The following is a 288,358-nucleotide window of genomic DNA, read 5'->3' as shown; positions in this document are numbered from 1 at the left end:
TGTGTGTGCGCGTGTAATCCACCCCTTTTAAAAAAAAAACACACCCTACATCAGCAGCAGCAGCGTTCCACTGTCCCGACTGTTTAAGCCATTAAACTCAGAGTCAACGATCTAAAAGCTGCTGCAAACATCTGTGAAAAATGTCATTAAAATTGTGAGAACTACTGCTCGATTACATCTGAAAGTCAGCTAAGCAGCTAAAAATCATCTTTGCTTATCGAGTGCAATGTTGGTCGATGAATTGTATGGATTATTAATCGTCGGAAAATGGCGATTCAAGTCAATCAGTGGTTCCTGAACGTCAAAATTGACTTTGTCAATAAACCAAAAATATTTACCTTAGCTTCATTGAGTAGCACAAAAGGCAGAAAATATTCACATTTGAGAAGCAACAATTTGGATTTCAGCTCATTCCTTTACTAAATCATGACAAAAAAAATGTAGACTTCTAATTGTCAGATCATATTTTGCTAAGTAATTTCAAGATGTTTTTGAATCAAATTAGAGATTTTCTGACTCACAAGGAATATGTGGTAGTATTTTTTTTAGGTTTAACACAAATTTGAAGTCAAGATATTGCGTTGTTGCCATGTTATTTCGTTTTTGTTCTGTTGTGTGTTTTTCCACTTTTCAAACGTATGATTTGTAAACATGAACACACAGACTTTTGTACCCGTTTCAGGGGAAAACTCTCCGTCCTGAGAGGAGAAGACGGAAAGGGCCGTAACTCACAAATATTTTCAGAGCCAATAATCTGTAATCGAGTAAAGGTTTGGTCCATGAAAAGTCAGAAAATGCTGAAAAATGTTGACCAAACCTCAAAATGATGAGGTTCTCAAGTGTCTCGTCCTGTCCACAAACACAAAACTATTTAGTTTGAATGATTTCTTTGTTAATGTAAAGCAACGAAAACCAGAAAATATTCAAATTGAACATTTGTTTTCATTGTTAAAAAGAACACTCAAGTTGACGATTGATTTAGTTGGGGATTTTTTTAAAAAGCAGCCATAAATCTGTATGTTTTTAACTTGTATTTTCATGCTTTGGTTTATTTTTCATGATTTGGTTTTTATTCTGTGTTTTTAACACTGTTGTTGTTGTAAAGTTTCTATAGAAAGAAAAGTACATCATTAAATTTCATGACAAAGGTTTTCAAACGCAGAGCAGCGGCAATCTGTGCTAAACAAAGGGTTTTTGATCGCCATGACTCTCAGACTGCTCCTTCCACGGTTTTTCCCCCTCCTCGTGGGCCATGACTTAGACATTGATCTCCAGCAAAGCATCATGGGAGCTGGTGATTGCTGTCTGAACCCATGAGGTTGACCTGGTGTTGGGTAGTTTACTCGTGAGTGATTGGTCTGAGGAGCAGCGAGCGGGACGCGACTGACAGGTGGGAGAGCAAATCAGCCTGATGTGGAGGAGGAGGAGGGGAATAAAGTGGGCGGGGCAATGAGAGTGCGGGCGAGTCGGGCCTCCGAGGGGATTAACATGGTCTGACAGGCTGGCTGGAACAAACACACACAGAGAGAAAGAGAGAGAGGGAGCTATGAGGGCGGGCTGCTCTGCTGAACACACACAATACACTGCTTGTTTTAGAACAAGAGGAAAAAGAGAACAGATAGATAAGAGGGAGAGGGAGGGAGAGAGAGAGAGAGAGAGACCAAATCACTGCGAAGGAATGTGTGAGAGAGAGAGAGACATAGAGGGAGACCGCAGGTGCTTCCCGACTAATGTGTGCGCAAATCCCGCTGTGGCCTTATAATGTAAATTCCACGACTTTTTCCCCCAAATGTTCGCAGAGAGAGAGAGAAAATCCGGACTCCACCCAGGTTACAGTGAAAAAAAAAAACCTCTCCACGGTAATATTATTAGTCTGAAACTAAAGCACACACACTCACTCCTATTAACCCTCTTATGACCATCATGATAACCTGGATTTATTTTTGATGTTATGGCTGTAGAATTGTCAAATAAAGGATCAAAGAGTGAGTGCTTTTAGCTCCTCTTTTACTTGTTCAGGGAATTAAAGTACCGAGAAGTTGACGACACTGTCCTGAGGTTCGACCGTCATGACACGTATATGGATCTGATTTCTCTGCTTTCCGGTATCCATCCATCCATCTTCTACCGCTTTATTGTCGACATGAGAGTTGCAGTAGGGGGTTCTGTGCCAATCTCAGCTGACAGTCCAGTCCATAGTTTTTTAATTTTCTAGGTTATGGCAATGAGAGGTATGCACGCCAAATCCTGGTAACAGAAGGGTTAAAGCTCCCTAATAGTTAGGGAGTTAGTTCCATGTGGTTTACTTCTTAGATTTGGGGTAATGCAACCTAAACGACAGGCTTATCTGGAGGCAAATTGATTTGGTTTTAAATAAAAACTGTGCAATGTGGATGTAAACAGACAGTCTCAAATCAAAGGCAACGTCCAGACGGAAACAGCGCGAAAGGTAAACGATCGCCTTCTTTGCCGTTTTCAAAAAGTTCCACGTAAATATCCCCGTCCACATGGAACCCCCTGAAACGACTGAAAGCGCTGTAGTACATATGACAGGACTGCAAGTGGCGCTGTCACGTTACACCAGAGAAGACGGCGTTTTTACACTTTACAGACATAATAACAGAAACAGAGTGAACTAAAAAATAATGTCAATGTGATGTCATTTTCTGCGCCGTCTCCGTGTGGACGGTCCCTCAATTCCTAGTCTGCATGTGTTTGGACTGAGAAAAGGACGCTGTGTGGCCCAGAGAAAACTGACATGGAAAAAAAATGAAAAAATGAAATAAAAGCCATGTGTGTGTCTAGAAGTAAGAATCTCTCAGGTCAAGAGTCTCACTGTGTTTGGAATCCACTGCTCAGAACGTTCGTTTGCATTCCACAGATTCCAGCAGTGGTAGGAATCCTGAAAACGATGACACTTTACCCATTTGGATCCTCTCTCTCTTTTACACACACACACACACACACACACACACACACACACACACACACACACACACACACACACACACACACACACACACACACACACACACACACACACACACACACACACAGAGAGTTAGAGACCGTGCTGATGTGTTATTCTGCATTGCTTAGCGAGGCTTCTTTAGGGAGCGTTTTTACATATTATTGATCGGGTTTTCCCATCTCGGGGAATTAACTGCCCCCTAAGTACAGCGGCCAGTTTAATTTAAGACTTAAAGAAACCTGTAAATTTAACTTCCAGTCAATTGCCCTGGTAAATTTCCCCTGCCTAAACAAATGTGTAAATAAGAATAAAAAGAAAATATGTGGAATGCTGATTTGTGAAATGTATTATTTTCCATTTAAAGTCATTAAACTGGATTTCATCTGTGTTTTTTTTTGTTGTTGTCTCGGGCTGCGAACACCGGGGCTTGACGGCACATGCAGAAAAATGAAAAGTACATGCAATTAGTTTGCATTTGCGTCACGATAATCTGCTCTCTCTGCGGCGCGTGGACTTTAAATGCTCGTGTTGATGCTCATTTTCCCCGCCCCCAAACGTTTATTTAGAGTTGCCTCGGTCCCTCCCACAGGAGGAGGCTGAGGCTTTTTTCCAAACCTGCAGGAAAATAAAAGTGTGGTGATAAATATCCACTCACTGTGACCCCATCCTTCTAGTTAACAGGCAGCAGCCAATAGATCAATTAGAGCCGATATATTGACCCGTGTTTATGGCGGCGGAGATAAATAATCGATGAATACATTAACCGCCAACTATTCTGATTGAATCAAGTTTTTTTCTGCTTCTTAAATGTGAATCTTTGCTCCAAACAAGAAAAGAAATCATTAAAAATTGAATCATTTTGGTTAAATTTCATGGATTTTGGGAACGCCCATCGACATTTTCTGATATTTTATGGAGACGACAACGTTTGTTTTCACAAGCCCGTTTTGGCGACGCATCCGTCACATCTCGACCGATATCTCTTGAATTTCTTACCCAAACAACGTCAAGTCGGCCAAGGTCAAACGCTGGCGCCCTCGGTGAGTCACCAAGTTTGAAACCCGTCAAGCAAACCGTTGGACAGTTATGCGATTCAAAGACAGACATACAAACACGTTAAGTTTCACAATTGCTTCGACAAAACATGAGCAGTTTGTACTTTTTCAAAAATACTGTGTTTTTACTCTGTGTTTTCTGTCCAGTGACTGCACGACAGACTGAAATCAATAAAAGTGATAGTTCCTCAATTGTTTTTGTTGATGAAAAAATCAACAACGCAACCTCAAAAGCTCATAAACTCACGCGGGGATTCGGGATTTGTTGGGTGATAACTAAGCGCTGCGAAATGTTAGATGGCAGATTTGTGATCAAACAAACCACAACGTGATCTCGATAAAAAGAAGAAACATCCATCGTGTTGAGGCCGTCACTCTAGATTAAATCTGTCAGAATAATAAGTGTGAAAGGGAAGTAAACAAAAGGAGAAATAATGTCTCAGAGACAGACAGACATAACTCTACTGGACAGAATACAGGAGCAGTGGTTGTGATCTCTTGCCCTGCTCTGTAATGAACCGCTGCACACGGACACACCCACTGTTTGATCGCCGTCCTTTCCAGGTTCGAGAAAACGTTTTATGGACCAAAAGATGACTCGATGAAGAAAACAATGGCGCGTTGCAGTTCTACCCCGACTTCAACATGAGCTTCTATTTAAACGCAGTGAAGAACAAACAAAAAATGTTACACAGAACTGGAACGAGTGACATCACTGCTAATGGAATGAGCTTCATACCTGCTCTGAGTGTGTGTGTGTGTGTGTGTTTACATTCATCCACAGAGCTGATAAAGCTCTGAGCTCTTTCCCAAAAAAAACATCCCACTAAGCCTTCAGCCACAGTCACGTTAGTCATGCACCTTCTCTCACTCCTGTTATCAGTCAGTCCAGGAATTTGGCTCCGCGGTGCCTCCGACGAGCAAACCCAGGACACGTAACCGAGCGCGGGGGAGGAGGAGGAGGAAGAGGAGGAGGGGGAAGCAGCGGGAGACGGGTTCATGTTAGACCGCGTCTCCGAGCTCTCAGAGCGGAGACGCGTTCCAGCCAGAGGTTGAGGAGGTGTTAATGCATCCATCTGTCCGAGACACATGCATAAGCTTTACTCCCCCTCAAGTGGAATTAAATCAGGGGAGAGAGGCAAAAAAAAAAGGCAGTGTTTGGAAACAGCTCCTCACAGGGTCTTGTTACTGCGAACGCTGAAATTAGAACATTTTATTCACAGTCTCATTAAAGCGAGACGGAGGAGGAGGAAGAAGAAGAAAAAGTTTTTTTATAAACCGCACAGTGAGCTGTTATTGAGAATGAGGACTTGTCTCTGCACGAGGCATTCGTGTGTGTGTGTGTGTGTGTGTGTGTGGAGCTGTAGCTTATATTTCTCTTCATCTGGAATGTTTGGACGGCTGTGAAAGAAAGAAGTGCATCACCAGCTGGATTTAACCGCGTCCAACTCCAGTCATTTGTTTCAGAAACGTTTGTTTTTCACAACCTGATAAGACATTAAATAAATAAAGTTGGCAGCAAAAAAAAAAAGTGTTTACAGTCCTCAGTTCACTGTCAAACACTAGGGACCGGAATCAGTATCGGTATCGGCCTGATACTGGTCAAAATCACTGGATCCAATATCGGACAGATATAAAAATCACATGCTAGCATGCTTTACAATGCAAGACTGAATAAGTGTAAATAAAAAATCAGCAAACCAATTTAGCGAGTCGTGTTTGGGCTGTTTATTTCTTCTTTTTGGGAGACCAATATTTGTTACACAGTTGGAAAATTATGACTTTGAAATTACTCGCAATGCAAATGTGTTGTTAACAGCTTTATACGTGGTCTAAAATTCCTGTATCGGACAAATATCGGTACTCGTGTTTGGTATCGGATACAAAAAAGTGTTATCGGGACAATCGTGTCTTTAACGATTAGTTTGTCACTTTTTATTTAATAACCCAGCCTGAGTGTGTTCCAGGGACATCTGTATGTTCTTAAGGTTCCCGTCAGCGGGTAATATTGTAAATAAAAAGATCTCCGGGGGTCATAAGATGTTGAAAAATGTTGATCGGTGTTTCTGAAACCTGGACATCTTGATATTCTCATAGGTCTTGTTTTGGCTACAAACCAAAATGATTCTGTTTTAATGATTTATTTGTTAAATGGAGCAAAGAAACGAGAAAATATTCACTTTTAAGAAGCGGAAAACTCAGAAAACTTCTAATTGTTATAAAAAAAACACACTAAAAAACCTCCTGTTGTGAGCGAGTGTTTATTCCATCCTCCTCTACTTTGTGCTGTATGTTATTATTATTCTTTGGTTATATTAAAACTGAAAACTAAGATGGGCGGTGATGGCGGTGCATGGGGGAGTGTTGTGGACAAGTGACCTTGTCCACAACAGAGTCTTCACAACAAGTCTGAAGACTGAGGTTAAATAGAAAGTCACATTAAAATACCAAACTTGCAGCCAAAATCCACTTCCTGTGTTTAAAGGGGTACTTCTCAACTTCTCAACCTTCAGATTTCCAGGCTGAAATGGACTCATATCTATGTTTTATTTTTATTTCATATCTATGTATGGTCACTTTAGAATGTGACAAATGTGGCCACGCGACACCAGTGAAAACAGTCATATCTGAGTCCATGTGTGCCAAGAAGACGAATCTGAATTGAACAACATGACATTTCCCAAAGACGTTTATCTGAATCCTTCCGTTCCACTTTGGAAGTAGGAACATGTACGAACAGAGATATCATTAAAAAAAAGGTGTGTTTCATGCTACAAGTCGCAATTAAGTTGCCTGAGAGGACGCATAATTTAGGGCCTTCAGCACCGAACACAGTCAGCGCCTCCCACCTTTTGACTTCTTGAATCCCGTTTGATCAGACGTGGAGGGAGCTGCGGCACAAAGAAACTCACTTTTCAGACGGTATCTCTGGAGAAGGGGGGCGTGTTTATGACCTCTTCATATTCGTCATATAAAGTAGAAGCCAGGCCTCGGCTGTGCTAAACAGCAGCTGCTACAAACAGGTAAACACAGCGCCGACACAGACCTTTAAGTCCTCGCCAGATACAAACCAGGCGCCGGCGTTTCTCCCCACTGCTCTTTCTCCACTGTACTCAACACCTGCTTGACCTCGGCGTGAAGTGAAGTGGTGTCATACAGCACTTCACTTCACAGGAGCGACGTCGTCAATGTAAACATCACTTTCCCCCTTTATGGCACAGTCGAAACATTCAAGAAAACAGCAGCAGCAGTGACTACTTTTAGTTATTTCGCTTTTACAAAGAGGTTTTCCTCACTTAATTTTACATTACTGGTATTTAATTCATGACGAGCACGATAGCGGAAGAGAAAAACAGGGATTTTCATGAGTTTATGTTGTGTTTTAACGTCAGACACATAAGCGCACTGCAAATACAGATGCGAGAGATGACGATGAAGCGATAAACAATCCATTACTACATTAACCATCAACTACTTTCAAACGGTTTGAGTGTTTTTTTTTGTTGTTAAAACACGCTCTGCAAAACATTTTAGCTTTTTAAAAGTGAATATTTTGACAAAACATTATTGAAACTCATTAATTTTGTTGTCTGGGCGGAATAAGACATTTATAGACGTCATCATCTCGAGGTTTGACCAAACTTGTTTTGACCAAACTAGAAAATAATCGGAAGATTAATTGATTAAAAATGAAAATAACCATTAGTTGTGTCCCCTCTACATCATATTTCAGAATTCAGGCCACTGATGAATAAATATTGTTATTGCCTGCAGATGGATTCTAGCTGTAACACAAACTCTATGTATTAGTTTCTGACAAAAAGTAAATGGAAAATAAGTATCTTTAAGCTTTTGAAAGAATATGTTTTCACATAAAACACAAAAACAACCTCTCAAACTTGGATATAACACAGGCAGACGATCCTCTATTAACTACAGTAAATAGTCTGATTAACGTTGTGTTTCAGATCAATAATTCATATATGATTGCACTGCATCATTGTGGTCAAGCACCTTTTATTAGTCTGGTTTCTATTAATGTACTGAATTAGCCACAGGCAGACATGACTCAGCAGGTTTTCCACAGCCTATCACGATATAGAAACCTGTACGTCATGATCATTGAGTACTAAAGTAAATACTTTACAGCAGACACTTCAATACTAGTATAGTATATTAGTACTTCAAAACTCTTCACAATACACTTAGGATGCAGGAAGTGACCATGTGACCAAATATCCACAGGAAATGCTCAGAGACGACAGAGAATAAAAGCTTTGGAAAAAAAGGGCCTGTCCAAGCAAAGCATCCGATAAAAATCTTCCATTAAACACAAAACCAAAATAAATATCAGAGCGCGCACCGGCTACCGTCGAAAACCCAAACATGTGGAAATATCTCGGAAAATAAAATAAAACCTGACCGTCTGACTGCTCTGATAAAACAACCGCTCATTCCTCCTCAGACCACAGGAAACACAATATCTCCACACACCACACACTTCCTGCACAGTTTCCTGCTTCCTGTGTGGCGGGGAGTGGTCGCTGATGTCACGGCGAGTGGGCTTAAAACGCCGCGTTCACATCCCAGAGGAAAGGAAGTGGACGCGGACTTCCTCGCTCATAAACGCTGCACCTTTCACCTCAAGATTCTTGCGGACTCCAACGACTTCTTGCTCCATTTATAAAAAGGTCAATATCCACATCGTATCTTTTTTCAACCGCCGTTCCAAACACGGTTCTGCAACAGTTCTGGGCAAAAGTGAAAGTTCCGCAGCTCCGCAGCGAGGACGCCGTGGATCGCTCACGTGCGATAAACCTGCAGATGAACCAGTCGTTCCACTTCCATGACAACGACGTGCTGAAGTAGTCTTTCAACTGGAAGGTTATGGGTTCAATTCTTGGCTCTGCTAGTCTATATGTGTCCTTGAGCAAAGACTCTTAACCCCATGTTGCAGCGGGTCATTGATGAGAGGGTTGACATGGTGCATAAAAACTCTCGTCAGGTCAAACAAGACTGATTCATTCGCCCTCAGCTGCTGAAGGAAACTCCTCACTGACACAGACATGTGAATCAAAAACTGCAATTACAGGAAAGTCAACAAGGCTTTCAGGCTGCTCCTTATTATTATTATTATTATGATGATGATGTCATCATCAGACAGTTCCAGGAGGGGGAAGAAAGAAAAAAAAATATGTATCAGAGCCATTTTTACGAGCAGGCTGAAGTTATTAGTATTTAAGATGATTTCAACAGCGAGAAACGCCAAAACCACAGCAACAGAAATAACAAACATGGACGTGACAGATGTGGACGCAAAAAATATATAAAAAAAAACAGCAGCAGGGCTGTGATTGAATGAAGATTACACCTGTCTTAAACGCTATTACCCAAAAGGTAAACGTTTTAATTATTTCAACCGGTTATAACAAATTACACATTTATTTGTAAGAGACTTGATAAACGTCACTAAAACATTCTTTTGACATTGACACGTTTTTAATAGTTTATACATTGTTTTTATACTGCAAATGCTGTATATCACTGCACTGCAGCCAGTCAGTAATCGATTAATTGAGTAATCGTTTGGTTTTAATGATTTTCTTTCGTTTGGTTTTAATGATTTCTTTGTTATATGGAGCAAAGAAACCAGAAAATGATCACATTTAAGAAGCTGAAACAATCAGAAAACTTTTAATTCCTTAAAAACACTCAAAGCGATGAATTGACTATCAAAGTAGTTGACGATTTATTAGTAATCGAATTATAATCGATTAATCTAACTTCTAATACATAATGTGTGAAATACAGATCTAATATCACCTGCCTCCCATTGGGTCAGTGAGCTACAGGCTCACATGCAGTCAGTCCTCAGTGTTACAAAGATTATCTGTAAACACACGCTGCTCACATTCTCACAGTCCACAGAGACTCGAAGACAGTCAGTGTGTGCGGTGAAGTTTTATCTGACGCTGCGGAAAAAAAATCAAAAGCAACAAAGATCTGAACAAACAAACAGACAGAAGCTGCTGTTCCAGTTTTAAATCATAAGCCTCTCTCTCTTTTTCTCTCTCTCGCTCGTGAGATGGAAAGAAAACATCTTAGGTCAGCACTCGGGAACTTTAAAAAAAAAAAAGAAAAAGCAAAGAAAGCACAGTTCAAAAACGCTCTGCCTCGCTTTAAGTCGGACAATGAGACGCAACCTGATTCAGCACTCGTCCGAGGGGGAAGCGTGCACACTCACACAGGAAGTGACATCACCGTTTGACAGGGACAGCGTCGCACCCGCCTGATTAACAACATTATGTGTCATGTGATAATGGCACGGCGTGACAGTCACTTCTGAACAGAGCTGCTGGATAAATATCCGAGAACACGCGTCGTCCTCTCTCTATCACTTATCTCTTTGTCTCGTACACAAAGTCTGCTTGTCCTGGTCCGTGTGTTTTTTAAACACATGAGAAATGTGTAAAAAAAAACCTGTTTCATTGCATCACATCATTGTGAATTAAAAGCCCACAAACGACGTAACAAATAATCAACTTTGACTATCGATTCTAATCAGTTTGAGTGGGTTTTTCTGTTTTTTTTTCCCTCCATCTAACAAAAGAAATCATTAAAACGGAATCATTTTGGTTTGTGGACAAAACGAGACATTTGAGAACAATGTCATTTTTGAGGTTTGGGAAACTGCAATCAACATTTTGTGGACCTCACTTATTCAAAAACATAATCAAACTGGAACTGGTTCCACATTAGGGCGTAGTGATGTGACCAAAACAAGCATTTTTGCAGTAGAAACCATTCAAAAGTGTCAATTTGGACAATTGTGGTGATCAAAATAGAGAATTAAAAGAAATTAAAAACTGATTTGGGCTTCCTGAGTGAACTTAGAAACAAGATATCTGTGGTTTCACACATCTGAGGTAAAACAATCAACACATTGCATATGTTACATTGCCATTAGACAAAACAAAAAAATCATATGGCAATAATTGTTTTTTCCTGCCCTGTTTCATATTTATTTATTTAAAAAGAAAAGAAAATTTCCATTTTGAACTTTGAGTCTGGAAATTAGCCTCGGGTTTACTGCATTTGTTTACGTATCATATTTTACTTTTAAAAGGCAAGTCTGATGACAACATTTCCTTCATAAACATCTTTCCAAGCACGTGGAACTGCTGCATATCAGCTGTAAGCATGCAGAAACTCGTGTGCACATGAAATACAATGTCTGAGAGTATTTTTAGTGGATGGATTTATTCCTGCAGGTTCCTCACAATCCTGAAGCAGTGTGTCTCCTCTAACAGGATTGAAAATGTCACATTTTCAGTTGAAAATGCAGCAATTATTCAAAACCACCGGACTGTGAGCGACAGTGGAGAAATGTGAAAGGCGCAGTATGTTTGTATAACAAATAAAAATGATTTGGTTTCCCTTGGGCATTTCAAGCAAAAATGCTACTTGCTATTATTTGTCCATACTCTAATGCATGAGACCTAGTGAAAACAACGAGAATGAGCCACTGATGAGATGCATTCAAAGACCCTGGTAAAAGAGGATGCATTCAAGAAACCTAAATGATCCTGTGTAACGACGGCAACGAACGAACAACAACAATCAAACGCGAGACAAAAGACAACTCAACATCCAGGACGTCCGGGCAGCTCTTTGTTTCGACACCATTTGTGGCCGTTTGTCTCAACATGGCGTTAAACTTTGTATGAGAAGAGACTGCGAGGCGTTAACCGGTCGCGAGGACGGATTCTGCTGCACAAAAAAACACTGCTTTACAAGTCACTAGTTTGTGTGTTTGTGTCGCGTATAAAACGACATTGCCGTTGCAGTTTCATGCAGCCGTGCGATGATGACTCCGCCCGCGTAGAGTCGAGCCGTGCTGTGCCGAGTCACGCTGGATCTGCGGAAAACCGCGGTTTATGCAAACAAAAATCAGTCTATTTTCCGCTACGTGAAGGCCAGGATTGCAACAAGGTATGGGTGCAATCTCCAGTCTCCCCATTTGATGTCACTGATTCTTACACTGTGGATCTTTTACCATTGAAAATGCATCTGAGCCAGTAATCGTTTGGACCTGGAGAATTAATACCACACTGAAGCAAAACAATCTTTTTTTGTCTCTGTGAAACAAACTGTTGGTGTGACTGCATCCTCTGTGCTGCACACGCCAGGCCCTGTGTTTATTGAATCCTGCACAAAAATAAGTTTCCCCGTCCCCACGTGACACGAGTGGCTGTTATGTGATAATGAGCCTCGCAGGGAGTCCCACAGCAGGACTCTGTTCAGTTTGGGCCTGGAGATTAAAAAAAAAAAAAGTTTGACAAGCTTTTGTTTATTTAGTTTTTTGCTCCAGACTGATCGGCCATCCACGCCTAATCTAATCACACGAATGATCTCACCACTCTCGGTGGGAGTTCGGCTCCCAAATCAAACATTTTTTTCCAATTATGAGGAGGTGTGGGCGTGCGAATCCCGTGAGGTTGATCGGGTCGAACCTCAGCGTCGATCACGGGTTCTGCCGTAGCGTGTCATTTCCAGCAGATTATATTTCATGCACAGCCACACTTGGGCAGCGTGGTTTCAGACCATGTCAAGGACACTTGTGCAGGGAGCTGCGTTCTCGACCAGCTGACATATGTGGAGTGGGTGGTATGACAGGAGAGGGCCGTGCATCTGCTTACATTTAATCATGTTCCACTGGACGAGAGGCTGATGCATCACTGTCTTCTTCTACAGCATGTAATCCGACTGTGGTTGTACCTCGACTACGACATTTGCTCTACTGTCCTTGTCCCGGTACACAAGCATTAACGGGATATTTATCTACCAAATGAAGCATGTTCACCTCCGCTACACTAGGTGGCAATATGCCTCATTACAGCTTTCCAGATAGATCACAGACCAAAATAAATTTAAATGGCAGCCATTTGGTGCCAATGCCAAGCACCATTATGCTTAAAATATACAAGTCTTTAATCTGAAAGCACATAATTTCAGTCTACTCGTCAGTCTAACAACACACTGTTCTGGATTTCAATGTGTTTTTCTCGCTGTCGTCTTCCTTTTCTTTTGTTTATCAGCTTCTTCCATTATTTCCATGTCAAAGGCGAATAGTAGGAACTACAGTTTGACTGTTACAGGTTTTTTTGGGCCAATTATCCTTTATTCCTACATGTGATGAAATAGAACCCATTTATTGATAACAAACGATACAAAAATTGCTTCACTTCTAATGGTCTGTCTCTGTATCTGTACTGCAGGACAATCATATGCACTATTTTCATGAAAAACATAATGTATTAACTAAACATCAAACATAGGAAATGGGTTTGAAAATGGGGCTGAAACAATTACTCAATTAATCTCCAACTATGATCATCAATGAACCAATCAATATTTTCTGGTTTCTTTGCTCCAAATAAATTCATTAAAAACGGCATATATTTTGGTTACAAATACAAGATGTTTGGAATGACTCATTTTATCATTGTAACATTAAATTTAAGTGATTTAACAACCATAATCAAGTTTCTGAAAACAAAAATCATGTAATCTGTAATCATTGGCCGATTAATAAATAATAAATCTGCCAATGCTGATTATTACAAATGGCATTTATCTGCCAGATTAATTGATAAATCTGGTCTACCTAAGGACAGAGCTTCTTCATCTGGGTGTGCGAGTACAACTCAATTTCATTTTTACAATTTCAGACAGACTTACGTGCTCATGTGTACTTTAAAAGTCAAATCTTAGGCACACTAACTCAAAAAACAACCATGTAAATACACTGAGCGAAGGACTTACAGGCGGGAGATTGTCTGGACTGGGTTAATCATTCCTCACAGAATGGCAGAGGCTGTGTGTGCACTTCACAACACCCCGGCCAACGGCTTCAAACCTGATGAATTAATCGGCTCAAGAAGAGGAGCGGGGACCCCGTCACTGTGCCCCCCGCCCCTCCAACCCTGCACAACCCTTCTCCAAGGAGAGGTGGGGGGGGGGGCCCGCCAGAAAGAAGAGGGAAAAAAACTGGAGCTGACACAATCGCAGTCAAAGCTATAAATCAAAACTACTTAGCCATGAGATGCACCAGTTAAGCGTGGATATTGATTAACTTGTTACAGACTAGACACACACACACACAGACGGACAGGAAGCCCTGACTGTTCTCTGGTGGATAGTTGCAGGGACGACGACTTCCTTACATCCTCGTGCGTGCTGTTAGTAAACAACGACAACCTGAGCCCAGACAGGTGATTTAATTACAGTACTGCTTCTAAAACATGCTGTGGGGTTAAGTTATAGCCAGTCAAGACGGACAGATAAACAAACAGTTCCCGCCTCATCATTTTATTCTGCGTGGCTCCCACCTGCTGTAAGATGGCATTCACACCCTGCTCCATACTAATGCTTTAAGCTGTCTTTCTATTTGTCCTGCAGGATCCAAACAACCTCAACCGTGTTACCGGGTTTGTCAGTCAGCCATTGCAGGCAGGAACTGCTGCCAGCCCTGATTACACACACACATGCACACATACACACACTGGTAACACTGGGCTTTTTTCAGCAGCCTGATTTTTAATGGATGTTTTCAATTTTAAAAAAAAAATGACTAAACGTAGATAATTCATTCAACAAAAATCACCAGAGAAAGGTGGTAAGGTTAGCTTAGTGGAGTGGAAACATATTCAGTAAATAAATACCTAAAATGCTACCACAGCTTCCGTATTTATTATTAGTACAACAACAACAAAATATTTTAAAAGTCAACATGTTACACAGAGACAAAGATTTAGCTTGCCATTCTGTGTTGACGTCATAATGTCGAGACTTGTTACTCTTCTTCTGTGGTAAAGCGCACCACATCTGGCACCACCTACTGCTCATCTTGGTGAACTAGCTCCCAATATTGCGGATGTGCATTTTCCTTCAGCGAATTCGCAGCCTATTCAAATTATTTCATTTACAGTACAATATTTAATCCATATTCTTTGTAAATGTGTGGAGTATAATCATATGATTTGGTGATTTATGGTAGTTAAATGTAATGTTGGATTTATGATAGTTAAATGTAATGTTGCTGTTCCTTTATTTACCTCCATTTTGTTCCTTTACATTTAACACTTTTCTCTCTTATGTATCATATTTTTTGTAGCTTTTTTGTGAAGCTTCTATCCATCTATCATCTATCCATCCTTTTTTATCCCCTTGTCCTTTGCCTACTAGCTAGCTACGTGCTGTTCCCTCCTCTGGCTGGGAGATAACAACACGCCAAACTCCATTCAAAATATGGCTGATTAAGTGGCGTCGCGCTTACCACACGCATTCACGATTTCCCGACGACAAAGCCCAACACATATGTCAAAATGTGTAGTGTTCGCCTTCATTCCGTCTTATTTGTAGAAGCCTAAAGTGTCAACACAGTGGGGGATAATGCGTGTTCACTGCCAAACGTACAGCTGTGGGCGGTAGCTAGCAGCTAGCAACGTTTGTGTGAAATGTTCCTTTAAAAACGGAGACGAGGGGTTTCACTGGAGCGTGGTGCCGATGAGTGGGCACGTAGTTAACAAACCCGGCGAGTCGTCATTCAAATCCCACACTTTTATTCGGCCGCGTTAATTGTCTAATGTTGTGTGACGCGCGGCTGTTGCGACATAGTAAAATACCGGTTTTTTTCAATGGAGTTTGGCATCCATATTCCGGCCAGGCACGTACCGGGGGACTAACCGCCGAGCAACCCCCCAGTAAAACCACGCTGCCCGCAACAACTCGGCCTTAACAAAAAAATAAATAAATAAATAACACAGCAGAAGCTTTAGGTTTCTCCCCCCTTCACCCGGGAGAGGGCCCACGGTGGGTCCGGGGCCTCTCGTGCCGCTGCGGGCCGGGCTCCTACCTCAGTGGGGCGGCTGATCTCGAACAGGTCGAGCCGGTTGGCGTTCCAGTGGTTGATGATGTCGGCCAGTTTCCTCCTCTCCTCCTCCCTGTTCCCCGACATGGTGGACGGCGCTGGTGACCCTGTCCGTCCGAGTAAAAACAATAAAAACTCTCCGTTATAGCGTTAGTCCACAAGGGGAAGAAACCGCTGCTGCTGCTGCCTCCGCCGGTGCTGCTGCTACTACTGCAGGTCTGCCGCGTTCCCTCCTCCGGTACTCAGTGCGGTCCGTGTCTCGGCTCGACGACCGAGCGACCTGCTGTCTGATCTGCTTCTGACTCGCGTTCTCGGTGCGGCTCTACGCGCTCCCGCTGAACTCAGGACGCATGTACGTGGACGCGCGCGGAGTGGTTAACTGTTTCGGGTGACGCGGACGACGAAGCTGCTGCTTTTAACAATAAAACACTCACCGTGGCTGTGGTGTAAAGAGTTAATAAAGACATGCTTGAGAATATGACGTCATCGTGTGTTAAAATACTGTCTTTTTCAAAAACAAACAAAAAAAACATTCTCGTCGCAAATGTATTCGTTTATTTTACAACTTTATAAATATGTGTACACACATAAATTGACATAATGAATGTTTGACGTCACATTTACATACTGTATGTACAAAAAAATATTAAATAAACGAATCCTAAAAGGAAAGAAAGATGGAGTTGATAGAAGGTTGTTTTTGCTTTTGCCATTAAAAATACAATTTGTCTTCTATTTTTTTTGAATGATGCAGTTTACAGTGGAAATATTTTAGGTTTACGTCATTTTTTAAAAACAGCCTTTCACTGTTACGTATGTTAAGTAACAAAACAAAACGTTTCTGTTTGTGTGAAATGCTTTTATGAAATGTTTATTGTTCCTTTTTTTCCCCAAGAACATTGTGTTGAACATTTCCACAATTTCAGGGTTCATTCAAAACACAGTTAACGTTCCACTGTGCAACATCGAGGTGACATTTTATTGGGCAGAAATTGAAGATAAAATAGTTATGTTATAGTTAAAATAGTTACCTTAATTTACATGTCAGTGCTGTGTATTTGTCAAACACTGTGACAGAAGAGCTCTCTTTTTTTTTACTCTTGTTACATGAGCAGCTATCGCAGTCAGAAGGTGCTGAATGCCTCACAGTACTGCTAAATCACACACACACACACACACACACACACACACACATAGCTACACTTTTTAGGACTCAACATTGACTTACATTTACCAGTTAATACCAAACCCAGAACTATAACTAGTTCATGTCTAACCCTAACTACCCGCACTTCAGATCTTTACTCTTAACCTTAACCACAGCTTAAAGAATTGTTCTGCCCCATTAGGACCAGGTTTTGGTGTCCATGAGGACCACAGGTCCTGATGAGATATGTGTTTGAGACAGAACATGTCCTAAAGAGGTGATAAATACAAGAACACAAACACACACCAACACACACACAGACTGGTTTCCAGGAATTCAAAGGACATTACATTGACTTATATTAATTACCTGGAGACTTAACCCAAACCTTAACCTACCCACATAACATGTCTTCACCTTAAATTGTAATAATTTACATTATGGTCCCCACAATATGAGGAATACCTGAAACACACACACGTTTGTGTAGCATTGACTTCCGTTATTTATCCTTAACTTTAACCATAACCACTTAATGCTTAACCATAACCTTAACCTTAACCAAAACCACAATTCTAATCTTAGTCCTAAACTTTAACCAGTTCCTCAGGAAATGAGGTTCTGCCTCATTAGGTCCAGGTTTTGGTCTCCATGAGATAAGGTCCTTTATCATTTCCTGGAGACTTAACCTTATCTTAACCATAACTACTACTAGTCAAGCCCTAACCTGAATCCTAACCTAACCATAAATAAACCAAATATAACAAGGAGAATTGATTTATGTCCCCGCAACATGAGGAATACCTGAAACACACACACACGCCACATAATATAATCCATAAAGCCTAATTTCCTTTGTCTGTGTATGTACATGTGTGCATGTGTCTCTGTCCCTCGTGTGTATGTCTGTCCCTCGTGTGTATGTGTCTCTGTCCCTCGTGTGTATGTCTGTCCCTCGTGTGTGTGTGTCTCTGTCCCTCGTGTGTATGTCTGTCCCTCGTGTGTATGTGTCTCTGTCCCTCGTGTGTCCAGACTGCAGTGCTTCATTATCAGCCTTCTGTCAGTGACCCTGACAGGTCAGCAGAAATCACACGTGTGTGTGTGTGTGTGAAATGTCAGGAATACAGTGGTGCTGATGATCACAGGGACAGAAATAGCAGTGACACAGCAGCCAGGTTTGTCTCCACCCACCTCCTCCCTCTCTCTCTCTCTCTTCTTATAAACACGTTAGTCACTCTTTCCTGAATTCGTGGGAGTTTGTCGTCGAGTGAACGAGAAGCGCTGACCTCATGCGTGTGTGTGTGTGTGTGTGTGAGTGATTCTTGAGGTTTATCAGAGCAGCTGATTTCACACGTGTGGAAGTGAAATGACATTGATATTAACATAAATATAAGATATATATATATATAGATAATCATAGAGATATTTCTATATAAAGATGAATTTCTTGATATAATCTTCGACAGGGTTCAGGTTAAAGGCTCATTTCACCCAATTTATTGTAATTTATTATTAATAAAACAATAAGGCACAGAAGAGGATAAAACAAAAAAATAAACTTCAATTCTGAGGGAAAAAAAGGTGAGAAATCTCTCAATAAGAAATCTCAGAATTCTTAGTGAAAACAGGCAGAAATGTGGGATTAAAGATTCTATTTAAGTCAGAATGTGGAGGATGAATTCTGACTTGAATCTCAAATCAGAATTTTGACTTTAATCTCAGAATTCTGTTTTTCAGTTGTTTGCAAAAAAATTCACATATGGCCCTAATCCTTTAGGCTTTACTGATTATATTGATTATTTGATTGATTATTGAGACGACAGTCTACATTAACTTCATAAACAGACCACACGTAACAGGAGACGCATCCTGTTTCACAGTTAAATGTTTCATGAAATAATCGTTGAAAAAAAAAAGTCCCAAAGAAGTGAAATGATCAAATATTGCACAGGAAAATCCTAGTTTTAATAAACATCCAGAGTTTAACTTCATTTATAAAAATACATCAGTCATAAGGGGATTTTTTTATTTCCTAGAATGAGGACGTGAGTACTTATCTTTAAATTTAGTAGGATTTTAAATGGAGGCGTTTTACTTATAAAAGTGTATTTTTACTACGTTTAATTGGCACTTTGACTTCAGCGAGGGACCAGTGAATGTGTGTGTGTGTGTGTGTGTGTGTGTGTGTGATGCTGCTGAACTCGCCTGACACCAGAAGCAGAAGTGAGAACCCACAACAGGAAACCAACTTCACCAGATTACCCTGCCACTTCCTGTATCTGATATTATCTCACACACACACACAGTGACACACACACACACACACACACACACACACACACGCACATGGACGATGCTGATGCAGAGACACTGAGATCATGTGTTTAGACACACACACAGTGACACACACACAGTGACACACACGTATCAATTATTGTGTCTCCTGCTCTGTTATCTGCAGGTTGTTTAAAATTAGCCGTGATAACATCCCTCGTCTTATCTGACTTTACAGAAAGACTTTTTCTTTTGCTGTTGTTGAATCTCTCTGCGGTCGTTCGAGAACGCAAACGTTAGATTCCACGAGACGCAAAAACAAAACAAACGAGTAAACGTGTGATAATGGACACCTGAAGACACAAGGACACTGTTATTTACGCTGCTTTTACCATTCTGCAGTGGTTCGTACCTTTTTTCAAACTGAAATTGGAAACAAAAAGAAAAAAAGCTTGAATTCTGAGATTGAAGTCAGAATTTTGAGAGGGGGGGAAGTTGGAAGTCCGATATAAATCTTAGAATCTGGGATTACATTCAGAATTTTGGATCAAATTCTTCCTTTAATCTGAGAATATTGTCCATTTTTGTTTGTTTCCAAAAAAAAAAACCCATTCACAGACGGCTATATTGATTATTTGATCGATTATTTCCAATTTTGCTTTGAAAATAGGAAATAAAGACTAAACCAACTAAACGTAAAAGACTAAAATAACTAAACTACATTAAAAAAGAAAAAAGTTCTTAAATTCTGAGAGTGAGGTCAGAATTTGTGAGGGAAAAAAATAGAAATACATCTCAAATTTTAAGGGGGAAAAAAATCATAAATCTGAGATTAAAGTCAGAATTTTGATTGAATTCTTCCTTTAATCTCAGAATTCTGTCTATTTTTTTGTTTGTTTCCAAATATTTCCCCTGCTATAGAAGTATATAATTAAGTTTGTCAGAGGTCAGAGGTCAGGCTTTAAACACCACACTTAGAAAACAACACAATTCAGTTTGGGGAAAAGAGGAAATGCTGCTGAGTGAACAAAAAACCAGAGGAGGAAGCAGAAAATAAAACAAACATCATGACCTTTGAACTCTACGGTACAGTGCAAAAACTGGCTTTCAAGAAAGGTTTTCTGGAAAAGTTTTGAATAAATAATCAACTTAAAAAAAAACCTCTGTTTTCTCCTAGTTTTCTCCATTTTCTCTCTTTTTTCTCTCTTTTCTCTCTATTTTCTTTCTCTTTTCTCCCTGTTTTCTCTCTCTTTTCTCCGTTTTCTCTCTTTTTTCTCTCCCTGTTTTCTCTCTTTTCTCTCCGTTTTCTCTCCCTGTTTTCTCTCTTTTCTCTCCATTTTTTCTCTCTTTTCTCTCTCTTTTCTCTCCGTTTTCTCTCTCTTTTCTCTCCCTGTTTTCTTTTCCAACAGAAACCTGGATTTCTTCCACACAGTGGAGCAGGAAACATCTGCCACAGAGTGAATACAGGAACACTTATGAAGGTGTGAACAAATGACTAACACACAGTTCAGCCGTTCACAGGACAGCATGATGGATCATGTACAGTATATTACAGTATATATACATATATGTACATCTATATACACATATATATATATATATATATGTCTTTCTCACATAATTTGATATTGTAAAAGTTACAATTATGACATCAAATGCTAAAATGGTAAGATAATAATCATCATTTTGATAACAGAAGTTAAAATTCTGACTTAAAGCCAAATAAATATTCATAAACGACTATATTTTATTGATTTTATCTCTCGTTATTTGCCCACTGTAACAATTAACTAGTAAAAGTTGGTGTAAATTAGCAGGACTGACTTATTTCTATACATTATCCTATATACAGTATTACTCAACACATGGACATATGTTCTATATAATCTCAAAACAGTCTGTGATGCAGCTGAAAACTTACTAACTTAGACGTATGTAACAACCTAACGCTCTCATTTAAAGCAACAACTGAGCTATAAATAGAATAAAAGCACTTCCTGTGCAGCTTCATCAGAGGTTTCTACGCCACTGAACAAGCAATTAAAGAGTGAAGGTGGAACATCTTTGTTTTCTCTCCATCACTGCACTGACCATCTGAAACACAAACGTGACTTAGTAAAGGTTCTGTTATGCTTCCTCACGCTGATGCAGAGCAGCACGATGAGGAAGGAGGAGGAGGAGGAGGAGGAGGAGGAGGTGACCAACCCACAGAGAATCCTCCACAGATGTTTGAGGAGCTCGTGTCGGCCTTCGACCAACATCTGGAGAAGACATCAGAGGTTGGTATGTGGTGTGAAGAGTGTGGAGAAGGGGCAGCTGTTCTGGTTCTGGTTCTGGTTGATGCACAGTAACATCATAAGTGAGTGGGATAATCTGGGAAGCTCGTAATCCCAATTATGGAAACACAAACATGGTGAGGAAGGCGGATTACTGGAGTTTGAAAAAGCAAAACCACATTCATGGAGAATATGGTACATAAAGAGATAGATTTAACTATTTATTCATCATTTTTGCTCAATAATCTTTAAATTATTGTCCACAAATCTTTGTTTTTCTCATATTCCAACACAGCCCAGCCGTGATTTCACTCATTTAATCTTGTAAAAACAGAGATGAACACACCAGCGTTCCTTGCCGCGGCGTTTCCTTCCTCCTGGCCACACCTGGCGCCTGCCCTCCGACCTCTGACCTCCAGCAGGCCCACGGTACGAGATGAATCATGGGGAGAAATGACAAGCATGTGATCTTTGTGAGGGAAACTCCACCTCTCTCTGCTGACGACCATGTAATGAGGGGCAAAAAGAACCAAATACAGCTTTTAGTGGAGCCAAAAAACACAAACCACAGCATTTACTCACGTTTGAACTTCATATCAGAGATGTTTTTGTGCCAGAATTATTCAATTAAGGGGTGATTTTCATAAAATGTAACATTGAGTGCAGTTTGCAATGAAAGAATACAACATAAACTGAAGAAAAACAGAATAAATGTGCATAAATAGATGAAATAGATGGATAAAATGTAACATAATTCAACATTTAACATATGTATACCAGTAGAATACAACAAATAAGACATTAAAGTGATAAAATACTAACAATATTTTATATACAAAGTTAAAATTATGACATAAGAAGCTAAAATTGTGAGATAATGTCATCATTTTGATTATAAAAGTAGAAAATTGTGACATAAGAAGCTGAAATTGTGAGGAAAATGATCAGAATTTTGATAATAGACACTAAAAGTATGACATAAGAATGAAAATTGTGACATAAGAAGCAAGAATTGTGTTGAATTTTATATCATGTTTTCAGATTAACAAGCAAGAAATAAGTCAGACTGAGGTCACAGGACAGTGAGATAAAAACATATAAATAAACTATATAAATCCTCAGCTTATAGGCTACAGCAGACTTGACTCTGTGTGTGTGTTTACAAAAAGAATCCTCATCTGAAGCAGGCGTGTGTTCTGTCGCTGCAGCTCTGTGATTCCTCTCACGCTTTAAATGTAAAAAACGAAGTGGATTATTATTACAAACGGAGCGGACCACCCAGCACCAGCAGAGACGGCGACGACAGCTCATTAACACGAAAGAGGGAAGCTGCGACGACACGGGTCGCGTCATTCAAAGGTCGCGTTTGTGTGTAAAGGTCGTTTTGTGGAGGCGACCGCGGCGACGGTTCTCACACTCATTAAAGGACACATGTTTACACACTGCTGCTGTTCACCAAGTTAGAAAGTGTAAGCTATGCGTTAGCTGCTCACTTTATGAGGTACACCTGTTCAATTTAAATTAGCCGATTACACGGCTAATTTAGAAGAATTTGACGATAAAATAATTACACTTCATTTTTCACATGGTGCACAATCACCTGATTGTATGAACTGTTGTTTTTCATGAGCCATTTTATAATTAATATACAAATTACACTGAAAGAAGCCAAATATTCTTACATTTATTAACATTTTGCTCGTTTTAAGATGAATAATCTGTCAAATTTGGTTCATCATGAGCAGAAAACTCTGTCAAACTGATTCTTCCTTTAGGATTTAAGATGAATTTTAGAATGTATGACTTAGATATCACTTGTTATTGGTGATTAATGCTTAAAGTAGCGGTATCTTATGAAGACAGAGTAAGATATTCTTTCTTAATATTAGAACCTAAAATTTAAAATGGTCAACTCAAGGCAATCTTGTCATCTCTAAACAAATGTATGTACTGACATGTGTTTTACTGCATTTACTATTATAGTATAATTTTTCCCTTTTTTTAGGTTTCTTTGCAGCATAGGAAGTTCTTACTAATACGAAAATAGCCATTTTTCTGCTGAAGTGACATAGTGACATGTACAGTATCAGATTCTCTCTCTAAAGTGTTCTGTGATTGTTCAAAGTCTACCAACATGGGCCAGACAGAAACACAGTCAAACAGTGGCCAGAGACAATTGAGACAAAGAGTCTCTGAGACAGAGGACACTGAGACAAACGCACTGACAAATGGTCCAAAGACTCGATCCAAACTGACATCATCACATATTAAAGTCATGACTCAGAAGGTCAAATCTGTGACTTGCAGAAATGTATAAAATAAAAAATACATAACACTCATATTGTAAAACAGACTGAATGAGTGAATGTAAGTATAGAACATGTGAGACGTGGCTGTGAAAGGACCTGGGGGTCTGTGTGTGTGTGTGTGTGTGTGTGTGTGTGTCAGCCTCTACCACTCGGCACCACTCCATTAAATCAGCCTTTGTCACCAGAAGACTGCGTCTGTAACACACACAAAGACCCCTATAGAGGCCTGTCCATTAAATCAGAGTCATCACACACACACACACACACACACAGACCTAGCGCATTCCGTAGCCCCTCACCATGAACTTAACCATCGCAACTGAAGCCTTAACTCCAAGATTACCGTGATTACACAACTAATCTGAACCTTAAAACGCGAGTATTGAAAGTAAATGTTTCCATTTCCCATTCACGAGCAAAATGAATTTAAAGCGCCACCTGAAGCTGTAATTCCAAGTCCTTAACTCATTCAACTCAACATGGCTGCTATTAGCGTCAACCACGAGCAAAAGCTGTACTTGTTGTCACTCTTTTTCAGCACTTTTTAAATTAGACGCGTTAAAAGAAACAGAACTGTCCTACATGTCCCTGTGGACGCGTTGATATCACGTTTTTAAACGCGAAACACCACATTTTGTGTTCATTAAAAACAACTTGCTCGCTAGCTAGCTCGTAGGCAACCACGATAGCCATAATGTCCCAGCTAATCTGAACCTTAAAAACAAGTATTGACCGTGTACTTTTCCATTTTCTTTTCAATTTCCCCATTTAAAAGTAGCACGTTTCACTTAGAGTGCCACCAGAAGTTGAAAATCCAACTCATTCTCAAGTCAATGCTCCAATTTCACAGTTAAAAATGGCTGCTATTAGCAATAGCCATAGACACTTCTGTGTACATGACTTGTTTTACCATTTTCTTTTGAATTTCATTTTAAATGATGAATTCCCCCTGCTTTTATTTATTTACTCCCTTTTTAAATCTCTGTTAGGTTATAAAAGTCTGGGATACACTGCTTTAAAGCTACTTTAAAGCTACTTTAAAGCTACTTTAAAAACTACTTTATAGCTGTATGGCATTACATGGAAAAGACAGAACACGATGTGGAACATTTGAAAGATTAATCTTTGATTACTCACGATCCTGTTCTGCTGCTTGATCACAAACCTTTTTAAATACCAACTTTTATTTTTTACCCTAACTTTCGTTAGAGGGATTTTAGGGTTTTTGGACACGATCCCTTTGCTGTGATTGAAACGAGAGAAACTTTCACGTGTGAAATGACGTTGACAGCGAAAGTTTAAAAAAAAACACAGAGGAATTTTAAGTGCTGAACCATGTGAACGAGTCAAACTCTCAGTGTGCGGCGCTGCCAGTTCGACCAGTTTGAAATATTCAAAGTAAAAGACAGGACACGGAAGGTGAATGCTGCTCCGCCTGTCTGCCAGCCTCAGACTGTGTGTGTGTGTGTGTGTGTGTGTGTGTGTGTGGTATAAACTCCTGAGAACAATGGGGCTTAGAATGATTTGACATCCTGTTCACTGAGGTGATTAACACCTGCAGAATTTAAAAACAATGAAAGCAACACCGGGGAAAAGAAATCATTATTTCAATGTAAATTCCCATGACTTCCTGCTGAAGTGACTTTGAAGCATCAGCTCCACATAAATCGACTTTGTAATCCTCATAAAAGAGCTATATAATTACAAATTATTATAATTGCAGCATAAGTATTCACCACACTAACACCTCTTTTCTGGAGCTCGTGTTAGGTTTAATACACATTTTCACCATTCACAAGTTTGAGACCACGGGATTATGTCAATTAAATGCTGAGTCAAATTTTCATGATTTTTTCATTACAGTTTATATCGTTTGAATCTTAGGGAAGAGGATTAAGGCCACATGTCAGACGTATGATTTTAATCTCAGACTTTTGACTTTATTCTCAGAATTCTGATTTAAATCTCAGACTTTTGACTTTAATCTTAGAATTTACTTTAATCTCAGACTTTTGACTTTAATCTCAGAACTGATTTAGATCTTAGACTTTTGACTTTAATTTTAGAATTGTCTTTAATCTCAGATTTTTGACTTTAATCTCAGAACTGATTTAAATTTCAGACTTTTTACTTTAATGTCAGACGTTTGACTTTAATCTCAGAATTCTGACTCAAATCTCAGACTTCTGACTTTAATGTCAGACGTTTGACTTTAATCTTAGAATTGGCTTGAATCTCAGACTTTTGACTTTAATCTCAGACGTTTGACTTTAATCTCAGAATTCTGACTCAATAATAAAAACAAATCTTGACAAAAAAAGAATTCTGACTCAAATCTCAGACTTTTGATTATAAATCTTAGAATTGACTTTAATCTCAGACTTTTGACTTTAATTTTAGATCTGATTTAAATCTCAGACTTTTGATTATAAATCTTAGAATTGACTTTAATCTCAGACTTTTGACTTTAATTTTAGATCTGATTTAAATCTCAGACTTTTGACTTGAATCTCATATGTTTGACTTTAATCTCAGAAGGATTTAAATCTCAGATTTTTTACTTTAATCTCAGACTTCTAATTTTAATCTCAGGCTTCTGGCCTTTTCCTCATACCTTTGAGTCCATATCCGCATATTAATTTATCCTAATATTATAATAATAATATCCTAATATTAACAAATTTCAAATTATTGTTAAAACAAACATGAATGGATGATATTTGTGAATCTTTACTGCATCCTTTCTATCTTCACAGTGAGTAAGTGAGTTTTCCCACAATGCCGTCTGTTTCTCCGCGTGCACCGACAGCACAGTGACTTGAGAAAGCGCTTAATGAGCGCCTGCTCTGCACTTTCCGACCGTAATAAAGTTTTTATTTCAGCCTCACGGATAATGACACGACAGAACACTGTGAGTCTTTAGAAACGTGAACGCTCTCCTGGTCGTCTGCCACCGCGGCAAAGAAAGGAAACACTTAAGCTGCCTACGTTTCCCACAGTCCTCAGCTGCAGGCGGCCACAGAGAACTGTAATTTACCCGTCTAATTACCAGGCTATTTTGAGTGGTGTGAGAGTGTGTGTGTGTGTGTCACAAAGACACACACACACACACACACACACTCAGATAAATGGAGATCAAACAAAGGCAGAGTTGAATAATTCATGTTCAAGTTTTCTCTTTCTATCTCCTTTCACCTCACGCTCCACTGAACACGGAGGGGGAAACTTCTGTAACATGTGTTGCTATTATTTGTATCATTATTATTATTATTATTATTTGAAAACAGCTCCACTTCCTGTTGACACATAATCACAGAATAAAAGTGTGAGGTTGTTATCAAAGGTCACAGAAACGTCATGTCTGCATCCGCCCTCCCTCCACACACACGTACACACTGTATGTTCATTTATGACTTCTATAAATACACCGCGGCACAAAAAGGGAAGCAGTGTGCGCTGCAGTCACACAGTGTACTGTACGCCGTATGAATTAATAACAGGGGAAAAAATATCTGCTAAATCACAGCTATGGTGACGTTAAACAGCAGTAAATTTACTGTCATTTACAGCAAAGAACAGTTATTATAATAATAACAACAATAATAATAATAATGACCCATTTATTTAAAGTTTTGAAAGGTATAACATTTATGTTTTCACGTATTCAACAAATCACAAAACGCAGTTAACGAAACTCGTCGTCAGTAGTTAGTGCAGTGTCAAATAACTGACAGGTTTTGTGTCCTCACAACTATGGAAAGACATGAATGTGTGTGTGTGATGTACCTTTAGAAGAGAGGACATTTTGTGAAAGTGAGGACATTTTTGTTGGTCCACGTGACGCCTTAAAAATGGCTGTTTATAGGTTAAGAATTTGATTAAGTTAAGGTTAAGGGTTAGGATATAAAACGACTATGTCCCCACTAAGGTTGCTGTGCAAGAATGTGTGTTTACTTGTATTTATATTTTTAGCCTCACAATTTTAGGGGTTAAAGACCTAAAGGTTTTAGGATAAGGGTTAAAGTTAGGGTTAAAGTTAGGGGGAATAGATTATGTCAATGATGTGTCCTCATTAAGCTATAAAAACAAGTTTGTGTGTGTGTCTGTTTCAGGTATTCCTCATGTTGTGGGGACATAAATCTGTTCACACAGTCACGTGATGGGGACTTGTCCTCAAGTCCCCATCACGTAGATTATTATATTATTAACATAAGATAAGATCTTTACTGTCATAGTACATGTAGCATGGTTAGGTTAAGGTTAAGGTTAAGGTAAGAGTAAGTCTCCAGGGAAATGAGTGGAAGTCAATGTGATGTCCTCTGATGTCCTCACATCTTTAACGAGGCCGTTTTCATTATTAAGACCTGGTTTTAGGGTTAGAATTAGGATTAGGGTTAAGGTTAGGGTAAGGGGCTCTGTGTGTGTGTGTGTGTGTGTGTGTGTGTGTGTGTGTGTGGGTCTGTGTGTGTGTAGTGTCAGGCTCAGCATCTCTATTCATTGTGTTTGTGTGAGAGCGACAGTGACAACAGTGCAGATGATGATGCACCGTGTCAGCAAACACACAACAATAGACTGTCTGCTGTCACACACACACACGCACACACACACACGCACGCACAAATGTGACACTAAACAACGCTCTCATATCTGAAAAGATGCTTATCTCTCACATATCACAGCCTTTTTCTCAGTGGTTACACTCACTCTTCTCACACCAAAGCCCATGGAGAAAATCAGCGTTTTTAGCTCACACCGACTCAGTGCATTCCCAGTCGTCTGCTGCCTCTTGTGCCAAGCGTGTGCCACTAATTAGAATCCAGAATGAAGATTACAAACACAGGAGTGATGGACATGCACATTTGAAGCTACTAATGTTAGCAGCAGTGGATTAACGACACCTGTGTGCCGTGGCGTTAAATCGCTCATTTTCTCCATGGACTTTGGTGTGGGAGGGGTCCGTGGTATGGACTTAACTCTCCTTGTTTGAAAAGGTTGTGTGACGTTGAGATCAAGCAGCAAACTCTGCTCTTAAAACACACACTCGCTGTAAATAAGTCAGTAAGTGTTCATTTAAAAAACCCTGTTGACTTTGTTTTATCTTGCCTTTTTAATTTTAATTTTTTTATTTTATTAAACACAAAAGTCAGCTGACTGATGTTGGAGATGAGGTCCATATTGAACGTTAATTATTCATTAATGTCTTTGTTTTATACTTTTTATTCTTACCATAATTATTTTATTTTAAATGTTCAGTTATTTGTGTTTTCTTCATGTATAAATGATCCTGTTTCTGGTTCAGTGAAGTCTGAACGATTCTTATCTCACTGTTTTATTTATTTATTTATTTTAATCTCACTCATTTTAGCTCTTGGTCACACGGTGATGAAGTGGCAAACATTGTTGCCTCACTGAATGTCTGCATGTTATCTGCTGCTCCTGCTGCTTCTTCTGCTGCTGTTCCTGCTGCTTCTGTTGCGACTATTCCTGCTGCTTCTTCTGAGAATATTCCTGCTGCTTCTGCTGCTGTTCCTGCTGCTTCTTCTGAGAATATTCCTGCTACTTCTTCTGCGACTATTCCTGCTGCTGTTCCTGCGGCTTCTTCTGTGACTATTCCTGCTGCTTCTTCTGCAACCATTCCTGCTGCTTCTTCTTCTGCTGCTGCTGTTCCTGCTGCTTCTTCTGCTACTGTTGCCGCTGCGTTTGTTCTTACTGTTGTTTCCACTGCTGCTGTTTCTTCTGCTGCTGCTGCTGCTGATGTGATCAGAGTGTGTGAGCAGCTGCTCTGTTGTGTTTTCTACAACATAATAGTTTGTGACAGTCTCTTCATTGTACATTAAGTGAATAATTCATTTGCTTTGGCTTTTAATCCAAACTGAGCTTGACATTTATTTATTTATTATTTATTTATTTATTACTGCAAAGGCCCAATTATTATTATCATCATCATCATCATCGTCATCATGTACGCTTTCATTCATATCTGAGCAGACGTTTGAGAGCCTCGAGGATCAGCTTCTGTTCCACGGTTTTAAAAACTCATTTCAGTCAGATTCAGTCTGGTTCACACACAGGTCTGAGATTCCTGCAGGGATTTGAGCGAGAGAGCCTGAGAAAAAGTGTGTGTGTTTGTGTGTGTGTGTGTGTGTGAGAGACAGACAGACAGGTTTTTATTCCCATGAGTCTGAGACGACAAGACAGGTCGACGTCTGGGATTAGCGACTTTGACCCGGACTGACTCTGACTCAAGCAACATCAAAAGACAGATTATTGTGTAAATCTGTAGTTCTTCGTGCTCACGTCAGAGTGCGACACACTGAGGAAACAGCGCCACCTATAGACCACACTGTAAGGGTCAGAGAAAGAATTGACTTTTGTTGACGAAAAACTGAAGTTTGTAATTTTGCTCACTCTCTCACACCAAAGTCCATAGAGAAAAGGAGCGTTTTTAGCTCACGGGGACACAGGAGCTGCTGCTCCACCGCTGCCTCGTGTGGTCAGTTTGTGTCACTGAGGAAAATCCAATCTGAGGATTTCAGACACAAACATATTTAATCTCACTGATGGAGGCAGCGCCTGTGCACTGTGACGTAAAAAACGCTAGTTTTCTCTCTGGACTTTGCCGTGGGTGTGGTCGTACGAGGGTCAACATTTCATGACATGGCATTTGAATGTATATGTATCATTAAAAACTTTTTCCTGTCTTTTAATGTCAATGTTGGCAATAAATATCAGTTTTGTTTCCTAAACATGTGTAAAAAGTGATCAAAAACATAATTTATTTGAACACTAAAGGACCATTGTCCTCTAATGCTTAATTTAAAAGCTCCATATATTAGATTTTTATTAGAAATGATGTCTTTTATCATGTATTTTTCTTGTTGTTTTATGTCAGTATAAAGGTTTTCAATCATATCGATAAAACAGCATGAACTTTATGAAAAACATATTCGTTTAGAATTATACATTTGTATTATAGTATTATTAAAATTCAAATCATTTTAGTACAAAAAAAAAATGCAGTTACTTGGTCAAACGAGCTACAGGTGATTGACTGATGAAGGATTTGGGGCTGAAATCTTGGACTCTGACTCCCTCTGCTGGCCAAATCAGGGAATAAACGCAAGAACACATTTTTTATCAGGTGCACAATCACAGTCAGTTCAGAAGGTCGTAACTAATTAAGACAAATGGTGAACAGTTGAGGTCCAGGTTAAGGATTCTTAATTTAAACAATTCAGAACTTTATCTATAATCTGTCAGTGTTTCGGTTCATAATTAAAGTCCAAACAGAAAAAAAGAAGCTAAAAACCTCACAGGCACATTTTTTAAGATGGAGTTTCTGTGAGATTCCCTAAATCCCTGGAGGAACTCCTCCCTGAAATGGTTTGATTAAACACCGCGTGTGTAGTCCCGGGTCTGGACTGGATCGTCCAATCTGTGCTTTCTCAGGATTAAATTTATTTATTATATTATTATGCTGCGTCTTTAAAATCAAGTCAGATTGCTAGGGTGATGAGGGTGAAGGGCCCCCAATTAACTTCTGTGCCTGGGGCCCCCACAGAGTCTAGGATCAGCCCTGACTGACCAATCACATCTAGAGTGTCCAATTTGACAAATCCCCAAATCTGCACATTCTGGGCTGACTGTGGGAGGAAGCCGGAGAACCTGGAGAGAACCCACACACACACACACACACACACACACACACGGAGAACATGCAAACTGCACGCAGGTAGAACCTGGTTCTTTACGGGTCTTGAACCCGGTTCTTCTTGCCGCAAAGGCAAGCGTGCTAACCACTACACCAACCGTGTGGCCGCCCATGAGTCGGTGAACACTCAACTACCATCGTCTCTCCCTGTCGCGTATATGACACCAGGGGGCGCTGAGCTGGACTCATCTCACCACTGCGTGTGACACCAACACACTTTTCCAGTTCTGCAGGAACAAGACTCAAACAATTTCTTCTCCTTCAGGCGTTCATTAACGAGAGAGGAGAAGCAAACAGAAGGAGGTGAACTCTTGTGAAGACTCAGAGCTCAGAGTCTTCACACTCTTCACAGAAGAAGCAGCAGGAAAAGTCTCAGAAGAAGCAGCAGGAATAGTCACAGAAGAAGCAGCAGAAACAGCAGCAGAAGAAGCAGCAGAACAGCAGCAGGAATAGCAGAAGAAGCAGCAGGAATAGTCTCACAGCAGCAGAAGAAGCAGGAACAGCAGCAGAAGAAGCAGCAGGAATAGTCTCAGAGGAACAGCAGGAATAGTCAGAAGAAGCAGCAGGAACAGCAGCAGAAGAGCAGCAGCAGCAGGAACAGCAGCAGAAACAGCAGCAGAAGAAGCAGCAGGAACAGCAGCAGGAATAGTCTCAGAAGAAGCAGGGAACAGCAGCAGGAATAGCAGCAGAATAGAGAAGAAGCAGCAGCAGCAGCAGAAGAAGCAGCAGGAATAGTCGAGAAGAAGCAGCAGAAACAGCAGCAGAAGAAGCAGCAGGACAGCAGCAGAAGAAGAAGAAGCAGCAGGAACAGCAGCAGAATAAGCAGAAGAAGCAGCAGGAATAGTCTCAGAAGAAGCAGCAGGAAGCAGCAGAAGAAGCAGCAGGAACAGCAGCAGGAATAGTCTCAGAAGAAGCCGCAGGAACAGCAGCAGGAATAGTAGCAGAAGAAGCAGCAGGAATAGTCTCAGAAGAAGCAGCAGGAACAGCAGCAGAAGCAGCAGGAACAGCAGCAGAAGAAGCAGCAGGAATAGTCTCAGAAGAAGCAGCAGGAACAGCAGCAGCAAGAAGCAGCAGGAACAGCAGCATAGAGAAGCAGCAGGAACAGCAGCAGCAGCAGCAGGAATAGTCTCAGAAGAAGCAGGAACAGCAGCAGGAATAGCAGCAGGAATAGTCTCAGAAGAAGCAGCAGGAACAGCAGCAGACAGAAACAGCAGCAGAAGAAGCAGCAGAAGAAGCAGCAGAACAGCAGCAGAAGAAGCAGCAGCAGAAGAAGCAGCAGGAATAGTCTCAGAAGAAGCAGCAGGAACAGCAGCAAAGCAGCAGGAACAGCAGCAGAAGAAGCAGCAGGAACAGCAGCAGAAATAGTCTCAGAAGAAGCAGCAGCAGGAATAGAAGAAGCAGAAGAGCAGCAGGAACAGCAGCAGAAGAAGCAGCCTAGTAGTAGAAGCAGGAACAGCAGCAGGAATAGCTAGTCTCAGAAGAAGCAGCAGGAACAGCAGCAGAAGAAGCAGCAGAAACAGCAGCAGAAGAAGCAGCAGGAACAGCAGCAGGAATAGTCTCAGCAGGGAACAGCAGCAGGAAGAAGAAGCAGCAGGAACAGCAGCAGAAGAAGCAGCAGGAACACAGCGACGACGACACCTGCTGCAGGTTCACACGCTCTGAGAACCTCACACATCACCATCACCATCATCATCATCAGACATGAGACAAAGAGCTGCAAACATAGTCTGTGTGGTGAGTGTTTGGCAGGTGAACAAGTTGGACCTTAAAAAAGGTCGAACAAGACGACGCAGAGAAATGAACGTCAGTCAAGGTAATGTCCTGGAAACCAGACTGTGTGTGTGTGTGTGTGTGTGTGTGTGTGTGTGTGATGGACTCTGGACTCAGTTTAGCACAGACTCCCATTTTCAGAAAAATCTCTTATCACTTTCTTCAGAAGCTGAGCTCATTTATCCAAAAACACTTTGGAAAACATTTGTTTCTCTTGCTGTTTTTTTTCCCCTTGTGTTGCATTTAAGTGAAAAGTTCTCAGTGTAAGTGTGTGTGTGTGTGTGTGTGTGTCTTGAGGAACAGGAACCATGATCAGCCGTAACTTTAAGAACGTGTTGGTGGTGTCCATCGGTTTTCTGTCCCTGTTCACGGCGTATGGAGGTCTGCAGAGTTTACAGGTAAAGCTGCTTTTATTTTCCTTAATCTTCAGTGCAATTATCTTCATTCATTTAAGGGATTTCACCGCATTTACTTTGTACTTAACAGTGTTAATACTGTGTTTGTAATTTTTTTTAAAGAAAATAAATGTGCAAAAGGTTTTAATTAGATTAAGTAAGAATTGCCGTCATGTCTATGTGCAACAACGGGACACTTTCATGTGCAATAATTATGTTTTAAACAGTTTTTTTTCCCTCTATATAATTTTAATTGATTTAAAGTCACTCCCCTTAACATTTTTGAGCATTTTCTTCAGGAATTCAGGCTCATTGATATAATTGTGTCTTTTTTTTAAATGGAAATAAGGGTTCTCTTATTATTACTTTTTTTTTAATGTTCTAGGGGTATGAAAGTATGCTTCCTTTTTCTAATTCTTTTCTCATTTTCACATGTAAATATCACCCTTTTTTTTTGGCAAAATACTAATAAAAAAAAGATTTACATTGTGTGTGTGTGTGTAGAGCAGTCTGAACGCGGAGGAGGGGATGGGCGTGGCCTCTCTGAGCACCATCTACGCCTCCATCATCGTCTCCTCCATGTTCCTGCCGCACATCATGATCAAAAACCTGGGCTGTAAATGGACCATCGTGGTCAGCATGGCCTGCTACGTCTCCTACTCCTTTGGAAACCTTTACCCAGGATGGTAATAAATAATAATAATAATAATGATAATAATAATAATAATAATAATCATAATAATAATAATAAGAAGAAGAATCATAATAATAAATAATAATAACAATAAGAATAATCAGTGTCAAGTAATTTCAAAATGCTAAAAATACTCACTGAATCTGACTTAGCGGTGTGCACACGGTCTACAGCCATGTTCCTTAAATTGTGGTACATGTGCCAACTACTTCTGGTGGTACATGGAGGAAAATCAGAAACACTACGCTACAAAAAGCAGCTTAAATAGCCAAAATAATATGAGACAGAACGACTTTGAGAAATTGTGACTGACATTTAAGTAATAAAACTCCTACGCATGAAACAAAAGGCTAGTGCTAAAAAGTTTGAAACATGATTCTTTGGTTCTTTGGTTGTATCTAACTTAAAGTGATGAGCTAACATGAAGCTAACAGTGAGAGTTAGCAGCCAGAACGAAGCTACCAGTGAGAGTTAGCAGCCTACATGAAGCTACCAGTGAGAGTTAGCAGCTAACAGTAAGAGTTAGCGGCCAACATGAAGCTAACAGTGGTTTTGTTTCCATTACAGTGTTTTGCAAAATAAAAGCGATAGTTCAAACAAGCTACAACTGCTACTTGCAGACGTATCCATTGAAGGGTGTTTTGCGAACTCGTCATGTAACTGATATTCTGCCCCCTGGTGGTTTCAGACTATTTTAGCATGTAGCTCAAAGTTAATGTTTTGCTCTTGGTTGACATCTCTTTGCTACAAAGTAAAACTGTGATTATTGCAGTTTGCTCGTTTAGTACAAAGCTAAATTTTCTACCACAGGTACACCCTCATCCCCACCTCGGTGGTCTTGGGTCTGGGCGGTGCCCCCCTGTGGTCAGCCAAATGCACCTACCTGACCATATCCGGTAACGTCTACGCGGCCAGTGAGGGCAAAAAGCGCTCCGACGTCATCAACCAGTACTTTGGTGTCTTCTTCTTCATCTTTCAGTCATCGGGGGTTTGGGGAAACCTCATGTCATCGCTCATCTTCGGACAGGACACAAATATTGGTAAGAAGAAGAGCAGAGAAGGAATCCCGGTGAGTTAGTTGCGATGGATAATTAAAGTTCGGGTCTGTAGTTATTTCTTGTTTGTTTTTAATAAACACAGTTGTCTGAAATGACAAAATTAGCAAGTTTGCAATTTACAGAGCAGCCAAAAATGTACTATATACGTAATATACGAAATTGTGGGGTGCTAATGCTAGCTTTTTCACACCTTACTGACTTTACAGCTAAATTATGCTAACATACGAGTTGTAAAACAGAAATGGGCGGAGCCTTCTGTCAGTACAGTGTTTTGGTTAAAAAATTAATGGTTGGTTTAAAATATAGCTAGCTATTGCTAACTTTTACACACTTACTGACAAAAGCATTAAGGCTAATTCCTGCTAAATGTTAGATTGGTAAACAGACATGGACAGAGCCGTCAGTCCGTACTCTACTTTTGTTTGTTTTGTACGTAAGCTTTCCGACATTTGTTTACATCTTCTGAAAGCTAACAGATGCAGGGGAAACAGTTGAGCTAACGTTGCTAATGTTAGAAAGAAAAGAGTTGTTACCCAACAAAAATGTTACAAAAGTTTGGTAAATTATAACTAAACGTGACCTCCAGTTTTGCTAACTATCGCTAACTTTTCTCTATTTACTCACTGCACTTTGAAATGAATTCTGCTGAGTTCAACAATAATTTGATTTGATTTAATTTAATTTGACACCGTAGATAAGTTTGATGAATTAGTTATGTTACTTTACCTGTGATGTTTTCTTCGAATGTTTAAGTCCCTCTTTGTCCCTTTGTTTGTCTGTCCACGAGCTGTGAGACAGGAGACACAGTAGGAAAATCTCAGGTCAAAGTAATGATGTAAATCACCAGGAAGAGATCGGAGACATCGTTAGTGTTATGAGGAAAACCTGGACGACTCCTGTTGAGTTTGTGAAAAAAAAGCCTTTAAAAGAAACTTAATACACACTTAAAGTTAAAAAACCAAGTCACATAAATCTAAAAACATGATATAAAGTCACTATTTTGATATTATTTATAGGCATGGTATAAAATGAAACGGTCACTCTCACAAAAAGTTTTTTACACAGTATTATTGCGATATTTTTAGAATTTTATACAAAAAAGGGGTGTGGCCTTTTGTCTGTACTCTTTGATTCTTACGAATAAAAGGCAACAGATTAACTAGCATTACTAATGTTAGAAAAAGTCACGTAATGTTGCGATGTAAATAAATAACATATATATACACGATATAGTTTTTATTAAAAAGTTTTAGAGGTGCAGGTGCCCCCTCGTGGCAATGGGACTGGGAAACACAGCAGTCAAAATGATTTGATGGCTCTTTTTACGAAAAAAAAAAAATTACTGGGTTCAGTTCAGGTGAAGTGCAAAAGTGAGGTGTGAACATCAACTGTCTGTTATATGATTTTATTGGCGATGATGATCCACAGCTTATCAGCTGAAATGATAACGAGCACCAGCTAAAACATGTTTCCCAAAACAATGTATTTCTTTATGTGCGGTTTTATTATATTTTTTATTTCCTTTTAAAAATGTTAAAGCTGAGTTTTCACTTTTAAAACAATTACAAATATGAAGCAGGACAATTTCAAAACAGGCCTTTCATGTCACGTTACTGTATTATATACTTTTTATAAAATGTATGGCATTCTATAAAAGTTTTATAAAAACTTTAAAGACGCAATTTCCAGGGGAAAATAAATCAAATTTTTCTAGTTTGACCTTTTTTCCGGGTTTCCATGAACATGAGGTGTCGTCTAATCAAACACGTAGAAATGTAACGTTTAAATATAACTATTATTACTATTATTATTATTGTTGTTGTGTTTTCTGACAGCAAACATCACAGAGGAGCAGCTTCAGTTTTGTGGAGCGGCCGAATGCAGCCTGAACCTCAACGTCAGCGGCACCAGCAACAAACCTGCACAGAAGCTGGTGCTGACGCTCGTCGGCTGCTACATCGGTAACACCGACATCATCTTTTTATGAATAGAAACTTAAAAATACAAAATTTTTTTGAAAAAATGTGGTCTCTTTTCTCACTGAATAACCAAGAATAATCACAGTGTCAATCCTGATCACTCTAATTGTGATTCCCTTTAATGACACTGAAAGCTAGACAGCTAGCTAGAACTTTAGGTTAAGGAGATAACCCTGGTTCTCTGAGACACGAGTGACTTGAAACACACTTTAGGTTAAAGAGATAACCCCAGTTCTCTGAGACACGAGTGAGTTGAAACACACTTTAGGTTAAAGAGATAACCCCAGTTCTCTGAGACACGAGTGACTTGAAACACACTTTAGGTTAAGGTTAACCCCGGTTTTCTGAAACATGCACCTAACCTCTGCCTGACCTCAGGTGTGAAGGTAAATCTGGGACGTTAGCGGCATTAGCAGTGTTTTAGCGACAGAAGTTACGTACTGGAGCTTTAAAAAAGTACAGTACCAGTGAGTTGTGGTTCTTCAGCGCCCTCTGTCGTCCTGTGGTCCAGGCGTCGGCGTGCTGGCCATGCTCATCGTCGCCGTGTTCCTGGACAACATTGACCGCGAACAGGCCAGTGAGTTCCGCGGGAGCCACGAGCCGCTCTGTCACACGTTCCTGGCCACGTTCCGGCTCCTGAAGGACTGGAGGCTCCTGATGCTCATCCCTCTGACGCTCTACAGCGGCTTTGAGCAGAGCTTCCTCTCAGGAGAGTTCACCAAGGTGACCGAAGACACACTGACATCCAAATATCAACCAAGTACAAATACTTTACTACTAGACAGACCCCCCTCACCCTCACCCTGACCACATCCAGTGAACTCCTAGTGTCAGTCCCAAGCCTGGATAAATAGGAGGGTTGTCCACTGTAGAGCGCCCCCTAAAGAAGGAGAAGGCAGCTTATTTCATTCATTGAGAAAAAGTCTTCCGTACATACTGAATGTGTCATTTACTTACGTGTTTCCTCCGCAGAACTATGTGACGTGTGCGCTGGGGATCCACTATGTCGGCTTTGTCATGATGTGTTTCGCCGCCACCAACTCTCTGTGCTCGTTCCTCTTCGGCAGATTGGCCCAGTACGTCGGCAGAGCGACGCTCTTCGTCCTGGGTAAGAATCTCTCTCTCTGACCGCTAACGTGGACACCGGTTCACTGACTCCCGTTTGATCGTTGAATGTGTTGTGTTTTCAGCGGCGGTCACCAACTTCTCCTGCATCATCGCCCTCCTGCTCTGGAGGCCCGACCCTGAGCAGCTGCCCGTCTTCTTCGTGTTTTCCGCTCTGTGGGGAATGGCGGACGCAGTCTGGCAAACACAAACCAACGGTGAGAACCTCCCTCGATTCTACCGAGTGGTTCAGTTTGGTTCCATTGTCAAACGTTGAGAAGGGTTCCGAAACAACAGTTCCCCACTGTCCCAGTTTTGGACGACCTTCTGTTGAAGTATCAAACACGGTTGTTCAGCTACCTCAGGGCGGAGCTACTGCCGTCTGACAGTATTGGTATTTTTTACGGTATCTCAAACAAAGCTTGTCTTCTTCTTGCGATAAATAACCACATTCTAAGAAGAACGGACCCAGAATCTTTGTTGTTGTTTTTCTTGGAATTTATTGGCATTACTCTAATAAAAACCTGAACCTGGTCTTTTCTGTCTCGCAGCAATTTACGGGATCCTCTTCTCACAGGACAAGGAGGCGGCGTTCGCCAACTACCGCATGTGGGAGTCTCTGGGCGCCGTGATCGCCTTCGCCTACAGCACGTTCATCTGTGTGGAGTATAAACTCTACATCCTGCTGGCCGTTCTGCTGCTCACCATGGTCACGTACCCCATCGTGGAGTATCATGAGTACAAGAATCCCACGCCGTGTGTCCAACAGAGCGACTACATCAGTCACAAGGAGACAAATAAAAAAGGCGACGGCAGAGTTATCGCCCAAACGCTAATGTAGAGACAAAGTGTTTACATTTTTCTAAGAATTCTGATTCTGCCACTTTATTGTTAATCTGGTGTCCAGAACAAGCAATGAAAGGAGATTTTAATGTAGGAAAACCTGTATATTTTGACTCTTTCCTGGTGTTATCAGTTTTTCAACACAACACAACTTCAGGCCGATTTTCAAGCGATTTGTTCGTGACTGACAGATTTTCAGTGTCAAACCCAATTATGTTATTATTTTATTTTTTCTATTTTCCTGCCTGGTCTGACACCTCCGATGATGTGCTCCTGGACACCAATGGGATACAGGGTTCACACAGGTCGTTTTGAATTAGTTGCCCTCCCATCTCAAACTGTGTCAGCACATTCGGTCCTTGAATTTGAGAGATTTGGTCCTGGAAAGTCCTTGAATTTGATGTCAACCAAGGTGTGGGAACCTTAGGGATAACAGAGTGCTCTGAAACGGAGTAACATAGAGAACCAACAGTACCTCTAGCTTTTTTTGACGACCACAACAAAATCCGCCAGCATCACTCACATCGCTTTGGTAGCTGCGATTACCGACTCCTTGCCCCGCCTCCCAAAGGACCTATGAACTTGTAGTGAATGATGACGTGTCTGGGGGTCACACTTGTAGTGTTGCCAGCCCCCCTAACAGGACACAGCAAGAATCCACTGTGTCAATGTTAGATTAATAATCTGACACGGTGACCATCGTGAAAGACAAAAATAATCGAGGTGTATCTCCAACAGAGGGCAGTGTTTGAGTCCAGGTGAACATTTATACCATATTTTAAAATACAGAATTTTCTGCCTAAAAGTGGGTGGGGTGGATAAGTGGTTTAGAGCAGTACCCCTGTGTACAGAGACATCATGGTCACAAGTTCAACTCCACCCCTGGCAGGTTGTACTCAATTCCCTTGTAAGTCGCTTTGGAAAAAGCATCTGCTAAATGACATGACACGTTCTTTTAGGCCGTTTGCACACCAAGTTGTAATAAGTTCATCTTTTTTCTTTCTTTTTTATAATTCCAAGTTCGTAGTGAATGAAAAACAGCGAAATAAAAATAATTCAACAGCACATTGAACGAAGATTGTACAAAGGGCTAATTGTATTTTCATGAACGTATATCACCTTAATGTACTGTCAATTATTTCAATATTCCATTTTTATTTTAATTGGGGGAAACTGTAAAAAAATGAATATTGTAATATTTGAAGCATTTTGACAGATGTGCACATTTAACAGCTACTACACACAAACATTATGTGATTTACTCTGCAGCTTGTTAAAAATGTAAAGGCTTGTATCAACTGCATTGTGTTGGTGCTAAAGTCGAGTAGCAAAAAACAAAAATGTATGTTAAAAATAGCAAAGGTAGCTACAGAAATGTGCTAACGGGAACAAACTCACGTTGGTATGTTTTATTTTTGCAAAGTCGATGTAGAAGTTGAGTTGACAATGGGACTAACACAAGAAACGCCAAGATGCTAACACCGTTCCGTGACCTCGTCTACAAACTCTAGCACACTCACAGATGACGTTCTCAAGGTTCTACTCCACTCTTCAACTACGTCTTGTTGTACAAGCAGAACTTAGGTTAAACTAAACTTAACCCCCCCGGCTAAGGGTTGAACTGGGGTTAGCCCAATGCTAGGGATGGTGTTAGCTTGTTTATGAGCCACTGCTGATGACTTAGAAACATGTGTATGAGCATTTATGTGCATGAAATGAAAATAAAACAATTAGCTGTTCAATTAAAACCCATTTTTTGTGTTGTCACAATCCTGACGTCCTGTCTTTAACTAAAAAGTCCAGTCTGGATAGATATAGATAAATAGGTTGTTTGTTTAACGTTCTTTTTCTCTTGCCAGACCGGAAACGAAACAACAGGCACGCAGCACACACTCACTCGGGCTTGCGAACGCTCTCCGTCTCCAAGCGGGCTCTTCGTATCCCACGCAGCCTGGATCATTTCTCGACGCACTCTCCACATCCACGTAATGCCGTGTTAGCATCAAAGCTGGCAGACGCAGACCGAACCGCGGTAAGGAGACCTTCAAAGACCGCTAGCTCCTTTAGCTCGGATTAGCTCGTTAGGGCAACAACATTAAACCACGGCACTCCGTTTGCGTTGAAGAACGACACTTTATTCACAGAACTGCAGGCTGATACACAGCCTTTCTTATTATTGTGCCACTCTCACGATAAGAGGAATAACCCAAAATATGCAGGTGACAGAGATATTGTCTCAATAAAGCAAGCCCATCCACTTTTCTATGTTGATAAGAACATTAAAATGAAAAAGAAATAATGGGACAAAAAGAAATCAAGGGACGTTTGGAATAGATAAAAATGTGAGATTAATTGCAATTAATCGCAAGTTAACTATGACATGAATGTTGAATATTTTAATCGTTTGACAGCACTAATATATAAATATATATATATATATATATATATCATATATTTAGTATATATAACCTTGTATAATCAGTACAAGGCTACGTCTGGCTTCCATCGCCGTCCTGGATTAAACTGCTGTTCTTCATCCTTATATTTATTTATTTATTTAAAATTTGTCTTTTAAAGTGATTTATGTTTTTTTTTTTTACTCTTGCTTTACTTCATCTGTGCAGCCCCCTGAGATTGAAACACACATACTTTTTGTTTCATTCATATGTATGAATATATATATATATATATGTATATGTATATGTATATATATATATATATATAAAGTGGTCATTAATGTGTGTGTGTGATTTGCTGTGTTTATTTGGATCCTTTGTTGGTTTCACACGGATAATTTAAGTCGTTTTTGAGATGTTTGTTCCGTTCCACAGTTCACTCGGCTCTCTGTAGCCAAAGAGCTTGTAGTCTATCTCGTAGTGTTGATACAGCGCCCTGATTGCATTTAGAGGCAGCACTTTGAACCACGTCGCCATAGAATCGCTGGTGGTCATTTTTGGAAAGGCCTGGTACACCTGAATCTCGTCCTTCAGCATTAAGATCTCCAGCAGATCTTTAATATCGTCGTCCATCGTCTCCTGATGTCCAATAAAATCATATCTGAGAAGTAAAACAAAGCAGAGTCAACACCCATTCACACGGCCGGCGTCAATACTGCAGAAAAACGAGGTCTTACTGCATGTGGCAGGGGTGGCACAAATTGTTCATCTGGTTCCAGTGTTCATCGGGAGACACGTTCGCCATCCGTGGGTCCAGCAGGTATTGAACGAAGTTGTCAAACGAGACGCGGATGCCTGACGCGAGTGCCAACGTCTGTGACATGGGTGGATAAGGATGGTTGCCATAGAAGTGCAGAATAGGTCGGCCGTGCTTGCTGTAGAAGGGCTCGTTATGCTCCACAAATTTGTTTCGGTAGGCGGAGACGAGACGGACGAATGGGTCCCGGACAAACATGAACTTGGTGTAGTGCTTTAGCTTTGCCTGCAGTCAACAAAAGAGCACAAACGAGCCGTCCGTTTAGGGGGCGTCACCAACACGGCTGTAAAATGAATGCGGATTGAAACGGCGCCACATTCTCGACCTTTGAAAGCCAAGGTGGAATAGAGAATTTAGCCACGCCCCACGCGTTGACGTCCATTGAGGCTGTAGCCGCTGTAGCACAATGACACGTTAGCTCGTCCCGCAAAACCCGAAGCTGCTGCCAACTAATAGTAACCATGACAATTTTGTGTTTGGGGCCACACGGTGGTTTAGTGGTTAGCACTCTTGCCTTGCAGCAACAAGACCTGGGTTCGAGCCCCGGTTGGAACAATGGCCTTTCTGCATGGTTTGCATGTTCTCCCCCAGCTATGGTGTGCACACGTAGCATAGCACATGGCGTCTCCGCGAGGACATAGATGTGACCTAGACCTAACAAAACCTTCTGTCCTCTTTTGGTGCAAAACTTCCTCAAAGTTCAACTGGCGCTAAAGCGATAACTAGCACTACAGACGTGTTTGTAGCGTCAGACATGTGACCTTATTCAATGCCAAGCAGGTCACATTTTACTACCAAGACTTTGTGACCTCAATGCTGGACCTTCAGAACAACACAGAGCCCCACACGGTGGAGCAAGTCATCTTTCAGCTCCGCTAGTCTACATGCCGACGTGTCCTTGGGCAAGACACTTAACCCCACGTTGTAAAGCAGCTTTGAGTTGGCCATCAGGGCTAGAAAAGCGCTATTTAGCACCATTTACATGACTCTCTATGGCTTCTTGTCCAAATCGATGGGTTGTTGTTACGTTCATATTGTTAAGAAATGATTTAAATTTGACAATAAGGCCTTTAGTGTCAAATTTAAATCAAACAAATGATGGACATTATGTGTCACCCGTGACACCGTTTATACTATCGAAATGGGAATTAAAACCAATGCGACCCGACTGCGTGAGGAAAGAGAGGAAAAAAGATCCTTCAAAATCCAGGATTTGAAAAATCGTGACGCCCCCTTACTTCTGTGACTCAAACTATATTCCAGCTCGACTGCTCACGGGACTGACTCGCGGCTAACGGGACAAAGTTGGACACAGTGTAAACGGGGACATTTTGGACTAACCTTGATCTCATGTCTCGGGAAGTTCTTCAGGTAAGAGATTTTTGGGGAGACGTGAACCTGTGCGTTTGTAAGTCCGGGGTCACGGTACGGTGGACCATTTTTCAGCGTCACCATCATTTTCTTCAAGTTGGAGCATCCGACCTGCGGTGAAGACAAAAGACTTTGAGGTCAACGGCCGTATTGGCATTCGGAGGCTGGACTCGGAGGCGGGACGTTGGTGATAATGCAGATAATAATTGGAACCTAACCTTTTATTTTGCCTTCGGTCTTCTTGAACATAAATGACGCCCACATTATTTGTACTGTATGCTGTCAGGGGATTTTAGAGTTTATCCAGAATAACCCACACAACCCTCCTGTGGAGGCTAAAGTGGTAGAAAATGGACGGACGTCTGCCTCACCTTTGGGATGTAGCAGTAGATGAGACCATGAGCGTCATCCACGATGAAGTTGCTCAGCTTTCCTGGACTCATTTCCTCTAAAACTGTCACGTTGTAGGAGGAACACGTTTGGTTAATCAGCTGCTTTCTCGCCTCCTGCCTCTGGTGCATCGTCTGTGCTGCGATGACAAGAGTAATAAGAATAAAAGTGTTAATGCTGGATTCATTATGATTTGGTCCGGACAGCCTAAAGGCCCTGGTCCACTTCCGCGCACATGCCGCGGACCCTGGTATACTCTCGCGCCTGGGTCCTGTGGTATCCCCACTTCACCATCGGGTGGCGGCACATGGACAAAAAAGTCATAGTGTAGTATGTCGTCCAAAATTAGACAAAAGAAATCATACTATAGTATGTTGTCCAAAATAAGACAAAAAAGTCATACTATAGTATATTATCCAAAAATGGACAAAAAGTCATAGTATAGTATGTCGTCCAATATGAGACAAAAAAGTCATACTATAGTATGTCTTCAAAAAATGGTCTAAAAGGTCATACTTTAGTATGTCGTCCAAAAATGGTCCAAAAAGTCATAGTATAGTATGTCGTCCAAAATGAGACAAAAAAATCATACTATAGTATGTTGTCCAAGAGACAAAAAAGTTATAATTTAGTATGTCAATATGAGACAAAAAGTCATACTTTAGTATGTCTTCAAAAATGGTCAAAAAAGTCATACTTTAGTATGTCGTCCAAAAATGGTCAAAAAGTCATAGTATAGTATGTCGTCCAAAATGAGACAAAAAAATCATACTATAGTATGTTGTCCAATATGAGACAAAAAAGTTATAATTTAGTATGTCGTCCAAAAATTGACAAAAAAGTTATAGTATAGTATGTCTTCAAAAAATGGTCTAAAAAGTCATACTTTAGTATGTAGTCCAAAATAGGACAAAAAAATCATACTATAGTATGTTGTCCAAAATAGTATGTTGTCATAGTATTAAGCCCCGCTTGGTGAGTGGGGCGGAGGTTCAGTTTGTTCACGCACGGTTCCAAAATCTGGGCTGCACGCGGAGCCTAAGTGCTTTGGTCAGTGCTAACGTGCGGTGAAGTAAACCAGGGCCGTAAACAAAGTGTTATTCCAAAACCTTAACCATAAACAGGCCAATGCCTTCTTTAGGATTTAGGTTGTTTGTCATTAGGACCGGGTTTTCGTCTCCATACTGGTCCTGACAAGGTCAGTGTTTTATACCAGAAAAGGCCATAAAAAAGTTAAACGCACACTTTACCTCTTAGTACCAGTGATATGTCTGTTGCATAAAAGTACGACAAGATGACAAAACTGCATACAAACAGTCCGTATATCAGGTGCCTCAGGACTTGTCTGCATATCGCCATGGCCACTGGATTAACGCTGCGTCGGCTTTTTCTAATGAACAAGAAAACAGGGAAAGGAAAGTGAGGCACCGTGGAGCACAGACTCTAAAATACATTCAACAAAAGAAAGAAAATAACAACATGAATGACGACATGAACAAAACAAGGAGAGAAAAATGGGATGACAATGAATCGAATCATCGGTTTGAAGCTGTTTGAAGCTGCCTGCTGATTATAAACCTTTATAAACGTTAGAATAGTTCCAATTGTTTTTGTGGGATGTCGACAGGGGAACGAGTGACGCGACAAAAACCCATCGCACAAATCTGTCATCTCGTCTCTCCAGTTGAAATATTTTCAAACATTTGCGAAACATCGTGCTGACGTCAAATCCACCCACGGCATCAGTTTAAAAAGAAAGAACGAAAGAAAGAAAGGCTGAAAAACTTGACAGACAACTGAGGAGGGGGAGACAGAGGGAGAGAGAGAGAGGTTTGACCGGTTCAGCAATATCAGCCATTGTCCTCGGGCCGTTATTGAGAAACCGGTCTTCGATGCTATGCTATCGTGTTTTCCCCGATTTGTGACGGTGATTTTTACCTCAGGGGCCACCGTACAAAAGTCAGTTAGAACAGAAAAAAAAACCAAAAATGTAGTGTAATCTGTAAATATGACAGTAAAAGTGGGGATAATTAAAAAGAAATCTGCATCACTGTTACCGTATGATGACAAATGTCGCTTGTTCAGATATTGAAACACAACATGTTTCATACTTTGTTACCTGTCGGTGATTTCACTGCGTTACGTGGTAAAAATAAAGCAACTTAAAGACAAAGACAATGTTTTAGTTTTGGATGCTCACCAGGTCTAATCTGCACGACCTAAAATAATATAATGAAGGTAAATAAACACTTACGTCTTCAAAGTCCTGCCAGAGTCTGTGGTCTGCGTACAATCCTGTGTTTGCTGTGAAATGATACAGTAAAGCTGAGACCAGGTCTTTGCTCAGGGGGGAGAAGAATGAGCTCAACTCCACCCTGTGCATCGATTTCAAGAAGCTGAAAAACTTGACAGGCGACAGAGAGAGAGAGAGAGAGAGAGAGAGACATAGAGAAATGGTCGGTGATCTTCACAGTCCATCCTTGTGCTCGTGAAACTCGTTTCACAGGTTACAGTGAACACGGTTACACGGTTCCCTCTTCTCTTCTTTCCTTTGACAACAAAGCATCTGTCGTGGATGCTTGTGAATGATGGTGCGGATGTCCTCTACTCTGGGGTACCTGTGCAGGAGTTGTGTCACAGCACAGTGTTTCTGCCATCGACGAAATTCTTAATGATCAATTAATCGATCGTCGATTAATTATGCCCGTCCCTACTTTAAATAGACAGCGTCAGCAACCCCTTTGAGCGCTGACTGCATCGGTAACTTTTCCAGAGCTGCTAACTTTTTTTTGGGACACAAAAAACCCAGCAAATACAGACATAAAGTTTACTCACCTGTCCAGTAGACTCCAGTAGACTCCAGTAGACCACAGTGGCGGCACTTAGCAACCCTTTCTGGGCTTTCAGTTGTCGCTATCGCAGTCATCGATGCTCACTCTGGTCTTGGATCGATCTGCGTCAGTCTTTTTCTTCGCAGACAGACACGCATTGTATACGCCACGACCGAGCGAAGAGCGCAACGATGACTAGTGAAGTGACTCGGCAGCGAATGTTAGCGTGAGGAATTATCTCCCAAACATGAATGGGGTGAAAAATACATTTTACGTTAGAGAATTAACCATGGTTCTCTGAAAACTGTGAGAAAACTGCTTTTTTTTTTTGACAAAACCTTCATGAAGATTTTTTTAAGAGAATTTTTGGATAAAAAAAAAAAACCCCGCATCAAATGATTCAAATAGTTATATATTTTTTTGCTTACAAAACATCTGGCATTGCTCGATTCCAGTGGCACTGACCTGATCTTGGATATGACATTGGCACAACAGTGGATCCAATATGGCCCGTTCCTGGATCTGAAACAAGAGTTTTTGGCGACACTGGAACTCTAAGGAAATCTCAGTTGTCGGGTCGGGGAAATAAAGGAAACACAACAGGGACAACGTGCTGCATTTCAAATGGTGCTTTTATTGCAATGTGTTGCATTCCCACATTCATAGATGTTATAGTTTTGTTAGTCAAAGCATCATTTCCTCAAGGTTGGCATCCTCACCTTGGAAAGAAAAAAAAAAGCAGAGGGATCAAATGCACGAGGTGTTTGTATTTTTGAGTGTAGTCGAGAAGTGTGTTTGTGTGTGTAAACTTGAGCAGCCACCAACATATGAATGAACAAACCTCCAAATTTAGACTTCCAGTAGATGCAAAGAGAGTTTTTAATTGTCAAAAAGAAAAAAGAAAAAAAAAAGAAGAAGTTGAGAGTTCTGTTTGTCTATCAGCCTGCAGGGCTCTCACTCCCTGCAGGGACTGGACCCGGCCTGAGACTGATTGTCTACAACATTCCAAAGAAAAAAAGGTAGATTTTTCTTTATATTCACACCTGAACAGGAGGGTTGGGGGACATTAAAAGAGACAGAGACAGAAAGAAAGAAAGAAAGAGAGAGAGGGAAAGAGAAAATAGTACATGCATAAAATTCTCCCAGATGAACATTGTCACTCATATTGTCTTGTAATAGCTGCTCCGATGCCTCGTTAAAAACAAACTTTACATGAGTGTAATATACAAAACTGGACAAAAAAAAATGGGTAAAATGTATAATATATATTTATATATATATATATATATATCTATTTATATTAATTTGTACATGGGAGAGAGTGGAACCTTGGTCTTCCCCATCCCCTCCCGCCCCTCAGATTCTCCAGAAAAAGCATTGACCTCTCCCAAAACGACACAAAGTGGTGAGTTAATAACAAGCCTTCTTTTCTTCTTCTTCTTTAAAAAAAAAAAAAATCAAAAATCACAGAACCAAGTCCGACCTCGGTCCCAATAAGGCAACACTTACAATACTGGACAACAGACGCTGTGGTAACTTTCATGAAGAGCAGAGATTTGAACATTTGAACCAGGAATGAGTGGGAGTTCAGATTTAAACGACGACAGAGAAACTCAGCGGTGCACAGAGACCATAACGGACCAATGACGAGCGACAAAAACTTTTATTCCAAATTCAAATGAATCAAATTGTTGTGTTGCCAGATAGTGGACCGTCTAATGGCCCGATCCTACACCAGACATTGACTGGATCCAGGATCTGGCATAGCCCGATTCAAGATGTGGCACTGACCGGATCCCGGATATGACGACGCCCCCATCCTGGATCTGACATTGCCCAATCCTGGGTCCAACAATGCTCAATCCTGGATTTGACATTGCCCGATCCTGGGTCCAACAATGCCTGACCCTGGATCTGACATTGCCCGATCCTGGATATTACCCTGATCCTAGGTCCAACAATGCCCGACCCTGGATCTGGCATCGGCCCGACCCTGGATATGACATTACCCGATCCCGGATCTGACATTGCCCAATCCTGGGTCCTAAAATGCCACCCTGGATCTGGCATGGCCCGATGGATATATGACATTACCCGATCCCAGATCTGACATTGCCCAATCCTGGGTCCAACAATGCCGGATCCTGGATCTGACATTACCCATCCTGGATATTACCCTGATCCTAGGTCCAATGCCCGACCCTGGATCTGGCATCGCCCACCCTGGATACATTACCATCCTGGATCTGACATTGCCCAATCCTGGGTCCAACAATGCCCGACCCTGGATCTGGCATCGGCCCGACCCTGGATATGACATTACCCGATCCCGGATCTGACATTGCCTGATCCTGGATATTACCCAATTCTGGGTCTAACATTGCCCGATCCTGAACCTGACATTGGCCCAATTCAAGATAGGACATTTCCCAATCCTGGATCTAACATTGGCCCGATCTTGGTATCAGCACACCGCCAAATATTCTACAATAGGCGGCACAAAAAGTGTGACAAGACAAACAAAACAGAGACAGGACACGCAACACAGTGTGTTGTTGTTAATGTCAGTGCACAATTGTTGCTAGATAGCAGAGGTTAAGTCTCGCACAAACCAGACTTGTACTAAAAGAAAGCGAGTGTCCAACCTTGGTTTGAGGAAAAACACTGCGGCAGAGGAAAGTGAACGCCGAGCGACAGAGCGAAGCGCCGACAGTTGCTGTGACTGTGTTGTGAGCAGGAATGTTCTGAGATTCAAGCTTTTTTTTAACAGTACGCCTGGTGTCAGCTGACGGGCGGGGGCGGGGTCACCTGAAGAAGACTGGCATAGTTTTTATACTGAGGATCGGTTGGTGTAGGTAAAAGAGAGAAAGAGGCAGAGAGAGAGAGAACGACAATACAAAGAAGTTAAAAGTCTATACATTTGAATGTTGGGTATCCCCGACTGTCGAGTTCTTCATAAAAGAACCTGAGAGAAATTTTAAATTAAACTACAATAACCTCGGTTTTCTTGACGTACATTCAGGGGACGTTTACTAACACTGATCTGATTGTGGCTTCTTTTTCGCTCCGAGTAAAATCCATATAAAGTGCAAAATTAGATTGTATTTGCAAAAATTCCTGGAATAATTTTGATTAATCTAACGTGTGTAAAAAAGTCATTTAAAATACAGCAAACTTTTTTTTTTTTTTTATAAAAAGGTGAAAAAATGTTTTTCTTTTTTTTTTTTACTAAAAAAAAAACCCTGGTTAACAAGGTTATTACTGTTAAACTTTACTGCAGAAAGTATATATGTATACATATATGTATATATATATATATATATGTATATATACACACGAGGCACCTCAAGTTTGGTATAAAGAATTTAGTTCACAGGAACAAAAGACGTGTTTTAATGAGATTATACGACGAGAACAGTCAGATATCAACGGAATAAACTACACTTAATTCACCGACGACGTGGGGTCTTTGTGGGGTCGTTTTTGTGTGTGTGACGATACTTTGCCTATGACATTAACGTCACTCCAGTGTTAAATCTGCATCCATGTGAGAAGGACAAACAAATGCTCGTATTGATCGGTAAGGTGCATAGCTAACAGTTGCGATGTTTTTACTTTTATTCCTGTAAACGAATGATAGCACTTCAGGCTGAAAACCGCGCCGCGGACCTAACTTTGGGACGTCAGATGAGGAACCGCGCAAAACTGTGTGAGGAAGGAAGAAATGAGGGAAGGGAGAAAGGGGAGGTAGGAAGGACGAATAAAGGGCTGCTCGCTACGTTATGTCTTGTCCAGTGATGATGAGGAGGTTTGCATATGATATCAAACATCGTGAAGCTTTGGTCGCTACTAGTGGCAAATGCAACAAAATAGAAATGAAAAAAACAAAAAAAACAAGCCCACTCATAAACACAATAACCGTCAGGCCTCTCCATAAAACCAAGGCTCCACCCTCTCTACCAGATCTGCTTAAAATTTTTGACAACAGAGAAAATTAAATAATATGGCCTTTTTTCTGTCATATTTTTTTTTGTTTTGTTTTTTTAAATTAACCCGTACAAAAAAAGCCAGTCCACACTGCTTTTACTCTCTCAGTAAAATCACATTCAGCAGTCGCTTAAAAAAAAAAAAAGAAAAAAAGAAGAAGAAGAAAACAAAAAGGAAAACACCCACAGGTACTGTGCGGCGTCTAAAGAGTAGAAAGAAGAAAAGAATCAAACCAGGACATCTTCCACGTTTCCATCTTAGAGAACACCAGATATACAGTATTACACACACATACATAAGCACTCACTGATAGTCATATACATACATACATCAGGAAAAATAAAAAAATAAAAGAGTAGAAAATCAAAAAATAAAAAAAAACATGACGGAGGCGAGTAGTTATTTTCTCTTTTTTTAAAACAAACTCGGAGCTAACTTACTTATTTTCTGTTGATTCGGAAACAAATACATATTCACATTTCTCTGTTATATACATTATGTTAACATCTTGAAATCCAACGTTTATAAAAGAGCCTAAAACCTTGTACCTGGTAACTGTAGTGAGAAAAGGGGAGGGGATAAAAAGAAAATAATAAAAAGGTTACATACTGTACGCATTAATCGCATTTGGCATGTGTCGTCGTCGTCGCAGGATAAGGTGACAGTTGCTGTCGAGGTTTCTGCAGTTAACAGAGTTTGTAGAGGAAAACGGTTTCCATAGGAATGCCTATGCCACGCAGAAAAGTGTGTGTGTATCAATACTGTGTGAGAAAGCAGAGTGCGATAATAAAAATAATAATAATAATAATAATAATAATAAGGAGACGACGACGGCGGAAACTTCCAGAATACATTCTTCCCACTTTGTGCAGCTGTCGAGTTGTATTCACATCGGCGGCCAAAACAGTATTCGTCACAGGAGACACAATCCAATTTTTGGGAGCTTCCACACTGAAGTGCTTCTATTTATCTATTTGTTTAAAAATGTAAGTGCAGGCGTTAAAAAGGAAAAGAAGAAGAAGAAAAATAATAATAATAATAATAATGAAAAAGCCTCACAGTTCAGGAATCAATTTGTCCCATTTCTCCTCCTCCTCATCCTGGGTTTTGGTACGGTGGCCTGGAAGCGCAAAAACCATAATTATACATTACAAAATGAAAGTGAAACAAACCGTCCTCACGGAAAAGGGAACGTCTCAAATGCTGCAAGTGACCCGGACGTGATAAAGTGAGCGCTCAATTCTTTTCTTTTTTTTTTTATTTATTTATTACTTTGACAGTAAGAGACGTATAATAGTGCTGAAAGTATCTTATAAATTTGTTATTTTGATTATTCCATCAGAATTGTGGCTTTTGCTAATTTGTTTTGCGATTTGTAATAGTATTTCACGTTCCGTAAAATAATGGTTTGCACTTCCGGGCCACCGTAGTTTGGGAACTATAAGTGCCTTCACTTCCATCCGAGTGTACCGTTAAAGTGTGATATTTTTAATCTCGTGCAAAGGAAAATAGCGAGTGGAAACGCGTGATATCTTCCATCAGTTTTCCACTTTTTAAAATCAAAAATACTTTCAGTATCGGCAAAACGGCGAATAACTTGTCAAATGCGACAGACAAAAATGCCGATTTTTCGCATTAGCCATGACGACTTTTCAAAAAACGTTTAAGGAAAAGGTTCCGCACAAACGATCTCACTGGAGGTATATTATGCTAATCACCGCGATGTTAGCTCTAACTGGACTATGTCATGGCGTACGACGTCATCGCCTTCGAGGATAATGTGCGACTTTTTACTGATGACATCATTTTGTATTTCTGAAGTCGAATAATCCGATAAAAAATGTTTTCGAAAAGGCCGAACCATTTGGATGGAAACTCAGTAAATGACGACCGACGCTCGCGATATGACGTACGAGAACAATAACGCAAAATAGAAACTGTGAAAACCTCGAGGGAGAAAGCGCCAACGGAGGTTGAAGAAATGGGACGTGGGATAAGTACTAGAAATGAGATGCTGGTGTTAAAACTGTCGATGCATGGATTTATCCATGTGTTTTAATCTCAGAAGAAGTCTTTTTTTTTGTTGTTTTTTTCCCACAAATCCACGCACAGGTTCTTTTTTTTTTAATATCCAGCTGAACACAAATTGGTTCTGGAGTCGTCGTACGACACTGGAGGAGGAGTTGCTGTGTGGAATGTTGACCTTGCATACTGTAACTGGGTTATGTTGCATAATTATGGTTTAAAAAACAACAACAAACAAAAAACAGTGCACTGGTAAAGAAAAAGCCACAGGAGTAGCGTAAAACTGCATATTGCTGTTGTTGTTGCTGAGAATTGCATTTTCCGGGGGGTTGAAGTGACATCATTTTGTCTGAATGTGACCAGGAGAGTCTCAAACTCACATGACCTGGTCAGGAGGGGGCGCTCAAGTGAGGGGAAACTATTTGATATCGTAATTCATGACGATAACTCACAGAATTTCCAGATACAAGTGTTTGTTTTGATAAAATTTATCAATAAATTACAAAATAACAAATAAGTGGCGGGCCATGTGAAGTCGACTGGAGGGCCGCATGTGGCCCACGAGCCGCAAGTTTGAGACCCACCGAGGATGATGTTCGATTAACCGCCTTTCTTAACAGCGTCTTGAATGAGAATATTTGTCTGTTTCGTGGGCTCCAAATAAGAAAGAAATCACTAAAACCGAATAGTTGTAGTTTCAGTCGTACGTAAAAGATAAGATCACGCATTCTAACGCGTTAAGCGTCTGGAAATAAACTTTCAATTTAAGCTTTCGACACGCGCCAGACATCAGGATAACAACACTGGAGAATATTTTTGAATGTTTTCGAAAGTCCTGGTGACGTGAAGCGCTTCTAATACGTGGGGAATTAGGTTTTTTTGTTAACAGAGGTCTGTTATCGCTGAGAGAGACAGTGTCTGACTGAGCAACAGTAGTCATCAGAAAACTGTGTGTGTGTGTGTGTGTGTGTGTGTGTGTAGCCAGTGGAGTGAAGTCTTCATCAGGAAACCAGAAGTGGAGAAGAAACAAAAACAAATGTTTGCAGGAGGTGAGGAGAAAACTCATTTACATTAAAAAAAATAATTCTTTTTACTGCGACTCCACCCCCTGACCCGGCCCTGCCCTCTCCTGTTTTGTTTCAAATTCATGACGGTGTAAAAAAAACGTAATCATCCATCACATCTTTGTTAGGAACTGCTATCACTAAAGCGTCTACTTAAATGTCATTATAATCCGAAAGCGCCCCCGCCCGCCCGTTCTCTGGGCCCGGTTTAAGGGTATTAATTATACTTTTTTTTTTTAACTTTATACAATGGTTACAAACATGTGTACGGTCTGAAAAGTTCTTTTTGTTTTGTACATTAACATGAGAATAGAAACAAAAGAGGAGAAAGAGCGAGAGGAGATGGCTGACGAGCTCCCTGGTTACCACAAGAGGAAAGCAGAAGCGCCGTGAACCACCCTGCACAAAATGTGGCGACTTGAATGCAACATAGGGGCGGGGCAAGGCAGGGGGGCGGGGCGGGTAAAGTGAGATCTCATAGTTATATTTTTTTTCACATTTGCCAAGATGTAAAAAAACCAAAACAAAACCCAAAACACCTTTCATTCCTCCTCCTCTGCACATGAGCAACTTTACAATATCCTGATGCCAAATAAAAACAAACAAACCTGGATCGAATCACATTATACGCAAGTTTCTGAGTTAATAACAAGTAAAAAAAAAAAAAAGGGGAAAGCGGTTACAAGAGAAGAGTGAGTGAGTTCACCCCCCCCACAAAGTCTTTGTCCTTCTGTTACTGTACAATACTACCCCGCCTGCACGGTGCACATGGCAAACAACACTGATAGGCTGAGAGAGAGAGACGGAGAGAGAGAGAGAGAGAGAGAGAGAGAGAGAGAGCCTGACGAGGCTCTGTATTCACAGCTGCGGAGGTGAGGGAGGGGAGGGGGGTAAAAATGTGATGGACAGACAGTTAAATAATCATAACAGTCTTTCTTTATACTTTGAAAATAATAATAATAAAAAAATTAAAAACCTCCTCCTCCCCCGGCGGGAGGAAGACACAAAGAGAGTTCCGAAAAACTGAGCAGCATCCACGTCTGTCTCCCATCCAACATGTCCAACATCCGTCCGTCCTGTCCATTCCGGCTGTTGTCAAAGCTTGTTTCATGAAGACGATGAAGTTGTTGTCCTTGATGATGATGATGATGATGATGATGGCGAGAGCAGATGTTGTTGTATTTTTTTGTCCTTTTTTTTTAAAACGATGTAAATAGAATAATATGTAGAAGAAGAAGCAGAGCTTGGGGAAGAAAAAACTCCGACTTCGACCAGGCACTGTCGCTGATAGACGGAGACAGTCACAGAACCAGCTGATACTGAGCTTCTATCCCACAATGCCGCAAAAGAGGTCTGAAAACCTTTTTAAACATTCCCACATCGCTGAGAGACAGGTGAGAGGAAAACAAATAACAAAAAAACAAATAACAAAGCCAGAGGTGCTGCTGTGTAGGATAATCCCGCACTTTAAATGCTGAATGCAGCTTTTCATATATATATGTATATATATATATATATATATATACACACACATATACATATATATATGCTCCCAAGTTGCACTGCTGCTGCTGCGACGCCCCGCCCCCCAACAACAACAGACAGAAATCGTCTGATAAAAAGAGAAAAACAAAAGAAAAGAAATAAAAAAAACTTAGGCCAGCCCTGATTTGACAGTGACGACAACTTGGCAAAAAATCTACAATGGTGTCGCAGTTGTTGTTGTTTTCTTTTTTTTCTTGGGTCAGGAAGCAGGAAGTAGGTCACCGAGGAATGAGCAGCAAGACAACACTGCCTTTAATAGGCTGAGGCAGACAGACAGGTTGTCAGACAGATTAGACAGGCAGGTTCAAATACACTGCTGCTCCTTCTGACACACAAGTCTTTCCGTTTTAAAAAAAAGTACGGGGGCTGAATGAACCCCCTCCATCCCCCTCTCACCTCTGCACAGAAGTGGTTGGGCTGCGTCGCTCCACTCACAGCCACACCGCTCCGAGCCAAACGTCCATCCATCCAAAAACAACGGCGAGACAGAGACAGCAATGGGTCTGGTGCGCTGACCAAGTGAGAAGTAGAGGAGGAGTAAGAAGGAGAGCAGAAGCAGGCGGGAGGCGTCACTCTGTGAGCAGCTGCTGGAGGAGGCTCTTCTGCTGCGCCTGGTTGTTCTGGGAGCCCTGCGGCACGGGGCCCTTCTGCGCCGCCGCACCGGCGATGGGGCCCGGGTTCAGGTACGCGTCGCTGCCCACCAGGTTGACGGTGCACTGGACGTCGGCGAACACCTGAACCTGCTGCACCTGCACAAACACAGAGGCCGGTGACACCAGGAACAAACGGCATTATCCAAGAATCCAGAGTTACAGACAGTCTGGGTCTGTTTTCAGATTCTTATTTTGTGACTAAGGCCAGAGGTGACAGAGCCTTTGTTCCCAGACTGTTGAGCATTTTAAATCATCTTTAAAAACCTACTATTAAGCCATGGCATTTGACACAGGTTGAGTTGGACTCCCATTGTTTTTTAGTTTGTGTTTTTTCATTCTTAAATGTCTTATGTCTATGCTTTATATTTGTACTGATTTTATTTTGTAATTTGACGTTCTTCTTTGGGTTTTTTTTTAACTGTGCTCCATAAATAAATTTGAGTTGCGTTGGTGTCATAATCACGTAAAAATGTTGTGTTTTTTGCGATTTTGACTGAAATAGCTACAAAGGCAGTGCAGGGGGCAGAGCACTGTGTCGAGACAAGTCGTTATTTTTAAAACCACTGTAAGGCTCAAAACTGTGCTGCCTCCATAAACAGGCTTCTATAGAATCTGTCTGTACACTTGCAACGTTATGGACACTTTTGGCACTTCTCCACAACACAGTCCCGCCTCGGCGCGCCTTGACTCGATTCGGTATGGTTTTCCATTTTGTATTTATTTGCACCATAAAAAAACGACAATACAAAAAACAGAAATTAAAGAAGAATAGTAAGTGCAGGAGAGGTTAAAAAACCCTACATGGGCTTATAAGAAGCACCTCCCCAAGAAATATACACATTCAAAGGATAAATCAACAACAACAACAATAGGAGAAAGCAACAACAAATAACAACAAATTGCCATTACTATAGTACATTCTCAATGTGGGCGGAGTCATCAAGACACGGCTACGTGAAACTGCTGTGACTCTTTTTTATATGCGACAAACACATATTAGTGTGAAGCAGTTGTTTTGGGAATCATGAGCTGAATTCAGTTGATTAAAAAGATTTGCTCACAGAATTGTTCAGTACTTTTGAACTGAAATACCACTCGTGATTTGAATTCACGATCGCCGTCTTTCAGCAGTGCTGTCGCTAAATTTACCAGACTCCTCTGTTAAATATTGAAATACTTTGATTATTTGTTGGAGATTAACTTTCATGTTTTCATGGATTTTTAAGTCTTATTTTTACTGATCTGCAGTTCGGCATTGTTGGCTTTGATTCTTGCGTCGGAAGTTGCGCTCATGACTCTTCCAGTGACGACACTCTCTGACCAATCAGTGGCCGGCAGTCTGTTGACGCCACAGTTTAGTTTTTAATCGCTGCTCGCTTGGAACCTCGCCAGAGCAGGTACTAAAAAAGTACCAGGTACTATCACTGATGGAAAGAGAGGCGGCGTGCTGGGACTGTGTTGTGGATAAGAGCCATGTGGTGGTGTGTCTGTAGGAACCGTCTCCTCACGCTGCCACAGAAGTGAAATGTTGTTTTCAACATCACGACGTGTGCCTCAAAACTGAATCAAAATTCAAATTGAAACCAGAGTAGAGGATAGAAATGCTGTATGTCGGTGTCAAACTACAGGGGAACACTCTCAGTGCAGCACTGGGCTGGATAAACAGGTGCTGCACAGTAAACTGATGAGTCACTCACCTGCTGGTCGCTGCACACTGACCCCACGCTGCTGAGGTTACTGTTGCTCATGCCGCCCGCCGGCCCCATGGGAGGTAAAGAGCCGACACCGGCCGAGCCTCCGGCCATGGAGACGGTGATGCTCATGTTGTTGTAAACCCCCTGCTGGCCAAACGCCTGCCCTGCACTCTGTCCTGACTGACTGAACAGGCTGCAGCAGAGGAGGATAAACACAGTTGGGGCGTGAAAGATAAATTTTATTTTATTTTTTTACTCATCTGAGCCTGAAATCCACCGCCGGCACTTGCTGACCTGTTGCTGCCGATGCTCGTCTGTTGCCAGCTCTTCATGTCTGGTGACTGGTAGCCAGGGGGCGGGGCTTGCTGAAGCAGAGGACTCTGGGAGGTTGGGTTCTGAGGTGATAATAACGGGCTGGTCGGGCTCATCTCAGGAGGGAAGGATGGGTCTGGCTGGACCATGGCTTTGGGAAAGGGAGGAAAAACGGATGGGCTTAAAACTTCTTCTTCATAAAACACATTTTTGACCGGTGATCGGTCCAAACTGGTTCACTATGAGCAGCGTCTGGTACTCGAGGTCGAATATAACTGTTGAATAATAATAAATAATACAAAAACACTAATGTTCTGTCTCTCCAATCTTCATGTATACACAGTATTTTCAGCGATATATGAAACAGCTTTTCCCAAAAATGTAAACTTTCACCAACATTTATCAAGTTTTGAGAACAAAAATATGCAAAACTGTAATAATGACTTAATAATTCAAATCATCATGACTGATCGTCTACTTCTTTCAAATACTGGTCAAAATCAGATGAAAACATAATTAAAAAAAATGTTGTTTGCAAAAACATTTTTAACAGTCATAAATAATGTTGTGGGCTGATTATTCCCACATTTATAAAAGAAGAAGAGGAGATTAGACGCTTTATGTTTTTTCAATCGGCTGCAGCGGTAAATCTCATGGCAAAAATGTAACATATTTAGATTCATTTAATTAGAAAGGAAAAAAAGCCACAGTATTGGACTGATATTGGTATCAGACATCCCTAACAAATATTCAAACTGTTACTTGTGTCATTACCACGAACAAAACAGTCGCACAGAGATGTTTTCAGTAGTAAAAACCCAGTATAAATGAATATTTACAATCATATTCATCTGCCATCTGTGCTAATATAGAAAATTGAGGATGTAAATTGTGAAATTGAATTGTGAAAGTGCTTGTTTTCCTACAGAAGCAGGGAAAACGTGACGTTCGTTCTGAACTCACCAGAGCCTCCAAACTGCTGAAACAGACTCTGCTGCAGTGAGGCGTTGATGTTGCTGCTGCTGCTGCCGCCGCCGCCGCTGTTGTTGAACTGTCCCTGCACGCTGCTCATGAGCGTCTGGTTGTTCAGAGGAACTCTGCCTGACAGTTTGTTGTCCAGAGCGCCCCCCGACATGGGGCTGAAGTGACTCGGTGAGGTAGGGGGGTTTCCCGACAGAGGGTTGAAGCCTGACGGGAAGTTAAACTGCTGCTGTTGCTGCTGCGGTGACTGCTGTTGTTGTTGTTGAGGCGTCGTGGGCGGACCTTTGGGGACCCGGGCAGTTCCGACGGGTCCCGCGGTTCCAGCCGGCGCTCCTCCTCCTCCTCCTGCTGCTGCTGCCAGGTTCTGCCTCATCAGCAGGACTTTCTGCTGGAAAAGCTGACGCTGGCGGTGCTGGATGCTGTAGAGTTCCCGCTGACGCTGTGCCAACATCTGGGCGTTCAGCGGAGGCTGACGAGGAAACACGGAACACGTCGCTATTATACATGATCGTCTTTATTAAATAATTAAACCACAGTCAAGTCAAATTTTACTCATTAATTTGATGTTTTTACAGCCTTAAAGAAGATTTTACTCAACATTTAAAGCACTTAAAATAAACCATGTTTACATTTGGTTTGTATAATTTAACTGGAGCATTTTAATTAATATTTAAAGGCTGCAAAGTAGTATTTTGGCCACTTGGGGGCAGCATTACAGGCCGTAAACACAGTAAAAACAATCTCCATGTTGCTAAGGGTATATTACTATCAAACACTTGCATCAATCAATTGAAAAGCTTCTTCACATGAAATGCCTGGGTGCAGCTGCTGTACACGATGTGAGTGACAGCTGAGACACTTCAGCAGCAAGGAAGGGGAGACTGAGTGAGTGAGTGAGTGAGTGAGTGAGTGAGTGTCCACCGTGACTCACTTGCGAGGGCATCTGAGGTTGTTGGACGCCCGGACGAACAGCCATGTTCACGTGCTGCACTCCTGCGGGAAACGGGTTAATGCCGGCCAGTCTGTTCTGGATCTGAGACGAGGAGAAAGAGGGAGGAAAAAGAAAATTCAGAAAACAAGCAGGTGATGATAAACAGAGCAAGAGCAAGACGGGATTATTAGATCTAATTAAAAATGACTGTATTCAAATTGGAGGGATGGAGGCAGAAGAGAAGAGCGACAGCAAAGCTGAGGAGTTGAAAATTTAAAAACGTAAAGATTCCTTGTGTTGCCGTATGTATTCAGAACTCTAATTATCTGATAAATGCTCTGCGCTGATGCTGTAAAATGACATTTTTTTCAGCCAGTTTTAATGTAAATGTGACTTTCTAGGAAAAAAAGGTTGAAATCAAAGAATAACAAGTTAATAAAAGTGTCGTAAAAGCTTTGTATGGAGCACATAGTCAACTGCAGGCCATAATTACTGTGACCTAAATCACTGTTTTCTTTCCACAAAGGAAATCTATACCAACTATTAAAAGCAAAAGAAACAATCTACTTATTCAAACTAAATGTACATCAATTTAAAGATGTAGTCAATTACACTACGTATACTAACCATAATAATAATAATAATAATGTGAAAATAAACATTAAGGTGTGAATCAAACTGTGTAAGATTGCATTCAAAATGTACAATATTAGAAATGATGTAAATAAACGGTACTGACATGAAGCCGAAGTCAGAGAAAATGATGATTTTGTAGAAAAGAACGGAAAGTGTCAACATATTTTCGCTTCCATCTATTAATAAACTCTTTATTGCGTTTATTTTATTTTCATTTTGAAATATCAGACCAGTGTCACTAATTCATTCCTCCTCATGGTGGCGCTTCTTACGGGAGTAAAGGTTATAAAAGTGAGTGGAAGGTCACTGGCCGCAGATGTTTGGGGACAAAGGTGAACGATAATAAGTTTATGTCATATTATCATGTACCATAGATCTTATCATGTGATTCTCACGCCTGACATGAGGATAAAAACGTGCTGACCTGCTGTGGGCCCTGCAGTCTCTGCTGCAGCTGCAGACGCAGCTGATTGGGCGGCAGCCTGAGCTGAGCGCTCATCCCCTGCGGTCGCGTCATGCCCGGCCTCAGGCCCATGTTGGGCGCCGCTCCGACGGGGAAAGCCCCCCGAGTGGGGGCCCCGAAGCCCAGACCCTGCGGCCCCACCGTGGCCAGCTCTGACGGAAACTGAGCTGGGGGAGCCGACGCGAACTGGGGAGGGTAGGTGGAGAGCTTGGGGTCCATGGACACGGGCGTGGCAGTGGGTTGCTGGTTTGGGAAGGTTTGAGGCAACGGGTCATAGCAGCCACCCTGGAGAGAAAAGAACAGTAAAGAACAATAAGTTTACACGATAGAACGGTGTGTTTTTTAGGTCACAGTCAGGATTTTTAGTTTGATTTTTGAAAAATGCATCCTACTCATGCTCGCTTAAAAGCTCCACCCCCAAAAACGCAGGAAGTCTTCGACTGAAGAGATTATTCTGTGAATTTATAGCTAATTTCTCCACTTTTGAGGAGCACAAGACTCTGCGGCTTGTTGTGAAGACACATGTTGAAGGTTTTTAAGTTGTAGTTTAAATACTGCAAGTTTATTTATATAGCATATATTTAAACAAGGCATTTCAAAGTGCTTCACAATAAAAAAAAAAGAAGGAAAATCCAGCAGCATTAAAAAGGCATAATAATAAAACAGATAAAGATAATAAAAGATAGAGGAGAAAAGGAAATAAGGTGCAGCAGCGATGATGATGATGATGATTAAATTTTTAATTTAACCGCAGTGGCAGGTTTTCAGGCTCTAGATTTAAAAGAATGAATTGTCCTCTGGGAGTTTGTTCCAGGTATTTAAACACAAATCTCCACACTTAACGTCATCCCTGCTGTTATTGACTCTGCTGTTTGCCGCGCTGCCAACATTTAACCACTATTTTGATCAATAACAGCAACACAACAATGAACAACACATCCCTGATAAGAACTAAACACACAGAGTTCACGTGGAGATGTGTTTCCACCGCAGGAACCAGAATCAGAAACCCGGGGACTTTCCCATGGTCTTTATGCGTGTGTGTGTGTGTGTGTGTGTGTGTGTGTGTTCCCACTGCAGGAACCAGGAAATAACTGGAAGCAGCAGGTAGAAACAGTTCTAGGTGGAGCCCGAGGACAGAAAATACTGGGTTTGTTTGTTTTTTTGATTCACTGTTTCATTTCAGGTGATTAATCTCATCAAATATATATCATTTGAAGAGAAGCTTAATCTTACTCTATCCTATCCTAACCCTTGTCATGTGATACTAATCTACTTTTATTTTACTTCTCGCATGGTTTAGTTCGATTGAGACCACTTGAGGTCCCACCCCCCCACTTGTAGTCCCGCCCCCTGCTCTTGCAGTCTGCAGAACGGAAGATTTCACATTAAAAGTCACATTTTCCTCTTGAATTTCCTTCATATTCGCCGTGCTCGCCTCACAATCCGACCTCTTTAAAAACGTAATGACAGTTTTGCAGCTTAATGGAATCTCTGGTATTGGCTCTGCTGTTCGCAACATTTAAACGTATGTTTTGATTCATTATTGCCATGCGACAATAAATGTCAAAATAAATCTTTTTCACCACGGCATGGATTCACTCGCTCGTGTGCCTACCTGCACCAGCTTGTCGATACCCAGCGCCTTGTCCAGCTCCGCCAGCTCGCTCTCATCCGTCCCGCTGAGGAAGGACACGAGCTGCTCGATGAGCGCTTTCTCGTCACTCTGGCCTTCGGGTGTGGTCAGAGGGCCGAGCACTTCGTCCAGCGAGCAGGGCACACACTGCCTGCTCACGCAGAGAGAAACAAAAAAAACACACAATCACAACAATCTCTCTCACTATATTTATAATAATAAATAAATAAACATATAAAGCTTATAGTTACTCTTGTGGCGACGCCAAAGGAGCCTGCAAAGACGTTCCGAGACCATCGAAAGACAAGGTGTCAGACAGAGACAGAGACAGAGGCTGGAACTGAGAGTCACCCAAGTCCAACTTGGTTAAACCTGAAAAAGAGTTGAATACTTCGAATAAAAACTACAAAAAAAACCCCAATAAACTCGGAATAAAATAATAATCCTAGCGGCAAACAACCCTCAATGGAATAATCATTAAAGTAAATTAAAAAATAACTTCATTACACAGTCATAATCTAGGTTTCAATGAAATTTAATCTGCGAATCAGGTATAAGAAAAATTAAAAAATAAAATACAATAATAATCACATGCAACTCGTGAATATGTACAAACGATGACAGAATTGATTATTGGTTCATTATAAAGCTTTATATTACTTTCATGTTTTTGTATATTGGGCACTTAAACAGCAGGTATAAACTAAATCTTAAATACATGCAACAGGTCATGAATAACTTGGACTTTTAAAAAAATTAAACTTTTTCTAAGCAGCTTTCAGATGAATATATTTATTTTTGCGCACTTTCTTTGCACTTAAATTTAAGGGAGTTTGTAATTTCGTTTCTTTTAGATTAGAGGGGAGTTTTTAATCCAGCAGAAAACCCAAGGAATATTAACTTTTGTGTCTGTATGAAGAGAACGAGTGGAAAGACATTCCATTCTCTCTGCTTACTCTTTCAAACAGAGCTTTAGTTTTTACTTCATATGAATACTGATACATTTGAGGAAATGAAATGTTCCGTAAATGTTCGGGGGCGTGGTTTCCATGCACACCCTCCCTCTCACGTGTTTCACTTTGAGTTCATGTATTTGTATGAATAAATGTATACATTATATTTAAAAACATAACACATCCAGCCTGGCTTCAGTTGACGCTGCATGGTCCTCCTCTTTTTTCAATAAAGCTACAGTAACACAATACAGTCTCAACACACCCTGCAGTGCATGGTATATAGTCAGGTGTGTGAAAGGGTCAAGTCCACAATGGGACGTGGTTTCAAGTTTCTATTCAAAGGTCGACGCCATGTTTGTGTTTTTGTTGTTGTCTAATGACCAAACCTGGTTCTCCCACATGTATCAGACTGTAACACTAACATGTTGACGCTCATTATTGTCTCCGTACCAGTGCTTGAGCCGAATGGGTTGATGATGTCCATCTCTGGAAAGGGGCTGCTGTCTTTGGAGGTCTGGAAGAGGTCTCCCTGTCCTTGTCCTTGTCCTTGTCCTTGTCCCTGGACCTGTGCCTGGCCTGGAGTGGGGGGACTGCAGAAATCAAAGGTCGTCTGACTCTGGAGACTGCAGCCCGAGGGGGGTCCTCCATCGCTGAGTCCTGCAAAAAAACAATCAAGCGGACAAAGAGAATAAGAAATACAATGACACGGAGTAAAATACTGGCACTGCAATGCCACCCAGTAGCCACTAGAGGGCACAGAACCAATGTTCCGATGAGAGACTTTTTAAACAATTACATCTTGTTGCTCAGATTTTTTAGCTTCTTAAATGTGAATATTTTCTGGTTTCTTTGCTCCACGTAACAAAGAAAATCATTAAAACTGAGTAAGAAATAAATAAATAATCTCAAAAAAGACTTTTGAGAAAACACTGAGAAACATTTTATGGTTGGTTACCTCGATAAATAGAGGAAAATGCAACCATTGTACCTGGAGACGAATACTGTACATGTCAGTATTCATATTATACAGTGACGAGTCTGATACAGGCAGAATAACGTGAGATAAAACCTTCACCACGATCCAGAAGTAGATATTCATTATTTAAATAACTGTACATTGCATTATGTGAAACAATGTGGCCTCGCACCACGTGGTTGTTGGACATAACCACCGTGTTGATTTTAAGAAGTTTAAGTGCATTCCCTTGATGATTTCAATAGTATCAATGCACATTTTGGTGGTAGCAGTTTCCATAAATTACTACTAAATGGAACATCAACTAATTGAGTAATTTGAGTCTTTGCTCTTTGCAAAGAAATCATTAAACCTGAATAAGTTTTGTTTGTGGACAAAATAATCATTATTTTTTGGGGGTTTGTGAAACATTTCTCAACTTTTTCTGACATTTAGTGGTGTGGAATAATTCTGATCGTCCACACACACACAGATAAACATGCTGTACCTCTGTTGGGAGTGCCGGGAGGCTCTCTCTTCACATTTACATTGCGGGGAGTGCTGGCCTCGCCAGGTTGGAGCTGGGTGGGTGACTGCAGTTTGAGCTGGGGCGACGGAGAGTGGAGCTGCGGCGACGGTGACTGCAACTGGGGGATGGACTGGGGCTGGGACAGGGGGGACTGGAGCTGGACCTGAGGGGCCGGAGAATGGAGCTGGGGGCCTCCTCCAGGGGTTGTCGGATCCTCGCTGCCTTGCTTGGCCCCATTCGGGCCTCTCAGTGCAGGCAGCAGCTGGGCGAGAGGGTCCACGTCAACGGGGCCACCAGACATCTGAACCCGGGAAAGAAGTAAACAAAAGCAGAAACAAATGATAATGGATAGAGACGAGGAGGACAGGGGTGTTCAGAGGGGGCGGACGGACAAAGAGTGTAACGCCATGGATGAGTGGACAATTCAAAAATTATCGTGGGGGGGGGGAGAATACATGGCATATAATCAGTGAAAGAGAGATGGACAGAGACAAAAGGTCAGAGGTCATCAAGCTTCAAAGGCTGCAGCTGGTAGCTGAGCCTACAGTGGAGACAAAGTCCAAGAAAATACAGAGGTTCGAGTTGATTTACAACAGCTGTCGGGCGACGGCCAGCGCAGGAAACGCAGCGCCGGGGAGGAAGTTCTTTGTTTGATTGAAAAATGTTTCTCCCGACACTCTATGTAAATGAGAGAAACAGTGGCATGCACGTGTGATCAATAACACGTGTCTTCTCCCCGGTCTGACGTGGACGCGTGTTGTGATTACGGAGTCGTTACAGTTATGATTGGGGGGTTTCCACGACTATCTGACTGATCGGAGACAAATGCAGAACAAAGGCAACATATTTATGCCTTTATTAATCAATATAAGACAAAATTAGACTCTTGAGGGGATGAAACCACATGAAACCAATCAGCACAGATTCATTTTGTGTCTTATTGAATCCATCCTCCAAGAAAACATCCAGGTTTTCTGTTCTTCATCATTGGCTGATTAGAAGAGCAACATGGTGAATTTAACCCTCCTTGTGATTTCAGATAAAGATCATTTATTGCCACTGAGGCGACAGCAAACGTGACTTACACCTTGTTCCGTTTGTTGTCTGAACTCTTGAGACACTTGGACTTAAATAACTGTATGAAACATCCAAGATCCAAAAACCTGTACCGGTCCTAGACCAGGTGTCGAGACACACTTACTATCCTAGCCGCAAACAACCCTCAATGGAATAATCATTAAAGTAAATTAAAAAATTACTTAATTACACTGTCTCGGTGCATAATCTAGGTTTCAATGAAGTTTAATCTGCGAATCAGGTATAAGAAAAATAAAAATATAAAATACAATAAGCGACCGCGACCCATTACGGTAGCCCTTAAGACTTCCAGCGGAACAAGCGTCCAATCACAGACGAGATTCACCAGCGTGTCACGCGTTTGTGACGTCAGCTTCTCAGCACCATAATTCCCTAAACGTTACAACAACTGCCAGATATCGAAAGTGTCCTGTACCGTGGAGTCTCTGCTGTCCTTGCGACTGTCTCGGCGGCTCTCGGCGACAGGACTCGGTTTGGGGCTGGCGCACGCCAAGCTGCCCGACACTCCCACGGGCTTGGACGCGCTGCCTGCTGCTACAGGCGAGGACAACAGTCCCGTGCACGGCACTCCGTCGATGCTGGATCTCTTCTCCACCTTAACCCGGACTGTCTGCAGACTGAGGGCGGACGGAGGAGGCAGGTCTCCCAAGTCCTGAAGACAATAAATGTCGGTTCATATTTGATGGAATTAAAAGGGTGGATTTTTTTCATAGATATTACAAGCAAAAACATTTATTTATTTTTAAAAAGAGCACTCAGAGATTTAAAGACACCTGAATTTTTGCATTTTGGTCCAAAAGAAACTTCTGGATCCATGTGGATCTACTTATAGTCTTCTACTTACTGTCCTACTAAATGGGACTGAACCATGTTACACTTAAATTGCTGCAAAATCCGTAATCTGGACCGGATCCACGTGAAATATAATCTGATTGTAGATTATTTGATACCAAATTCTGTTCAAATCCGATACGTTTTGACAGAGACATTATGGGTAGTTGAACGGGAACATACCTGGGTGATCACCTACCCATCAACAAGACTTCCTTGGTGGAGATAATACAGTATCGATAAAACCTTGAAAAACCACTTCTAAAATCACATTGTTCTTGGTATTTAACGGTCACCTTCTCGTCTGTGTCCAGGAGAAAGCGGAGTAACTGGTGGTCTTGCGGTTCTCTGGCACCGGCTTTAGTTCCGGTGGTAAATGCTGGACTGGCGGGTGGCTCCCTCTTGACCTCGACGTCGTTCTTGTTGCCTCCTTCCTCTGCGGTGACGGACGAGTCGTTGGGACTGGTGTCCTGGAGCAGCCTGTGGAGGATCTTGTGTCGTTCTGTGAGAGTACTGTGGGAGGCCGGGCACTGCGGGAGGGGAGGTGGTTTCGGGGGATGAGGTGATGAAGTGCAGTGGGTGCGGTTGTTGGATTCAGCTGCTGTTCCATTGCTGTCCAGGAGCTGACTGAGTCTGGGCGTGCCCAGCTGTGAGGCAGAAGGAAGGGGGGCTTTAACAGAGTCCTCTCCCACTCCTTCACCTCCATCCGGGGCTTTCGCAGACGGAGGCCGCGCTGAGGCGCTGGTGGGCGTACTGGCTCGTCTCTGAGCGACAGGAGAGCACAGGGAGAAGGTTCCCGTTAACCCGCCGCCGGCACTACTGCCACTGTCACCACCAGAGTGCTGCCGGTTGAGGCTGCATCCACTGCTCAGCGCCCCGGTCGGGGAATGGAGGCCTGGCGTGGAGGGAGAGAAGGGGTTCCCCGGTACGCGAGGACTTCCCCCTAAACCAGGACTGGCCCGTGTCATCCTGGGTGACATAAAAGAGGTAGGGGTGGCTGTGAGTGGGCTACTCAAAGGGGAGGGGCTATTGACTTGCTGGGGACACGTCCGATTGGGCGTCAGGTGGCCCGTGGGCGTGACTTGGCTGTGTCCGTGGGGGGAGGCGTTGCTGTTGTTGGGGTGAAGGCCTGAGGAGATGAGGCCTGAACCTTGGGTTGAGTTGCTGCCGGGAAGGAGGGTCGGGGAGCGGGAAGGAGCTTGAGCAAGGCTGCCAAGGGTCGGTGTAGTGTTTTCCTGAGAGCTAGCAGTGTTGTGTTCCCTGGGGGAGAAAAGACAACTGTAACCAGAGGAGACCACGGGACAGGAGAGGAACGCACAATGGCAACTTCAAAAGAGGTGTTTGTTAAATCAACTGAAACTTCATTTTCACTTCATGTTTATTTTGAACATATACACAAAAATCTTAGCTAAAAGGTCGGGAAAGTTTGGCAAATTTGTTAGGGAACCCAAAATACATTTCCCGCGACTCATTTGTGGGTCCTGACCTAGTCTTTGGGAACCACTGACATATAGTACGGTATATCATTCCGGCAGCATCTATACGTCCTGTAAGACAATTCAAGATAATGAGTCAGTGTTGAACGTGGAGCTTTTCAGGAGAAATGGATTCACTGCTATTTTTTTTAAAAAGATAATCCAGTGAGTTAATATTTGGGGATGAACAAGAGTTTTAAGCAGCCAAAATACTCAATGTTGGTGCCAAATTTGTCTGAATTTTCTCAAAGACAATTCTGATATTTTGAGGTCACAACAACATTGACCTTCAGTCATCAAAATCAGTTTCTACTGATTATTTTCATTAACCATTTACAGTACCGTCGATCATTTTTGGTTTATAACATCATGAAAAAACGTCTAACTGATGACGTTCACCTATGTTTACGTTAATCTTCGAGGGCCTAGCCTTATTAAAGTTGGCCAAATCTTATTTAGCTGCTTCAGCTCTATACATAACTGAATGAATTGTCAACTATTTTGATAATAAACAAATAAATAAGTGCTTTTTGATATCAGTTTAAGTGAGTTTTCTGATTTTTCAGCTTCTTAAATGGGAAAATTGTCTGGTTTCTTTGCTCCATGTAATACAGAAATCATTCAAACTGAATAATTTGGACATTTGAGAAAGATCATTTTTACATTAATATACGTACGTGTGTGTGCATGTGTGTGTTCATGACTGTACCTGTCAATAGTGTGAATGCCCATAATGAAAGGCTGTACGTCAGGGTTGGGGGGGCACCAGAATTTGCAGCGGGTCTGAGCGCTGAGCTGGGTGCCGTCGCTTAGTGTGAAATGGTACAGCGGGCTGATGGCGCTGCCATGTGTCATCACTGCACAGACAACACAACACAAGGATTAGACTTTGATCCTGTCCTTTTTTTCCTCCCTTCTCCACATCTCGGAAGACGCTCAACTAAAATTAGTAACAGAGATAAATCAAAATCAAAACTTGGCCCTTTATCTTTTAATCTTTTCACCGGCATGCACTTATTGAAAGCCTGATATGTTCCTGTTCACAGTGATGTCTTCATACACACTGAAGAGGAAGAAATCAAATTAGTTTTCCACTGAAATCAACCATCTTATTCATCTTCTACCACTTTGTGCCAATCACAGCAGGCGTAGGGTGAAAGGCGGGGTCCACACCCTGGACAGGTCATCAGTCCATCATGAGGAAACATGAAGACAAATAACCATCCACACTCACACCTATGGCCAATTTGCCTCATCCCCAAATCTGGGGAGGAAACCCTGTAGCTTAAACTCTGCTTAAAGAAGTTGTTTTCAGAGAGAAAAAGAAAACTCGACAACAAAAATCACTCTGTCACAGCGACTCACCCTCGTGCAGCAGCTTCTTGGCGTGGGAGGGCTCTTTGCCCTGCTGCTGAAAGAAAGCGTAGATGCACTTCCTGACCAGGTCCTCCCAGCCAGGCCGACCCGACGCTCGCAGCGCGCTGGTTTCTATGGAGAGGATCTTCCCTGGAGGTGAGACACATACAGAGAGAGAGAGAGTCAGTGTTGAACGAGGAGTTTGGAGTCTTGTGGGGTTTTTTTTTGGCTGGTTAATGTTGGAGATAACGGGATGAAGTTATGAGGTCAGCAGCGGATGATTTAATGCGCCGCCCGCCGAGAGACTGCGCCAAGTTGCGAAACCTGCCGAGCACCGACTTTTCTGACCACTCTGTTCGGGAACGGAGCATCAGCACCTACTGTGCTGCTGCTGATGTAGCGCTACATCTATTAGGCTGAAGCCACTCTGGGGGACGTGGTTGTTGTTTATACGTCTACCACAACTTTTCTGCTGCAGTGACTCTTCCACAGTCGTGGGATGGACTTTACAAATCCAATGTATGAATATGTGACCAATAAATGTGTGTATAACTGCTTTAAAATGTTAAAATTGTTTGGTTTTAGGCGAGGGCCTTGCTTTACAGAGGCACCAGCTTTCTACAGCAGCCCAGAGTGTTTTCACAAAAGAACAACAACCATTTCTGGCACATCAAGGCCACCGTAGCTCCCTGATGCGCTTGGGAAAGGGAGGAGAGGACGTTTAATTCAATCGTTTTATCAGTGTATTTTAACTATAGGACATTTGTTACACTTCCTTCATGGATAAAAATGTAACTCAAAGACATTTATTTGGGGTTTCACTGCTAAATTTAACAAAATTTAACAAAATAAACACAAGTGGTGATGGAGGAGCTAAAAGTAGCTTTGATATAGGTGTGAGTTTAAATATATATCATGGTATTCCATCATGATACAGCAATAGTTCACGTAATTTCAAAATAAAAGTGTTTGTTTTGTGAGAGAACTATATTTAGTTCACAATAAAAAAAACATGTATGAAGCAAAATTAATCTATAATTAAAGGTGATCACACGAAAACTCTAGGACAAGTTTGTTCAAATACCATTGGTGCGAAATCGCCAATTAATGAATGTTTAATCCAATCCTGTTCGTTTTAGAGCTAATGAACACCAAGTTTCGTGCATGTACGTTACTTTCTCCTCAGGCCAACAGGTTTTGGGGGGCGGAGCAGTTATTTGCCCCTCCCTCATCCAATCATTCCCCAAACCACTTTCACACGTAACTTTTTCACCAGGTCTGATGCGGCTGCAAAAATTGGCGAGTCAGGGCCTCAAAAATGCGAGAATAAAAGAATAACTCCTTCTACACACTTGTGCTCGAACCCTAAATATGAAAAATGGACATTTGGAATTTGAGAATTCTGGCGTCGACCTTTAATTTGTCTCCGGTCGTGTGGCTACAGAAACGTATGAAACATAATAGTTTTTCTTTTTAAGATTATATGCATGTATACATATAGTTTGTCTAGATGTGTGTGTGTGTGTTACCTGTGGGGTCCTGCTTGGTGATGAAAGACTCACTGTTGACCGCCTGCGAGCGAGGTATGCGACAGGCGATGCAGATCAAGCAGCTCTGCAGGTCTGAGGAAGGAAAAGACAAATAAATGTCTTTTAAAAAAAACTTGGAAAAGGAACTTGTGACTTTAAATCAGCACGGGTGTGAAACAAAAATGAATCAGAGAGCGTGTTTTTTTCTTGACTACGGTGGAGATTAAAACAGCACAGTGAATCTGCAATGCAGGGAAAACACATCACAGTTTTATCAAGGACACTGCACCAGGGAATCCAAATAATAAATAGTCCTGGAAGACTCTGTCTCTACCCAACAGAGTGACGGGGACGAAGAAAGGGACCTGGTGCTGCGCGTATGAACATACGCGTACGTACCGTCTGGCTCCTCCTGCACCGGGCGAGGCTGGGAGACGGTGAAACACTGCATGATCTCGTACTGCTGTCGAGCCTCCAGGTTCTCCGTGTCGGCCTCGTCCGGCGGCCTCTTCAGCATGCGACAGTTAAAGGTGTGGCTGCTCCTCCGGCTGGGTTCCTGCGGCCACGGCACGCCGTTCACTGGACACAACGTTAAGCAAAGACGGTCGAGTGTTTGAGAAGGATCGGGAGTTTCTTGATTATCACTTGCACTTTGACACAGAGGGAGAAGTCGCTGTCGCCATTTACCGTAGAAACAAATGAAGAAAACAAACGGCGTGTTCTGTTAACAGCCAGTATCAACGTTTGGTTGATTATAGAAAGTAAAAAAACTTGCAACTGTTAACTGTTGTTATAGTTTTGTTTGTTTAACTACAAAAACCACACAACTTGGCATAAGGGTAAGAACATGGGAAAAATGATATGTTGAAAAATGCAGATCAGCGTTTACCAAACCTGGAAATCATGATGTTCTCAAATGTCTTTTCAGTTTTAATGATTTTTTTTGGTCAAATCGAGCAAAGAAACCAGAAAATATTTACATTTAAGAAGCTTGCATTAATTGTTAAAAAAAAATCCCTCTAAAAGTGATAAATCGATTATCAAAATAGATGACGATTAATTTAGTCATCGATTAATCGTTGCAGCCCGAGTTCTATGGTTGTTCTTACCCTTTTATTACTGTTTTTCTACTTCTATTTCTTTTAACTTCTCTTGTTTGTGACACATGAAGATTAGTACAAAGTCAACATTCATCACCCATTCATTCACACTTTCATACAGTTCTTCCTTCTTCCATCACACATTCATGGGGTTAAGTGTCTTGCCCAAGGACACATCAGTATGTAGACTTGCACAGGTGGGAATCTAACTCCCGACCTTCCAGTTGAAGTACAACTTGCTCTACCACCTGAGCGACCGCCGCACAAACTTTCACTTTCACTTCAGACATAAACTCGTGTTCTGACCACGCTGGGAACTTGAAACTTAAGAGGAGTCTAAGTGGAGGAAAAGTTAGGGAAATAATATATCTGTAATGTTCATATCAAGTCAGGAGGGAAAAACAGCAGAGTTTATATGCTGACACAGATTAAAAATCAACATGGGATTAAGTTCACACTGTGCCTTGAATTTGACACTTGACACACGAGCGCTTCCAACCAAGCAGCACATCCGTTAGCAAGGGTTAATACTACACTATATTGTAATAAGATAAGCAGATTGGTAGGGTTTACAACAATTAATTGATCACTAAACTCATTTTACAACCAATTAATTGGTTTGAATTATTTTTGCTATAAGAATTAAACTAAGTTTTCTGATTTTCCAGCTTCCTAAATTTGAATATTTTCTAGTTGCTTTGTTCCAAATAACATCAAAACTGGATACTTGTGGTTTGTAAAGAGACATTTGAGGACATCATCCTTATAGTTTTGACCAGTGTTGCATTTAATAGACCAAACCATTAATTAAAAAATGGATCGACAGATTAATCCATCATGGAAATAAAGGTTAGCTGCAGCCCAACATTACCCAAATCATGATTTGAAAACATCAATGAAAACAGGAACAGCTCGACAGAGAAAACTGATCAGGAAACATTAAGGGAATAATCTATAGGTATCTATATTCCTATAGATACTTATCGATAACACAGTACAAAACCATAAAAGCATCACAACCAGATGCACTGAGGCAACTGGCTATAAGAACAATCTATGTGTTTTTGTTTCTACTGCGGTTAAAAAACTGATTTGTTTCAAGTCTCTCTCTCTCTGTGAGAGCAGGTTGTGGAGGAAGGAGAAAGGACAGCTGTGGTGACTGGCACGGAACTAAAAGGGATTACAAGATCAACAAAAAATACAACCCGGTAACCTTGTCGCCTGCTGCACTCTTATCTTTTGTCCTCACACGACCCTCATCAGACCCCCCCCCCTTTCCTCCTCCATTTTCACTATAATCTCTCCTCAAGGTTGGAGCTATAAATTAAAACAACATTATCACAGTGAACAGTCATTGTTTCATTCTTCCCTCACTCCTCCATCTCACCCACACTCACACACACAATCAATCCGCTGCCTGTTTCTTTCAACATTTCCAAGCGTATGTGTTCAAAACTAAACTTTCAGACTCAATCCTCCAACTGACAGTGTTTACCATCAATAAACCAACTCAAATGTTATTTCGTTTTTCAGCTTGTACGTTTGTTTTGACTCTGGTCCAAACACCGCAGCACTGGCAGAGCTTCATGTTTCCATGACGACGGACCCGGGAAAGGACACACGTGACATCATTTTTACATGACTCCAGATTGTTGAAATGAGTCTCTGAAGTAACGCTAAAGTTTAAAAACAGAGGCATACATACGCAGGACACACGTATGTGTCTACAACTAACATGCTGATTGACTAACGCGCAGCTTACAGCGCTAACGGAGCTAACGGGTAAATACTGCCAAACCGCATGCATGATGAGCTAATGTTAGCTGCTTGTCTACAGGTGTCGGGTGATCAGTTCTTCTTCACACCTCTAAAACAGCACAAGCGTAACTGTTTCAAGAGCGGCGAAGAAGAACCGTGTCAGAGCTAACGGAGCTCTTATAAATTACGTGGTATTGGATCGGTGCATGGACTCCAGTACTCGCAGATACCGATGCCCACATTTTCGGCAGTGTCGGAGGCATTTCCGATACTGGTATCGGAATTGGAACAACTCTAGCCTTTTTACTCTGGTTTTGCTTAGTTTCTGTCACATTTTGAGGACACGTGTCGTGAAACAGCGGCCCAGCTCGCGCTCACTCACCGAGGCTTTTCGGGAGCAGGTTCCGCACGAACTCGTTGTGGTCTCCCACGTGGAGGATGCTGTAGACGCTGGAGGTCATCAGCTCCTCCTGGGCGTAGCCGAGGTAACTCGTCACGTTCTCCGAGACGAAGACGATGCGGCCCTCGCGGTTGACGACAAAGAAGAACCCGTCGAGGGCCTGCGTGACGAGGAGGAGTAAAGGAACATGAGATTAGGGGTGTGGAGCTGGAGTGAATCTAATCTCAGTGTGTGTGCGTTGTTTACCTCGAGCAGCATGGGCCCCAGAGCCTCCTTCTCCACCAGGCCCTGGCTACTGGAGGAGATGTCGCTCTTCTGCACCTCGTCATCTGGAGACAGAAGCGCTGCTTTCTCTGCCAAGAAGGGAAAAAAAAAACAGGAATCAAAAATTGGGATTCTCACAAATAAGACGGTAACTGACAATTATTTTCATAATCGACTGATGTGTCGATTGACTGTAATGTTTTTTTGGCCCATAAAATGTTGAAAAATGTTGTCTGGTGACACCAAAAACCTCAAAATGAAGATGTTCTCAAATGTGCATATGAAAATATTCACATTTAATTAGCAGAAAACAATCATAAAACCTATTTTAATTACTGAAAAATAAACATTATAAAGTATAATACGAACTGTTCCTTTCTCTCTTTTCTTGTTAAGTGGCTAAAAAACTGTGCCGTTTCCGCGTCATGGACAAGAAATAACAGTAATTTCAAAAATGCTTGCTTTGGTTTGGTAGAATCTCTCAAAAGTCTGAATAAATGTGCTCTAATTCAGTTTAAGAATTTATTTGTGGGTCATTTCAAGAAAAAGTAAAAATGTTCAGACAACAACACAAATGTATGGTGTTGACTGGGTTTGACTCACCCTGCTCACGCCGTTTGATCTGCTGGATTTGGTCCACAGTGCTCTTGAGGATGTGGCACTTGTCGGGCTTGGCACTGAGACTGGCAATGTCGCCCATGTTGGACGACAGCAGCTCGGCCAGCTCCTCGATGTAGCGGCACTCCAGCTCCCGTCTGCGCTTCTCCAGGCTGCAGTGACAAGAAACGGAACAGACGGGGATTTAAGATGAGCTTCAGACATAGCATCACCCGCAATTCGGTCAACTTTTCTCCAAAGTTTCATGACTAACACGCACCAGCATTCTAATAATCAAAGAACATAATGACAAAACAGTAGGAGGTTAAGCCCTACTTCTTACTGTTAATTGCACTCGTCTTGTTTGTTTCACAGTAAATATTTCATAGAACGCTGTTATCGACTCGTATTTTTCCCCGACTTCTCAACTGGAGCGCGGTCAAGGTCGGAGGTGACATAATTCCCAGTTCCAAACACAACAACAGCCGCCAGAACAAGGCATTAAACCTGAATTTTTCACGTATATTTTGCTGCTGGATTCAACCAGTAGCCTTTTTTTTTTTTTAAATAATTCTTTAAATCGGTGTTATTGGAAGTTTGTGACCAAGACACAAAAATGGGTGACGTGTTCAATGAAAGAACTTGGAACAGGTGGTTTGAATTATGATTTTTCAGAGTTGTGAAATGCATGAGTAACACTACACAAGTGCAGTGTTACAGTAGAGCTTTTCCCCCTCAGCGGAGCGATGCTCACTGCCCATTATCGGAGCACAGAAACTTATTATACAGTAAAAAAGATTCAGAATAACTTCAATCCGCCTTTAAAGTTAAGCCTCTTTGCACAGCCTCGTGCTTATCCTTAGTCTCCAGTTGCAATAATATACTTTGGGCCTGAAAAGTTGCAGCAAGGTATGTGGTAAACATTGGGAGGGGGAAGAAAAAAAAAGAAAGAAGAAGAAACGTGTGTGTATATATATGAGTGCGTGCGTGCGTATGTGTATGGAACGACAACAGCAGAAAGTAGGTCAGTGCTCTGGCCGGCCAGAACACACAGGCGTGGTGGTGGTGATCGAGGGAGGGGTGAGGGAGAGAGGGAGTTAGGGGTGAGGAGGAGGAGGACGCTGCTGTGTGAATGTGCAGGTCAGTGGCTGTGTGAAGTCGCTGTAGAAATATTATCAGGGCTGTTACGTCAGCTTGCATCAGTTATTATAGACTCACAAACACACACACACACACACTATATTCAATTATGATCTACTGTATGATGAACTATGTATCCAAGATGGCGGCGCGTGTGCATTGCGAGGCCCAGCGTCTCTCCCAGTTTTGCAGTGATTTTCTGGTTAATTTTGGATCTGTTCGTACAGGACAGTTTCACTTTAACATCCTACACCAGACCTTGGATTAAATCTCCCCGACGACATTACCACCAATCTCCGACTCATTCCTGAGATCTCCAGAGCACCCGAAGCTACGCACTCTACCCGGCCGGGCGGAAGTGCTTGCAGGCGGCGTCGGGACCGTAAACAAAGGCGGGGGAAGCGCGGAGGTATACGAGCTAAGCTAAAGCTAACACGACACCGGCTCGCATTACCCAGCATTTTCCTCGCTAATGTGCGGTCCTTGGTGAACAAAATGAATTAGTTACGACTTCGCATCACCCAAAGCAAGAGACTCAAGGACAGTAATGTCATGATTTTCCCCGAAACATGGCCGGACAATGCTATCACGTTAACCGGCCGACACACACACCGAGCAGACAGGACAGTAGCTGACTCCGGTAAGACCAGAGGAGGACTGTGCATTTATATTAACAATGCTTGGTGTTCAGACTCTATCACTGTCCAGAAACACTGCTCAGCAAACCTTGAGTTTATAATGGTTAAGTGTAGGCCATTCTATCAGCTGCAATGAGCGAACTTTACACAGTCATAAGTCAACAACAGACTGCTCACCCAGAGGCTGCATTTATAGTTGCTGGTGATTTTAACCACTCCAACTCCTGCCATACAAGAGGAAACAAAACTTTGGATCATGTTTATTCAAACATCGCAGGAGTCTATACCACAACTCCCACCACCCCCACCTGGGTCAGTCAGACCACCTCTCATTGTTCCTCATCCCCATGTACTCCCACTCATCCAACGTGTGAAGCCATCAGTGACAAACATCAAAGTGTGGCCAGTGGGGACAGACACTGTACTTCAGGACAAGTTCCATCACACAGACTGGAGTATGTTTGCTTCTCAGGCTACCTGTGGTTCTCACACAGATATCAACATCTACAATTCCTCTGACTATATCAACACCACCATTGACAGTGTTACAACATGGAAACAAATCACCACATACCCAAACCAGAAGCCATGGATGAACAAGGAGATGTGGCTCCTGCTGAAGGCACGCAACATCACCTTCAGATCAGGTGATGCACAGGCCTACAGCACATCCAGGGCAAACCTGAGGAGGGGCATCATCAAGGCAAAGCACTGATACAAGCAGAAGGTAGAGGAGCACTTCTCCAACTCTGATCCCAGACGCATGTAGCAGGGCATCCAGGCCATCAGTGACTACAAACCCAGCAACTCCACCCCCAACAACAGATGTCTCCTTCCTGAACGAGCTAAATCACTTTTATGCTTGTTTCGATAAACAGGGAGACCATGACCGGACCCCCTACAGATGACCAGCCCCTCTCACTCACCCCCACAGACGTCCATGCTGCACTGAGCCGCATCAACACCCGAAAGGCTGTTGGTCTAGATGGCACCCCCGGGCGTGTGCTTAGGGCATGTGCGGAGCAGTTTACAGGGGCTTTACAGACATATTTAACCTCAAGATTCAAGAGTTCTTTATTGTCATTCCAACACACATTAAGACATGAGGTCAGAACGAAATTTCAGTCTCTCCAGAACCCGGTCAGCCCAGCAATAAAAGAAAGAAAGAAAAGAACCAACAGTTTAACTTCAGTTTAAAAAATATAAATTCAAAAGATTTAAAACTTAAAAACCTCTGGCGGTAAGGTGCTGTGTAAATAATAACCTGTCCCTCGCCCAAGCAGCTGTGCCAGCATGCCTCGTCCCAGTGCCGAAACACTCCAGCCCGACGTGCCTGAATGACTATTGCCCTGTAGCACTCACACCCATTATTATGAAGTGCTTTGAGCGACTGGTCCTGGCACACATGAAGAACTGGCTCCCACCAACACTGGACGCTTACCAGTTTGCCTAACGCAGCAATAGGAGCACAGAAGATGCAGTCTCCACCGTGCTGCACTCTGTGCTCACACATCTGGACAACAATAACACCTACGCAAGAATGCTGATTTCAGCTCAGCTTTCAACACTGTCATCCCCTTCAAGTTAAACACCAAACTTGGAGACCTGGGCTTCAACACCTCCCTCCGCCACTGGATTACAGACTTTCTGACCAACAGACCTCAATTTGGTAGGTCAGGACACTCCTGCTCCAGCACCATCACACTCAACACAGGTGTACCACAGGGTTGTGTGCTGAGCCCATTCCTCTACTCCCTCTTCACCCACGACTGCAGGCCTGGATCCAACACCATCGTCAAGTTTGCGTATGATACAATGGCGATTGGCCTCATTAGTAACAATGAGACAGCCTACAGGGAGGAAGTGAAACATCTGGCCACTTGGTGCGCTGACAATAACCTGCTCCTTAACACCAGCAAAACAAAGGAGCTCATCGTGGACTTCAGGAGAGAAAGAAGAAACCCAAACAACCCCATTCACATCAACGGGATGGCTGTTGAAAGTGTTTCCAGCTTTAAGTTCCTGGGGACCCACATCACAGAGGACCTCTCCTGGTCCACCAACACCTCCAGTCTGGTCAAGAAGGCTCATCAACGCCTCTTTTTCCTGAGGATCCTGAAGCGTCACCACCTGTCCTCAGACATTCTAAGGAACTTCTACCACTGTGTGATCGAGAGCATCCTAACGAACTGTCTTGGTGGTCAAAACTGCACAGCGCATTACAAGGACTCCACTTCCTGCCATTGAGGACGTTCAGAGAAAATGCTGTCTGCATTACGCTAACAGCATCCTCAAAGACTCCTCCCACCCTGCCCATAGACTGTTTATCCCCTTGCCCTCCGGCAGACACCTCAGAAGCCTCCGGACCAGAACCAGCAGACTGAAGAACAGCTTTTTCCCTAGAGCTGTCTGCCTTCTCAACTCTGCCCCCCAATATCTGTACTCTGCCTCTCTTCCGATCTCTGCCCCCCACTGACCCCCCTGCACAACACCTCACACCAGTTCCCACCCCTTTTGAACGCTGCCCACTGAAGAATGTCTTCTCTTGTTTGTTTATTTATTTATTATGTAGAATATTCATAATCTTAATAAGCTATCAACCTGTAAAATATGTTCATAATCTGTCAAATATTCTGTAAATTAGCATTTATCCATATGTCTATTAATATAGCGTATTCACTGCACCTTATCTGCATATAATAATCTGTACAATACAATTGTATTTATAGAGCTCATTTATATTCATATTTGTTTTTTTATATTTATACTTATTCATAGAACATCCCACTAATCCACCCATCCATATATACCCAACAATTGCATATTAATCTCTGTACAAAAAAACATATTTTTGCACTTTCTGCTTGTTGCACTTCTGGTGAGATGCAAACCTCATTTCGTTACCCGAAACTTGTATTTGAGTAATGACAATAAAGTTGAATCTCATCTCTCATCTCATCTCAAACCTTTTAAATTAAAGCTGCATCTGAAAAAAAAACCTTAAGAGACTCACAAACAGAGTGCACACACACTACATTCATTCATTCATTATCTATTAATGATAGAGCTGTGATTGATCAGGCGGAGTTAAACAGCTGTTTGATCACACAGCACTGAACATAAATGATGTATTAATTAGATGAATTAGTGAATACATTCATGATGTCACGCACACACGTGTCACATTTGCATCCCTCCCGGGTTGAACCAGTTTCAGGCCTTTATCTGTTTGCACATCTAACTCTGTAGGACATCACATGGACTTTGAGCGATGGAGCAGGGTTAAGTCAGTTAAATGTCCAGATTACCTGATCCTGACATGTGTGTTAACACATAAAGTTCAGGTGTGAAAGACATTTATTCGGGCCGACATTGGACAATCATTATTTACTAATTCAAAGATGGAGCATTAGTGTCATTAGACTTGATAGGTCTTACGGCCATCATGATAATCAGGCCGCCTGGATTTATTTCTGATTTTATGGCAGTAGAATTGTGAAACTTAGAAATAACTTTCACTTTCGATATCTGGCAGAAGTCCTGAGGTTCTACCGTAACGACATGTATATGGGTCTAAAGCTCTGATTTCTCTGCTTTCCAGTATCCATCCATCCATCTCCTACAACTTTATCCTCCACATAAGGGTCACTGTGCCAATCTCAGCTGACACAGGGTGAAAGGTGGCAGGGTCACACCCCACACAGATTGCCAGTCCATAGTTTTGGAATTATCTAGATATTACAAACTGGTCTAGGAGTTACGGTAATGAGAAGGTAACAGAAGGGTTAATAACTTGTTACTAAGGAAAACAATTTTTCTATTATCAGTTACATTTTATCAAATGGAGTTAAAAAGAAAATCACACTTTCTGTGTGGCGTTTGCACGTCAGAATGAATGAATGCTCTCCTCCTTCTATGCACCATGGATATGGATATTCAATGAGTGAACCTTTATGGACCGTCATAAAAGAAACATGTTGTTGTTCCATGTAACCTACTTTATTATACCTCTTTTTTACTCTCCTTTAATTACCTCCTTCTACCTTTATATAGTCGTGAGATTTAAAACTAACATTTGTACTAATCTTGACCAGGAACTCCCTGGAAGAATGGAACCTTCCTGGCTGAATAAAGGATAAATAAAAGTGTGACGTTTGCGTGCATCAAGGTGAGAATCCTCTACAGTACAACGCAGCGTGTTTTTGCTCAGTAGTGTGGTGTCAGAACCAAACAGGTGACGTGGAAGGGGGTCTTTACCTTTGCCCTGATGTGTCACATGGTGAGCCCTTCCTCTTGCGCGACTCTGGCGCGGCAGGGTCCAGCGGGCTTTCCCCGACTGCGCTCATTTTCAGCTTCAACTGACCTGTGGAAGATAAAGAGACATGCTAAAGAAAAATGGGAAACCATTATCTTTTCTTATTCTTCTGTTTCCATAAACCTAAAAAACTGGCCGTGGGAGGTGTTTTTTTAACATAATCATTAGTTACACAACAGCCACTGCTACCACTAAGTGAGGTATATTATACTGCATATAAACATGGCACCGTGCCAGCGCTGAGATTCACGTAGCTCATGTGAACTTGAGCTTAGGGTCACAGTTCAGTGCAGCAGACTCAAAAACAAGACCTGGAACTCAGACACTTACACAGAGTTTAAACCTTTTCAAAAAATAATCACAGGAGCAAACATCCTTGCACACTTTCCTGGCAACATTTGAGTGCAGTAGCTGGCATTTGACCAGAGAACCTGTGGATTCACCAATTTTTCTTTCCCTAAACGTATATAATTTCAATACTTTACACTAAACTGTAAAGATTTGCACCTGGATTAACAAACAACATTACTGGATACAATTATACACTGGTTTACTCCTGTGAAAAGGTGTTTTAGAGGTTTGTTTATGAAATTATTTATACCTTAGAATTCATAATGTGATTTTTTTCACACAGGTTTGGTTAAAAAAAAAACAACAACTTTCCACAAGTTATTTAGGTGGCAAAAAAACACCACCAATGGTGAAGTGAGTGCATTACAGCATCTCAACAAAGAAATAATTATTTCCAGGGGTTTATCTTTTTTCCCCCAGTAAATAAGATTTATGTAGTTTATTCCACGAGAACACATAAATAATTTATAAGGTGTATTTAAATGTTGCTGGGTGTATGATTGAGAACATACAGTAGCCCTGAGGGTTATACAACATGTCATACATTAATTCCAGAAATGTTTGTGACGTTTAAACTGTGCAACATCTGGAGCTGATTGGGTTTGTGGCGGTGATGCTGTTCTTGGGTACTTTATCGTAAAAGAAAAGGCCCCTCTAATATCCTCCTCTTGCCTTCTCTTCTGTTTCTCCTTTTATGGAGTCTGGAAAGTCTACAGTCTAAGTTTCTCATTCACTCCCTCACTCGAGCAGATTCAGGTAGGCGTAACCATGACAACAGAAAAAGCTGCGACATTTAATGAACTAAACCATGTACAGACAACAGTAGATGATTAGTTTCAACAAATATTGGAGTCATCTTAGCAGCATCAGAAAGTGGATATAAAACAGGGATATAATATCACTTCGTCATGTCCCATATCACGATACCGTTATCTATCAGTGCTGGTAGTACGATAAAACTATCAAGCTATTAATGACACATTTATGCCATTTCAAGCTATTTCAAAGACCTAATTCTCCATCTGCGTAACAAATATTCTTCTTCCATAAAGAGGAAATAAATTGCCCATAACATGACTCAATTTGTGACCGATACTGAAACCTAGCATCATATCCGCTCATCTCTAATGTAAAACTTAAGTGATAATCTAGTTAAGCCAAAATTCTAAGGCCTTTAATGATTTTATTATTAAACTACAAACAACAAGAATTGTGTGATAACATTAAATCATGATGGAAACTCTATTGTGTTTTGTGAATTAAAACAGGGTTTTAGCATTTTATTACTGTAAAAAACAATCTCGCCAGTCTATTAGTGATGGATTAAAAGCAAAAACATTCGATGGTATTTATTCGTTGAGTATTTGAGTATTCTAAACCCCAGAGCATTAAAGCTAGTTAAAGTAATGCAGAGTTCACGGCGAGTTGAGCTAACGGTAGCAGTTAGCGAGATGTGGCTTCAAGATGCATTCAAGAAATCTCTTCAATTTCGTCACTTTACATACAGGGTTTTTCCTAAAATATCAATTTAGCATTGGATGCTGTAATTTATGCTACTAAATTACTAAATGTGCTAAATTACACTCCATGCAGTCTTGCTTAAAACTATAAATTCCAGTGAAAATATTGAATTAATGCCAGAAAAGAAATACTAGAAGATGCATAATGACAATTGCAAAACTATTGCACAATTATTATTATCACAGTATTTCAGATGCTTATATTGAGGTAAATGTGACTTAGATGCTTGCTATGGAGACATTCACTAAACAAGACATTTAAAACAAACAAACATATAAACAGAGATGCGGGAGCATATGTGCTCACTGTTGTGTTACAATGCCCTTTTTGTTTTTTATTAACCTGAGTTTCAGCTGTCAAATTAACATTTTGAAAACAAAGAGATTTTCTGTCAGTCAAACAACTGGTTTATCAATGAAAAGCCTTTCCCGTCAAATGAAGCGACAACAAGAAAAGAAAAGAAAAGGGAAACTCTTTCCAGAATGACCTTGCTACCCCGATGTTGTTCATTTATGATTGTTGACAAGCCCCAAATAGAGTCTGTTCTTTAAATTCCTGGCAACAAGTCGACAGCACAAACAATGTACTTACATCTAATGATTTACCAAGAAACATTGCATGCATCCACTGGACACTCTGGTGCTCTGTCTGACTCTGTATAGATGATTTTACCTGAATTTAATTTAACATGCTCTGGCTGCGCATTCGTCGCGTGGAAACACTGAAAGAAAACAAAGTCGTCTTCGTGCCGCAGCAAAGCAATGAGGAAAACCTTGTGTGTGTGTGTGTGTGTGCCGCCAATAGCCGTCATCATCATTTTTCTGGTCTTTCCTGTTCCTCTAACATTATGATTATAGTTTATAATCAGCAGTTCCTCCCACCTGATAAGTGTTTACGATTAACGCCGCCTTGTTTTACTCGCTTGCCAGCTTTTTGTCTCTCCATCCACATCACAACAGCGTCAACGGGTTCCCTTTGAACCAGACAACTAAAGCGTTCTAATGTCAATGTTTTCTTATTGTATATAAAGTATAAAAGTGGTCAACAGTCAGGCTGCAAGTAATGACTATTTCCAAAATCAATTTCACAGACAATGGTTTTCCCAATAAATCAATAAAACATCATTAAACTCCTAAAATTGTGTTTTATTTGTCAACAAATCAACCCTCAAAAGCAATTTATGAAATACAATAGTTGGCTGTTCATTTAATCATTTCAGCCATTTTTTACTCACTTTACACCCAATAAACTGTCAGCTTTTTTACGCTACAATGCGACATATTTGGCCTCAAACGAACCTTTTGCATAACTCCAGTGAATTCCCCAGCTCAGCAGTACTTCACACACGACAGCTTCTTTTGCAGTTATTATCGCATACAAGCTGTTTTACATGTGACTCAAACGAGTATAATTAGAAGTGGTGCAGCTGCGGTAAAAAAAACGAGCCTCGGTCACACTTTTACACACACACACACACACACTGGCAGTGAGGTAAACAAAGAGATTCACAGGAGGAAAAAAAACAAGTGCAAGTCTCATCCAAACACCTTCAGTCCAGCCTCCTCCTGCATCTTAAAACCTCAACTCCTTCCTCCTTCCTCTAAAGATGTTTTCAGATTATGTGCTGGATCTGGACTTTCTCCACAGTTTGCTGGAAATGTCTAGTGTGAGTTGTGTTCACAACAGGAAGAAAATCTCGCCCATGGGATTGTTTTGGTGGACGAGTTCTAACATAGAGGCACAATCGCACTTTTAGTGTCCAATACCGATATCACAATCCAGTCTGATAGTCATTATAAACCTGTTAACACATTTGTGCCATTTCAAAAGACATCATTCTCCAAATGTGTAACAAAAAATGTTCTACCATGAAGAAGAAATAATCAGCCGTGACAAATATTCTGTTGCTACCGGTTACCGGTGTCTGACCAATACCGATACAGAGTATTAAATCGTCTCATCCCTAGTCTGAAAGCAAGGGCAAATTTTATTTACATATATAGCCCAACATCACAAACACCATTTCTCGTAGAGCTTTATATAGGTCCTTAGATGATATATAGGTCCACAAACAAATGTGAGAAACCTCAGAAAGAGCCAAAGAGGAGGGATGGCAGACGTGCAGTAGGTGTCACATGTACAGAAAAAGCAGCAAAAGGTTTCCTCCAGAGCATCTACAGCTGCCTGTCTCTTCCGTATATTATATATACTGTTATATAGTAGGGATTCTAGCAAAAATGCTATTCAAATATTCTATGGTTAATTCAGAATAGTATAGAATATTGGAATATTCTAACACTCCAGGAGTGTATGAGAGCTAGTAAACGTAAATGCATAGTTCACAGTGTGTTGATATGAAAGAGCAGCTACTGAGAAGTCAAATTCTAACCATCCATCCCACTCATCCATTAAGAGCTGGGGGGGGTAACGGCTTCTAAATGAGAAGATTTTCTGATTTCTTTGCTCCGTATGACAAAGAAATCATTAAAACTGATTCATTTTGGTTTGTAGACAAAACAAGACATTTGAGAAGGTCATCGTTTCCAGGTTAGGTGAACCTTTACTGACATTTTAGGGAGTAAACAAGTACACGGGAGGAGACAGCCTGGACGGATCAACAGTACATCACAGAGCCAACGTACAGAGACAAATCAACCTTTCACACTCACAATTCACAGCCTCCATTTTATGTAAACCCACTCTGAGTTACTTTAGACACAACAAGGACGCTGAAGTACCCACCTATACACAGGAAGAGCATGCATTCTCTGCACAGAAAGACCCCTCTAATCCCCACATCGGCCAACAAACCACCTAAATTAAGTTAATCAATAATGGAAATCAGCTGGAGCTCTAGTTGGATGCACTTGCTTTACTACACATCTACAGAACATCCTGTCAAGATGTTGGCGCCCCGTCTTCATCGGTCTTCAGAGTGTGCGATGAAGGACATTCCCCCCTTTTGACGTCAATTCTCAGGGATCTCATTTTGGCTCTGATTTATATAAAACTGTTCGAACCGTGTCCAATAAAACCGGGTTTCCTTCCCAGGAGGATTTATTCGTTCCCATGTCCTTCCCTGGCCTCCGACATTTCTTTTCCAATATTCCATCATTTTCATGGAGCCTGGACTGATGAGCGCTCACTGTCTCACAGCAGAGGCTGAAACATGTTAATGAAGATTTCTGATCATAACCTCAGACAAGTGACTGATTACTTCCGGGCTGATGGAAATGGAACGATGAAGACTATTGTTCTCCACAGTGACAGATCACCACACCGCTCCTCTCCCTCTCCGCTTCACTGACTTGGTACGGCCCGGCAGAGGGCGGCTCACTCGCTGTTGCTACGGCCCACCCTCTCAAATATAGAACACGGCCAGAAAATATACTGTCAAACGGGGTTGCGCTGCACCCACTGACTCCTGTGCTGCGTGTAACACATAATATGGTCAGGTGAACCTATGCACGCACTTGGTAAACAATTATTATCTGTACTATGCGTTTTCACCAGCCGCAGTCCACACGGTTCATTTGACCGAGCACTCGGTCTCCTGTGAAAAAACATCAAATGTCTTCCACATATGGGGTTTGATTTATAGCTGTATAATTCTGCCATTAATTATGTAATTAGTGAATATGATGGATATGCTTCTACATGCGTAATACTCTTGTTTTTTTTTTTTTACTCAAGTTAAGTTGAAAAATCCAAACCATGTCTGATTATTATCTTTAAAGCCTGTATAATTTTAAACGGTGGCAAAATATTGAAACAAATGACCCGTTACAAGCAAAATGATGGCTGTGATAATAACATAGATCATCATAAAAATGATTATTTTCTCGATTAAAACAAGACAGAGTACTTGATTGGTCTGTAAAAGGTCAGAAAATTAAAAAAAAATCTTGGACATGATGATGTTGTCAAATGTGTTGTTTTGTCCACAAATGATTTCTTTGTCATATGGACCAAAGAAATCTAAATATTCAGACTGCTGGTTTTATTTATTGAAAAAATTATCAAAATAGCTGAAGACTAATTTAGGAATTGGTTAATAATAATCATTAATTGAAAAATAGTCGCAGCCCTATCATTAAGTGATTACAAAAGCTCTTTATGAAGCTCCGCTGTCTGAGTTCAAATTTAAATAGTTGCTTAATTTGTCATCTTTTTTTTGGATGAATCGATTGCTTGAGTAAATATTCAACACATTGAAGTGCTTATAAATATTGAAAAGATTGTTATTTTGTTCGCATTTACCCCGTTAATCATTTTTAAAAAGGTGCAACAACAACAAGGTAGAACATAAACAAAAAACACGGGAGAATCAACAACCAATTCATTGTTTGTTCCTTAAATGTTGGAAAACGACGTTCAAAACTAGACGCAAACTAGGGCTGAACGATTTCCAATAAATATCTAATCGCGATTATCTCGTCAGGAATCGCGATATCAGAGATCAAGACGATAATTAATCTAAAATGATATTTTGGACTCATTTTTTGCAGTAGGCTGTATTGAAATCTTCACGTTTAAGAAGCAAGAAAGAAAAACCCTCAGACCAATGAATACATTATCTAAATAGCAAGTGATTCATTTGGTCGTCAATGAAGAAAAGCCCCAATCCATTGTTTCTCCAGCGTCTGTGTACACCCAGGTCCAGGATGTTTACCAGGAACCTCCACAGACATCGTGGCATACAGAATATATAGTGCACAGCCGTCTGCGGCGCTGAGTTATTGCAGGTGAACCGCTGCCCTCCGTCTCTTTTCTCATCCGCGTTAACAAAGGGAGCAGAGCGAGTCGACGGCGCATGAGGGGGGAAACGCACGGCACAAACAAATCATTAAATATGCACCCCCGAATGTAAAAAAACAAAAACAAAACACGTCTGTTCATGCGTCACGTCTGTCTACCAGGCTTAAGAATTGAATTGTGAAATATTAAATGTAAAGGTTATCCGTATAGAGTCGTGGTAAATTCACCTCAAACGTGCTCTCTCTGCCAGACGTATGACTGCACATGAATATTCATCATCTACTGCACACCACACGTGTCTGTGTAATCAGGAGTGTGTGTGTGTGTGTGTGTGTGTGTCCTCATTTCAACTTGTGTAAGTGCTACGCGAGGCCTCGTCCGGGGATTTAAGCCTCACAGCACACAGCGAAGGAAGGAACAAAAAAAAAAGTAGAAAGACCAGAGGAGAAGAGGAGAGCTATCTATCGTCTTCTCGACGTCCGTCTCTATCTTAACTATTATGACTTCAGTCTGAGCTCGGTGGTGTCATTAAAACTAAACTGACACACTGGGTGAAGACTGGGTTATTTTAGAATTCATGCAGCACAAACGAGAGAATGTGTTCACAGTTCAGAGCGGAAACATCTTACTTTTATTCCCGTTTCCTGTTTTGTTTTGTCCACAAACCAATATGATTCTGTTTTCATGATTTCTTTGTTAAATGAAGCAAAGAAACCAGAAATATTCACGTTTAGGAAGCGGAAAAAACCTGATAAGTTAATTTAGTAATCGATTAATCGTTGCAACCCTATATTCTTACTAGTCATGTTTAGGGCTGCAACTAACAATTATTTTCAGAAGAACCAAAACCTGGACTTGAGGATTTTGTTCAGTGTCTTATTTTTGTCCACCATCCAAAATGACTCAATTTTAATAATTTCTTTGTCAAACGGAGCAAAGAAAGTAAGTCAGAAAAAAGTCACATTTAAGTAGGTAGAAAAATTTATTTATTGTCAACTTATTTTGAGTTTTTTTTTCAATAATTAAAACAAGCTTTGTGATTTTTCAGCTTCTCACATGTGAATATTTTCTGGTTTCTTTGCTCTGTTATAACCAAAAATCTTTTAAAAAACTGAATCATTTTAGTTTGCGGACAAAACAAGACGTTTGAGAACATACTCATCAATAATCCTTAGTTGCAGACCACACCCTAAATATAACGAAAAAGCTTCTCGCCCACCGCCGCCGTCATGTGACGAGGACATGAGCACAGGTATAGTTTTTATAGTGAAAAATGTTTCAATAAAAAGAAGCAGGAGCAAATTTAAAGGGGCAAAATCACTGACGGCAGCTTTAGCAAAGACAGCTATAGATGTACCCAAATTGAAATCATCATATTCACCTCACTTGCAGACTTGACCCTGAATACATAACATAAACCACTTCCAGGCACATGTGTGCGTGTTTTGACCTCAAATACGCAAAGTTGAGCACGCTCATATCATCAGTTTGTTAAGCTGTAGGCAAGGGGACACGCTTGAGTTAAGATGCTGAAGAAGCACTGAAGAAACCTTGTGGATGAGAGGGTGAAACGTCTTTTCCCTGCATTTACTCTCAATATTTAACCAAACGTGACCCCGAAGAAATGGAATTCACGCACATTTTCAGTCAAAAAATAATAAGGGTTAATGTCCCACACTGTACTCACTTGATCTAGGGCTCCAGTGGGTGAGTCATGTGGTATCTGTGGTGGCCTAGTCCACGGCGCTGAGCAAAGCTTAGAGGGTGGGAGGAGGAGGAGGAGGAGGTGGGGGAGAGAGCTTCAGAGTAGAGATGATAGAGCTGCGGTGGTGTTATGGCTCCACAGCCGCTCTGTCAAACAGCACCATCCCAGGTGCAGGGAGAAGCCCGGTGGCCTCTGATACAGAGAGAGAGAACAGACAGGGAGGAAATAATGTTAGCGACAGATTTCAGTCAATTAACAAAAAGGTTAATCTAATAAAATCTACTCTGGCTTAAGTTTACATGATCTTCACCAAACTCCACAGAGGAAATCAGCTAATTTTTACATCACAGCACACAGGGGTTTTTGATCCCATCATTGATCATTTTCTAATATAAACCTGACGGTGTTCTGCTCGGCGCAGTAGAAGCGGCAGGGACATGTGAGGCACACGCACTGACAAAAATGTGGCCGTCCACGGGGAAATTCCGGGAGAAAAACAAACAGATTTTAGTCTCATCAAAAAATAAACATCTGCCTCTTCCTCGCCTTGTCTGACAGTTTGTGAACGCCGCTCATTCTCCTTGCACCAAACTCCATAAATCGGCAATTTTACACGACAGCACATGGGAGTTGTTGATCCACCGCTGCTCCTGTCATTCATTTAAAATGTGTTATTCTGTGACTTTAGTCTTTAAAAAAATCTTAATTCAGATTTATCTCATTAACACAAACTTCCCAAATGAGGCAGCAGCAGATTAGTAACTCCCATGTCGCCCCGAGCTGAAAACGCTGATTTCCTCCATGGACTTTGGTGCAGGAGAAGCCGACTAAGAACTACCAAAGTAGTAAGACGAAGGAAAATCACCAAATTATTATTTATAACTTCCTCTGGTTTTTATATCGCGGGCAATAAAACTTTAAGTTGAATACTTGCGAACAACCCCCCCCCACGGTCGCGGTCTCATCGTTACTAGCTGCTTTGTCTGGAGCTACGTCCCTGGCTGCTTCCTCCACAGTTACTGCTTCCATCTGTTCGCCTGACACACAGTTGACCCAGTGCAGCGCGTAACATCACTCATTCAGTCTGGAGAGAGAGAGAGAGAGAGAGAGGGGGAGAGTCGAGCTGCTAAGAGCTGCCATGACGGTGCTTTTTCCCCTGGTGGCGACGCAGCAGACTGTGCACATCAAAAGTTCTGCACAAACAGAATCGCCGCGGCGTCATAAATACAGGGGAGTTTCTTCGTTGTGTGGCGTACGACTCGTCATATGATTGGAGTACCAAATGTACTGGAGGAGAACACGGCTAGCAGGACGCCTCCGCTCCCCGTTGACATTGTGAAACCAAAAAAACTGTGCCAGTTTGTCAAGAGCGGCGTGTCTGTGTCTGCTTATTGTGAGCTTTCACATCAGTGACAGGATTTTACTTCAGCAACCCAAGGTCGCTACAACTAACTTGTGATTCATCCGTAAGTTGTCTGGTCCATGTAATGTCAAAAAAAAAGAAGAAAAAAGAAGAAAAAAAAAAGAAAAAAGGTTGTTTGGTGTTTCCAAAAACGTGGAAATGATGTTCTCAAATGTCAAACGTTTTGTCCACAAACTAAAATGATTCCGTTTTACGGAGCAAAGAAAACAAACAATATTCACTTGCTTTGTTTAGGGACGGCACGATATCAAACTAGAGTGCGTGCCGATGCTAAGGCTGAGCGGTTTTGAATTGTGATTATTTTGACAGGAATTGCTATTGAGATAGGATTGGCGATATCAAAGGGAATGGTAATTTTGACATCATTATTCTCATTTTCATTGGAAAAACATATTTAACAATGAACACTGTGTGATATTTGTGAGAAACAAAGATAGATCAATATCCTTCCGACACTATAATCATGTTAGACCTTTTAAACTATGAAGTTCACGCAAACACATTTGTGCTGTCGCTATATTAAAAAAACACAATTCGTCGCTTGTGTAACAAATGCTCTTCTCCCATAAAGAACAACATGACTCGGCTAAAGTACAGTTGCTAATTTGTCTTTGTGCATAGTAAACGAATCGAGTCGTTATCGGCTCATCCATAGCTTTTATTACTTATAAATAATCCGAACAATTATTCGATAGTGAAAATAGTTGGTGATTCATTTAGTATTTGATTAATAATCAATTAATCTAACCCATAGACCAAATTAGGGCTGAACAATTTTGAATAAATATCAAATTGGGATTATTTAGACTGACATTGCGAGGGAATGGTAATTATTATCATTTTCATTTGAATAACTTTACTGTGTGATATTAGAGTTAGTCTGTAGAATGTGGTGTGTAAAGTTCAAGACAATAACTAAAATGGTCATTTTACTCACACATTTATAAAAAAAAACTTAGTTGCCTTATTAGTTGCAGCCCTAATCAAAGAGTAAGAAGAAAGAGGAAAAGCAACAGAGAGCAGGTGAACAAGTAAAACCAAAAACACAGCCTGAACGTTGACTTTCTTTGGTCCTCACTTCATTCTGCTGACTTTTTGTCTTCAATTAAATATAGCAGAATAGTTTATCGCTTGGTGCGTGAGCGAGTGCATGCACCCAGATTTCAGGCATGCAGAGCTGAACTTTCACTGACAAGAGTGACAACATCATCACTTTGCAAAATATCAAAGCATATTTGATTTGAGGAGTCGGACTCGCTCCGCACGTGGATGTGCATTCGGGGAAAAACTAGTGTCAACTTTCTTAACGCAGGATGGTGACACGACCTGACAAACATGTATCTTGCAAACGTGCATATGGTTTCCACGACTCAAGCAGCCCGTGGCCAAGTGGAAAGGGAACTTGACTTGTAACCGGAGGGTCGCCGGTTCAAATCCCCACCCGGCCAAAAAAAGGGCTGGGGTACCCCTGAGCAAGGTACCCAACCCCCAATGCTCCCCGGGCGCTACTCAGTGTGGCAGCCCACTGCTCCTAACTAGGATGGGTCAAAATGCAGAGGAATACTTTCCCTAAGGGGATTAATAAAATTTAACTTTAACTCAATCATTTACCAATTTATTATCGATGTCAAAGGCTTATGCTTTCTTTGAGCGCTTAAAAAAGGAAGTTCCGTCTGTCTGTCCTTCACCAATTTCGGGGGCCCAGCGTTAGTCTCCAGCTCGAGCAGTGCAGCCAAAGCGGACTTGTTTTGGAACACCGTGCCTGTCTTTATATGCCTCATCTATCAAAAGCAAGTACAAGGACAAGGTCTGCGTGACAAATGGTGCAGATGTGGAAATGCCAGCTGGCTTATGTAACTACGAGAGGATCAATTAGGGAGTGAAAATAAAAAATTATAAATAAATAAAAATCTGACCTCCTTTTTTAATTAACATGTCAAACATGACTTTGATGTGCACACTTTCACTTTAGTACTAAGACGACATGCCAGGCCTCTCACACCTTGTTAGGTAAATATCTGAAGTGGAAATCGAGCAGTGGCTGCGATAAATCACTCAGTCCTGAAGGGTACAATATTTCCCATTAATTACCAACACTGTGGCAGTCCAGCCCATTCAATATCGTCTGCGACAGACAGTTGCATACCACACTGCCAAATCTTTGACCTCTCACAGTGACATAAAATGTCAGAAAAGACATTCGCAAATGTCGCTTTTCCTCCCAAAACCAAATTGAAGCAGTTTTAATAATTGATTTGTTCCATGGAGCAAAAAGAAACCAGGAAAAAAAACACATTTAAGTAGCTGAAAAATGTGTTGAAAAACCCCCACTAAAACCAATTACCAATACAGTTGACTAATAACTTAGTCATTCGTTACTAAATTCAAGAGACTTTACATTTGAAAAAAAACAACTGTTCCAGCCCTAACACAATAAAAAACAAAATAATACAATATAATAGTGCCGCAATTATTGTCTGGTAACTAAATGAATTGCCATTTTGAGGTTGCTTGGCAATTTTTGTCACATTTTGTACCTCAAATACGTAATAATGACGAAAAAAAAAAGATGGTTGCAGCTCGAGTAACTCACTTTTTTGGTAGGAGGTATTTGATAGGAAATCTGGAAACGGGGGCAACATTTCTATGTGGTCTATTTATTACTGTAGTAAATATATTCAGCACTGAGGCTTTTATGAAGGCTGTAAAAAGACCAGCATTTCTGCACAACTCTATTTGGCATTTAAATGTATATTAATTTTCACATGCACAAACCACACCCTACAAAATAGGTAAGAATTATGAATAATCTACCTTAAAAAGTCTATAAAGAGTCAAATAAAAAAGACAATAACGAACCAAAAAAAAGGTAGCAGTGGTTCCCACCATGCATAATTCATACATGTACACAAGCACATATTTACTGTATATAAATTCCAACAAAGAAAGTGCCAAAACTGAACAGGTTTTGTTAGCTGAACACCGGCCGTTAATCACACAGCAGCTCAGGTGACATTACTGGGACTGACAGTTCACGATCATTCACGGCTCACTAACTGTCTAATTACAGCTCAACACGTCTGTAATTACAGCTCTGTCTGTACATACATTGATGAGCCGTGCAGTGTTTTTCACTTCACACATTCTTTCAGTGGAAAGTTCCTTATACCTTTTTGCCGTTTCTGTAAACATGCCACTTGACACGGGGTCTTCAGAAAACACTTAATAAGTTAAAAACGGGTAACGTAACATTCCATTCATTTACAGCTTTTTCTTATGCGTGACTGTTTGTTAGTTACTAGGGACGGGTCGTGGCTATCCAATAATCCATGAGTCATTTCGTTTCTTAAAGTCAATTAGCTTGCGCGATTGTTAGGTTGAAGTAAGAGTAGGGTCCATCTGCAAGACCGAGGCAGATCTCAGAGACGGAGACTTAAGGGAGTATATACTTGTGATTGTGAGGCGTTTATGTAATGTATGGTCTATGGAGAAAACACACAACTACAAATAAGACTTTTTCCGTGTCACTTAATGCAGTGTTAAGATCATTTTGAGGCAAGAATTTTAAATAAGCGATTCGTGTATCAAGATGTGACATATTTATAGTTTGGCAGCGAAGATCTCTGGTTAACTACGTCAAAACTCATCACATCTGAATGAAATTTGGAATGTGTATGCAATCAGAATCAGAACCACCTTTATTGTCATTATACAGTGTACAACGAGATTAAAGAACAGTTCTAGTAGTGCAAGTGAAGAGATAAGAGTAGAAGAAGAAGAACAAAACAGTGCACCAACACCTTTGACAAAATTAGAAGGATATGGTACGGGCTTGGATGGACCTGTACCTCTTTCCTGAGGGCAACAGTGAGAACAGGCTGTGCCCAGGGTGTGAGCTGTCACAGGTGATGCTAGTGGCTCTGCGCAGACACCTGGTGTCGTAGATGTCTGACAGAGAGGACAGCTGCACTCCTATGGTTCCCTGTGCTGACTTTCTGACTCTTTCCAGAGCCTTCTTGTCAGCCTGAGAGCTGCTCCTGAACCACACCAAGATGCTGTGGGTGAGGATGCTCTCCACAGAGCACCTGTAGAAGGACAGCAGCAGGACCCGGGACACGTTGACCCTTCTCAGTGACCTCAAAAAGTACAGGCGCTGCTGTGCCTTTTTCACAAGGGCATTGGTGTTAGTCCCCCATGTGAGGTCCTGAGAAATGTACGTTCCCAGAAACCTGAAGTCACTGACCCTCTCCACCAGGTCTCCCCCAATGAGAAGAGGAGCAAGAACCTCCTTCCCTCTCCTGAAGTCCAGCACCAACTCCTTTGTTTTTGAGGAGTTGAGTGCCAGGTTATTGAGGGAGCACCAGGCAGAGAGGTTCCGGACCTCCTCCCTGTAGGCTGGCTCGTCACCGTTTTCAATCAGCCACAGTGGTGTCAGTGGTGTCCGCAAATTTCACAGCACACAGCCCTGGGGAGCCCCGGTGCTCACAGACAGGATTGAGGACTGGTGGTCCCCCAGCCTGACTGACTGCAGGCGATCAGTGAGAAAGGGCCAGGGCCAGACACTATACCATCTGCCTAACTTTCATTTGAATCTGATCCAGATTACAAATTTGGCGCCAATGTAAATATACTCAGTATTGATATCGGTCAGATAAAAATGTAAACCTCCGACACATAATTTACATGCTTCACTGTGTGCTTTTATTTATCGTGCACATTTATAGTTCCATATTGAAACGGACACTTTTTATTTTGAAATTTTAAGAAAACTTTCTCACAGGAACCATTTTGCGACGTAATTATGGAATGTTGTGACATCATTTTTATATTTTCCCCACTTTACTGTCCTTCCCTGACCAGACAAGACACTGAGTGGCCCTCAGATCATTTGACCTGGTGTAAAAGGGTCTAAAATGACAACGTATCAGACTGGTATTGGTACCGATAATTGAGTTTATGATATCGTACTGGACATGAAGAAATGGTATCGTGCCATCCCTATTTTCTGCTTCTATTAAACTTTTTTGTAGCCAAATTGTTTTCCAGATAAAGAGACATCTATACGAAGGCTGTGAGAGACATTTCATTTATTTCTTGTCACGCGACATATGCGTTTGGACCATACCAATTGTGTTCTTCTGCATGACACAGATGGAGACAGTGATTTGGCATCGAGGCAACACAAACAAACGCGGAGGAGAGCGAAACGTGACACAGAACAACGTGATTCAAGTGGAAGACTCAAGTTCGAGCAAGACTAAGCAGAGAGATTGTTCCCTGAACACGGGGGGTTGCTTTTGTCAACCTGGTTTGAGCCTGACAAACACCGCAAATTGCTGAATGTTCTGCACACTGTTCCCAAACAACAGGTTTACAACAAAGGTAACATTCCTGTGCAAGAATCAAGTCAAGCAGCACGGAGCGAGTCGGTGAATGGGACTCACTTAAGTACAGCGAAGCCCTCAAAACAAACCCCACTCCCCCGACAGACCCGGATGACGCAAGGCGCTTTCACCCACAATTACAGCATGTGGCACAGAATCATTAAGATGTAAGAGGTGCAGCAGATACCGATAGAATTAAACATCTGCAAACACATAGCTCTTTTATTTACACTATCGGGACGTTAACAAGTCTGTTTAACAACGGTCAACAAAATTAAAACACACAAAGAGATGGCAAGCGTGTGCAGACGTGACGCTATTCAACAAACAACAAAAGCATATTTCAGCTGGACGCAGATTGCCGATGATGCCTTCTCTCAAGCAGGCTTTTCTCATTAGCCACGTTTTGTGTGTGTGATACAAAAATGTCATGTGCAGTATACAATTGAACAACGTGAATCTAAAACAAATGTGAAACCACTCCAGCCAAGACTGCAATGTGGGCTATATTTAAAATGAAATATGCATGGAATTTCAGGAAAAAAACTGAAATCTGTCAGCTTGGAATAAAATGTTTTCGCGTAGTTTAACATTGCAATCAAGTCAGGATTGTGGCATCAGGCACACGGCTTCAATAAAACATCACCTGTAATATGATAACTATGAAATGTAACTCACCATTCGTCTGTAAACTTTTTTACAGGTAACATTCCCCGTGCATCTGTAAACGCCACACGTTTCCTTCAACTGATTCAACACAGTAAGACGCTCTCCTGTGTGTCATCAGTGACATGATGCATGATTTGTGTAGTCACTACGAGCCCTGCCGCCAAACCTGTTCTTCTATTCACATATATTTACTCATTAAGTGATAAAGAAAGGGAAGTAGTAGGTGCTGGCATCCTGAACGCCGCCACACCTCCCGGGACCTGAGTTTCAGCTGAATGGGACGAGCAGTGTTAAAAAGTAATGGGAGGTCAGGACAGAGAGGAAGGTTGACCACACGTCTCCTGAGCTGTTACCGTGTGACAAATGAGACGCTTCAGGCGTCTTGACTCGGGTGAAACACGGGGCACTAGTTCCAAAAAGAGAATCACAGTCCAGAAGAAATAGTGAATCTAGAGACCCAAGATTCACTTCAGATTATAATAGGATGTGCTGCAAAATTAAGAACCACCCAAGTGTGAAATGTATCCCATTGTACAAGTGCAATCCTCTCGAATTATTCTTTTTCTTTTCTTTCACTTCCCTTACAATTTAGGGGTGGGTACCTCAAGATACGATGCGATACAATATCTGTCCAAACCAAAATGTTAAAGTGAAAATTTCTCTATTTATTCACAACATGAAGAACAATGTGCATAAAGTCTCCATATTGAACGTGGCTAGAGCACCAGCTTTCTCCACCATTATCCCGCTGTAAAATCCCTCTTCTTCAGTCAGGTAACTTCGGCACGAGTTTCCCTCTCGTACGTTTGCAAACACACTGCTTTCTATTTACACTACTGGGTCAAGTCAGATTATCGACGGTCAAGAACTACTTGATGTGTGGAGACACGAAGTAGCGACGCCCGGCGAGTGAAACTGGCAGGGACTGTTTAATCTTAATTTGTTCATTAAAATATCAATATTTGCCCTGGTATATGGATTATGGGCAACAATATATATCACCAAACTGATACTTTGACCCATTCATATTACATTTTGAGTGTGCTTTTGAGGGTCTTGCCATTAGGGCTAATTCAATTTTTTCCAAAATCGCAATATATGGTCTACTGCCGGATGGGCAGTACATCTTAAAGCCAAAATGTCAGTGAAATGACCACTGCCCCGACCTATACACATATAAAACATCTTTGTTTCTCACAGATCTGCACAAATACCACTCGATCGCAATTAGATATTTATGGAAAAATAATATTTATAAATAATATTTATGGAAAAATAAGAAAGTTCAGCCCTGTATGCCATGCATGTAAAGGTCCACAATCTTGGTGTGTACATTCAAGACATGCAAACCATGCGATGTGAGGAGTTTTAGGGCATACCAATGAAGGGTTGCGCCATATTTTCCACCCAGACAAACATCGCCTTCACCTTCCATTGATCTCTATGTGGGTTACCGTGGCAACCATGGTGATGGCCAAAAGTACATTTGTCTGTCCGCCCCCCCCTCCCCATCTTCTTGGGGCTGAAAACAAACAACTCATTTGTTTTTGGGTCCAAACAGTGTCATAAATTATACTTATAATATATACTTAAAATACATATGGGTCGACAGATAATTGGCTGATTATTGGGGGGCCAAAATTATGCAATTTTCCAATTATTGGTTTCAGAGTATTACTTTAATAATCACGGATGTTATTATTACTACTGTGGCTGCAGTCTTTAACATGCTATTAGAATCTGTTAAAGCAGTAGTTACAAGTATTGACAAACATTAAAAGACATTCAAACTAAGTTTTGTGTTGAAGTTTTTAACTGAGATTTAAATTTTTAAATGCATAATATCGGATGCAAATATTGGTTATCTGCCTTATTAATATTGTTCAAACGCGACTGTAAAGAAGTAAATAAAAAGCAGCAACGGCATAATAACTGATTAAATGTTGTGTGGTGTATATTTTTTAATCTTTATGGACCGGGGAATATCTGTAACACAGCTGAAGCGTTGAGTGTTTTTAAAATAGCTTGTTATGGCTAAGTGGTAAATGCATTAGCACAAATGTGTTGTTGACAAATATCCCATATTGATATCTTGACACTCAAGGCTGCAATATTGGCATCAGGTGGGAAGAAAAAATAGATCAAGCCATCATCTATACATTCCAAGCCCCACATCTGAGGATTCTGCACTACTACGCTACGATGTGTCAGGATACATTTGACACTGAGGTACATAGTGCGAAAAAGTTTCAAGGATCAGCAGAGTTAATAATCCTCGTCTTGTCTGTAAATCGATAAACATCAGGACCCCACACACACTTAACAGAAATTGTTCACCAGGAAACAATTTTCCGGGAAACATACACTGGAGATTCACTAAGGCTAAGGAGGCCGACCGACTGATGGATGCTGCCATCCCTGGAGAAACGCCATCGGTGCGGCTACAAAGCATTGACGACACAAAACATCACATGATTACATTATATAATCACGTCGACCGAGCAAATTTAGCTCCTTCATGGTGAACGCCACAATCAATAGCTGTCGCTGAAGGAGCACTTCCCCCATAAACGAGCTGCACAACAAGTCCTGCCTGCAGCATGTTGACAACGTTCAACCGTTAAATTCAAACGGCCCTCACATGTTAGTGCCTGGGTAATTAAAATGGCTGGAGGGGCAAACACAGGCAAATAACAGAAGTGAGTCGTCCATTTCTTAGTGATAGGGACTAGCGTTTGTAAAGTCAGCCTCAGCCCACAGCCACAACAGACGTCTGTTATTTGTACCAAACAAATAACACCTTCAGTGGTCTGTCTCACTGTCAGCCACTGATGTTATCTGGCATGCTGCTCTGCAAACCGCGCTGCTGTACAATAAATCAGGAAACTCGCCGTGCACTTGCAACAGTTAAAGCTGCTTCTCAGGCGATGATTACAGGTTTCGGCCTCCGTGTGAACAATGAGACTTTACTCATACAAAACTCTCAGGTTCAAAACCTTGTGTAACACAGGAGAATATAGGAAGCTTTTTTTTTATTAAAACCTATATACAGAGGTTATAAGAACATGCAAAATGTCAGTGTCGTATATCCTTTTTCACCAACTATACAAACACACCTGAGCAAAAAGTAAATGCATTAAATCGGATTGAATTTGTGTCAACGTTCGCTTTGAAAAACATGGGTGAAAATGGTCTATTTTGGGATTATTACCCAATTATCACTACTCCATATGAATTTAATCCTAACTTTGACTCAACAACACATAAAAAGACAGAAAAATGTATACTGTGAATCCTGAAGATGTGATAACCACACACCCCAGGATGTCAATATAAGACGTTTTTTATAATCATTATTATTATTTATTATTCCCATAGCAATTTACCAAGGGTGCACTTGAGCAGTAAGGGTTAAATGTTATACAGATATACAACTTTTTTAAATCTTAATACATTTTATAATTCAGTTCTAGTTTCCATGTTTAAATTGCATTTTGTATACCTTATGATTGTCTAAGTTAACGCTGCATATTCTATATCCTGTGAATTTCCCCAGTGTGGTATCAATTAAAGTCTAATCTAATCTGATCTGAACAGACAGTCACATACAGAGGGGAAAAAAAGCTCTATGCATTAAAATGCAAAAATCACAGCATAGTCAAGCTGTCAGGATAATTGCAAAGATACTGCATTATCGCTTGTGACGTTAACCGATGGCTGCACTTAGTCAGCCACAGCTCTAGACTACTTCCACACATGTGTACGCAATGTACCCGAGTGATCGTGCAGCGTACTGTACGTTTTCAGGTGTGCAAGTATAGATGGAGATTACTCTCATTACTGGATGCAGTTCGTTCTTGTTTGAAATTAAAGTAACGTAGTAAGGAAGTAGCCTAAAACGTCACCTTGCATCATAAATCCATGAGACCACTGCGTGAGAGGAAAGGCAGTCCTCAAAGACGCCGGACGTTTTTGGGACGAAAGCAAACATCCACGCTGGCACTGGATTGTCCAGACTGTGAGCGTGATCCTAGTCAAAACATGTCAAACCAGTTCAGATCCAGTGTGGAATTTTTTAATGTGCAGGTTTTTCCAGTTTGCCTCCCGATTGCCACCTTTGAGGAGATGAATCGGCGATGACGTAGCAAAGAATGTGGTTGATTTTCAAACTGCACCAAAAGTAAGAACAAAGGATACTGTACATAATACACAGGGAGTATCTGTATCTTGAATTCAGATAAGACAGACATCATAAATCTACCAGTAAATCTGAATCCACTGTAGTTACGACACCAAGTTAATAATTTCACGACTGTTTATTGCCATTCCAAAGAACGACCGACTGCGATAAGAAACTGACTGACTGGCATTTAAAATTACAAAGGGCCTAAACGGCTACTAAAAATCAAAGTCAGTGTCAAGTTTACACAAGAAAAGGGCCAATAATCTGAGTCATGTGTCGGGCAGTAAACGTGATACTGTATAAGTGATAAATGTGAAACAAAGTGCTGCCACCTGAATGTCAACACAGTGAGTCATCGGTCCAAGACGGCGCAGTCAAACAGGTTTCACTCAATACAGATTCCTTCTGACAGAAGTGGGTTCTTCTATAATCTTTAGTGCAGCCTGTGATAAAAATGCAAAAAAGTTTTATAATGATAATAAATGAAATAAATAAATATTCATTCACAGACCAAAACTTATGGTTTGTCTTTCTCTAAAATTTGGATTTTGTGTCTATTTAAAAAAGTTTAAAATTAGAAATAATGAATAATCTAAATATTACATATATTAAACAGGTTGTCAAAAGAAATAATTAAAATGAGAAATAATGAACAATCTAAATATTACATATATTAAACAGGTTGTCAAAAGAAATAAACTTTTAAATAAAGTAAAGTTTTATTGACCGAGAGGGAATCATCAAGTTTCCAATGACAAAAAATTGCAAAATTACACTGGTAAGTAAGAATCAGACTCTGCTAATGAAAATTATTATTATCATGGTCAATAGTTGATTAATCGATTACTTGTTTGGCCTATAAAAATGCTGAACAGTGTTACCAAACTTTGAAATTAAGATGTTTTTAATGATTTCTTTGTTATATGGAGCAAAGATTTAAGAAAAAGTTGCAGATTAACATGTTAACAATTCAGTTCCAGCTCTAAATTAAATAACTATCAGCTGATGCCGATTATAAAAAATGGAAAGTCCAAACAATAACAACTTACAGTAATTAAAAACATATTGTTAAAAATCCCCCAGCTGCCCACACACAAAACCAGGCACTTTTATCTTTATGCTCCACTTCACAATAAGGTGTTCACGCCATATGTTCACTAAACACGGTTCACCTCACATTTGAGGGTAACTTTCACTAAACCCCAGGCCATATATCATATCTTGTCTTAGGTTGTGATTAGGGCGGAAATAATTACTTGATTAATCGATTACTGAATTAATCGCCAACTATTTGTGTTTCCGAAAGAATTACAACCAGTTAGTGTGATTTTTCAGCTTCTTAAATGTGAATATTGTCTGGTTTCTTTGCTCCATAAAACAAAGAAATCATTAAAACTGAACCGTTTTGGGTTTTAGGACAAAACAAGACATTCCAGGAACATCATCATTTCCAGGTTTGGTAAACACGGATTAACATTTTTCGACATTTTACGAACCAAACAAGTTCTGGATTTAACCAGATTATGAAAACAATTGTTAGTTGCAGCCCTTAGTCAGTGTAATCATTTTGGTGCATTAAAAAACTAAACCACAAAACACTATTGTGATTCTTCTTATAGTTGTTTGGCTGTGATAAAAAAAAAAGAAAAGAAAAGAATGGCCACTGAGGCTTGACTGTTGACTTGCTTATGACAGGACAACAACTGTGCTCCATGCTCTGTTTTCTCACTTGCCCCCTTTCAGTTCCTTCCTGTACACAGTCGCTCTGTTTCTCCCATTCTTTGCCTTTACCTTCCTCCTTCCCTTCCAAACCTCACACATTCACACAGACTGCACGCTGCACCAGTCTTTTTTTTTTTCTCCAGGCGAGAATGTAGGCCACGGCTCTGACAGCAGGAAGGCAGCGCCGCTCTTCTCTTCTTCCCCGCATTCACTCGCTCACAGCAGCTGAAGACCATACACATGTATATGCATGTGTGTGTTAACGTGAGTCAGAGCAGCAGAGCTGAGGGACAAAAACCTCAGACCGTGCTACGCAGGCTGCACCGACAGCCAATCTTGTCTCAGCTTTGCGGAAACAAGCGCTCCTGCACGTCCCGCTGCACGGTATCTGAGCGGATCTGCAACCCTGACTGACTGAAACGCTGTGCGGTGGCTACACACTCTGATTTATGACGACTCTGATCCGCCCGGACTGTGCTCACCGAGGGCCCCACACCTGGATTACAACAGAAACTGCATCAACAAAAGATCGTTTTCCCCTCAAATCCCTTAAGTAAACACACTGTAAAAACCTCAACATGTGGGCTGATGAAATTTCAGATAACTCTCTACGTCACCTGCTGGAAAAAAAGCAATTCCCCCGTCGCTTCTTTCAAGCACATGTGGGGAGTTCAATTTCTAGAAAGTGTGGAGAAAACACGCAGTCAGCACCAAATCACTTCAGTGTCAAATCTGTGCATTTCTTTAGTAAGAAAGTGTAATTTCAAAAGTCTTTTTTAAACAGCTAAAACTGATTAGCTGATAAGAAATACTCATGTTGGATTTCATTTGGATCCCCACAGTAAGCAAAGTATCATTAAATGCTTAATTAGAAATAAGTTACAGCCTATAGACTGATACATATATGTATATATATACATACATATATATATAAATATATATATATATATATATATATACACAGACACACACATATATATACATATATATACACATACACACATATATATATATATATATATATACACACATATATATGATATATTTTATATATATAAATACACATACATTCCAAGGAGGAATGTAGGAATTGTACCATTTCTATTTTTGTTAGAAAACAAAATGTTTTTCATTTACATTTTTAATGTACTACATATGACTTTATTGCAGTTAAAGTATGTTTATGTTCACATGTGATTGGTCTGTAATTGGATAAAAAATGTCCACTGAACAAAGCACCACTTCACTTCTACACCTGACCTCATTCGACCACCATAATAAGACTAAATATAATTCTACAACTCATGACAAAGATTGCCTCTTAATCCACGATATAAAGATATTTATTATGCATTTTTCAGTCTGCACCAACATGACGGACCAAGCAGAACTACAACACCTGCCTATGAGTGTGTAAGGACAATTATCCCAAAGATAGAAAGTCACCAGTCATCAGAATGACGCATAATAATGTCTCAGACGTGATAAATATTTTAAGAGATCCATTGAATGCATCTTGTTAGCTGCTCTCCTAAGCTCAACACACTGTAGATCCTGCAGAAGTGAGGAAATATTTTACCAGGGTTTACGTTAGCTCAACACACAGTGGAGTTATTCAACAAATAATAATACCATCACACATTTGAATAAAATTAGAAATGCCCGTCTCTAACTGAAGTGCAATCATTTTGGGTTACAAAATGTTGAACTGTGTTTCCCAAACCTAATAATAATGACATTCTCAAATGTTTTGTTTAGTCCACAAACAAAAATCATTCTGTTTATTTATTTCTTTGTCATATGCAGCAAAGAAACCAGAAAATATCCACATTTAAGAAACTGAAAAAAAAAAACGTGTTTTATCATTATTAAAAAAAACACAACGCAATTAATCGATTATTAAAATAGTTGCCAATTAATTTAGCAATCGATTCAACGCCGCAGCCCTACTATCATCTTAACAATATTGCCAGTCAGCGACGGCAGGTGATCCTCGCTGATCCACCTGCCACCGGAGACGCCGTTCATCAGCATTCAGTGTGTGCTACGTGTTCGTTCCTGACCTCAGTGAATGCACCACAGACAGTGACATTTTCTCAGGTCGACTGCAGATGTCCTGGGGGGTTTGAGGACAAACGGCTTTGAACACCTACAGCGACAGAAGAATGCTGTGGCAATGTAAGGCAGGCTGCAGCGATGCTGATCACTAAAATGGCTGCTCATTCTGTATACAGACACAGAGCTTAGCTGGAAGGAGGAGGAGGAGGACAAGGAAGAGGAGGCCTCCCACTCCCAACAATTTGCCTCAAACATGGCTCATCCTTAGGTGAGCTTGGCAGTTCTTATATGGAGCTAATAATGGAAACGCCATCTCAACAGCCCGGCTTTTAAAAATGGGAATCAAACTCGAATAAATCACAATCCAATGACGGACGGACAATGTTGAGAATGATCACGCAGCAACAATTTCCTTGCTCATCCGACTCCACAAGAGACGCTCTGACTTTTAACCAGAGATGAAGGTAAAGTGCAGCACTTTAGCAGGTTTTCATCTCTTCTCGTCATTCAAGAAAAGAGACTCTATCATTTACAATACATGTTTTAGGGCTTACCTGGAATAAGTCTTAGTTAATGAGACTGCCTTAAAGTACACATGGATAAAGGCAAACAGTTAGTCAACTAACTGTGAATGTTAATTTGTAGGTTTACTTGAATTACACATTTCAGATACCATGTGGAAATCACACGGTACTTAGCGATACAATACATGACAATAATATCACGATACAACCATTCTGTGATAATCAATATATTCCAAGACAACCATAAAGTGATACGTCACGATATTTGTCTAACTGAATATATGTATTGGACGTGAATGGGGCTTCTTACTTAAAATATCGGTATCAGCCCTGGTGTATCGATTATCGGATTGCACATAGAACGACGACAATATATCACCAAATCGATATTTTGATCAACACCTATTTGACTCAATTATTTGACTGAACAAAATTCTTGTTATTGGGAATCAGGAATGAAAGAAAGTCCAAGTCACCAGAAATAATTTATTTTGGTGCCACAACATGGGAGCCTGCGTCTTTCCAGTCATCCTATGACCTTGTGTGTTAAAAATATATATCTTTGAAAAAGAAACTGCCTTCCAAGCCATTGTCAAACACCGCGGCAAATGGTTGAGGTGTGGCTAAAAATGCCAAGAAGCCCCAATAAAAGGTTTCTAAAGCGGATTCTACTGAGATAAAACTAAGATGTTTAGCAGTTTGATGGAATAATCGCTGGTGTCATTTCAGGCACGCTCACCCTCTCGCTGGACGCACTGCGACAAATACAAACCAAGTTCTAGGCAAAGCCAATGTGGTGGGACTGGCACTGCTTTTGTAATAACTCATAATTCCTGAGGGAAGGTTGACTGAAGTTGCCCACTTGAGCTTTAACTAAAGAAAAATGCTACCTGCGATATGAAAAAAATATCATTAATTGCAATTTTATGTTCAGAAGAAGGGTGAAATTACATTTTTCATATTACATTGTCTGACTCCTTCGAGTTAGAGCTGTCTCATTTGCCACGGTTAACGCTACAGAGAAAAACATCAACAGTAGTAGATTCAAATTGATGTTGTTGTTCTATACTCGACTGTCTGCGACTACACATACCTGTACTTGACCTGAATAACTGACTACTAGAGGGAACTATGAGTGGTGTGTAGGTAGGAGATTATAACACACACGTCTCACTGTATAGATCAGCTATTTGAGGGATTATGTTGAAGATTTGAAGGGGAAATTGTGATTTTGTGCTATATTTTTCCAACTATGTGTAGATGAAAACTGCAGGTGAGCGCTGTGTAAGACCTTGAGGTAATCGAGATGACTGTGGAGGAGGGTGGCCCTTATTTACAGTGAGGTGAGGAAGTAAAATGGTTTGTATATATATATGGCACTTTATTTCCCTTGATAACCACTTACAGTTACACTACAGAGTTATACAGCACACCTATGTGCAGAGCTGAGTTTTTCCTATCACATATAACTGGTGTATTCTGCGACACAGCATGGAATTTATGACTCATTAACTTAAATATTTTGTTTATTTTACATGCTTTTATTGTGACGTGTAAGTGGGGGTAAGGTCTATCAGAAAGCTGAAGATGTGTGCGTGGGTTTTCTCTGGGTTCTACAGTTTCCTCCCAGAGTCGAAAAACACGCAGAGGTTAATTGGACACGCTAAATTGGCCACAGGTGTGAATGTGAGAGAGTGAATGGTTGTTCGTCTCCAGAGCGTTCCCCCCCCCCGCCTTTCACCCTGTGTCAGCTGGGATTAGCTTGAGCAGAGGTAGCCAAAGAATGAATGAAGATGTCTTTAAAGGAAAATGGAAATCTACTCTGGCTGTATCCATACACATGCAAAGCACCCAACCAGGGTGTATGTAAGAATCAGATAGTCAATAGATTCAGTCTGTCAGGTTCTGAGATACATTGCTCGGTCTCTGTGGATTTAAAGTGTGAAAAGTGAAACTGCCACTGGGAGCAGTTTGTTTTTTCAGAAGGTTTTCTTGCCAACATGGAGGTGTAAACAAACCCAGTCAGGGCTCCAAATTAACTTTAACTTGCACCCATCCACGTTCTATACAATCTCTATATGTTGTGAATAAATAAGAGAAATCCTGAACTTTTCACTGACGTTTTGTTTTCATCAGTTTGTCAGATATCGTGATGACTGTATGACTGTCTTGCAATATGTTACCGTAATTTAATGGAAAATGGATGGATGGAGGGATGAATCCGTGTGCTGCTCCAAGACCTCTTGACTATGTGTTTAAATATGAAAAGGGAGAAGGTTGAAAAATGAACATGGGGTGGTTTTGCGAGAACTGACTCCTACTTTGTTCCTTGTACTTAGGAGTTGCCGCTCATATATCCTGGCTCTTATCTGCACTGCATCTGAGCTTAGAGAGGCCCCAACCACGATGCTTTCACTCACAACTGCAGCAACTGAGTAGCTCAGGCAGATAAACAGGTATCACAAAGCACAGTCAAGCAGAACTAAGTAGTCAATTGCCACATGCTTAAAGACAACACATCTGTTTTGCCCAAACTGAGAATTAAATGTGTTTTTAAACGTAATAAAAAAAAAGCTTTCTGTTACTTTTTAGTGACCAAATAAAACCAATTTGCTGTGCTTCCGTTTTAAGTGCCACCGCCGAAATTGATTCATTAAATTTCATTAAAGCGGTGTCGACTTGCCCACACTTACCGTACATGAAAGAGAAATAAAGACCTGTCTTGACTTAACAAAAAAATCAATGGGATTTTTGGGTGCATAAATTCAAACGTTTACTTCAATCCCACATCAAAACACAACTAATGGCATAACAGCATTAGAGGAAACTATAACACTAAATTGGATCTGCTGGCATATCCTCATCACTCATGCTACACAAACCTTATTTATGTTGAAGACACATCAAAACCAAATCGGCCATATTATCAGATTCACATAAATATTTCAAGGTCGGGCGTCACACCCGCCATGCTCCCAGCTGCTTTGACACCTTTTTCTGCTAAAGCTGCTGCTTTTATGCGGCCTTAATGACCAATCAGAGCACTGTACACCGAGAGGAACATTCAGCCATTCACACATTCATACCCTGCAGCACATCAAGCACACAGAGTCTTAAATAACGTTGTTCTGAGTAACACACTGTTGTAATTCTTAACACATTCTCCAGTAAACGAAATATTTCAGGCTGTTTGCTTTTGCTTTGAAAAAAACAAAAACAAACCTTGAGACATTCACACGTTCATTCTCTGCAGACACAAAGGAAAATTTCAAGTTTTAAACCTTCCCCGTACATTTTCATTCAATAATGCTTAAAGGAAGCAACGATTTTAAGCAAATAAATATATTTCAATTTGTTTTAAACAACTACTTTCGAAAATGTGCACTGTTAAATAACAAACTCACTCATGATGTTTAAACCAAATTCTGAGCCTACCTTCCAAATGTGGCACCAGAAATAAGGGCTGAACGACTTTGGATAAATATCGAACTGCGATTATTTTGACTGAAATTGCAATTGGAAATCACGACTCTTAAGACGAGGCCATGTTATTCAAATCTTCTATAGTCCCATTTTTGATGATCCCATGCGAACTGTAGCCTCAGATTCCTCTTCTGCTTACTCTCGCCTCTCTATCATCTCCAACTAGTCTGGCTTTTCTCATCTGACCTCTGACATCAACAAGGTATTTTTGCTCAGAGAGGAGCAACTTAACTGGATGTTTTTGGAACATACTCAGTGCTGCTGTGTGTGAAAATTACTCTTCTTGCCCATACTGATGCCCCGTTTGAACCTCAGCAGCTCATATTCACCGTGTTTACTTACTGTACCTCTGGCTATGTTCAGGTTACAGGCAAATCTGATATTTTTCCCTCAAATCATATATTTTTGGTTTGACACTCTTCACTGATAACTGCAAGGATCAAATTTGTCTGTCTCCATGGATGGCTTTGGTAAGTTCTTATTTCAAATGTGGCTGCAGGAAAATCTGAGTTGCCATCATCTCGCTGCACAAACAATCACCCCGTCACGTCACAGTGCACAGCAGAGTTCTCCTCGTAGCTCATGCCAAGCTCCAGAAATCAGGGATGTTGATTCCTTTGGCCGATATGTGCTGTCTGTTTCACTTTTCAATCTTCCAGCTAATAAAATGCAGCAATTTAATAATAACGAATGATAAACATGGCCCGTCTCTCCAATCTGAACTCGATGTCTGCACTGCAGTGCGCCTAAGCAATTTTGAATACCAATTATGTAACAATAAAATTTTTTTCTCTCAGAGCCGAGTTTTAGCATTTATTAAAACTACACACATGAGTGATATTCGTCAACCTCTCATAATCTGAAGCATTTGGGCAGTTCAGTCACCGGTTTTGACTTTGTTACATTCAATAACACAGTTAATTTGAGCTACTATGCCATTTTGTCCTCATCCTACTTTAGAAACATGAGCTGGGAATTGATTTAATAACTGAAGTGTCCACCTTGGCAGCACTAAATGTCGATATGTCCCCTTTCAGCTTGTTAATGTCCCACTTTTTCTGGTTACTACGTCATATGGCAGACACAACTTAAGTTGGCATCTTGTTGGTAGCATGAAGCGCATCATTCCATGTCTTTCTACCATGCATGAACTTCAAAATTTGGACTCCTCATTTTAAAAACACACCATTCTGGATTCTGTTGCAGAAACGCGATGAGAAGCGTTGACTTGACCAGTTTATTGAATTTAAAAATGAAATGGTAATCTAAAAGGTATTATTCGATTACTAAATTATAACTGTCAACTATTTTGATAAAACAAAGATATCATTAAAACATTTATGGACATTTGAGTTTTGAGTCACCATTACAAGGTCTGGGAAACACCAATCAACAGTTTATGACATTTTATGGACCAAACAAAGACTCAAATCAATCTACAACAAAAACTACAGATGGACTGATGTGTTTACATGTGTGTAAATAGTCTGGTTTTGATCAAACTAATGCAATAATTAATTTTTCCCCCAATGTTTCTATTTGAGGTGCCACATCACTCAGATTGAGACACCTGCATGCATCGGTTTTCAAATACACTCTGAATCAGACTTTAAAAGAAGAAAAAGATATTTAATATGTTTTTCCCTCACCATCGAGACTTTTGAAAAACAATGTGAATATGCAAATAGACAGGCAGCCTGAAAAAAGGCCTTTAACACACAGAGCTGCTGCCATGTGATTGGCTGATTATACGTTAGCAGTTGAACGGGTGTACCTAATAAAGTGGCCGGCGAGTGTTTGCATTCACTTGCAGGAGGAAAAAAAGAGATGGTGTCAGTGAATAGTAGTTACTGGGTTATGTGGAAAAATCAACAATGAGTCAGGCGTGTTTGGAGGCCCTCAGTGTGCACATCCTCCCTCCGCTGCAGCGGCCACTTCAGCCACGGTTCCTCCGGGGGGATGACATGCTGTCATGCATTAACCGAGCACGGGGTGGGGGGAAAGGGGAGAGAGGAGAGGGGGGGTGTCTCTCAGTTCACTTACCTGTGTTGTTGTCCGTTTGGTGTCCCCTGATAATCGATCCACGCTGGACGATAATAGCAAAAACAGCAGCTTAGCCCGAGCGTCAACACAGTTAGCCACAGTCAGCTAAGCTAACCCAGCTAACCAGATTAACTTAATTTAGCAAAGGTGGCCAGAGATGTTTTGACTTTCTTTTCTTTTTTAAAATTCCATAAACAATCCTCTTTTTTGAGGGAGGGGGGTCCAACGTTGAGGTCAGCCGCTGCGTCAACAACACGCGCAGGGAAGCCCGAGCAAAAAGTTGCTGCGTTAGTCAAGCTCCGCTGGCGAATTTAGCGTCGGCTAATGTTGACAAACAAGCCTGCGTGGGTAAAAAAACACACCACCACCACCACGACGCGAGAGGTGAGCTAGCGCCGAGCTGCTAGCACGCTTAGCCTAGCCTAGCTAACCCACCTTGCTAAAAAAAAAAAATCCAAAACCTGCCGCTTCACCAAAACAAAATCCCCCCGTTTTTCCTGCACCGCGTCCGACGACCGTTGTGTCCCCCGCGGGCAAGAAGCGGAGCGTCATTCACTCCGGGGGGGAGGCAAATCACTCGCGGGGCGGTTTCCTAGCGTTTCAATGACGGCGCACTCGCGTTTTGCAAGCCCAAGTTGTCGCTGTGGTCTCTGCTCTCCGCCATTTCCAATCTCTCTCAACACAAACAAACAGGGGCTGCGTGTGCGCGCGGAGCGTCGGTGCGCGCGCTCGCGGGGATTCAGCGGCGCGCGGAAGACGGACGAGAGCGTGGCGTGTGTTTGTGTTTTGATATTAAAGGAGTGATCATGATGGTTTACTTCATGACATTATGTCATCTCTTTGTCCATTTACAATGGGATCTGCGGGTATAGTTTTTATGGATTGGCACCTGGATTAAGTAAAAAGTGGCATGGAATAATTAACTCGAGAAATATATCGGGCGATATCGGTCTGATATTGTCTTTCTTCAATTAAAACAACTGTGTTTTCTGAAGCATTTCACGTCATATTTAGAGTTTATGGATCGTCTCTAATTTAACTTTTACAAAAATCTGATCCTGTGAGTTGTAGCCAATATCGGACCGATACTGATACAGAATATCGTATCAGCTCATCCCCTTGATAAAATGGACGATATCACACTAATATCGCCATTAGTAGGAATTCGAGGGTGCGATATCGGTGTCGTATTTCACATTAAAAAAAGAACAAGCAAAACGAATGGATTTTACTTTCCATAATACTTTAGGAACATAAACACATACAGTATATGTAGATAAACTTAAAGTGAACCGTAAGCGTGTGTCCTTGCACACGTGTACTGTACGTGCATGTGTGCACGTGTACACGTGTGTGTTTGCTTTTCCGATACTATAAATAGAGAGAGAGAAGGAGAGCGGCGAGAAAAGGACAAAAACATGGAACATGTGCTGCATCACATGACTGGGAAGAAAAAGAGACAATAAAAACACAAAAATAAACATAAAATGACCGCAAAGAAGTTTTTATTTGCCTCAATAATAGTTCAGAAAACTGATGAAAAGGTAAAAAAATGTTAAGTTAATCTTATTTTTATTGTTTAAATTAAGGCGTTGGGTATAGGGTATAACATCGAAGTGGATGTTACTGGTCGGGGCTAATATGTTGTTAGCTGTTGTTAGCAATATCAGATACCAGACCATCGCGCTGTTCTGTTTGTTTACGACTGATTTACTGTGAAACAAATACGACAGGAAGTGCTATTTACGCCGAAGGTAGCGGCATTTTTATGGTGGGGTTCCTCCAAGTTCCGACTACAAATGGAACGCACCATGTGCTCCATGATTCTCCTTTTCACTTCTTCATTTACTCGTGATGCAACTTCCTGCCGCTTCTCACGCTTCTAATAATCAAACAAATGACAAAACGAAACGCTTTAACATCCATTTAAAACAATTTAGATAAGATTAAATTATTACAGATTAAGACACTTTTATGAATCATCCATGATTTTGATTATGTTCTTGATGAACTGAGTAATAGTTTGGTCCATAAAATATCAGAAACTGTTGGAAAAATGCTGATCGGCGTTTTTCAAACCTGGAAATAATCGAGTTCTCAAATGTCCAAAATTGAAAATAATAAAATGAAATAAGCCTCTAAAATGATTAAAGGATGATAAAAATAGTTGACAGTTGACTTAGTAAGTGATTAATCGAGTAACTGTCTCCGCTTTAATTATGTTTAACTCCATCGACAGCAACTGGAAACAATAGAAAACCTAAAGAACTGCCAATAAAAACAGACTTTGTGTGGACGCTCACTGCTGCTCCGTACAGAATCCATAGTGTCTGGGACAAAGTGATCCATACGCCTGCTGCATTATTCATGCGAGCGCGGGGCGGGTCCGTCCGGGACCTCATGTCTACAATGTCAAGGACTGTCTTCAGCTTCGCCTCCGCAGCAGAGCAACAACGCAGATAAATGTCAGGGACGGGAAATAACATTTAAGAAAAAAAAGCAATAACATGAGTACAGTCAGTCCTGAGGCCTCTGAGGTCACGACCTTCAGGTCAGGTACAACCACCTCGCCCAGATCTCTGACTGTAAAAACCTTTCTACACTATAACAGTAGAGATATCTACAGTTTAAATGCCGTTGTCCACACCTAGTATGATCTATTTAAGACACATTAAGAATTTGTTCACCTCTTAATGTCACCATGAGACGGCCTTTGCTGACAGGAAACTCAAGTTTGTGCCGCTCTGTAAGCCGCTCACTCTCCCCGCACCAGACTCCATAGAGAAAACCGGCGATTTTACGCCACAGCGGCGTCACAGCGCACAGGAGTTGTCGATCCACTTGCTGCCTCCATGATCACTAAGTTGAAATTACTCTCTTATTACGTCGGGGCGTGAAATCAAACTTACCACACGGGGGAGCAGTAGAGCAGTAGCTCCTGTGGTCGAGCGAGTGAACGTGACTTCAATTTCCAGCCGGTAACAAACTGTCTGAGAACTGAAGTGGGAGGAGGAGGGGCCCCACTGAATCAAATTCAACTCAGGGCCGGCCCTGAATCGTCCCACATTACAGACGAAACCTTTAAATAACCTCAACAAGTGTTGATTGGTCACTTTTTTAAAGCTCCACATCGTGAGTCATTAAAAGCAGCCCGTCGCGTTCATTTGAATATTGTCTGTTGTTGTGTTGTCGTCGTTGTTTTGTTCATGATCAAATAATTGCAAGCAAACACCTCATTATGAAATACCTGCAGAGGGTGGAAGAGCCTTCAACGGCGCAGGTTTTTGTTGTTGTTTTTTACTTCAGTGAGCGAAACATGCAAATCACGTGTAATTAGCTGCATTAAAGCGCAGATATTTGCTTATTTATAGTTTCCTAAATAATGTATCCTGGATGGAGTTTTTTTTTTAAATAAATTCGAATGAGGAATTGGTGTTAAAGTTGAAAATGTGAAGACATTTATTGATAATAGGACACGCCGAATTAAATTCTTCTTCTAGGAAACATTTAAATATAGATTATAGATGTTCACACTGACTTCACAGAAAACCAGGTGAAAAGTGAAGGTCAGCGGCGACGTCACAGACACTCTGACATAAAAACATCCTAAGAACACTGCAGCTAAAGCGGATTTTACTTTGAAGGGTCAAAACTGTTTTATATAAGAGGCAGAAACCGTGACACGGTGACGATCAGTCAGTCACACGAGTATCAGTTCTGCCCTGAGGGCGACTGAGGCTCAGGAGTGCGATGTAAAAAAATCCTCATCATATGTTTCTACTCGCCTGTAAAGTGTGCAAACACAGAGTTACAGCTGGATATGGACGACGACTGCTACAGTACTACGCTCTGTGAACAAAACAAAGAGCACTGTGCCTTTAAATGATCGGGGGCAGCTGATAAATTGTCAGAAAATACACTCGCCACTTTATTAGGTACACCCGTTTGCCTGCTTATTAAAACAAATATCTAAATTAGCCCATCACAGAACAGCCGCTCAACACATGGACGCATGTAGACATGATCAAGACGAGGTGCTGAAGTTTACAACGAGGAAGAAAAAGGCCGATTTATGCGTGAATTTTCATGCACGACCATGTCCACAGAGAATGTCAGGGGAAAAATGGATACAATATCCAGTAAGTGATAGATTTCTTTGAGGAAAAGGTTCTTTTTGGACACCAGAGGTTGGAGGAGAATGACCAAATACCAAATAACACTTATTCTTATAGTTTCCACCTCTTTGTACAGCTGCAAATATCTTCTTTAAGATCTTGTTTTTCTTCACATGTCTTATATTTAACGTGCCCGAGTTGTAAAGAGCTGATTTAATGCAATAATATCACAGTGTCCATCTCTCTGAAATCACACCACTCCATTGGGTGCCTGTAAGTACACATGTATTTTTGTACCTAATTTTATGAACGTGAAACATTAAAATAATAAGAATCCATGATCTTATAACAGTCAATGTCCCCACTGCTTTTCAGAATAAAATAAAACACCAACTATGTGTATTTTAGGGCATTTTGAACACATTAAATCAACATTCACAAACATACAGCATTTTCTTGCTTTAATCTGGCGAGTTGCGGCTGTTTTGATGCACAGACAAAGACAGAGACCGACGAGGAGCAGCTTCTGACATTCATTTCCGCTGATAATGTGTTACCGTCAAAGAGCAATAAAGTGTCCACTTGTTGTCGTCATTTGAAGAGTTTGAACTTGCGCAGCAGAGGCTGCACAGTCTCTTTAGGATACGGCTTCAGCGCCAGACACGTGGGGAAGTTCTCTGGCTGCTCGACCCAAAGCTTGTGGGAAACACCGGCCTGAGTCAGACTCTCTGACAGACCCGAGAGCGCGGCCTCGTCTGGAGCCTGGAGACGATACAATAAACACACACTGAAGCCAAGATGGTTCAGAATTTATGAGTCATAGACTGTGTACAGACTTTACACAGTTTACACACATTTAATAATGCAGGTGAAAACAAACCTTTTACATTCTGGATTGAAAAAGCTGATATTTGCAATATGTGTGAGGGAATCTTGTCAAAACAAAATATCATTGAAAATATTTGTATTTTAAAAATAAATGGCTTATCAGCAAAAATGTGTCGTTGCTAGAAAAATGTGCTCTACTTTACTGTAATCTGTTGACGCAATTTTTGAATGCGGCTTTAATCCTATAAGTCAATATCACGTGTACAGTTAAGTTTCAGGTTTTTTCTTCCATGTTATTCCCCACGTAATGCTGTTTTGGCTAATTAGCACAACATTCCAACGTGAGGGTGGGATAACTTCGACTAACGCGGTAAAATAGTCCAACTAGTCCAAGAAATATTGCCGAATAACACATGGAGCCGGGATACATCTTCATTTCTAACTGTTTGAATTGTATAAATGCTGTTCGCTTGGTAAATGTGTATAAAGATTAAAATACGTGGATATGTGAATGAGGTTCGGCGTGACGTGTCGCGCTCACCCCAAGCACCACTTTGTGCATAGAGTCCAGCTCCGCCAGGTAGCGCTGCGTGTCCGGGTCCGCGTAGTGCAGGTGGATGGCGGCGGTGGCCGCATGGCACGCCTGGGTTATCACGGCTCCCAGGGGCCACGATAGTTTGTGGACCAGATCCGAGCGGACCACGACGTACTGCACGAGCCGGCCCGGAGACCCGGCTCCCGACGCCGCCATTTTCAAGGAACGGAGTACAGGAACCGCTTTGTTTATTTTCCGGTTCAAGCCGCTGTGTGTCTCTTTCAAACAGACGCAACACCGCCCTCTGGTGGTTACTGTTAGAACTTCATGATAAAACATGCAGTCAAAAAATGTAATTTAGTCATTGATAAAATGACATAAATTAGTACAAATATGTATGAAGAAGGGTTAGGGTTTATCCTCCATTTAAATCCAAAACTAGACAAATTTACCGACATAAATTATCACAATTCTGAAATTAAACAACAAACTTATTTTATTAATATAAAAATGTAAAAAAAAATAAAAAATCAAATGTTATATGGAACAGCTGGGAAAAAACACTCTAATTTATGGCTGGTTTGTCAACATCTTTACACTCTACACAAAATAACTGCATCAGTTTTGTGTTATTTGACAATTTAACTATTTAATTAAGTTCAAAGTAAGCTCATATCTGCATTTAATTGTAAAAAGTGCACATTTTACGAAATAAACGACAAACAAACGCGAGTAAATGTCACAATAGTTATTTATTAAGCATACACATTATAATATAAATATAAAATATGCTATTTTTGATCTTTAAAATTGGTGAGACATCATTATATCTGTGTTTTAGACAGACGACCATACAAACATTTTTTTTCTTAATTTAATTAATATTCTACCAAAATCTGCTTTAAACTTCTACGCTGCCTTAACAAACTGGCCATGATGACGTCTTCCGACTGATCCAGGATCCGGTCCTGGTCTTAGATCAGCCCTCCTCCTCTACTACGTGCGGTATGCAGTGGCCACGCCCACGTACAGAGAGAGAGAGAGAGAGAGAGAGAGGGAGAGAGAGGGAGAGAGAGAGAGAGAGCACAATAACCTACCATTTATTTCTTTATATATTTATATTTATATACGGTTTATTTCTCACTGTCGTCCATCGATGGAAAAATTTAGCAGCGTGAAAAAATTCATCACTCGTCTTTTTTTTCTTTTTCTCTAGTTCCAAGAAACTGCGAAATAAGTTAAGAAGTAAATAAATAAATAAACATCAAACAAACATACGGAGAGAGAAAGTCTTCCACAGTGAAATCATCAGACAGAACTAATCGATCAGTCAGGATCGGGTTCAATTCACTTCCTGCTCGACTACAAGTCGGTCGTTCCATTTTTAACCAAAATTGAAAATGATCGAGTCCTGTGTGTTTCAACGATGGTCAGACCATGACGCGACACTTTCAGACCATGACGCGACACTTTCAGACCATGGCACTACACTTTCCAGACCATGACGAGACACTTTCACATGCGTGACACTTTCATGCTACACTTTCAGACCATGACGCGACACTTTCAGACCATGACGAGACACTTTCACACAACTAACGTGACACTTTCAGACCATGGCACTACACTTTCAGACCACACTTTCAGACCATGACACGCACATGGCAGACCATTTCAGACCATGACATTTTGGCACACTTTCACACAACTTTGACACTTTCAGACCATGACACTACACTTTCAGACCATTTTCAGACCATGACATTTTCACACAGACTTTCAGACCATGACACTACAATTTCCAACACTTTTTCAGACCATGGCGCAACACTTTCACACAACTAAAGTGACACTTTCAGACATGACATTACACTTTCAGACCATGACGCACGACCATGACGACAAGACCATTTTCCGCGCAACTAGCGTGACACTTTCTGATGAGCGACACTTTCAGACCATGACGCGACACTTTCAGACCATGACACCACGATGCATGACGGATTGAAGCCATGATGTGATAATTTCTGTCGACTGATTCTGCAGTGAATCAAGACCATGACGTGACACTTTATGCAGACCGAATCTGGAGTGAATTGAGAGCATGACGTGACACTTTCTGTCCAACTGAGACATTACGTGACATTTTCTGTTTACTAGGTCTGAAGTGAGTTGAGACCATGACGTGACACTTTGTTTACTGAGTCTGAGACCATGACGTGACACTTTCTGTCGATCAAGTCTGGAGTGAATTGAAACCATGACGTGAGGCTTTCTGTCAATTTGAAACTATGACGTGACATTTTCTGTCGACTGAGTCTGAAGTGAATTGATCCCCAAAAACTGTTTAATGACAATAAAGAACAAAGAGTTTCTTCTTTTTTTGTTGTAGTTTTTTTTGTTCCTTTAAGTTTCTTTTAAAGTTTGGTCGACATGCTGAGTCCTCGCGTTTTGCAGGTTTGTGTTGTCAATCAAAAGGAAAAGTACTGAGCGAACCATTCCTGGCGCTGAGCGTCCGCGGCGTCAATGGTGGCGTCCTTAGTCTCAGGAGGGCTTCAGCATGACACAGCAAAAACAAAGAAAAACACGTTTTAAACACATAAATACGACATTATACTTTTACATCACTATAATTTCTCACAAAAAACTATTTTTTTCCTTAAAGAATGTATAGAAAATTCTACAGGAAACTGTTATAGTTTGTTTATTTTAACTATATTTACAGTTTTGTACATTTTTGACATTTGTATAGTGATGCTTAGAAGGTTTTTAAATATTTCAAGCTCATTTTAAAGTGGGTAAATATTCTTTTTTTTTTGTATAGTGTCATCTTTCGTTTTATTTGCCTGAATAATAATAATTAAAAAACAATTAGTAATAATGACAATAATGCCTTTTGCTGTAACTTATGCACATTTTAAATCCAACCTAAAACTATATCTACAAACATATTCTAAAAATAATTCTGTTTTCTGCAAATCTGTCTTAATTTGCTGTTTATAATATGTAAAAAATACATTTAAAAAGTACTTTTATTTTGATAGGTTAACTCCTCTTTGCTGATGACTCTGTATTTTACTTGAGTGAACACAGAATATCTGTTAATAATGACGCACATTTGTTTTTACCAGATTAAAGGTCTGTTTACTTATTTCTGTTTGTTTTTTTTATTTATTTCTGCCTGTTTGGAGTTATTTGAATGTGTAATGTCCTGTTGTAGCCACAGGAGGGCAGCAAAGTCACAGAAAAGTCTGTTCAGAGTTCCATTTCTCTCTTGTAATGGATTTCTTTCATCTCTTTTTCATATTGTTTAGTTCTCTGGACTAAATAGAGATAATAAATAATTGTATTTAACAAAATGATGACACAGGATTTTGGCAGTAGTTGCAGTGCATTTCCTATATATTAAATCATAAAATATGTCACTTGAGGTTACTATAGAAGACAAAACAGAGTAATAATTTATATAAAGAACTAGGCTTTGCTATAAAACTATATCTTTTTAACGTTTTGCTGCTAAACTGTAGCATTGGTTTCATGTTTTAGAGAATTGAGAATTTCTGCCTTATAGTCTAATCAATTCACATAAGGTTTCTTATCTTTCATTTTTCATTTCATTCATCAGTATTTTAAATTGTTTAAAGAGTTGTTTGGTCCATAAAATGTAAAAAACAGAAAATGTTGAAAAATGTTAAAAATTAGGATTGTTTTGTCCATAAAACCAAAAACTATTCATTCTTAACGATTTATTTGAAAATATCCACAATGAGAAGCTTAAAACGTCTAAAAGCGTGCTCTCATCGTAAAAGAAAGTGAAGCGTATTAATGTATATAACATTTGTATGCATCTGTGTTTGTGTGTGTACTTGGATTTATATCTTTGTGAGGTCCATGTTTGAGAGGACATTTTCATGGTTAAGACCTGGTTTTAGAGTTAGGGTCAGGTTAAGGGTGAAGGAGAGGCACTTAGTTGTGATGGTTAAGGTTAAGTTAAGGGGTTAGGGAATGCATTATGTCTATGAGGTGTCCTCACTAAGACATAAAAACAAGTGTGTGTGTGTGTGTGTGTGCTTGTTTGCAGTGCAGCATTTCAGTTCATTCTTTACACAAAAACATGCAGCAGAACGGATACAGAAAATATCCAGATCATGCTCACTCACTCACTCACTCACTCTCTCATATGTCCACACATGTTATAAACCAGCATACTGGTGCTTTAAAGCACCGTTTTTAACATGTGAACACACACACACATACACACACACTGCATGTCTTTATGTGCGTTGCATGTTAAGTAACCACAGGAAGCAATCAGAGCACAGCAACTGTGAAGCCATTTTCAAGATAAGACACCACACACACACACACGCACGCACGCACACGCGTGCACGCACACACACAGATAGAGGAGCGTCCGTTATAGCAAAAGACAATATCTACTTCATTATATGTCAAATTTCAGCGTGGCAAAAAACTGTTGAGTCACTAAAAATAATCCACCTCGAGGAGGAAAAGTGCGGCGTGTGCAACATGCTGGATATTCAGATGAAGATGGAGGTGAAGACAAATTCAAAATAAAGGACACAATTCATCAACAACAACAACAACAACAACATGACAAATAGAAACAATAAGTTGTTTAACTTCCTGAACAGAAAAGAGGGGGAAACATCATGCCGACTGTTTACACCTTCAGACTGACGGAGACACAGCGGTGGAAAAGACAAATAAATAAATAAAAGTCAGAAATAAAAACATGCCCCATTTGCATTCCAAAGCCATTCTTCTAAAGCCATTCTCTGAAGCTTCGGTCGCTTATGAAGCGTGTGTTTATGTCACGATGCTGGTTCAGCAGGGAAAACTGAGTCAAATGTCTTTTTCACCTGAGAACATACATTCATATACAGTTGAAAGTTTGGGGTTTAACGCTAAATGCTAAATGCTAAATGCTAAATGCTGCCACTAAATAGCGGAGCTGACAAACTGTACATTTGACTTAACATGACCGTAACATGTCATTGGTGTAAATAAAAATATCTTAAGATTTTGAACATTACTTTGTTAAAAAATTAAATTAAATTAAAAAAGTCCATCTGCAAATGTTAGCATGTTAGCTAGTTCACTAGCTGAGTAACTGGCTTTGTTTAGATGTACTATTTACTGTAAGCAGTGTGTTTTTTTAAACAAAAATACTCACTATGTATATTTTTTTTCAACACAGAAGCTAACCAAACTGTACGACAATTTTGATAATGTTAGCAACTCTGTCCTGCTTTGCTAACTTTGTGGCGAACACAGCAGCAAAACCTGAGCTAAATATGAGGCACTGTTTCTCAGCAAACTTTTGCCAAACACTTTATCATTTATCCTTAAATGGCTAACAATTGTTCTAATTACGGCGTGGTAACGAGCTAACGCCTGTGCTACTTCGGATGCTAAAGTACAGCAGATCACCACAAAAGCCAAAATCTGTCCACGCGATAAGCAACATTGCACTTAAGTTCTCTGCTTTTACGTGTTTGTTAACGTCTTCCCTGTTGTAAACGAAGTATTTTTTGTAGAAAATTCAAAGCTTGTATATTTGTAAAATGTACAAAAATGGCATAATTTTTTTTTTTTTTCTTAAAGGCTATAATAATAAATTTCACTGTATTTTCTTGCTGCATTCACTAATGGCACGATCAGATGCTGAAATTATCGCAGAGTATAAAACCAGCTAGCTACACTACAGCTACACTTAATTCCACCAATAGTGGTCCGTTCAACAGGCAATAATTCGATTTATCAGCTATATATGGAACATTTAAGCGCTTTTCACCCTAACACTTGATAAACTCAGCTTCAAATGTCAATAATCACTTTTACGTCATTAGCATGTGAGAACGGACACGTTTAACACCAGTTACAGGGAGTGAAAGCTAACATCCAGTTATAATATGTTTTATTTTTCACACATAATGATTTTTATAAATCCTTTTGTTTTCACGGAGAGAGGAAAATGTCAAATATTAGTTATCGTTATGTCACAAATAACTTGAAGTTTGACTCTGAAAGTGCTTCCACCTCTTTAACTCACAGGTATTTCTTACGGGAAATAGAGGCCTGTGATTGGATGACTGATGCATGGACTGACCAGCTTGCTGCCCGCCGGGGTCTGAAAAGGTCTCACCTCATGAATTTCTTGGGTTCGGTGGGAGGGGTCGGCGGGGGAAGAGGTTTGGTGGAGTTGAACTCAAGGTGGTGGAGGGGGGAGTTGGGGATGGGCTCTAGACGGCTGGACTGGGTTGGGGGTGGGGGCGGTGGATGTGGTGGGTGTGGGGGCAACCCGCTCCCTGATCCCGTCACACCCATGCCCACGCCCACGCCCACGCCCGCTGCCTCCAAAGCCCTGAGATTAGAAGAGCTGCTCAATCTGCTGGCTGCTGTTTTCTCACTCTTTTTCTTTTGCTACACAGACAAAAAGAAAAAGGGAGGGGCACCGGGGTCAAAAAAGGGAAAGTTTGAAATAATAATAATAATAAAAGATAAGAGGAAATGGAGGGGAAATGGAGCAGAGGTCGATAGAGTCCAGTGGGGAGGAGGGGGAAATAAAAAGAGCAGCGTGCTAAAGTGACCATGTCTAAATGCTGAGGGAAGCAGATTGAATGGATCAGAGTGAGGACGGGAGTCGCTCGGCGTCACTGGCTCTGAGCGGATGAGCAGAGATGTTGTCAAGGCTGGAAACATCTCACGCTAAACACATGGCTTGGAAAGCAAAGGGAAGCAAAAAAACGTCAGAGAGAAGAAGAGTCTGGACCGGGCGGAGAAAGAGTTGCTCGCAACGTCTAAACGTTGATACACACACACACACACATATGAGTGAAACACAACACACACACACACAGAGATACTACATGTGTGGAGAAGACACGTGTTACAGCAAAGAACAGAAAATACTGAGCGTTCTAGAACCTCAGAGATACTGATCGTCATGCAGTGGGAACCATTCAACTCAGACAAACTGTGAAGTGTGACCTTTAAGGTGAACTTTTTGTGGAGGGTGGAGCTCAGTTCAAACAATGTGATGTCATATACACTTTTCTAACATTTTTACACGAGATTTAGCCGATTGTTTAGCCAGGGATGATCAAATGTGATCAGACCACACGCAGTTATGCAAATGATCATTCATGAAATGATAATCAATAGCCACATTTTTACTAAAATATTAGCAACTTTTCAATTTCAAACTACACATTTTTGCAGTAATTCTCTCTAACACACGTACGACCACACAGTCGTCAAATAGTTCATTTTTCAATTAAAATCGCGCATATTTCCACGCTAAAGGTCTTTTTCATCGAAGTTGAAGACTGATTTGCTTCAACAGAGATCCGTATTGAAAGTGAAGGGGATTGAAGTGGATATGAAATGAGATGGAGTGGATATCATCTTTGCTACGTGGTTTTAAATAAAGCGGCCGGCGTTCTCAGAGTGCTCCCGTGTGCGTCCGGTCCTACCTTGATGAGTGGGTTGATAACTCCTACGTTGGGACTGGCGTTGAACACCTTGTTGAAGTTGGTCTCCCTGTTGACGAGTTCGAGTTGGTAGAACTTCTTATCGTCCTGAGGGAGAGGGAAAAAAATCGAGTTAGCTTAATGTCGCCGCTTCAGAACATTAATTTCTACCGCGATAGCTTTTCTTCCGGGGCCTAATTGCTCTGCGGAACACGCCGTGGATCGTCAAACACCAGCTCAGGACTGGGGAAATTTCAGTGGCGACGGCTTCTTCACCATGACAAATGAAAGCTGATTTGATAAAGTCACCTTTAAAGATGTGATTAGTGCAGTGAGACTGCAGCAGCCTTGTGTTATAGCGCGGTGAAAAGCCCAGCATTAATGATGTAAAGTAACTCTGGGCCATGTCCATGTGAAATGATGAAATATGGTAATCTTCGGACTAGAACGGCACTCGGTCGAGCACGTACACACCTCCACCAAGGCCGAACAATCTGAAAAAGTTGCATACAAACCTAAATGATTTATTCGTTATGAAAAAACCCCCCCGTAGTCGACCATTAATCTGCACTAAAAAGTGATGTGTTCTTCCCAGACCCAGCGCTAATCCCCAAATTAAGAGTAATGGGAGTCGTTTTGGCAGTTTCTACGTACTCCAAACAATAAATAAACTATAAAATGGACTCTGGTGAAAATATAACCTCTTTGTAGGGAGAAATAAAGCGACAGATACCGCAAATTCCACACAGGGTTTTGAAGATAAGATTTCTAAGTTTGCCCTTTGCTAATATCCAGATAGTGGAAATGCACACATGACATTATTTAGTGTTATTTATTGAAAAATGAGTTGGCTTTGCCTCTGTGCTTTTACCGCCATGACACTAGTCAGTTGATCACTGAACTTCATAGACATGTGGTGTCCCTCAAGGCTCTATCTTGGATCCGATTTTGTTCTCATTAGCATATCGTTTTTTTTTTATTCTGAAGCTTTTTGTAGTGTTTGAGAAATGTATTTACAGTACAATTATTTAAGGAGCTGAAACGTTTACATCAGCTAGATCCCACATGCTAACAAGCCAATGATTGGTTATATTTGGGGAATCTGGATGGGAAAAAACGCCCTTAACCTAAACCTGCTTAATTAAAAAAATCTTATGTGTGAAATCTGATTTATGTACTATTTCTTTTCTTTTCACATGTACTCATGCTACCACCTACCACCAGTTTCTTGACGAGAGATTCTCTCTCGGAGACCATGTCTTTCAGCTCCGCGATGATCTGAAGATCCTCGGGACGACTTTCCCGATTCCTGAACTTCTCCTCTGTTCCCTCCAGCCTGTGTGGAGAAAAGATAAAGAAGAGTTCAGAAACACTTTGTCACCCGTGTTTTACGTGAACTAAGAACTTCTTTACCTTCTTATAGCTATTACCATTTTACATAAACATGACAGAATTCATCCTGATCGGTTAGGATGTCACTGAGATGTACACATATACACATCTGAACTGCAGCCAAATCCATAATCCGTGGATGAAATTTAGTGTAGTCGACTTCGTTAAAGAGATAGAGATGAGTATTTCTTAAAAACTTTGTATTTTTCATGATTCTTACCAAAGGACGGAAGGACAGACGTGCAGATGAACCCACTCTGATGAAAACAAAACCTCTTTTGCGGAGGTAATAAATGATGTATATGTAAATACAAGCACTCGTTCATGCGACTGCAAAAAGACGACTGATTCATTGGCTATTCCACTTTCATTATAATGATCAATAAAAAGGTGACTGGGTTTTTTTTCTTCGTCCTTCACTGATCACAAAAACTATTAAAAGGTTGTAATTGGAACCCAAAGATGCAGCAGTGCTACTTTTCTCTCCTCTGGCAATAGTTATGACCACTTTCAAAAAAAACAACCCATTATAACTTGGGGTTTTGTTTTATTTTCCGAGATACCTCCAATTTCTCCTAAAGCCTCTGAGTCATTTTACATCCGCTGACATTTCCCCCCTCATGCAACACATGCTAAATATCACTGAGCAGAATGAAACGTTCATAAATAACACGACGGTGATATTTATATAAGTGCTTTTTCCGGTCTGAGGAAACTACAGCAGCTCCTTCGTGATGAAACACGTTCAAGCATGAGTGTGTTCGGCTTGTGTTTGACACATATGTTGTCGCTCAACCAGCTTTTCACTGACGGTGTGTCCGTCTGTGTGACATTTATTTGACGGGTTCTGATCATTCTCGAGAAAAGGTCAGGCCCCAGAGAAGATAATCTCGCAGATTAACCACGTTATCTTGCTGTGGACACGAGTTCTCTCCAAGAAAAATGGTCCCATTTATAATCTACAATAAGATACAAAAATAAACAGCAGCGGTCGCGGTTTTTGTTAAAAAACTCGGGTAACTCTTGAGATGCCTTGTTTTATTTGTTGATAGCAGTGAGTCTTTGGTACCTTTATGTTTGTCAGACACGATATTTTGTTGTACAGATGCCGACAACAGGAACGCGATCAGGTATAGCCGCTAATAAATCTAATAAGCTTAATAAATTTAAAGGCGGGAGTTTGGGCACTAGGTTGGGAACCACGGCTTTCGTCCATCGCTGACAATGACATGAAATGGAGCAATACCACCGGAAACCATGGGAAGGGGCAGTATAGAGTCAACAGTCTAATCAGTAAGGAAAACGACAAAGAATAGTCGTTATATGGGCTTTTAAAAATGGTTCTGAAGAGTGTCTCTGTAGAATTATATACATCGACATGAAGTTAAATGTCCATGTTTGGTTCGAGGACCCTACTGGATTAGTGAGTTGTCAAACGCGCAGAGGACATACGGAAATATTTAAAATGTTGCTCGTCACAGATCTTGTTTGTTGGTCGTTTGTTGGTACTCGACACTGCCCTCTAGAGGACGTACTACGTAAATGTTCATAGCAACGCGAGAGATGGAGATAGCATTTGGGACCCGATGTAAAATGGATGAAAATGGAGCATAAATGGGGCCTTCAGATCGTTTCGATACTATCCATCCCATAATAACAACAACAAACCACAACTGATACAAGTGTCTGTTTAAAAGAAAACCAAAGCAGCACGGCGTTGTTATCTCCACCCTCCAGAGACTCTGTGATTTGTGTGGTGTCACTGGTTCCACACAAACCACCAGAAAATAAAGACGAGCGGTCGCTGCGTTCATAAATTTAACAGTAAAGTTTCTGCACTTCTCTTCTCTTCTCTCTCTCTCTCTCTCTTACATGATGGATTCCACCGTCTGCTCTTTTAAAAGATATATGAGTCTTCAGAGTTTCAGTGTCTGTCGCTCTGAGTCTCACTGGAGAGATTTGACTGAAAATTTAAGTCTCTGTTTTATGAAGTGGCTTTTTTTATACACAGACGTGGATTCACGACATGAACAACAACACAGAGACAAGGAAAACGAAGCTGCAAAATCAAATCCACACAAATGAAAAACAGCACCAATTCAAAACAAATAAAACAGCCTCCATGAGTGTGAAAACTGTTAGACTTGGTGAAAAAGTAAAATTCTATAATAAAATGAACACAGAACATGTCAAATTAAAATGCACAGAAATTAAAATAAATAATAAAATGAGGCGTGAGGTCAGATTTTGTTGGATAATTTGGTTAAAAAGCACTCGTGTACTGGAAAAACTGCAATTTGAAGAAAATAAACGATTAGAAAGAGTAAAATAAAAGAGATTAAATAGATTAAATACAAAATAATCTTTAAATATATACATATATATGTATATATATATATATATATATATATACATAATACATATATACATAAATGTAAGACCAAGTTAAATAGTAACATAATGCAAATAAATACAAAATATGTGAAATAAATTTAAATTTATAATGATTTTGTGAGATCAAATTTTTTAAGATAGTTTAGTTAAAGGCACCTCTGAACAAATGCTTTCTGTTCAGTTTTTTCAAAGAAAATAAAGGAGGGTAAATCGATGAAAAAAAATATAAAACTAAATGATGTAACATCCTGTTAAGAAAACAGCCAAATACAAATATAAATAAGCACTAAATAATACAGAAAATCATGAAAGCGACACTATAATGATGAGGTTAGTTTAGCTAAAGCACAAAAAATTTAAGAAAATAAAAGATTAAGAGGAGCAGAATAAAAGAGGTTAAACAGATAAAAAAAAGTAAAATAGTTTGAAAATATACTGTATATTAAATAAAAACAATAAGATTTGGTTTAAATGTAATATAATACGACTACAATAAACACAAAATATGTAAAATAATTACCTATAATGATGGTGTGAGCTCAGATTTTGCAGGATATTTTGCTTTCAGTCTAATTTTAAGTGTGAAAGCATCATCACCGTCGCCATGGTAACCTGCCGTTTCATGCACTGCCTGTAGATGCCTGAGTTTGCCAGCTGTTTGATTTCAGGTGAGCAAGACGCAATGACGTGAGCTGTGAGACTGCAACAGTTGTCATGGCGACCAAAGACCCAAGCAAAAACACTGTGTGTGTGTGTGTGTGTGTGTGTGTGTGTGTGTCACGCTGCCCCCTAGAGGAGCAGACGATGAAGCACAAACACTGGACGAAACATTTTCATGTAAATATTCATGAAGCTTAAACACTGAGGTTTTCCCAGCGTGTGTGTGTGTGTGTGTGTGGGTGTGTGTGTGTGTGTGTGTGTGTGTGTGCCGTCACCACGGTGATTAATTAGGTGGAAGAGAGAGTGAGAGAGATAGTGAGAGACAGAGGGGGCGTTAGTTAATGAGATAAAAGAGATTCATCTCTGAGGGAACGTTCCACAAATTCCGTCTTCAGTGAAGAAACTTAAAAAGTTAAAGAATATTTAAAAAGTGGGGACTTCAGTCATTTGTGAAATTAGAGCAGACACATTCACACTCTTACTTTAAATGAGAATCTAAATTTCTATACCTATATATCAGCTGATCAAATCAATAAGGAGAGAGTGTGTACGTACAGGATCTGCAGGGCAGAGATCTTGTCCTTCAGCACTTCCTGTGCTTTGTTGAAGTCAGAGAGCATGTTCTGTGTCTCTCTGCTGTGGGCGGAGCTTAGTTCAGACAGTTCCCTCTCGTGTCTCTTCACCAGCTCCTGTTCATGGACACTGATGAGACAAGAAGACAGAATTATTAATAACACTGTTTGACTGATGCAGCAATTATCACTACTCACAAGTCTTTCTTCTCTACTATCACTATTACTACTACTATTACTACTTCGACTACTATCACTACTACTATTACTATTATTACTACTACTACTATCACTACTACTACTATTACTACTTCTACTATCACTACTACTCCTTCTACTACTATCACTACGACTATTACTATTATTACTACTACTACATTCACTACTACTACTACTACTATTACTACTTCTACTATCACTACTACTACAACCACTACTATCACTACTACTATTACTATTATTACTACTACTATCACTACCACTATCGCTATTACAACTACTACTACCACTACTACTATTACTTCTACTATCACTACTACAACTACTATTACTATCACTACTACTCCTTCTACTACTATCACTTCTACTATTACTATTATTACTACTACATTCACTACTACTACTACTATCACTACTACAACTACTACTAACACTACTACTACTATTACTACTTCTACTATCACTACTACAACTACTACTATAACTACTATCACTACTATCACTACTACTCCTCCTACTATCACTACTACTATTATTATTATTACTACTTCTATCACTACTACTTCTACTATCACTACTTAAACTACTACTATCATTACTACTTCTACTATCACTAAAACAACTACTACTATCATTACTATTACTATTACTACTTCTACTATTACTACTATTACTACTTCTACTCACTACTACTATTACTACTACTACTACTATTTCTACTTCTACTACTATTATTTACTTCTACTATCACTACTACTATCACTACTACTATCACTACTACTACTAGTACTACTTCTACGATCACTACTACTACTACTACTATTACTACTTCAACTACGATTATCTACTTCTACTATCACTACTACTATTACTATCACTACTAGTTTTATGATCACTACTTCTACTACTATTATCTACTTCTACTACTACTACTACTACTACTATTACTATTACTAACAGTTGTACTAATACTACTATAACTACCATGTTGTTTATGTAAAAACCAGCATGACGTCACAGTAACGTTCACTGTCAGCAGCCTTCAGCACAGCTGTTACCATGGTTACACGTCACAGATTCCTATAACCTCATTAAACCAGTGCTCCACACCCTTCACTTCTGTCTGGGTCACATGACGACGATGAAACTTGACGTCGTCTTTGTGCGACGCTTTATTTTGGTAACTCAGATGTGTATAATACAAACTGAGCGCGTTCACCTGCTGTTTGTCACAGTTTCAAACGCGCGTCACATCCTCTCACGAACCAGCGTGACGTCACATTAAAGCTCGGGGACACGGAGGCGCACGCGAGGAACGCGTCACGTCTGATTTATTCTGAGCGCTTTAATCAGGACGTGGAGACGTGATGATCCACAGAGAGCCACGCAGACAAGAGACGGCGACGTCACAATCAAAGCCACCACCAGGAACGCCAGTTTATTCTTAAATGTGAATATTCTCTGGTTTCATGATAACAAAACATTTGAGAACATCAATATTTCCAGCTTTGGTAAACACTGATCGACATTTCCTGAACCAAACATGTCCCCAAAAATGTCCCCAGTGTGAACTCAATAAAGTCTAATCTAATTTAATCTAATCTAAAACATATACAGTGTAAAAATCTTATCTTCTTATTGCGATGCATTAAATGTCGATCAGTTTTTATCAAACCTGGAAATAAATTGTTTTGTTTTAATAATAATTTGTTGTGTGGAGCAAAGGAAACAGAATACATTCACATTTAAGAAGCTGAACAATCATTTTAATGAATCAAAATAAACCCCACACACAAACCGATTAATCAATTAAAATAGTGGAGGATTCTTATAGTAAACGGATTAATAATTGATTCATCGGAGCAGCTCCATAATAAACTATTCATCTGGTGACGATTATATTATATTATACAGTTTAATATAAGCTGAGGTGATGGACATGGTTATAATAAAAGACGACATCAGAGAGAAGAAGAGGACGAGGAAACGTGGACGTCTGTCTGTCTGTCTGTCTGTGAGTCCCTGAGGGGACAACATCTTCTCTCTCTGCTTCATCTTTAGTTTTTTATTTATCAGTCTATTTTTATCCTGTGATTCAAGACGAGAGAGAGTTACGTAATATAAGAGAGAGAGAGAGACAACCATCATCATCGCAGCAGAGCTGCAGCTAATGATCATTTTAACCATTCATTCTTAAATAATTGTTCTTTACCTTGTCTGTTTTTCACTCTAATCTGATTAAAGTGTAATTTTCCGACTAATAATCTGCCAACAGTTAAGTTAATCGTCAACAATTTTGATCGGTTTGAGTGTTTCTGTGATTTTTCAGCGTCTTAACAGTGAATATTTTCTGGTTTCATTCAGAAACCATTCACACGCGAGACCAAACCATCAGCAGATGAATGGATGATGAACATGAGTCATACCGTATCTGTTGATTGGCTTCGCTGCGGATCTTCAGCACCTCTTTGCCTTTGAGCTCCAGCTCTTTGGTGAGCGTGCTGATGTTCTCGTTGAGCGTGTGGATCTGGTGGTCCAGCTGAGCGATGTGGTTCTTCCTCCTCGACACCTCCTCCTGCAGCTCCGTGATCCGACCCAGCAGCTCGCGCTCCTGCAGCAAACACAACAACAACAACAAACAATACAACAACAACAAAGGAGAAGAAGAAGACGAATGTGTTTATTCTCCATTTTTCAGTTTGTCCTTGAGAGGACGCTTCTCCTGCTGTGGAATATTAAACCTTTAACCACTTTAGTGAATGAACACAGAGAGGATTATAAATGCTGAGCACGCTGATGCAAAACGAGTGAAACGACTTCTATTATTCAACGCAGCACTTTGTCCTTGTGTTTAACCTGCACAACATCATTTACGCTCATTACAAAGACGGACGTTACATCATTTCTGGGGTAAAATGCGACAACATGGGAAATATGAAATAGGAAATCAAAGTATAAAGAGTGTTTTTCTGAGATCACAGGTCACTAAATAACCTTCCCATCGTCTCACTTTGTTATGAAACAGTAAAAATGTGGAACTTTTAAAGACATCATTTGATCACAAACACAAATGTTTTTTAAAAAGACTTCAGAAAAACATCCCAAAATGGCCTTAAAGCTTTAAGGGGGCGGAACTGCAAATGATTTGAATACATTTCAAGTTCCGCCCCCACTCTTGCGGTTTGCGTAACCTTTGCTTATTCTTTTATTGTATGACTTCTGACTTATTGTGTATTTCTGCAGGATTTGGACAACTTTAACCCCCCCCCCGGCGAATGGCTCCAGCCATTTGTAGTCCCGCCCCCCCGCTCTTGCAGTTTGCGTAACCTTTTTTAAGCTTTTGTTTTACGACTTCTGATTACTCGCCAAGTTTTGTAGGATTTGGACACGTTAAGGCCAACCCCCTCCCCTGTAGCCCCACCCACTTGTAGTTCCGTCCCCCTCACCTAACACTCGACACTCTCGACCTCAAATGACCTGGGGGCCCCCCGAGTGTCTAGTTTGGTCAGTAGTGGACAAAATAAAAATCTAACTTTTTGAGAAAAAGACATTGAAATAATAACATTTCTAATGATATTTCACTGAATTTCAAAATAAAAGTGTTGTTTTGACATTAAACGATAAATAGTTCACAATATAAACATATTTATGATGAAAAATGAACGTACGCAGCCACCGTCGCCTACATCGGTGAAATTAACCATAAAGAAAGCTGTAAAAACAGCTCTTTTGATATTTACACGATATCTCACGCCATTAAAGCTCTAAAGCGTTGATTGTAATGACTGTTTTTTCCCTCTTTTAAATCAAACTCATGACAGAACAAAAACTGGGTAACAGGAAAAAGATGAGAGCGCGTTCACTCTGGTGTCAGACGAGCGTGGACGACTCACTGAGATTTATTTCCCTTTCCCGTCGTCGTGTCACCTCTCTTTACTCCTCTCATCCATTATCATCCCTCTCTCTTTTCTCCTCCTCTCTAAAACCAGCAACAGAGACCATGAACGTGTCTTCGCTCTCATTTTTTTTTAGGTCTGTCGGTGAAAAATAAATCAGGTTTTTTAAATATTCATCATCAGGCCGAAGCTGGAGATTCATCCAGTCTCTGCTCTGAATTAGAGTCTGAAATCCTGATGTGATGGAAATGGACTTTTATTTATTTTATATATAAAGAGAAGACAGATGATATGAGTGACTAAAATCTATCTATAAAAGACATTTTGTCTGGATTTATCATTAAATTTATAATATTTATCACATTTTCTACCCTTTTAATTTATTCTTTTGTGCTTTTTTAAATGATTCTTCACTGTTTTTTAATGATAGTATGTTTTTACTTCTTTTATTTAAATTTTCCTTAATTCTTGCTAATATTTGCTCAGTTTGTTTAGTTAAAGTTAATTATGATTATTAAATACACACAAAATGAAACGCACGATCATCCGTCTTGATTATTTTCTGATTTGCCTTTTAATTATTTGTGTATTATCCTTTTTTTTTTACTTTAAGTGATTTTCCCTGATATTTAAATATGTATAGCAATTAGTAGAAGTATAATACAGAAAATAAATGAACTAAATGACCTTTACCGTAATTTCCTAAATACTAACTTGATCATTTTGCATAGAAAACATCAAGTTCAGATATAGATCATTTTTATTTAATCTAATTTAGTCGTTTTTTACAGTGTATATCAATAAATTATGAATTATCTATGATTCAAAGTGAAAATAATAATATAATTAGTATTTAATATGATAAAAAAAACATGCACACACGCACTCTCCTCCCTCCTCGTCCATAACGTAATTGAAGATATAAAAACTTTATTCAACACAGCGTGACGACGATCTGCCGCTAAGCTCTTTCACTCACGACTCTGATGACTCAGTGCGGGGGAAGGTTTTTAATTTACGATGCTCCGACATCATAAACAAAGAAATCATTATGTAAATGTAAATAAATAAAATAAATAAATAGAACAAAAACTCACACATGCAGCACTTTCACTTTAAGAGATTAGACCAGACTTCATTATTACCCCGGAATCAAATTAATCTCAAGGGATTATTTTTTCAAAGCAAAGGGAGAGTGACAAACAGACATCTAAACCAAGACTGATGTGCTGTCCTCAGGTCAAATTGTTTCCTCTGTCTCTGTTGAAGACAATAGTCAACAAAAGACAAACCATTTTAAACTGGGACCATTAAAGCCGCAGTATGTAAGATCCAGAAATCCTAAATCAGATCAATCAGATTTAAAATGTTATTTTCACTGTCTTGCACTGGTGTGTTTATATAGTTTATATAGTATTAATTTCATCCAATTGCCTATAGGTTGTGCTGAAAAAAATGACATAAGACACTCTATATTTCACATTCTTAATCACATTCACTCTTTTTGCTGCGTTCTATTTACATTGGAACTCAAGTGAGAAACACTATGGCAAGCCATTGTTAGCAAAATGGCCTAAATCCAGACCATCATTTTAAACATGACTTAAATAAAACACTGTAATGTGTCATTTGATTTCACATTTTATCACATGTGATCCGTTAAATAAAAAAAAAAACGTCACCTGTATCCGGTTGTTGTCCAGCGTCTTCTGTAGCTCCGCTTTGGCAACGGCTGTCTCCTGCTGGTGCGTTTGTCTCAGGTGTTCGATGGCCGACGCGTGGATGTGGTTTAGCTCCGACCGCAGAGACGCTGTGGAGCCGCAGCACAGATGGAACAGAAGCAGAAACGACAAAAGTGTCCCATTTTACTTTTATAATAGACTTGAGGGGAAATGGAATGATTTGGGGTTCAAAGAAGGCTTGAAATGTAAAGTAACTGCAGCCGACAATGAGAAATGAAAGTCTAGCATGATAATTATTAGCCCCCCTGATGCTAACAGTCAATTGTGTGTCCTTTGTGAGCATCAACAATCCTTTTTTCTTAAATCTAAACTTATTTATTACTCAAGTGACCGCTCAAACTCCACCCGGTGTGTACATTGTGAGAAAACGCTCAGTTTTAACTTGATTTTAAAGGTTTTGAGTGTTCCTGAGTGAAGCAACAGTGGTTTGTGCTACAGCTCAATAAAAACATCACTTCTTAAAGGTTTTAGTTTTTGGTTTTTGAGGAATAATTGAATTTGTGTACAAAGTCAAATCATGGAAGGATCCAAATACCTTTAAAACAATGACACTTTCATAATTTCCATTTCTGATTTTCTTGGTTTTTCTTTGTTTTATACACGACATGTGCTTCAGCCTATTCCTTTTCAGTTATTGGCATATTTTGTGTGAAATAATTTCAGATTATGTTTACTTATTACATGAATGTAACCTGAAATAAAGACATTCATTCAAAAAAAACAAAAACATAACTTTACCTCCACAGCAGGAAAGTGCTCATTAACTGCGTAAGATAAAAGACATTTTCTCTCTTTATTACCAAATAAATAAAGAAAATAAAGTGTTTTTTCCTGCTTTGCACATAAAGAAAAGTGCCTCGGAGCGGCACTTTCTTTATTTCTTCCTTCCTTTCTCTCTTCCTCACTCCAGTGGACACCTCTTTATTGCAAAGAATGGGTCGGAGAAGCTCAGGCGGGGGGCGAACGCGCTCAGTTATTAGCTCCATACTTGAATGTAAAGTCAGAATAAAAGGAGCTGTTTGAGATGAAAGTGGAAGGAAACATAGAAGAATATCTACACACACACTCACACTCAGAGAGGGAGAGAGAGAGAGAGAGAGGAAGTGAGGGGAGGCAAATAGATAAAGAGAGAAAGGTAATGAAATGATGTCAGGGTGAGGGAAGTGAGAGACGGATGGAAGCAGCTCTCCAGTGTCGGGACCATGACATGGAGGTTAATGGAAGACCATTTATCAGACTGCACAGCTCAGTACTGCTGCAGCTGCTGCTGCTGCTGACTTTACCAGCACCTTTGAATGAATGAGTGAATTTCAAACTTTTAAAAACTTGGCAGACGTTCCTCATTTTCAGTCCACAGCACATGTTTTTAACTCTGCATCATATTCTCTCATTGGCTTAAAAAAAACAGAGAGAGAAAGATACACTGTCCCAATCCATTAATTTTGCATTTTCTGAGCATTTAAAACATCACCAATTATCTGTACGCACACAAATGAATGCCAAATCTGGGAAATGATTTATTTGTTTGTTAAAATAGTTTTAAATTCTATATAATATGACTGTTTTTCATGTATTCAGATTCAGCCGAGACTGTGAGAGGTGTCAAGTTTTATGGAAATCGTGCCGCTAGAATGTCGTTATCATCATCAACTGACAGCTTTGCTGGGAACTGAAAGTGTCACACGTGTGCAGTGTGAAGACGATCATTTGTAAACATAGACGCTGAAATGAAAACACAGCTGCGTGACCCAGACCTAAGCCTTTTTTGGTATAATTTAGGTCAGGGCCTTGCTTTACAGAGGATCTACAGAAGATAAAAATGGAAGACAAAACAACCCGAGTGTGATGCTCAAGCTCACAGCTGCAACTATCAGTTATTTTCATAACTGATGAATCTGTTGACTATTTACTCGATTAATAAAGTGCTAGTGTTTCTCAAACCTGGAAATGATGATGTTCCAGTTTTAATGATTTCTTAGTTACTGTATATGGAGCAAAGAAACCAGAAAATATTTCTATAAGAAAATTTAAGAAGCTGAAAAAGCAGAGATACTTCTTTTAATTCTTTAAAAAACACTCAAATCGATATTCAAAATAGTAGACGATTCATTCATTTAGGAATCGATTAATGGAGTTATTGACCTTTCTGGTCTATGAAGGATATCGTAGTTTTCTGGCACTGGGCCTTCATTAGATGAGTGTTACACACTGGACCTTTACTACAGTTTAATATCTTGTCTACATGTATAGATAAAATGCTCAATTTTGAGGATTTTCTTTGATTTTAAATGACCACACACAATGTGACTGTGTAAACAGATTTAGGTCCCCACAACATAAGGACTACCAGGCACACACACACACACACACACGCAATACTCTTACCCATTACAACTAAATTCTTTCCATTGTTTTGACCTGACCTGACCCTAAAACCCAAGTCTTAACCCATACACAGCTCTATGAAGCTACAGTACGTGAGGACGAGCCAAAGTGTCCTCACTTCCTGTGGTTTATAGGTTTTTTGGGTCCTCACAAAGATGTATGTACAAGTGCAAACATACACGGAGAGAGCAGATCATACCCAGCATGGCTTTGCCCTCGTCCTCCAGCTCGAAGCGCAGCGTCTGCAGCTCCTGCTCTGATTGCTGTTTGAGCGTCTCGATGCTCTGGCGATGAGCTTCTCTGAGCGACTGCAGCTCCGCGTGGTGATGGTGGCGGAGACGCTCCTCCAAGTCCTGGTGGACGACAATGACGGGGGGGGGGGACAAGTAGGAGAATATGAGAGAAACAAGGTGGAAAACAAGTATTTTAAGAAACGGAATACAATTACATAACAATATACAACAGTGGTTCTCAAACCCACAGATGGGTCACAAGCGATATTTTTTGGGTCCCCAAACAATTCTTTCGGAGTTTTCGCCACATTTGACCTAAGATTTATGTGTGTATTTATTTTTAAATAACATTTATACTAATGACAACTACATTAACTTACTAAAAATGTCTTGAAAATGATGTTACAAAATATGTCGCTGCATTTTGCACAAATTTGTTCTCGTCAAGATTTATATTGTGATTTGATTGTATTTTGTTTGTTATCTTTAAAAAAGTGGGTCATATACTGTACATACACAGTATGCACAGCTGCAACAGCAGTCTAAAGCATAAGGAGATTAAAAATAAGTGAATTGTGGTTTAACAAACACATTTTCTTTATGAAGGCTCACTTTTTATAGATCACAAAGAACCATGAAGAGCCAATTTAGCCTTATCTGTAAAACTTACTATCATTTAATGCACATGAACAAATCATTTCAAAGAGATATTTGGTAAATGTATTAAATCATTAAATCATAGACTCTTTAGAAATCTTCACTAAAAAAAACCTGACAAAAAATATCCCATGCCCCATGTGAGGGTCCCAACCCAGTATTTGGGAACCACTGGTTTTACCTATTATAGAGAATACGTTGAACTCAGTTAGTTAAGTTTGAAACCACTTTGAATTAATTAGTATAACTTATTTCACCTCCTGTGTGAAAGATTATACTTAATAAACTTCACAGTTTGCCGATTATTTTAGAAAAAACTTACTTACTTAGTATATAATATTAAATTGTATATTCTAATATTTGCACTTACACTTGTTTTCATATCCTGCTGTAAATTCCAGTCTTTTGTATAATCGTTTACACCACTCCCTCGGAATAATATCACATTTTCCAATTTGGCCTAAAGCCTCGAAAACCATCTACATTATTTATAGATGTGTAATATATCTTAGTCGACAACAGATGATATTGTATAAGCCTTTAAAAAAAGATGCACTAAATAAATAAAGGATTTAATATGAGAGCGAATGTTTGCGTCAGCAGTCGAGTTCAGATCTCATTTTCATAATCACAGAAACAAGTCAACGCTCACTGTTGTGGAAGAGAAATTTGAGTTTAACTCATTTTTCTCTGTCGGTAAGAAAAAAGAAAAAAAAAATGAAGTCGCCATTTTTGCAAATAACTGGAGACCCATTGAAAGGGAAACGCTGAGAGTAATATATTCATGGAAGGTCGCGGAGAACATCTGTGGCATTTTAATGCTGCGAAATGGGACGCCGTCGGGGGAAAATGACTCATGGACAGAAAAAGGGAGGCTTGAATATTTCAACACACGGTAACACTTAAGGAAGCACACAATTCAAAACAAAAAAGGTCACAGATTAAATCCTGAAACCCTCTTCACGTCCTGATCGCCAGTAATGAATAAAGTTATCTGAAGAATAAAATGTGTGTCCATAGGCCTGGCAATAACAGTGATTGACCTACGGCAAGCCGTTTTAACATTTAATCACCAGACGGGATACTCACTACCGATATCTGCAACGTCATTCTTACAAGTCATATTCAAGTTCAATGTATCAATTGATGATATCTACCTTGTCCTCCTTAGATATCTTAAATTACTGTAAGTTTTGAGATAGTCGTAGATGTTGGTGGTGGGCACCCAAATCAAATTCAAGGCTTGGGCAGGCCCTGACAACAATAATGAATTTCTTCTGTTCCGTTGTCTTCTGCTTATGGTCTGGAACGTGGGGGGCAGCCTTAGTAGGGAAGCCCAGATTATCCTCTCCCAAGCCACTTGTGCCAACTCCTCCAGGGAAATCCCAAGGTGTTCCCAGGCCAGCCGAGAGATATAATCCCTCCAGCGTGTCCTGGGTCGGCCCCAAAGTCTTCTGGAAGGACATGCACGAAACACCTCCCCAGGGAGTCGTCCAGGAGTCATCCTAACCTCAACTGGCTCCTCGCAACGTGGAGGAGCAGTGGTTCTACTCTGAGCCTCTCCCGGATGTCCCAGCTCCTCACCCTATCTCTAAAGGCGTGCACATTCTCAAGAACAGAGACATTCAAGAACAAGACCATTTGCAACTTCACGAGAAAAGTGCAGAACCCCTGGGAAGTCCTCATAGGGAACCACAATATTTCCAGTTTAACCGCAGCCACTTGCAATTACCGGCCAATCACACAATAGATGTCGGACACCACAGAAGAAAAAGTTCTGACCGGATGATAAGAACAAGCTGCAAGAACTCCCAAATGAAGGCTCCAAGAAAAATAATGAAGGCATTCTTTTGTTGCAGCCCAAGGAGAGAGAACTAATTTCTTTGTTCTTGCAGAATATGTACTGGCCTTAAGGCTGAGTCCCGGCTACCCTGTGGAGGAAACTCATTTCGACCGCCTGTTTTCGCAATCTCATTGAAAGGTCATGATCATAGGTGAGGGTTGAAGCATTGATCCGTTAATCAAGAGCGTTGCCTTGCGGCTTAGCTCCCTCTTCACCACAACAGACCGGTTGAGCATCACTGCAGATGCTGCTCAGATCCCCCTTTACATACATTACACTTCACTTACGTCACTTACAAGGGAATTGAGTACAACCTGCCTGCCAGGGGTGGAGTTGAACTTGTGACCATGAAGTCTTTGCACACATGGTCTTAACCACAGGTGGTCTGAACCACTGAGCCACTCCACCTGAGACCCAGAAGATACTTAAACTCCTCCACTTGAGGCAGGACCTCTCCCCCGACCCGGAGTGGACACTCTACCCTTTTCTGGCTGAGATTCATGGCCTCACACTCAGAGGTGCTGATCTTCATCCCAACCACTTCACACTCGCCAGCGAACCTCCCTAGCATGAGTTGAAGGTCATGGTTTGATGAAGCTAAGGGAACCACATCATCAAGTTCAAGATCCGATTGGCTGAATTTAAATTTATAAAGGTAAAACCTGAAGGAGAATGTGCTGAAACTCCTGCGAGAGTTTTCTTTTTGTCACAGTAGAATAAAAGTGACCTTTTAAAAGCTGCTAATCTGTGGCTCTTATTCCCTGGTATTGATCATCGGTGCTGTTACCATACCTTTTATTCCTTTAATTAAACGGACATCATTAGTTACTTGTTATCTCAGTGACTCCTATAATTACAAATTGACTGTAATGTTTGCTACATTCACCTCCTCTTCCTCTTCCTCTACCGTTGTGCCTGGCTGTTAAATTTTCATTCCATTACCCGACAGTCGATGTTTGTGCGTGTTTGTTATTCCCCCTCACTGAGAGGATCGCAGAGGCATTCGCAGAACTCGAGACTGTTCACTGTCCTCGCTCCCCATCGACATCCGGACAGCGGAAAGTCTCCACATCTTCCGCCGCCGACAAAAACACATTTCTTCCGAATCTACCTCGACTAAGACGACGACGAGGAAAAAAAACAAAAAAAAAAACGTATACATCGCACTTATGACTAGCACTTCATAGTTTGGTTTACTTGAAGCTCTTACTTACTTCTACTTCTGCTGCTCTTATTTGTACCCAAATGTTTAAATGCACTTATTGTAAGTCGCTTTGGATAAAAGCGTCTGCTAAATGACATGTAATGTAATGTTATTCAGCCCCGGTGTGTGAATCCTTTTAACTAAGAAAAAAAGAGAGGAGACAGTGAAGAACAGTCACAATGTGGCCTTCAGGTTCAGCTCAGGCCTTAATCCCGAACTCGAGGACACGGTGTTGGAGAAACGGAGGCGTTTGCTTAAAAAGTGTGTCTGGTGTGTTTCCAGGTTTCAGACCGTCAGGAGATTTAAAACCTTTTTAAAGTATGAAGTAACCTGTAGCTAGAAAACCCCAGAATTTCAAACACGGTGTAACAGCGTCTGCATCGTCAGGCCAAAGCTGCTGCATTATAATGATGTTCATGTTATTCAAAGCTTTTCTTCAGTAGAACAGAACACAGAGATTTTACACCAGCTGAGCTTGTTTCAGATAAAGGGCATGTACAACCTTTTCTTTAGTGGCCGATGAGAGAGAAATCACATCACCCCAATATGATACTGGGAATCTTAGCGGTGTAGCGTGCCTGTGTTTCTCAGGGACTGCAGATGGAAATTATCCAGTGCAAATCATATTTCCCTCTGTGACTTATGGTTCCTGTTCAACAAACTAAATAAGCTAACCTAAACTTAACTAAATAAAATAACAGCCAAGGTAATAAAGTTAGTGAGATGGCAGTAAACCTTAGGTGAAGAACATAAACTCGGCATCTCCACTGGCTTCCAGTCCAATTCTGCATACACTATAAAATTGTCCTTCTCACTCATAAATCTCTCCATAACCTCTCCCCCTTACCTCTCCAATCTCCCCCACACCTACTCTCCCACTCACTCTTTGTTCTTCCTCCTCCACCCTCCTGAGTACACCACCCCTCTCCACTTTCCAACAAAAGTTCCAGAACCTTCAGCTGAGAAGCTCCTCGACTGTGGAACTCACTGCCCCAACCCAACTGACCCTACTCTTCCTCCTTCAGAACTGCTTACTCTCTCCAACACTTCATCACTCATGAACTGCCACTCTGCTTGTTTTTACATCATACCTTACTCTGATTTATATTTTGTTGTTTGTTTTTGACCTTGAGTTTGATGAAAGCAACCTGGAGCCGGAACCAATCCCTACTGGCCCGAGACCAGATGATAAAAATGATGACTATTGCTTTTAATGATATCATTCTCTAAAACACCTGTTACACAACTGTCCCTGGTCTCTATCGCTCTTCTATATTCTTTCCTTTCTACCCTCCTCTCCTTCACTACCCCTCTTCTCTACCCCAACCGGTCGGAGCTCTGGATAATGATCCCAAACCCCCATATCTTTCCAGTGGCAGTTGAGCTATAGTACTACTGGAAAGTACATTTTTTTTAGAGGTAATTTCTGCAAGCGTAGAATTAGCTAAAATATTTGCAATTTGGCAATGTTCTAGCTAGCTCTGAATAGTTCTTCAGGTGGGCCTAAAAAACAGCACTTTTACGTTTTGAGAATCCCAAAGAAGGGGTGATTTCTGGTAGCGTAGAATGAGCCAGAGCTAGCTAAAACATTAGCAATTCTGCAATGTTTTAGCTAGCTCTGGGTAGTTCTTCACATGAGAACTTTCCAATAGATGTTGAGCCACACTGCCCAAGGAAAATAGGGTTTATAGAATTCGACAGAAGAGGTCATTTCTTGTAGTGCAGAATGAGGCAGAGCGAGCTAAAACATTTGCAATTTGGCAATATTTTAGATAGCTCTGAATAATGCTACGAGCAATCCCCCCAAAAATACAACTTCTGTACATAAAATTTTTCTCTCTCCAGTGTTGCCACATGCTTCCTCATTGTGTTCTTGTTGGGTACAACACAACTGTCAAGGTCTTGACCTTTCTACGTAAAAGAGCATTGAGATAATGTATGTTATGAATTGGCGCTATATATATATATACATATATGTACATATATATACATATATATACATACATATATATTCTTCAATAAAAAAATATTGCAGGAGTCTAACAAATAAGACAAGAAGCAGAGAAAGATGATCATCACAGTCATCTGTCATCGCTCATCGCCTCCGTGCCAACTCGCTGCATTTATTCGCAGCTATTTGTAGCAGCAAATACAGAAGCTAATTTAGGTCATGTGACAGTGTGATTGTGTGTGTGAATGCGTAGCAGGGATTTGTAACGACTGACTTTATTACTCCCTGGATATGACTTGTCTGTGGATTGTGAACAGTTGACGTGGCTGAATCTTGAACGTACCTCCCAGTTGCCCTAACACATAAAGCCCACACACACACACACAAATCATTCCTCTAATGCCTCCACTCTGGATAATTGAGTTTTCTCCCCCGGCGTCGCTGACACACATATAAACACCCTGGCTGCTGCTGCTGCCACAAAAAAAGCCTCGTTCGAGCTTTGAACCACTTCATTTCCCTGCCACTAAACTAAAACTGTGACAGAGGACGAAATATAAGGTGGTGGTTAATTTTAAAACTATACTGAAACAAAAGTTTACTCTTCTGTAAAATAGAGGCCATCATCTATTAAATACATGCCCTGGTCTTGGTATTGGCAAAGTCTCAGACCCTAAACATCTTGGTCTTGTCTCAATCTTGCAGTGTCTTCATCTTGGTCTTGACTCACTCCATAAAAGACTTGGTCTTATCTCAGTCTCACACATAGTCTCTAAAAGTCTTGTTCCCTTAAGTTCTTGGTCTTGTCCCAGTATCAAACTAACTTGGGCTTGGGCTTGCTTGACTTGTCATGTTTCCTAGAGGACTTGGTCTTGTCTCGGTCTTGCAGTGACTTGGTCCTGACTTGGTCCTGACTCCCTGAAAGTCTTGATCTTGTCTTTGTATCACACTGACTTGGTCTGGGTCCTGAATTGGTCACAGTCCCTAAAAGTCTTAGTCTCATCTTGTCTCACAGTGACTTGGTCTTGGTCTTGACTTGGTCTGGGTCCTGACTTGGTCACAATCAATAAAAAGTCTCATCTCAGTCTTGCACTGACTTGGTAACACTGGTCCCTTAATTAAATGATGTTGTCTCGGTCCCATAGACCTGATATTGGGCCCTAAAAGTCTTGGCCTGGTTTCAGTTTCAAATAGACTTTGGCTTGGTCTTGACCTGGTCATGGTCCCTAAAAGACTTGGTCTTGTCTCTGTCTTTCACTGACTTGGTCTTGAACCACAACACTCTTGGTATGCTCTGGTCTTGGTCTCGGCTCCTACGATCTTGCCTTGACAGCAGCTACTGTGCATTTTTGTGTGAGAAGTGAAAAGTGTCGCAGCAGCCAGTCATCGAAGTTACTCCCTCCCCAAAAACCCCCACACACAATCATAAAGACACAGTTCTCTTTCTCCACTTTTGCCTAAAGCATTAATGCAATTACAGCATCCGAGCATAAGAATGGATTTGGTAATGTGATGTAAAGTTGATCCAAATTGACCTTGACTGTGGAATGGCAGGATTAGCGTTGAAGAACATATTCTTGGAGTGTGTGTGTGTGTGTGTGTTGTGTTTCCGTGCGCATGCATATTTTTGACATTACAAAGAGGAAACACAGCTGTCAGTTTAGCTGCAGTCTGCTGTCAGAGAGAGAGAGAGAGACTGAGTAATGACGGCGACGACTCGCCGCCTGACTAACCTTGACTCTGACAAAACTCTATTGGATTAAAATGTCATGGATGGATTCTGTGGAGGGGAGCTTCTCATTGGTTGGTGTGTTCCAAAAAAATAATCTATCCCAGAAAAGCATTCTAGAGTGAGCATCTTAATAAGCTACATGACATATTTCAGTATTCAGTGAGGTGAAAATGCTGATTTTCTTTTACATGCTTTGTGGTAAAAGTGTCGCAGTTTTTAAGGGCGAGGGATTGAGGCAGTTTTACGTATAAATACAAGTTTGAGGAAAAATACTTGTAATGTTTTAAAATCACTGTCTATAAAGCAGGATTTTTAAGGCTGAGAGGCTGAGCTGTGGAACACCGTGTTCCACAGATCAGCCTCCACTGCTTCCTGTCTGCAGTATTTCTGTCAGGCTGTTATCACCGATATGATGAAATTGTTAGTGAAAACTGTCAGAAACATTGACAACACACGCTGCAGTTACTCAGGTGGACAAACTGATTCATGATATGGCAGATATACTGACGCTGAGCTATATGCTGATGGAAAAACTGCAAAAAAGTAAAGTTAAGCATAGAGTTTATAGGTCATGGTTACATAGTTTGCTCACCAGAGGACACTAATAAGTTTCACTCAATGGCAATTATCATTTTCTGTTTGTCTTTAAAGCTTTAGTATATATAATCTACAGTAAATATAATCTAATGTCAGTTAAACCAGAGTTAAATGAGTTTTAAATAATGCTGATTACGCAGCTAGCGACGCTAGCAGTTTTTCGGTGACAGAAGTTACACACTGGAGCATTATTGTGCGTTCCATTTACGGAAGTCGATTGTCAGAACTGGTAGTGACTTTGGGAACACAACATGGACACAAATTTATAGTTTTTAGCCATTGTTAGCAATATGTAGCATAGCAAGGTGCATGTCAAGGTTTGCGTGGTTGCTTCGATTTTCCCAGTTGGAATTTCCGACTACAACTGGAAGGCACCATAAAGCTGAGCCAAAATAACTCTATTGCCATTTGGTGGCCTGGGGTAAAATTATAAATAAATTAAGTAGTTTTTGGTTAAATGATGGTTTTTCTCTTATGTTAGTTAGCTATAGTTATAATCACACCAATGTATGTTAAAATATTCCTTTTTTTTACTCAAAATTTACATTTCCATTGGTAATTTTTATGATATAAAACAAAGTCAACCATTGGAATTTTAGCGAATTTTCGTCACAAAACAGGAAGTGCCCTGTAACTTTGCTGTGCATTGATTGATCTGCACAAAACTTTGCACGTGAGGTAAGAGCCCCGGGCCAGAACACATCCACACATTTAAACTGAGGCAAAGGCATAGTTCCACCTGCTGGTATGGCAGCTTTCTTATCTCACTTTTATTCCCTGTTTTAAAATATGAATTGTTGTGCTCTTAACCTGCAGCACTTAGACATTATGTTAATGTAAAGTGTGTTTTAAATAAATAAATGCATTATTAGTATTATGACATCGTCTTTCCCTCGCCACCTACCTTCAGGTCCCGTTGCCTGGCCCGCTCCAGGTCCTGCATGGAGCAGCAGTGCGCCTCCTGCAGGCGGTGCTGCCGCCTCTGGTGCTCCGTCTGCAGCTCATCCAGCTGCATCCTCAGGTGCTCCCTCTCCTGGCTGAACTGGTGCTGCAGCTGCTGCAGCGACGACTGCGACTGCGAGAGCTGCATCTCCAGACTCTGCTTCAGTAAGGAGATCTGGGAGAGACAAAGCCAGAGAGAAGTCAGCTGATGTAGCTTCACCTTTTAGCAGTTGTTCAGTAGAAAGAATAAAAAAAAAATGAGTCGTAGCATGAGGAGGGAAAGAGCAACATGTTTGTGCGAGGAGGGCAAACAAAGCCAATTAGGCTGCAACTAATAAAACTACAGTAAATTTAGATGATTTTTTTATTTGACTTTTAAAGCTTCCAGCAGAGTTTTTCCACTTTGCAAATAATGTGTTTGCACTTCACTGCAGTGCGTAATGAACTCTGGCTAATGCTGTAATGAAACGAATACATTAATGGGAGGGAAAGATGCACCAAATTACTCTTGTCTAGACAAGTTAAGATAATGATTACGTGGGCAAGTGTAGAGATAAACAAGTGCGGCGGCGGCGGCGGCAGCAGCGGCGGCGGTGGCGTACAACGTGCTCCGGAAACTCTGTCTTCAACGACGGCCGTGCCACTGCATCCGTTATAAAAATGGAGAAGAGTGATTAAGAGTCTTAATCACTCTGGAAGCGAGAGGAACACGTACATCAAAAGGACACATTACTGACAGAAAGTAGAAGAAGAGGATTTCAACAATGAATCTGCTGAAAGACGCTGCTGCTGCTGCTGCTGCTCGTACAGAGACAGAGGTCTCAAAACAAACACTTTTTTATTTGGAATTATGGTCACAAATATTGTTTTTGTGACATCATGATGGAATATCAGGATATAAAGTGATTCACACATGTATTAGACCACCACCCACAAAATCATGTAGAATCATGTAGAAGCTCTTTAACCCGAATCTTTGTTTTAGTTGATTAAGAGTTAATCAAGTTATAGTTATTTAGAAAAATTCGGTAAGAACAATTACATTTTTTGTTTTAAACAAGTTTTTGAAATGACTCCACATGACTCCAGGGATTCAAAAAAACACAACAAATAACTTTCATGACTAACATTCATGACTCATCAATAACTAATGTCAAATAGTTTTGTCCATAATGGCATTCTACTTCTTCACTGAGGAGCAAAGAAACTAGAGGCTCCAGAGAAAACTGATTAAATCAATAATTTAAACAGTTTTTTCAGATCGGTTCAGTTGTTGATTACTCATCAAAAATTCATCCCAGAATGGAGAATATTATGAATAAGTTGTGTGATCTTTTATATAGGGCGAGTGTCCTTGTTAAATACAGTCACAGAGAAGTGTTCCGTGTTGACAGTAGAAAGGGAGTAGAAAATAATGGAAGTCACTTTTGTTTCCTTCAGCGTTAAGTGTGTGTGTGTGTGTGTGTGTCTGCACTCTCTTTAAGCTGTAAACACAACACAGTAACTTTATTTCCCATCAGACGCCGAGAAACACATAGTTTCTCTTCTTTTCTTTTTTTTTTAAATCCAATATTCACTCGCTGTTCTATTTTTAATTCACTGTAACCAAAGTCTTTCCTCTACGCAGCGATCGGAGTGAACAGTGTTTTCATTCTAACAAGAGCAGCTGCTTCCAACACAAGCTGCACATACAGAATCATCCCTTTAAACTGACTGTAAACACACCGTCTCCTGGTTTTTAATAAACCAGCACCACTATTAGCATAGATAGATAGATATGCTAGTTAGCCAGTGAGCATAGATAGATAGATAGATAGATAGACACAGAGTAGATAGATAGATAGATATGCTAGTTAGCCAGTGAGCATAGATAGATAGATAGACACAGAGTAGATAGATAGATAGATAGATAGATATATATGCTAGTTAGCCAGTGAGCATAGATAGATAGATAGATACAGAGTAGATAGATAGATAGATATATACATAGATAGATAGATAGATAGATAGATACTAGATAGATAGATAGATAGATAGATAGATAGATATGCTAGTTAGCCAGTGAGCATAGATAGATAGACAGAGTAGATACATAGATTAAATACAGAGTAGATAGATAGAGAGATAGATACAGTAGATATATAGATAGATAGACACAGTAGATAGATAGATAGATAGATAGATAGATAGATATATAGATAGATAGATAGATAGATAGATAGATAGATAGATATATAGATAGATAGATAGATAGATAGATAGATGCTAGTTAACCAGTTACAATAGGTAGATAAATAGATAGGCTAGTTAGCCAACTAGCATACAATAGATACAATGGGCTAATGTAGTCGGAGTAGTTTGGCTCTGTAAACCAAAGTAAAAACAGGTAATGAGTGTGTGTGTGTGGTACCTGTTCGAGCAGGTCCTCCACCTTCCTCTGCCAGCTCTCCCTGGCGTTGCTCAGTTCCTGCTCCTTGGTCTGTGCCAGCTGTGTCAGTGCTGAGGCCTTGTCCTCCTCGTGGTCTTCTCTTAGCTCCTCGCGGAGCTTCTTACACTCCTGCCTGCAACACGACAACAACACACACATGTTTCACACTCATGTGGCGACACTGATGTTTGGAGCGACTCTGGTGCTTGAACGGGTCGTTAAAATGCTATATTTTTCATGTAAATATAAAGATGTGACACCGGAAACTATCTAAATACAGCTTTTCTTCTTCTTTTTCTGCATAATATTTTGTTATTGTCACAAACACAGCAGCACTCGTGGATCTTAACTGAAGGAGGAGACTTTACCGCAAAGGTGCTTCACTTGAGCTTCATGTCCACTTTATGAGGCCAATAAATGCTTCCTTATCAGAACTCAACGCTGCATTTACTGTGTATGTGTGTGTGGGGGCAGTTAAATGGCAACTGTTAAATGAAGTATCCAGGCAAAGGTTTTTGTCACCTTGAGAGCCACAGTATCAGGACTGACACACACATACACACAAACTAGTTTTTACATCTTAGTCAGGACACATTATAGACATAACAGAGTCCAGTTGCCCCTTATACTAACCTTAACCATCACAACTAACCCTAAAACCAGGTCTTAGCCAGTGAAAAGGCATATAAAGTCCTCACTGGTCACTTCATTAGGTACAGCTTAGTTGTGTGGACACGGTGGAGATGAGGTGATGAAGTTCAAACCGTGTGTCAGAGCGAGTGCTGATGTAACGTGATGTAAGCGGCGTTTGAATGTGAACATGGCTGACGGTCTGAGGATTTGATCTTCACACACCATCATCATCATCACATCTCATGTTTACAGAGAGAATATCCAGAGTGGATTAAAATAGTAGAAAGTCTACAGTAACACAGGTATGAAGAAGATCACACCTGGTGCCACATTATTAGACTCCTGTACCTAATAAAGTGGAAAGTGAGACTTCAGATATCCACAAATCTGCTAAAAATAACCGTCACAATTCCTTCATATTTCCAGTTCCTCTGTGAATATTTATGTTAGTAAAACATCAATAAAATCCCTTAATTTATTCATAACAAGTTTTATTTTTTTTTTTAAAAATGAACTGCCCACAAAAAATAACAGTCAATTCCCCAATCGGCCATTTTAACTTAATAATATCACACTAGCACCGTTATTGCTACATGTGGAACTGTTTCTGTGTCTGTTTTTATATTTTATTGTTCACATTTTTTACCATCTCTGTGACTAAAACAGGAGGAAACCTGTAGTTCCAAATACTTAGAAGCTAAAATAGCAGCTTTAATGTGTCTGTGAAGAATGAAAGAAAAGAAAAGCGCTTGATAGATTGAGGTTGTGATGATTTCCCAGGATAAAAGCCAAGAGGAAGAAGCTTGGCGTTCCTAAACAGCTTTTCTGGCATTTTTCTTTTTTTATCGTTTTAATTTGACGCAAGACCTGACACTTATAGGCCTCTTTATTTTTTGTTGTTGTGCTTTTTTTAAGAACTCTTTCCTCAAGAGAGGTGATAAACAGGCTCCTCGTTTCCTCGCTGTACAGTTATTTTTGTGCAGCACAGAACGATGTGATCAGGGTGATGCATGTTAACAGTAATGTGAAGGTTTAAAGGTTCAGACTGAGAGGGAAAAGCTGGGATTCTATCAAAATAAATGCAATTTACAGGTTAAATCACTTTATTAGAATTGTTTTATCTTTATAATATGAAGCCAGGGGTCAGCAGGGGGGGCAACTGTTCAGTAGAAGTGAGCGATATGAAATTAAACATAGATCAATAATGATATTTGTGACAATTTTTCAGACAATTTCAAAATAAAAGCCCTTTTTTGCTATGGAATGATACATAATTCACAATAAAAACATATGTATGATGCTAAATGAGTCTGTAAATAAAGTAAATATAAATAAATATAACTTGTTTGAGACTTAATAAATGTATGATGTCCCGCTAAACTAAACTATAATAGAAAATAGACTAAATAAAACTGAACTAAATTAAACTAAACTACAAATTGAACTATATTAAACTAAACTGAAAACGAAACTAAACCTGAAACTCAACTAAGTTAAAACATAAACTGAAATAAAATTAAACTAAACTAAGATGACATTGATGATCTTTATTTACCAAAAACAGACTAACAAACTAAAATATTATTATCATACAACAACGTCTCGCAAACTCAAGTTCACTCAAGTTAACTCAACAGACAACTACGAGGTTCTGCCTTATCAGGACCAGGTTTTCTGACTACTGGTCCTGCCAATGTCAGAGTTTAAGACAGAAAAAAATCCCTAAATAGGGGACAAGAACACACACACACACACACACCTGAGTGTCTCGGTCCACTTGAGCTCCAGCTCCAGAGCCATCTTGTCCATCTTGAGTTTCTCGTCTTCTTTGGTCGTGATGAGTTTCGCGTCATGGTGACGTTTCTGGGTCTCGAGCTCGCCCTGGAACACACACACACACACACACACACACACACGGACAGATGTCAGTGTCTGGTGTGACATCATTCTGTGGTCGACACTGGAAAGAGTCTTTCCGCCGTGACTTTGCCGTTTGTCAGCCTGAATGTTGGTTGTTGGCAAAGTCACTTTAAAAAACAACAGAGACCCAGTTTAGAGCTGAAATCAGAATAATCTGTAAATAAACTGGTTCATTATGACATAGATTTTCTTTAACTTTGCGTCACTGGAGATTGAATACTTTACTTTTATTTTATTCAGGTTTCTGGCACAAACTTGTGCAGTGACGAGGATTAAAAATAGCGTAAATTAGCATGAGTGAAGGTTATGTTTGAGCTGAGTCACTGTTTCTGTGTGTGTGTGACCTGCAGTGCGGTCAGCAGGTTGCTGGTCTCTCTCAGTCGCGCCCTGGTGGCGTCCAGCTCCTCCAGCAGTTTGTCCTGCGCCTCCTTCAGTGAGCAGATCTGTCCCTCGGCCGTCCCCATGTCCTGCTCCCTCTGCTGCACCTCCCCCTGCAGGCGAGACAACTGCGTGCCGGACAGACAGACAGATGGACGGATGGTCAGAGACAGAACAGAGAGAGAGAAAAATCAAAAACCTTCACAGACAAAATCTAATTGTGGCAGCAACAGAAAACAACATCAGCGTCGACTTTCCATCAATAATTGATTAAAAGACCTGTTGTGTTTCATATTTTTGCTGACGTTTGCCTTTTAAATCATCACAAATTTATTTACGTCAACGTTCAAAGTACAACAGAGAAACTTCTGCAGTCACTGGGGTAATGTGCGAGAAACTATGATTTAATTATAAATTATTTATATTTTTATTTACCACTCAAAGATGCTTACAATACAGTTCTGCCATTCACTCATACAGCATCAAACATGATTTATTCATATTTAGTGATTAAAACTACATTTATATTTACATTGGTATCGGTCCAATACGATACTTGGTATAAGTATCTGTCTGATTCAATACTTAGCATCAGTATCAGTCCTATATGATACTTAGTATTGGCATCAACCCAATCATGATGGTATCAGTATCGGTATGATACTTAGTATTGGTATGGGTCCGATTCAGTACTTGGTATCGGCATCCATCTGACACGATACTTAGAACTGGTATCAGTCTAATAACATACTTAGTATTTGTATTGGTCCAAAACAATACTTTTCATTTGTATCTGTCCCGTACGATACCTAACATCAGTATCAGTCGGACACAATACTTGTTATTACTTGGTATTGGTATCTGTCTGATTTGACACTTAGTATCGGTATGAGTCTGGTAAAATACTTAGTATTGGCATCAGCCCGTGATAATAGTATCAGTATTGGTCTGATACTTGGTTTAGTATCAGTCCGATATAATACTTAGTATTGACATCGGATTGTGGTATTGGCCTGACACGATGCTTAGCATCGGTATCGGTCAGATCACAATACTTGGTATTTTTATAGGTCTGATTTGATATTTCGGTATCGGCATCAGTCTAACACGATATTTCGATATCAGTCCGACATAAAACTTAATGCATCAGTCTGATTCTGGTCAAAATCACTTAATCGAACTTTGGAGAGAGAAATATTTAAAATCTGAGGTTATAAATCGGTACCAGAGTTGGACAAAAAAAGTGATATCATGGCTTCCCTCATTAAAACCAAATAAACACATTTATTTCAGAGCAACACAGACGACACACGTGTATGAAGTTGCGTCTCTCTCGTACCTCGTCGTTGGCCGCGGTGAGTTTGGAGGTCAGCTCCTCCTTCAGCTCGTCCAGCTGCTGTCTGAGCAGTGTCTTCTGCTCCTCCAGCGACAGACGCTCCCTCTCAAACTGCTGCTCCAGCTCCTGTGGATCACACGCATAAATCATCGTCCCAACAAGTGAGCTGTAAAAATAAAAGCTGGAGGACGGTTGACGGGGGGAACTTCAGTGCCCACACGTCACTATTTCATATTTCAGTGTCTCAACAGTCAAGCTGTGAACATTTTTATTGGAAGCCAAGGACGATTTCATCTGTGTAAATGAGTCACAGTCACACAGGTGAATATCAAATGTGACAAGTTTCATTATTGTGATCAAACTGGAGTGGACCGAGTGTGAAGTGGCACAGTAACTCCACTTTGCTTTGACTAGTTTACAACATTTTAAAGCAGTTACTGGGTCTGGACCGGAGTTGGGTCATGGAAGAGTTTTGGGGGAGTCACCAAATATGTTTTTGTTAGCCTCTTCCTTAAGATTTATTAGAAAGTTAGTTTTTATTAATCCCCTTAGGGAAAGTATTCCTCCGCATTTTGACCCATCCTAGAATTCGGAGCAGTGGGCTGCCACACTGAGTAGCGCCCAGGGAGCATTGGGGGGTTGGGTACCTTGCTCAGGGGTACCCCAGCCCTTTTTGACCGGGTGGGGATTTGAAACAGCGACCCTCTGGTTACAAGTCAAGTTCCCTTTCCACTTGGCCACGGGCTGTTATTAATTAACATCCAAACATACATCTGTTGGAAATGTCTGAGGAAGCGAGGAAGAGGAAACGACTGTTCGTAATATGTGCACCTGTACCATGTCACACTACGTATCTCACTGATACTGACTCCACCTACCAAGTAAAGATGCTCAGTTACCTTGTTACCGTGATGGAAACACTGCTTATGTCAGCTGGGATTGGCTCCAGCAGCTCCACGTCACTCATGTCGAGGGATAATAAAGTGATGATCGAATAAGGATGGAAAATCCTCCGCCTGTGCTCCTGCTGTGGCTTTGAACATATGCCGTTGTTCATAATCACAGTTGCACTAAAAATGACGTGGAAAATGGACGCCGACATGTCATTACGTGACAGCCGTGCTTCCTCCTCGTCTGTGACATCCCTAACGTATTAATTCCAGGCAGAGTTTATCTCCCCGCGCTTTGTCTGACGCTACAGTCGCTGCATTCATCTGCACAAATTTCCTAAAAATACGCCAAACTATTTCCATTGTCCTTGACGGAGAGAGCAGAGACAGAGCGATTGCATTGTTACCATAATAAAGCTCATTATGTCTGCAGATGAATGGGGGGGGAACGGCTCCTGTTATACTGTGCCACGATTGCCGCTTTCCAAGGACAATTACAGCGGAGGGAAATGGCTGTTACTACGTCAAAAATGAAATTTGCCACCGCTATTTGTTACACGCAAGATATTGATCTGCACGGAGGAAAGAATGAAAATCGCAATAATTCACGTGTAATGATCCGGCAAAGGATGAATGGCATCAGTGCAGTTATTTCCCCACCATGATGTCACATGCATTTGTTGTTGGGGTTACCATGACCTTCACGTATGACCTCCAACTACCAAATTTGAAGTTTTTGTGAGTCTCGGACAAATTTGATAGGATTCTGTCAAGGTGTTCCTCAAGGAAACCAAATGTGTTTTGTAGGATTTGGAACATTTTCTCCAGGAATTTTTGAAATAATTGTTGGAACAAGAATGTTTAAGAGGCCAAAATGTGTTTCCTGAGTGATCGTTGGTCTTTTGGGCACCCGAAGATAAAGAGTTAATAAATAAGTGGATGTGAACAGTTGCTTGAAATTTGAAAAGATTTTCTTTAGATATCGAGATAAATCAATCACAGGGTTTTCTGAGGTCACAACTTCGATAGACTCATTCTGTTCAGTTCGTCTTTGAGTCCAAGTGAACGTTTACAAAATTTGGAGGAATTCCCTTAAAATGTTCTGCACAATCAATTTTCTTTCCCCCAATCAAACACATTGACCTTCTCCTTTCACCTTTGACGAACAAAATTCTATTCTGCCAAAATAAACATTTGTACCACATTCGTCTGGATTGCGTTCTTGAAATACAAAAAAAACAGATGGGCTCACAAGGTCATGGTGACATTCACCTTTAAAATATTTATCAGCAACAGCTAACAAGCTAATCCACGAGTCCAAGTTGACATTTGTAGAAAAGGACTTTGGACTTTGTCTCTTTATAAGAAAGTTGTTCCTGCTGCATGAGGTCACCTTCGTCCCTCTGATGACATGACGGACACAGCAGAGGGAAGTCTCTTAGTCATCGGTCAACAGACAGGATCTAACACGAGACATCAGAATTCATGTCGCCGCTCGCGGTTTGATTTAGAAGGCAAGACGGAGGCGGAGCCGCCCTGTTCTTTTTAATTCAAACTCTCACTGTGATTTAAAGTGACAAAACAACGGAGGTGATGAAAAGAGGAGATGATTAACTACGAGCGAGGTGAAACTCGCATCAGACAAAAGAACCCTAATGATGAAGGACACAGATGGAGTCTTGGGGTCTTCTCATCGTTAACGCTCAGACGTTCACGGTAGAGGCTTCCATTAAACCTTTCTCTGGGACTTTGAAAGAAGCTGAGTCACGGGATGCTAAACAGCATTGTGGGTCCATTGCTTACATTTACATTTAAGCATTTAGCAGACACCCTTTTCCAAAGCGACTTACAAAAGACAAAAGTCTTGGAAAGAACCCCACGAGATCGGAACAGTGGACTGACGAGAGAGTGTCGATCCCAGGTAAGTGCTAGGACAGAAGAGGCTCATGGAAAAGTTTGGGTTTTCAAGAGCGTCTGGTTCTGGTAGCGCTCGGTAGGTCATTCCACCAGCGTGGAAAGAGTCTAGATTGTCTTGTGCGGGTGTTGGCACTACCAGACAAGAATCCTTTGATGAACGGTCGTATTCGAGGGGAAACGTAAGCCTTTCTAAGAGCTTTAAGTGGGTGGGAGCAGACACACTTTGTAAGCTAGCATCAGTGATTTGAATTTGATGCCAACCAGTAGACGTTGACAAAGCTTTAAGCTACAACAGTATGCGACACGTACTTGTGTCGCCTCTGTCCCTCCTCTTCCTCCCCCGCTGCTCTTCACAAACCTTTTGTCGGGCACAAGGAGCCAACAATGGAGAATTATGGCGCACATCAGAGCACAGAGGGAGGGGAAATCACACGGGGCTAAAGATGAGGGAATTCAGCGTATGCAACACAAACTGTAAGAAAAATAAATGCTCCTCTCTTATTGTAGCCGTCAGCTGTGAACGGGTCGACCGCGGATTATCATTTAAAACAAGTCCTCATTATGCCACTTTGATGCGAGGGAATTCTTCGCGTTCCACATGGCTGCGAGTGTGCAAGGACTCGGCGGAGATTAGGCGTCATCACACGGCTATTTTGGGGGCCGCGAGAAGGGAAACCGAACGTCAAATTAGCCGCCGTACGCTTGTGGATCGGAGCAGCGGGACCCGCAGGCTCATTAAAGCGGGTCCCAGGCTCCACTCTGAAATCCTGGTGGGAGATTTCACTGTCTCACATCAGAGACACAAGAGTTTACATTATTTTATTTTAACGGAATTTCAGGTAGGACAAAAATGTTATTACAAACCACCATTAATCCAACAATATTGTGAACACATAACTCATGGTTTACATAAGAATTCATTGAATTAGACCTCAAACTTTGGTGAAAAAGTTACTTATCCACAGGATTTTTAGCTATTATAAGGCAAGTAATGTTACTTTGAATAGTTCAATTACAGATTTGATGCTGTTTTTGACTTAATTTTAACTACTATTATGATTTTTTTGTAACCCTGTGATGCTGTTATCTGACGTGTTTGTCGGTATACGATGAAAAAACATGCTTTTATAGCATTTTTATGCCATTATAGCAATATATTGTCAAATATAGTATAGTAAGGACACCAAGAAAACATATATATATATATATATATATATACATAATGGAATCTAAAACAAAATGTTGTCTTTATTTTTTAACAAAACTGTGTTATTGATTATTGAAAACACACGGCTGTGTAAAAACACTTGGGTTGTGGTCTGATACAGCATTTGCTGCTTGATGAAATCATATTCAATATTCTCTGGAAGCGTTTGGTAAAGGGTTGTTAATACAGTATATACTGTAGAGCAGGGGTGTCAAACTCATTTTTGTTCAGGGGCCACATACAGCACAATTTGATCTCAAGGGGGCCGGACCAGTAAAAATAGTAAAATAATAGCATAATAACCTATGAACAACAAGAACTCCTTTGTTTTTTCTCCTTTGTTTTACATTTAATGAAGGATAATTTTACAAAACATGAAATTTCTTGAGAAATATAAGTGCAATTTCAACAATATCATGCCTAAATTTACTATTTACACAGCAACATTTAGTCACGGGTATCTGGAGCATTTGACATTACGTTTAGATTAGTGTGAAATTTTAACAAATTCATCCCGTGGGCCGGATTGGACCCTCTGGCGGGCCGGTTCTGGCCCCCGGGCCGTATGTTTGACACCCCTGCTGTAGAGAAATGCAGTACAGCAGCAGTGTGAGAGTGCGTGTACACGCTGCATGTATGATCTCAAGCCCTGTTAAGTAAGTAACAGTTAAATATTTATGCAGGAACCTTTAAAACACACACTCACACATACACTGGCACAGAGTCACAGCCGCTGCTGCTCATCATTTTATCATAATTTTGATGACTCTGCTCGCTCTGCACCCCCCCACTTGCACTTTTATGTGCAGTAAATGTCATTATCTTATGAGTGGGACTATGAATTTTCATCTACATGTCCTGCACCCTCTTAAATGTCAAACCCCCGCCCCCCCGGTCCCGATTCTTTGGTGCCTAATGTAATTAGCCACCGTTGTATCGACTTTAAATAAAAATACACATAAAAAAAAAAAAATGGAACTCAGCATTTGGAGAAAGTGTGGTTGTTGGGTGTTTACTGGCATTTCATCAACAGTGACTCGGAGGGGGAAACCAGCTGGAGATACGGAGGCTCAACAAAAGGCTCACCTAATAAAATCTAACATCAATAATCTCTTAAGAATGCGTTTGCCACTTAATCTCATCATTAAACAGTCTTTCCTGACTGGAAAACTGGAAAAATGCTCCCCTCCACACCAAACTCCATAGAGAAAATCAGCGATTTTACATCAGCAGCATTCACTGCTGCTTTTATGAGTAAATTATAAAAAATGATATTTTACAAATTCTGGGTAGGAAATGCTTTGCTTGGGCTCACGTCAGTGACGCAAACTTACCACACGAGGCAGCAGTACACCAGCGGCTCCTGTATCACTGTGTGCTTAAAATGATGATTTTCTCTATGGTATTTGGTACAGGGAGAACAAGCGGTTTACACCTTACAGTTTTGAACTGGAAGAAGCTGTCAAACTGGGGTGAACAGGTTTTGTCCCTCAAATAGTCCCTCATTTACTTTGTTGGGACATGGTGACCCTCTGTCAAACAGCAAAATGAAACCACGGACATAATTCTTAAGATAATGTAGATCTAGGGACAGGGGTCTAAAACCTGCGGCTCTTGAGCCACATGTGGCCCTTCAGTGCCTCTGCAGTGGCTCCTATAGCTTTGAAAAAAAAAAAAAACCTACTAAGTTAATTTTTATATGACTTCTTTCAAAGTGAACACACTTCTTTTTCTTTTAGGGATGAAGGTGATAAATAAGAGTGGTTTTCATATTTCGGCCACTAAAATATGCATCATTCCTGTCCCCTGTCCTGTCCTGTCCTGTCCTCTCCTATGTCCTGTCCTGCCACGTCACGTCCTGAACTACATAAAATCCAAATATTTATTCATTTATTTCAAAGTGGGTTACTTTTAATCTGTGTTGAAAGCAGTTTGTACTTGATGCAACAAACAAAAGTATATCCATTTACAAATCTTTATACACGATATTATCTTCATTTTATGGGTCAAATAGGTTTCGCGGCTCCAGATTAATGTTATTTGGAGGTTGCTGAGCCCTGACCGAGGCGTGAATTATCCCTTTAAGTCGCCACGGTCACGTTGGCTGAATTTGTATTTTAAACGCACATTTAAAAAAAGAAAAATCGAGCATTTTAAACAACAAACCTAAAAGAAAATGAGTCATGTAAATATTGTTTTCACATCCCAAAGACCCGGCGATCGTCACCGAGCGTTCCCACGCTCTCGTGTAGGTGGCGTGCTAATCTAATTAGCTTTTTTCCCGTCGAGCAGCTGTGTGTGTGTGTGTGTGTGTGTGTGACCAGGAGTATCAGTTTGGGCGTCAAACATCACACCTGCGTGATTCACCACACACGACTGTTTCCATTCATATTTCACTGCTATTTGTGTTGGGGTTTTTTTTTTTTATGGGGGGGAAACGTCTCTGCGTCAGGTTACAGCGGCTCCTCCGTGACAGATATAAATGTGCTCACACGTCAGCGGGCTGTGTTTTCCCCTCCTCTGATGCTGCTGCCGGCGTCTGAGTCACCGTTTGATGTCGACAACCTCTGCAGATACGTGGCTTTGTGTCACCTGTCACGCCCACGTATGATGTTATATTAATTTTATACATAAATATCTTTTTTTGTGTTTGTTTTTATATTTATATATTTATATATATATATATACATGTACAAGGCTGTGCAGGTGGATCATAAATTTCAAAGCTGTTTAAATGTAAAAGAGGCTGTCACACTTCTGCTCCCGCCGCCGGTGAATGTGATCACGAGCTCTGGAAGAAGAAATAAATAACTTATGTTTCCTGTTTCTATTTCAGGCCTAAAAACATCATCAAGAGTGTGAGTTCTTTGGGTTCTTCGGCCCTTCTGTAAAACCCTTAAGACACTTTAACTGCTGCTTCCAGCGTCATTTCCACTGATTAAGGGCCAGAGCCACGAATGGCAGTAGGAATCCCTCAGATTATTATTACATCCGTGGCTTTGCGGTCATTTTTGAGCGGGTTCACGTGCATAAAAACCTTTACATAAAAATTCGGCATGGAGGTCGGGTCTTGCAAAAATGCTATATTTGCATAGGTCCCGGACCCATGTGCTGCTCAAGGGCTCTATAGCACTGCCTAAGGTGAAAACAGAGGCAAAATTGAGTTCCACTGAATGTCCATAAACGAATAAAAGTTTACTGTAACCATGGCCTCAACTCAACAGGAAGTCATCCATTTTCAATTTTTCCGATTTGCTCCCATATGTAAATTGTGCGTACTCGTCCGAGTGTGTTTGTCGTACCAGCATTTAAAAAAATGCGCCAATTTGTACAAGACCATCAAGGGTGAAACGCTGTCGAAAGGTTTCAAAACGACGCGGTCACCGCAACCCTCTGCGTTTTGGCAAATTTCGACCATTCGCCATGAAACAGGAAGTGCCCTGTGACTTCGGCATACGTTGAGTTCCATCAGATTTTTCTGACCGTAACCATGGCCTCAACTCAACAGGAAGTCGGCCACTTTGAATTTTGTCGTCCATTTTGGCGATTTGCACATGGCAAAAAGATCTTGAGGATTCAAAAGTGAGGTCAGGGAACTGCTGCACGAGTGCTAGTTATATTTCCTGGTCAGTGTAAACATTAAAAATCTAGTCTGTGTTAGATATTACTGCCCGTGTTAGCGAGCGTGTCAGCAGGGACCGTAATATCTGCTCCAACTCTCCTCCAGTGACCGTCAAAAGGATACGTTTCTTATTATGACTCACTTATTATCTTTGTATAAAATATTGTTGGGTTTTTTTTCCCACTGTGTCGTATATTTTTGAAGCAATACCTGGAATAACAACTTCCTCCGGGATCCATAAAGTTGTATCTCGCGTAAGGTACGGTACTCGACAAATTTCCATTTTTAGGGTGACTTTTGCACTTCGACTCCACTACGTTACGAAAGAAATGATGTACTTATATGAATTTACATATAACTGCAGAGCAAGCAGAGTTTTTGGGTGGATTTCTTTGGACAATTTCCTCTCATTAGCTCTTCACATGGTTTCATAACGGTTTGAGGTACAAATGAAAGCTAAATATAAAGGATTTTACATTGTATAAATAGTTCTGGCTACATTTTGTCTTTTAACAACCAAACTGTTCATTTAGAAATTTGATCTTTAACTGCTAAACACAATGTCGATTTGAGGTAACAAAACTCCAACTGTGTGATATTTTGGGGATGAAATGGTCAAATTACAAGCTGTCGCCTCTTTCTCGCTCTCTCTCTCTTTCTGAGTCTCAATCTGCGTTCTGGATTCTCCGTCTGCCAAAACAAACTGGACCTGTCACAACACTCCAGTCTGCTGATCGTCAATTTGTGACTAAATGGGTTGTGACTGTAAACGACAGACCACTAACACACTCTGTTGGCTGCATATGCTTGAGTTTGACCCGACCACTGAGTCTCTCTGTGAGGCTGTGTTTGCTGGAGCGTGGTGACCTTCACACTGACACGTTAAATGTACACTACATATTTCAGACCTTTACATTTTTAACTACACATTATGTCTCTACGCCGAGAGACGGCCAATGGCTGGACGTCATCATGCCATGGTCATATTTTTGGGTTGTCAGTCCATTTGTCCCTTCCTTCTGAACACAATATCTCAATAAAACCTTAATATTTGGTGGAACGATTGACTTAGACTCAAGGAAGCACTGTTACGATTGTGGTATTTAAAGGTCAAAGTTCAAGGTCATTGTGACCTCACAAATCAAAATGAATCCCTTTTGAACAGAATGTCTCAGGAACATCTAGGCACGTTCCCCAAATCTGGAGGTAATGTCTTCAAACTTGGTACATATTTTCACATGGACTCAAGGACGTACTGATCAGAATTTACAAGTTAAAGGTCAAAGTTCAAGGTTATTGTGACCTCACAAATCAAAATGAATCCCTTTTGAACACAATATCTTAGGGACCAAATCCCCAAATTTGGAGGACATTTCTTCAAATTTGGTACAAATGTTCATGTGGACTCAAGGACATACTGATCAGAATTTAGTGGTTCAAGATCAAAGTTCAAGGTCATTGTGACCTCACAAATGATCTTTCCTTTATTTCATTTTGAGTACAATATCTCAAGAACACTTCAAGGAGAATTCTCCAGAATTGGAGGACATTTTGTACCAGCTAATTTGGTACAAACGCTCACATGGATTCCAGGACGAACTGAATACAGTTTGGTAGTTAAAGGTCAAAGTTTGAGGTCACGGTGACCTCACAAATCAAAATGATTATCTTTTAGAACACAATATCTTAGGGACACCTCGGGATGTTTTGGATTACATTTCTTCAAATTTAGTACAAATGTTCACATGGACTCAAGAATGTAATGATCAGAATTTAGTAGTTAAAGGTCAAAGTTCAAGGTCATTCTGACTTCACAAATCCCTTTTTTTATATCTTTCAAAGTTCTCCAAACTTGGTGGACTTCCCTTCAAGGTCAAAGTTCAAGGTCATTGTCATTTCACAAATACACAAAACAAACTGGCCAACAGATTCATTGGACTCAGTCCACATGACACCACGATCAAAAACCTGCTGCGTGACCTAATTTTTTGAAGTCTAACTTCGAGGAGTTACAATCTGCAGACTCACCACTAGATGTCACCATTTGTTACACAACGGACCTTTAACAAAGAGTCTTTATTGTCACTATACAACCACCACAACTAACCACTGAACCACTGCGCCGCATCCATAGGTAAAAGCTGCATTAAGTGATGTTGACTGCAGCTACTGTACTATGTTTGTTGTCTGGTAAACCATGATGTCGTTGTGTAAACTTAAATCCCGTCTTTCAGAAGCATAATTGTACTCAGATATTCCGCATGTGTTGGGGGAAATAAACCCACGTGTCCACCTGCGTCGTTGAGAAGCAAAAACTGAATCAGTTGAAGTACAAAATTAAAGAAAACAAACGTTTCTCTGGGTTTTCCGTCGTTAAGCCCAGCGATGCAGGATCAGTTAAAACATGCAGCTGTTTACGTTCCCCGAGCTGAGCACTGATTACACTGGAAATGAATGTTGTGTTTGTTTTTTGTTCATGGTGAGGAGAGCGAGAACCCCCTCCCCCCATCTGATGCATCCTCCAGCTGAACATATGTTCCCGTCCGAGGAGTGTTTTGATTTCCGCGCAGGAGCCACATACATCGCTATGTTTGCTCATTTTTCACGTCTCATTATTTTAATGACATGTGATTTTCAGTGGAAGAGCTGATCCAAGAGTTCTGCGTACAGATTCTAAGATTCTACCACATTTGATCCATGTGAGCACAAATCTTCAGGGCACGAAGGTTTGTGTGTGTGTGTGTGTGTGTGTGTAAACGTTGTGTTTTCATCTTATTACCACAGGACTTCCTCTAATCCTCTGTATTAAACATCTGAACAAATATTTACAGCTGAAGCCCAAGTTTCACTGCATTTTGAATGTCGGTCAATTCAACCTCCTGGTCAGAAAAGACTATAAATTGTTCATCTCATAGATGGAAAACATTCCCATGAACACATACGCACTCACCCTCACACACAAGGAACACAGGAGAACGATGATAACTAAGAATATCATTTAATTTGGCCTGACGTCCACATTAAAACTATATTTTTGAGCCCTGAAAATGAGGAAGAATGAAAAATTGATTTGAATTCGAAAACTCCAGGAGTGTGTTTTAGTCTGGCCGTTTAGAAATGATGACACAGTTAATCTGGATTAACTCCCTGATTGATTTTTATTGGCCTACTAAAACAACTCTTTAACGAGGGCCAGATTTGATAAAGTGAAGACTTCCGGGGGCCCACGGTCACTTCAGACCTTTTTTCTTTATTTTTTTGTCTTTTAACTGTAACATTCACAAAAAAAATTATTTTCATTGTCACATTTATCATTTTTAAATGGAAATGTAACCAAATCTAAGCATATTGGGGTTAAGTGCCTTGCTTGCTGTTTCTTGTTCTAGTAGAATTTGAGATTAAAACTGCAGACTGAGATTATCTTGTTCAGGTTTGTGCGTGTGTGGACGCAGATTATTTTCTGACACAAAGCTTGTTTTTGTGTTTCCCAATGATCTGCTAGTGTGGCTGCAGCAGTGTTTTGTGGGCGTGGGAACTCACGGCCAGCAGGCGGTTCTTGTCCTTCTCGGCGCTGCTCAGACTGTTCTCCAGCGCGGCCCTGTGCTTCTTGGTGACCTCGTCCAGCGTGCGCGCCTGGCTCTCCTTCATTTGCCCGGCCTCGTCCTCGTAGCGAGCGCGCATGTTGCCCATGTCCTTGTCGTGCGCCGCCTTGTCGTCGTGCAGCGTCTGATGAAGAGGAGAAAAACAAATTTTAGAATAATGCTTAAAGGCACGGAGAGCAGAAGCCCGTGCTGACATTTACACCAGCCACTGTGTTTCTCAGCCATATTTACTGATCGACCGCCTGCAGGAATCAATGCTGCGCTCTGTCCCTCTGTCTCTGCAATTTTGTCTCCGTGTCTCTCGTCTTTTCCTCACCAGTTCACACAGAACAACACCCCAGGCTGTGTTCCATGTGGGATTATTGATAATGGGGTTATTGATTATGGAGCCATGAGGATTAAGCACAAACCTGCGGCCAAACGGAGACGGTGATTGACAGCTGTTGTCTTTAGAAACAGAGCGGACGGATGCAGACCCAGCAGATTAATATTTTATATTTGAAATTCTTTTAAAAATTGTGTTTTCTCTCTTTTTTCTTCAAAAAGAGCTGCAAGGAAGAGGCGTAAAGGCAGATTAATAATGCACAGGAAGTCGGCTAAATTTATTACACGACAGGTTACTGATGTTACAGCCTGTGAGGCAGTGAACGGCAGAAAATAAGCACAAATACTGATTGTTTAAAACTGAGTTACCTACAGTTTAAAAGCTGATATTTAATGTAATGTCGTTTTTTTACATAAAATATACAATACATATATGTCTACATATATACAAATTGTTTTTTAAACTATGTTAATGCTAAAATTACAATTAACCCTTAGAAACACAGAGCATTTGGATGTTTTTTTCCCATTACTATATTAAAGCGTATATAAAGAGGCTCTAAGAATGTGCAATATAGAGTTTTTCAGCACAACCTATAGGAAATCTGATGAAAAATATATATTTTTTTCATTTTCACCATCTATATAAGTTTGTTTGACTTATACAAAGAAAAAAGGGTGTACTTTTTGTCTATTTGCACAATTATCACTGCTTTCAACAAAATATGCGCCATAAAATGAATCATAGACTGACATAACATTTTGTATGCATAGTTTTACAGTAATAAATGCTAAATTTGAAAATCTAATTTATACGTGAAATTGCCAGTTTTCTGTTGCATAGAACCAGATGTAAGATTGAGAAAACATTTTTTTTAACCCAGTTAACTCTTTTTAAATACATTTTCAACCTTTTGCTCTTTAATAAATGATGTGTAGGTTGTTGTATGTTGTGTCATGTTGTGTGTGTGCGTCGCCTACCCGTAAGAAACTGTGAAGCTAAATTGACAGACTCCGCTAACTATGAGATATTTAAAGGTTTTAGTTCTCTTTTTTCTTCTTCTTATAATTATTATTATTATACCGTGTTATTTACTCAGCACTAAAGGGTTAATAATGTTAATATCGCGTGCCCTTTACATTGAAATGACTTGAATTACTTAAGAAGAAGACTTTTTTCCCCCCGGAAAGTGTTATTTTCATGTAGAAAATCAAGGTCCATGAAGTTACCATATACAGCTCCTTCCCCCTGAAAATAGTATATATAAGAATATACAAGAAAAACACAAGTAAAGTGAAGGGCACATTATTTTAGAACATCCTGGGGAGAGTCAGAGTCACTTTTTGCCCTTTGCAGCTGCGTCGGAACTGTTTTTGGACGTCCGCGGAAACATCGTTCGTTGCCCGGTAAAGGGTTAACACAACGCGATAGGTGTTAAATAAGTTTGGGCGCCGCCGCTCGGACTCGACCACATGTTGAAAGAGAATATGATTTAAATTCTCGTTTGTCAAAGTCATTGAGACAAACGGCCAAAAAAACAAGGCCGGTAACAGATAAAATAACTCATCTAAAAACATGCTCAATTTATATTCTATTTAGTGTTTACCAGGCAAAATGAAAAGGAGTGGGTGTCTGGCAGATTGTCAGATGCTGGCAGCGGCAGTAAAAAAAAACAAAAAAAAACTTTAATATGCCACCAGGGATGAATTCACACTGGAATTTACTGTAATAATTGCTCCAAAAGCAAAAGGCCTGTGTTTTTTTTGGGCTTCCTCCAAGAAGCATCCATCACAACGGTCGCAGTGAGGAAGTCTGCTGTGGAATCACACAGCCAAACCATCCTGAGGGGGGCGGGGGGGAAACAAACATCTCCACGGCCTGACACGAGCGCCGCGGCCGGGGAAAAACACCCCGCGAGGCTAATTTTCCTTCTTTTGTGGAGCGAGGACAAGAAGCGAGAAAAGGCTAATGAAGTTAAAGACGGGAGGGAAGAGGAGCAAAAGTGCTAATGTAATGACTTCTCCACAACTTTATATAATGAAGTCAAGCGCGCGGCCATTATCTGAAGTGATGCTTTTCTAACATAATCTGCTTATGCTGCTTATTTTCAAGCACAACTGAGCCAAAAACACACCAGCGAGCGGCTGAGGAAACACGCGGCCAGGTCCAGGTCCAGGTCCAGGTCCAGGGAGAAAAATCCTGCCGTCGATGAAATATCTTTTCATTTTCAACGGAATAATTTTTATTTTAAAGAGACATGTGTGAAGCAGAAACCAGCGGCGCTCTGAAGAGGAAATGTGCTGTGGTGTATAATTGGAGCGAAAAAAGACATTGGAATTCACAGCAGGCTGCGCTCGGTGGGAGAAGTCTGCCAGCTCCCGCAGGATTACGCAGCACAAATGTCAGCGATAGATGAGGAAACAAACGTGAAGGAGCAACACTTGACATTCTCCGGCGGCTGGGCGCGCTGCTGCTGACTCTCCACTCTTCCTTAAATCGCCTGACCTTTACGCCGCCCGCTCACTTTTTGAAAACGCACTGATTGGCAGCGTTGACTCGTTGAACAGTTTGATAACAGCGGGTCAATTTTCTTCCTGCCTTTCACCGACAGCGCGGCTTAAACTTTGCTGCATAAATAACAGGAATCTTGGTTGGTGAGATTTGACTTTTTACCGCAAATAACGACAAATCCGTACATTTTGTTCAGAAAGAAGTGTTTGAATCTGACAAATCGACTCATCCCGGGAGTTTTAATACCTTGGCCGCTCGTTTCTCCAGTCAGTGAAAATAATTTGTTTATAAATTGTTAAAAGTTCCGCTTCAACTCGTGAATATTTCCATTATCAACTAGTCCACGATTATCTTCTGCATCTTTGAAGGAGCTCGTTAGACAGCCTTAAAACTGGGTTCACACACCTTGGTTGACATCAAATTCAAGGCCATGTCAAGGACTTTTCCAGGACAGAATGTGCTGACAAGGCTTAGGATGGGAGGACAACTTGTAAGAGCTGCTTCGTCCATGATTGCAGCACGCTCTGCATCTGGACAGGTGATTGTCCTTGGGATCTTTGTTGAGCCAGAGATCTTGAAATTTGCGTCATTTGGAACCTCGTCAGAGCAGGAACTAAAACAGGGACTAGCACCCGGTACTGTCACTGATGGAAAGGCAAAACAAACCGAGTCGAGTCGTGCTAGAACTGTACAGTGGAAGAGCTGAAAGTACGCGTGTGTCACGTGACTCTAGCTTGTCTGCCTTGTTATCGGATGGCTCTTGCGTTAGCGTTTTTTTGCTTTTCCTTTCTCACAAGTGAACACGAATGATTAAGCAACATGAACAACAACAGAAATTGCAACTTCAAAAGTTTGAGCACACCATGACACAAGTTCTCTCTCCTGCTAAGCTGCAGACCACAGTCTGAGACCAAGTGGAGGAAGAATTCTGGCAGAAATATGAGAATCACTGTCGCAACCTTTTAAAAACACCATCACCTCACACATATGTCTGCTTTGCAGAAACAAAGGTGTAAAGGCGGACACAGAGTCTCTCGGCTCACTGTATAACGATACGCTCATACCTACAGTGTATATTTTGTGTTCCGTCTCCCTGAAACATATCAATAATTCATATCAAATACATCAGAGTAGCTTTGAGCAAAGGCTCACAGTACAGAGAGCACGACTGACTCTGTGAAGCCACGGAACATTCAAAGACTGCCGAACTATAATAAATAAAGGCGAAAAAAAGTAGAAATAAGAAACAAAATCAGGCACAAACCAAAGGTAAAAATGCGGGGATTGAAAAAGATGACGGCAAAGATTGACGAATGCAACAAAGCCGTCACACAGAATACTAACTTTTCCTCACCTGTAACTTGCTTCTGAAATGTAAAAATACCACCAACTTTCTGTCGGAATTACCAAAATAAGAGCACAGAGTTATGCTGCTGCTTACTGATGAGTCATAGGTCATGATCAAGAATCAGTAAAGACCAAAATTTGTGCCCTTCACTTTAGCTGCTTAAAGTCTGCGCCACACTCGAGGAAATACAAATCTGACTTGATTTTGAAAAAACATGGGAGACCACACAAGAGACACGATGAACTCTGTAACCGTTTTTTAGTGTTTTAAACCCAGAGAAAGCACAGACTAGACGATCCAGTCCAGACTCAGGACCACACACACTATTTCAGGGAGGAGATTCCAGGGATTTGGGATCTCACAGAAACTCACAGCGTGATTTAACGGGACTTCAGAATATAAACCGACATGGAAGCAGTCTGCTAATCCCTCACACTACTGGATAATTTGGTCAGATAATCTGTTCAAAATCAGAAGACACTTGCGATTGTTGGAAAGGATCAGATCAGGACTGAAATCGGACCAATTATCCCAAATTTGGGGTGGGGCTTAAGTCGAAATATTTGAACATGAGCTAACAACTAAAAAAGAATGAGGAGGAAAAAAATATGTGATGTCACGAGTAAACACAAATTAGACATCAATGTCTATGACTGCTGTACGCACCTTCTCCAGACACTGGATCTGCTGCTTTTGTCTCTCGTCCTGGGCCTGGATCTGGCTCTGCAGGGACTCCCTCTCCTCCTCCATCCTCACCACCTTGTCCTTCAGCCGGCTGCGCTCGTTGTCCAGGTCCCTGATGGCTGCCTCCTGAGTCATCTGGGTGGCCTGCAGGCTGCTTATCTGACCTGCGGCAGGACAGAGACGACGGACGTGAGACGGATGCTAACAGTCAAGTCAAGTCATCCAACATCTGGCTCGTCGGTGTCTGTCCTGTTTTCCCCCCGACTGCCGGGAAACGACAGCAGAATGTGAACAACGCCGTCTGACATTTTTACGCCTCTTTGTGCTTCCTCTTATGACCTTTCATTTCATCAACGCAGAGAAAACTGAGATGAAATGGACCATTGAGAAGCTACACTCTCTTAGCCTAAATCATTATTAGTGTTTAGGTCATTAACAAAGTCATTCAGTGTGCCATACATCCATAAAGTGTATATAAAAATGGATATGTGTCGTCGCTGGTTCTGGAAAGTGAAGCCAACGTGGAAGTGTCTAAACCCTGCATTCTTTTGAATGACCAATAGGTGGTGACACCACTGGTTTGCATGCAAGAGAAAGTGACCCCTAATTCTCATGAAAGCCATTTTGTCAAATTTGGTGCCACTTAAAAAAAAAAGAAGGTAAAAATAGGTAATAATTTTGCGTTCCTATTTACATCAGAGCTCAGAAGCTGGAACTGCAAGTGACATTATTTCTGATTTGACCGTGTTCCAGAGAGAGAAGTCGCAAAAAAACATGGACTCAAACGTATCCCGCACAAGCGATTGTTAGCAAAACCAGTTGATAACAACACGTTTTTTGTGGCACACACAAACAGCAATATCTATGTACTGTAAGACAAGTGTTTGTACAGTCAAGCTGGAAATCCGAGTTGGGAATCCTTAGTGTAGAGTTCCGACTACATGGAACAAACTATAAAGCAGGGTATGAAGTGGGCTTGTACCATCTGTACTGTTAGTGTAAGAGCCTGAATAAACATTTGTTTGATTTTAACATACAGCCTCGTGACGCATTTGGCTATTTGAAGGAATTACCAAATTGTCCAGGAGAGGGCGCTGCAAGGGCAGTTTGACCTGCTTCCGTGCTGTCTTTGCTCAAGACACAAAGAAGTCCTTCAACGCAGACAATCACGACCAACAAAACTAGCTGTTAGCAGAGGAGTTAGCGTAGCTGATGGAGTCGACAGAGGCCTCACAGTCACATCGCAGCAGAGATGGGATGAAAGTGAGATGGCTCACTCCATGAAAAACGATGTTGTTCAGCTCCACGGGGTGAAAAATGATCAACAATTAAATTTGTTGGCAACTAATTTAGTCATCAATTTGATAAATATGGTTAGCGATCCAGGGCTTGAATTTAATGCCTTCAGAGAGTCTGGGGAGGTGGAGGCTTTCTGCAGCAGCTAATGTCCTTACCCTTTCACACTATGTGTCCTATGAAGGTTTTTACATCCAAAAACAAACATGTAAATATAGCCTTACATGTGCCTCCACTCACACTTTCAGCAAACATTGGGTGCCTTTAAGTACATATTTAGTGGAAAGTGTGACCTGTACTTGTGGTGAAAAGTGTGGTTGTCATGGCGACATTCAGCCAGCTGGATGATATTTGTCTCCCCTCACATGCGAGCGACCTCAAACATCGTCACGGAAACACGAGGAGCTCACACAGGAGCCAACGAGCCGGACGCGAGGTTGTCCGCTACCGCTCGCACGCTTGAGACGCTTATGTTTACTTGACACTGTAGCACGGAGCGGAGACAGTAGAGAGACATCAGGAGACGTTACATCAGAGTCTCACATGCAACAAAGTGTAAACCAGTGTAAGTGAGTGAGTGCACACGCACAGCTTAAACTGGGCATAACTGATGTGAGGAGTGTTTGTTCTGAGTCTCGGGGACTGGGAATAGCATTAGCCTGGATATACAGCGATGTGATGTTACAGTGTTAACGATCATGAGGCGTCTGAGACACGACCAGAAGGGCTGTTTAATGTGTTTGCAAGACAAATCCAGGGTTGACTCTTCAGGGTAACAAGAGGATTTAGGAGTATTTTAAAGTTGGGTTAAGCAAGAACATTTGAAATATAACTGGAAAAAGTAGTTCATTTTTGAGTCTCATCTCCAGGTCCTGAGCACCTTCCACCAGATGAGGACAGACAGAGGTGACAGATGAACCTCCTGCAACTTCTCCATATCTAAAAAGCTCCGTCTGACTTTCCTTTGAGAATCAATTGAATCTTTTGGGTTGCTTTGCAGAGTTGGCAGTTGTTTCAGAAGCTGGGACAATGAACCCAGAAAAAGAAGAAAAACTTCAGCCTGTAGACTGAGCTGAAACTGGCAAATCACAAAGGCCTCTGTGTAACCCTGGCACCCATCATTTGTCTACAGAGTGTTCCTCATTATATCTTTGTTGAACCCAACCTAACTGGGGCAAAGGACCGATAACTCAGCTACGCAATCGTCCCCACGGTCCACTTGACCTGACGCCTACTTCCCTCCAAACCAAAGATATACCTTAACTCTGAGACTCAACTGCTAACATCTCACTCCACAGAGTGGTTAGAAAAGGTGTGTTTCTGGAGTCTTACTGGCTTTGAGCAGAATTTCTGTGGCCTGCTGCTGAACTCGATCTCTGGCGGCCTCCAGTTCACACTCGGCTTCTTTCTGACGGATCTCCACGATCTCAGAGTTCTGGTTCACCTCGTCCAGCTGCTTGGTTAAGTCCTGTAGAAGAATCAAGAACAAGAAAAGACTGTGAGCTCATTCTTCCAGCTAAAATGGCTGTAACTCTCCCCTTCTTTCTTTGCAATAATCAATATTTTTTCGTATCAACATTGTTTTCCTTTGTGATGTGGGAACAATGTGACAATGGAAGAAGAGTTTCCTCACACGAACCCGCAGAGATTTATCCCCGGAATCTGCAACAAGCCTCATTGTTTCCACCAGCGTCTGACCCACAACTTTAGTGCTTTCACAGCACTGTTTGTTTTTAGAAGCAACACACATACCAAAAATATAAAAATAAATAAAAATGGAGCAGCTACAAACAGAAAAAAGCCTGGCAGCAAACCACACACAGACACACAAACACACAGTTATCTGGTCACCACGATGAAGCTGTGAGCAGCTGAGGAGACCGATGTGTTCCCTCGGGAGACGGAAGACAACAAGAACCACGAAATAACAAGAATAAGCCCCGAGCGGTTTCAATACAAGACAAGTTATTATATTAATAGGCAATAAATACATTCACGCACGTGTACTCTGTCACTTTACATATGTTTTTTGTGAGATAACTGATTTTATATCAGAATATTCCGTGTTTTACAGCGAGGTCGAGTTAAGTTTGCTGTTTTCTGAGCCTCTTCTAAGAAGATAGACACAGTGTTACCAAACTGGGTACTTTGTCACTATATTTTGTGACTTTTCAGACTCCTCCCCTAGTGACTTTTCTCAAAAAAACCTAGCAACCTTCTCATGAGTCATGAGTGAAAATTTTTTTTTAATTGTTTGTTTCCCAAACTTTCTGTATTTATTATCATGTTTGCATAATGTAGTGACTCATATACAGCCATGTCTGTGCAGAGATATATGCTAACTTTATTCAAACGCACAAATCCTAACAAAAAGGGCGCAAAAATTCCGGAAATTTGATTGGGGACCCAAAAAACCCCTACCTGAGACCCATCTCTGGGCCCCCGACCCAGTCTTTGAGAATCCCCTAATCTACACAGTATATGTACATATAGTTTCTGGCTTGAAGGAAACTGTTTGACGGCTAAAAATGTTAATATTACAGTTGGGTTGTGAATGCACAATAAGGTGTAGTTGAGTGTTTTACGTTGCATTGGTAAGTTTCGGAAAGTTTCAAAGTTTTCAGGCGACGACAGCAGCCGCTGTCGCTCTCACGGTGAGAGGCTTTTTACTGAGAATGAAGAGCGTGCACTTTAATTATACACACACACACACAGAAAGTACTCACGAGAGGCAATTTCACATCTTTCAATCCCATCAAACGTTCGTCCTAAAACTTAATTAAGACAAAGGAAACTCATCGTGATCAGAACCACTGAGGAGTTACTTTCTGTGTGTGTGTGTGTGTGTGTGTATGTATTTATATTTTATAGTTTCTTTACTTAAGAAGTCGTTAAAAATTTGGGGTTTTGGGAAACATTTTCTGACATTAGCAGATCAAGATCGATTATGAAAATAACCGTTAAGTCACAGCCTTAATAAAGTTATGTTCAGTAACGTCCGGTTCAAAATACTATTTTCTCTTAAGAATAAATACGCTGCAGAGTTACTGTATTGCACTGAAACGATGTACCTAATTAAGTGGTCACTGAATGTATAATGTAGATTACCGGCTATTTTGAGTGGTGAATTACAGAGAGATCGAGATTGCTGTTAAATGTCTCTTTTTCTCGTCTTGTGGGCTGTGTTTATGTCTTCACACGAGTAGAATGTGTGTTTACACAAGCAGGAATTGAACTCACAACCTTTACAGTTGAAAGGCAACTCGCCCTACCACTGGGCCACCATGACTCAATCCTAACTCCTCACTTTTTTAATAAAACATAAGTACATTTTATACCAGAAAATGACTTTTAATACACTTCACGACTTTTACTTTAGTAATATTGTTAAAAAAAGCGACTTCAACTGCTACAAACGTTTTCTGTTTTTTTTCTGGTACCATACTTGTACTTTTACTTTTTTCATGTATCACCTTTAAGGTACTTTATACAATATTAACTGCTCAGTCGTTTAGAAGCGGTAAAAGTAATTATAGGTGGTGTATAAAAGTGGCGTTTTTGTGTTCTTCTCTGCTTTTTTTGAGAACATGTGGTCATTTTCAGGCCTCACTTCTTAAAAAAGGCCGCGACAGAGAACGTTTTAATCTGCTCTTACTGAAAATCCTCGGCTTACGGCGGTAATTTCTTGTAACGGGAGTTAAAATAACTTCATTAATTGACCGTCGGCTGATTTATCTTTGCTTCTATTGTTGCTGACAGTTCAGTCGTTACCGCTGAGTCACCTCTCATTATATTTCAACACACACACACACGTACGACCTCTCTCTTGTCAGTCTCAGTCTCTGTCTCATTTTCCATTTAAACCTTTTCTTTTTAAAAAAAACCTGCGTCAGATGAGTTTGTTGTTTTATCTCAGAAAGTCCAGGTGTTTTTTTTTTTACCTGCGAGTGAAGAATTTAGTTCAAAGACAGTGACAGCGGCAATTTACCACGGCTTCGGTGAAACAGTCTGCTCCGGAGATAATTTCTTTTCCCCGGCTTTGGTATATATCAACACACACTGGTGAAGAGTCGGCCATTACTTACGTCTGTCTCTTGTTTCTCCCGGTGATCATTTACCGCCCGCTGAAGCTGCTCCTGCTCCTTTTTTACGTCTTTAACTTTGTCCATTTCTCGTACGAGTTTAGATTCTACTACAAACGTTTGCCGGACAAAACAATTCATCCATCCTTATAGGGATTAAGGTACTCACAAAAAGTCAGGATGGGAGTCTGCAAAACATTTGAGATTTAGCAGTATTTTCCTCTATAAACTGTATTTTTCTACCACACACTTACTGTCAAGTCATTTCACAATAAAAGACAAAAAGCCAGGATCATATTGTGAATCATCACAGTTTAAATAAAGTTGTGGCATTATCCTTTATGAACAAATGACTGTGTGTACATGCAGTTATTCTAAATACTTCTAATTACTACTGTGTCTTTGCAGTACTTTCCTGTATAAATACTGTGTTTACTCCTAGAGTGGGCAAGATTTTGTGGAGAAGGAGCAGAAAACTGTTGATCGCACTTTACTATGATCATAAACCAGCATTCGATCCAAGGAAGTTGTCCTCAGTTGTGTTTACTGTGCATGATCTATTAACGCAAATGACTGCACTTATTATGTATAACTGATTACTTACCTAATTCTGTTAAACTCATCATTTAAATCTCTGGAAACAGTAAATACACCAACTGAGATTTTTAACTGCTGCAACATAATTAATTTTAACTTAATTTAACTCAACGATGAGGAGTCTAAAAATATCAAATATTAAATGAAAACGTTCTCCTCGACTCAAACCGGTGATTGTTATTATTATCATTATTATTATTATTATTATTATTATTATTAATAACATTATTGTTATTATTATTATTATTATTATTATCATTATTATCTACAGGCAGGTGGAATAAAAGTGTGTTTTTATGTCTAAACGAAACATGAAAGCTTCTGTTGTGAAATTAAAATCCATTATCTTGCAACGATAATTCTCAGCTGGATTTTGAAAGTGTATGAGATAATGTTCACTGAGGCTGAGGCTGTATAAATATAAATATATATATATATATATATATATATATATATATATATATATATATATATATATATATATATATATATACATATATATATGTATATATATATATATATATATATATATATACATATATATATGTATAAATATATAAAATATATACATGTTATGAGCTCTGTTCTCTCTGATATCGTCTCTTTTCCTGTGTCTTACATCACATGAAAGACTCATGGCACGGAGCTGTCGACTGGTGCTTGGTTTCAAGTTCATTTCTTTTATCTGGGTTACACTTAATTGCTCTTCTAAGTGCCGTCAATTATTAACGATCCAGCGCAACATCACAGCCACCGCTGACCTTCATCATCGTCATATTCACACAGCAACAAACCTGCAGCAGCCAATCACGGCGAACGCCAAACAGACCAAATCCCACCGGAACATGTGACTCAGACACAGAGTCACAACAATGATATTTACCTCTAAACTGTTGAGCTCCAGATGATTAAACGTCCAAAATCTGACTCAAAACAGTTCAATTATGGGCTAAAATATTTGAATATAGTGTCAAAGTAAATTATTGGTGAGCAGTTGTATTATTACTGTATGGTTTCAGGAAACTGCTTTAAAAGTCACAATTATTCTAAATACCACTGTATTTTCCTCTATATATGTCACATGTTATGCTGAATACTACTCTGAGTTTGCAGTATTTCACTGTATATTTACAACATTTACTGTAACTTTATACCCACATGTAGTGTACTTTCATAATAAAAGACAAAAACCCAGCGTCACATTGTGGATTATCACAGTTACAACCCAAGTAACGATGAAATGATGCACTGTATTTTGAAATATACACTTCAAGCCTATGAAATAATGGAAATACAGTACAGTGTAGACTTTTTTTGTCCTTTTTTTTAAATGAAATATGTCAAAGAAGACACCATCAATGGCTGAAGGTGACCAATGCACATTTTTCACAATTTTCTTTAAGGCATAATAGAAATGCTCTGTTATCTCTGAGTTCCAGGTGATGTCTGTATAGTTAAGGTTGTATCCAATGTACTTTATATATCTGTTTTATTATCCACCACAAAGGACAGGTCTTGTAGTCCAGTTGAATGAGGTGAATCCTTGTTAAGGAGTGAATCCTTTATGGTTCTGTTTATAAAATCATTTTCTCTGGGTTCACACTCACCTTGACGGTGCTCTCAGCCGCGGTGAGCGACGACTGGAGCTTGTACGACTTCTCGCGGTTTTCCCGGGCCTCGTCCGACACCCTGGCCAGCTCCGTCCTCAGTTTGCCCAGGGTCTTCTGCAGAGCCGCCTCCTGGGTCTGGAACTCCCGCCGCAGCTCGGCCTCGGTGCGTTTCCATGCCAACAGGTTGTCGGCGGTCAGCTGCTGAGTTCTCTTCATGGCCTCCAGCTCGCGCTCATAAAAGGCCTGAGCCTGGGGGGGATAAAAGAAAACAAAAAACGAGCCGTTATCCATCACAGCAGAAAACATCCAAACAGCTTTGATGGCGGTGCAATACATAAAGTGATACGCCTCAAAAACACCGTGCTCTGTTTCAGCGTCGGGGAAAATATGGACTGCATTTAAGAGAGAGACGAGAAAAGCTTTCTCATCACACGGTGAAGTCTGACAGTTTTTACTGCCACGGAGCTCAAGTTCGGCTGAAAATGAAAAGCCTCTAAACGCGGTACTTACATTGTGCCATTCTGCTTTTAATTTGGCTTTCAGCAAAGTCATGATGGAAGTGCCAGTGAAAACTGTCATTTTCGGTCTTTTTTTTTTTAACAGTAACTTATCCAAGGACGAGTCGAGCCGTCATTTTACTTTTAACAACACTGCGGCAGTTGATGTGATTAGGCAGATGAATACAAGCACAGTTACAGCTGAAATCTTCCTGTTTATCTCGTCTCTACTGAAGCTTTTCTTCAAGTGGAAAGTAAGCACTGAAAAATCTGACTGGGGTTTCTTTCATATTAGACTAAATCTATTGTCCCTGGATGTTCAGACATGATGCTAAACTTTTAAGTCTTTCCTGTGAGGAGACCTGCTGTTACTGTCTGGAGCTAATAAACTAATGTTATATTTACGTTTTACATTTTGTTTTAGTAGATATTCTTATTAAGTAAAATACACATTTGTATGTAATCTTTGGTTTAAGTAGTGTAACCGAGTGGTTATGTTCACCACCTATACTGTGCAGCTACAACGTTAGCATCGCAACTAAAACAGCAGCAATTCCTTTCAACCAAGTTTTCAAAATAAGCGTCACTGACTTCAGCTTTTGACGACTTTCTGCATCAAACCTTTGCCATAACATGACCAAAAATAGCTAACGGTTGATATTCTTACAAAATAAAATACACATTTATTTTATGTCATGTGTTAGTAATTACACAACTATCATAATACATTAGCAGTAATGACAATGGCTGCTACTCTAGCTGCTAGCTGGTAGCTGTTGCAGTCTGTATCTGTTAACTACTACTATAGCTACTAGCTGCTTCTACAGTCTGTAGCTATTAGCTGCTACTATCTGTAGCTGTTAACTACTACTGTAGCTGCTACTATAGCTGCTACTATCTGTAGCTGTTAACTACTACTATAGCTACCTCTGCTGCTACTGTCTGTAGCGGATAGCTTCTTCTTTGAATAATTATTTTTGGCAGGCTGTACAATGAAAAGTGTGATACTAACCTCCACAATTTTCAGTTCTTAATCAAAGTCTGCTGCTACTGTAGCTGTTCTGCGGCTACTGCAGATGCTAGCTACTACTGCAGACAGATGGCCTGACATTAATATTTGACGTTAGCAGCTACCATAGCCAGACAAGGCCCTCTGTGTTTGTTTGTGTTATAAAATGGGACTGATGTATAAGCAGTGGATGTTGTACCTTGCTGAGTTTGGCCTCATATTCCTCCACAAGCCTCTTTTTGTCTTGCTTGAGCTCCTCCACGCGCTCCGCCAAAGAATCCACCTGTAACACATCAGGAGGTCAATGATTACTCTCGTACAAAACGCTTCACCTGCTGTGCAGTAAAGATGATATCACACGTTGAATCACCGGCTTGCACACACAAACAGCGAACGTCTCACTTTCCTCGCGAGAACGTGATTTAATTTTGTTGTCCTCAGCTTTCAGGAGTTGCCCTACATTTGCAGCAGTTACCTCGGCCTTATGGAGCTGTCCCAGTTTCTCCTGGTCTTTGCTGTAGTTGGCGTTCTGGCTCTGGTGGCTGCGCAGGAGCTCCTGGACCTCCTGTCTGTGCTGGGCCTTCAGCTCCTCTAGAGCGGCCTTCTTCTCCTGCTCAAACTGGGCCTGGGCCTGGCTGAACGTACGCAGCTTCTCTTCAAAGGACCGCCGCATCTCCTCCACCTCCCTGGACATGGATACCACACGCTGCGTGTGCTGCCAAGGAAGACAGGTAAAAAAAAGGTCTGAGCAAACAGGGGCATTGATTTATCGATTCGCAGGCTTCTTGAGCTGTGGATAAACTTTTTAAAAGCCCAGAGCCAGGTGGTGATGTTCTAGCTCAGAGGGAATTTGACCTTCTGGCTTGCCAACCAGTCTACTCTAATTTAGCTCTGAAACAGAAAACAAACATTTGTGAGTGGAGCTACAGATCAATATCTTAATACAACAAGCGAACCATTCATGGAGCGTCCATCAGCCACCGACTGATGCAAACCATGAACACCAACAACTTCATGCGGCCGCCTCTAAATTCACTTTAAGTAACTGAGGCACACCATAGTTAAGTTTCAGTGTTTTTCTCATTTTTCAGCTCCTTAAATGTGAATATTTCCTGGTTTATTTACTCCAAATAACAAAGACATCATTAATATTGAATACTTTTGGTTTTTAGACCACCAAAGACATTTGAGAACAGCATCGTTGAGAGTGATGCCACCTCTGATCGGACTGCGTTCCAGTTCAGACGCAAGTAAAAAACATGTATTCACAGGTATACCGTGCGTAGGATTAGAAATTAAAAACTACTGGTGCGTTCCGATTACATCACGAGTTGGACCTGGAATTGACGTTGTTGTCTCCACCAAATTGACCGCATTCCAGTTGAGGAATATCTCCAGTCCAGTCAAAAAACATGCAGATTTGGGGATTAGGATTAAATTGGAGAGGTGCGAGTGAGTGGTTGTTTTGTCTCTATGTGGTTGGCGACCTGTCCTGGGTGTACGCACTCCTTTCAGCTGGGATTAGCACCAGCACCTCCCTGCAAACCTTATGTAGAAGATGAATGAATGAATGCTGAAGCACAGTGCATCAGGCCCCGCCTCCTTCAGAACCCACACTTAAAGGCTGTGAAGCGACTCAACTGTCCAATTTTTCCAAGGCTCCGCCCTAATGCCTCCTTCCATCCACATGCAACAGTGATAATTGGTTCCATTTGTATGCCTTTCTATTTGAGTCGTTTATTGATTTGTATTTTTTTTTTATCGTCTATGCTGTGAAGGAAATTGCCCTTCAGGGGACATTTAGGTTTTTACCTTATCTTATATTCCAGATTCATTATGTGCTGCAGATGCTGTGGAGGAGACGGAGCCTGGCGGACGGCAGCCAGTTACAGCAGTCGAGCTCTTATCTTACTTATTGGGTGCATTGGTTATGTATGTTATCTTATATTAACTGTATTTCTTATTTCGCCCTTGGGGGATTAAAAAAAAGTGATATACAGTAGTTTTCCTCAGACAAATGTTTTGAAAAGAGATAAAACAACAAATCATCAAAACCACCACACTTTTAATGAATGAAAAGTAAAGAGATGGACATTGGCAAAAATACTACAGGTATTACTCAGTGAATATTCTACAGTCATGGTTCTCAAACTGTTCAGGATATTCCGTCATCATATCAAAATAATGATCCTTATGTTGATATTTCACAGAATGATAAATAGTTCACAAAAGCAACGTATTTATGATGCAAAATGAATGTGTTGAGCTTGATATTAAGCGACGGGCCGCATGTGGCCCCACGGGCCGCAAGTTTGAGACCTCTGGTGTCGAGCTGAGAGTAGCAGCTACAAGATGCATTCAAGAAACCTCGTATGTTTCATCACTTCTTCAAACACACATGATTTTCCACTAACTGACCACTTGCTGTTGCTGCCACCTTGTGAAGATAGATGCGGTAATTGAAACTTTTATTTTGTTTATTTCTTTTTTAAATATAATACGAATAGGTACAGTAACTAATCGACTTTTTTATAGTCAAGCAAATAATGAACTGCTCATGTCAGTGCCCTAAAAAGTAGCAGGTTTTATCTCATCTCAGTCGTACATGTTGTGTGTTACTATGATTTTATGTTCTCATTATACATTTTACATTGTCAAACACTGGTTTAATGATAGAATATAGCAATAAATAGACTGGACATAAAGCTGACTTGACACATTCTGCTGCATCAGTGACAAAATTGGGAAACATCCCAGTAAATCTGCAGACGTTTGGCCCTGAATTAAGCCTCAGATTATATTAATGTTAATGGAATCAGGAGTTAAAGCACTTATATATGACATGATATCTGTTCCAACACAGAGCTGCACCTCCTCCAGCTGCTGTGTACAAAACTACACAACAACATCATCCATCTATTTGCGATCTGTAAACTACAATATCGACGTTTAACACACTTATACTCTATATCGTGTAAGTGCACACACATGCAAAAAATATAATTAGGCCGAAAGGTAAACAGCAGTTCTCTGCAGCTTAAAAAAAAAGCTAGTTTTTGGCCTCTTTTCTTTGTGGGTACATCAAATAAAACATAAATACATAAAAGAAATAAGTATGTTATCAACATAGTCTTACTTGTGTGATTTAATGCACCTGGAACCCTGTGGCATTTGTGCCGCACTTGTAATTTAAAAACTCTTTCATCTGCTCTGTAGCTCGTTTTGTCGCCGCGCGCCGAAAACCAGCGTTCTTTGAAAAGATGCACAACGCCGCGCGTGTGTCTGTTTAAGACGCGTAAGGTGATGTTTACATCTCCCAGCTGTGACTGCGTCAGCTGGAGCATCAGGTGAAGCTGTCGCTCGCGCTGTGATATTACCCACAACCCCCCTCCCTCCCCCACCGTTCGTTAACCTGAGGCAACAGGAGACAAAAGCGACACCTGGGGATTTAAACGGCAGAGACTGGTGGAGCAATAATTGTGATCCATCTGTACATCTGTGTGACGCACCTTTTTTTGAATTTAATCTGGGTAAAACGTGGATTAACTGAACATGAGCCTTTAAGAAGCTCTTATTTCACTACTTAAGGTGAGAATTGTGATATACGATGTCACTCCAGCCATTTAATTAAGATTTATTATAAAATACAAGCATACAGTGAAGTTGTGATTCATTTATTTTGGAAAATGTGTTGTTTTACTATTAAAAATAATATAATGTGTGAGAGAAATGACAGAAAAACTGTCAGCACTATGCACAAATTTGCTCTTATTACAGTTTATATTGTTGCAAACACTGGCCCGCGATCATGTTAGCATACATTACATGTCACACAGTGACAATAAAAAACAATATACTGTATACGACAGTACATCACCATATGTGTCTAAATAAAGATTAGAAAAAGGCCTCTCGAACTGGAAAAATGCAGGATTTTCATTTATTTAGCGCCACCATGAGGAGCCACTGAGTGATAACACAGGTGAGGCAAATATTGTTGCTAAATTTGTTAAGACTGGTGCATTTTTTTAAAAGAAAATATTCAGAATAAGCATCTGCTTATTAAAAATTGATGAAGTGATGTTCTTCATCTGTATATTATTATTATTATGTTAATTTATTGTTTAGTACTTATTGGCGGAAATTCAATAAACTACACATAAACATGTTGATATCAGTTTATAATTGCTTTAAAATAAAAAACTTGTTGTTGTTATTGTTTGTACTGTAGGGCTCACAAAGGCTGCCATCTTGTGCTGCCATGTTTTTACAGCAGCCTGAATGAGAATTTCATGCTTTTTTGGCATGGGAAGGCCACCGTAGCTCCCTGATGTCCTCCGTGAGCTGGAATCTGCAGTCTCACCATTAAATGTCACTAATTGTGACATTGAACCCCTCATCTCACTAACACGCTCTCCTCCGTCTCACCTGAGCCTCGGTGCAGAGCTGCATGTCCTCCACCCTCTGACGGTAGCTCTCGAACTCGGCCAGCGCCTGACGCTTCATCCTCTCGTGAAGCTCCATGGACTCCTCCAGAGACTGGATCCGCTTCTTCAGGTCCATCTCGTCGCTGATCTTGCTCTTGTACTAAAACACGTGTGAAGGAATGATATATAAGTATTTTCTTAAACTTTATGAACACAGACCACATAAAGCCACATTAGGACATTATTGTTTTTTTTTTTTTACAATTATCGCAATAATGATCACAATTATTTTGGCAACATTACATTTTAATATCATCCCCATCCGTAGTGAGTTTCTAAAGAGTACAGTTTTAAACACCGTCTTCTTTCAACAACATTTCAATAATGAATATTTATTCACACCCACGCGACGGCTGTTTGTCTCCACAAGTCACCGTCTGTCCACAGCAAAGAAAGTAGAAGTTTTCTTTTTGTTTATTCTATTTGTTATTTTCGGTACAAAAAAATAAACGAGTGTCTAACAAACCTGGAGAATCTTCTCTCTGGTCTCGGACAGGATCTGCTGCACCTCCTCTTCGTGGGCCTCCTTCAGCGTGGAGATGGCCGCCTCGTGCTCGTCGTTTTTCGTGTTCAGCGCATAGATAACCTGCAGCAGAGGAGGAGGAGACGTGGTCATATATTCAGACATTATATCAAAAAGCAAGTGAAACGTCATAGCGTGGCAGTGAAGTGAGGGAAAATGCACTTTACACCTCAAAAAGACTGTTTTTGTGGTAGAAAAACTATTAATTTACTGAATATGACTTTAAAAACTGATTTAAGAAAGTTTCCACTTCACCATTTACAAAACATTTGAATGAATTGATCAATTTCAGTAAAGAAACTTAACTTTAGTGTAGGTTTATGTATAAATACTGCTTTGTTTGCGGACGTACACAATTTATATTTATCATACGCTACAATAAACTGCATTATTGACGCACAGATGTCAGTATTGGCCGATATTAATAATGAAATGGCAGTTTCTGATACAGATTGTCTGGATTATGCTCAAAGATAAACTCATCTCGCGGCCAAAACATTCGACAAAAAGGCTGTAAAATTGTTATTGCGTGTGAGCGAAGGAATTTTTAAAGTGTGTTTCATGAATTTTGCAATACTAATCGTATTACTCTGCAATATAAACACACACATATAGCAGCAGCTGTGAGTCAGACTGCGTTTTCAGTGATGCTGCCTGTCAAAAAATAGTATCTTTAACGTGTTTTTGCATTGATATAGGAGACATTTCCGTTATGATGCTGTCTCGTCTCTGATATAAGCAGCGAAGCTCTGCTGTCATAAACCACGAAACCGGGCGGATGTTAAAAATAACAACGGCAAACTATTGTGCATGAGATTGACCTTTAAATCTGCCCCAAAAATACACGGCAGCCCATCCAGAGATGCTGTAATCTGACAGCACCGTGATCCTCTGCTCACAGACACACAGAGAAATGGATTTGTACATTTCCGTGCTCCTCTTCCTGTCGTGAGAAACAAAGCCACGTTTTCCCCCTCGATAAAAAAGAAACCCAGTCAATAATTCAGCACGTTGAACCGTGCCACGGCGCTAAAGAGCCTTTGTTTACTTAGCACCAAAGGCCGTCAACAAAAGGGAGGGACTTCTATACACTTTACGTCTTTAAGAAATGAAAGTGGCGTCTGTTTCGGTTCATTTATTCACACACGCAGACTGATTTTGCTGACCGCCACACAACATTATCTCTGGAAAATAGAGAAACTCTGGCTCATTATGACCAGGAACGAGTCAGCCGTGGGATTTTTACCCCCACGTTCAAATGTGCCTACCTTCTTAATGAGATTAAGATGCTGGAGGTCTTATTAGCGTGCTAATACTGTAAACTGAACTATACGCTAACACAAAGTGCGGCCGCGGTCGACGAGAACGTCGCCGATTCTGCACGTTTGTGGGCAAAAATCTATAAAAATCAATCAAGAAGAAATTTAAAGCTGAAATAATTTTAATTCTGTGTTAAATACGTTGTCCTCCCTTAATTAGCCTCGAGTTCGGTATGTCCAGTTGTCTCACTCACAACAGAAGAAGACAAGAAGCCGTCTCCCATTCGGCTACATGAAAATTGGGCTCAGGTCCTTTAGCTTCTAAAACGGACACAAAAAAAACATTCCCACCGTAGGTTTGATTTTAATCCTGTCTAGATACTAGGTATAGCGATGGTGTTCCATCCTGTAATTTTTGTTTTCCTTACAGCAAACAGAGTTCATTTAAAGTGGGCTTTCATTTTTCATTTGTATTTGACCAGCAAGTAATTTAGCTTCCTTTTGCATTTGCTTTTCATTTTGCTTGAACAGCATCCTCTGCCCTTTTTCCGTTGTATTGTGAGCTAAACCCTCAACTCCTTTGTAAGATAAATGACTTTATGTAACCAGATTACATCTTGGTTGTTTATGCTGTTTATGCACAATAGCATTACTAATCCAACAGATTTTGAGTCCTCGAGGTCTGAAGAAACCTTTCCAACATCAATGCAACTGGACTTGCTTGAGTCAGCAAATGTCGGCAAAGGCTGCCAAAAATGTCACAAAGGTAAATTTTTCCCGCATCCGACAACATTTCAGGAACGCGAGGAAGGCGAATGCTAACATCACTGGACAGAATTTTAGCCCGGAGCTGATATAACTGACAGGAGCTCAGTTCATTAACCTCATTAGTGAAGTAGAGGAGAAGGCCAGGAGCTTATGAAAGTCAGCAGTGGTTTTATTATCTGGACTCCATGAATGTCTGTCATCTTTCATGGTCAAATGTCTTCACAGTTTTTTAAAATAATATTTCAGTCGGGACCAATTTTGCGGGCAAGCGGGCAGCAAGAAAACTACATGGACGACAAGAAACCCGGCCCAAACCCGAAACGACCTCATGAAACTGAATAAAATATTAAGTTTATATCCAGACCTGACCTGTGGGGTTATCACTTTTATCTGAAATTTGAATATCTTTTATCCACATAGCATACGTTCTCCTCTACCAGGACACTTATCTGAATATAACCATCACTATGGACGATATGGACAATACACAACATGGATAACACAATGTAGATAATAATCAATGTCACTTTGAGTTTTACTGCTGCTGAAACTGCATCATTTCTCACTTTCATTATTATTGTTTTGCTACTTGCTTTTGGCATTTTATTATGTTGTTTAGACATAGATCTTTATTACTTAGTATGTGTATATGTATACATACAAATATATATACTATAGTCTGTACACACTTGAGTATTCAATATAGTTTCTATATTTCATTATATTCTTGTCTGTCTAAAGTATTATGAGTGTAACGATGCATGTGAGAAATAAAACTCTGGAAGAAAAAAAAAATTCAGACCTTGATACCCAGTTCAAGTTCAAAATATAAAGCCTAGAAGTGCATCAGAGAAAAAGAAAATACGGAACCGCCCTTCTGAGTGGACTTCCGTGTGGACGTATTTCAGATTCCACGACAGTCCAAACTCATTCAAACTAGTTTGAACACCATTTTCAGACAAAGTGGCACATCAGATCGCCTAACGTCTGCCCGTACACACACACACACTGCTAATGCTGCTAACAATTCATATATCAGACATTGAGATAAAAAAATTAATGGAGAAACAAGTCCAGACAAGTCAAGTCTATTCATACAGGCATAAAACCCCGCACCAACTTCATCTACCTCATTATGTCACGAATGTATCTGTCATCGCTTTGTCACGTTCACAAATGAGGAATGAAACGTTCCCGATGAGAGACAACCCATTAGGAAACCAATTAAAACCGCACGGGGGGAAACTTCCGATTCGTCCAAAATAAAACTCCTTTTTCCCCCCCAACCCCTCACGACGACATTAATTATTCAACCAGCTCGGCCTCATTAGCCGAGGAAGCGAATGAAGCAGACGTAACATTTTTAAAACGAGCTAAAATCTCCGACACGTGCCCGAAATTCATCAGCAGACGAAATGCAACAATCCTGATGTCGAACACACACACACACACACACAAGCAGACAGTGGTGTCCACACTCATCAGCGTAATCAGCTCCTGCTAAACAGTCAGAAGAGACACAGTTTGGTGTTAATGTGTTTGTACTGTACGTGTAAACCCGGAGAGACGTCGGCGATAAACGCTGACATCATGGTCGTAATGAGGGATCGCCTCATATCGACTCTTGGCAGGCAGCGGAGCTGACATTGGTGTGAAGGTGGCTGCAGATATCTGCCAACGCGACGCTTCGACACATGACCTTATTCATGTAAGAGAGCCACGAACAAGTGCACAATGGATTTTTTATTGTTTGACATAAGGCAGGGGTGTCAAACATACAGCCCGGGGGCCAGAAACGGCCCGCCAGAGGGTCCAATCTGGCCCACAGGATGAATTTGTTAAAATTTCATACTAATCTAAACGGAATGTCAAATGCTCCAGATACCCGTGACTAATTGTTTGTGCCTTTATAGATCCAGTGTGCCGTGTAAATAGTAAATTTAGGCATGATATTGTTGAAATTGCACTTATATTTCTCAAAAAATCTCATGTTTTGTAAAATTATCCTTCATTAAATGTAAAACAAAGGAGAAAAAACAAAGGAGTTCTTGTTGTTCATAGGCTATTATTCTATTATTTTGCTATTTTTACTGATCCGACCCCCTTGAGATCAAATTGTGCTGTATGTGGCCCCTGAACAAAAATGAGTTTGACACCCCTGACATAAGGCATCTCTTGCCTTTGCTTAACCTGAACTTGTATCCAGTTCTAACCCTAAAAGCAAGTCTTAAACCCTCAGAAAGCCCTTAAAAGTCCTCGCTCCCTGTGTTTTTTTAATCTTATCTTCTAACTATTGTAACTAAAGGCCTAACCCTTAAACTAAACCTAATCCTACCTCTAAGAGCAGGTCTTAATCCTTTAAAAGTTGTGAGGACCAGACAAAATGTTGTTACTTTTACTAAATATCCTCACTTCCTGTCATTTATAACCTTAATTCTTAGCTTAACTTGACTTAGACCTTCACTTGAACCAAGTTCAGACACTGAAACCAAGTCTTAACGTTCAGAAAGCTCCTTTAAAGTTGTGAGGCCCAGACAAAATGTCCTCACTTCCTGTGTTTTATAAGGTTTTTGGTCCTCACAGAGATGTACAAGTACACATACACACAACGATTTGATTTTGCTCAGCAGACATGTCTGGCCAGGACAACATTTGGGCCGACTACAGAATCTGTGAAAGAAGGGAACCAAACTGGATTTCTCCCATTTTTAAGGCACTTTCTTGGTATATTGCTATTGTTTTACTGCGTATGTGTATCATCATCATTTTAGAGACATTTTGGAAATCTTGAAAAAAAAAAACTCCAGAAAAAACACACCACAGAAACCGCTAGGAAAACACTATACTAATACTATTCCGTTTGTTGTGTTTACAACAAATACTGTGTATTTACAAGTACAACAAGAAAACCTAGCCTTGTGACTCCAGCTGTCTAGCAGCAGGTGGATGTGAGACGCAAGCAGTGTAAATTGGCGAAGCTGTGCGAATCAGAGTGCAGTTTTGGGTGTAACAACTTTCGTATAATCCAACAACGACGGCTACCGATTCAGCTGTTGTGTCCATTTTAAGTGACTCGCTCCACAGAGTTCCCAGGGCAAAAGTCGTAAGACACCATTACTCCATAGCCATCACTCCAAGGAAACTAGCACGTTTGTTGACACATTTGTAATCTGACTGGTTTTCGGAGGCATTTTTACTTTATCTACGTCCGTTGGTCACGCCTCTTGGAAGTGACAAATGAATACACCCTTTCCAGACTTCAGCTGCGCTACAACACAGAAGAAAGTCTCAATACTTTAATACACATCGTACAATGTCAGCACAAATGTTCAGGCTTAATGACCCGTCCAGATCCTCTGATTTAGACTTTCTCAACCTTAACTGATCATGCCACTGCTTACTTCCTGCTGGGTGTTATTTTGTTAAAAGGGAAAAACAGCCTGAGGCATGGAGAAATGCTACCAAGTTGGTTGCCAAGGGGAACACAAGATAAAAACGAGATATTTAGCCACTTAACACAAGGCTCACACAATAAAATGTACACCTGCTAAAGTCTATGGTGTCTTAACAATATGTTTACTACATTATTTCAGCAGTAGAGGCTAAAACTGCTCTCGTGCACCAACGTCCATAGAGAAAAATCTGCCTTTTTAGCCCACGGGGACACAGGAGCTTTACTGCTGCTTTGTTTGGTGAGTCTGTGTCGTTTAGGTAAATCAAAACCAAGGGTTTCAAATGGAGAACTCACAAAATCACACACTAGGACTCATTAATGGAGGCAGAAGTGGATCCACATCTCCTGTGAGCTGTGGTGTAAAAGCAGTGATTTTCTCTATGGACTTTGGTGTGGGAGAGAAAGGGGTTTATTGAGCAGCACAAACTTCAGTCTCCAGTCAGATAAGGTTGTCTAACGGTACTGTAGGTTTGGTAATGACATCCTTAAGCTATCACAGACTTAAGGGGGAATTGAGGGTTGGTATTTTTCTGCCAGTATCAACGCTCTTCTTTTGTATCTGTACCTTCATTATATGCTTGATTACAACCATCTAATTGTGCTTTGATTTTCTCATTCACTTGCTAATCTGGTGTGACGTTCTCGCTTCGTGACCTCTTCCAGGGTTAAATAACGTTGTCCAGGAGGTGAGTTTATGATTCAGAAGCCGCGTCCCCACCCCCCTCCGTATCATGTCGCGGCGTCAAAGACTTTAGATTAGCTGTGAAGCGCAACTAATGAGGGATCAAATGTGTTGTTTCACCTTGAAGAGACGTCCCTCTAGATTTGAGCCGTCCTTTGTCTTTTCACTCGCTGATGAGACGGGGAGGCTGTGAAGCGGTTTATTCCCTAAGTTAATACGACTTAAAACATGAACCTCACAGCTGCAGACAACATTACTGTTGACAACAGAATCTGAGTTTCCCACTCACATAAAATATGCTCCATAGAAGTCAGATTAACGCCTAGCATTTTGGGTGGGATTATCGCTAGTACAGTAACTTTTACAGCACAATGTTTACTGTTGAGTTTTAACTTCTATGTGATTAAGGGAAATGCCATTTTAAGGAAACTTTTCAGATTATGTTTTTCAGTCGTCTTTCAAGCTTCCTTTGTTAGTTTTCCCGCTCTTTTCAGCTCCCCTCCCCCTTTACTTCCTGTCCAGGTAAAATAAGGCTGTTTGGCCATTTTCCATTTCTTGAGTGCCATACAGAAGACAGTAAAAATATTTAAGCTTTTGAGAATAATGTTGCTCAGCCGTGGAGCCGCCGCAAAGGCTAGTTCCGTGCACTCCTGTGGCGGTTGACCCACCATGTTCTGTCACCCTACCTAGTAACACGGGGGCGCCAACAAGGTGGGTAATGAACCGGATGTCCCCCGACAAGTGCAAACGCACATCCCGTGCCTGAAAATCCACAAAAAAACTACTTGTAAACAGGAACTGACGGAATATCTACGCACATATTTACTGGCGGTCTATTTGAGCGGGATTACCTGGGGTAATTGTTCGGGACCTTTTTAATCCAGTTAAAAGTCAGTACAGTGCTGTCTCTGCACTACTGGTTAGATGCTAACTGCATTTCGTCGCCTCTGTACCTGTACTCTGCACAATAAACTTGAATCTAATCTAATCTAATCTAGAATCAGGACTTTGACAAAGATTGTGTAAGAAACTGAGTCTCCAGTGGAGAAAGAATCACACAGACTTGGAGGAAATCCTCTCTTTTGCGGAGAAGAAATTGGCTGCTGGTGGTCGACTGCTCTTCAGAGAGGTTTAGTACTTTGTTTTTTTCCCAAGAAACAATTAAATTGATAATGAAGATTTTGGATCCAGACGGAGTGGATGTTGTCCAGGGCCTGACGCTTTACGGCAGATGGATTCTTATGATACACTAAAGCTGTATGGAATTGCTATTAAGTGCTTCATAGACAAAAAACAGTCGTAACATCATGTGGCTGGAGGCTTAAAAGTGAATAAAGTCATAATATTACCACTTTATTTTTGCAAGCTTTCTTCAGTGTGGCCCTAATACTCTGTCAAAGTGTTTCTTTTCAAAATGTTAACACTGTCAGTCTCTTGACAGATGTGTGTGCTCCTCGGGTCGATTCCCCCCGTGTCATTGGATGAGTTTGCATAAACGACAGCGATACCGGGGGCGATCGATAAGGCGACGGGGAAGTGCCACAAATTTCACTCGTCAGCCCGAGAAGAAAAAGTCGCGGCTGAGAAACTCGCTCAGCTGTTCAACGAAATATGACTGTCGACTGTCAGAGGCTGTGAAAAACTAGAGGGGGAAAAGAACGATCACTTTATTCTCAAAACTCACTTCTTTCTGCTTTGAAATAACAGACAGAAAACTGTCAAACTTCATATATTCTTCTTTTCACCTTGAATGTAGAGGTCGACCAATTTTCAAGAGATAAGATAAGATAATCCTTTATTAATCCCACAATGAGGACATTTCTGATGTTACAGCAGCAAACACAGTCAATGTAAAAGGTAATAAATAACAAATAAACAACATAGCTTGAATTTGAGATGAGTATTGGACGGTCGACTCTTGGCCAATACTTCTCTGATAAAATGTAAAAGTTCAAAAACAAGTGATAAACAAAACTACTCATCAATAGATCCTCAAATAACATAAACATTTGGATGGAAAAATAAACTTTTGGCAGAATTTTTTGAATAATTTCCAAGAACAAAAGTGTTGATTAACTGATGCCAATTGTTTCTTTGGTTTGTTTGTTTTTTAAATGCAAGTGATAAATCTGCCTCGAATTGTGAAAATCTTATCTCCATTTTTATAAAGTTCTGCGTCTCCCTCATAATGATGTTTTCAAATTTCTACATTTTTCAAACAGACATCAAGGTGTAGAACATATTACTTACTATTACTTCGAAGACTGATGCATGCAACTTTATCGGAATCAAGAAGAAATATGACGATGACTCTAACTTAACTTAAAGTCATCAAGGTGAGAAACTGACTCATCGTAAAACAAAAATAAAGCTATTTTTATCACGTTTACATACTTAAATATACTACATAATGTAAATGTAAAGAATGTCAACTTGTTTCTTATTGTTTTTAGTATCTTAATCTGTTAGACCTTCATACTTTGAGTCAAATATTGGGTTTGTGCATATTATTGTATTATATATATATATATTTATATTTCTATATGTATATATATACATATATTTCTGTATTCAATATCTGGTATCAATGTGATTAACTCTATTAATAAAGTTTGAATTGAAAAACGAAAAACACCAACACAAATATCAAATTTGGAGCCTAATGGACAAACACCAGTGTGACATTGTCTGTGTATTATTATCCAATTAAAAAGTACAAAATTCAAGTCATAACTATTTTAATTAGGTAATAATACACAAGATTTATGCTGCGATTGAAGCAAAATATGCCTTTTCACTGTTTGGAAAGTTTGTGAACACAGCATCAGAGACGCATGGATAAGAAATAGTGTTTGTTCTGTTTTGGTTGTGAAAAGATTAATATCCTGACTAATTTGTTCCTAGCAGCAGAAACTGTCACCGTCCCAAAAAGTGCTGTAAAAATATAATATATTATTCATTTTTTTGCACTTTAAATGAGTCCATCTTTTAAAACAACTTCAGTGTGAAAAACACATATCAAATATTAACTATATTCCTGAGATTTTCACCCATTAAAGGCCAGTATGTTTACACAATTCCACTGTTTTTTTTGTAACTTTTTGTGACTGATTTATTCCCAGTGACAGAAAATGTCCTTGGGACATCTCTAAAGGGTTAATGGTTTATTTAGGAAAAAGCATTTTATTTGTTTAATTGCATTACACCTTCAATTTTGTTTTAAAAACTTTATCCAGGAAGTGATAGAAAGATGTTTTGGCAGCACAAGTTCTCAGTTAGTCTTGTTTGAGGTTGCATTGTCGGTATCTATTATTCTTATGTTTATATGCTCTTCACTTCCATATTTTGCCATTTATGAAACAACACGTGTCATTTCCTCTTTAGAAAGATGTATTTTCCATGAACATGGTGTGACATTTTTGACACGTGCAAATGAGGCGTTTTGTCCTTTGGTAGATAAAGCGGAACTTTGCAAGTCTGGTGGCTTTTTCACCTTTTTCTCCAGGGACACCACCGTAAACATCCATCCATCCATCCAGCGTCTACCTCTTCATCCTCCAACAATGGTTTTCTCTGCTTCTTTTTCACTTGATTGACTTGATTTTAAACACTTGATTGACTTGATTCCAGGACCAATCCCCTCAAATTCAATGACTTTTCAAGGATATTCCAGGACCAATTCCCTCAAATTCAACAACAGAATGTGCCGACGCAGCTTAAGATGGGGGGGCCACTTCTCCGCCCTTGACTTTGTAGCACACTCTGCATCCAGACAAGTGATTGTCCTTGGGATCTTGTTCAAAGTCAGTCTTTGTCATGTTTCTTTGGTGAGACAGAGATCTTGGAATTTTCATTTCCCAGGTATCACATCGTCATTGTATCTTAACGTTACTCTCGGGCAGAGAGAGACAGCGGACAGCGTCCACAACACTGCTCGTAATTGTGACTCCACGTTTGTCCTGCGTAGGCCTAGTCTATGTACATCAAGCAATGCAGGGTATGAAACAGTAGGTGGGAGACATTTACCTAAATGTCAACTTCACTTCTTTCTTGCGCAAAATTCAAGAACTTTCAATGACCCATGTCTATTTAGGATTTTCAAAAAAATATCAAGGGCCTCCAATTCTGAGGACGCTGGGTCCTGGTCTTGCAAGGCTGGTTTTCCGCTAACTGACAGTAGGTGGCAGTGGAGACAGCCACCAATCTCGCAACGAAACATTTAACCACCACATTGACTCGAAAGCTGTTAAATTAGGGTAATAATCTGCTTTAACCCATTTGTAGAGATGCAATGTACATGTTTTTGATTATTCTGCCTGATTTCCTTTCATTGTTTCACACTTTAATTTCCTTTCAATAAACCTGGTAAAGTACACCCAGAGTCTTGATGCTGTCTCTTAGCACATGTATCTAAGGACAGAACAGTGTTGATTTTTGTGACTCCATTGTGCAACTCAAGTGCTGACAAAATGAAGTCCAATAACGTGTCTGTCTCTCTCTTACTCTCTCGCTCTCTCTCTGCAGCACAAAAGCATCGGAGCTAATCTACAGACAAAGAGCCGGCGCCAACTGGACGACTTTCAGTGGCTTTACAGAAAATCAAAGAGAGGAATAAAAGATGGAGCGATGCGGCTTCATTACAGAGAGACTGTTGGAGGGATGTAATGACTCCTAACTAACTGACAGCAATTTCCTTTGAGCTCACTCTCATCAGCCTCAACTCACTCACACAGTCACTCACTCACACACACACGCACACCTTGCTCATCTCTCAGCTGATGAGACTCTGATGATAATGACGACGTGTAATGGCGGCCATTTCACTACCTCCACAGTAGCCAGGAGTCATTTTCCTCCCTGAGGCAGCAGAGCTGTGCTGTACAGATGCAGGAGGTGTGTGAGGACTGCAGAGGTGATGCTGCTGCTGCTGCTGCCAACCCGAGCGTGAGCTGCTAGAAAGTAATGGCTGCCATCTTGAATGTTAAACATCATTTCTTTTTTATTATTATCAATAGATTTAATGAAACTGCTTTCAGTGAGGTAATAGCTCAGTAACTGTGGTTTTTTCCACTTGTTTTTGTGCAAATCAGACAAAATGTGCATTACAGCGTACGTGGTTGGGGAAGTCAATTGAAACTCTTCCCCATTAACTTGAATGGGGCAACATTGTCGCTAACATTTGTTTTATTTTTCCAAATTAAATTAAGAATCTAAAACACCAACACAAGCTCAGTAATGAGAAATCGTTTTTCATTTTCTAAGCGGTTAAAGATGAATGGTTTCTTATTTCATCATCAATAAAAAATTAAACAAACAAAAAACTGTTGTTTTGCATACTTTTGTGCTCAAATCAATTAATGAAAATAAGGTATTCGGCTGAACTCGATGTAGATATACGTAAAGAGTTTTATCATGTGCACTCCCACTTGCGTTTAAACCATAAGTTGATGACTATTCCATTCAATTCTATTTTATTAGTATAGCGCCAAATCACAACATACATTATCCCAAGGCTCTGTACATCATCTGTACAAGAGCAGAGAAACAAACAGTTCACAAAATCAGCAAACACCCTCCCACTCCCTTTTAACAGAAAGAAATCTGACAGAATCAGAATCAAACATGTGCGGCCATTTGCCTAGACAGGTTGTGGTGAAAGGAACAAATGGGGGACAGAGGAGATAACGGACAAGAGGGAGGTGAGGTAGAGATAGAAGAAAGTAGCTTGAGGTTAACACAATCATGGAGAGTTTTGTCTTGTTCTAAGGGAATAATGCGTTAATCTTAGAGGAAAACGCCACGAGAACCGTTGACACCAGCAGGATTTGCCGCAGCGAGGTGGAAATTTGTCACTACAACTTCAAACAGCTCTTGAACTCAATCAGTGTATTGCCACGTAGCCATGGAGTTACCCAAACAACACACAAAGAAGACGTCAATAAACAACACAATGAAATAACAATCCTTTTTTTTTCCGATTTAAAATTCTCAGTTGAATAGAGAAAGAATGACTGCTACATGACTTTTATGGGCAGCCCATGGCCAAGAGGAAAGGAATTGGGCTTGTTTATGGAGGGTTGCCAGTACAAATCCCTTGAGCAAGGGCCCCTCAATCCCCCATTGTGCCTCCATCTGCCATCCTTAACTGTCACGACTCGTTGAACCGTATCGGGAAAACCAATTTGTGCAAAAACTGCGGCTACGACTTGTTACCGACAGCTGTGGGTTAAAGATTTAAACTTGAAACTTTAAGATGGACTTCCAAAAATGTCAAATGGTTCCTTTAAATCACTCAAAATGTATCGTAACTATCATAATTGTCCCTTGTTGTGACTCACAGGTAACACACAGGTGACTGAGCAGTCGGGCCTTTTTTCGAGCATGAATGACTGTATTTTGGTTGCAGTGCATCGATCTGTGAACACTTGGGAATAAAATCATTAACAGTGTGTGGAGTAAAAGCCAACGAGGAGAAGCGGAGTTTAATTGCCGCAACGGTTATTGATGTGTCATTTCAGTGGCGGGACCCCTTTTTAGAGCGCGAGTTGTTGCAGACGGGGAGCTAATTTGGTGTAACACCGATTTAGCAAAGCAATTACCTCTGTCATTACGGCAAAACTACTGTGAAAACAGTCTTGACATCTTGTTTTTTATCAATTCAATCACACTATCTCAACACCTTTACCCCTAATACACACATAATATGACGAGTATATGTATATGCAGATGATATTATATTGTACTTAGACAATCAAATGTTAGATTTTGAGTGTTGTCTTGGGTCTTAAAAGGCTGTAAAACAAAAATTGAGGTATTTCATCAAATGTTATGATATTTATGCACCTTTAAATATTTAATTGTACAATCACAGTTAAGTACTGGCTACTAGTTATATTACTTTCACAGAAAATAACTGTGTATTGTATATTTACAGCAAATTTTATAGTCAATATTGTAAATCTCTTTACTATTACATTACACATACCATATATGACAGGCAGATTTTTTCTGTATAAATACTGTATTTTTACATGAATCACATGAATTATGGCATAAATAACAAATACTGTGATTTATCAGCATTTATATTTGTATCAATACTGTATTTAAATGAAAATATCACATTTAAAAACTAACATTTGTAGACAAACTTTTAATAATTTAACAAAAAAGGGACTCAAAATATAGTGTTATATTGTAAACTATCCGAGTTAAAACCTATGAAATCCTGAAAAAATATTTTACAGTGTCATAACAAATTAAACACTGTTTTAAAACATATAGTCAGCAGAAAATCATACAACTTTAACAACTCTTCTTTGATTTCAGGCCAGACGATTTGTGTATATTTAAACCAAGTGAACGAACCAATCAGCAGCTACAAGTAAAAGCCACATTTAACAGGTTTGGTCTAAAATGGTTTTTATCATAAAAAACATGACATGAAGTAAAAAAAAAAAAAATAGCCTCCCGAGCTTCAGTCAAGTACAATAGAAGGTAATTTTCATTATCTTCTTTCTCTCATTATCTTTTAATCACGGTCTAATTGGAAATTTAATTTCTAATTTTGAGCGGGAGACACGCTTTGGTTGCACCGCACCGTCGCTCGGTCTAATCCACCGACTTCTGACGCCGTGTTTCACACCCGTGTCATGAGGCAGATGGGGTTATTAAAGTTAACGCGGTGCCTAAAGCCAGTTCTTATCCAATTAACCAGCTGTTAACCCCCTTGGTGACTGTCAGAGTCGGAGCCAGTGCAGAATGATGTGTGTGGACTGTATGATTAGGGCCATAACGAGAGGAAATATTTCCAGTTTCAGTCACTTTCCTCGAGTCTGAGATAGAGATCTCCTTTCCTAGAGAGACTTGAGTGCAGCAGAGATAAAGAAATACAGAGGGGACGGAGCCAGACTTCACAAAAACACGTGCACAATGTCCGTCACAAACCCAAGAGAAGAGCCCCACATTTAAATGCCTGTGCACATCAACAGCAACACAGAGAGACGCTACTAAAATGCAAGGAACGTGAAGATAAGTTCCACACTTTCACAATTCACATTCAATTCAGCATATTTAGTGAACCAATGACCCGCTTAAGTCTTAAAAATGTGTTTGCTGTGTTTATTCTGCTGCTAAAAAGCTTTTTCCACCAGGAAACTGAGGTTCATAAACCGGGTCCCTCTCCTGCACCAAAGCCCTTAGAGAAAAAGACTAAGTTAAACAGTGTTATTTTGTCACTTCTTTTGTTCAGATTCACCTCAGTGACACAAAGTGACCACACGAGGCAACAGTAGACCAGCAGTAGACCAGTGTCCCAATGAGCGAAACATGCTGATTTTCTCAATGGACTTTGGTGGGAGAGAGTGAGTGGATTCAAAATGTCAGTTTCCAGGCAGAAAAGTTTGTCCAATGCTAAGATGAGATATTTAAGAGTGTAGCAAGTGTAGGTTTTTATGAAGTGAGCCTTTTATTAAGTGGATAACATGTTTCCTCTGCGAGTGCGTCCGGGTTCAGGGATGTGGCAGCACAAATGTGAAGTTAATTTTCATAATGTGTGAATGCCTCGTTCACACACACACACACACACTTTAAAAAAACAAACAAAAACAAACCCCATACTTATTTACACGGCACCTCAGCCAGCGTTTCATATTTCTAAAACAGAGAAATGCTCACAGAGGCAGGACGCCATCGCTTTCCTCCAGCCTCCACATTACGCATTAGCTGAGAGTGAATTCAACCAAGCAGAGACACAGAGAGAGACGGAGAGAGAAGGAGGGAGAGAGCAATAGCAGGCGTAATGACTTTAATTAAAATGTGTAACTGTGATGTGCTAAACTGTACGCTGCACCTTAATCCGCCGGCTAATTACGCGACGTTGTGTGGCGGTGCTGTTGAGACGACGCTGAGACGAGGAAGAAGGAAGAGGAGGCAAAAAAGCAAAGAGAAAGAACAAAAACAACAACAGCAACCACAACACAAACACAAAGTTTGGCTTTAATTAAAAAGCCGAGTCTGTGATCAGCGTGTGATCAGCTCAGTTACTGGGATGACAAAACAAACCTCGTTTGGATCGTAAATGAAGGGGATGAAGTGAACCGGGAAATTAACAAAATGTTCTGTTTTTCTGTTTGTTTGTTTGAAGGTCACTGAGCATTGAGTTTCTGAGATGATTCTAGTTGAAACAGACTTAAGTGTTCTTGATGATGATGATGATGATGACGATGTGTATCCCAGCAACGAACACCGAGGTTAACGAATCATTTCATGTCCAAAAAGGACCAGGCTGAAGACAAAAGGTGTCCAACGCCAACATCTGACCATCACAACAGACGGTATAAAAGACGTAAAAGTAGACACGAGAGCTCACCCAGAAAATGCAGCAAATCAGACTCACACTGTCTTGAATGCAAACACCAGCGCTTCTAATTTGAATCCAGGTTCATTTACTTGGAAAGTCCAGTTCTAACTCTGGTCCTCCTAAAACACGGGTCTCGGATCACTTCAAGTGAACCAAAAGCTGGAAGTAGACTTTGGCGTGCGTGTAGAACGACAGCCGGGAGAAACTGCAGAACGAAATTACACGTGTTATACGAGAAATTCCCCACAGGAAGGTCCCAGACCGGGAATCAAACCCAGCACCTTCTTCCTGTGAGGCAACAGTGCTCACCACTAAGTCACTGTGCCACCATGTGTTGTATTTTTTACGTTTTTCTTTTGTACTGTAAAGCACTTTGGTAGAACCTGAGTCCGTTTTTAAATGTTTTTTGTATAAATAAAAGTGACCGTTTGACCTTTGAAAATTTAAATGTCAATATATTGAATTTTACAGCTTTTTAAGTTCTTAAAAAACTTGATTTTGTGGTGTGGTAGTTTGTGGACAAAACAAGACACATGTACATGTTTTAGATTACCTGACGGTCAATTGATCAAATAATCCAGAGAATACTTCCATAATCATTAGTTGAAGATCTAATTTCAAGTATAACTCGCAGTAAATTTAGTGCTGTGTATTTTTAGCAGTACATTTCTTGTCAGGACTTTATTATAATGAGTGAAATTCAGATAATCAGTCATTAGTTCAGACACAGCTAAATAAAAGAGTTAAAAAGATGAAGCAGAATATTAGATTCCAACAAATACCAAACAAACTACATGAAAACTAAACTCCTGTTTAGCTCATTTCAATTTTTACTCTTAAATATTACATTTACTCCTGTGGGAGAATAAAAAAGAAACAAGAACACAGCCTTCATGTTTTATTCCACTTCATTTTCTCGCCGCTCTGTGTTTTGGCAGCGTCGACACCGCACATCAAATGTGACCATTAAACACTAAACAGAAATACCAGTGGGTTTATTTACAATTGTTCCAGTTCATTTGCTCTGATTCGTGCCTGAGTGATGTTTTCATTCAACTTGGACATTTAAATGTAGATTACGTAGAATGTAGATTTTATACATAGAATAAATGAATAAATGTCCCTAAATAGTGTGAGTCTTTATCTGGCAGAGGTCTGACTTAAGTCGCAAATTGGTGGATTTAGTATTTAGGATTTAGTGACTTTAGAAATTTACATTTTCTCAAATATTGAGGGGTTGACGTTACAATTTGTTTTTTAACCCATAAGAACCCAGACCCATTTTTCTTCTTCAAGGATTATGGGGGACATAGCACAGACTAAACAAACCACTTTTTTTTTAAATACCACCCTCTAGTGGCAGAGATCTGAAAAGTTACAGATATTATGTCACATTTGGCATTAAGGGTAAATATGTTCCTTATACGAACACAATCAAGAGTCACAGTCTGGAGAACATTGCGGTCAAACTTGGCAACCGAGCGACACCAACGCCACTACATAAAGTCCCATTCTACACTTTACGGAAGTCGTCTTATTTGCTAATTTAATCTAATGCTAGTTACGACGAGTCCTAATAACTAAGACGCATTCCCATGGTTAAATTAAAAGTCATTCCCTAATGTCAATATCCTTTACATTTTAGGCTTGGTACTTTCATTTATTTTCATTTTATTGACGATAATTATGTATTTGTGTAATAAATAATTCAGTTGTACGGGACCCTGAAGCAGCCCTTGTTTCTGTTACAGCTAAAACTGTCTTTTTAAGCATAATTTTAATGTGGGAAATCATCTTCTTCTTCTTCTATATTGATACGTATTGAGTTGTAACTTGCAAGAATGACTTTGGACTTGCTTAGAACATGAAGGTTAACACTTGCATTATAGAACATATTTAATTGATTACTAAACTATTTTGAGACTCTATTAATCGGTTTGAGTGTTTTTTCAATCAACGAAACAGATTTTTCAGCCTCATGAATGTGAATATTTATATTGAATATAGTGAATATTATATACTCTATGACAAAAACCCATTCAAATTGAATATTCTTTGATTTGTGGACAAAACAAAGACATTTGAGAACCTATTTTTCAGTGATCAACATTTTCTGACATATTAGCGGCCAAACAAGTCATTGATTATGAAAATAATTTGCAGTTGCAGCCCGTGAACAGAATACCAAACACAAATGTCTGTTGTAAGTCCGTCACTCTCGGCAGAGATGACTCAGTCTGTGCGAAACGACGTTCACAGCATGATCCCCATTTGTGACGCCGTCACCGGCGATCACATCTGCCGGCGACTCGTTTTCATTCTTGTCGCGACTCATTTGAATAAATATAAAATAAATGACCAAAATGAAGAAACTGCTGCTGAAAAAACAACACACAGAGCCACAGAAGAAAGACGCCAAAGTAAAAATCTCATACGAAACAAACGAACAAACAGACACAGCTTCTGAGTCTTTTTGGCACTTTCCTTCTGCTTTTAAGATCTCACTGATACAATTAGGATGCAGCCAGAGAGCCTTCGCCCCCTTTGTGTGTGTGTGTGTTTGTTTGTGTGTTTGTGAAGAGACCCTGAGACTTGATTACATCCTCTCCTCCGTCTCCTTTCATCTTCTCCACAGGTCTTGGCAGTGTCAGGCTCCAACAAACGCTCTTTGCCCGGGTTTTTATTAAGGCGCACTGAGAGTTCATCCCACTCTCTCTCCCTTTCCAAGGATCCACGATTGAATTTAGCTCCAAACACCATCGGCTCCTACTGTCTCCATTCAGCCTGCGGTGTCACGGGAGAAAAATAAACACACTTTCACGGAGACTTGTGTCGATTCTGAACTTTCGGTGGCTCGAATTGCTGTCCAGTGACCGATGCTGACATTCAGGGCCAACACAGGAAAGGATGTGACCTTTGCTTAATCAGGTTTAACCCTGTTAGGATTGAACAGGATTGAATAGGAGACTTTCATTAACGAGACAACGTCAGTTAAAGTGTCTGTAAACTGATAAAAAATCTCTCTATTGCAGTTTAATTTAAGACATAATAGCAAATGATCTCTAAAAATGACTGGCCAAAAGGTCATTAACGCTTACACACAAACAGGTCCCCTCTTGGGAGAAATAAAAAAAATAATCACCAGAGAGTCTGAGACATCATTCTAGCATGATTTAAAGCATGACCAACAGAGGTCCTGAAAAATGTCCCCTGTCGGCATAGAGGTCCCCTGTTGATGAGTGTGTAACGACACCGAGGTCCAGAGTACACACACACATACTGTACACACGCCTTAAAGGACTTCATTACAGTAAATCTAAACCACAACTGTGACATTTCCAATTCTGCAATTTCATTTTCTCCAGGTCTCTTCCTCTCTCTGCAGAACAACAGTGACGGTGAACAATGGTAGAAACACTATCTTACAGTAATACGACATCATCTTCACTCTGCCAGGACTGTGGTAACACTGCTGCATAGAAGACGCTTTACAGGGCCTGCCGTGCAATAAAGTGCAGAGCCGAGTATTTATAGGTAAAAAGTTTGGAGAACATTATGGATTTGGCAAGGCCGAGAGAAAATGGCGCAATTACAGATACGACTTCGGCTCCACGGACGGCGTCCATGGATTTATCGACGCGCGGCGCAGTTTGACTCCTGATATTTCACAGTCATGCTCTCGCGGTTTGTCAGATAAACGCTAACAGAGTTACACGCAGGGCAGATTTAGATGTTGAACTGAAGCTGAGTTTGCTGCGGAGGAGGACGTCTCCTCTCGTCAATCAAGACCACTCCTGGTTTATCAAATCTGAATTTTTGCTCCTGAAAGTTTGTAACATCAGAATAACTTGTTAAAACACAACAAAAATAACAATGTGGGCGACTGGATTATGTCCAGTTTTTGTTTCCTGCCCAGTATTGTTATCTGATCTGCCGGTTTCACTTCTGTGTGATGTGAAAGTTGACTTAAAACTAGGAAAAGGGTTTTAAATGCAGCAGAAACAGTTAATCAATGATGGTTTGTTTCCATTGTCAGGGACTAAATATAATGAGTTTTATTTTGTTAACAACTTTGAATTAAAGGTCAAAAGATACAGGTTTTTCCACGGCTGATAATTGAGGCCGAGTTTTTTTTTGTCACATATATTTAGCCAATTTTCTTTCTTTCCTCTATAACAAAATGATACAAAAAATTGCTTAAACACTTACTGAACAACACAAGTGTTCTATTTCTATACAGTATTTTCAATAACCATGATGTATAAACTAAACATTATACACATAAAACCCTCTGCCACAAAATTCTTTTGGTACTTTCTCATTCTTTTCCTCCAATATTTATTATTTTTTCTGAATAATGTCATCAAAGATTTAGGGACATTTATCAAGTTATCTGTAATATACAATATAATATTGTGATGTAATATTGGCCAATTAGTTATATTATATTATATTTTATTTTATTTTATTTTTTTAAAGTTGTATGCAAAATAAAAGTTTAAAGTCACATTTAAAAGATTTAAGGTGTTTTTTGAGAAGTGAAGTGCTGCAACAATTGGCTGATTCATTCATTGTTTTTTGCAGGGAAAATAAATCAGGAACTATTTGGATTATAATAATGGATTAATTAAGGTGAGAACTTCACGCCGGATTGATTTTGCACCTCATGCCTGACACTTTAACGACCATGTGATTCATGGATTGATTCAAAAAAAAGAAAAAAACAAAACAAATCAAACACATATTAACTGAGAAGATAATCATAAGATAATTATCAAGCGATAACGATGATTGGACAATGGAAATTATCTACCCAAAGTCGTGGAAGACTGATTTATCGATTGGGCAGATTAATTAATCTACCTCTGTATTTACTGCAGGTCACTGACGACATTTGTAAAGTCAGATTAATTATTCTGTTTTGTTTTTTTGTGTCTTACTTCTTTGTTACTTCTTTTGAGAAGAATCCCCAAAAGAAAATCAACTATTACAAAACACACACGAATAGAATTTGTCTCCATTTGCCTGCGGGTGGTTTTAACGGTTGCCGCTTCCCTGTTTATGAAATGTGTTTTCCATCGAGCGTCGCGTGCTGCTGCTGTTTGTTATCCTGTCAGACAGGTCTGCCTGCAGATTACTGACCACACCACCAACTGCATGAGCTCATGTCCGTGTGCTGTATCTATGGCAACCAACGCAGAGGTACTCACTTTATTCTGGAGCAAAAAATAAAATAAAGAAACAGCGACTCATTCCTTTTGAAGGATCGTATGTCGCCACTGTAGGTTTTTGTAAACATAAAACTGTGACTAGAAAATTAAGCTTATATATTAAAAAGCTGTGCATGTTAATGATGTTAATGATCAAGCGGGTGTATTAGACCTTTATCATGGCAGATATTTGTTAATTATTGTTCCACTCCAGGTTAAAGAGAACCAAGGTTGTGACATTGTTCAAGTGTTAGAGAGAAGGTTCATACTTGACATTTTGACCTGTTTTTTCCCCGGAAAACTGTTTCCCTGTATTTTCTGGATGTGTTCAAATAAAGTTAATGACAAATAATTATCCTTCTACAATGCAATATCGCGTTATTTTGCGTGCCGATATTATATTGAGATTATATATTAACTTATCAAAGAAATGCATTAAGAAAAAAATCAGTTGACGTTTCACTCCACTAGATGGCGCCAAGTGCTCACTCTCACAAGAGCCGTTGCGAGTTTGTAATATCGTGATAATATCGTGTTGCGACTTCAATATCGTGATAATATCGTATCATGACTTAAATATTGTGAAAAATATCATGATATAATATTGTGTGACTTAAATATCGTGATAATATTGTGACTTAAATATGTGACAATATCGTATCATGACAGAAATATTGTGATAAATATCGTATCATAACATAAATATTGTGATAAATATCATGATATAATATTGTGTGACTTAAATATGTGACAATATCGTATCATGACTTAAATATCAGGATAAATATCATAATATCATTGTGTGACTTAAATATCGTGATAATATTGTGACTTAAATATGTGACAATATCGTATCATGACTTAAATATTGTGATAAATATCATGATATAATATCATGACTTAAATATTGTGATAAATATCATGATATAATACTGTGTGACTTAAATATGTGACAATATTTTATCATGACTTAAATATCAGGATAAATATCATAATATCATTGTGTGACTTAAATATCATGACTTAAATATTGTGATAATATCATGATATAATATTGTGTGACTTAAATATGTGACAATATCGTATCATGACTTAAATATCAGGATAAATATCATAATATCATTGTGTGACTTAAATATCGTGATAATATTGTGACTTAAATATGTGACAATATCGTATCATGACTTAAATATTGTGATAAATATCATGATATAATATTGTGCCTTAATTATCGTGACAATAACATATTGTGACTTAAAGATTGCGATAAATAGCACGATATATTTTTTTACTTCGATAGCATGATAAAATCGTATCATGACATAAATATCGTGACTTACATATCATCTCGTGTCTTCTCTGGTGATTCTCACCCCTACTGCATAAAGTCTAGGACAGTAGACTTTAAATCGTGGGAGATTTTTTCTGGGTCCCCAAACAAATTTGCAGACATATCAAAAACCTTTTATATAAGATTCATGTGCATATGTTTTAAAAAAGAACATGTAAAATACGTTGTAATTAATTCACCAAACATTAATGATATTAAGTTATAGACTTACTCAGGTAAGTGTGATTAATAAGAAACAGCAGCGATAAGGATTTTCCACAGCTGATTGTCGAGTAACAACCAAAGTAAAAGAGAGCCAGCAGTGTGTTTTAAAGATTTCTGTTTCTGAGGCTCTAAAGTGCAGCGGTAACGTGGACAGCAGGTGTACATCCTCAAAGAGAGTCAACGCGGTTTTTTAAATGAAAACAGAGCAGCGTGGATTTTCTTTCCTTTTTCACCTCTCTGATTCCACAGAGCAGAGGATTCTAGACCCACTACTGATTATTACTCTCAACAACGGAACGGTCAGTTTTTCCTTTGAAGCAGGTGAGAAGCTTCTCACGTCGGCAGAGGTTTGAACGTGGAGTGCTTTTCTGTCCTCTTTATTCTGCGGAATTAAGTTATTTTTGTCCTCAAATAGCAGAGAGAGAGAGTGAGCTTCACTTTACTTCAGGCGAATTACGGGCGCACGTCTAAGCAAACATAAAAACAGGGAATATTATGAAATCCAGACAGTAATAAGACTTCTCGGGGCAGAAACAGAACCTCGCAACGTACAACTATTTATCTAAATTATTCTGACTGTAAAGCAAATATCTGTGTTTGTGTTTGTTTTTCTACGGTTGTGAGGACAAACTCTAGCTAAAAATCATTGTTAAAAAAGGGATATTTTTGGTCCGTTTTCACAACAACATATTTAAACATAAAGACACATAATCAACATTTTATTTGAAATTCTCCTTGTAGATTACCCTAAAAAAATCCTTAAGATGAGAATATTTCTGCTCCTAGTCTCTCTTCTGTCTCTACCTCACCTCTCTTTTGTCCTTTCACCCCCCCTTCCTCTCATCTGTGCCCCATTTTTCCTTTCACCACAACCTGTCTAGGCAGATGGCCACACATCTTTTAGTCAGGTTCAGTCAGAGATTTATTCCTGTTAAAAAAGGCTGCTATTACTTTTTTACTTCAATAAGCCCACCAAAAAAGATTTGGTGGGCGTGGTGGCTCATGGCAGAGCAGGCTTGGGGCTGTTCCCAACACCCCAGTAATGGGAGCACAAGGGGAAAGAGAAGCGGAGGCTTATTCAGGAGGAGGTGAGGGCTGCAGTGGAGGAAGGAAGATCAAGCAGAGCGGTTGGTCTGAAGCAACAAGGGGCCTGGACAAGATGGGAGCAGGCAGTGGACCGGAAAGTCACCTGGACAGACCTATGGCGGGCTGAGCCACACCACATCACCTTCCTGATTCAGGCAATCTACGATGTCCTGCCTTGCCCGGCGAACCTTTTCACCTGGGGAAAGGTGGAGACCCCGAATTGCTCTCTGTGCTCAGCCAGGGGAATATTGGAGCACATCATGAGCTCCTGCCCAAAAGCTTTCAGCAAGGGCCGGTACACCTGGCACCATTACCAGGTGCTGAAACAGATTGCGGATGCCATCAGCAAGGGTATCAGCAGCTGCAGCCGAGTACGGAACACCACCAGCGCAATATCATTTGTCAAGGCAGGAGTGCAGCCAAGGCCAGGACACAAGACTGTGGCAGCAGGAATCCTGTCAACAGCCCGGGACTGGCAGCTCTTAGTGGACCTGGAGAAACAGCTGAGATTCCCGCAGCACATCGTCTATCAAGAACATCACAGAGGCAGCCGAGAAAGTGTCAAGATGGCTCTGGATCTGGAGAGAAGGTCCATGGGGACAATCGAATGCCACCTGAACACACACCCCGGTCTGATCAACCGTGGTGGGGTTGCCAGGAGGAGGGTGTAGGATGTTGTGAGACCCGAAACACCCGAGGATACCAGGGTACATCACTGATGATGTGTTCAGGTGCATCAGAAGATGTATTCATTAATAGTAAAATACAAAATACTTCAATTGGCAACACCCAAATGAGCTACTTTGGACTAAAGAAGGCAAGTTTTCTTCATTTAACTTTCTAACTTTAGTCAGCCGTTTTTTCTTTTTTTTTTTCAGTGTACTGCTCATAGCACTTTTAAGAAAAATCCACTGGATTTTAAAACATGGAGAGAGAATATGGAGAGGAAAAACCCCCTGAAATCCTGGGATTAATCTGCTGTTGATCTCCAGGAGGGAGTGCGCGGCGGCGCTACACGGCTTATTGGCAAGAGCGCGCGGTCGCACTGGGAAGCGGTTAAGAACCTCCATCTGCTTCTCTGTTGCTCAGATTCTGATGTGAAAATCCAGTCAAGGTGTTTCGTCCACCTTTAGCTTCATCAATGAAACATGAAGGAGGCGGAGGAATTCGCTGTGGAGCTCTGCCAATCTGTGATATGATAGTGAAGCAAAGGCAGCAGTGGCTCAGACTCTCTCATCGTCCTCCGTCTCATCTTTTTAGACACCATCGCAATTAAGTGCCTTACCCTAACCCTTACCTTAACCTAAACCCAATGCTAACTCTGTTGTGGAGAATAACAGAGATTTAGACCCATTCTTATACAGCAACGAACATGCCACACTGTACGTGAAACCCTAAAACCAGGTCTTAACCCTTACATATGTGGGGACCACACAAAATGTCCCCACAAAGATACATTTGTATGTTTTTTCGGACCTCGACGAGATATAAATACATGTACACACACTCAATAAAACCAAGTCTGGACAGCCTCACCAAAGAGTTAACCCTAACCAGCCCCGCAGAAACGAGGTTCTACCTCATTAGGTCCAGGTTTTGGTCTCCATGAGGACTACCGGTCCTGACACGTACGGTGTTTATGACACACACACACACTCTACAGTGCCTAATTTCCACATTTTCCAACACCAGCTGTGAATAACTCAAAAGTAAGAGCCACTTCTTCACCTCAACTCTCGCCCCTCATTCATTCATTCATTCACTCATTCTCTCTGCCTCAGCAGATATCAGAGCTCAGCAGAGAGAAAACCACTTTATTTGCCTTTTTTTTTTTTTTTAACTGTATTTTTTGTGCAGAGACTGTGACGCTCTCGGGAGTCCGAGCTGCAGCCATCAGGGTGTAGCTAAAGAGGAGGAGAGGGAAGAAGAAGAAGAAGAAGAGAGCGCAGGAGGCCTGTGGAGACTCGGACTGACGCATCTCACTTTCATATCTGAGCTCAGTGTGTCATATTTGGGGGTGTTTCTGATTCCACACACACACACACACACACACACACCCACACAGAGTGCGCCTGTAATCTCTTTGCTTGGCCTTTTATGTCTTCCCTGCAGTCCTGGCAGTGTTTGCTGCATTTGTCCATGTGCTGCTTCACTGAGGATTGGGCAGAATTAGGGAAAAACTCATACCGTTCATCTTGTTCTGTCCCTGCTGCAGGTGAACGTCACGCCTGACTGCAGCTACAGTATGTACAGTACGTGTCACTGACCAACGCTGCGTTCACACAAAAAATCCAACCATGCGACCGCGACAAAATAGTGTCGCATCTGACACTCATCTGAGTTGAAATGTTCCAATTTTTGCGAAAAATCGCGCTGATGTGACGACGCGATGGCCAATCAGCGTTGAGATTCTCCGAATGACGAATGGAAAACGTGTTATTTTGGTGTGTGTACGACACTTTATCTCTTGTGGAACCGTGAGCTCCCGAATTTCACGGTGGTGTTGGGAAACCAAACGAGACGACAGCTTCTTCTCTGCAGACTCGGCTCTACATTTGCACATTTTGTGACACGATGGAAGCACTGGCAGCAAGTCGCTGTATTTCAAAAAGATGTAACGGGCATTTCTTTCCAAAATCAACCAAAGCATTGTTGCGCTCTCTGTTGTGTAAACATCTGCAGAGAAGAAACTGACGTCTCGTTTGGTTTCCCAACAACTTACGGAGCCTGGAAACAACTCGGAGCTCCCGAAGTCGAAACAGTGAAACTCGCAGGGTTGGGTCCGGCCTCGGAGACGGCGGTTTCTTCTCTGCCGATGTTTTCCACAACAGATAAAGTATTGTAGCGCTCCGAGTGTCCACAGACAGAAATTATACATTAACCCCCCCAGCAATCAATCTCTTAACAGCGATCACTGCTGCAGCCTTCATGTATTCATCTATCGAGTTGTGGCGAGTGAGACGCGTGGTGAACAGCGCGATGATGACGGACCGGCCCGTTCCCAATGCTAATGGCAGGATTGTGGAGCCCGAGAATGTCTGACTTTACTCTCCTCTGATGGAAGACGGAGAAACAAATCAGGATTTACACAGAAATGTCTGATTTACTCAAGTCTCCATGGTGCATTACTGCAGTTAGGGCGGTTACTTCAACCGCGACCGGCTAATCGATTGATTGTTTTTGTCTGTAAAGTGTTGGAAAAATGCCTGAATGCCTCGTTTCTCCACAGAGCTCGTTTAGTTTTTAAGCACCGGTTAATTAAAAACCAAAGAGATTGAATTTTATAAAACTCCCAACAAAAAGGATATTGTGCACCGAGCGTGTTGCATTTCTGCTGATAACAATAACAATTATTGAGTCATTAACACTTATTACTTCACTTTGGCGCTCCTGCAGAAAAGTCTGCGTTCATTTTAAAATGTAATTAGAGCTCGACTGACTCCTGAGGTTTGTTTAACGATCGGCAGCGGTCGATGACTGTCACGACATCAGACCCGAGGAAGTTAATCTTTGTTTTTATTCCAAAACTTTTAATATTTAAAGATAAAGGCTGTGGTTCTACTACTGTTGTTCTTAATGTCAAAATAAAGTGTGACGTCATAAATGATATCGCAGTTCGCAGATATTGGTTCATAAAAATTGCAATTAGAACCTTTTTACACAAACCATTCAGGCATTAGTTTTATTATTGTTTTTATTATTATTGTTTCAAAAAACTAGATACAACAGTGTATTCTTTGCGATAAAAAAATTGGGAGTTTAAGCTCAGGGTATGTTCCAGTTTCATTGGAAGTCGAAACTGGGAGAGACCTCAAACATATGCTGGCTAGCAGTTGATAGCAAAACCACTCCATTACAACGCACTATGTAGTATTTTGTGAACAAAAACGGCGTCGGGACATGTTTGTCGATATGCTCCAACTTTCCGAGTTGGAAATCCAACAGGAACACCCCATCGACTCGGAAATTCCGACTACAGACTACAACTGGAACGCACCATCAGGACTGTACTTGGGTTCTTAAATGATTTAAAATAGAAAATGATGAATTGTAGCACGGAATTTACGGAGCAGGTACTGCACCCAGAGCTGCGTTTAGAAGAAGAAGAAGAAGAAGAAGAATCCACATCACAGCACAGACGTCGCCACAGGTCAGACCACTGTGACTCGCTCCCTTAATCTCGCCGTTTGCTCCAACCTCCGCCAGATAAGAACGGCACAGCTGCTGGAAAACAGACGACAGGTGCCTCCGTCAAGGCCCGATACCGAACAGACGAGGAGGAATTACCGCTCCCCGCTCCTCGGTCCCGTGAGGAGCACGGGTGGTTGGACGGTGACGGTCGCTGGATTACAGTCTGCGGAAGTTCTCGGTCGTCCAACTCATTGACTGTGTAGAGCTTTACATACACTTTTAACTAATTATTTCCTGAACTATGTTCTTTATTAAGGTGTTTGCCACTTTATTCAGGTGTAAACCACTACAGCTGTTATGTATCTGTGTGAAAGTGCTGCTTTTTCCACAATCTTTCCACTACAACGACGAAAATCACAAATTAGTGATTGAGTGTAAAGTGTGTATGTGTAATCTAGTTAATGTTGTGTGTTAATCCTGCGTTTGTGTGTGTATCTGCGTCATGACCTCGTTTATGAAACCCTAAAGTTTCAGAACAAACAGTTCAGCCACTGCTGAGAAAATAGTGTTGTATTGTTTTCCTGGGCCCTGCGAAGTGGATCGGCACTTCCTTAATTTGATGTCGTCATCAAAAATCCTCACCACTCCTCTCACCACCGTAGCGCCTCCTGGTGCGGGCACTAGTCCGGGCACATCCGGTTGCGTACATTCAACCGCAGAAGAAGAAGAACTACTCTCGTTGTAGCTGCTGAGATGCAGAGCATCCACCGTGCCAGAGGGGGAGCTGTGTATCTGAGAGCTGGCCTATCTATTACGTCACTTCCAGGTACCTGGCCAATCACAGGACAGTGGGAAAGCTCTCGTTGGCTGGCCAATCACAACACAATCCACATTCTGGGGGTGTGGTTTTGGTCTGAAAAAGCGCGGCTGACGAGAGCGTCAGTGAGGAGATATTTTGATCGTCTCGTTTGCAGCGATTAGGAGGTTTTTAACCATGAAAATAAGTTCATATATGTAAGTAGACCTCCATAACTAACATATATGTGTGATACAAGCATTCTATGTCGCCTTTAATGTCTTCTTCTTGTTTCGGCTTCTCACTTCAGGGGTCGCCACAGCGGATCTTCTGCCTCCATCAACTGTCCTCATGTCCTCCTTCACAACCTCCATGGACCTTCTCAGAGTTCTTCCACGACGCAACCTCGACTCTCTTTTACTTCATCTCAAAACTGTCCATCCTGGTCACTCTCAACCTAAAACTCTCAGCATCTTCACCTCTGCCACCTCCAGTTGAATTTTTCAAAAATCAGGCAGAGGAGGTGGTTTAATTACACTTTAATTAAACTTTTTTTTTTTTTCAATCAAAACAAGCTGAACCTGGAGAAAATAAATAAATCATCAAATCGTCTTACGGCGTGGCTACAGATCATCTCCTCTCCGGTCTGCAACGCTCTCTGAATTTGTTTACATGAGGGAGTCGAGTCGCAGCAGGAGAGAGAGAAAAAAGATGCATGTGGGCACATTTATGCAATGTTTGCATAAACTTTGATTATGAGCAACAGTGGCAGAATCACAAATATGTTTTCCTTGGCAATGCCCGCCATTAAAATGCACGACTGCCGGGGAAGTTTTTTTTATTTCCCTCTATAGCTTCGGGGCGAGTGCAGCATCCCCTCCAGCTGATTCAAGGGCATCTGTAATGTGATGTCAACACTGCAGCCGCACGCACGCACACACACACACACACACACACACACACACACACACACACACGGTGCTCTTCATTTAAATTAGGAAAACTTTTTAACGATCTGCAAAAGACTGGAGATATTCTTCCACTTCCTGAACGGACAAAATTACACTCGGGCTGCAGCCGAGAGTCAGAGAACACCAGAGACCTGCTGCTGATTGATCTGCACAGGAACAAGAACTGCTCCATGGAGCAGAATTGATCAAATCCCAGGGAGGAAGAATGATGAGCGCGATGGGTTTTGTGATTATTTCCTGAGAAACAGTCGTCAGATGATCACATTTCTGAGAGTAAAAGCAGGGGAAATTCAGCGACTTCTGCAATAATAAATTGGGCTTTTAACCGAAGGGTAGTCGGGACAGGTCAAGGGCCGGGGTGCCCCTGAGCAAGGCACCCACCCCCCCATTGCACACCATTTGTGTGTGTTCCAAATTCACGTCCCAGCATCACGTGACTCTCATCACGTGGAAAATGGACGCCGCCAGTACCAGTTTAACCCCTCTGTGACCACGGCATGCAGAACTGATTATCGTGATGGACATAAGACGGTTCAAGCCAGAGTCAGAGTTCACTTTAAATCCATGGAGATCAAGGACGACCGGATATAACTTCAGTTTCCCAACACCGTCGACTTTCCGATAACCTTCCTCCTTCCTGCTACTCAAGAAACGGCTTAGAAATCGCAATAAAAGCAAGTTAAATTAACAGGATATCAAGAGTAGCAGGTGCTGAAATCTGTCCCTGAGATGAAGTCATCGCTACACAAGGGAAGATCGATAGCTCCGTATTCCGAGCTGAGCCCATGTATCGCGGCGATGCGCCCCTTTGTGTCTCTGGATGTTTAGTTATCGCACGACAGCTATCCACCACTTTCACCTTTTGTGAATACAGCCGGGCAAAGGGACGCGGCTTCCTGCCAAAATGACTGTTTGTCGACAGCAGGCGCTCCATACTCTGGATTTTCACTTTTTAATATCATGCGGAGGAGAGTCTGTCAGGTGATGCATGACATGCGCTGTCACCTAAGTGCTCGTGTTATTATCCAGGCAGGTCAATTATACTTTCATGTGCGTCACATCAATATTAAAAGCCCGCGAGTAATCACCATAATTGTCACAGCAGTATTCCTCTGTGAAGCCAGAGGCTCATACTCTGATTTCTCTGATGTGAGAGAAATCACACACTGCTTGCATGCAAACCATTCAAAGTGAACAATTTTGGGTTTGTGGACAAAACAGATATTTTTTTACGGCCCAAGCTAATCCATTAATGGAGAAAATCATCAACAGATTCATCATTTATGAAAACTAATCGTAGAGCAACAGCCCTAAACACAGGATGTTGAAACGAATCTAATGAAGTGAAAAAATAAACTCTCAGCTCTGGGTTTGTGTCTCGAGGACATCAGAAGTCAAGTCTCGTCCGTTGTCTCAGGTGTGGACAACGGTTGGAGTCGCCTACGCGGCGGAGTCTTCAGCCACACACTTCGTCGTCACACCGCTGCAGCTAAACTTTGAAGGTTGAAATATATTTAGAGTTGAGTGGGCAGACCATAATTATACAGAGCACAGACAGGTGAGGGGAGGGGTTTAAATACTAAAACACTCTTTCACACACACACACACACAAATACACTTATGTCTGATTGGCAAGGCCTATCGCAGCGGTTTCCATGGTAACTAAACACAGCTGCCTCTGTAAAAGAGGGAGGAGGTTGAGGGAAAAAGGTTGATGGAAACGTGGGGACGAGGACGGGGAGGCAGATGAACAAATGAAAGGGAAAAAAACAGTGAGCAGTAAGTGGTTGAACATTTCTCTAATTCAAACCCTGTCATTTTGCCTCAGGCGGTGACGCGCGCACTGAGAGCGGCGAGTTATGGACGCGAAGGTGGGCGGACGGGCAGGTCGACAGTCAGGTGCTACACTGCGGCAGCTCTTTGTCGTCGGATGACGAGCCGAAGGGCAGCGGTGATTACCAACAATTAAGTCTCCGCACTGACTGAAACAAAAGTGGTGCAGCAGATTGTCTTCGCTGACGAAAACCAACAGTTACGTAACCTGTGACGGTCCGTTTAAATGCTCTACGCAAAAGAGGGACTGTCCGTTCTTGGTGTTCATTTGGACAAAACGGAGCAATACCACCAGAAACCGTGGGGGTGGCAGGAAAACGACAAAGAAGAGTCGATACAGGCGTGTAAAAATGGTGGAACGTTCCGAAGAGCGTCTCTGTGAGATGCCGGCAAATTGGCACTGCCCTCTAGAGGAAGTACTGAGGAACTACGGCCCGTGGGCCAATCACGTCCCCTGGTGAGATGTTGTGTGGCCCATAGCTTCGGTTTTTTAATGTATTATTTATGGCCAGAAAAAAAAAAAACCCTGGCCATGTGAGCTGCTAAGGAGTTGCGTTTTGAAACCAATTACCCTGGTTTGAATCCCAACATCTCTACACACACACACACACACGTGTCATATTATGTTATTTGACTCCAGATGTGGAGAGAAAGGCAATTGTCTTCAGGCAATTCACAGAGCTGCGAATGTGAGGGTCTACTCTGCAAGTAATGTCATCATGAAATCATTTTTACATTTATTTAAGATAAACTATCATGTGTGTAACTTGGAATAGTTATATGAGGGTATGACACATCTTGGTTCAACTGTAATGATAAAATTGTTGTCTGCTGCAGGTCTTTTGAAATGAAACAAGCTAAGCCAATCGAAACTGAAGCAACAACAACAACAACAACCCATTTTGGACGTTTGGAATTGATTTCGAATCTTTGAGAACAAGTGTTTGTATGAGTGGCAGCCATCTTGGAATCCCATGTCGGGGTTAGTAGAATAGCCACCAGCTCTTCTTCAGTCGAACATGATATCGATTTTGTAAACTGCGTTCCAAGTAGGAAACTGAGAGCTGATGTCTTTCCACAGGTGACGTCAATGAATTCCATTCTCACATCTCAAGACCGCGTCCACTTTCATACACAGCCTCTGTTCCCGCTGAAAAAAAATAATCTTCATTTGCTTTCATCTTATTCAAATGCAGGGATTCACTGAAGGTAATTTTAGGCAGCATAAGCAGGAGCTTCCCCATCTCCTCCTCCTCCTCCTCCTGCATCTCAATGGAAACATGACACCATCAGAAATGACAAAATAAACATGCTCGTCGTTAGCTTTCTCGCTCCCTCTCTCCCTCTCTGCTTGTCTCCGCTCTGCAGAACAGACAGATTGAGGCTGAAGGTGGAAGTAAACACGCCATCATTACTGCGGTGGCATGTCTGCTGTAATCCCACATGCTGTATATCACCGTAATGCCTGGATAGAGTTTCACTTTTTCAGCCAAAACAAAAAAAAGAAAAGAAACCTCTATCGTTAAGATTCTTCCAGAGAGATTCTGTCACGCGCTGACGTCAAGCGCTGTTAAAAATAAACGCGAGGATCTGTAAAACTTTTCAACAAAGATTAGCCCAGTTTTTACTTATTTGTAAATGGCGTTTTCCACACTCATTCAGACAACCAGTGGGAGTGACGGCGCTAAACATTTCTGCCTCCCGCGTCAGCGTAGATGTGCCGCAGCAGCAACACTTTCTGTGAATCGAAAGGGACTTTTTGAAAAGGTGACAGCCCCTACTGTCAAATTACCAACGCTATTATCATCGCTCGCACTTGAACCTTGATTTACTTCAAGTGCTTTTCATCATTTCCTGTCATTCTGTCTCGCAAATTCTGTCTCGTCACCCATGAGAAGCCTCGAGAATTTAGCCGACACCACGTTGAGGTTTGGAAACCACAAGTTCAACTGCAGCTCCAATAATACCAACTGGCGTCCACTGTGCGCCGTCCGCTGTGCGGTATCATCTATTTTCCTTTAAATGGGAACATAATTTACCAATCTGACACCATGTTCTATTGGAGAAGAGATGAAACTATTGATTGAGACAGGAAAATGTTTATTGATGCTATAAATCAAGTGAAAAGTACACTTCCCTGAAAATGTTTGTTCTTTTTGCAACCAGCCGATTCACCCCACGGTGACTATTCAGAATTTCTTTTTTTTAAATACATTTCAGTAAGTAAACAGGGTGACATCATACTAGCGTGACACAGCATAGCTCACACTATTGGGACACAAGTATTTGGCCACACCTTTTAGGCACTGAATTCAGGTGTTCTCGGCCCAAGCAAGACATTTTGGACGCATTGTCCAAAATGTCTTGCTTGGGCCGAGATTGAAACACCTTTGTGGCACCTGTTTGAGGAAGGCCCTCTTCTATTCCAACAGGATTGTGTCCCAGTGCAAAAAGCATGGACTGTAAAGACATGGTTTGACTTTGAGTTTGGTGTGGAGGAACTCGTCCAACATCCGTGGCTGACGTCATAAATGCTGGTAACAGATTCCCATGGAAACACTTCAAAATCTTGAAGAAAGCCTTCCAAGAAGTGTGGAACCAACTCCCCATTAAGGGACCAACTGCATAATAAAGTACTGTATGTGTATTTGAATAAGTCATTACGATCCCTGTTGGTGTAACGGTCAGGCATCCCAAAATGGTTGTCCAAATGCCAGGAAGAACATGACAGGGGAAACAAAGAGCAGCAAGCAAGGACACCCAATTTTCCCTGACCTGTCTTCTTGGAATGTTGCTGTTCATCACAAGACGGAGACAAGCTTTGTTTGAAAGATGATTTTCTGTTTGAAACATCAATGTCCTGCAGTGCAGACTGACCACTATGCTTGTGAAGAAGGGCAACAGAAGGGTACCAAAAACTGGGATGATACGACTCTTTTTCAGCATTTGACGTCAGAAACACAAATAATTGTGTGACTGAACCAAACTTGTCTTATCCTGTTCAGTGTTGCTCTTTTCAGTTTTTTTCCTATTGCTTACCTAATACCCTCCCCTTTTCATTCTTTCAACGGCGGGATCACACCCTGGACACCAGTCCATCACAGGGCCATCATGTAGAGACCCATGGGAGGAAACATCCACACAGAAAGGCCAGAACTGGGAGGCAAAATGACAACCTACTTGCTGTGGGGCAACAGTGTTAGCCACATGTACCACCGTGTGGTACCACCTGCATTTGTTTCACATAAAAACTCTTGTTCTAAACTACATTCCTGTTTCTGAGCTGTGAAACCTTCACATTTCCACATGTTCCAGTGTCTAAGATATATAGGTGTGCCATGTCATCAATGATTCAATCTGAAATAGCAGTGGTGCATGTGCACATCACCACGCTAACATAATATGATCCAAACACGCATCAGAGCACAAATGACAGGTACAAAACGAGTGAGTGAACGGCATTGTGGGTACGCACAGAAACTATGAGGTCTGACTGTCAGAGGGATCCTCATGGACGGCAGCTCGAGTGTGTGAGTGAACACGAGACAAAGAGAACAACATGCAGCTCTACAACGAAGAAACACAGCAAAACATATCTGTGGCCTTCCTCTCCAGGGACACACATCTGAATTTACTTGTGTATTCTACAGTAGAATAGAATCCATAATGAAGAAACACAGTTATACATCTCTTTGTGTTATTATGATAAGTAATAAGTAAGTGTAAAAATGTATGTGGTTCATTACTGTAAAGAGGACAAATTAGAATACAACAGACAACCACAATCTGTGTAATTAACGGGAAACACTTCACTACACAAACTATGTGCTTTATCTTGGTAAGTATGACCTGTTTTTTTTTTTATATCAAGCGATTCAACAAGAAAAATTGGATTATAATAAAACCTAAGCTGAGCTGCAGTGGGTCATTAATTACTGAATTTATCATAACTAATGTTTTTCTAATTGTAGCGACATCATGTTGAGCATTCCCTGGTTTCTCTGCTCGTTTATGACAGTAAACTGAATGAACTCATGGATTAATCAAGAAAATAAGCAACTGATTCATTGATCATGAAAGAAATTGTTGCAGAGCAGAAGCTAGTAAGAATGCTAGTTTTGAAAAGCAGCTTTTGGGGAATTATCGCATTAATGGTGCCTTCCAGTTGTAGTCGGAAGTTGGAATTGCCAAGTTGAGGGGGGCATTTCTTGAACTGGAACGCCCTCGCAAGTCGGATTTCCAACTCAGAAAGTCGGAGCAACCTCACAAACCCCGACATATGATCGCCAAGATGGCTGCCACTCGCGCCAACATTAAATACGCTCTGCTACTTTAGCTGTTAATTGCACTAATGTCTTACTTGTTTAACATTAAGTCAGTCGTAAACATAGTCCTGCTCAATATGTATCCATGGACATGCTAGTAGAAAACTACAAAAAGCACGTTTTCCGTTGCTCTGCTACGTCATCCGGATCCTTAGTCTGATTGGTTGTAGTTCTATGAAATTGCGTACAGATCCACATCCACTAGTGACTACACCTACCGACTTCCAATCTTCCCGATGTAAATGGAGGTTTTTCCCACACATTCCCGTAGACCACCTTGCTAAAACGGTGCTAAATGTACCAACCCATGCAGCAAAAACACCGCTTACGTAAACGCTGATGTGCAGCGACAGCAATTCAAATCATGTGAAAACACATGTTGACAGGTAGGGTTGATAGATCTGTGTTTCAGTGTGTATTTTAATGCCTCTGCTGCTGCCACTGCTGCTGCCGCCGCCGCCGCCGCCGCTGCTGCTGATGCTCAGAATCAGGTCAGATGAGTCACCACCAGCTCGGGCCCAAAGCTTCAATCTCTCGCTCTCTAATCCACTCTCAGCCTGATGTGATAATGTGATCTCATTCAGCTCGCTCCTGTGTCAACGACTATTGTCGTCTCACAGTTTGTGTTTTTGTTTGTTTTGCAGCGCTGTCATTCGGTTTGAGTCGCGCTTTGACAGACGCAGGGTTTTTTTTCCCCGAGGCTGGCCTTCCCTGTGGAACTGAAGCCGCCATTACCCAGCGTTCACTGTGATTGACTTTGGCCATTTTTTTTTTTTTTCTGATGAAAAATACATTAAAAACGGCTTCTGAAAAGTTATTTATGAACACAATAAATCAATGTTGAGCAGATAGGCTTCAGTTCAGTTTAGTCTCGTTTCTATTATTAGTCACTGCTCTTGTTGTTAATCTTCCCATTTTCTGCTGCGAGAAACTTGAACGTGAAGGCTGTAATTTCACTGCAGGGAAGATGCTCAGAAAATTATTTCAGTATTTCAAGGATCTACAGTTTATATTATTCTAAAAAAACATGGTAATTATTTGGCTGCTTAGCAAAGACTGGAGATATCGGTGGAGTAGAGCCGAAAACAATTAGTCAATTAATTGAATGACGGGAGATAAATGTGCAACTTTTGTGGCGGTTAATTAATCAGCCGAGGCGTTTTCTCTCTCGCTGCAGCTTTTCTGTTGTGATAATTTTCTAATTTTCTTGAATGTTTGATTGTAAAAGAACACATAGCATTTAAAAAAATGGCTATAAATTTCAGGAGATAAAACTAAAACTGCCTGCAAATGAAGTGCAAGAATGAATAATCCAAAAAAAGACAACTGTCGGTGGGGTGAGATCAGGTTTGAACACCTGGTTAAAAACAGAATCTAAAAAGTTCACACAGCAGCTGCAGCTAAAGGTGAAGAAAATGAGGTACAAACACCTTCATTGACATCAACTTCAGGTGTTTTATTCACCAGCGACTGAAGTTATGGCTGGTTTTTATAAATGTGCTGGTTAGCTCTGTTTTTGGTTTGAATTTTTACTAATGTGAGTCTGGAATTTAAAGAAAACGGCGACATTATGCGATTTTAAAAGTCTATAAAGACACGGACGTACAGGTCCTCGCACCAAATTTGACTCAAACGTGAACGGTACACGCTGCCTTACTTGGGATAGTCAGAGTGACTCTTCTGATTTCTGATGGGTGCAGAGCTGCAACTCACGATTATTTTCATAAATCGATGAATCCGTCCATTATTTTCACAATTCATTGCGTAATCGTTTGGTCCATGAAATGTCAGAAAACATTAAAATTGTGGAAATGATGATGCTCTCGAATGTCTTGTTTTTTTTTGGTCCACAAATCAAAATGATTCACCTCTAGTGATTTCTTTGTTTTATGGAGCAAAGAAATGAAGAAAATATTCACAATTATGAAGCTGAAATAATCAGAAATCTTGTTTTAATAATGAAAAAGCTTCAAACTGATTAATCGATGATCAAAGTAGTTGACGATTCATTGATTAATAAAAAGAACAATAGATATTGTTTGGAAAGATATGGTTTTATGTACTGTATATATATATACATATATACATACATATACATATATACATATATGTATATATGTATATGCATATATATATACATATATATATATGTACACATATATACACATATATGTGTATATATATACATATATGTATATATATACACATATATACAAATATATACATACATATACATATATGTATATATATATAAACATATATACGTATATATATATATATATATATATATATACACATACATATATATACATATATGTATATATATATACAGTATATATATATATTATACTTTCTGTTGCTCTCTCCATTATTTCTTCACTGACTGCCTTTATTTCTTCTGTATATAATTATTACTCATCTCTTTTATACTCCAGTTTTTCTACAGTTACCTAAATCTCAATCGTAGTTGGAGGAGCCGCGTTGGAAACCCAATTTCTCTCGGGGATTAAACAAAGTTGTCCTCTCAACATGTACTTCCTCCACAATGATATTAAAGGAGTTCATCACAAAGCACTCATTAGTGAAACAAACACAGATATGGATAAAAATAAACAAGCAGAGACACGAGGACAAACCCGCACAAGAGCCGATCGGAGGACAGCGCGTGGCTGTTGCCCGCGGAGACGACTAAAAGCTCCCCCCCGGAGCATGAATTTTAAAAACGTTGTGCGACTCATTAAGCGCCGCCGGGGCCGACAATTATCGAGTGTGTCGAGCGGCAAAGTCGGGAGTGAGATATGAAGGCCAGTGAATTACGAGTGGTGATTCATGAGGCTTAGGGTTTTATCAATGCCAACTTTTTCCACCCACAGAAGTTCGACAAAAGTTGACAACAGAGCACATTGAGCCTGAGCTGCGTCTTCACACTCCGCTGCTCCTCACCTCCTACCAAGTGATCTTTCAATTTTCGACGAACAATAGCATTGTCTACTGCTGGCAAAACATCCAGTGACACATTGTTACCGACTGCGTGCGTGTTGTTTTCCTAACTTTCTTTGTAAATGTGTGTGTATATACTTTTTTGTGAGGACTAAATGACTGGTCCTCATGTTCTGTCACACCTTGAGAGCGATGTTTATGGGTTAAGACTTGAAAAAAATGTACAAAGCTGACTCTGAAAGGACATTTTGTCTGGGCCCCACAACTTTAAAGGACTTTTTCAGGGCTAAGACCTGGTTTTAGGGTAAGGGTTAAGGTTAGGGTAAGGGGTTAGGGGATGCTGCATGATGTCAATGGTGTGTCACCATATGGGGACAAGTCCTTGTAATGTAAAAGATTACCTTTACTTTCAGGTGAAGACATGTTGTTTGGATACTGTGTGTGTGTGTGTGTCCAGGAGATGGCCGTCTCTCACTCTCTCTCCAGCTGTCTCCCTCACAGCGGGCGACTGACATCAACCCAGAGGCTAAACACAATCCAAGAGCTTCACATTTATCTAACACTGCATTGTACACACACACACACACGCACACACACACACACAGAAATAATGATGGACGCACAAAGCTCGGCGGCCGAGGCAACGACAGCTTGATCTAATCTGACCTCAGCCCAGTTTCAGGTGCTGGTGTTGTGTGTGTAGTTATGTGTCCACAGCTGTTGAATGATGAGCCCGCGCTCCATCACCTGCTCTCCAGGCGTCCTCATGGGACACGGAGACTGACTGTCTGTCCTCTCTCGCGCACACACACACACACACACACACTGTGCTCCTACATCAGTGCATTTGTAACGTCTCCCTCTCGTCTCTGCAGAATCTGACTTTATCAGATTTAAGGTACATTAAATACATACAAAGTACAATGCGTGAATTATCCTGCTTTCAGTGTAATTTGTTTTTCATATTTTAATTATTAATTAATTAATTAATTAATTAATTAATTACTTGGATTAACTAATATACTAGTATTTCTTTAACTAATTAATACAAGTTTAATGAATTTTTTTTTTTCAGTATCTTAAATGTGAGCAATTTCTTGTTTCTTTGCTCCAAATAAGAAAGAAATCATTAAAACTGGACATTGGGAAACACCAGTCATCGTCAACTATTTTGGATTAATAGATAAAAAAAAAAAAAGAATCAACAGATGAACTGAATAAGAAAAAGATAGTTAGTTGTAGCCATAAAAGAGCTGTAATATTATTTCTGACTCACTTTAAGAAGGAAAAACGTGTTGGTTTACGATTTTTTGGGATTTAAGATAGACGATAACGAGTCGAGCCAGCTTCGTGCAAAATTATTTGAAATTATAAACAGACAGACAGACAGACAGACAGACCACTTTATTAATCCCTTTGGGAGGTTCCCTCGAGGAAATTAAAAGCTCCAACATCCACACACAGCACTGTTAAAATTAGTCACACTTTACAGGAGACCGGTAGGGGAAACACCCCTGGTACCAAACACCATAAAATATAGAATAAAAAAGTAAAATAAAATATAATATAGAATAAAAAAGTAAAATAAAATATAGAATAAAATATAGAATAAAAAAGTAAAATAAAATATAAAATATAGTATACAAAAGTAAAATAAAATATAAGATAAAAATGAACTATGCTATATATGTATACATATATACACATAGATATATACATATATACACACATACATATGTACACACATATACATATACATGTATACATACACACGTACAGTTACCCATATTGCCCAAGGTTTTATTGCACATGTTTTGGCCAGTTTGAATGTAATCACACACAAGGAGTTTAATGTTTTTTGTATTTATGTGCATATTTACTGTAACCCCACATCTGTAAACAAGGGGGAAAAAAGCGGTAACCGTGGCAACAGTTGTTGTGTATCAAGGACAGGTGAGCACGACCTTGGTGCTGCTTTCTTTAAACGCCCAGTGTGTTACATTTAAGAAGGTTTCTCTGCAGAAATACAAGTGTAAAATCACTTCTTTTAAGACATCTTTTAAGGGCTTTTTGGCTTTAAGTATAAAAGAGGGAAGAGATTTTTGTATTGCCAATCCGCTGCTTTACCAGTTCCTTACACTGACCCAATAAACTACAACTTCCTTGCCCTTTCTCTTTGGGAATCCATGCTCGTTATTACTTCATAGTACCTCCTCAATGTGGGCGGGGTCTTGACAGCATGTGACGTTGTTTTAGACACGCCCAGCTCTCTCTGGAATCCCCTCGTCCGCCACCATGTATGTTTTTGCAGACAGCAGAGCGTGAGTGCTCGCTGAAGCGCTCTTGCCGGCAGTCTGTTGACATCACATTTTAGTGTTGGAACCTTGCCAGAGCAGGTATGAAAAAAGCATGAAGTACGAGGTAGTATCACTAATGGAAAAGCCAAAAAAAAACAAAAAACGAGTAGAGACGAGTGGAGCGGTGCTCGAACTGTATAATGGAAAAGCCCCAAAACCCCTCTGCTCTAAAACTGGCTTTCTGGAAACCCTCAGAAATCTAAATATAACACAAAATCCCAAATTTAAAATCCACCTCGACTAAAACACACTGTCTTCCACACTGCGCGTGTGACTCAGAGTCTTCCTCTTGTCCTCTGTGCGAGCAGCAGGTCAACGGCCTGCTGAAGCGTGGGGGGGAAATCATTTAAGGTGTGCGAGCACTTTCTGTCGAGTCACGCTGTACATCACAGCCGCAGAGGCAGAGGTCACTCTCCACCGTCTCCGCCTGCGTGTGTGTTCAATTTAAAAACCCTTAATATGAATTACACCTCCGCTGCAGCAGCAGCAGCAGCAGCAGCAGCGATGTGACTCTGCGCTGATGGAGGTGTTGGTTTCGGACCAGCGGACTGTGATGTATGAGCGGGGACGCTCGTCATTCAGCTGAGGCGTCGTACACCGAGGCCATCACAAGATATGACAATGATATGGCGCTAGATATAAAAGATCATTTCAGTCTATTGTTTATTTTTTTGTCAGTATAGTGCTAGAATGTAAAAACATATTGTCTAACAATTGGGAGTGCATTTGTCGTTAAGTGATAGCGATATTTCCCCAGCGCCCGACTGCAGTCTCAAAAACGGATCAGCTTTAGTTTGTGGACAAAACAAGACATTTGATCATCATCGAACCAACAACTCGATTAATCGTTAGTCGCAGCCTTTCCTCCGATGCTACGATGTAATGTCTATCGTTTGCATGTGTATATCTTTACACACAGTTGGATAAATAAATAATAGCACAGCGCTTTGTCCCTGTGGGGAAACGCACAGCTTATCTCCGTCTCGCTCTCTGTCTGTTTCGCTCACACTCAGTCACAGCACAGTGAATCCCATTCACGACGGCGTCCGTGTCTGCGGCCCTCGTAGCCCACAGCCTCTCGGGCTCTCGTGCGTGTCAGCGCGCCGCTGTGATCTCATCGTCTGCTGCATGCTGGATGCGACGGGACGCGAGTGAAGCCCGCTCACAGAGTGCAGGGAGTCATCGAGCCCGAGCGGAAACATGCCGATGTTTGCTCGCAATCGCTCCGTCAAGTCTAAAGAGAACCCACACAAGCGCCGCCGCTCGCTGACGAGCAGCAGCAGCGGCGGCATTAAGGCCGAGCCGCTGTGTTTGAGTTTAATGGCTCGCTATAAAAGACGAGGGCAGGACGTGGCAGCATCACCTGCAGAGCTGTCAAATAAAGGGATGAAGGAAAGCAGAGGAGAGGTGGAGGAAAGCAGCACCGCGCCGCGAACACGAGCCACTCCACTCACACCATTCAGCTGCCACTCCAGCGCTCCCTGTCGTCAAGTCGCGTCGAGTGGAAATCTGGAGCGGTCCGTAACAGGCTGAGCTCAGATCAGCATTTTCCACCGTTTTTTAGCAAATCCACTTTGAGTGAGTTCAGTCCTCCAACTCACTGTTCAAATTCAAGGCTTTAGATCAGGCTTTGTTCGTCACAGTGAGGGAATCCACTCGTTACAGCGGCAGAGGGGTCAGAGGTCAACAAATAGGGGAAAATGAACACAATTGGATGATAAAATAAGCCTTAAAATGAGTATAAACATACAAATACAAAACTGGCAATGGAAATAGAATAAGCAAAGTTTTGTAACGTTATGTAACTTCAGTTTATTTCCACAATCCAATTATTCTCTAAATGAATCACTTAACAAGTTTGTCAATTAAATACAGCAATGCCTTAATAAATTACCTAAATGAAGTAAGTTCCTTGATGGAGCACATGCTAATGATTATATCTTCTTAAACGTGTTTTCTTCCAGTTTACATGAACGATGTAGTTTGTCATCTCTTACATTTGTTCTATATTTTAAATGTCTATCTATCTATCTATCTATCTATCTATCTATCTATCTATCTATCTATCTATCATGCTAGTAAGTAGCCGATTACTAGCTGGTGAGCTAGCAAGATAGCAGGAAAATGGTTCAAAATCTAAGAAAACTGCATTTAATGTACTCGTCATCATGTACAACATTGACCTAAAAACACACTGAGAAACAATGAGGCTTTTTTTTTTTTTTTGACGAACTACAGCAGAATATCAATATTTGGGTCACATTTATCTGCCGTATATTTACAGATTATCAAATACTGCACAGTAAAAGTCTCAAAATATGTTTTCCCCTGAAAAGCCACAGCATGAAATCACATTCTTTCCCAATGAACATGTCTAAATCTGCTTCATAGCAGATGAAACAATGCAACAGCGACGTCATTTACAGCGAGAGTAAATGTTCTTTGTCCACTCATGTTACCACAGGAAAAGCAGCTGTGAATGTGTGTAGTAATTAGTGAAATTAGCCTCTTGTATGCACTTAGTACATCCTCAGTTCCCTGTTCAACACGACCAATCCTGCCATAATGCGTAACTGCTATTGAAGCTAATTTTCCAGTTTGCAGCTGCCGCGTGCACACTGTGTTATAATCTGCACAGAAAGTCATTTCAAAGTTTGACTCGGCTGCAGCGACAGCTGTGTGACGTCTGCGAGGTTTCGACTTCGACGGAACGTTGAGTTCCACAGGTGTTTGAAGATGTTTACCTTTCATTTCCCACAGTTTCTGACACTGACGCGCACCTTCAGACTGAGCGCCGCGAGCCGAGGCAAACAAATGTGATTATTTTTGGAAGTGCGAGGTTCACAGAGGTGATCACGGTGATGAGTGTGTACTTAAACGTCACCTTTTTAGACACACGGGAAGAGCAGGAAATACTAGAAGGCACATTCCCCTCAGCAAGCTGCCTCTAATCTGACTTCTCAAGGAAAACGCCCAAACATATAAATCATCGATGCAGCGTTTTAAAGATGAACTGCGGTCAAATACAGACACTCTAAAGAAAAGTGAAATAAAATCATCAGTCAAAGGCTGAAAAACTTTGAAAGATTAGGTACAATTTTTTATACTGATTAAAATGCTAATAGTTAAGTGAAGTAACAACTCCAGGCAAAAACTTAACTTGTGTCGGTGAAACGATTTTGAATAAATATCCAATTGTGGTTATTTGGACTGAAATTGTGATTGCGATATGACTCCCAATGTTGAAGGGAACGGTATTTCCCACACATCTTTTTTCTAATTTTCATTGAAAAACATACATTCAAATGATTAAAGCAGGGGTGTCAAACTCATTTTTGTTCAGGGGCCACATCCAGCACAGTGTGATCTCAAGTGGGCTGGACCAGTAAAATAATAGCATAATAACCTACGACCAACAAGAACTTCATTTTTACAAAACATGACATTTCTTGAGAAATATAAGTGCAATTTCAACAATATCATGCCTAAATTTACTATTTACACATCACACTGGATCTATAAAGGCACAAGCATTTAGTCACAGGTATCTGGAAGTGAAAAATATTGCATTTGACATTACGTTTAGATTGTAATCGTAGTGTGAAATTTAAACAAATTCATCCTGTGGGCCGGATTGGACCCTCTGGCGGGCCGGTTCTGGCCCCCGGGCCGCATGTTTGACACCCCTGGATTAAAGGGATTTTTGTGACTTTAATGTGTGCAGATCTGTGTGTTTTCTTCAGCCCGTAGAATATGACGTGAGGTCAGGACAATATTTAGCCTAACGTGATTTTAAACGGTATTCTGTTTGTACGTAACTTCATACATTCTTGGTAATATAAGCTGTGTTTACTGCTCGGGTGGTTAAGTCAATTGCTCGTGTTGCCTTCTACCATGTGAGTGTTTGGAGCCTTTAAAGCGCCGCAGTTACTTCTTCAGCTAAGCCCCTAAGCATGCTTTTGGGTACGTTCCTTTTTTCATATAGTCTTATAGCGGTATACGATAAAAAATCCTATCTTAAAAAAATAAATGTCAGTTTAGTTGTCAACCAACACACTACTGAAGACTCTAGTCCCTCGACATAAAATCTGCACAAAAGCAGTTGGAAGTTGCTGGGGAGAGTTTCTGACTCTTTGCCGACATCACAATCATTTGCAGCTGCTTCATAAATGTTTGGACTGTGAGGAGCAGCAGAATTGTTTTGAGCCTGTGTGTGATTCAGGATTGGGTTCGTCAGCAGTTCTGGCCAGAGAGGTGCCAATATCAATAAGAGAATTTGATGAGGCTGGGATGTTTTCCTCAATTACGCTCGTATTTTCTTTGACGGGGCTGATTAAAAAACGGCAGATTTTCACATGATATTCTTGCCTGAGGCTCCTCAATTATACATAAAAGGGCTCAAAGCTTAAAAGGAAGAACTGAATTCTGGGTTATACCGGCATATTCCTTTTGCTAGCCACATAATTAGCTTCACTGGCCTGCCAGCTGGTAAAAATGACGGCTTTCTTTTATGCTTACATTTAACAGTATACCCAGTTAAATTGCACCGTGTCACAAAACCACAACCTTCTTCTCCTTTAAAGAACAAAAAATGAATTTAGGAAATATTTGCGAGGCGGCGCGGCGAGGTGAAGAAAAGCAAGGTCTGCATTTGTGGAGAATGAGCCTTATTGATCGGACATAAACCACCACTCAGAGAAGTGATTGGTTTGAACGCAGGAATGCTGAGCCATGGGGTTGTCAAGCAGTCAGCCGCTCAGGGAAAAGACAGGTCTCTGAAAATCTTGTGGATAAATAGATAACGGGGGTAACGGTGGACAAACCCCCCAAAGAGTCACAGTTACTCGCTCTGTAATCTCGTCACTTGTCATTTTCAGCCTAAAAACGATGCTATTGTTGCACTGACGGACAGCGGAGAACATTTTAAACCTTACATTAACCCCGGCGACTGCCACTTTCTGCAGAAAACATGGCCTGACTGATGATTTACAAAAAATGTATTGTTTCCATGGCAACAGGAGATAAAGTGAGCAAGGCCGTGTCTCTCCTACTCCCGTTTTCCACTTGTCATTATTTTCTTGACGGCAAATAAAAACACACTTTTCAATTTGAACTAAACTTCCTCTACAATAATAATCTCAAGAGTGTCGGCTTATCTTTTTTCTTCTTTTCCTCTCATTCTTTGCTCTTTACAGTGGCCCCAAATGTCCCCTCAGGGATCAGTTTAATTTTATCTTAACAGAGAGACAGACAGAGGGCCGGCTGAAGTCAGAGCCAGAGCCGCTGTGGCTTGGACGTCCTTTACCTTAAGGGAAGGACAAACAGATAAACAGTGAATTGGAGAGAGGACAAGAAAAAGAGACAAGTAAACAGGCCTGCCAATTTTAGAAAGAGCCAAGACGAGGCAAAGTCTTCAGGGAACAAAAAAGAAAAAAAGGGAAAGACTGAAGGAAACAAGGACTAAAACTACTTATCAAACCATGTGGTCAATATGGACTCAGACATAGAGTTTGATAATAGGATGATAAATATCTATAGGCATTGTTTTAAATAATTGTCATAAAAAGTCTCACAATATGCAGACGATTCCTTTCTCTTCTCTATGTGTCTCTGCAAACATGTCCTTGTTCAAGTCATTGTAATTTTTCAATTCTGACAGCTGTCTGTTAAAGATGCAGAGATGATCTAAAGTTGGTGTCTGCAGAAGTTACCGAAAGTATTTAGCAACGAATTACTGAATTCAGGGCTAACTCTCAACTAGAGTTGTTCTGATTCCAATACCAGTATCGGAAATGCCTAAAATACTGCCGAAAATGTGGGCATCGGTATCTGTGAGTACTGGAGTCCATGCACCGATCTGATTTATAAGAGCTCTGTTAGCTGTGACACGATTCTTCTTCGCCACTCTTGAAAAACAGTTGCGCTTGTGCTGTTTTAGAGGTGTGAAGAAGAACTGATCACCCGACACCTGTAGACAAGGAGCTAACATTAGCTCATCATGTCTGCGGTTTGACAGTATTTACCAGTTAGCTCCGTTAGCGTTGTTAGCTGCGCTAGCTCCGTTAGCGCGCTTACAGTCAAACTGGAGCGGCCTGTTTATTAAACGGAAAGAGCAGCGCGACAACTAACCAGCGTATGTATGCCTCTGTTTTTAAAGTTTAGCGTTACTTCAGAGACTCATTTTAACAATCTGGAGTCATGTAAAAATGATGTCACGCGCGTCCTTTCCCGGTCAGTCGTCATGGAAACATGAAGCTCTGCCAGTGCTGCGGTGTTTGGACCAGAGTCAAAACAAACGTACAAGCTGAAAAATGAAATAACATATCACTGGTAAAAATAAATGGTGTCCATTTGCTGTATTCGTTCATGTTTTACAGAGGTTTTAACCTGAGCCAAACCTTACCACCAATGATGCAGGCGTAGTATGATATATTTTTTTTTAGCACAAGTATCGGAATCATTGTCGGGAGGGAAAAAATGGTATCGGAACATCTCTACTCCCAACACAATTACTAAAAGACAATGTGAAGTTTTTGATCGATATTGGAAGTTTTAATCGCTAACATACCTTACAAAGACCAAGTTTCCCCTTAGTGACAAGTTTGACCAGACGCTACAGTAATACAGTATAGGATTGGCTCTCTGGGTCCCCCTACAGGAAGTGAACATGTGCTGTAAAGTAGAAGTTTGTAGTTCTTTTCGTGGCATGAACCTGAAACCAAAAGTTAAACACAGTTGTAGCACGGCTCGACTCTGCGTGGTTTGGGTCGTTTTCCATTACTTCATGCTACCGCCTCGACGTGGGCATTGTACTGAATCATTAGAATCAGTTCATTAAAAGAGATTTGTTGTGATTCAGCTCACGATCGCCGGCTTTCAGCAGACCTCTAGACATTTCCTTTGCTAAATGTTGCCAGATTAACACAATGTTATCAGGGATTTTAAAGATCTACAGTTCGCCACTGTTTGCTTTGATTCTCGTGTCGGACGAGTCGCGCTAATGACTCTTCCAGTGATGACACTCCCGGACCGATCAGTGAGCGGTAGTCTGTCGACGTCACATTTTAGTATCAGCTCAGCTCGCTTGGAACCTCGTCAGAGCAGTACCAGTATCACTGATGGAAAAGCAAATAAAACAACACATTTTCTTGCCATTCACTCAGTTAGGAGTTGATGTCTCATTAAAATAATCTAAAGTATGTTGCTTTAAGTTTACAAGAGAGGAATACGTTTGGAAAACTCTTTGTGGGCATAACTTTTTCCCCTATTCATCAAATCCTCCCTACTCACTACCAACTATCCAACTACCACTGCTTTATTCTCATTTATTCTGTGATATATCATCTACAAGCCACACAACCCAGCCAATACTTTTAACTGTTTTTATAACCTGAATAATAACCCACTGTAGCATCTGAGAGACAGTGACTGTTAACATTTGGAAGCGGCGATTAAACCTTGCTGGGTAAAAAGTAACGACAGTATAATGACAGTGTCATAGAGTGAAAGTAGATGCGTTGTGTGGAGGCAACAGCCTGTAGCTACATCTGTTCCTGCGTCTGAATGATGCTCTTGTTAATGCCTTTTTTTTTTTTTGGGTTAAGTGCGAGTGAGCGCGGCTTCTTTGTCTGTCGCTCTCATCAGGAACGAGAAACAGAATCCAAGTGAGTTAAGACAGGTCCCTGACGGCCACGTAACACTCACACTGCTGCCAAGAAACACACCAGAAATTTGACTGTAGCCTCAGAAATCCTGCTGCTGCTGCTGCTGCTGACAATGTCTGTCAGAAATAAAAAAGAAAAAGCCTCCTTTCCCTCGTTAAGTGTGTGGGCCGGAGTCGAGATAGAAGGTCTAGACGGTTTCCAGTTCAACATACGGTGTATATATACAATTTTAATATGAATCTATATTGTACAGTATTTATAAATGATAAAACATCCCACGCTTCCAAATCCATGCTGATTTGTCTGCGCGACGTTCACCGGGGTTCGAGGAAGAACAGAAGAAAGTCTCATGTAAAATGAAATGGACGGGGAGAAAGAGAAAGTGGGCCAACACTTGTCATTAATGATGGATTGTTCATGGATTTTTTTTTTTCAGCCAACCGCTTGCAGCCGTGTGCAGATGTATGGATACAGGTGCACATCCTTTTTAATTTGTGTGGGAGCTTTGCCTCGTGTGTTGCACGAGGAAGTAAAAGTGAATAAAAGGGATTTTTGGGTGAAGTCGAGGTGAGACAGAAAAATCCACACGGCCGTAGACTGTTGTGACACACAGATAAATGTAGACTAATTAATTATTAGGCTGATTAATTGAGGCAATTCTTTGAAAATATTCACCATTGGCTGATTATTATTTCATGAAGACAATTTAATTTAAGCAATTTTGTGAATTATGTCTTATTATTGACCCCTTGGGAAATTGCCATGGGAATAATACATTACTCCTTATATAGACATCCTGGGGGGAGGGGTGTTTATAGGTCACATCTTCAGGCTTTACAACATGTGTTTTTTTCATCTTCAGATTTGTTGTTGAGTAAAAATTACGATTCATTTTTATATCGCTTTAAAAAAACAAAAACAATGGGAGTAGCGATAATTGCGCAGAAGTCACAAAATAAAACCATTTTGGGAGCAAAGAAACCAAAAAATATTCCCATTTAAGAAGCTGAAACATCAGTATTGAATTGTAATTTAGTAATTCATTAAAAATCAACTAATTGAATAATCACTGCAGTCCCAGCTTAAACGAGACATTTTTACATTTCGACCCACTGGATCCAGAAGAATCCACATTTGAATTTTATAATTGGTACTTTCCATGTTAAATTTAAATTGCTATAAAATCCAGTCTGATTGTTAAGTGTCTGGTAGCAAATTTTCATTCAAATCGGATGAATTTTTGATATTTTTTTACATTTTTGCCCATTTAAAGAGAGACAGATGTATAGAAAATGTGACATTTTGACAGTAAATTCTTATGAAAACATACTTGGGTGATCATCTACCCAGCACAAAAAAATTCTGATTGATACCTCTGTAGAGAAAGATCTGTAGACAGGAAGGTGTTAACAGAAGGAGAAACGTACAGATAGATTTGTGTCAATACTTCATGTCTCTTTTTGGTGGCGCTTATCAGAGGAATGAAGGTACTTTCAAAGACGTTGAGCTATTTAGGTGTATTATGTTTTTACAGGGTTCCCACGGGTCCTTGAGATCCTTGAAAGTTTATGAAATTGATCTGTGTTTATCAAGGGTTAGACGTGGGTCATTGAAAGTGAATTTCGTGCAGGAAAGAAGTTAAGGCGATATTAAGGTAAATGTCTCTCTTGTTTGTTGTGGCGCCACCTACTGTTTCATGCGCTGCGTTGCTTGATGTCCGTAGACTACGTGTCGTGGACACCGTCTCTCTCCGCTGTTGACGCGAGATTCCGTGCGGAGCGATGAGCAAGTAAAGCTAAGCAAGAGAGAGCAAATGACGACGTGATGCCGGGGAAATGAAAAAGATCTCTGTCTCACCAAAGACAAATGACAAAGACTGACTTTGAACCAAGATCCCAAGGACATTCACTTGTCCACAAGCAGAGTGCGCTGCAAATCGATAAAAGTGGACGCCGTCATGGACGAAGACACTCTTACAAGTTGCCCCCCACATCTTAAGCTGTGACAGCAAACTGGGTCCTTTAAAGTCCTTGAAAAGTCCTTGAATTTGATGTCAACAAGGTGTGGAAACCCTGTTTCTCACGAAACAAAGATTGCCACTAATTATTCAACGGAGACGTTCTGAGATTATATTTAACCGTAACATTTCCAACATTTGGTGTTTGTGCTGAATAACTGAATGAACATTATCGTCCCGTGTTGGTCAGAAAAGAGAAAATGTGCTTCACTCGTCTATTGTTTCTATTCCAATGGCGTGGTCGTGTTGTACAATCAGCTCGGCACAGCTGCTGTTGCCCACAAGCTGCTTCCTTTCAATTCAGCCAAAAAACAGGACTGGAGGCTCTCACTCTCTCACAATCCCATGCAGACCCGACGCTTGTTTCAGGCAATTTGTGGCAAGGCAGTGATGAACTGCACCTTCACTGCTGGACTCTCTCGCAGTCCTGAAGGAAATATCTCCAGCCTGTTCTTTGTTTCTTCATGTTTTTGTTTTTTACTCGGACAAAAAAATCTCACCAGGCTCTGACAAATTCATCTTTCACTGCCAATCAACAAATGACCGGAGGGGCTTTTAGGCTTTCAGAGCAGCCATTCCCAGACTTTAAGAGCTGCCGAGGCCCCACTGTGAAATCTGAAGATCGCCTGAAGGTCCACACCCGAACCTGAAGTCATGACTCTGATGAACACGCGAGACCAGGAACGAATAATTCTCACATAAATATTATAGTTTTCATGTGAACATGGGGAAACAAATGCAGTGCAGATTAATAATCTGTCCACTTCCAACACATGCATGTGGTTGTTACAGCTGGATTTCATGTCACATTTCAAAGGTGTAGCTTAACAACAAAGTGCGTAATTATCCATCGACATAAATAACACTCTACAGTACAAATACTGTAATGTTAGGCCTGTATGCTGACTTAATGTCACAATACTTATATACTGTATATAACTGGGGGGAGGAGTGGCTCAGTGGTTAAGACCGGTACCCTGTGTGCGAAAGGCATCATGGTTGCAAGTTCGACTCCACCCCTGGCTGATTGTACTCAATTCCATTGTAAGTCGCTTTGGATAAATGACATGTAATGTAATAACTTGCTATACTAGGTCAGATAAAAGAACAATAACATCGTTTAAACTGAATGACTATGTTTTATTTCTTTAATTTCGGAAAACTTGATTACAAAACTGAAAATTAAAAATAAATTTTTGCGTATTTATATTTAATTATCCACCTGCAGTATCATCACGGCCCACTAGGGGACCACGGTCCACACAGAAGCGCTGGTTTTGAAATGAATTTAGTTTCAGTGTAAATAACCGAAGGCAATGAAAAAACAGGGCAAGGTTAAAAAAAACAACAGGAAAAATAGCTCTTATGAGATGGCTTTAGTCTCGTATTCTCACAGCCAATCACGTAGTGACGACGTCTCGTGCGTCACCTGTTGCTGGGATGTGATTGGCTGCGGCCGGAGTGAGGAGTAAAGTGGTGAAAAGGCTGCAAAACCGCTGAAACACCAAGGTCAAACATTAAGAATGACTCATCAAATCACCCTCACTGCACCCTACACATCTACAGGGACACCCTACGTGTGTGTGTGTGTGTGTGTGTGTGTCAACAGGCATGTTGACAACAGTTTATTTTTACTGAATAGTGCTTAAGGCCAATATGCCCCCCACTACCACTCCCCATGGTTCAGTCCATCTGTGAGTGTGTGTGTGTGTGTGTGTGTCGGTGTATCTTAATGAAATCTGACCAAAAAAAAAAATGGTGACAATCAGTGAGGGAGTATCCTGCAGAGGTTAATAAGCTGTATTCCTCACAGCAGCAGCAGCAGCAGCAGCCGCAGACGGTCGCACACACACGCACGCAATCAATCTCCTGTGTGTTTTCATTCACCTGTTTTATATTTAGAGATTACTAACTCTAAATTCAGGCCTGCAACGCCCAATCTCTCCAATCTCTGCTGTTTGTCACCTCCAGAAAAGACTCCCGCGACTCACACACAGTGGCATCAGCCGCCAACGCCGCCGCCGCCACCGAACGCCCTCGCACTTCCTGTTTTCTGCGATAAATAACAGCTCGTAATGAGATGTCACTCAGGCCCTTTTTTTTCTTCATCCCATCTGTCCTGCATCATTTACAACACACACACACACACAAACGGAGCAGCTCACCAAATTTCAAGACAACAATCTGAATGTGTCTCTTTTTTTTTTTTTGCATTATTCATCTTATTAAATACCAGAAGAGACGAACCATAATTGAAGAATAGGGGTGTGAATCACAGGGAACCTCACGATATGATACATGCTTCACAATACCAATAATACCACGATACAACGATTCTGTCATTATCGATATATTCCGAGACAATCATACAGCTACACATCACGATACCTAACGCTATACGCTAACGAAACGCTAACGTGAAAAGTCAAAAGTGCAGGATTTTCTCAACATAGGGGTCAAAGGTTTCTCCACCTTCTTCTTCGTCCAGGTAACTTCCACCCCAAGTTTCCCCTCATTCATTTGAGCAGCGCCACCGTGAGGAGACATGAAGTAGTGACGCTGTAATTTGTTCATTAAAATAGCGATATTTGACCTGACGTATCGATTATCGTATCACACGAGGAAGGATGACGATATAACGGCAAATAGATATTTTGACCCACTCTCAATGAAGAAGATCTGAAACTAGTGTGTAAATCCATAAACTCTACAGAATCAGAATTAGCTTTAAATTACACACTATTAATCCCCAGGATTAAATTGTGTTTGTTACAGCTGCTCCGACCAAGAAAAGAAAAATTTTAAATATTCATAACCTATAATAAAGGAAGGATAATTTGAGTATAAAAGAGAAAAATAAGAATTTTATAAAGTAGAAGTTGAAGTATCTACATATGTGTCACAATATGCAAGACTGAATACTTCTTAAATGCAAATACTTTCTGGTTTCTTTGCTCCATTTAACAGAAATCATTAAAGACATCATCATTTCCAGGTTTGATCAACAATTTACGACTTCTGACGGCATTTTACGGACCAGACAAGTACTCGAATAATCGAGAAAATAATCGTCAGATTAAACGATTATGAAAATCAATCATGAGCTGCAGCCCTAGACAATATAATATACAGTATATAAACAGAGCAGAAAAGATAAGATAAAAAATAAGTTAAATAAAATAGGTTTAACCTGCTATGTGCATGATTAAGTGTTGCAAATAAATGGAGCATAATTGTACACAAAACTGTGTATTATTGGAATTACCGACATTTCCGCATTGGCTTCTCTTTCTAGACCTAAATTCAGCCCACAGTCTTCACCCAAATACCAATAAAAAAAACATACTTGACATTTTTGATAGTTCTGGCATGAATTATATGTATTTTAATCTAAAAGAATTAAAGACAAATACACAAGTGTAACACAAAGTGTAAGCTTTAATTCTGAATGAGTCATATCACACAGTCAAATCCCCATCAGCCCTCGCTACAATCCCAAAGTCTGGAGTCGTGTTGCTCCAACCATCTGCTCTCCAACCCTAACCAGGCTACACAGATCACTGCACTACCACCCCTGGATTATGGCATCGACTCTCGCTCACACACACACACACACACACACACACGGGCATGTTGGATTTCATGCTGCTGCCAAGTGATGGTGTGAGTGTGGCTTCAGCAGTATTTTTCAGCCTGTGTTTTCATTTAACACAAGATACAGACTCGCGCTTTCATATTACACGGTATTAAATTAGATGTAGCACAATAGAGTACCATCAGCAACTATTTTCACATATTTCATTCATAAGACTCTATTATACGTGATAAGAACAAAGCAGTGAGACTGATCAACGTCTACTTACATCGTCAGACAATGACATTACAGGGATGTAACACTCTGAGGTGGAGTTGTATATACAAACTTATACTAAGTCAAACATAACAGACGACCTGCACTGAGAAACAGACGGAGCAGCACGTCAGAGCTCAGAGAAACAGCAGCAACCAGATTCAGTGTATGAAATATACATCAGCTTAGTGTACACTACCCTGAGAAAATGTTCTCTGCAATAACTTGCTAATGTAGCTGCTAGTGTATCCGTTAGCTGCTAACGTAGCTGCCAACTACTACTGTAGCTTCTAGCTTCTACTATATCTGCTGTTGTTGAAGCTACTGTTAGTACCTACTGTGGCTGCTACCTGCCAATGAAAGTGCTATATAGCTGCTAACTGGTACTGTAGATGTCAGCTGCTACTGTATCTGTTAGTTGCCAATGTGGCTGCTATTATACTTGCTAAATGTGGCTGCTACTGTAGTTGCTACTGTATCTGTTATATTGCTGCCATTAAAGCTGCTAACTGCTACTATAGCTGTTGACTGTTATATATTAGCTTATATCGTAGCTGTTAATTGCTACTGTAGCTGCTAGTGTAGCTTCCAGCTGCTATTGTATATATAAGCTGCTACTGTAGCTGCTATTACAGCTGCTATTTGCTACTGTAGCTGCTGGCTGCTACTGTACATGTCAGCTCCTAATGTAGCTGATGTTTTTGGCTGCTGACTGCTACTGTAGCTGCTACTGTATATGTTAGCTGCTAATTGCTACTGTAGATGTCAGCTTCTACTGTATCTGTCAGTTGCCAATGTAGCTGCTACTGTAGTTGCTGCTGTAGCTGCTACTGTATCTGTTATATAGCTGCTAATATATACTATATAACTGCTACTATAGCTGCTAACTGTTACTGTACGTGCTTCTGTAGCTGCTACGTTATATATTAGCTTATATTGTAGCTGTTAATTGCTACTGTAGCTGCTAGTGTAGCTTCCAGCAGCTATTGTATATATATATATATATATATATATATATATATATATATATATATATATATATATATATAAGCTGCTACTGTAGCTGCTATTATAGCTGCTAATTGCTACTGTAGCTGTTGGCTGCTACTGTATATGTTAGCTGCTAATTGCTACTGTAGCTGCTAGTGTAGCTTCCAGCTGCTACTGTAGCCACAAAATGCTACTTTCACTTCCAGCTACTTCTGTAGATGCTAGCTGCTTTAATTTCTCCTTATAAAAATATGTGAAAACGTGAAAATGAAAGGAACAGTAAGAGCTGGACAAAGTAAAGAAGACTGTGCCCTACTGGTGAAAACATGAAGTGCAATAACATTTTCTTTGGCAAATCAGAAGAATATCAAGTTTCACTGTCTTCTGGCTAACATTAAAATATAAAAACACACCACAATGATACTTTCTGTGCTTTACCTCCATTTGAACATGTGTGATTATAATGTGGTGCTGCAGCATGAACACACACACACACACGCAGTATTTCACGACATCAATCTCTTTCAATCTCCTCGTTCAGACACACATAGAGCTCAAAGGTCTATATCTGGGTCACTTCAACATTAAAGTCAGTGAGGCATTGCTGATAAAACACACACACACACACACACACTGGAGGCTGGGTAATACATGTCCCATGAAGCCGCCTCCTGACTATGCAGAATGACACGCTGCCCTCTCTGTTTCCCAACACTCTGACATCAACCTCAGTCCTAAATCAGTATGGACAGGCGACAGAATCAGTTTCATTCCTTTCCGTATTTAAAAAAACCCTCTGACCACTTCTCATGCTGCACAGCCATGGCTGTGAATTATAATTCATATAAAACTTGTTGCCATGGCAGCAAAAGCCCTACATTGTCTTGTTTTTGACGGAGGCAAAAAAAAAAACCCATCAGAGGGTGTAAGTAACTTCCAAAGGAAAAGAAACAACAGCGAAATCCACGTAGAGCACAGAGTACGACACAAAGAGCCTCAAAGCAGCTTTGTGGAATTAAAAATGACTGCAAGAAATCATAAATAACGGACGCAGCGAACAACTCGTGCGGGGAAATTCAGTACCGAAGGGAGAATTGTGATCAATAATTGATTTAGTGACTGAACATGAACTCCCAGTAAAAGTTACACAGTCGATGTTTGCGGATACCGTTATCAATCTAATACGTTTGTTTCACAGATTTTTAACTACTAAGCCACATTCATTACCCTTAAAAAAAAAAAAAATCCAACTGTCTAACAAATATTCTATTCTATAGAATATATTCTATATTTACTAAAACCTAGCCAGAAATATTGAACTGGGGAAGAGAGGAATAATAAGACAGGATCCAATCAGACTGAGGTCTCTGCGAGGTACAGAAGGACACGTGAGGAGTCCACATGTGGTCGAATTTTTACGTACGATATTACGGAAGACAAAACCCTTAGTAAACCACGCGGAGCCAAACTCAAAAACAAAAGGAGAAAACACAACGCACCTGAAGCGACATTTGGAGGCGGAGTCATCCTGAAATCCAAAGCTAACACACTAAATTACAAATTTCTATCATTTATAACAGAATTTGCTGTCAAAATAAGCTAGGCCCTTGCCTAAAGTACATATAACAGACTTAACCTAAGGCTACACAAACTAAGCAACTTTTATTTTAAGCAAATACACACTTAAACAAACTCGGACAGTCGTTCTGCCAATAAAACCTCCCGATTGCTCCATACTGGACCGTTAAATTAGGCCAGTCAAAAATATGGATGAAACATTCAGATGCCATGATCACTCCGGAGTCGTGGTCATGTGGCAGCGAGCTGGATATCAATCAGGCTGCAAAGTGTCAGGGAGCTTTTTCAGGGTCGCTATTTATTCCCGAGCACACAGCTCCGAACTCCGCAGGGATCAGCGGTCAGCGCTGGTGGACGGACGTGAATGCCAATTCCTCAGCTTCACTGTGGCCTCAAAACAGCCGGGAGAGTGTGTGGGAAACAGTCACGTGACCGGACTGTTGTCTTAGCGGGCGGACACCGTTCCTGGGTTAAATACTCAGTGATACTCTGCTTATTTTTCATATGATAAACACTTAACTCGCTCTACATCTTCATAAACACCAACATTCTAATGCATTGAATTCAATATTAATGTTTTAGTGTTAAAACACAACCATATAGAAGTGCATTAATCCTTGGCAGCGCTTTTTCAAAAGGCATGAGAGTCCTTTTCCTCGTCTGTCCCAGAAAACTAGTGACGCAGATTGCTTCAAATGTCGTTTTGTGCATTTTTAATATTCTTTTTTTTTTCCCCCCCAGTAAGCCTGATGAATGTCGTTTGGCATTTTTTCTGTGCACATTTCTTATTATCTGAAGGTCAAAATACATGTATGTGGCTAAAATAATCTATATATATATATATATATATATATATATATATATATATATTATGGTATTATTGTTCATTCTGCATAAAACAACAGCTACGTGTAAACTATAAACACTTTTTTAGTCACATTTCAGTCAGTTTTAAGAGATATTGCCACAGATCATGAAACCTGGTGCTCACTAGGTTTATGTGTAGTCTGGATTAGTTTATGGATTATATTTTATATGAGAGTTTAGGGGAAAATTACATTGCACATTATTGATTTACCAGCTGTAAAAAGCTTCAAGCATCAATCACAGCTTATGAAAAATGTTAAATGAATTGGCTTTATTTACACTTAAAGCTTGGGTCTGTAAATTGGGAAAGGCTAGCAATAGCCGGCTAATGCAACAGATAAATGATCCCACCCCCTTTCTGTAGGCCCTCTCATCAAAGCTCCGCCCCCCAAAAAACACAAAAGATGTCGTTCTGTGAATTTTAGCAGCACTTAATGACTTTTTTTTTTTCCTGCAGCTCGGGAAAAATAGAACATGACGTCCATTTTAGAAATGATGTTAAAATTATTAATGGAATTATTTCCAACGTATGTCCAATCATATGTTTTTTTTAATTTGCTAAATGGATCGTTTTACATTTAGATATTTAAAAAATTACGTTTTCGTTACGTTTATGGAAAATTACATTACGTACAGTAGCTTTAATGATTCATGCCTTATTTTCTACTTGTTGGAATCTGAATGTTTTTCTGTCACAGTGCGGTTTATAATTCGAGGAGGCAGGAGTAGGTATTTCATTTGTTGTTTGAAACAAAACAAGGAAAAATGTGCGTGTGTGTGTGTGTGTGTGTGTGTGTGGCTGTTAAACACTGTGGTTGCTGTACTGCATGTCTTAACAGGGGGAAGAGACTTCTTTCATTTCAATGTGACTTTAAAGAGACTTAACACACACACACGCACACACCTTGCCCAAGGCTGCTGAATTATGTTTTTTTTTAACGGCCTCCACTTCCTCAGCACAAAGAGATATAGTGAGAGCACAAATCTTTAGCTCAGAGTCTGTAGCGAGTCCTTGGAGAAGAGCTTGAGGTGTCGAATGCTTCGGTAACACAGAGGAGGAGGAGGAAGAGGACGAAGAGGAGGAGGAGGAGGCAACTCCACCTGGAAACACAGGGGGCTCATGCAGCTTCATGGTAATGACCCGCCGGAGCCACAAACACGCGTTCGACCACCCTGATTAAACGCAGCGGTGGAGAGGTTTCGCCGCTCTGTTAGAAGTTTGAAACCCTGTCATTTTTGCCGAGTGAGAGATGAGAGCACTGAGCCAACGGGGGCGAAAAAGGAGAGGGGAGAGAAACATATGAAATGCCCTTGAAAGCACAGGTACAAGAGGTGTACAACAAGTACTCTTTATGAACTCCTGGATCTGATTTATAGGGATTAAAACCAGATGAGTATATCTGCCAGATATCGGTCAAAAATCACTGTATCTATTATTGGTAAAAAGGATAAGAGCTCATTTCAACAAATAAATACTTCACTAAGTACATCCTGGAAGCATCACTGGACTCAATTTTGAATGAAAAAAGGCAGAATATGATGTGATTTTTGTGGAAAAACATTAAATTAAAGCAGCAGCAGCATTTTATCCGAGTCATGTTGTGGCCTGTCCCTTCCTCTCTTCATGAGAGCATGTTGTTTGTTTCCCAGTTGGAGTTTTGTGTTTTTTCAAATGTCTGCAACAAAAGCATCATCTGTGTTCCCCATAAAAAGAGGTGGAAAAAAAGACAGATCAGGTTGTGGTACATCCTGATCTGGACCAGTTCTGGCATCCAGCCTTCTCCAGTAATACATATTATGTTTACAATGCACTTTGGTTTGGTAGAAGTAAAGATAACAGGCTGGAAAATGATGAATGTGTGTGTGAAAGTGGACTTATAAGATGCAACAATTTAAATTCAGCGCACACATGATCTAAAAAAAAGCAACAGGAGAACTGCATGAGGTGCATTTAAATAAGCAAATAAGGGGAACCTGCAATATTATGCTTATCTGTGACTGCCAGTCAAAACCATTGCTGTTCGCAGGGAATCAAAGTTTGGAGAAAGTTCCATATTTAGCTGCATGGATATTAATAAAAGCCCCCGATACAACATTAATATGAGCAAGTAAAACAAAATGCCTGCACAGCCTGTGGTGCTGTTAGTGATTAATGACTGAAACTGATTAACGTTGTAGCTAATGACTCGTTATTGATGGATGCAGCATCAGAACAGACCGGGTTCGCCTTCGGGAAGCTGGTACCTCTCGAGCGTGGCAAGAGGAGACATCCACGCCAAAGCCCGTTTAAGAATTTCACATTTTCCCACTCATTGTCCTTTTTAAAAGCCAAACATGCTTGTGTTGCTGGTATGAACGAATGATCATAATAGGGAGAGGGGTCCTCTGAAATTCGGCGTACAATTCAAGCGCGAAGCGTCACGCGTGTCGATTAAAATCGAACTTTGATAATTATGTGAAGTGGTTTTCCCTTCATCGGTATGCAGCAGAGGTGAGCAGCAAAATCGGCCGAATTCCTAAGGGAGTTTCGTATCTTCTCCTCGCACATAAAACGACTTTAAAGGGGTTAAATAACCCAGAGGTTGTGGAGCGGAGGCCGCATCAATCACTTCTTACCTTGGTTAGCTGTGCGATCTTCTTGCTCATCTTCAGGTGCAGGTCCTGGGTATATTCCATGGCGATGCCGGACTGAAAGCTTGACGCCGTGGACGAGTTAAATTTCCCCTGACCGACGGGGCAGTAATACTGCTGCTGCCAACCAGAACCAGTCGCCATCTTCACTATGATGCTCAGTACAGATACTGGTAGTAATATTAAATAATAATACAAAAAATGTATTTAAAAACCCGCACAGTGCTACTGAGGCGAGCAGCGGAGAGAAACGGGACAGTGCCGGGTTTTTCCCCGAGTCACAAAAGACCAAAAATATCAAAAATCTGACATCATTTGAGCCAAAAGAGTGTCAAAAAACGATTTCATTTTGGCTTGTGTCCGTTTAATTACACACCATGAGGTGGAAGTGTGTGGTCTTAAGCCCCACAGACGTCAACTGCTACCATCCTGTGGTGGCCGCCTTCAGCGCTCCGAGGTGCGGGTCCTCGCTGCTGTCACCTGCCGCGGATGTGGAGCTGCTGTCGGGCGGCTTGGCTTCGCTCGCTCGCTCCCGGTCGGTCGGTCGGTCGGTCACGTCAATGCCGATGGATGGAGGGAGGGAGGGAGGGAGGAAGGAAGGAAGGAAGGGAGGGAGGGTGAGTGTCAGCGGGAGCCGTGAGGAGAGACTCGTCCTCGGTTCATTCCTGCTGCACAGACGGACAGAGTGAGTGGAGAAACGGGCTCGACTGTTGCCATGGATCACCTCAACACTGCCGGTGCTGCATTCACGGAGGATGCCGCGTTCAGGTGCCGTCGGAGAAATGGGAATCGGCACAGCCGGAGCTCACGTGACGACGAGATGTGACGCACACAGGTGTGCGCGTGACGTTACCGTTCGCGATAAATCTCCATTTTTTCCGAGAGTATTCAGTTAGCGTTAATAAAATACTATTTTGTGATATTAATCAGTGCATTTAAATTAGTGTAGAAGCAGCACATTGAACTGGATTATAAATTATTACTTCATTAAAAAAATACATTTTCTTTCATTCAAAAATAAAACCGGCTTACACTTATGTTCACTCCTACAGTCAGTGCTACAGTTGTAGTTGGATTTCGGAATTGTCTGAGTTCCTTATCTAAAGATTCCACATGCGTCTCAAAAACACTCGCTACTGTTAACTGTTAATCGCACTTCTGTCTTGTTTATTTCAAATAAAATCAGTTGTACACATACTCTTGCTCTTTTCTTTTCACGTGGACAGTTTCTACAGATGACGTCACGTAACGTCCAGACTCTGCTCAAAATGGAGGAGAACATTATGATTTGTGTGTGGGAGACACACGTTTCTACAAGAAAGCAGGACAAAAACAAAAAAGTCAAATTCCTTGTACTGTATGTGTAAAATGTACTTAAAATAAATACCAACCAAAAATGCACTATACCCACGACAACATTTACATTACTCAGGCCATATCTGACCTTTACTGTATGTATGCACTGACAGAGAAAGTATGACTCAGCATTTTTGAGACTCAAGTTAATCTTTAGGCCCGGGTCAAAATAGTTAGTGATTTTCACTGCAGTCTCCTGTTCTGTTTAAAGTCAGGCATCAAATTTAAATAACTCATGTAATCAGCTGATTGGGTCATTTCAATAATATGCATCCGAAAAAAATCACTCTTTACTGACATTGCATCTTTTATGGGACGTTGTTGAAATAATAAACAATAATGCTTAAATTAGCAGACATTTCAGTTAAGAAAAAAAACACAGTGCTCTCAGACTGTAATCCAGGTGCTGGGAGTAGAAATGTGAGCAGAAACGGGGCGAGTTTGATTTTCACACCTCGATTATGTCATGAAGTTTGTTCATTCTCAGCACAACATGACACGACAAGATGTTTTTCCAATATCACAGTGAATGTAAATGAAATTGTTTCTGTGCTCAGTCGACTCGGCAGTGTGGCGCGTGTGTGTGTGTGTGTGTGTGTGTGTGTGTGTGTTGTATATCATGATTAGAAGAATCAATAGTGTTTTGCAGCCTGGACAATTGTGTTTTGTCAATGATGGTTTGTAATCATAGTAACTTGTGCTTCACAACGAGGACGGTAAACATTGCAGAGATCAGTGTGTGTATGTGTGCGTGTGTGTGTGTGTGTGTGTGCGTGTGTGCGTGTGTGTGTGTATGTGTGCGTGTGTGTGTGTGTGCCAAAACCATTTGGCAAAGTTAAGATCATCAAGAAATATGAACTGAATGGAAATCAACAGCATCGTCCGGAGACGTCCTTCATTTCCAGACATTATCTGTCTGTGCGGGTAGATTTGGAGACGTGTGGGGACACATTTCTTTAGGTCTGTTGTGAGGACAGATGTCTCACTCGTCCCGGACCCAAACAACTGGGACAGTTGAGGACAATTAGTGGTATTGTGCAGACTGAAACGTGGGTCGTATGCTTTCATTTTGACTAATGGAGTCTGTGTCTGTCTTTTGACTCACATCTAGATGGATTTGTTTGTGTTTTATTCATTTTTCATTTCAAAGAAAATATACTTTTAACCATTTGTTATAAATGTTTTGACACTATTGTATGCTATTTTACCAGTAAAAGTAAAATAAAGGGTATTTAAATAATAATAATAATAATAATCATCATCATCAAAGCCATCTTTATTATGCAACATGCAAAGCATTTACATTTTAAAAGTAAAAATGCTGTCAAAAATACATAAACATTTCAGCTGTAACTTGTAAACTTACTGATCATTTTTTCAAAATAAAAGTCTGGCTGTGTGTGAAACACTCTCTTATTAAGATGATGTGAAACTGAAATGTTTGGTCTGTGTTTGCAGTGTTTTATCGTATTTAAAGGAAATATTTAGATCCACATCGTTGATCTGTCATTAGAGCTCAGGCCGGAGAAAACCCGTTTGCGGTCCAGATCCGGCCCCAGGGCCTTATGTTGCACAAAATAGTATAGTACGATGACACATTAGTATCTCGGTCAACCCTCACCCTGTCACTTCCTGTTTCTGTCCACACACACAAACATGACGCCTCGATGTTCAGCACAAAACGGGATGAACTTGGATGAAAACAGTGATTTCCAGGAAATGGCAGCTTTGTGATTAAAAAGAACAAAATGATGAAATATTTTATTCTGTAACATTTGTGTGTGATGACGGGCAAAATGATTGAACACACACTGTATACTCTACCTACTGTACTTACTATATACTGTATCCTACTGTATACTGTACCTACTGGGACTTACTATATACTGTACCTACTGTACTTACAATACCTACTGGACTTACTACTGTACCTACTGTATACTGTACCTACTGGACTTACTATATACTGTACCTACTGTACTTACAATACCTAATGTACACACTGTATACTGTACCTACTGCACTTACAGTACCTACTGTATACTGTACCTACTGTACTTACAGTACCTACTGTACACACTGTATACTGTACCTACAATACCTACTGTATACTGTACCTACTGTACTTACAATACCTACTGTACACACTTTTAACTGTACCTGCATATGCTGTACACACTGTATGCATATTGCCTACTGTACTTACCATATGCTGTACCTCTAATACCCACTGTATACTGTACCTATTGTACTTACAATACCTACTTACACTGGCCATGCTGTACTACTGTATGCTATTACCTACAAAACCTGCATGAAGCTGGCCACCTACTGTGCCTAACACTGTACACACTGTATACTGTACCTACAAAAACCTGTAAGCTGTACCTGGCCCCTTACTATACCTACTGTACACACTGTATGCTGTTGCCTACAGTGCCTACTGTACCTGTATACTGTACCTGTATACTGTACCTGTACCCTGCTGTACAATGCCTGCTGTATGCAGTACCTACAATACCTACTGTACCTACAATACCTACTGTATACTGTACCTACAATACCTACTGTATACTGTACCTACTGTATCTACTGTACACACTGCATACTGTACCTACAGTATACTGTACATACTGTACTTTCTGTATACTGTCCAAGTTCATCCCATTTTCTGCTGAACATCGAGGCGTCATGTTTGTGTGTGTGTGGACAGAAACAGGAAGTGACAGGGTGAGGGTTGACCGCGATGGCAGCTTTGTGATTAAAAAGAACAAAATGATGAACTATTCTTTTATCCTGTAACATTTGTGTGCGATAACAAAAATACACAATGTACGTAATGATTAGCTGTCATCCTAACCTTCAGTCCCTATAAACAAAGCGTCAGCTCAGAACCTTAACCATAACCACAATTCAAATCTTAGCTCTGCACTTGACGACCTGACAAAGTGTGTGTTTATGACAGAAAAAGCTCCGAAAGAGGCAACAAATACAAGAACTGGTCCTGGATGTTTCCAACACACCTGATTCAAGTGGGTCAGTGAGCGTTAGTGCATCTCCAGGAGCTTGAAAGTCTGAGTTAACACTTATAAAAGATCACATGTATAGATCTACCCCTGCTTGAGTCTATGACATCACACATGCTCCGATTTATAGTGTTGGCAAAACAGATTCTTTTAATTTCATATTTTAGTAAATATGTCCAGAGGCTGAGATGTTAATCTGAAAGATTTATGACAGTAATGTAACATCAGGAGCGGGTGTGTGTGTGTGTGTGTGTGTGTTATCTTTGATCAGTGCATAATATGATGAGATTATAAGATTTTCCAGTAAGAACAGCTGGTGCAACAAGTAATAATGTAAAAGTAAATTGTTTGTGCCACAAAAAAACATGTTGGTACTGGTCGTTCACAGGAAGAAAAGAATAATAAAATAACAACACAAACCACCGCCCTCTGAGCTGAATAATACATAACAAAACCAATCACAATGTCAACAACCTGGGGGGGATTGTAATTCAAAATAATCCATAAATAATATACATATACATAATAATAATAATAATGATCTAACAAACATAAACGACAAAGACAGTGTTCCAAAGTCTCCTGCATCAGAGTCCATAGAGAAAAACAGTGATTTTAGCTCACAGTAACAAAAGGAGCTGCTGATCGACTGAGGTAAATCTGAACCTACTGTATAATGTACTTACTATACTTACAGTACCTACTGTACACACTGTATACTGTACCTACAATACCTACTGTATAATGTACTTACTGTACTTACAGTACCTACTGTATAATGTACTTACTATACTTACAGTACCTACTGTACACACTGTATACTGTACCTACAATACCTACTGTATAATGTACTTGCTGTACTTACAGTACCTACTGTATACTGTACCTACTGTACACTGTATACTGTGCCTGCAATGCCCTACTGTATAATGTACTTGCTGTACTTACAGTACCTACTGTATACTGTACCTACTGTACACACTGTATACTGTACCTACTGTACCACTGTACTGTGCCTACAATACCTGCATATATTAAGCTTGCTCCTGCTGCTTGCTGTACACACTGTATACTGTACATACTGTACTCACTGTATACTGTACCTACAATACCTACTGTATAATGTACTCACAGTACCTACTGTACTGTACTGTACCTACAATACCTACTGTATAATGTACTTACTGTACACACTGTATACTGTACCTACAATACCTACTGTGTACTGTACCTACTGTATATTGTACCTATTGTACTTACTGTATACTGTACACACTGTACCTACTGTACCTACAATACCTACTGTATATTGTACCTACTGTCTTACTGTATACTGTACCCACTGTACTGACTGTATACTGTACTTACTGTACCTACTGTACTTACTGTATACTGTACCTACTGTATATTGTACTTACTGTATACTGTACCTACTGTACTTACTGTATACTGTACCTACTGTATATTGTGTACTTACTGTATCAGGTACCTTCTGTATGCTGTACTACTGTTATTGCCTACTGTACCTACTGTATATTGTACTTACTGTATCTTTTGTATACTATACCTACTGTATATTGTACCTACTGCACTTACTGTATACTGCCTACTGTATATTGTACTTACTGTATACGGTACCTACTGTATATTGTACTTACTGTATATTGTACCTACTGTACCTACTGTACTTACTGTATACTGTACCTACAGTACCACGTAAAACAAAGAGGTTTATAAAATAGATTTTATCGAAAATCACAGTCCAAAGATTGAGCTGATCAGATAATCTGGAGGAGATTATTATTATTATTCCCCTGAGCTGATATTAATAAACAGAACACAAACGTACATGTCTGATGTTTGATGTTAATGCAGCAGGTGAGAGTTTGTACATTATTTGCACAAAAGTGCATTAAATGTCAGTTTAAACAAGACACAGTCGCCAGGTCCATCAATAATAATGAGACGATTCATTACGGCATACATGAGGTTAGTGTGTGTGTGTGTGTGCGCGTGTGTGTGTGTGTGCGTGTGTGTGTGTTGGCATCAATAAGCTCAGACAAATCCTCGGCATCTGCCGTCATTTAGCAGCAAAAGCCTCAACTTATGAGAAAATAAACAACGTTCACATGACGCTTTTGGTTCAGCAGCCACACAAGTTTGTATTATCATTATTATTATTACAACATATATATATACACAGACACATATATTTTTTTCCCTTTTTTCTTTATAAATTATAAATTCTTTTCTCCGCTCCTAAATACCTGAAAAAAAAAACACAAACATACAGACACAAATTAAACAGATACTGCACTATTTAATGAAAATGTTCCGTCCTATTTTATTGACCGCAGAGTGTTTTATTCGTGTGCTCCAGGAATATTACAATATTAAAACTATATATCTTTGTGTGATTTGACTTGTTTTTGTTGTTGTTGTTTGTTACTTTGAAACAGGCAGATTTTCGAGGTCAGCAGCAGCAGCAACAGCAGACGTTGCTGATGTTCATCAGTGAAAACAGCAGTGTTTGGTTGGAGAGTAATGGGATGGAAACGGAGGATTCAGAGGAAAAACCTGCAGCACTTAATTTAATATCATTGAGATTAATCATTGATTTTTAATGTGGCATTTCCTGCTCTTAGAGACACTGAACTGCCTTCACATCATGAAACTGTTTGTGTCACACAAGTTAATTTCTGGTGGTTTATCATCTTTGTGTGGACAGCTAACGCTAAGGAGGGAAAAAGGATTTAAAAATGAAGAAAGACAATGTCGTGTCAGCAATACTGTCATATTTTAGTGTCGTGTTGCAGCTGTTGTGGAAGTGCGTTCACAGAAGAACAAGACGACAGCGACAAAAACGTGGTGAACAAGAGACTGGTTTTTGTTCTCTGTCAACGATAATGGCATTAACTCCCCGTGAGTGTGAGACAAAGACAGTAGCTGAACTAAACGTCATAACAGTACAAAACATGCGGACTGCTCAGTGATACTTTCTTTAAAAATACTAGTCTACGTAATGATTTTGATGGCCATGACTTACCAAAAACATCATTTAATCTATAATCTTTTCAAGGAAAAACAGATTTTAGCCGCGTCATAATAAAATCTTCACCTGTTGACGGCATCTACAGTATCGTATCTTATTAAAAAATATAATATGTTCATTAATATCCCTTTAAAAGTCAGAAACTTTTAAGAAAAGGACAGTTCAGGAATAAGTTTACCACTTTATTTCACTGCAAACTCACGTTTCTAAGCTGCTCACTCTCCTGCACCAAACCCCATAGAGAAAATCAGTGTTTTTAACTCACGTGGACAAGGGAGCAGCTGGTCCACTGCTGCCCCGTGTGGTCAGTTTGTGTCACTGAGGTAAAGCCGAACAAAGGATTTGAATCAGTGAAGTCACAAAATAACACATTTGAACGAACGAGTTGAGACAAAAGCAGATGAACAACTCACGTTTGCTGTGAAGTAAAATCGCTGTTTTTTTCAATGGGCTTTGGTACAAAGAGGGAAAACCTCAGTTTCCACTCAGAAAACAGAGATCACACACAAACACACAATCACACACACAAATCTCACCTCCAGCAGATTCATGTCACCATTTTCCTCCTCATTATTGCTTTTGAAACGAGATCTTGGCGTCTGTCAGTGTGAGTTTGAGTTTTGATGCCAGCTCGGATTTTAAAGCTCATCACTGATTGGGATGATTTGTAAATGGGACGTATCCTCGTTTAACTTTGCTCTTAATTAATCACACACACACACACGCACACACACACACACAGCGGCGTGTTGTCCACGGCTGCTGCTGCTGCTGCTGTTTCTGCTGCTGCTGCTGTTTCTGCTGCTGCTGCTGTTTCAGACTCAATCTGGATCCTGGAAATCGGCTTTTTAATGGCAAACATGACAGAGCAAAATAAGCCTAATGAGGATAAATGATGTGTGTGTGTTTGTTTCCCTCACACACACACACACACACACACACACACATGTTCGACATTCATGACATGAGGGGACATTGCATTGACTTACATTCATTTCCTGGAGACTTACTCTAACCATAACCACAATTACTACTGGCCTAATCCTAATCCTAACCCTAACCCTAATCTAAATCTCAGCCTAACCTTAAAACATACCTTCACTTTAAAATGTAGTAATTTACGTTATGGGGACTTGCTGTTTGTCCCCACAAGGAAGACAAGTCCCCATAATGTGACTGTGTAAACAGGTTTAGGTCCCCACAACATTAGTAATACCTGGACACACATACACACACACACACACATAATAAATGATGACGGCGAAAGAAGAAAAACACGGCGGGAGAAAAAAACTGGCGTGAGAGAAAACATGGATGGAGAGCGGTTCAATGACATGATGGAACACACTATTGTTGTCTGTTGTTCACAGGGGACTGATTCTCTGAGCGCACACACACACACACACACACACTTCTTCAGGCTCAGTCCCTGGAATAGTTTCTGTTTTGTTTTTTTCCAGCTTGGACTCACAGAAGGAATAACAGAAATATTCCATGATTGAATTAAACCCCCGAGGCCGGTGGCTTCACCGAAAAGTAATAAAGTTGACAACATAATAATAATAATAATAATAACCACAACAATCTAATCTCTCTGTTTATTTGCTGCCTGAAATATAAAGCGAGCCGTGTTCACACTGCAGGGCAAAGCACGTCAAACACGGGGGGAACGCGGTTGTTTAACTTGGGAGGAGGTTATTGTGTGAAGTTAAACGCAGGATTAGATCAGAGCGGCGGCGGCGGCGGCGGCTCGGCACGTTACACATTTCTAAACCCGAGTGTGAAACGTGAACAGATGCTGACGCCGGTGCAGCTTTGTTTGTCTCTAATTAATGTAAAATTCGTTTTACATCTGTGCTTTTCCATCCGCTCTGCTGCAGCGTGAGGTCATTGAACGCCTCTGGACAGCGCTGGAGTTCGCTTAGAGAAGGTTTTTTTTAAAAAGAACGGATCATTCAGGGGGAAAAAAAAAGGGAAAACGTTGGTTGGAAAGTGAATTTTTCTCTCTCTCTCTCTCTCTCTCCTGCACCAAACTCCAGAGAGAAAATCTGTGTTTTTTAGCTCACAAGGACACGGGAGCTGCTGCGTCGTGTGGTAAATCTGCACAAAGAGTTTAAATCATCAATTTAAAAATAATGAAAATTACATTTGGACTCAATAATAGAGCTCACAGTGGATCTATGTCTTCTGTGTATTGTGACGTAAAATGACTTTCAATGGACTTTGGTGTGAGGGGAGTGAGCAGTTAACAAAACAACAACAACAACAACAACGATGAGACATTTATCAGCGACATTTTGGTGTAGATGATTTGCCACAAGACAACAAACAAACAAACAAACAAACAAACAAACATCCACCCATCAATCAACGGGACCAGGAACCATCCAAACAAACAACAAACAGTGTACTAATTAACCAACCGAAACATCTAACAACCATCCACCTCACCAACTAACCAACCCACAGACCAATGGGACTGATAACCAACCAACCAACTGTCAAACCAACCAACCAACCAACAACCATCTACTTGACCGACTAACCAATCAGCTAAATGACCAACACCCAATAACCAACCAATAAGGCTAACAAACAATCATCAGCAACAGCAAACTGACCCAACAACCAACTAACAGGACTGACCAACCAAACAACTAACTGACCAATCATCCACTCAACCAACCAACCAACTAAAAAGTGCACAAACTAAATGACCAACTGACCCAACAACCAACACACCCAATTATCAACCAACCAACCAACCAACTAACCAACTGACCAAACCAAAAAACCAACAGCAATTTAAAAAGATCAATAAATAATCAAACAACTAATCGGTTAAGCGTTGGTGCAGATTTAATTAGCATTCATTCATTCATCATCAGCTCCTTACGTAAGCAAATAAAATATATCACATGATCATAGATCACATGATCTGATCTACGTTGGCCAACGTTTGGACAGAGTTTGATCAAATATTTTGAGGCTCCGCCCCCTCTGACTCACAGTCAAGTCACATGAACATTTTCAAACACAAACATCTGAAATAAAAGGACAAAAAACACAAAAATTATTTTCTGAAACCAGATCCAGTCACAACACACAAGCTAAATGCTAACACTAGTACAAAACTATTGGTCTTTTTCTTCCATTTTTGTTTTCTTCTTCTTCTTCTTCTCCTTGTCTCTGGATGTCTGTGGTTAAAATAACCAGATTATAATCTGTGTGGACTTTTCTCTGCTTTTTTAGAAACATCAGGGGTTTCCTTTAGACGTGAAGAAGAAGCTAAAGAGCTTTTTGTGCCGGAGGCTGAAGAGACTGACATGAAAGTTAAAAACAGAGGCTGATGGGAAATGTTTGTAAACTTAAACTGAACAGGGAAAGAAAATTAAATCATTAAATATTAAAAAAGTGAAAATGTCTTTTCTTAAAAAAAAGAAAAAAACCAGCTGAAGACAGAAAAGCTCTCATGTGAGTCTCTGCTGCCCTCTGCTGGTTCTCACAGGTACAAACACCAACCTGCATCATGAACAATGATGAAATAAAGTTAAATAATCCAGTTTACTGAGGACAGATTTACAGATTGTGAGGATAAATTGATTTATTTTATTGTCAATTGTATTTTTTTTTTTACTTAAGGCTTAAAAACGAGACAAAACGAAGTAAATATAACAGTTTAATAATATTATGACACATTTAGAGTGTTTGTACTTTGAATTGAACACAATTTGAACTGTGGTTAGGTTAAGGGTAAAGGTAAGATTAAGGGTAAGGTTAGACATTAAGTGGTTGTGGTTAAGGTTTTTAGTTAAGGTTAAAACATTTTCATGTTTTTCTTTTATCTTTATTTTTTAAAACTAAATTGTGTGTTTTTTGTTGTGTTGCATTTTTTGTTTTTATTGTAATTCATTAAAAGAATAAACTGACAATTTAATTTTAATCCGAATAAAAATAAAAAAAAGCGCCTCAGTTTAAAAATTCACCATCATTGACTTTAACGTTTGAACATTTTCAACTTTAGGACGTATTAAACTTTAGTTTTGAGTCAAAATTGAAACATTTTCAAGTTGACACAGAGCTTTTAAATTCTGAGATTCTTTAAACTGACTTTGTGTCACTAAAATGAAGAAGAAATGTATTTTTAAAGGTTAAACATTAAATAAACATTTTCGATGTATATTTTATGTTTATATTTGTGTAAAAAGCCCTGACAGTTTTTTTTTTTTGTCTCACCTCTGAAGTGAAGCTGACGTTTGTTCCTCTTTTTTTTCCTCTTTCGTCGTTGATTTTAAAGCAAATGTTTATTTAAAAACAGCTGCTGTCGTTACGTCGTCACCTGTTCCTAATCTGATTCACGCACCTGTGATGATGAAGCCTGTTAGAGCAATGGATAAAGACTGAGATTATGTCAAGATGATGTAGAATTATGAGATTTTTAAACTGTTTCTTACTTCAGGAAAACAAATAAATAAAATGTAAGTCATTCATTTACATTAACACCTGCAACCCCTTGACAGAGGGACAAACAGTAACTGCCTTTTTAAATTCAACTTCATTATATTTGTGTTTTTGTTAATTAATGACAGATTATATTGGATTATTCTGCTTTCTGTTCATGATTTGGGGTTTTCTTCATTTTTATGAGTTCATTTTTTTTTCATATAAATATTCCACAGATGAGATTTGTGGATCTCTCTGGATAAAAAGAAAATACCTAAAACAGATTTTATTGATGAAAACAAGCTGTAAAAAAAAAGTCTCTTTCAGATGGTGACGACGACAGAACTGTGAGACAAGGACTTACTCTCACCACCAGAGGGCAGTGTCCTCACACTGATCCTTTCACACTTTGTTTTCTGCACAGTTGTTTCCCCGCCCCCTTTGGCTCGTTGGCCACACCCAGGACAATTTGATCAAAAAACAGGATTAGTGAATTAGCGTATGAATACATACTACTAATCATGTGATATAATTAAACCCATAACTATAGTTACATAAAACCAGTGCCAACCAGTCTCATTCTCACATTTCGACTCAGCATCACGTGCATGTCACATCGCCTTGGCCCGACTGTCTTTGAGCATGCAGAAGCGGCTTGTTTAGCGGTATATCTATCACATTCCTACCACACTGCACACCCTTGGCAAGTCATTGCCAAGTTTGACCCATTGGACAGTTGTGTGAATAACAGGTGGACAGATGGACAATTCAAATGTTCCTTGAAATAAAAGATGGGTGACGTCACGCTCCTTTCATTTGTGATGTCACATTTCTAGCATCTCTCCACTGATAGGCATGTGGAAGAAGAGAGAACCGAACTATGGGTGCTTGTCAAAGTCATCAAAGGACTTTTTTTTATCATCAAAGGAATTTCAAAAAATATTCAGAGGATTTTATTGGCTTCAATGGTTGCCATGACATCAGTTTGACAGACAGAGACACAAGCAGGCAGACAGGCAGACAGGCAGGCAGATCCTTGAATTAATAAAGAGAAGGAAAATGTCACCAAAAACAGAACACTCCTGGCTTTAGCATTCATTTAGAGACACTACTCTTTTTTTTTTTAACTTTTTTTAACTGTTGGATTTAGGCTCTTTGAACACATATTTGCTAATGTGGTGTGTCTAAGAACTAAGGGACTGGAAGACTACGTCCAAATCTTTTTACAGTCTATGGCAGGGGTGTCAAACATACGGCCCGGGGGCCAGAACTGGCCCGCCAGAGGGTCCAATCCGGCCCACAGGATGAATTTGTCAAAATTTCACACTATGATTACAATCTAAACGTAAGGTCAAATGCAATATTTTTCACTTCCAGATACCTGTGACTAAATGTTTATGCCTTTATAGATGATGTGTAAATAGTAAATTTAGGCATGATATTGTTGAAATTTCTCAAGAAATGTCATGTTTTGTAAAAATATCCCTCATTAAATGTAAAACAAAGGAGAAAAAACAAAGGAGTTCTTGTTGGTCATAGGTTATTATGCTATTATTTTACTATTTTTACTGGTCTGGCCCACTTAAGATCAAAATGTGCTGTTTGTGGCCCCTGAACAAAAATGAGTTTGACACCCCTGGTCTATGGTTTTTCCGAGTGTTCTTGCCCAAGGCAACTGCCTGAGAGTGAGGAAACAGGACCAGACCAGTATCTGTACTAGCAGTGAACCCAGAATATCTTTTGGAAAAATGTGTTTCTGTCCTTACCTTTCTTTGGAGATGGTTGGACCTCTGCCTGTCTCTCTTTGGACCTCTTTGGGACATCAAAGGCGGTCTTCATCTGGGATACTTTCACACTTGGACCCTGCTCTGGCGCTCGAACCTCAGGTTTAACCGCCTCAGATTTGACCCGACCCTGCAGTCTCTGCATTTGATTTTTTTCCTTGATAAGTTTTGACACGGGCTTATAAGAATCCACCTCACTGCCTGAATCCCTGTCAGCTCTATGGTCAGTGACATCTCTACATTTACCATAGTTAGCATGGCTGTTGTTGCTGATTATCTCAGTTGGGGGCTCAGGGCAGATTTCTCTTTTCCTTAAACAAGCAGATTTTAGTCTTTGGATTTCTAGGTCCCGGGCAACCTCTGTTATGTGCAGAGCCTCTGTGGATGCAGACGGATTTTGGGCCTTTTTCGCGACAGGTGGAGGTGAACTTTTATTTCTGGATCGTCTCTCGAAGAATATCCTTCTCTGCAACATATCAAGGTCTTGCATGTCTTCATCCGGAGACAGATTTGCCATGCGTTCACAGAAGTCATAGTCAATCATGTCTCCGTACTGTTCATCCATGCGTCCAAGTGAAAGACGTTGACATGGGCCGAGGTCAGCAGAGAGCCGGCGTGTGTTGGTTGGAGGGATGTAAGGGCCTCTGTCGTCCCACAGCATGCACATGTCCTGGTTTTTTGCTGTGTTGCATCTAAGGTCTTTGTTAAAATGGAAAGTGTGCCTTCTCTTGACCTTCTCCTCAGAACGATGATCTCTTCCTCTTCGTTGAACATCAGTAGACAATAATTGTGCAGTTTTGAGCTTTATAAATGGGTTTTTGGGTTTTTTGGGAACAGGTGGAGGTGGACCTTTTACTCTGAGCTTCTCTTTTGGCATAGGCTCGTCCTTAGAATCACCGGTAGGCACAGCTTCAGGAACTATCTGTTCTCTATCGAGTTGTGTTGTCACTTTTGTGTCTTTCTTAGGCAACAGGTGAGTTTGAGGTGGAGGGGTGATGACAGCAGACAAGCGGACATGTTCATTCTCCGTCTTTGAGATCACTTTCTGCATCTTTCCATCATAGCCTTCACTGCCTGGTGACAGAACATCCATTGAAAGTGAGGGATTGTCTCGGGCTTGTGTTCTTTCAGATCTAGGGGGGTTGGCATTTGTGGTACGAGAGTCAAAGGCTTGGCCATCATCTTTCTTACCACTTGAACTGATAATACCTGCTCTAGCCCTCTTAGAGACAGCACCAGCAAATCTGTTTTGGTTGGATTGATCAACATTTTGTGCAATAAATCCTAAATTCTCCCCATGTTCCTCTTCCTGTGTAACAAAACAACCTTCTGTATCACGCATGCTTTCCAAACCACCAGTGCCGTTGTTTTGTTTTGATTGGTGAGTAGCAACTTGCCCCTCGCGTTGGTCTTTCATGACTTGTTCTCGCTCTGCCTTTCCTCTCCCAGTTGCCTCAGTGTGGGCAGCTCCAACATGAACGACTCCTTTTAGCCGACACCTGCTGCCTGTCACTTCAGCCAAATGTTGCCCCCTTTCACTCTGCAAACACGCAGTGGGTGAACTCCCAGCACATGTTTCCTCAGTGTCTGGCATCACCAGAAGTGTGTCAGATAATCGTCTGCTTTTACTTTCATACACCTTTTCCTGAGGAGTATTCCTGGAAGGTTTTGGAAGGTAGGGAGCAGATGTGTCTTCTTCAACTCTCCCTTTAGCAGATGATTGAAGATTCTTCCTTGTTATCATGTTACCTGAAAGATTGCTTTCTCCATCGAAAGATGTCCAGGTTTCATCCCTCTCCAGCACCACAAAGTCCTCTTCATTACGGGGATCAAATGACCCTGACAGACCCCTGCTTTTAATGTCAGGACCAAGCTTGCTGCAGCCAGTTTCGGATTTCATTCCATATCCCTGCCCCTCCATAGCTGTAGTCCAAGTAAAGACTGCAGCCTTACTCTCAGAGCCTCGGTTCTTGTTAGAAGTTTGTCTCGCCTCTTTACGGTTCAGGACAGTTTTTGAATCCTCGACAGTTCGAGTGACACTCAGACTCTCCCTGTCTCCACCCACCCATTTGTCTGTGGTGTTGAGAGGGTGCTCTGGCTGACACAGAGGCCTGATTGGTTGCCCAGTTTGGTTGTCTGTACGTGCAGGATTGACTGTGAGCTCCCCTGTATGCCCAGCCGGTGAGCCACTGATACTGATCCTGCTAATCCTACCAAAACGGCCATCATCATCCTCATCTCTGCTCTCACCTTGTTCTCTTGTCTCGGGCTGTTCTGTCACTCCTGTTTGCTCAGAACATTCCGAATTATTGCGTGACTCTTCATCTTTTTCCGAAGGCTTCTCCAGCTTCTGGCCCATGGTTCTTGTTCTTGTTAACTGTGGGGAAGCGTAAAAAACACAAGTTTTATATGCAAGTAAAAGTGAGCATGGCTCGCCTCTCCTTCCTAATTAGGTGAAATCACATAACAGAGTGAATCTTTCTCTATTTTTGTATATTTATTTACACCACTCATCCGTGCCCCTCCAATGCCTCCCTGTCTATCTCCCCCTGTTCTGTCACAAAGGAATGCTGTGGTTGCTATAATTAAAGGTCCAACTGCTGCCACTGAGTCAGTCGGCCGAAAAGGAAACAAGACAAGCGAGATAAGAGGTCAGTCACCAGGTTCCAAGGTCAAATAAAAGAACCAGAGGGAAGATAGATTTCCGATAAATACAGTCAAATACGTGATCTTTACCTTTTTAGAAAATATATTGTTTCCACTTAGACCAAACCCGTGCTAATCATGGTTTGTGGGTTTAAAAGTTTTGTACAAACATGTCCCTTTAGTAACCGCACAGTGTGAGACATCATGCACTGTCAATTACCGGTTTTGGACACAAGGTCCCTTTGTGTTGTGTGTGCATCCCTTCAAACTATCTGACTGTTTATGATTGTTTTGGTTACAGTGGGAGCGGAAGAAAGGTCACCTGGAATATGTGATGCAAGTCACAAGTGCTTTGACTGCTAAACTGAATTGTTTGCCAAGAGCCTGATGAGAGTTTAACCACCGAGCTGATGGATGGTGGAGGAGAGATTATTACAAAGGGAAAATAGCTCAATGGGCTTTGGGGTGGCATGTGGAACCTGAGTATTTTGAGCAAACAAACAGCTAAATATACAGGATGTTTACACGTGTGCAGAAATATACAGTTGCATCTCTGGCAGAAAATAGAGCAGGCAAACTTGGCGCGAGTTCACCGGGATCCTCTTTCTTTTCCTACAATGTCGATCAGAGCCAAAGCTGATGAAAGACCGCAGTCATTTGCAGAATCATTTTACTCGGGAGTGAATGCCGGTTAAACACATTCCCACTGGTGAAAACCTGCTTCTAACCAGGGATTTAACTGTTTTTTTGACCACAGTAAGACTTTGTGAGTTGAAAGGTGAGTGAAAAAAGTGAGGTCAACCATTTGTGTGTTTTGCTGCTTTCAGGAGGGTTAAATCACATGCTTGTCCACAGGTAGTTAAACACAGTTTTGGACAATGAGTTAAAAGTGTTACAAGATAAATGAATGACTGTATTAAGGAAGTTTTTTTTTCATGTGACAGTTTGCAGGAACACACCATATAGTCACTCATTCACATGAACACAATGATCAGAAAATACGTTTTAATAAATACCAAAAAATGCAATAATATGCTTTTTTTTGGCTCTGACCAGCACTTGACTGAACTGCAGAGAAGAACATTGTTTGGTTTGATGTGGCACATGGTGAACTCCCAATAATCCACTGCCTGACAGACACATGAGCTGGAAGCTTCAGCGCATCTGACGTGTTATTTTAAGATGGATGTGTTACAGCACCAGCGTTGCGAGGCATCTGTGACACTCGCCTGTGAAACCCTGACCATTCTTCTTCTTCTTCTTCTCCCTCTTGTCTCTCTTTCATCTCCCGTTCTTGTTATTCTCATGCTTGGAGGACTAATCACACAGTTTATAAGAAACTCGTGATTCAGAGTGCACCAGTAGCTCAGACTTTGTTTTCCTCTGCCAGACCAAGTATATAGCTCAAAGTCAAATGATCCATACAACAGGATGAGACTCTCAGGCAGTAACATTCCCATTTTCCAATGCCAGACAGTGGATTTATGCAACATAGCTACTCATAGCATTCTATTTCTGTTGCTTTTATGATACATACCATGGATGTATGCAAGATAAACTTATATTCAAACAATTTTAACTGACCAGTTGTTACTCAAGCATTTATCAAGACAATCAGCAGCGACTATTTCAAGTAATTGAACAGATACACAGATATATAACGTCATCTCAGTGTCTGAGAGGTTAAAAATACAGTATAATAGGCAGATACTTACTGAGGCTGATGCTCTGTCTGCCCGCTGTGTTAGACTTGGTCTTGTCAGGAGATTTTCTCTCCCGGCTATCACCTGCTTCGTGATGTCAAGCAGACTTAATTTGACTAATTCAATAAGATTACTCCCTGCCCGCTGCATGTAACTGAAAGAGCAACACTAGACAGAGGCTGAAGTTATGCCGGGCCACAGTTACAGGACCGTCTCTCTCCCGTGATATTTTTCCACCCAAATAAAAAAACCCCAGCTGAACTGCCCCGTGTAATAACCACCTGCTCCACAGGGGAATGCAGAGGAAATGGTTTATTTCCATGATAAACATTAGACTGGACATCATTTTAACAAAATGTAAAAAAAGTGCATTACACATGAACATTGGTAATGTACAGTACATTACAGAAATTCAACACAAAGAAACAAAACAATCAACCAAATCGTTTCACCACCATATTATTCTCGAACTTTCACTCATCCCACACTTGCTTTGGGGCAAACTTGTGCTCTGTAGATACACTCTATAAATGCCCCACCACCCCCTGAAAATACGACATGTCTCTCTCTCTCTCTCTCTCTCTCAACTTCTGGCCCTCGAGTTTAGATTGTCTGTTTGATGCCTGCTGCCTGGGAATAATGCAAAAAAACAAAAACAAAAAAACAATAATACTAATCATTTTTCATTTTTTACTAGTGCTTCAGGACATTTATCTAAATAAGAGATGGGGCCCCAAGTCGCTTTTTTTTTTGCTGTGCCTAAAACAGAAGAAGTATTTTTTGCGAGACGCAGTAGCATTTATTAGTGCTTTTCTTAATACTGACCACAAATGCAAGCAAATGTACTCAATAACAAATTGTAGAGAAAAATATGTACATACTGGTCAATGTCAAACCCTTCTTCTTCTTCTTCATCTCCTTTTTTATAATGTTATAATGTAAATGATGGTTCTCATTCCAGCGAGTAAGGTTCTTCAGCCAGCTATCGAACCAATACAGTGTACCACAAGTTTCAGCAATATCAAACAAATACAGTATTATTAGAGGCTATTGATAAATGGAAGTCCATCACGTGAGGGAGAGGAGGCTGCTGTGCATGAGCTCATGTCTTTTGCATACATGATGGGCCAAGTTCTACACTGAAAGGAGCCGGGTTATTATTATTATTATTATTGTTGTTATTGTTGGGCGTGAGGGTATAAGTTATATACAATAATAAAATAAAATAAAATACAAATCAGACCAACAACACAGTCACATAACATCTTGCAAAGCCTGTGATGCTTTATGACAGAGCTAAGGCCGAGGTTAAGGCACTTAAATGCAAAAAGAAAATTCAACACATGAAGCAGACGACCAAACACAGTGCTGCAGTCTGGAAACACACACACACACACTGGTTTTTCTATCTCCGTGAGGAAACGTCTCAGTCTTAATGCATTCTCTTACCCTTACCCTTACCTTAATCATCACAACTAACCCTAATACTAGGTCTTAACCCTTAAAAAGCCCTTTAACCTCATGGGGACCATACAAAACGTCCCCACAAGGTCAAAATGCCCCAACAAAGATAGGTTTGCAGGGATTTTTTTAGTCCTCATAAGGATAGAAAAACATGTACACACACACACACATGCACAGCGGATTTAGTGATTTACTTAAAATCTGATTCATATTAAAGAAATTGTGTTTTGTAAGGAAGGTCTTCTTACTAATTAAGATACTGGTGTATTCATTTGTTCAACAAATTAGTCGATCTAACGAGCGGACGTCTAAATATGATAAGCTATTACTTCAATATGTCCTTTAAAGCAAGTTCCTTTACTTGATCACACTTTCCGCTCTTTGTGTGTGGAACTCTGTATGTGCTGTTGATTTGCCATGTTCAAACGTCCACATGAGGACAAGAGCGGGTTAAAGGCAAAAACCACATGACTGAAATCTAACTGGAGCAAACCTGCAGCTCCCTGGCATCCAGTTAAAAGAGGACACAGAACAGATGATGCATTATTGTTGTGTGTACGGGTCTGTACAGGTTTAAATGAATACATCAACGAAGAGAAAAGCAATATCTACAGCAACACAAAAAAGAAAAAAGATGATTAAATACTTTCCACGACTTTCACTTCCAGATCCTTAAAGCACACACACTCTAACACTTGCGTGTGCTTTTCCTATAAACATCGCTCTGTACCATTCTGACACAACCAGTGCGCCAAACACAGTGGGAACAAAAGCTTCCAACCAATCAGAACAACTCACACATCTGGCAGCGCAGCAACTTTGGTGGCACAGTTTTAACAAAACAGTTTAAAAATGTGCATCAAGCTGTTTGAACAGGGACACAATATAAAAAGTATAAACTCTTGGACTGTGGGCTGTTGTGTAGTTGATCGGTTAAGTGTAATCTGGTCAGTTCATTTTTAAATAGTGTTCTCTAATTCACACTAGTTTACCTTGGCAATTTGAAAGTCGGAACATTTGTGTTGAGAACTACAAATGAATGATTCTTACAGTGAAAGATATTTGAAATGTATTTTTGTACTGTTATGATAATCGATGAATCGGTTTGCGGTTGTGTTTTCTGATTTTTCAGCCTCTTAACTGTGAATATCTCCCGGTGTCTTTGCTCCAAATGACAAAAGAAATCATTCAAACTGAATAATTTTGGTTTGTGGACAAAAACAAGACATTTGAGACTCTCCTTTTGTCGATTCCTGCTTAAATGAATTCTGATTTAACGTTGCTATACAAGTGAAATATACCTGTGCAGTGTGTGAATGGATACTACAGTTGTGATCGAGTGATAAATCTATACACGGTGAGTGTGCCTTTGCAAATATTTGTGGGTTTAGGGAAAGGTAGTTCAACATGTTTGCAATGAAAGCTTTGCGTGATAAATGACGACCCAGATTCATGGCTTGTAACAAGGTGGGAAACTAAATCATTTAAGTTAATCAGTGTTTTCTTAACGCCTCAGTGTCGTAAGTTCTTTCACTCAAGCAAAATGTTTGTGGCCGTGATTCAGCGGAAAAATATCCGAGGAGAAACCGGCGGAGCGAATCAGGCCAGTGGCATTCGCTAAGTGTGCTCGGCAGCTCCTGGGCTCAGGGTCGTTGAAAAAATATGAGAGGCGTCAAATGAGTTCTGGAGAGTTGCTCTTTTCTGACTGCCTGTATTTATGCCTGAGGGTCCAAGTTTCCACAGCAGAACCAAGGACGGGATGAAGCAAATAATGGTGGAGTGAGTGCTGTAAAAGCCTGTAAAGCTTTATTTAAGCAGACTGTCTGTGTCCTTTAACACTTCATTACATCACTCACACTTTCATCCAAGCTCCACTCAACTCACATGTTTGTTTGTTTTTTTCAGATAGTTCTCGGACGGGAACTTTCAGGAAATTTCCATGGGAACTTTACTTTTCCAAGGTTCATGTGGAGTCATTGTGGTTGTAATCTATCTGTAATTTAACAACTATATTTGAGCTCTTTTACTTAACTTACACTTAGTAAAGTGACTTTGGATTAAAATGTCAGATATGGATTGTTTTTACTGTGGCATTACTGTAGTGTAATGTTACATTTACAATGTTTTTGACCATATAACTCCAGTTTTACAGTGTTGAACTCCAACATAGTCGTTTTAGGCTCTTTAGTGTTGAGCATTTTGAAGCTCTTATGTCTTTTTTTGTGGCCATTTCATAAAGTTGTAATTATATAAAGTAAATTTGTTGTGTTTTGAGGCAACATAGTTTACAGAGTACCCTTCTGGTACATGTGCTTCCAATTTGAATTTGGATTTCTGTGTATTTGCACATTAGATCAGGATTTCCTCCAAATTGGACCAGACCCACCAGTTAATCCCAATCCTGTCCGTGTTAGATTAACCCCCCGCTGGTCCTGAGACAAAATAAAGTGAGGTTTAAAAAAAAAAACAAAAACACCAACACGGATGTAAATTTTCAGTAGTTTTATTGAAAAATGCCTCTTCTGTTTTCAGAAATAAATAAGAAAATAAGGCTGTGGAATTCACAATCTGCAGTTTAAACGTGACGCAGCAACACGGCGGTGTGTCCGTGCTCGCAGGTTTCCACACTGCAGTGATACTGAGAGAACGACAACAACTATATTCTGATTAAAACCAAACCAAACTGTAAATATACACCACAGACATGCAATTCCACCGCTGGTAAAATGAGCTGTGACGGAATAAAAGAAAAAACTGATAAATATAAAGAAGTTTTAAAAAGATACAAAAAAGTGAACGCTGTGTTTAACTGAAGCAGATGAATGAGATTATATTTAACATATGGATGAACTGTGACAGGGAAAGAAAACAACAATGTGGGATCTGAAGGAGCAACATTTGCTCACTCACACACACGCACACAAATAATAATATGTTACAAACAAAAACACAACAATGATAAAGGTTACAGGCTTTTTTTCTTTTGTTTGTTCATGGATTCTTAACTTGAAATTTGACCCCAAAACTTCCACAAACTGAATATTCACATAAGTGTCGAACGTCATTTTTAACCAACATTTCTTTGTGTAAATGTGCGAAACCTTAAAAAACAACACAGGTTTAACAAAGGGAAAGAAAGGAACAGACAAAAGTGGCTTCGGTTTTTACGATGTTAGCTTGTCGGACGGTTTTCTTAATAGCGATCTCTTCCGACGCTGGCTTTGCGACTCCTCCTGCTCCCTGGAGGCGGGGACTACTCTGGCGCCGTGCTCAGGAGGGAAGCTTCCTGCTCGGAGATAGTGTGTTGTTTTGTTTGAGTCGTTGCATGCTAGCGCTAGCTCTGCTACATGTTTGGTAAACAACAGGGCGGGGGGCGTGTCCACGGCAGGTTTTTGTTCTTGGTATGATGCAGTGGTTTAATCCCATGTTATGTAAGATGCTAAAAGTAAAATAACGCGACACGCTCGTTAAGTGAAATATTATCGATATTGTACATAACATTTTGAGATTAGGTCACTAAATTAGGATTATTTTTTACTGGTTTTAAACATATATATAAATGTTTTTTTCCCCTAAACTTTGCGATTTAGGCGACGTTTAAGTTCAGGACATTTAAGCTTTTGCATCACTGGATAAATTAAGACGGCGGCTTTGTTTGAAATGTGAATAACTGTTGATTTTTACTCAAAAACAACAAAAAACAGTCGAAACAAAAGGATATTTAGAGATTTGGAAATTGTTTTTAACCACATCAAACAAATGTATTTACTCTGTCATGGAATTGTTTCAAGTGTTTTACTGGAACAGCTGCTGTGGACACGCCCCCTTGTGGTTGTTTTGTCATTTATCCTCATAATCGATTCATTTAGTTCAATTCAAACAAACTTCTAGAAGTTTCCCGCTTCTTAAAATTGAAAAGTCTTAAATTTTTATGGACTAAATGAATCAATTATGACATGAACAGACACTTCACATCATACAACAGAACAGAACTCATGGTTAGTGACGGATCAGCTGTTAGGAATCGTTTTTGTTGGGTTTTTTTTTGTATTTAAAGCGTCAAACCTGAACCTGAGTGTAGAGACAGTTCAGTTAAAAAATAACAGCTGCAAACACAGGACATAGAAAAATTCAAAGAAAGGAACAAAAAGAAAAGGAATGGCGTTCAGCAAAGCAGCAGGTGATTGTTGTTGTTGTTGTTGTTGTTGTTTTGCAAAAGCACAAGCTTCAAACCCACAGATGTTAAAACTGGATTCAAACATCATTTACAGGCACAACTGAGTTTATTTACACGTCCACGCTAAAATGCTGCTGCTGCTGCTGAAACTGTGGTGCTTCCACCTTTGTTAGTATTTGCTTCTCTGTTGTTTGTCTCATTTGTCTCATTTGTCTCATTTGTCTCATGCTCCTCCACTGAACGCTCTCTGGTGTTTGGCGGCGCCGTCGTCGTCTGTGTGAGTCGTTGTTAGTACAGCGTTTCCTCTCTGTTGTTGTTGTTGTTGTTGTTGTTGTTGAGCTTTAGAGCGAGTGAGCATGTGTTTCAGTTACAGGACTGGGTTTGTTTTGTTTGTGTCAGTGAAAGCAGCGCAGAGGCGAGAAAAGTTACTGCTGTGAACCTGAAAGAGGACGGAGGCGTCACATGGTCAAAGCAGCCGGCGGCGACAAATCAACACAAACAATGTCACTGCGTTTCTCCACGAGAGAAAAGATCCTCAACATCTCAGCCAGAGTCACATGACACTCACATGACAGAACACACGTTTTCCACAGTCACTGCACAGCAGCTCAGCAACGTGAACATGACAGTTAAACGTCAAATACACACGTTATCTCTCGCATGTTATCTCTCACCTGCGACATGTTACCTCGCGCATGCGACATCGCGACATGTATCTCGGCGCCTGCGACAAGTTATCGCGCCTCGCGACATGTTATCTCGTATGTTATCTGCGACAAGTTATCTCGCGCCTGCGACAAGTATCTCGCGACATATCTAATCTATCCTGCACATGTGCGACATGTTATCTCTCAGAGTGTGTTATCACCGCGCCCTCGCGCCTGCGCATATTATCGCGCCTGCGACATGTTATCTCGCGCCTGCGACATGTTATCTCGCGCCTGCGACATGTTACCTCGCGCCTGCGACATGTTATCTCGCTGCGACATATTTACCTCGCGACATGTTATCTCGCGCCTGCGACATGTTATCTCTCGGTTATCTGCGACATGTTACCCAGCGCCCTGCGACATATTATCTCGCGCCTGCGACATGCGCCTGCGACATGTTACTGCGCCTGCGACGCATGTTATCGCGCATGCGCCGCGTATTACTGCGCCTGCGACATGTTATCTCGCCTACATGTTATCATGTTACGGCGCCTGCGACATGTTATCTGCGCGACATATGTTACTCTACATGTTATGCGACATATCTAGCGCCTGCGACATGTTATCGCGCCTGCGACATGTTATCACCAGCGCCCTGTTATCGACATGTTATCTCGCGTATTTTCAGCGCCTGCGCGTGGCGCCTATGTCTCGCGCCTCGTGCGCCTGCGACATGTTATCTCAGCGCCTGCGACATATTTGCGACATGTTATCTCGCGCCTGCGACATGCGCGCCCTGTGACATGTTATCTCCAGCGCCCTGCGACATGTTTTCGCGCGCGTCTGCGATCTCGCGTCGCGACATAATGCGTGTGCACATGTTATCTCACAACCTGTTATCTCAGCGTGGCCGTCAACATATCTCGTGCTACATATTGTGCAATGTTATCTCGCCTGTGACATGTAATCTGATAAGTTATCTCCGCAGTCGCGACATATTGCGTGAGCAACAACACTTCTCGCGCATGCGACATGTTATCTCGCGCATGCGACATCTTATCTCGCGCCTGCGACATGTTATCTCGCGCGTGCTACATATTGTGCGTGCAACATGTTATCTCGCGCCTGTGACATGTAATCTGCGCGTGCGACAAGTTATCTCACGAGTGCGACATATTGCGTGAGCAACATGTTATCTCGCGCGTGCAACCTGTTATCTCGCGTGTGCAACATGATATCTCGCCTGTGCAACATTATCTCACATGCGCAACACATTGCGTGTGCAACATGTTATCGCACGCGTGCGACATGTTGTCTCGTGCGTGCGACGTGTTATCGCGCGCGTGCGACATGTTATCTCACACGAGCAACATGTTATCTCGCGATTTGTTATCTCGCACGCGCGACGGCTTCATAGTATTTAGATTTCAAGTAAAAATGAAACTCTTGTTCACTAAATAAAGTCTCTCTTGAAGGACCTGGGATGTGATCATGTGACTCCAGGTGAAAACAGAGCAGGAGCTTTTCCCTCTCACGCGTCATGTGACGTACCTGCGTATCCTTGTCCGTTGTAAGGAATCCCGACGCACTGAGAGGAGTCACAGTATCCTGAAGGTCCAGGAGGACCACGCATGCCGGCATATCCTGGACGTCCGGGGGGACCACGCGGTCCGGCGGAGCCTGAAGGTCCTGGAGGTCCTGTCCTGCTGTCCCCTGGAGGACCTGGAGGTCACACACACACACACACACACACACACAGGGACACGTCAGGGTTTGGGTTCAGAGACTCAGGAGAGGACAGAAGATGTGAGGACGTGACGTACCTGGAGGTCCTCTGGGTCCTTTCTGTCCCACCACTGATGAACCTCGTTCACCTTTCTCTCCTGCAAGACCTGAGACAAAGGAGACGACAGTTCACTAAAGACTAAAGCTTGTGATCAGGTTCTACAGCGGTGACGGGGGGTCAGAGGTCAGAGGTCGTACCTCTCTCTCCGGGCTGGCCTGGTAAACCTGGGCTTCCTGGGAAACCGTTCCTGCCCGAGGCACCGGGCTCTCCGCGGGGCCCCTGTCTGCCAGGAGGACCGGGGGGTCCTGCAGGTCCCGGGCCGCTGTTTCGCTGCTCGCTCGGGATCTGGTTCAGTAGCGTGTTGACTCGACTCATTTGTGCTGCAGCGACAGAAAATAGAGAAAGATTTTAATCAAAGAAGAAGAAGAAGAAGAAGAAGAAGAAGAGACAGGGAAAATCAACGACTTACAGGTGACGAGCTGCTCACAAACTTGTCTGGCGATGAATCTCATCATGTTTTGAGGAGCAAAGTCACCCTGAGAGCAGAGGGGGCGGAGCTAAGGTCAGGACATTTTTTCGGTCTAATGGCGTATTTCCAACGGGGGCGTTTCAATGTGAGCGCAGCATTAAAAGCAGGATTTGTCTCTTTATTCACAACATAGAAAACAATCTGTGATAAAAGCTTTCATTTTTTAGGTTTTAAACGTTTAAAAACTGCATAAAAACACCAGATGAACTCACTCTCTCTCCTTTGTCTCCTTTAGCGCCAACGTTTCCCTACAAAAAAAAACAACAGAACAAAAGATCACCATCGTTATCGATGTTCTTATGTTTGACGATGTTGAAGAAAAGAGAAAAGAAGAGGGACGAGACACTCACAGGAGATCCAGAGTCTCCGGGTTTTCCGGGTTGTCCTGCTCCTCCTGGTATTCCAGGAGATCCTGGAGGTCCCTGCACACAAACACAGAGCAAGAGAAGAGCAATGAGACATCAGCGTTAGAGACAATCACGCGGGGGAGTCTCAGGCCGTGAGCCGTAAATATAAAATCAAGTTTTTTACGATTAAAGAGGACATAGCCCGGAAGTGCCAATTGTGTGTATCTGCGTCATGACCTCGTTTATGAAGCCCTAAAAGTCCATAACAATCAGTTCAGCCACTGCTGAGAGCGCAGGGTTTGATTGTTTTCCTGAGCTCTGTGAAGCGGAACGGCACTTCTGTTGACTAGTTACGTCACTGGTGAATTTCACCACTCCTCTAAACAGCAGCGCCTCCTAGTCTGTGCACACCCGGTGACGTACCTTAACCATAGAAGAAGAAGAACTACTCTCGTTGTAGCTGCTGAGCTCCTTACAAGAAGAAGAGTGGTTCTTCTTCTTCAATATAAAGCAGGACACAGCACCGAACTTCACCTAAAGGAAGGAGCAGCGCCAACAATACGTATATAACTGTCTTTGTGTGCTTGTTTTGTCCTTTAGCATTAGCGATAGCCGGCTACAGGCTAAGCTACAGGCTCCGCTGGTGTTTCATTTGCATGTGTGTTTATCATCTCGGTAACCACAACGTTATCCAAGCTCCAGGCTAAGATACATATTACTGGCTACTGCTACTGCTACACGCTACGCTGGTGTTTCATTTGCATGTGTGTTTATCATCTCGGTAAATTATCCAAGCTCCAGGCTAAGCTACACGCTAAGTTACACGGCTGCTGCGCTACGCTGGTGTTTCATTTGCATGTGTGTTTATCATCTCGGTAACCACAACGTTATCCAAGCTCCAGGCTAAGCTACACGCTAAGTTACAGGCTAAGATACACGCTACACTGGTGTTTCATTAGCATGTGTGTTTATCATCTCGGTAACTACAACGTTATCCAAGCTCCAGGCTAAGCTTATCACTCCAGGCTAAGCTACACGCTAAGTTACAGGCTAAGATACACGCTACACTGGTGTTTCATTAGCATGTGTTTATCATCTCGGTAACTACAACGTTATCCAAGCTCCAGGCGTCCTGCAGCAGTCTTTCACTGTCACAATGTCTTCTGACTCCGGATCAAATGTGTCAGGGATTACGACAAGCGGTGCATCCGCCTTTCCAGAGGGGGAGCTGAGGGTCTGAGAGTAGACGTGCCAATGACGTCACTTCCAGGTAACTGGCCAATCACAAGACAGTCCGTGTTCTGCGGGTGTGGCTTTGGTCTGAAACCCCACGGCTGACAAGAGCGTCAGTGAAGAGACGTTTACATCGGCTCGTTTGTAGCACATAGAAGTGAGAAGTGGACCACGGCATGGCCGCTTTAAAGCAAGTGTGTTTGCGTTTGTGAGGTTCGGAAACAACCGGAACGACCATGATGTTCATGAGAAGTGAGGCTGGAGGACATGAAGAAGTCTCACCATGGGTCCTGGGGGGCCTCTGGGTCCAGCAGTCCCGTCCTTCCCTTGAGGACCCTGAAATTAAAGGAGGAGGATTTAAAAGAGGAGCAGGACGACGTCAGTGTTTGTAAAAATGTTCAGCGGCATCAGAACTTACTCTGACTCCGGCCGGTCCGATTGGACCCGCAGCACCAGCAGGACCAGGAGAACCCTTCAAAACACGCAGAGACACAGACGTTACACTGCAGCAGGATACGTGCAGGGCACAACACAACGCAACGCACCGTCCACAACAGAGACACAGACGTTACACTGCAGCAGGATACGTGCAGGGCACAACACAACGGAACGCAACATACGTTACACTGCAGCAGGATACGTGCAGGGCACAACAGAGACACACGCTAACGGAGGATACGCAGGGCACAACACAACAACCTTCACAACAGAGACAGAGAGCAGGATAGAGGGCACAACACAACGCATCCACAACAGAGACACATACGTTACACTGCAGCAGGATACGTGCAGGGCACAACACAACGCAACGGAACGCAACACAACACCTTCAACAACAGAGACATAGAAGATACACTGCAGCAGGATACATGCAGGGCACAACGCAACAGAACACAACACACACACCGTCAAACACAACACAACAAACCGTCAACACAACACAACACACAACACACACACACACACAACACACACGTCAACACAACACACACACCGTAAAACACAACACAACACACCGTCAACACAACACGCCATCAAACGAACACAACAGAACACAACACACACCGTCAAACACAACACAACACACTGTCAACACAACACAACACACACACCGTCAACACAACACACCATAACGCACACCGTCAACACAACACACATTTTTTACAGATTTTAGCCTCCAAACAAAAGATTAACCTAATAAAATCAATGTTCGCTTAAATCTATATTATCCTCAGACCGTCTTTATCTCACTGTGAGACTGACTTTCCAACAGGAAACTGAAGTTTGTAAACCACTCACTCTCCCACACCAAAGCCCATAGAGAAAATCAGTGATTTTAGCTCACGGGGACACAGGAGCTGCTGGTCTACTGCTGCCTCGTGTGGTCACTTTGTGTCACTGAGGTCAATCTGAACAAAGGACTTCAAAAGCCAAATTAGGACACAAAATAAGACATTAGACCTCAGTGATGGAGGCAGCAGTGGATCAACAACTCCTGTGTGTGTGATGTAAAAATCATTGGTTTTCTCTATGGGCTTTGGTGTGGGAGAGTGAGTGGTTTATAAAAGTCTGTCTCACAGTGAGATAAAGACGTGAACGTGTTCTGTAGATATCATAGACTTAAGTAGCTGTGTCTCTAGCCCTAGGTGGCGCTCTAAGCACAGTCACACTACTTAAACACTTTATCATATGAATGTCAGAAGTTCACTGTAAAAAGAACCTGTTATTGTTTAACGTCGCCTCTGGTCCTCTAAATCTCCACAGGTCAAACTTAATGTGACTCCACAGGTCAAAGGGTCACAGGAGCCACTTAGCATCGGCCTGCAACTGAGCCTTTAAAACAGAGTTAATGGAGTCTGACTCCGCGAGTGCCTGTCATTCAAACTTCAGTCTGACGTCTGACCTGGATTTATTTCACTCCGTCGTTTGTTGTTTTTTTTTTGTTAAAAACGTCACTGGAATCAAAGACTGACAGAAAAAAGTGGATCAGACTTTACCGTCGTCTCTTATCACTCAGATAAACCATGACTCAGCGGCTGAGCCGTGACCCGGGATGCTCCGCTCTCATGAGCTCAGGTGTCAGCGTTTCTGCCAAAGTGTCTCGGCAAAGATAAACAACTGACAGTGTGAGGAGGAGGAGGAGGAGGAGGATGAAGCAGCTGTTGGCTGCGTCTCCACTGACTGATCTTTAATTTAAACGTAATAATCAGGAAAACGACTTCACAGACAAAACAACAACCTCCCTCTCTTTGTCTTCTCTGAAATCCCCCGCAGCTGGAAAAACATCTGCCACATGGACGCTTGTTTTAACTCACCTTCTGTCCAGGTAAACCGGCGTCACCGCGGTCTCCCTTAGGTCCAGGGCGGCCCTGACACAAGAAACAGAACAAAGCAGCAAAGGAAAGACTTTTTTAGATGAATCCACGATAAGTCCGTGAGGACACGCCCCTCATGTCGTTTTGATTGTTGGAGACGTCAGTGTTAGCAGCTATTGTAGCAACATTAGCTGTGGCTGTGGACCAACACTGTGCCGTGTAGGGGTCATAATGTCACGATATTGCGATACATGGCGCCATCTAGTGGACACGAGCGTTTTTTTTGCTAATTCACAACAAACCGTTTATTTATGCTTAAACAACATAGTTTGTGTTAATATCGCGATATTTCACTGTATTTTTCTCCCCTACCTGACACAGCAGTGTTCAATGTTAGCCGCTCCTGTAGCGACACTAGCCGCTACTGTGTCATGTGTATTTAACATTAGCAGCTACCGTGTTGACATCAGTAGCGTCACTTTTTTTTTAATGATAGCAGCCACTGTAGCGACATTAGCCGCTATTGTACAACTGACCCTGTACCATGTGTATTTAACTTTAGCAGTAAATGTGTTGACATCAGTAGCTACTATCACTACGTTGGTGTTATACGTTTGCAGCTACGGTGGCTACACACCATAGCATCCTTGTTTGATGTGTCATCATCTGGCTACAGTAGCTACTGTCATCAGTGTTTAATATACTGTGGCGACGTTAGCAGCTACTGCTACTAGACTGTCAACATAGCCTCATAGTTCAATGTTAGCAGCTACCAGAGTGTGGCTACAGTAGCAGCTAGCTGCTGTGAGTTGTCTTCAGGGACATGAAGAAAAAAACTCATTTGAAAAGGTCATTCATGCTTTTATTTGCCTTTAAACACCTTCATACTCTGGCCCCTCCCTGTCTCTGTGGTCTGCTCCTCTTTGTCGTCCCAAAATCGAGGCTGAAGCTCAGAGGAGACCGAGCTTTCTCCGTCTCAGCTCCCAAACATTGTGGAACAAGCTCCTGCTCCACATTTTCAAACCTCATTTAAAAACACATTTATTTTCGTTGGCTTTTAACCCAGAGTGAGTTGTTTCTTATGTGTGTTTTAGCTTATTTTCTTATTATTGTTGTTTTTAAATGCATCTTTAATGTGTGTCTTTTAGCCCTCATTAGTCCTCTTATTGTCCCCCAGCCTTGTGGTTTATAAATACATAAATCATCATCAAGTAAATAAGTGAAATATCAAATATGATTGTTTGTCTATGAGGAAACATCTAGAAGATCCAGGTTCAGGCTAATAACCTGGATCTGTGTGTGTGTGTGTGTTCATGGACTCACAGCTGGTCCTGGAATGGACAGCCCGCTGGGTCCTTGAGGACCAGGCAGACCCATGGGTCCAGGTGGTCCGTTGTCTCCCCGCGGGCCGACGGGTCCCTGACAGAGAGACATAGAGACAGACGCTCAGGTCAGAGACACGGACACACAGTGAGAGTCAGTGTGTCGTCATTGTTCAACTATGCTACTGTGGGAATCTGCGGTGACCAGGAATTCTGCTGCTGCTGCTGCTGCTCCGATCGTCTTGAACCGCCCTCGCTTCATATCAGAGGGAGAAAAAACCAGCAGCCAAGAAACACTCATTCTATAAGTGGAATCAGATGTTGTTCACTTGCTTCAAAGCTTCGGACTTTAAACAATGTCGGGTTTTCATTGAGAGCAGATCACTCACTCACTCACTGAGTCTGAGCCAGAGCTCTGCTGCGTCCATTAAACACTTTCAAAATGACACACAGGATAGAAGAAGATGCTTTAAAAATACTCACAGCAGGACCTGCTTCTCCTCTTTCACCCCGAGGACCTTTGCTGCCAGGAGCTCCCTGAAGGAGAGGGGGAGGAGGAGGAGGAGGAGGACATTTATCATGTTAACACAACAGAGAGAAAAAACAACATTAAAATGTTCCTGTGTACATTTAATGGAAAGAGAGTCCAGTTACACGACAAATATGTGATAATAAATTAAAAATGTCCAGTGTGTATGAAACAGTGACCTCTGATGGTGAGACTGCATATTGCAGAAACAAACACGACGTCCTCTGTAACGTGTGATTCCACAGCTACAAAAACCTCATGACTTTATATTAAAGTGATTATACACGTGTATATAAACACAGTCTCCATGTCTCTGAGAGGAGCACGGGGCTCTACAAACACCAGACGGTTCTTACCACTGGACCCTGAGGTCCCGGGAGTCCGTTGGCCTCTGAGGTGCAGGTGCAGGAGTTTGGAAGAGCGGGACACTTCAGCTCGTCCCTCTGTCCCAAAAGGAAACATCCGATTAATCACTTCATCCAGTCATGATTCAGTATCATCGCCAACGGCAACAGTCAAGCTGAGAGCTCAGTGTGTGTGTGTGTGTATGTCAGTGTGTGTCCTCGTGTCAGTGTGTGTCCTCGTGTCAGTGTGTGTCCTCGTGTCAGTGTGTGTCCTCGTGTTAGTGTGTGTCCTAATGTTAGTGTGTCCTCATGCCTCATGGCAGTGTGTGTCCTCATGTCAGTATGTGTTCTCATGTCAATATGTGTCCTCATATCAGTGTTTGTCCTCATGTCAGTGTGTGTCCTCATGTCAGTGTGTGTGTGTGTGTCCTCATGTCAGTGTATGTCCTCATGTCAGTATGTGTCCCATGTCAGTGTATGTCCTCATGTCAGTGTGTGTCCCCATGTCAGTGTTTGTCCTCATGTTAGTGTTTGTCCTCATGTCAGTGTTTGTCCTCATGTAGTGTGTGTCCTCATGTCAGTATGTGTCCTCATGTCAGTGTTTGTCCTCATGTTAGTGTTTGTCCTCATGTCAGTGTTTGTCCTCATGTTAGTGTGTGTCCTCATGTCAGTATGTGTCCTCATGTCAGTGTGTGTCCTCATGTGTCCTCCCAGCAGACAGAGTCTTTCTGTAGGTTCAGTTTTTAGGTTCAAATCTGTGAAATATTTTTTCTGGAGTCGCTGCATCAACAACGAGCCGCAGAACAAATGTGTGGGTCAGTGAACGCACCACAGGAGTGTGTGCGTGTGTGTGTGTGCGTGTGTGTGTGTGCGTGTGTGTGCATGCCCACGAGGTGAACTGATGATTCACTGAGTCATCATCACACGTTTGACAGGTGCAGTGAAAACATGAGACACACCAAACACAACAGCGGTGAAGGTGTGAACAGTGAGATGTTAAACCTCTGTGAGTCATTCATGACATCACTGTGTGTGTGTGTGTGTGTGTGTGTGTCCGTGTGTCCTCACTGTGTGTGTATGTGTCCATGTGTCCTCACTTTGTGTGTGTGTCCTCACTGTGTGTGTGTTTGTGTGTGTCCGTGTGTCCTCACCATTGACGGCAGGTCACAGCATCTGTCCTTGCTGGTCCAGGCCAAACTGCAGATGATGTCAAACATCTGGAGCTGGAACTGTGAGGAAAACAAGAAGTGTGTGTGTGTGAGTCAGTTACACAAACCACAGCCAGTGCTGAGTCAGCTCATTTTTTAATGTCCACTATTAATAAAGACTTTTATTTAAACCATGTTTAATGTAAATCACTAACATTTGACGTGACGTCATCTGCATATGGTGTGACTGAATCAAGAGTGGCTCACACGAGCAGACGTGAAGACAAAAGACCAAACGTCTTTATCTCACTGTGAGACAGACTTTTGTAAACGACTCACTCTCCCACACCAAAGACACAGAGAAACTCAGTGATTTCAGCTCACAGGGAGATCACAGTGAAATAAAGATATCGTAGACTTAAACTGACGAGTGCATCAGTGCGTCAAACAACCACGATTCAGGAAATTTGAACTAGAACCTAAATGATGCTTTAAAACTTGGAAAAATAAGATGTTTCTCTGCTGAGCTGAAACAAATCAACGTCACGTCTTTAAACTCTAAACGACAGTTAAAAGCCTTTAAATCGATGCTGCAGGATCAGAGTCCACTTACCGTCGCAGATTCTCCCTTGGAGCCGATGGACTTGGACATCTTGCCCAGAACCTGGTAGCCGTCGCTGGACGTGTTTCCAGCATCCTTGATCTGCTTCTCAGCCACTTCTTGGCAATCGACGTTGAGCTTGACGCTGGTGGATGAAACCAGGATGTGGAGCTTCACAGAGAGAGAGAGAGAAGAGAAAACCCACTTTTACTGGCACATTCTCTGCTCCAGGACCAAGTCTGGGGTCTGGTTTTTATCCTGCTGGCCTGTAAATGATTAGGTTGTAGTGAGTCTGGCAGCTGTGTGCAGAGGTTCTGCTCACACACGCAGGAAAAACCAGCGCTTCTGATGAACGAGCCGCGTCCGGCTGAAGTTTTCAATCTCAGACTCCAGAAACCACACGTTTGTTTCCAGAGTTTAAAACAAAATACTATTATGAATATTTTCTCAGCTTGTACTTGTACAGGAAGTGGAAATGTATCAAATAACCACCAGCAGAAGAGATTCCAGCGTGAAGAGGACAAATCAAAGCTGTCCTAACTTCTCGTCTGAAGTTCTGCGTTTGTGTATAAACAGTGGTTTGATTGGTTCTTTTCCTTCACAGCAGCCGTTTGAACGTAAACACTCGTTTCAGTCACAACTCAAACATTTGTCCACCCTCGTCAAAAGAGTGGAATCACCTCAGATCTCCGTCACCGCATCCACCTCACGTCGTCATCGACAGCTCCTCCGCGGCGGGAAAACATTACTCTGCTAAAATGAAGCGTGGTCAGCACACGTTTGACCGAGCGCAGGCAACCGGGAGACGTCCAACAACGACATGAGTGTGTGTGTGTGTGTGTGTGTGACGCTCCTGTGAGGAGTTTCACGCCGAGTGAAACTGACACTCAACAGGCCGGAAAATCCTCAGAGGACGCGGATCCACGGGGATGAGATCAGTTATCGTTGGACGTCAAAATAATGGAAAAAAAAGTCTCACACTAACTTTCTTCAGCTTCTCAAAACCTTTAAATTATGGCAACAATAATTGTATCAACTCTCTCGGTTTCTCTGGATCTTCTTCACCTTCTAAAAACAGTGTTTGGACCCGGAAGTCGTATTCTGAAAGGCTGCTAAGGTCAGCTTTAATTGCAGGATATACACTTTGCCTGTTTCCGCTAACACAGGATGTTTACAGTTGCTATGACAACAAGTGAACACTGCCGGCAGCATATATATAAGTCAACTGCCCGATCAATAAACACCGCTAAAATGACAAAATGACAATTTTAGGGGTGATATAAAGCGTTCCCGTCTGTCACCTCCAGGCCTCCGAGCGTCTGTTTTCCTGAGTTTCAGCAAACGTCTCAGTCACTGACAGATTTCACCTCTCAGCTCATCTCATCCTCTTGTAAGTCCAACATTGGACCGAACAGAGACTCTGAAATCCTTCCTCCTCTAAATCCTCTAACAGACGCTCGCGGAGGGAAAGCGGGATTAACCGAGTCAGACGTGGTGATGTGGCCGAGTCTGACGTCTTCTTCACTAACACACACACAAACATCACAGGAGGCTGAGACTCTGTAAATCAGAGTGCTTTCACTTCACCACAGACAGGAAGTTCACAACGTCCCCACTGACTGTGGAGTCATGTCAGGTATTAAAGTGAATGAGGTACAGACCCCATGCCAGGAAACATGGCTGCCACCAGGGACTAAAGGGATTTTCAGCCTCAAATCTACGATATCTTTAACAACACGTCCACGTCTTTATCTCACTGTCAGACGGACGTTTGTAAAGCACTCACTCTCCCACACCAAAGCCCATAGAGAAAAGCAGTGATTTTAGCTGGCGACGACTGCTGCCTCGTGTGGTCACTTTGTGTCACTGAGGGAAGTCGAACTCATAAATGAAGACATGTGAACTCAGTGATGTGCGGGCTTTGGTGAGGGAGAGTGAGTGCTTTACAAACGTCTGTCTCACAGTGAGATAAAGACGTGAACACGTTCTTAAACATATCGTAGACTTAAGACTTAAGTTAAGTCTTTTTGTTAAGTGGATAACTTAAGTCGTTTTAAGTTGAACCACACACTTCTCTTCATGATTTAATGGAGGTTTTGTCTCACTGATTTACACGTCTGCCCTGCGGCAGTGCCCTTGAGCAAGAACCTAAAGCAGGCAGTGACCGCGCTGGTTTATTACCAACTCTGAGGGAAAGAATGAGGAATTTTACCCTGAAGGCTCAGCTCTGCAAGAACTCCTGCCACTGAAATTCCTCCGTGTTTTGACCGTGTGGATTCTGAGTCGCATCTGGAAACAAGTAGACGCCCCCTGGTGGCTAACCCTAACCTAACCCTAACCCTAACCCTGACCCACGAGCCAGCTGTCAGAACCACTGGTAATAAGTCATTATTATGCACTTATTGAACTCTGGAATTCGTCCGTGGTTTGGATTTTGGATTCTTAAACCCGGGTGGAAAATTTACAACACGTCGAAGACGAATGTGAAGATAAAGCCTCCGCGTTCTCGCCAAGAGAGGAATGACATCAGGAGGAAAAGTGAGGAAGATGAAGAAGAAGAAACAGATAAAGCTAAAAAAACACACAAGTCACTCAGAGACGCACAGATGCATGCTGGGAGGTAGAAACCACACAGCAGCAGACTCCCCCACAGCTCAGGGAGGTGGATGGAGGTGAAGCCCCGCCCCTTCCTCTTAGCTGTGATGATGTCATCGTGACCCAGCAGAGCCTTTGCCCCGAGAGATGAAACTTAATGAGGTTTCAGATTTGTCCACACGACATCTGATAATGGATGACGCTGACCTCTGACCTCTGACACACTCACTGACCCTTTTTCTCCTCTAACTCAAAACAGACTTCAACTAAGACTTAGACAAGAACTTACTTTCCACTTCAGCCTTAAATCTACAATATATCTTTAAGAACAGGTTTCACGTCTTTATTTCACTGTTACTGAAGTTTGTAACCCACTCACTCTCCCACACCAAAGCCCATAGTGAAAATTAGTGATTTTAGCTGGCGAGGACACAGGAACTGCTGGTCCTCTGCTGCCTCGTGTGGTCACATGAAGACATTAGAACTGAGTGATGGAGGCAGCAGTTAAAATCACTCTTTTCTCTCTGGGCTTTGGTGTTGGAGAGTGAGTGGTTTACAAACCTCAGTTTCCTGTAGTCCAACAGTGAGATAAAGATATGAACGTGTTCTTAAGATCTTAAGCGGATAAAATCTGTTGTTTCTTGCATCCACTGGACCTGGACCTGGATCTGGATCTGTACAGAAACAGTCCTCAGCCTCCGTCTCTCTGTGTCTGGAAGTTTCCGAACCAGAACTGACTCATCACTCGTGTGCTGATGTTTTTTTCTGGAGATATCGTGAGGACACACAGATGGCGCTCTTCCACCGGTGCCAGCGTTTGAATTTGTATACGATGAAAAACAGGGACAATAAAAGTTTCTTTAACAAGCTGCTGAGGAACATGTGTTTGTCTGCGCCTGTAATGTCCAACACATTTGGAATGTGAGGAATTCTCCTCGTCTGTCTGACTCCTCACTTCCATCACTCCGGCGCTCCTGGAGCTCCTTCACACACTCAGCAGAAATGCGATTGTTTACCTTGTGGAAGCTTCCGTGGAAGATCTTCTTCACCGGGCTGTCGTCAAACGTAACCCTCTGGACCTCGCCGCGCTCGTCTTTGTTGTAGAAGGACACCGTCTGAGTGGACGCTGCGCACAGACACGAGAGAGAGAGACACACGGTGAAGGACATTTTCTCAGAGCAGAGAGAGTTCACGTCCTTGAGGGTCGGAGTCTCCGAGGAACCAGTTCCTGAAAACATCGTCTGCCACCTTTGAAAAAAGTTTATTTCAGGAATTCCACATGTTTCAGATGAAGACATCAAACCTGCACATGTAGGAAATTAAAATCAGACACCAAGACTGTTTGCTGTCTCCCAGACAGATGCTGTCGTTCCATCAGTTTAAAGAGATAGTTTGGGCTTTTTTGAAGATGAGACTTTAACGACCTGAGACTCAGACGATCGCTGTGAGTGGAAACATCGCAGAAATCAACTCTACTCGCTCAGATTTACGTCTACGATGTCTACAGAACACGGTCACGTCTTTATCTCACTGTGAGACAGAAAACTGAAGTTTGTAAACCACTCACTCTCCCACACCAAAGCCCATAGAGAAAACCAGTGATTTTAACGTCACACATGTCACTTCGCCTTTTGAAATCCTTCATTTGGATTTACTTCAGTGACATAAAGTGACCACAAGAGGCAGCAGTGGACCAGCAGCTCCTGTGTCCCTGTGAGCTAAAATCAATGGTTTTCTCTGTGGCCTTTGGTGTGGGAGAGTGAGTGGTTTACAAACTTCAGTTTCCTGTTGAAAAAGTCTATCTCACAGTGAGATATCGTAGATTTAAACTGACGTAGATTAGTCTTTGCTAAGTGGCTAAAACAGGACATTAAGTGTTCCACTTTGTCCTGATAAAAGGACACGTGTGTTAAAGTCCATTCCGTCTCAAAACATTTCCATAATTTCCTTGTGTCCTCACTGACAGACACTTTTATGATCTGAGACTCTGATGTGTTCACATTCTCAGACGTGATCACGTTACTTCGTTGGAGCCAGATTAAGGAAAGATTGTCTGAGTCAGAGGAGCGGAGGTCGACAATGTCCCGACCCTCTTTTATTCCCAGAGGACGAGTCGTTTTGAAACGTCTGGACTCTGTGATTCCCACAGGAGCTTCCTTCACGACTCATTTTTCTCACAGCAAACGGCAAGTCACGTGACCTGTGACGGGGGAGGAGCTTCACACGGGGCAACCGTTTGCAGATTCATAAAAGTGTCTGCAAATCAACAAAGATGGACGTTTTTATGCTTTTATGCTGTAAAGATTGACAACACTGCACTGTGTGATGGTGAAGTTATTTTTAAATATCTTTATTCAGACGCTCCCTGAGCTGCGGTCTCACTGACGACTGCACGTACAGATCAACGCTGTCGTTTGTCGTCTACGTTGATCTGATTCAAAACATGTCTCACGTGTTTCGTTTAATTCTGTGAAAATCTTTCTAACTTTACTTCACTCACAACCTTTGGGTCACGTAACTTGCGATAGATGGAAAAATAAAAACTGGACGAAACGGGAAACGCTCGTTTTAGGTTTTAATTGTATATTTAGTTAAAACCTTCACAGGTTCTCTCTGAAGTTTCACCACCAAACGTTCTGAAAATGCTGATTTTCCCATGATTCAGTTTCAGAAAACATTTTAAAATTCTGAAACCCGGTCGTGTCGATACATAATTAAACTTAAGTGAAAAAAAAATGTTTCTGTGTTTACGTCGTCTTTTGGCGTCAGAACTGGAAATGACGTCACACTCAAGTTAAGTTTGTATCAAAACTACAAAAGTCAGGATATTCGCCGCTTAATGTTAGCATTATAGCTAGGCTAACTTGTAGCTAATAACACAGTTATTTTATACGTAAACACAGACGCTAACGCTAAAGCTTTTAAAACTTGTAAACATTAGCGTCACCTGTCAAATCTCTCAAATATATTTCCGCTTATATATGTCAAAAAATATTGTATTGACATAAAAAAAAACTTCCAGGGTTTTGGGGGAGGAGCCTTGTTTTGCTAGCTTCTTAAATCTGTTGCGTGACTGAGGCTAACTCTAACACACCGATCATCATGGAAGTTTTACAAAAGTCATGAAGTCGTTTTAAAAACAAATTTCCAGTACACGCTGTCCCCGAGCTGTACGACATTTTTTACAACTACAAACGATACGATAAACGTCGGCCGTGTTTGATGGTGAAAAGAAACAGCGCCCCCTCCTCTCTTTAGGTGGAAATTACACAAATAAATTATCCCAAGTTGTGTTTAGAGGTCGACCGGATTGATTTTTTTATGTAAAATGTAAAAAAAATGACTACCAATATATAAATAAACTAAACATTAATTACACAAATCAGGTCCAAAAATACCTAAAACTTTCTTATGAACTTTAAAGAGTAACAATCAGCTGATGCTGACCATGAAAAAGAATAAAACATAAAAAAATCTGTGAAATCTGCTCCACACAAAAAACAGCTGAACTGCTCCTTTAATGACGTCATGTTTGTGTGAGTGGACGATCTGAACCCTGGTCGACTCCACAGACTCTCAGCAAAACCAGAACCAGAACCATGAGCGTCGCGGCTCAGTCCACTCAGACACTGTTTCAACATCACACACAGTGACACAATGAAGCCCAGCTGTTACACACACACACACACATTCACAGAACACACAGACACAGATGAGAGGGTGAGGAGGAGGAGGGAGAGATATTTACGGTCAATGGTGACGCCGGTCTCTGGCTTGTGGTCTTTGCTCGACACCTGCCAGATGTCGAAGGCCTCGGAGGGGGAGTCTGGGAGGAGGCGGAACATGAGGATGATGGTGTAGGCGTGAGGAAGACCTTCAGGATGGATGTCTCTGTGTCCACGAGACAAGGAGACACAGGACGTGATGAAGACGCAGGAGGAGGAGACAGGAAGAAAATACATGACAGAGAAAGAGAAAGTTCACTGTGACTGACACAGATTCATCGTCATAGTTCAGGGTTTTCATGGCTGCCAGTGAGTCTGCGATATCTTTAAGAACATGTTCACGTCTTTATCTCACTGTGAGACACAAGTCTGTAAACCACTCACTCTCCCACACCAAACCCCATAGAGAAAATCAGTGATTTTAGCTCACGGGGACACAGGAGCTGCTGGTCTACTGCTGCCTCGTGTGGTCACTTTGTGTCACTGAGGTCAAACTGAATGAAAGATTTTAAATGCCGAATTAACAAAATAAGACATTTGAACTTAGTGATGGAGGCGGCAGTGGATCAACAACTCCTGTGTGCTGTGGTGTTAAAATCACTGGTTTTCTCTGTGGGCTTTGGTGTGGGAGAGTGAGTGGTTCACAAACTTCAGTTTCCTGTTGGAAAAGTCTGTCTCACAGTGAGATAAAGACGTGAACACGTTCTTAAAGGCTTCGGAGAATGAAACGGACGTAGATTTTGTTGTTACGTAACTAAAATCTGGCCGCCACTTTGTTTGTTCTCAGCAGCAGGGGGCGCTCACAGTGCAGTTAATGCATTTGTTTGTTTTTTCCACTTCTGGTATTGTTTCAGTTGTTGTATAAGATCAGGATGATTTTCATTTAGCACCAAAATCAGCTTATACAGAACTTCTGTTTCTTTGTTGGAGCTTTATTTAAAATCTGGTTTTAAAATAACCTCATTTAGCGACTAAATGGAACAGGAGCTGCAGTCAAACTCACGTGGTGGGCTGCGTCAGGAAGGCGTTCTTGTGGAGTCTGTACGCGGTGTAGCTGTTGAAGGAGCCCGTCTCCATGGAAACGCCTTTGACTGTACCATAGCTCTTCTCTGTCAGGTTGAAGGCCTCGAGCATCCTGAAGCCTGTAACGCGACAAAAATCAGGAGGTTTGTCGTTGAAATGAGACGCAGGACGTTTGACGACAGCGGCTGAGTTAACGTCGTGTTTTTACCCGGTGACGTGAATCCATTCAGGAAGATCAGAGGACAGGCTGAGGAGCGAGAGAGAGGAACAACCATCAAAACTCAACGATCAACATTCAAACTCTGTTTCTCTGTGTCGTCAGAACTCTTGGAAACTCACACGATGTCGCCGTTTCACAGATAAACGTGACCAGGTTTTCTTTGATGGTGGCGAAAGCGTCAAAGTCGTCCACGACGAACACGTGTCTGTCGCTGGGTTTGCTGCCGATCTCCTGCAGCTCCACGAAGTCCACGTCTGCGACGCCGATGGCGAACACGCTGTAACCTGCGAACACAGACGCCGGCGGGTTAGCGAGGCGACACGCCAAGCGCGCGTTTCCACCGGCACCTGACCTCCATGCGTGTCATACCTGCGTGCTGCAGACTGGCGGCGCTCTTCTTCACCTCGTCCTGAGAACGTCCGTCTGTGATGGTGACCACGATCTTGGGGACGTTCCTCCTCATTCCGTTCTCCAGTGAAAAGGCCTTTTCGTAGGTGTGCTTCAGAGCCACGCCTACTCCACACAGAGAAACATCAGTCACATGTTTTTTTTTACTGCGACAAACGTTTCAAGTTAGTGTGCGACACACGTGATCCTACCTGTCTTTGTGTTTCCTCCTTGGTAGCGGACGTGATGAAGCGCCGACATGGCGATGCCTTTGTCTTTGTACGCGTTTAGCCTGAACTCCGTCTTTGCGTTGTCGCTGTACTGCACAAACGACACCTGTGCGGAGACACGGCGCTAACGTTAGCAAGACCCTGTTTCTTCTCCCGCACAAGCGTATGAAAAAATGCTAACCTGGAATTCTTTTTTTTTTTTTAAATAGGCAAATTCTAAAACAGTAATCAGTCGCTCATTACATGGACGTGGCTAAAAACTAGCATGATTATTAAAGTTGTGCTGCTGTGAAAGGTGTTTAATCATCGTGGAAACAGTGTTTGATGTTAGCAGCACTGATACTGATCCACCTGGCTACTGTGGCAGCTCGCAGTCGTACAAAGTGAGCAACTACAGTGGCAGATACCGTAACAGCAAGAGTCGTGGCAAGCTAGCAGCAATAGGAGCAGAAAGGAAGCAACAAGAGTAGTAGCTTCAATAGAAGCAAAAGTACCAGCAAGTTAGCAGCTACAATAGCAGCAACTTTGCAACTACATGAGCCCCTACAATGGCGGCAAGCAGCAGCAAAAATAGCAAGCTAGCAGCCACAGTATCAGCTACAACAGCAACAAGATAGCAACCACAGAAGTAGCTTCAATAGAAGCAACAGCACTAGCAAGTTAGCGGCTACAATAGCAACAAACAGCAGCAGTAAGCAGCTTATTACAGTAGCAACAACTTCGCAACAACAGTAGCCCCTACAGTGGCAGCTAAAGTAGCAGCATGCTAGCAGCTACAGTACCAGCTACAACAAGTAGCAGCAAGTTAGCAACCACAGAAATAGCTTCAATAGAAGCAACAGTACCAGCAAGCTAGCAGCTAAAGTAGCAGCTGAGTAAGGTTTAATTTTGGTGTCTGTTTTAATTTGTTTTACTTGTTTGTTTGATGGCCTCTCGTTCGTCTCTGCGCTCATTTCCAAACGCATCTTTACTTCTTTCTCTTTAATTATGTGAATTGAATGATTTCAATGACTGACTTTATTATGTAATAGTTTTTTTAACAAACAAACAAACAAACAAACAAACCTGCATTCCTGAAGGTCCAACGA

At 40.9% G+C, this 288,358-nt stretch overlaps 8 protein-coding genes and 1 long non-coding RNA gene across 34 annotated transcripts in view; 1 reads left to right on the top strand and 8 right to left on the bottom strand.

Annotated features, from left to right (window-relative positions):
- The window catches only part of afdna (afadin, adherens junction formation factor a), a 100,523-nt gene extending 84,240 nt beyond the window's left edge, over positions 1-16,283 (bottom strand). For 11 of the 18 annotated variants that reach the window (XM_044049416.1, XM_044049426.1, XM_044049421.1 and 8 more), the window contains exon 1: positions 15,944-16,282. In XM_044049416.1, the coding sequence (XP_043905351.1) occupies positions 15,944-16,045 (102 nt within the window). In that variant the 5' untranslated portion in view covers positions 16,046-16,282. Of the gene's footprint in view, positions 1-13,851; positions 13,988-15,943 lie in introns of those variants that run through there. The other 7 variants (XM_044049427.1, XM_044049429.1, XM_044049435.1 and 4 more) reach the window with 3 other exon arrangements.
- Positions 16,284-33,552: 17,269 nt separating this feature from the next.
- Positions 33,553-39,888, top strand: unc93a (unc-93 homolog A). Its single transcript, XM_044048579.1, has 8 exons — positions 33,553-33,843; positions 34,345-34,526; positions 35,345-35,574; positions 37,428-37,553; positions 38,083-38,294; positions 38,544-38,679; positions 38,762-38,893; positions 39,227-39,888. The coding sequence occupies exons 1-8, from the start codon at positions 33,754-33,756 to the stop codon at positions 39,514-39,516; spliced, it is 1,398 nt and encodes a 465-aa protein (XP_043904514.1). The 5' UTR covers positions 33,553-33,753; the 3' UTR covers positions 39,517-39,888.
- Positions 39,889-42,220: 2,332 nt separating this feature from the next.
- LOC122784268 (carbohydrate sulfotransferase 12-like) lies at positions 42,221-46,911 on the bottom strand. 3 transcript variants are annotated; one of them, XM_044049455.1, is made up of 6 exons: positions 46,747-46,911; positions 45,743-45,882; positions 44,474-44,631; positions 44,073-44,213; positions 42,652-42,956; positions 42,221-42,575 (listed from the first exon to the last, which is right to left on the bottom strand). In XM_044049455.1, exons 2-6 carry the CDS (start codon positions 45,849-45,851, stop codon positions 42,314-42,316), a joined length of 975 nt encoding a protein of 324 aa, XP_043905390.1. In that variant the 5' UTR covers positions 45,852-45,882; positions 46,747-46,911; the 3' UTR covers positions 42,221-42,313. The 3 variants fall into 3 exon arrangements, with proteins under 3 accessions (XP_043905390.1, XP_043905391.1, XP_043905392.1); XM_044049456.1 differs by having other exon boundaries at positions 45,804-45,882; positions 46,747-46,910; XM_044049457.1 differs by lacking the exon at positions 45,743-45,882 and having other exon boundaries at positions 46,747-46,909.
- A 9,093-nt stretch (positions 46,912-56,004) lies between these two features.
- ncoa1 (nuclear receptor coactivator 1) lies at positions 56,005-90,608 on the bottom strand. Of its 2 annotated transcripts, none has more exons than XM_044049752.1 (21): positions 90,509-90,608; positions 82,134-82,234; positions 76,105-76,271; positions 75,484-75,590; positions 75,220-75,397; positions 72,379-72,558; positions 71,980-72,072; positions 70,460-70,600; positions 69,804-69,951; positions 67,916-68,879; positions 67,204-67,440; positions 65,670-65,991; positions 64,657-64,863; positions 63,502-63,622; positions 63,233-63,401; positions 61,576-61,899; positions 60,516-60,617; positions 59,567-60,053; positions 58,586-58,754; positions 58,295-58,484; positions 56,005-56,693 (listed from the first exon to the last, which is right to left on the bottom strand). In XM_044049752.1, exons 2-21 carry the CDS (start codon positions 82,220-82,222, stop codon positions 56,514-56,516), a joined length of 4,575 nt encoding a protein of 1,524 aa, XP_043905687.1. In that variant the 5' UTR covers positions 82,223-82,234; positions 90,509-90,608; the 3' UTR covers positions 56,005-56,513. The 2 variants fall into 2 exon arrangements, with proteins under 2 accessions (XP_043905687.1, XP_043905686.1); XM_044049751.1 differs by having other exon boundaries at positions 82,134-82,239; positions 90,509-90,564.
- A 13,437-nt stretch (positions 90,609-104,045) lies between these two features.
- Positions 104,046-112,685, bottom strand: LOC122784461. Its single transcript, XR_006362181.1, has 3 exons — positions 112,016-112,685; positions 104,525-104,585; positions 104,046-104,403 (listed from the first exon to the last, which is right to left on the bottom strand). It is a non-coding gene; the product is annotated as an uncharacterized LOC122784461 (long non-coding RNA).
- A 3,889-nt stretch (positions 112,686-116,574) lies between these two features.
- ptrhd1 (peptidyl-tRNA hydrolase domain containing 1) lies at positions 116,575-117,740 on the bottom strand. Its single transcript, XM_044048479.1, has 2 exons — positions 117,500-117,740; positions 116,575-116,892 (listed from the first exon to the last, which is right to left on the bottom strand). The coding sequence occupies exons 1-2, from the start codon at positions 117,707-117,709 to the stop codon at positions 116,722-116,724; spliced, it is 381 nt and encodes a 126-aa protein (XP_043904414.1). The 5' UTR covers positions 117,710-117,740; the 3' UTR covers positions 116,575-116,721.
- Positions 117,741-119,452: 1,712 nt separating this feature from the next.
- fam184ab (family with sequence similarity 184 member Ab) lies at positions 119,453-245,191 on the bottom strand. 2 transcript variants are annotated; one of them, XM_044049505.1, is made up of 22 exons: positions 244,621-245,191; positions 184,254-184,373; positions 183,729-183,887; positions 179,776-180,015; positions 179,500-179,583; positions 177,792-178,043; positions 172,838-172,973; positions 170,192-170,373; positions 165,280-165,465; positions 154,107-154,229; positions 152,734-152,895; positions 152,229-152,350; positions 149,819-149,969; positions 147,371-147,583; positions 138,449-138,602; positions 135,805-135,932; positions 132,653-132,837; positions 129,991-130,137; positions 126,208-126,325; positions 124,993-125,097; positions 123,663-123,940; positions 119,453-120,046 (listed from the first exon to the last, which is right to left on the bottom strand). In XM_044049505.1, the coding sequence occupies exons 1-22, from the start codon at positions 244,777-244,779 to the stop codon at positions 119,965-119,967; spliced, it is 3,486 nt and encodes a 1,161-aa protein (XP_043905440.1). In that variant the 5' UTR covers positions 244,780-245,191; the 3' UTR covers positions 119,453-119,964. The 2 variants fall into 2 exon arrangements, with proteins under 2 accessions (XP_043905440.1, XP_043905441.1); XM_044049506.1 differs by lacking the exon at positions 123,663-123,940 and having other exon boundaries at positions 119,978-120,046.
- A 12,962-nt stretch (positions 245,192-258,153) lies between these two features.
- On the bottom strand, positions 258,154-262,682 carry LOC122784522. Its single transcript, XM_044049824.1, has 3 exons — positions 262,658-262,682; positions 258,279-260,673; positions 258,154-258,191 (listed from the first exon to the last, which is right to left on the bottom strand). The coding sequence occupies exons 2-3, from the start codon at positions 260,653-260,655 to the stop codon at positions 258,154-258,156; spliced, it is 2,415 nt and encodes an 804-aa protein (XP_043905759.1). The 5' UTR covers positions 260,656-260,673; positions 262,658-262,682.
- A 3,914-nt stretch (positions 262,683-266,596) lies between these two features.
- The window catches only part of LOC122783837 (collagen alpha-1(XII) chain-like), a 106,397-nt gene continuing 84,635 nt past the window's right edge, over positions 266,597-288,358 (bottom strand). For 4 of the 5 annotated variants that reach the window (XM_044048722.1, XM_044048726.1, XM_044048727.1 and 1 more), the window contains 23 exons: positions 288,336-288,358; positions 287,253-287,376; positions 287,023-287,166; positions 286,773-286,937; positions 286,642-286,680; positions 286,414-286,552; positions 285,434-285,576; positions 282,702-282,811; positions 279,103-279,261; positions 278,493-278,570; positions 277,354-277,440; positions 276,952-277,005; positions 276,470-276,565; positions 275,147-275,200; positions 273,250-273,303; positions 273,114-273,167; positions 271,602-271,673; positions 271,464-271,499; positions 271,192-271,258; positions 270,920-271,102; positions 270,760-270,828; positions 270,488-270,658; positions 266,597-267,395 (listed from right to left, as the gene is read on the bottom strand). The exon at positions 288,336-288,358 is cut by the window's right edge and continues 117 nt beyond it. In XM_044048722.1, coding sequence (XP_043904657.1) covers positions 267,274-267,395; positions 270,488-270,658; positions 270,760-270,828; positions 270,920-271,102; positions 271,192-271,258; positions 271,464-271,499; positions 271,602-271,673; positions 273,114-273,167; positions 273,250-273,303; positions 275,147-275,200; positions 276,470-276,565; positions 276,952-277,005; positions 277,354-277,440; positions 278,493-278,570; positions 279,103-279,261; positions 282,702-282,811; positions 285,434-285,576; positions 286,414-286,552; positions 286,642-286,680; positions 286,773-286,937; positions 287,023-287,166; positions 287,253-287,376; positions 288,336-288,358 — 2,243 coding nt within the window. In that variant the 3' untranslated portion in view covers positions 266,597-267,273. Of the gene's footprint in view, positions 268,726-270,487; positions 270,659-270,759; positions 270,829-270,919; positions 271,103-271,191; positions 271,259-271,463; positions 271,500-271,601; positions 271,674-273,113; positions 273,168-273,249; positions 273,304-275,146; positions 275,201-276,469; positions 276,566-276,951; positions 277,006-277,353; positions 277,441-278,492; positions 278,571-279,102; positions 279,262-282,701; positions 282,812-285,433; positions 285,577-286,413; positions 286,553-286,641; positions 286,681-286,772; positions 286,938-287,022; positions 287,167-287,252; positions 287,377-288,335 lie in introns of all 5 variants that reach the window. The other variant, XM_044048725.1, reaches the window with a different exon arrangement.

Source organism: Solea senegalensis, linkage group LG17 (genome assembly GCF_019176455.1).
Source record: "Solea senegalensis isolate Sse05_10M linkage group LG17, IFAPA_SoseM_1, whole genome shotgun sequence".
Lineage (NCBI taxonomy): Eukaryota > Metazoa > Chordata > Actinopteri > Pleuronectiformes > Soleidae > Solea > Solea senegalensis.
This window is presented reverse-complemented; position numbering and strand designations above follow the sequence as displayed.

Bases quoted from the DNA above. Each gene is read 5' to 3' on its own strand.
- unc93a (XM_044048579.1), top strand. From the start codon at position 33,754: ATGATCAGCCGTAACTTTAAGAACGTGTTGGTGGTGTCCATCGGTTTT. The intron at 38,680-38,761 runs GTAAGAATCTCT...TTGTGTTTTCAG, and splicing joins AGCGACGCTCTTCGTCCTGG to CGGCGGTCACCAACTTCTCC. The intron at 38,894-39,226 runs GTGAGAACCTCC...TCTGTCTCGCAG, and splicing joins CTGGCAAACACAAACCAACG to CAATTTACGGGATCCTCTTC.
- LOC122784268 (XM_044049455.1), bottom strand. From the start codon at position 45,851: ATGGCGATATGCAGACAAGTCCTGAGGCACCTGATATACGGACTGTTT. The intron at 44,214-44,473 runs GTGAGGCAGACG...TCTTCACCGCAG, and splicing joins TCTACTGCTACATCCCAAAG to GTCGGATGCTCCAACTTGAA. The intron at 42,576-42,651 runs GTAAGACCTCGT...TTTACTTCTCAG, and splicing joins TGCCACCCCTGCCACATGCA to ATATGATTTTATTGGACATC.
- ncoa1 (XM_044049752.1), bottom strand. From the start codon at position 82,222: ATGAGCGCAGTCGGGGAAAGCCCGCTGGACCCTGCCGCGCCAGAGTCG. The intron at 75,591-76,104 runs GTGAGTCAAACC...CCTTCTTGGCAG, and splicing joins GATCAAACGGCGTGAGCAGG to AGAAAGCAGCGCTTCTGTCT. The intron at 72,073-72,378 runs GTACGTACGCGT...TTCCTTCCTCAG, and splicing joins GGTGCAGGAGGAGCCAGACG to ACCTGCAGAGCTGCTTGATC.
- ptrhd1 (XM_044048479.1), bottom strand. From the start codon at position 117,709: ATGGCGGCGTCGGGAGCCGGGTCTCCGGGCCGGCTCGTGCAGTACGTC. The intron at 116,893-117,499 runs GTGAGCGCGACA...TATCGTCTCCAG, and splicing joins TGCACAAAGTGGTGCTTGGG to GCTCCAGACGAGGCCGCGCT.
- fam184ab (XM_044049505.1), bottom strand. From the start codon at position 244,779: ATGGCGACTGGTTCTGGTTGGCAGCAGCAGTATTACTGCCCCGTCGGT. The intron at 183,888-184,253 runs GTTTGTTAGACA...CACGTGTTTTAG, and splicing joins CCAGAGAGAAGATTCTCCAG to TACAAGAGCAAGATCAGCGA. The intron at 130,138-132,652 runs GTATGACTCATG...TTGTCTCATCAG, and splicing joins GAAGCCAATCAACAGATACG to TGTCCATGAACAGGAGCTGG.
- LOC122784522 (XM_044049824.1), bottom strand. From the start codon at position 260,655: ATGGGCCAGAAGCTGGAGAAGCCTTCGGAAAAAGATGAAGAGTCACGC. The intron at 258,192-258,278 runs GTAAGGACAGAA...CCTCACTCTCAG, and splicing joins CCAACCATCTCCAAAGAAAG to GCAGTTGCCTTGGGCAAGAA.